At 32.5% G+C, this 288,358-nt stretch overlaps 3 protein-coding genes and 38 non-coding genes across 44 annotated transcripts; 40 read left to right on the top strand and 1 right to left on the bottom strand.

Annotated features, from left to right (window-relative positions):
* The first annotated feature begins 8,165 nt into the window (after positions 1–8,165).
* Positions 8,166–11,991, top strand: LOC127733589 (complement C1q-like protein 4). Its single transcript, XM_052242923.1, has 3 exons — positions 8,166–8,303; positions 8,401–8,472; positions 11,542–11,991. Exons 1-3 carry the CDS (start codon positions 8,252–8,254, stop codon positions 11,946–11,948), a joined length of 531 nt encoding a protein of 176 aa, XP_052098883.1. The 5' UTR covers positions 8,166–8,251; the 3' UTR covers positions 11,949–11,991.
* Positions 11,992–28,133: 16,142 nt separating this feature from the next.
* Positions 28,134–28,355, top strand: LOC127736269 (small nucleolar RNA U3). The gene has a single exon (XR_007998901.1). It is a non-coding gene; the product is annotated as a small nucleolar RNA U3 (small nucleolar RNA).
* Positions 28,356–29,262: 907 nt separating this feature from the next.
* LOC127736268 (small nucleolar RNA U3) lies at positions 29,263–29,484 on the top strand. The gene has a single exon (XR_007998900.1). It is a non-coding gene; the product is annotated as a small nucleolar RNA U3 (small nucleolar RNA).
* A 907-nt stretch (positions 29,485–30,391) lies between these two features.
* LOC127736266 (small nucleolar RNA U3) lies at positions 30,392–30,613 on the top strand. The gene has a single exon (XR_007998898.1). It is a non-coding gene; the product is annotated as a small nucleolar RNA U3 (small nucleolar RNA).
* A 907-nt stretch (positions 30,614–31,520) lies between these two features.
* Positions 31,521–31,742, top strand: LOC127736265 (small nucleolar RNA U3). The gene has a single exon (XR_007998897.1). It is a non-coding gene; the product is annotated as a small nucleolar RNA U3 (small nucleolar RNA).
* A 907-nt stretch (positions 31,743–32,649) lies between these two features.
* Positions 32,650–32,871, top strand: LOC127736264 (small nucleolar RNA U3). The gene has a single exon (XR_007998896.1). It is a non-coding gene; the product is annotated as a small nucleolar RNA U3 (small nucleolar RNA).
* Positions 32,872–33,778: 907 nt separating this feature from the next.
* LOC127736263 (small nucleolar RNA U3) lies at positions 33,779–34,000 on the top strand. The gene has a single exon (XR_007998895.1). It is a non-coding gene; the product is annotated as a small nucleolar RNA U3 (small nucleolar RNA).
* Positions 34,001–34,907: 907 nt separating this feature from the next.
* LOC127736262 (small nucleolar RNA U3) lies at positions 34,908–35,129 on the top strand. Its single transcript, XR_007998894.1, has one exon. It is a non-coding gene; the product is annotated as a small nucleolar RNA U3 (small nucleolar RNA).
* A 907-nt stretch (positions 35,130–36,036) lies between these two features.
* Positions 36,037–36,258, top strand: LOC127736272 (small nucleolar RNA U3). The gene has a single exon (XR_007998903.1). It is a non-coding gene; the product is annotated as a small nucleolar RNA U3 (small nucleolar RNA).
* A 907-nt stretch (positions 36,259–37,165) lies between these two features.
* Positions 37,166–37,387, top strand: LOC127736261 (small nucleolar RNA U3). The gene has a single exon (XR_007998893.1). It is a non-coding gene; the product is annotated as a small nucleolar RNA U3 (small nucleolar RNA).
* A 907-nt stretch (positions 37,388–38,294) lies between these two features.
* On the top strand, positions 38,295–38,516 carry LOC127736260 (small nucleolar RNA U3). Its single transcript, XR_007998892.1, has one exon. It is a non-coding gene; the product is annotated as a small nucleolar RNA U3 (small nucleolar RNA).
* Positions 38,517–39,423: 907 nt separating this feature from the next.
* LOC127736270 (small nucleolar RNA U3) lies at positions 39,424–39,645 on the top strand. The gene has a single exon (XR_007998902.1). It is a non-coding gene; the product is annotated as a small nucleolar RNA U3 (small nucleolar RNA).
* A 907-nt stretch (positions 39,646–40,552) lies between these two features.
* On the top strand, positions 40,553–40,774 carry LOC127736259 (small nucleolar RNA U3). Its single transcript, XR_007998891.1, has one exon. It is a non-coding gene; the product is annotated as a small nucleolar RNA U3 (small nucleolar RNA).
* A 907-nt stretch (positions 40,775–41,681) lies between these two features.
* On the top strand, positions 41,682–41,903 carry LOC127736258 (small nucleolar RNA U3). Its single transcript, XR_007998890.1, has one exon. It is a non-coding gene; the product is annotated as a small nucleolar RNA U3 (small nucleolar RNA).
* Positions 41,904–42,810: 907 nt separating this feature from the next.
* On the top strand, positions 42,811–43,032 carry LOC127736257 (small nucleolar RNA U3). Its single transcript, XR_007998889.1, has one exon. It is a non-coding gene; the product is annotated as a small nucleolar RNA U3 (small nucleolar RNA).
* A 907-nt stretch (positions 43,033–43,939) lies between these two features.
* On the top strand, positions 43,940–44,165 carry LOC127736294 (small nucleolar RNA U3). Its single transcript, XR_007998924.1, has one exon. It is a non-coding gene; the product is annotated as a small nucleolar RNA U3 (small nucleolar RNA).
* Positions 44,166–45,072: 907 nt separating this feature from the next.
* Positions 45,073–45,298, top strand: LOC127736293 (small nucleolar RNA U3). The gene has a single exon (XR_007998923.1). It is a non-coding gene; the product is annotated as a small nucleolar RNA U3 (small nucleolar RNA).
* Positions 45,299–46,205: 907 nt separating this feature from the next.
* Positions 46,206–46,431, top strand: LOC127736292 (small nucleolar RNA U3). The gene has a single exon (XR_007998922.1). It is a non-coding gene; the product is annotated as a small nucleolar RNA U3 (small nucleolar RNA).
* A 907-nt stretch (positions 46,432–47,338) lies between these two features.
* Positions 47,339–47,555, top strand: LOC127736297 (small nucleolar RNA U3). Its single transcript, XR_007998927.1, has one exon. It is a non-coding gene; the product is annotated as a small nucleolar RNA U3 (small nucleolar RNA).
* Positions 47,556–53,252: 5,697 nt separating this feature from the next.
* LOC127736302 (small nucleolar RNA U3) lies at positions 53,253–53,474 on the top strand. Its single transcript, XR_007998928.1, has one exon. It is a non-coding gene; the product is annotated as a small nucleolar RNA U3 (small nucleolar RNA).
* Positions 53,475–54,381: 907 nt separating this feature from the next.
* LOC127736291 (small nucleolar RNA U3) lies at positions 54,382–54,603 on the top strand. The gene has a single exon (XR_007998921.1). It is a non-coding gene; the product is annotated as a small nucleolar RNA U3 (small nucleolar RNA).
* Positions 54,604–55,510: 907 nt separating this feature from the next.
* Positions 55,511–55,732, top strand: LOC127736279 (small nucleolar RNA U3). The gene has a single exon (XR_007998910.1). It is a non-coding gene; the product is annotated as a small nucleolar RNA U3 (small nucleolar RNA).
* A 907-nt stretch (positions 55,733–56,639) lies between these two features.
* LOC127736290 (small nucleolar RNA U3) lies at positions 56,640–56,865 on the top strand. Its single transcript, XR_007998920.1, has one exon. It is a non-coding gene; the product is annotated as a small nucleolar RNA U3 (small nucleolar RNA).
* A 907-nt stretch (positions 56,866–57,772) lies between these two features.
* On the top strand, positions 57,773–57,998 carry LOC127736289 (small nucleolar RNA U3). The gene has a single exon (XR_007998919.1). It is a non-coding gene; the product is annotated as a small nucleolar RNA U3 (small nucleolar RNA).
* Positions 57,999–58,905: 907 nt separating this feature from the next.
* Positions 58,906–59,131, top strand: LOC127736288 (small nucleolar RNA U3). The gene has a single exon (XR_007998918.1). It is a non-coding gene; the product is annotated as a small nucleolar RNA U3 (small nucleolar RNA).
* Positions 59,132–60,038: 907 nt separating this feature from the next.
* LOC127736287 (small nucleolar RNA U3) lies at positions 60,039–60,264 on the top strand. Its single transcript, XR_007998917.1, has one exon. It is a non-coding gene; the product is annotated as a small nucleolar RNA U3 (small nucleolar RNA).
* Positions 60,265–61,171: 907 nt separating this feature from the next.
* Positions 61,172–61,397, top strand: LOC127736286 (small nucleolar RNA U3). The gene has a single exon (XR_007998916.1). It is a non-coding gene; the product is annotated as a small nucleolar RNA U3 (small nucleolar RNA).
* Positions 61,398–62,304: 907 nt separating this feature from the next.
* Positions 62,305–62,530, top strand: LOC127736285 (small nucleolar RNA U3). Its single transcript, XR_007998915.1, has one exon. It is a non-coding gene; the product is annotated as a small nucleolar RNA U3 (small nucleolar RNA).
* A 907-nt stretch (positions 62,531–63,437) lies between these two features.
* LOC127736284 (small nucleolar RNA U3) lies at positions 63,438–63,663 on the top strand. Its single transcript, XR_007998914.1, has one exon. It is a non-coding gene; the product is annotated as a small nucleolar RNA U3 (small nucleolar RNA).
* A 907-nt stretch (positions 63,664–64,570) lies between these two features.
* Positions 64,571–64,796, top strand: LOC127736283 (small nucleolar RNA U3). Its single transcript, XR_007998913.1, has one exon. It is a non-coding gene; the product is annotated as a small nucleolar RNA U3 (small nucleolar RNA).
* Positions 64,797–65,703: 907 nt separating this feature from the next.
* On the top strand, positions 65,704–65,929 carry LOC127736281 (small nucleolar RNA U3). The gene has a single exon (XR_007998912.1). It is a non-coding gene; the product is annotated as a small nucleolar RNA U3 (small nucleolar RNA).
* A 907-nt stretch (positions 65,930–66,836) lies between these two features.
* LOC127736280 (small nucleolar RNA U3) lies at positions 66,837–67,062 on the top strand. The gene has a single exon (XR_007998911.1). It is a non-coding gene; the product is annotated as a small nucleolar RNA U3 (small nucleolar RNA).
* A 907-nt stretch (positions 67,063–67,969) lies between these two features.
* LOC127736278 (small nucleolar RNA U3) lies at positions 67,970–68,195 on the top strand. Its single transcript, XR_007998909.1, has one exon. It is a non-coding gene; the product is annotated as a small nucleolar RNA U3 (small nucleolar RNA).
* Positions 68,196–69,102: 907 nt separating this feature from the next.
* LOC127736277 (small nucleolar RNA U3) lies at positions 69,103–69,328 on the top strand. The gene has a single exon (XR_007998908.1). It is a non-coding gene; the product is annotated as a small nucleolar RNA U3 (small nucleolar RNA).
* Positions 69,329–70,235: 907 nt separating this feature from the next.
* On the top strand, positions 70,236–70,461 carry LOC127736276 (small nucleolar RNA U3). Its single transcript, XR_007998907.1, has one exon. It is a non-coding gene; the product is annotated as a small nucleolar RNA U3 (small nucleolar RNA).
* Positions 70,462–71,368: 907 nt separating this feature from the next.
* On the top strand, positions 71,369–71,594 carry LOC127736275 (small nucleolar RNA U3). Its single transcript, XR_007998906.1, has one exon. It is a non-coding gene; the product is annotated as a small nucleolar RNA U3 (small nucleolar RNA).
* A 907-nt stretch (positions 71,595–72,501) lies between these two features.
* Positions 72,502–72,721, top strand: LOC127736296 (small nucleolar RNA U3). The gene has a single exon (XR_007998926.1). It is a non-coding gene; the product is annotated as a small nucleolar RNA U3 (small nucleolar RNA).
* A 907-nt stretch (positions 72,722–73,628) lies between these two features.
* Positions 73,629–73,854, top strand: LOC127736274 (small nucleolar RNA U3). Its single transcript, XR_007998905.1, has one exon. It is a non-coding gene; the product is annotated as a small nucleolar RNA U3 (small nucleolar RNA).
* Positions 73,855–74,761: 907 nt separating this feature from the next.
* Positions 74,762–74,981, top strand: LOC127736295 (small nucleolar RNA U3). The gene has a single exon (XR_007998925.1). It is a non-coding gene; the product is annotated as a small nucleolar RNA U3 (small nucleolar RNA).
* A 2,026-nt stretch (positions 74,982–77,007) lies between these two features.
* Positions 77,008–88,331, bottom strand: LOC127735333 (somatostatin receptor type 4-like). The gene is made up of 3 exons (XM_052245489.1): positions 87,604–88,331; positions 79,696–79,763; positions 77,008–78,935 (listed from the first exon to the last, which is right to left on the bottom strand). The coding sequence occupies exons 1-3, from the start codon at positions 87,716–87,718 to the stop codon at positions 78,051–78,053; spliced, it is 1,068 nt and encodes a 355-aa protein (XP_052101449.1). The 5' UTR covers positions 87,719–88,331; the 3' UTR covers positions 77,008–78,050.
* A 28,007-nt stretch (positions 88,332–116,338) lies between these two features.
* Positions 116,339–254,417, top strand: LOC127735332 (BTB/POZ domain-containing protein 16-like). Of its 4 annotated transcripts, XR_007998319.1 has the most exons (21): positions 116,339–116,464; positions 118,178–118,244; positions 122,973–123,129; positions 125,379–125,556; positions 126,924–127,042; positions 128,717–128,737; positions 131,822–131,848; positions 133,345–133,546; positions 136,911–137,041; positions 137,743–137,857; positions 140,425–140,494; positions 141,909–141,971; positions 142,352–142,419; positions 142,921–143,040; positions 144,203–144,294; positions 144,561–144,643; positions 145,200–145,277; positions 146,595–146,693; positions 148,876–149,055; positions 150,891–152,871; positions 254,366–254,417. XR_007998319.1 is itself a non-coding variant. In XM_052245486.1 (20 exons), the coding sequence occupies exons 1-20, from the start codon at positions 116,355–116,357 to the stop codon at positions 150,957–150,959; spliced, it is 2,049 nt and encodes a 682-aa protein (XP_052101446.1). In that variant the 5' UTR covers positions 116,339–116,354; the 3' UTR covers positions 150,960–156,311. The 4 variants fall into 4 exon arrangements, 3 of the variants coding, with proteins under 3 accessions (XP_052101446.1, XP_052101447.1, XP_052101448.1); XM_052245486.1 differs by lacking the exon at positions 254,366–254,417 and having other exon boundaries at positions 150,891–156,311; XM_052245487.1 differs by lacking the exons at positions 131,822–131,848; positions 254,366–254,417 and having other exon boundaries at positions 150,891–156,311.
* Positions 254,418–288,358: the final 33,941 nt, after the last annotated feature.

The raw sequence follows: 288,358 nt of genomic DNA, 5'->3' as shown, positions 1-288,358 counted from the left end.
ATTTTCGAACTTGTCCGAGACATTGCTGATATAAACCTATCAGGGGCGTAGCTACCCGGAGGCATGACAGCACGTGCATCCACGTCGTTTTCACCAAAAAAAAAAAACAGAAAAAAGAGAGAGAGAGAGAGAGACGACAAAGTTAACATACAGGAATTGGTCTTTCTATATATGCATTTTAAAAGCTACCCATAGAATAAAAGCAAGAGGAATAAACATGCAGCGAAATTTTTAATCCTGTAAGACATGTATGTGTACGATAAATACATACAACTGGTGTAAACATAGCGGAACTTTTTATATTACGGACATTGTTTAGAAAAAACAGCTACATAGTTGTCGGTACCACCACCATAACGTATACTCGCCTTAAGTGCAAAAAAAACCCAACATAATCTCTTCAGGGTTAACAAAAAAACTTGAAAATGATTATTTTCCGCTCTGCCCCAAAGCACACATCTTACTATAATGAAGACTCTTCAACTCGTATCGATCCCGGAATAATGACTGTTACCTTGTGAACTAGTTCAAAATTGACCAAGTATGTACATATAGGATTTGATAACACGAATATTCATTTTCACATCACTTCAACGTATTCTCGTCCCGGTGTGCATGTAATATTTGCTATTGGACATTAATTACCATTCAATCAATCAATAGTTTCCGTAAATTAATAGATGAAAAGTTGGAACTGCTGTTATCTTATAAAAAAGTACACATTTTCCAGTACATGTATTACGTTTTTATTTATTTTACAAAAAAACGACTTCGAATTATCGAATCTATATACAAGATGTTTTTTGGTAAAATAAATACGACCAGTTGTATGGCAATATATACACTGGACGTTAAGCAACCAACAATCAATCAATCGAAGTCGTTTCTATATGGGCCGGCTATACGAATAATTGATTGTAAAAGCATTTAAATAAATTGTTAATTCTAACTCGTTTTACTGGCCTATTTTGTCATTAAATTTTATAATGAATTTTCTGTCCGAATCGGACACTAAACTGCTGATTCTTGTTCGAAAGAAACACCAAACTTTTAATACGCTATCTTCACTGTTATCTTCTATATATTGCCATACAACTGGTTGAATACATATGTATTTGTTAATTAGCTGGATGATTAACAAACGTAGATCATGAAAAGATCGTGATCAAAGTACCATTCCCTCTGAAGAAGTTCATTGATTTCAACTTTGAGAATTCCTAACTGCGTATAATTAGAAATTCCTATCTCTCTCTCTTGAAGAGTTTACCCACAGAATTTTTAAACATATAAATACATATGTTCAGTAAAATATTGTAGAATGTGTCCACCAAGTATCCAAAGATGTTTATGCTAACAGAAACTCCACATATAGTATTGTGTTTATGTTTATTGTTTGTTTTTTATACATCTACATTGCTCAATACAAATACTAGCATATGGAACAAATCTCCGTGATTGTAAAAGCTCTCATGGCGTACAAAAACGCAAACAACAATGTTTAGTCTTCATTCGACTCGAAATTGAACAAATAGTTGACCAAAAAACCACAACAAAAATTTACAAGTTTTATTACGGTTGTGATTGTTAACGCTATATATGCGGATTTTGGGGCTTCGCCCCCTGGTCCCCTTACCAGGGCTTTGCCCTGGACCTATTGGGGGCCTAAGGCGACCCCAGACCCCACGCCCTATAGTTTGTGATTCCACTTCATTAAAAAGGTAGCTACGCCCCTGTCTATAGAAATCTAGCAAGAATTGTACACATGAGAGTGCTTACAATTCAATTTTCTATTAAATATAAATTATATCCGAATGGAGTAACTCTTTTTGAAAAAGGTTAATCAGCAATGCATTTCGAATTTGTCTGAGACGTTGCTAATATAAAACCTTTGATATGAATTTGATAAAATCTGGCAAGAACTTACACGTGAGAGCGTTTACAATGCAATTTTTCATACATTTAATATTCCCAAGGGGCATTAAAAAATAGTTGAATAATCGGCACTGATTTTCGAAAATGTCCGAGACATTGCTGATATAAACCTATAATACTCTAGTAAAATTTGTACACATGAGAGTGCTTACAATTCAATTTTCTATTAAATTGATATATCCGAATGGAGTAACTCTTTTCCAAAAAGGTTGATCGGCAATGCTTTTCGAACTTGTCCGAGACATTGTTAATATAAACCTTTGATATAAATTTGATAAAAATCTGGCAAGAATTTTACACATGAAAGCAATTTTCCATATAATCAATATTTCAAAGGGCATAAATCTTTTAAAAGTAGCTGATTGGCACTTATTTTCGAACTTATCCGACACATTGCTGATATTAACTTTTGTGTAAATTTCATAAAAGTCTGGCAAGAATTATACACGTGATAGCTTACAAGACATCGGATTTTACATCATTATTTTAAACGGACGTGACTGCTTATTCATTCGACGCGCATAGTCAAACGGACGTCTATATTTAGCATTTTTTACTGTGCATTTACCATCGAGTTGACCATATTTATCTTTATCCAGTATCGCCCGAACTTAAGTGGATAATAAATAAAAATGAAAATATTAGAAACCAATAATATACTAAGCAAGATAACTCTAAATTGTACAAATGTAAATGTTATTTAAAAATCCACAATTTGATTACATGTTTTGACATGATAAATCACTAGTAAAACATTTATGTAGGTATTTTGATTTCAAATATATTCAGTTATCTGTGTGTAATTCAGTATTACAGACATCATTATTTTAACTAGATTGTACCCCGTTTGCGAAAATAGTAGTTAGATAAACAACCATCTAAACATGTTTAAAATGAAGAATATTTATTCTGTCCATATTTTCTCGAACTATATTGACGAATTTCAATAAAGGTTTAATTCAAACTGCATTAAAAGTCGACAATATGTTTCAAACTGCAACAACGAACACCCTTAGCGACGTTCAAAATAACGCGAAAACGTATGATTTCCTCCCATGGTATTTACTTCCCACTAAATAATTGAATTAATTAATGTAAAAGATCTGCGTGGTCCGTCTCCTTTTCTTTGTTGGAAAATTTTCGCATGTCTCCCTATGAATTGTGACAGTGTTCTTTTAAAAACGATGTGTGTTTCTTGTTAACATCTGATTTCGTCTAATCAACAAAAGATATTAAAGAAGAAGAAAAATGCCCAATAAAATTCATACATTTTTTAGTGGAATTCTGTTAATTTGATAATTGTTTGTGACTTCTTCATTTAACAAAAGCTATATGTGAATCAGCATTCTTACTGACGAGCATTAAGGATGGTGGAGGAAATGAAAGAAACATCCTAAACGTAGAATAGAATTAAATAGCTAAGAACAAAGCAGAATTGTTAATATAAAAAAGAAGATGTGGTATGATTGCCAATGAGACAACTCTCCACAAGAGAGCTAATTTAAATTTAAATCAAGAACACTAATTAAAGTTTGTAAACCGACTACTCCTTATTTTCTATAAGAAAGTGAATTTAAGGGGGTAAACAAATAATGAAACTTTATGTAGAATAATGCAAGCAGATCAATAAAGTTATACTTACTTAAATCAAAGTAATCTAAAAAAAAAAATTTAAATAGAAAATCGTGTTTTTACCTAATCTTTACGAATATTTTAGTATAGAAAACCGTAATGCACATATGGGATAGATAAAGAAACCCTCGTTTTTTATTAGAATTAAGCAACACTCAGTTAATACTTCGCAGTTATGGTATAAGAGTAGAACATAAAGAAAGGCTGTTGGTTCCGATGTTCCAATGTTGTCCTAAAGCATGCCTGCAAATTGTTTTAGGAATTCCAGAAACATGTTTCGTGCATATTAAAACAAATAAATACTTATGTAATTACAACTGTGTCAATACAACTGCTGTACTGTCAGTCCCCTTAATATCAACAGCAAGTGAACAAAGCTTCTTCAGGATTGGTTTTCGTGTACTCGACATAAGTTCAGAAAATTTAACATAATTATGACATTATTAAATATAAGTTTAAACAATCCTTTTTGTTTTGACATTTTCGCACGATTTATGCAATTGAACTGTAGTTACCTGAACTTTAAGTGTCATAATACTAGTGTAACAGTCTAAATTTGTAGACCACAAACTGACCACATTATGCTGGGCAAGGAAAAGCAAGGAAAAGACGGAGATTGATTGTACTTGAAAGTATGTGATACTTAGTTTTATGTGAGAAGGCTGATAGGTATATTGTGAATATTTAGGGTGATTTTTAAGCATTCTCTAAATTAACCGACAAAAAATATAATCTAGTAGGCAAAATGTTGAACACTTTTGTGTTTAATGGGGTTCGTGTTGCTTAATCTTTTTTTTTTGTGTGTAGTGCTTTGTTTACTTTTGTGTGTCTTTGTCGTGTTCTTTTGGTCATGGTTTTTGTCTATTTGTCTTCGACTCATGTTTTATTATTACTCCCTTGGGATGTTCTGTCCTCTTTTTTTCATTTGTTTTTCATAGTTTGAATTAAAAGGCTATGCAGAGTTGTGGAGATAGATCCCAGGGGTCTGTTGTTCAACTTGTCGTTAAACTAATCGTATTATTAACTTTAACGAGTCGTTAAAAGTTAATCGCATGATTAGTAAGCACAATGATTAAATTTTGTTGTTCAGCTTATTTCAATCATTGTATTGGTTAATCACTGTATTGATTTTTAATCATATCTGTATATCTGGTAAGTATATATATCTTTATTCTCATCACCAATTACATTTACATAGATACAGAGAAGACATGTAATACATTACATTAAATACATAAACATAAATATACAATATATACAACAACAAAAACAATTTCAATTTATTCAGGAGGACACACTCGCTTGTTTATAATTCGTATAAACTTTCATAAATTTATGAGGTCTGTCCTATTTGTAGAACTTCAAGACATAATGTCAGTAAATAGTATAATGTTTGGCCTTCTATTAAAATTTTGATTTATTTATTTCTCTCTCCTATAAAATGTGAACAATTTATAATGTAATGGAATTCATCTCCAATGTCTAGATTGCATAAATTTCACTTTCGTTTTTTCTCTTTCTATAATGTACCATCTTCCAAAATCGACTGGAAGTTTATGGTAACATATTCTGAATTTACACAATGTCAAAAAATCTTTTTCGTCTAAAATATTAAGATATTCTTCAAAACAAAATAAAGTCTTAAAAATACGGTAATTCAAGGCTTTCGAACAGTTTTGAATGGTCTCATTCCATGTTTGTTTGAATTGATCACACAATCTTGCTTTGATATAATATTTCAACCATACATCATTTAAAAAGTACTGTGTGTTCCAGATATAAGAAAATCCACATTCATCAAATATACGTTTAACAAATCTTGTTTTGGTACAATACCAGTGGTACAGTAGTTTATATATAATACAATAAAATTGAGAATGGAAATGGGGAATGTGTCAACGAGACAACAACCCGACCATAGAACAGACAACAGCAGAAGGTCACCAACAGGTCTTCAATTCAGCGAGAAATTCCCGCACCCGGAGGCGTCCTTCAGCTGGCCCCTAAACAAATATATATACTAGTTCAGTGATAATGAACGCCATACTAAACTCCAAATTGAAACTAAAATTAAAAATAATACAAGACTAACAAAGGCTAGAGGCTCCTGACTTGGGACAGGCGCAAAAATGCGGCGGGGTTAAACATGTTTATGAGATCTCAACCCTCCCCCTATACCTCTAGCCAATGTAGAAAAGTAAACGCATAACAGTACGCACATTAAAATTCAGTTCAAGAGAAGTCCGAGTCTGATGTCAGAAGATGTAACCAAAGAAAATAAACAAAATGACAATAATACATAAATAACAACAGACTACTAGCAGTTAACTGACATGCCAGCTTCAGACTTCAATTAAACTGATTGAAAGATTATGTCTTCATCATATGAATAATGCTTTGACTGTTTTCCCATAATCAATTTCGACCAGTAGGATATCATCCTTAATTTTACATCAATATTCAGTGGAAAACGTCCTATAGCTCACCGTATATCATACAGTCAAGGAGTGGAAGATTTCAGATTCAGGAGCAGTTTACAACATTTATACATGTATGAACCTTTTCGATGATATCACAGTTACTGAATCCCCATATTTCTGATCCATGTAACAGAACAGGTTTGACTACTCTATTAAAAAGGTCTAACTGACAAGAAACTGATAGGCTATGAAATTTTCCACAATTTATTGTGTATACTTTGATTATTATTTCATTCTTTGTACCAATGTGTATACAGTGGTTTTAAAGAATAAAATTGTCTTGTCTTGTCTTGTATATTAAGTTTGGGTAATATTAGCAAGTGTTTCCCACAATGCATTGTAAGTCAGGGCCTATATAACTTCCTTTTCCGCATTAAAACTATAGCCTTCTTTGCTTTACCTAGTATTAGAGTGCCACTTAATATGATTAATATGATATCTTTAAACATGTTCATATATTTATGGTAACATATTACTATTTTAGATTAATCAAAATTGTCCGTTTGAGTTCAAAACGATGAAAGGAAAAATAATTGCTGAATCAGTAAATGCAGAAATTTATAATGCATTAATTCTTTCTATTAAAATATGCTTTAGGGTACATTTTGCAATAATTAACATTTGCATTTCATCCATGAAAAGGGCCAGAGTTTTTCATTTGTTTGTTCACAAATTTTGTTGTCTGAAATGATGGTGTCGGGTGGTCGAAAAAAAAACCCATCAAATTGCATTCAATGAGTAAACTTTTGTTTCTATAAAAAATTTCAATCACTTTTTAAACGTTGTCTTCGGTCCTCTCTTTATGTTGTTGGTTGCACAAAAAATTATTCTTCGCGGAATTTGATGTTGATAGCAAATAATTTTAAGTCTTTTGTTAAATTTATATATCCGCATGATAATGATTCCTTTAAAACCTGTAATTGCTGTTGTTAATTTTGTACAACTCTATACAGATACATGTTTTTTGTTTTATAAATGACGAAATCGTTGTAATGTAATGTAAAAATCCATGGAATGTAATCTCCGTTGACGCTTTGGTGAAATTTGCTTTTTAGTCTTTCACGTCCGCATTTATATCAAATATGGCATGCCCAGTTAAAATTTTAGATAATAATTACGGATGGTGAAAATAAATTACAGAACTGTAATCGATACCATATATTGTAATTTATACGGAATAAGAAGACACCATGTGACAATTTTTATTACTCAATTGTGTAAGTTTAATGCCATATTGCACAGTGGTTTAATTTAGAGACGCTTTTCAATATTTTGTTTTATTAAAGTGAAATTACGACTTGTTCGTTATATCTATTAACAATACCCTGAACAAATATTTGCTTGCAAATAAACACAATAACAAAGATCAAACAAAACTATCCGACATTATGATATATCTTGATTATACGATATTCACTCGGGCAAGGATTTGTCTCACTATACAAATCCTTGACTCGGGATATGGTGTATAATAGTAATTATTATACCTTACATTACATAGTAATTATTTGATTGGCTAATACAGATCACGTGTCATAGTTTAATTTTGATGTTTTTCCAGAAATTGGCAGGAGTGGTGAAAGCCCCCGTGGAATAACCCCTACTCGGGTTGACAGTTTTGGATATTCACCTCCTCAGCGGGCCATAATTGTATAATACAAGAATAAGAAGATGTGGTATGATTGCCAATGAGACAACTTTCCACCGGAGACCAAATGATGTAGAAGTTAACAACTATATGTCACCGTACGGCCTACCGCATAGTAAGCTATAAAAGGCTCTGAAATGAAAAATAAATAAAAACAATTCTTGTTGCCAGGTCAAAGACTATGTTGGACTAACTTTCCTCACTTTCTGAGGAAAGACATTGTTTCAAGTGAAATATTGTCCGTTCTTGCGTTGGGAGAATATCAAGTTAAGAAATCACTGGTCGGGATATTCCATATTTGCCGATATCCGTAAAATTACATAGGACATTGAGCAACCAAATATTAACCAATGAAATTAGTGCGGATAGTATTAGTATATTCCAGGAAAACTAACAGTTCTAATATTACAAGGTGCATGACAATTCAGTGTAACACATTGTGGTATCTTATTACATATTCGTGGAATTTTTCAATATTACATGTAGTTTTCCGTATTAAACGGTGTTACAGGCTGTATTTTCTGATACAGTGAAAACAACTACCGTTAGCAAATTCAAAATGTTCCGTAGAAGATTTGTTCTTTTTCTCATCTGTCTATCAGTTAGAATTGGTAAGTAATTTCTTCAATTATTGTTTCATTTCAGTGGTTTTTGTTTGAAAGTTTAGCATTGTTTTATTTCTTACCATTCTTTCGTCTTTTATTGTAGGCGTAAAGGCATCCTGTATCAGCGAAGATCTACTTCGAACATTATTGGCTACAAAAGGGTCATGTAAACCAGGTAATTACGACTTTTTTCTTTTTTAAAATAAGATTTTAAGATCGTGATTTCAGATGAGATCTTCCAAGCTTAATGCTGGATCGGTACCGCTGCTAGTGGAATTTTAGCAACCTTCATTAACAACCGCCCAATATAGTGATTCAATATAGCGTGATTTATATGATACATTATGGTTTTTTTTTTAAATCAAGTTCATTAAATTGTGTTACTGTGAAAAAATGAAAAAAAAAGTTTAACCAAAAATACTGAACTCCTGGGTAAATTCAAAACAGGGGAATTTCATAAAACATGACAAAACCAAACGCTCGATTATATTACGACTGGAAAACAACTGTGATATTCCTGGCTTGGCATAGCCATGTTCTGAAGAAACGGTATATGAAACCTGGATTTATAGCTAGCTAAACCTCCCACTTGTATTACAGTTCTGTATAGTTCCGTTAGGTTGGTCTAATTGTGCAATCAGATTGACTGGCAGAAAATAGTTTACACCAAAATACAAGTACTACACAAACTAAAATATACATAATTCGGAGAACATTTATGGACATCGCAGCATGCTAAAAACTGAAAGTTTTGATAATATTTATGAAGCACTTTATGTTAACTACATCTTAATTATTATATACTAGTGATTTTTTTCGCGTGTATTTTCCCAATTAGCGAAAATAATACCCAGTGAAAATTTAACCTGCCCAGTTTGTCATCAAATCGCGAAAAAAAGTCGACGCGAAAAGAACCCGATATATATGTAGTATATCAACCAACCGAACACATGGAAAACACCTGTCATATTTCTAACTTGGCAGAGGTATTTTCCACAGAATATAATGGGGTGGACCTGGTTTATAGCTTGCTAAACCTCCCACTTGTATGACAGTTGTAGATAGTTCCGTAATATTGACAAAATTGTGTTAGCTACCCAAACAGACTTAATTGGTTAACATGACAATAATAGGATGCCCAATCAATCAGAGGTTAAGCCCCTGATTTTCCTCTACTTTCTTTCAAAGTTGTTATCTCCTGAAAATTATACAAGTTGTTTCGGTAACTCTATATGATATAAAAAGTCCTTGCCCAGCAGGCAAAAGTTGATATCATTTTAAATTGAAAGATTGTCGATTAGCGTCAATTCCAGGTAACTGCAACACAAATTATTCTACAGGATGATGTTTTTAGTTATTACGTGTATGACCATTAATAGTACCAGCATAACAAAATAATGTATTATACCATGGAAGTATTATACTTCCATGATTATACTAATTTCTAATCTTTTACATGCATACTTTTGAAAATTAAGATCAGAGTGGTGTTTGAATAAACTGAAACGAGATTGGAATATAACTTATACAAAACAAGAATTAAATTTAAAGAAACCTGACAAATTGAATATAATAGTTAAAAAATGAAAATAGATCCATTATGAAATGAAATATTGTTTACCATTGAAAGTCTTTATTGAATGATGATTGTTATTTATTTTTCCTTATTATAACAAGATCAACAATATAACGAGGTTTCCGAAATTGTCAGTAGGGAGTTTATTGCCCGTTAATGATGATGTTTACCCATTTTTTGCTTTTTGGGGAAAACTTTGGTAAATAAAGAACAATTCTAAACAGCAAAAATGATCACCAAGACAAGATCAACAAAACAAATAATCCATAAATGAATTATATCATAGACTACAATATTGGAGAGTGGCCATCGTTGATGGTGCAAAAGAGAGGTGAAAGATATCAAAGGGACTTCAAACTTATAAGTAGAAATAACCGACAACGCCATGGCTAAAAAAGAAACAGACAAACGGACAAACAACAAAATACAACATATATCCATATGAGCGACACAAGACCTCTTTTTTTTGCGGGGGGGGGGGGGGGGGGGGGCATCCATATATTTAAAAAAAAAATGTAATATTCTAATCAATATGAGAGACTATAGTTTGTTTCCATTGTACATTAAAAACAAAATTAATTTCAGCAATGAGTCAATGAGTTACAAAACCATTTCTTGTTCCTGCATGTTATTCAACAAAATATTTATATTTTTGTTAAAGTAGAGCAAAAGTGTTTGTCCCTGGAAAAAAATCCATGCCAACAGCTAAAGATACATGTTCAGTGTCTAACATGTGCTTGTATGTGCAAGCTTACCTCATTGCTGTTGAAGTGTCAATATTCCTTGAACTAGCTCTTGATCTTAGTACGATATATATGTAAAGTTTACATTTTCAGCCAAACCTCTAGATAAAAATTAAATCTATTTCAAACATTTACGAAACCTTCTCAGTTGTATTATATTAGATTTAAATAATTCGAAAATAGATATAATTTAATTCACTGGATTTTTTTTTTCAATTTCGTAAAATCAGGAGTGTAAATTAAAGTACAGACACAGCAACTTCACACACACACATCTAACAGTGCTTGTAACATCATCTCTCGGTAGCTACTGAACCTTTTTAGGTGCTTTTCATTAAAATAGATTCCTTTCATTATTTATAAGCTTCGTTTGATTAGCAGCTGACAAGGAATATGCTTTACTATAATGGCACATTTTTATTGTATATTTATTTTGAATAGAAGATAATAAATGCCACCTCAGTACGTTATGTTCTTCCTTTTTGATATGTTTATTTCCTATTATTTATTTATTAATACAGTAGTTAGACAAACAGATATTATCATATGTATTCGCAATTTATTTGATGATTAGATTGTCTCTCGAAATAAAAGGGGTAGGTACTTCCTTAATATTTACGAGAACAAAATCAAACACTATTTTATTTACATACTTATAAACTTTCATAGTATAATAAGAAAACTATAAAAGGACTCTGTCCTATTTTTAGAATAGTTATTGATAATTCAAATGAACATTGGGACAATAATTTATATGCTCCGTGTCTCATTTACATTAAACATTAATAGAATTTGTTCGTTGAAAAAAAAATGAATCAATTCTGTAGCCTATTAAAAGATTGCATTGTAACTAATCTACATGTTTTATTCATATAAATTACTGATACAAATAACAGTAAATGCTTAACTTGTGGTTGCATTTTAGGCTACAATGAAAACGCTGCATTTCATGCATACGTAGCACGTCACACTCCTTTTAGTGGAAATGACATCCTGAAATTTGACGATGTCCATACAAACATAGGGAACAACTACGACCCTTCAACAGGCAAGTTCACAGCGCCAAAAACAGGATTGTACCAGATAGCATGTACCATACAAGGATATCAGACGTCTGCTGTAACCTTCCAAATACAGAAAAATAATGAAAGATATGATTATGGTTATGCAGGAGGTCGGGACTGGCATGCTGTAACTCGTGTTCTACTGATGCAGCTAAAGGAGGGAGATAAAGTGTTCGTACAGCACAGAGATCCAAAGAGAAAAGAGACTGTTGCTGGAGGTCGCCATTCATATTTTTCTGGACGTTTTTTGCAATCAAATTCAATTTGATATGAAATTTATCAATAATAAATACATCCTTATTTCTTTTTAACCTGAACGTACAAACAAAAAGGGCAAAAGTGTATACATGCACAACAAATATTTAAAATTATAGGTTTAGGTAAAATGAATTCAAACCCAAACTGTTGGTAATTTTAGGAACCGGACATTTTTTAAAAGTGTGTGAATTTGAATTCTGGATTTATTTTTCATGCCTGTACCCGTTAAAAACCAAACTATATAGATAAGAAGATGTGGTATGAGTGCCAATGAGACAACTCTCCATCCAAGTCACAATGTATAAAAAGTTAACAATTATAGATCAAAGTACGGCATTCCACACGGAGCCTTGGCTCACACCGAACAGCAAGCTTGAAGATCCTCTGTCTATTTTATTTAAATCTCAAGTCCCAAATATGTGTTGTTAGAATCAAAGAATGTACAAGCATGAGGCTGTGATACTTATTAAAGTGAGGGTTCAATCAAAACTGTTGATCTCCGAACAGTGATATATAATTGCTTACATCCACGTCATTTGGTCTCATGCATACATCTCCTTATTCTTATATAATATATGTTTGGTATTAAATTAATAATTAAGATTCATTTTGTTACATCTGGTGATCCGTTAATTTGGGAATCGCCATGGCAGTCAGCAGGGTTTTAGAACATCTGTTGTTCGACCTGCTAGTCAAATGCGTTTTGTTAAAATATACTTTTTCACTTTTTTGGTCTTTTGGAAAATGTTGTTTGTGCTGTATTTAGACCCATCACCAAGAAATTTGTTTTGCATGCACACTTAAATTGCGGGAATTTTTATACGTGTGCATGCAAAACAAATTTCTTGGTAGAGGGGTCTAAATACAGCACAAACAACATTTTCCAAAAGACCAAAAAAGTGAAAAAGTATATTTTAACAAAACGCATTTGACTAGCAGGTCGAACAACAAATGTTCTTAAATCCTGCTGACTGCCATTGGCGATTGCCAAATAAACGGATCACAAGGTGTAATAAATGGATCTTAACTATAAATTTAATACCAAAAAGAAAACAATAAACTTGCGGCGAAGATGGTATACCGCAAACAAAGGTGCAAAGATTTTTATATATTTCACAAGTGTGGATACAGATCAGTGTGGGTTGGATGTTTGACAGTGTTTTCTGACAAAAAAGGTTTCAATTTTTTTCATAGTGTTCTACGTTAAACTGTGTTTCACAGTGACAGACATTATGAATATCAGCCCAGTACTAAACACTAAAAATCAGCAGTGTCGTTTATTCAATATTTGGTTTTTATGTTCAAGACATTCATGGAGGAGACACTATCAGCAGAATGGATTAACAAATAATCCTGTTAAAATGTTCCACAACTTTACTTTTGGATAAAGCAAAAACTAAAAATAAGAAGAGGAATATATTATGTGCTTTTCTCCATGATGTTATTTTGATATGCAAGATGGTTTCTGAGAACCTGTATGTATAATAGAAAACCAAAGGATATAAGGGAATCTACCATGACACAAAATCAGTACATGCAAAGCAAAAAACGTACAAAAAGCAAAGGAACAGCGCATGTATTGCTGTACTTCATCTCAAAATCACACTGAGGCCTTCAACACGGACCAAAAACATCTTTTACCTCCCTAGAATTATAAGACGGCCCCTAGCGCCGGTTTGAGAGGAATTCTTTGCAAAAATTTCGGATAGACTTTGCACCACCAAATCGGGCCCGGTCAAAAAGATCATACTGGAAAGTAGTACAATATTTAAAACAAAATAGTTCCTACGGATAGGTGTAAATGTCAAACTATGTAGAATATATTTTAGTAAGGACAAGGTACGATACGTATATATCAGAGAACGGCCCCCAATTTTCATTCAAAATTAAAAGTGACGTGCCATAAATTATAATGCTTTACTTTTAAAGTTTAAAACCTAAATTTTGATTCTATTCTCATACACACTTGGTCCGGACCGACACTTATTCATTTTTTTTATATTGACTTATTATATTTGGCATAAAGTGTATAACCATAATAAAATTATCATATCAGTTTAATATCATTATGACCTTTACCTTTGATTTCTAGGTCAAAATAATTGATGTTGTGCTCTTGACCTTTGACTTTGAAGGTAAAATAATTAAGTTGTATATGCCCAATCCACAAACCGTATAGATTTTTACAGGCTATGTCAATTCGTTTTTACTGCACCGAATGATTTATCCCTTGAGATCATATCCCCTTATATAACGAATCCTTAATTATCTCAAAAATGGTTTATATCCCACCCATTGCCTTGATAAGCCATTTCTAATTCACCATAGGTTTTCTACCCAGGGAGCACATACATATCCCCACCCCTACATCATATTAATTCTTAGTTGCCTGGATTAAACAATTTATTGCAAACAAGGTCTGTTTGTGGTACAAGCCACGTCTCTTTCAATTCATTAACTGTTGAATATCTTTAAAAACTGTTCAGACCTACCCTTAATTAGTAAATTCTTTATATTCTTCTTTTCATACCTTTTCTTCACATTGAAGTATAGGTTTTGTAGTTGTCTTTAATTTAAAAAAAACTGTTTGATGTTGCTAAGCAACAGGTGTGTTTCTATGCTCGATATAGAATTCATCGTCCACAAGTGTCATTAGTGAAAGATTTTGTTTAAATGCTCGATATTGTTTTCTAGAATAATATGTCAATAGTTTTAAGTGATGACAATACCTGGCATGCACATGGGGCTAGATGAGCCAGAAAGTACACTTCTGTTGTGTTATTTTAATTCTTTCTTTAAAAATTTCATCTTCTTAGATTCTCCAAGGCCTTGTTGAAATGATATAAAAGAAAATTTAACCAGTTTGAAATGATTTTAAAACATTGTGAATCCATTTTAATTGTATATCATTCTTAATTTCTAAAGATTAATTATGAGAAATAGTGTAGACTAAATGGAATATGAACTATGATCATTCTCTAGTTTTTTTAAATGAAAAAGGTATTGCAGAATTGTTCATGTTTTTAGGTTAAAATGAAGTAATTATTTACATAGGCAACAATGGTAGCCTTATTGGGTCCTGCGTTTTTACTATAAAAGATCCGTTGATTAACTGTCAAATTCTGAATTATCAACACCTTTGGGTGTGAATAAAACTGTAAAACACATATGATGCCGCAGCTTTTTTTATAGAAAAATGGCATTTTTAAGGGTACTCTATGGTTCCCGAATTTTCGAAATAGTATGAATGAAGAATACCCCTTGCTTAATTTTGCACAGAAAATATTGCTCGTCACAGAGAGTTTCCTCCAAATTTCTCGCTATTTCTGCACCAAAAGCCAACACTCATTTCTCATTATTTCAATTTTCTTTTCTAGTTAACAGGGCAGCAGAAAATAAATTTACTTCTACATATTACCTTGGATGTAAAAACTAGGTGGCGCCAGTCATCTTTATTTACTTCCTTTTAACCTATAGGTTCTTGTTATGTAGATAAAACTATAAATGAAACCTGTAGGACGCAGTTGTGTTGTGATATGAAAATGAACAGTGCTGTAATTAACATTAACACATATTAAGACATGAACGAATGAATGATAAAAGTTGAACAATGAAAGAGAATTTTAGAAATCGACTAGGCTTTGTGAGTTTTGTCCTCATGTACAAACGAATGACCAATTGCACTCAAGACTCTTCAGTAGCTATAGGCAGTACAGCTGATTAAATAAGTGTTGCAAAATCACCTAGCATCATATTGCAGGTAGATTTCAATGTGCTTTTTCTACTGGATGAAAATGTTGGTTCAAAAGTAAATACAATGCTTTAATCTCCCTTTAAGTACTTAATATGTTCCGTGGATGCTGCTTCAATAGTTCCTTGTACTGAAAGTTTCTTGATAATATTACATATATAGATATAGATTGTATGTTTGCAAATCTCAATTTCACAAAGAATTCATTTGCATAACAATGAACTGAGATCAATGCAAAACATTGAATAATACACTTTGACAGAGCTCAATCCAGTGATATAAACTGTGTTATACTGCCGGACCTTCATGAACACCGCTAACAAACATTCCAAACTACGTGGATCGGAGGCCTGAAAATAGACATTTCAATTAGTTATAGCATATTTAGATGTAATGTATTCGTATTCAGTCCGGTATGCGGTTTAAATAGAACAAAAGAATTCGAACTCTTGTGTTTAGAAGGTAGAAAAGTGAAATGAACTTTGTGTACGGTTGTCAAGATGACACAAAAGTTACTTTCCGTAAAAACATTATGAATATTTGCATTCACGTTAATAAATTTTCATATTGTACAACTGTTAACAATGCAACTTGCAAACAATCGTTTTAAAAACGACCATAAGTCAAGTTGTTACATCAATTAGGGGGTCTCCTTATAAACTGCTACTTTTTTTTGCCCGACATAGAAAAAATCTGGGGAAAATTACGAATATTGAGAAATGAATTATCAATCGGTTAAGACCATTCCCAAAGTGGCACACCTAAATTTGACATTTGTACGCAATTTCCAAGTTGGGTGTTATATGGCGGGGTTTTCCTCACTGATTAACGCATCGAACACACCCCGTCCTATACAAGTAACATCACATGACTTTTAGTGATAACAAGAGTGCACACACTGAAATGTCTCGCCTTCTTTACTAATCATTGATATTATGTTGATAGTCCTAAATATAAAGCTTTATTACAACTGTCACATAAACTTAACATTAACCAAGTAAACTAAACATTGACCAATGAACCATGAAAATGAGGTCAAGGTCAGATGAACCATGCTAGGCAGCCATGTCCAGCTAACAATTCTTCCATACAACAAATATAGTTGACCTATTGCTTATGGTTTAAAAAAAACCAGACCAAAACACAAAAAATTAACATTGAGAAAATGAACCTTGAAAATGAGGTCAAGGTCAAATAAAACCTGAGTGACTGACAAATAGATCATAAAATATGTCCATACACCAAATATAGTTGAATTGTTGCATATAGTATTAGAAAAAAAGACCAAAACTCAAAAACTTAACTTTGACCACTGAACCATGAAAATGAGGTCAAGGTCAGATGACACCTGCCAGCTAGACATGTACACCTTACAATCATTCCATACACCAAATATAGTAGACCCATTCCTTACAGTGTAAGAAAAACAGACCAAAACACAAAAACTGAACTATAACCACTGAACCATGAAAATGAGGTCAAGGTCAGATGACACCTACCAGTTGGACATGTACACCTTACAGTCCTTCCATACACCGAATATACTAGACCTATTGCTTATAGTATCTGAGATATGGACTTGACCACCAAAACTTAACCTTGTTCACTGATCCATGAAATGAGGTCGAGGTCAAGTGAAAACTGTCTGACGGGTATGAGAACCTTGCAAGGTACGCACATACCAAATATAGTTATCCTATTACTTATAATAAGAGATAATTTAACATTACAAAAAATCTTAACTTTTTTTCAAGTAGTCACTCAACCATGAAAATGAGGTCAAGGACATTGGACATGTGACTGACGGAAACTTCGTAACATGAGGCATCCATATACAAAGTATGAAGCATCCAGACCATCCACCTTCTAAAATATAAAGCTTTTAAGAAGTTAGCTAACGCCGCCGCCGCCGCCGCCGGATCACTATCACTATGTCGAGCTTTCTGCGACAAAAGTCGCAGGCTCGACAAAAACTATTATTTAAAAATAGTATTTGCATGTTTGACATGTTTTTTTTCTTAAACAATAACAATTACTCCGACAGTCATAATTTCTGTATTATTTAAAAGTTTTGTTACACATTTTGTTACACCTTAGTTATGCGGTAACCCGGATTGATTGACCATTGTCAAGTTGAGTTTTTGGTGTAGCATAGATTTATATCGTTGTATTCCTCTTGTTTGTGTTAAACAATTGTACTTTCGGAATTATTTTTTATACATCTTATATTGATCTTGTAATTTAGTTTGCGTCTTATTTCTTTGGTGTCATGTTTTGGCTATGTTTGTGTTCGATCATACAGTATAATATTGACAAGTCGCCAATGGCGTTATCTTGTTATTTCTTGCGACTCTTTGCGTCTTATTTGTTGATTGCAGTTGGGTTTTTTTTTGTCACATGTTTCGATCGTACAACGTTTTAAAAGTCGACAGTTGCCCGCCGACATGGTGTGATTTTTTTTCCTTTTGATGTGTTTGCATCTAAAATTGGGATTGCAGTTGTTTCATCGATTTCTTTTGTGTTATATTTTCGATACATTTTTATTCGATCTTATAGCATCTTACAATTGTCCGTCGACATAATGTGATATTTTTTCTTTGATCGCTAATATTATTCACAAGATTTGATTTAATATTATTTAATTTTTTTCTTTTCTTAAAATTTTACCCACAGTCGAAAATTTGCTATACATTAAGAGTCGTGCATACGAGATTTTGACTTAGTTAACTGTTTTACATTAGACTAAATTTATTATAGTTCTTCGCATAACTTGAGGACTCGATTGTATTATAGTACTTTACTTAAATAACTATCATACTGTTAGTTGTATGTTAGTTCTTCACAACTCAGAAACAGATTCAAGAATATTCAAGTTCTTTGAATAAGGACTCACTAATATTAGTTTTTACCTTATACGGTGGCTCGCTATAATTTCAGTTTTTCTCATACATGCTCACTATTACAACTACTAGAAGTACACGAGTGTCTTCATATTTCATGTACTACACATACGTATATATTACTCTAGCGTGTTTTCATTTTTTGTTCAAACTTTGGGGTCCTATTTAGAGCTAACAATGTCGCTACTAGTGCCCCATAATTATAATGGTTTTGAAAAGATTTGTTAAGGATAATTTAAAAATTAAGTCTTGAAATTGCATTTGTGTTTCATGAAGTAGTCAACAAAAATCTTTTACGTATTAACCCAAAGTATGATGAACTTCAAATCGAAACACAAATGCCTACTGTGCGTGAAATGTTAGTCAACCATTAAATGGCGGTGTTACCATAACTCATGCAAACCCTCAGATTATCTTCAATTTGGTCTAACAGTATGTTTAACATACGGTCGGATGATTGTATCTGCAATGTATGCAATATAAAAATGGCGAAATTATTTCAGGAAAGCCACCATGTAAGAGACAAAAAAAAACAGATATCCATCAGTAATGTGTAAACAGCGGACAACATAACCTTGAATTACTTTATATGTCAAAGTTTTTGGAAGTTATGGAGGAACATATTATTGAGTCGCCAACTAATCCCACCAAAGTTTTTCTTTGCGAATCGCGTTGTAAACGATCGCGGGACACGATACATTTCTTGTCAATAACATGTAGTATGCCACATTGGTCTGAGAAAATCGCCCGCCAACGCGATCTTCGTCAAATTCCCGACTTTGACGTTATACTAATTATTTGCTTGCAATCAAGAGGAAGAATATCTTTAATTATCAAAAGAAAGCAACATCTGTGAAACATGCAACAATACTCTATCAAAGCAAGCCAGGAAACAATCCCTCAACAAGGAAGCAACCATTTAACTTCAAAGGGGGGTATGGTTTTTTCTTGTCTGAGCTCGAACATTTTTTTTCCGCCTCCATCAATCAAATAATTTTTTTTTCAAAATTTAACACTATAAGGTATGGGGAAATCAGAATTCATAATATTTTTTTGGTTATAAATTTTGCCTGACAACAATATTTTTCCATCGAATTGGGGATCAGACGATATTTTTTTTCGAAAAAATCTTACCCCTCCCCCTTTTTCACCTTTTGAAGTTAAATGGTCGTTCCCTTACGTAAATAACCAGTACAAAGACTTTCATTATCTTTTTTCTACATTCCAATCCGACCTTCGCACTGTTCAAACCAACCTTGACAAAACGTTGTCCTTACACATACTTACCTCCATGTTATTGTCTCAAGTCTGAGTATTTAAAGACAAATATTTCAGTCTCTGCACCCAACACTTACAATCAACCAAGCCGTCGCTAACACGGTGCTTAAAAGAACAGCGGCTTGGATTAAAATTGTACTTGTAGACAGTCTTTGATAATCTGTTACAGTTTTATACAAGAGTAAGTCCTTTGTTGTTAATAATAAAAACGGAACTATTGTCATGTTTTGGAAAATATCGACAATTTGCTTGATATTGACAAATCAAAAATTCAAGTCACATGGTAATTGTTGGGGATGCTAATTCCTTCGACATATTTTGTAAGTTTTAAAATGAATCTACTGAAGACATTTTTTGTGTGATAACATTTCCGGTTGACTGGCATATTTTATATAATGTACAGCCTGTTTTATTTAAAATTGATTTTGATCATGATGCTGGTCTTAAAGAGATAACGAAAATTAAGCATATGTTCTTTTAACTGTTCTTGAACAGAACTCCAATCTAAAAAAAAAGAGTTCAGATGATCAAGTTCTTTGAACAAAGAGAGAGGGGAAACCAATGGCACTGCTATATCATCTCAGCAATTATATCACAAAAATATAGCTTGTGTTAATAAATATATGAAGCAGAAGAAAAACAACTGTGCATCTGAATTACCATCAGTATTACAAATATATGAAGGATACATTAACATCCCTTCTGTTATGGATAAATTTGACAAATTCTGTATGGAAAAAAAAGACAGTTCCTATTGTGGGATAATTTTATTCATATAGATTATTTCTCCTACATATCTTTATATATTGCTTTCTATAGTTCAAATTGGAATCTCAGATTAGCATCACTTTAAAACCTCTCCCCTCTGTTCAATGCCTTTGGTCGTCATATGTACTTCAGAATAATTCCAAGACATCTGACTGTCAGATGTATAGCAGAACTTCCACACAACATTTAAACGTGCTTTCAAAGTGGGGGCTTTTCTGTCAGCGTAACAGGTAGGGGCATGTCAGTTGCTTGCACTAGACGAGGCTCATTAGTCTCTTATACACTGTGATGTTAAGGAATCCATTCGGGAACAATCTCCATAACTTCTTGATAAAACTACTGTCTATCATCCTTTTCGACACTGCAAAAAAAATAATCAAACAAGCAATTAAAGCGGGGGTTCCAACCACATGTTCCCCATACAAACGGATCTGAACACAGGACTCTTCCCCGGATCTGTCACTGGATTTATACATCAGATGCATCACAAAATATATACATGTTATGATATATACTAGTATATGAAATAAAGAAAAATATAAAAAGAAAATGTTGAATTATCATTAATGTCTACGAAACCACAAGATCCTACTTAATTGACCATGTTTTCAAATCATATCAAATGTTTCCATTGGTCTTTACTTGTTGGAAAAAATGTACTGAATTCATTGTTAGCTAAATTATCAATGTTCGGTTATTGCCTTTTCTTTCGAGCTGTCTGTTTAACTAATGAATTGAAAAAGAGGGGATGGATATACGAATTTAACATTTGGCTATATTTTCAACATATCTAACAAATATGTGAGAAAAGTTAGGTTTAGAATACGAAATATCTCTCTTATTCTGTAAACAGGTATTGTAGGATTGCAAAGGTATTTCGGTGTTTTTAAAAGCACACCTCCCTTTTTCGTAATACACACCACAAAAACATTTAGTTAGGATAAAGAACCAATAACCAGTAGTCCTATAATATAAGAATTCGGAGGTTCATATCATTTACATTCAACGTTTTTATCGGATTATTTTTTTACTATCAACCGTGCAACATTGAAAGTAAAAAAAAATCCGACAAAAAACGTTGAATGTAAATGATATGAACCTCCGAAGTCTTATATATAGTCCTATAATATAAGACCTCTGATGTTCATATCATTTACTAGTACATTCAACGTTTTTATCGGATTTTTTTTACTGTCAATGTTGAACGGTTCAACATTGATAGTAAAAAAAAATCCGATAAAAAACGTTGAATGTAAATGATATGAACCTCCGAAGTCTTATATTATAGGACTACAATAACCCGGTAAATAGAATAATTGAAATTGAGTTAATTGTGTGTGAGAGGCGCTTTCTAGCAACTTTATGAGTGTGTATTATATAATGTTACAGTGTAACAAACCCATCAAACACACCCGTAAAAAATAACATTATCTTCCCTGGAAATGCTTAACAACAAGACACAAAAAACTGCTACCTTTTTTTGTCCTATATCACATAATTATGAAAACACATTCGATAGATAGGGGATACTGTGGTTGTGTACATGTTTGAATGTGTAGGTGGCACACTCAGAACGATCGTCTCTAGATTTTTTAAAAATTTTCTACCATCGGTTTCCGGGTTCTCGTAGCAACACGTTTCTTTTCCTTCCAGCTATTCCTGACTATGAATTAATCTAAAACATGCATTTATCCTAAAGCAACAACTATTAAACAACTCACCTATACCAATGGGGATCGTCTAATTCCTAACTGATTCCTTTAATCGTACCTGTCCTGACGACACCCATCGTTGTCGCGTCTACCATTGGAGGTAGCGAAATTACATGATTTGACAGGAGAGCGAAATAAACAAGGGGAGCAATTTTGTCGAACCGCATCCCGGACTGTATTTACATAGAAGTGTTATCATTTATCAGCAAATAGTTCAGGTTTTGGCAATAATTCCAATAAAAACAAGACAGGGCAGTGATTCTTATTTCCATACAAAAGCAGTGATGAGGTCTGGTGTCAATTTGATACCTCTATCAATGTGATACCTCATCACTGCTTTGATTCATTCTAAATTCATAGTTATAAACATTGTCTGAAAGTGTTACAAATGACAAACTTAATATTCTCCATTGTGAAGAAAGCGTAAATATTTATGACGAAGACAAAAAAGATTGAACTTGGCCGACTGCGAAAATTTTAATTACGTAAATTTTGAAATAAATCTTGCAGATATTTTTTACCAAGTGAATACGTTATTAAACCAAAGGATATAAATGTATCAAGGTTGGAGAAAGATAGAAAACGTGGTAAGATCACAATACAGATCAAATACTATCTAAAAGATTAGTGAAAACATTTGGAAAACAAATGAAATGATATAGGTTTTTCACAATACACGTTTTCGAAAATATTTGTTTTTGTCATTAATTCATATATTGCTGGATGACATAGATTTAATGTTTTTTTTTTCTACTTGTGTTTACAATATGGAGGAACTGAAACAAGTGTGAGATATCATATCATTAAGAATTAAATAAATAGTTGACATAACAGTGTCTGGTATTCTTTACACAGGGTTCACTTGGTGCAGTTGAGAAAATGACACTATTTCTGTTTTATCAAAACTAATTGCTCTTTTTGGACAAGAGAAAAGATAAAATATCTATTTATTACTTCTATGTAAATCAGATGTAAACCTCTCATATCTTCGGGGCTAACGCCACCTCAGATAGGAGAGGCTTATAGCTAATAGATATTTTAGTACATGTATTTACATCAGTGTTAAATTGAGCGAAATAGTTGTAACTTGTTTATGAATTTTTATTCTCTAAATATTATACACTGTTGTATTGCTGTATGCAAGTTTTTCGCACTTACATCAATATTTATAGGAATAAAAACGTTTCCCTTTGGATAAAAATATATGAACACAAGGCTGGTGTGGACGAGTAGACTTTCTTATAGTTTGATCCTGACAGGTGTTGAGAAAATCGACTTTCAGATAATGAATTATGAAAGTAGATTAATGAAGAAGGGAGGGAGGGAGGAAGAGGAAATGTTTGGCCGGCAAAAAGAAATTGAAAGCGTATAAGGAAAGTGTGCATGTCATCTGCAATATACTTATGGCACAGCAGCTATTAAAACAACAAATTGTAAATCTGTGAAGAAGGTAACAAGACGGGTAGAAGTGAAATGGAAACGGCAATTCAAAGACTTTGATGATGATTTCTAGGATGATTAATGTTTATATAAAGCATACAGTGTAGTTGTATTGAAAAAGCATGGCTGAGGAAAAGAAAGTAAGCAAATACAAAAACTCTTTTCCCCATAACTTATCGTACCATAGATCTTTATTGTGTTATGAAAAATACGCGTGAAAATACCGAGTTTCAATCATCAACATCTAAATGCATCTCAAAATATACAGGTTTAACATATCAATTTTGATGTATGTCTTTAAGTCGGATAAGATTTTTATTGTGATCCTAAGCGGCTGAAAAATAAACCGAACTGTAGAAGTATATATGGAAAACCCAGTGGCGTAGCTTTCTTTGTGTTAGTGAGGCAACTACCTTACTAAATTTTTTAAATAAAAAAAAATAGGAAAAAGAAGGAAAGAAAGAGGGCAATAAAGGTATAAATTGTACAAAGTATATTTCGAAGTATTAAGTGAAGATTATTCCAAACATTTGACATAATCTACACAATCATGTGTTCCTCATTCTAAAACTAAAACAAATATCTTGTTTTGGGAATGTACGGACAAATCATACTTTGTAACAAAACACTCTGGTTATAAAAAGAGGCTAGAACTGTTTATTGACAACATATTTGTTATATAAGTTTGGTGGGCGTATTTTTCAACAGATAGTTGGCATTTCTATGGGAACAAATTGTGCTTATCATCCTACCAACATAATTCGTATGAATCAGAATTAATATTTCTTCCAGTTCCCATCTACCGATAAATCTTGACCAGAAACCGTAACGCAGAAAAAGTAATCCCCATTGATAAAGTAACAAGTTCATTTAATTACTTTTAACATGCATGCATTACAATGCCCTCAATGGTGGTCTAAAGTATAGAAAAATAGTTACCTGAACTGTCGCATCCGGCACTAGTACTTTACCGAGAGATGGGAGGGCTATTCGAAATTTTGCTAAGTATGCGGGAAGAGCGTATTTATATACGCAGACAAGTCCGGACAGAAGGGGAAGTTTAATCCTATGCCTCGTATAGGGAAAAGGCCAGGCTCTATGCACACCAAAGAATCATTGCAATTACTATTCGAGGGGTTCGATGCCTATAACGTACAGGATAATATTTCTGACCCAACCAACATATACTCTTTTCCCACGTGCCAGTCGATATTTTCTGAACTTCATTCCGGTCGACTCATTTTGCAGAACATATCTACATGATTTGTTGATTATGTTCTTGTCCTGGGCATGAACGAGCTGAAAATTATTTACCCCTGGACACAAAGCAGACACCAATAAATCATTTCAACCAAAATAACATACCTTTTGAACCTAAAAATGCTGAACACTTTTGTACACTAAATTTGCTCTTTACCACCAGCTCCTAATCAGCATTGCGTTCATTTACCGGTACTGATGCATTGATTGCCTAGCTGAAAATCCATTTACCGGTACTGGTGCATTGATTGCCTAGCTGAAAATCCATTTACCGGTACTGATGCATTGATTGCCTAGCTGAAAATCGAACGAACTAGTGTCGAGCTGTCCTGCAATTCTGCTAAAAAAAACTGTCCTGCACTGCGTCATCCTGCAATTACGTACGGAAAATAACTGGAGTAACAATTTCCTATTTTCACAAGAGATTTTTGATTACTCTCCGCGAAAAAAAAAATCGATAGCATTATAGCAAACTTTTGAAAGTAAATCTTTTAATCCCATTAACAAACTTCAAAACATATTTTCGTATTTCTAACTCATATTTACTGTTTTGCAACTAACATTTGATCATTTACAGTCGAAAAATTACAACAATTTGTTATATATTTAATACAAAATATAATTTGTAATTACGCATATTCAACACGCATTTGCGATTCGTGACTCATATTTACGACTTACAAATGTAGAAATTCGATATAAAATTCAATTTAACATGCATAACCGACAATAAAATTTCTATTTACAACTTCATAACTCACAACTCACATTTGCAATTTCATAGCTTATTCTTACGACGGAAAAATGTATTATTTAAAAGCACACATTGAATATAAACTCATCATGACAGATATCAGGCTAAATCCAATTAGAATATAGCAAAGTGCTCGCGACCAATGAAAGTGTAGAATTTGGTGTTCCTTAATTGTGAAGAATGAATGTAAATCATGTTCTTAGTAAGGGATTATCCTTTTGTTTAGGCCTATTTACAGTTCAAAACAAAGAATTTGTATAAATGAGTTACAACTGCCCAAAGCACATTTATTAGGATTATTGATTTAATGTTGAATTTTGAAACAAACACAAATGATCAAAATAAGTTTGAAGTTTACTTGTGCAGTACAATTGATACCGTTTGTGTTATCATGTGAATACTTAGAACTTTCAAATTACAAAAAAATAAGCAATATCAACTTATACAATTTCTACAATTTCATTGTAACGTTGTGTCATCTAATGTCTAAAACACAATTTATTAAAAATTTCCCAAATTAAAAGTAAGTCCTTACATCACTAAGACCAATACAAGAAGAAAAAGAAAAAAACTTTTAAAATCAAATATAACCTAAATCTTTAGCTACATGTATTACGCTTATCAAAAGTCAGATAACTGTATCGCAGTTAGTAAGAATAGTCATTTCCAAAATACCGGTACATACAGGAAATTGAATTTACTTTTGAATTTCCTATAAAAAGCAATTCCTTTCAAAATTTAAATTTTAGTTAATGAAATAGTATTTAATGTAAAGAGCTGGAATAAAATTGGCTGTGGAATATAATTTAGTTGTAACTCTGATTTTGAATTTATCTAGTTGAACTGTAGATAAACAAAAAGATAATTCCTCACTAAAATATTACATAATTTACACTCATACTCACAATTAGGAAACTTATACAATTTCTACAATTTCATTGTAACGTTGTGTCATCTAATGTCTAAAACAAAATTTATTAAAATTTCCCAAATTAAATGTAAGTCCTTACATCACTAAGACCAATACATAAATGAAATGCCTAAAAGGGAAGTCATCCATTAATCATAAACATTTCACGGACAATGAAACAAATTCTTGAATAAAACCAATCAAGAGATCATTTGAGCCTTGAGCACTTTACAATATTCTAAGTTTGTAAGAGAATGATAATCCCTTTCATCATGATAAGTACTCGCTAACGCTCGTACTTAATCATGAAGAAAGGGACTATCATTCTCTTACATATACTTAACGCTAGACGGGCGTTTCGTTTACAAAAGTATCATCAGTGACGCTCGAATAAATAAAGTTAAACAAGCCAAATAAAGTTAGAATGTCGATTACCGTTGAGGTCTCAAAATTCCGAAAGGTTTAACAAAAGACAGGTAAGGTAATATATTAATGAATTAAAAAATCCTTAGGATTTCGAAAAATGCAAAGTCGTGTAACCATGCTAGTTTATAATTATGACCATATCAATAATAATGTATGTCAACACTGAAATGTGATATGACTATTGCGCGGGTGAAAATATTATTACGATATAGTTGTAATGTGTATTAAGTTGTGAAACTGTTTATTTTTGTGTAAAAACTGGTAAAAAAGTCAGTCCAGGGAAAAAATAGTTTTACATTTTCCTGGCTTTAGGTTGGCCTTTTGTGTACCCAAGGCAGGTGAAGGAAGTCGACTTTGGAGCGCTGTGATTGGATGTAAGGGTATAATATATTTTGTTATTCTTTATGAATAACTGCAGTGTGTATATTTACAATATAAATTTTGAAACACAGGGTAATATTTTCTTGAGGATAATTGTAAAAGGCGTCAACATTTTCATAAATTTGATGTAAGATTATGGTGGCCATGGATACTATAAATAAGCTTCATTCGAAGATGGTCATGACAACACTTTTCAAATGTAGCTGATGCACACACAACACTTCATTTTGACTTAATATTCGTGGTTATTTTGTGTACCTACTGGTTCCCAAATGTTTCATGCTTCAACTTTTGTATTAGGTTTTAAATTATCAAATATTCGGTCCTCAAGCATTACTGAAAAGCCAACACTTAACTTAAAAATAGTATTAATTTGGTTATTTCCCCTTGAACATGCGTTTTTCAAATACAAACCGTAAGATTAAAAAGTCAAGAATTAAATGAAAATCTTGCTATCTTTTCTTCTTATGTATTTTATTACATTTGAAAATTATAATTCCAACTTGGAATTGTGTGAGCTTTTACACGTAATCGTGCAATATGAAAAAATACTATTTACCTTATTTCACTGAACATATCACATTCGTAAAAGTCATGTAACGATCCAGCGCGGGTAAGATCATACTTTTAGGGATCATTTCTATAGTATGTATCGCCGGGACGTCAGATAAATCTGACTGGACCTAAACCCACGATGAAGAGAAATAGCGTTTTCTTCTGAGCGTGAAGCTGACCGAGACTGTCTCTAGCATGGTGAGACATGGTCTTCGGTCATTGATGACCGTTCCTCTCCCTCCTAAGTGGGGAGTTGGAGGAAGAAAACGCATTCTGAGTGGTACAATAAAAAAAATCAATTTAATTAATAACAGATCGTTTTTGCTTATAAAAATCATCTTCGAAATATTTAACTTTTTACCAATATCATCATATTCGTCTTTAGATCATCCTTGGCTTTGGCATGATTATTTTCCAGGGATTCATCGCAGCGTAACTCCATAAAAGCGCTTCCCACGCAACTTATTTATGAAGCATTACTTTCATATTTCTTTTTATCGTCCTGAACATGCATGAAATATTTGCCACTGGACGTTAAGCAACCAACACTCAATTCTATTTCTTTTCATAAGAATTGAATGCTTCTTTTTGCAATTTTATTGGCGTGTCTTATAACTACATTTATATAATACAACCATAAAAATTACTAGTTCTGTCATGCTTTTCATTTCTTTTTCTATGCATTATTGTCATGTTGGCCCTCAAACATTTCGCTGCAATTCTGGATTTTGTTGACCATTTTATAGATCGATTAAAGGTTGCACTTTTCAAATGTAGCTGATGCACACACAACACTTCATTTTGACTTAATATTCGTGGTTATTTTGTGTACCTACTGGTTCCCAAATGTTTCATGCTTCAACTTTTGTATTAGGTTTTAAATTATCAAATATTCGGTCCTCAAGCATTACTGAAAAGCCAACACTTAACTTAAAAATAGTATTAATTTGGTTATTTCCCCTTGAACATGCGTTTTTCAAATACAAACCGTAAGATTAAAAAGTCAAGAATTAAATGAAAATCTTGCTATCTTTTCTTCTTATGTATTTTATTACATTTGAAAATTATAATTCCAACTTGGAATTGTGTGAGCTTTTACACGTAATCGTGCAATATGAAAAAATACTATTTACCTTATTTCACTGAACATATCACATTCGTAAAAGTCATGTAACGATCCAGCGCGGGTAAGATCATACTTTTAGGGATCATTTCTATAGTATGTATCGCCGGGACGTCAGATAAATCTGACTGGACCTAAACCCACGATGAAGAGAAATAGCGTTTTCTTCTGAGCGTGAAGCTGACCGAGACTGTCTCTAGCATGGTGAGACATGGTCTTCGGTCATTGATGACCGTTCCTCTCCCTCCTAAGTGGGGAGTTGGAGGAAGAAAACGCATTCTGAGTGGTACAATAAAAAAAATCAATTTAATTAATAACAGATCGTTTTTGCTTATAAAAATCATCTTCGAAATATTTAACTTTTTACCAATATCATCATATTCGTCTTTAGATCATCCTTGGCTTTGGCATGATTATTTTCCAGGGATTCATCGCAGCGTAACTCCATAAAAGCGCTTCCCACGCAACTTATTTATGAAGCATTACTTTCATATTTCTTTTTATCGTCCTGAACATGCATGAAATATTTGCCACTGGACGTTAAGCAACCAACACTCAATTCTATTTCTTTTCATAAGAATTGAATGCTTCTTTTTGCAATTTTATTGGCGTGTCTTATAACTACATTTATATAATACAACCATAAAAATTACTAGTTCTGTCATGCTTTTCATTTCTTTTTCTATGCATTATTGTCATGTTGGCCCTCAAACATTTCGCTGCAATTCTGGATTTTGTTGACCATTTTATAGATCGATTAAAGGTTGCACTTTTCAAATGTAGCTGATGCACACACAACACTTCATTTTGACTTAATATTCGTGGTTATTTTGTGTACCTACTGGTTCCCAAATGTTTCATGCTTCAACTTTTGTATTAGGTTTTAAATTATCAAATATTCGGTCCTCAAGCATTACTGAAAAGCCAACACTTAACTTAAAAATAGTATTAATTTGGTTATTTCCCCTTGAACATGCGTTTTTCAAATACAAACCGTAAGATTAAAAAGTCAAGAATTAAATGAAAATCTTGCTATCTTTTCTTCTTATGTATTTTATTACATTTGAAAATTATAATTCCAACTTGGAATTGTGTGAGCTTTTACACGTAATCGTGCAATATGAAAAAATACTATTTACCTTATTTCACTGAACATATCACATTCGTAAAAGTCATGTAACGATCCAGCGCGGGTAAGATCATACTTTTAGGGATCATTTCTATAGTATGTATCGCCGGGACGTCAGATAAATCTGACTGGACCTAAACCCACGATGAAGAGAAATAGCGTTTTCTTCTGAGCGTGAAGCTGACCGAGACTGTCTCTAGCATGGTGAGACATGGTCTTCGGTCATTGATGACCGTTCCTCTCCCTCCTAAGTGGGGAGTTGGAGGAAGAAAACGCATTCTGAGTGGTACAATAAAAAAAATCAATTTAATTAATAACAGATCGTTTTTGCTTATAAAAATCATCTTCGAAATATTTAACTTTTTACCAATATCATCATATTCGTCTTTAGATCATCCTTGGCTTTGGCATGATTATTTTCCAGGGATTCATCGCAGCGTAACTCCATAAAAGCGCTTCCCACGCAACTTATTTATGAAGCATTACTTTCATATTTCTTTTTATCGTCCTGAACATGCATGAAATATTTGCCACTGGACGTTAAGCAACCAACACTCAATTCTATTTCTTTTCATAAGAATTGAATGCTTCTTTTTGCAATTTTATTGGCGTGTCTTATAACTACATTTATATAATACAACCATAAAAATTACTAGTTCTGTCATGCTTTTCATTTCTTTTTCTATGCATTATTGTCATGTTGGCCCTCAAACATTTCGCTGCAATTCTGGATTTTGTTGACCATTTTATAGATCGATTAAAGGTTGCACTTTTCAAATGTAGCTGATGCACACACAACACTTCATTTTGACTTAATATTCGTGGTTATTTTGTGTACCTACTGGTTCCCAAATGTTTCATGCTTCAACTTTTGTATTAGGTTTTAAATTATCAAATATTCGGTCCTCAAGCATTACTGAAAAGCCAACACTTAACTTAAAAATAGTATTAATTTGGTTATTTCCCCTTGAACATGCGTTTTTCAAATACAAACCGTAAGATTAAAAAGTCAAGAATTAAATGAAAATCTTGCTATCTTTTCTTCTTATGTATTTTATTACATTTGAAAATTATAATTCCAACTTGGAATTGTGTGAGCTTTTACACGTAATCGTGCAATATGAAAAAATACTATTTACCTTATTTCACTGAACATATCACATTCGTAAAAGTCATGTAACGATCCAGCGCGGGTAAGATCATACTTTTAGGGATCATTTCTATAGTATGTATCGCCGGGACGTCAGATAAATCTGACTGGACCTAAACCCACGATGAAGAGAAATAGCGTTTTCTTCTGAGCGTGAAGCTGACCGAGACTGTCTCTAGCATGGTGAGACATGGTCTTCGGTCATTGATGACCGTTCCTCTCCCTCCTAAGTGGGGAGTTGGAGGAAGAAAACGCATTCTGAGTGGTACAATAAAAAAAATCAATTTAATTAATAACAGATCGTTTTTGCTTATAAAAATCATCTTCGAAATATTTAACTTTTTACCAATATCATCATATTCGTCTTTAGATCATCCTTGGCTTTGGCATGATTATTTTCCAGGGATTCATCGCAGCGTAACTCCATAAAAGCGCTTCCCACGCAACTTATTTATGAAGCATTACTTTCATATTTCTTTTTATCGTCCTGAACATGCATGAAATATTTGCCACTGGACGTTAAGCAACCAACACTCAATTCTATTTCTTTTCATAAGAATTGAATGCTTCTTTTTGCAATTTTATTGGCGTGTCTTATAACTACATTTATATAATACAACCATAAAAATTACTAGTTCTGTCATGCTTTTCATTTCTTTTTCTATGCATTATTGTCATGTTGGCCCTCAAACATTTCGCTGCAATTCTGGATTTTGTTGACCATTTTATAGATCGATTAAAGGTTGCACTTTTCAAATGTAGCTGATGCACACACAACACTTCATTTTGACTTAATATTCGTGGTTATTTTGTGTACCTACTGGTTCCCAAATGTTTCATGCTTCAACTTTTGTATTAGGTTTTAAATTATCAAATATTCGGTCCTCAAGCATTACTGAAAAGCCAACACTTAACTTAAAAATAGTATTAATTTGGTTATTTCCCCTTGAACATGCGTTTTTCAAATACAAACCGTAAGATTAAAAAGTCAAGAATTAAATGAAAATCTTGCTATCTTTTCTTCTTATGTATTTTATTACATTTGAAAATTATAATTCCAACTTGGAATTGTGTGAGCTTTTACACGTAATCGTGCAATATGAAAAAATACTATTTACCTTATTTCACTGAACATATCACATTCGTAAAAGTCATGTAACGATCCAGCGCGGGTAAGATCATACTTTTAGGGATCATTTCTATAGTATGTATCGCCGGGACGTCAGATAAATCTGACTGGACCTAAACCCACGATGAAGAGAAATAGCGTTTTCTTCTGAGCGTGAAGCTGACCGAGACTGTCTCTAGCATGGTGAGACATGGTCTTCGGTCATTGATGACCGTTCCTCTCCCTCCTAAGTGGGGAGTTGGAGGAAGAAAACGCATTCTGAGTGGTACAATAAAAAAAATCAATTTAATTAATAACAGATCGTTTTTGCTTATAAAAATCATCTTCGAAATATTTAACTTTTTACCAATATCATCATATTCGTCTTTAGATCATCCTTGGCTTTGGCATGATTATTTTCCAGGGATTCATCGCAGCGTAACTCCATAAAAGCGCTTCCCACGCAACTTATTTATGAAGCATTACTTTCATATTTCTTTTTATCGTCCTGAACATGCATGAAATATTTGCCACTGGACGTTAAGCAACCAACACTCAATTCTATTTCTTTTCATAAGAATTGAATGCTTCTTTTTGCAATTTTATTGGCGTGTCTTATAACTACATTTATATAATACAACCATAAAAATTACTAGTTCTGTCATGCTTTTCATTTCTTTTTCTATGCATTATTGTCATGTTGGCCCTCAAACATTTCGCTGCAATTCTGGATTTTGTTGACCATTTTATAGATCGATTAAAGGTTGCACTTTTCAAATGTAGCTGATGCACACACAACACTTCATTTTGACTTAATATTCGTGGTTATTTTGTGTACCTACTGGTTCCCAAATGTTTCATGCTTCAACTTTTGTATTAGGTTTTAAATTATCAAATATTCGGTCCTCAAGCATTACTGAAAAGCCAACACTTAACTTAAAAATAGTATTAATTTGGTTATTTCCCCTTGAACATGCGTTTTTCAAATACAAACCGTAAGATTAAAAAGTCAAGAATTAAATGAAAATCTTGCTATCTTTTCTTCTTATGTATTTTATTACATTTGAAAATTATAATTCCAACTTGGAATTGTGTGAGCTTTTACACGTAATCGTGCAATATGAAAAAATACTATTTACCTTATTTCACTGAACATATCACATTCGTAAAAGTCATGTAACGATCCAGCGCGGGTAAGATCATACTTTTAGGGATCATTTCTATAGTATGTATCGCCGGGACGTCAGATAAATCTGACTGGACCTAAACCCACGATGAAGAGAAATAGCGTTTTCTTCTGAGCGTGAAGCTGACCGAGACTGTCTCTAGCATGGTGAGACATGGTCTTCGGTCATTGATGACCGTTCCTCTCCCTCCTAAGTGGGGAGTTGGAGGAAGAAAACGCATTCTGAGTGGTACAATAAAAAAAATCAATTTAATTAATAACAGATCGTTTTTGCTTATAAAAATCATCTTCGAAATATTTAACTTTTTACCAATATCATCATATTCGTCTTTAGATCATCCTTGGCTTTGGCATGATTATTTTCCAGGGATTCATCGCAGCGTAACTCCATAAAAGCGCTTCCCACGCAACTTATTTATGAAGCATTACTTTCATATTTCTTTTTATCGTCCTGAACATGCATGAAATATTTGCCACTGGACGTTAAGCAACCAACACTCAATTCTATTTCTTTTCATAAGAATTGAATGCTTCTTTTTGCAATTTTATTGGCGTGTCTTATAACTACATTTATATAATACAACCATAAAAATTACTAGTTCTGTCATGCTTTTCATTTCTTTTTCTATGCATTATTGTCATGTTGGCCCTCAAACATTTCGCTGCAATTCTGGATTTTGTTGACCATTTTATAGATCGATTAAAGGTTGCACTTTTCAAATGTAGCTGATGCACACACAACACTTCATTTTGACTTAATATTCGTGGTTATTTTGTGTACCTACTGGTTCCCAAATGTTTCATGCTTCAACTTTTGTATTAGGTTTTAAATTATCAAATATTCGGTCCTCAAGCATTACTGAAAAGCCAACACTTAACTTAAAAATAGTATTAATTTGGTTATTTCCCCTTGAACATGCGTTTTTCAAATACAAACCGTAAGATTAAAAAGTCAAGAATTAAATGAAAATCTTGCTATCTTTTCTTCTTATGTATTTTATTACATTTGAAAATTATAATTCCAACTTGGAATTGTGTGAGCTTTTACACGTAATCGTGCAATATGAAAAAATACTATTTACCTTATTTCACTGAACATATCACATTCGTAAAAGTCATGTAACGATCCAGCGCGGGTAAGATCATACTTTTAGGGATCATTTCTATAGTATGTATCGCCGGGACGTCAGATAAATCTGACTGGACCTAAACCCACGATGAAGAGAAATAGCGTTTTCTTCTGAGCGTGAAGCTGACCGAGACTGTCTCTAGCATGGTGAGACATGGTCTTCGGTCATTGATGACCGTTCCTCTCCCTCCTAAGTGGGGAGTTGGAGGAAGAAAACGCATTCTGAGTGGTACAATAAAAAAAATCAATTTAATTAATAACAGATCGTTTTTGCTTATAAAAATCATCTTCGAAATATTTAACTTTTTACCAATATCATCATATTCGTCTTTAGATCATCCTTGGCTTTGGCATGATTATTTTCCAGGGATTCATCGCAGCGTAACTCCATAAAAGCGCTTCCCACGCAACTTATTTATGAAGCATTACTTTCATATTTCTTTTTATCGTCCTGAACATGCATGAAATATTTGCCACTGGACGTTAAGCAACCAACACTCAATTCTATTTCTTTTCATAAGAATTGAATGCTTCTTTTTGCAATTTTATTGGCGTGTCTTATAACTACATTTATATAATACAACCATAAAAATTACTAGTTCTGTCATGCTTTTCATTTCTTTTTCTATGCATTATTGTCATGTTGGCCCTCAAACATTTCGCTGCAATTCTGGATTTTGTTGACCATTTTATAGATCGATTAAAGGTTGCACTTTTCAAATGTAGCTGATGCACACACAACACTTCATTTTGACTTAATATTCGTGGTTATTTTGTGTACCTACTGGTTCCCAAATGTTTCATGCTTCAACTTTTGTATTAGGTTTTAAATTATCAAATATTCGGTCCTCAAGCATTACTGAAAAGCCAACACTTAACTTAAAAATAGTATTAATTTGGTTATTTCCCCTTGAACATGCGTTTTTCAAATACAAACCGTAAGATTAAAAAGTCAAGAATTAAATGAAAATCTTGCTATCTTTTCTTCTTATGTATTTTATTACATTTGAAAATTATAATTCCAACTTGGAATTGTGTGAGCTTTTACACGTAATCGTGCAATATGAAAAAATACTATTTACCTTATTTCACTGAACATATCACATTCGTAAAAGTCATGTAACGATCCAGCGCGGGTAAGATCATACTTTTAGGGATCATTTCTGTAGTATGTATCGCCGGGACGTCAGATAAATCTGACTGGACCTAAACCCACGATGAAGAGAAATAGCGTTTTCTTCTGAGCGTGAAGCTGACCGAGACTGTCTCTAGCATGGTGAGACATGGTCTTCGGTCATTGATGACCGTTCCTCTCCCTCCTAAGTGGGGAGTTGGAGGAAGAAAACGCATTCTGAGTGGTACAATAAAAAAAATCAATTTAATTAATAACAGATCGTTTTTGCTTATAAAAATCATCTTCGAAATATTTAACTTTTTACCAATATCATCATATTCGTCTTTAGATCATCCTTGGCTTTGGCATGATTATTTTCCAGGGATTCATCGCAGCGTAACTCCATAAAAGCGCTTCCCACGCAACTTATTTATGAAGCATTACTTTCATATTTCTTTTTATCGTCCTGAACATGCATGAAATATTTGCCACTGGACGTTAAGCAACCAACACTCAATTCTATTTCTTTTCATAAGAATTGAATGCTTCTTTTTGCAATTTTATTGGCGTGTCTTATAACTACATTTATATAATACAACCATAAAAATTACTAGTTCTGTCATGCTTTTCATTTCTTTTTCTATGCATTATTGTCATGTTGGCCCTCAAACATTTCGCTGCAATTCTGGATTTTGTTGACCATTTTATAGATCGATTAAAGGTTGCACTTTTCAAATGTAGCTGATGCACACACAACACTTCATTTTGACTTAATATTCGTGGTTATTTTGTGTACCTACTGGTTCCCAAATGTTTCATGCTTCAACTTTTGTATTAGGTTTTAAATTATCAAATATTCGGTCCTCAAGCATTACTGAAAAGCCAACACTTAACTTAAAAATAGTATTAATTTGGTTATTTCCCCTTGAACATGCGTTTTTCAAATACAAACCGTAAGATTAAAAAGTCAAGAATTAAATGAAAATCTTGCTATCTTTTCTTCTTATGTATTTTATTACATTTGAAAATTATAATTCCAACTTGGAATTGTGTGAGCTTTTACACGTAATCGTGCAATATGAAAAAATACTATTTACCTTATTTCACTGAACATATCACATTCGTAAAAGTCATGTAACGATCCAGCGCGGGTAAGATCATACTTTTAGGGATCATTTCTATAGTATGTATCGCCGGGACGTCAGATAAATCTGACTGGACCTAAACCCACGATGAAGAGAAATAGCGTTTTCTTCTGAGCGTGAAGCTGACCGAGACTGTCTCTAGCATGGTGAGACATGGTCTTCGGTCATTGATGACCGTTCCTCTCCCTCCTAAGTGGGGAGTTGGAGGAAGAAAACGCATTCTGAGTGGTACAATAAAAAAAATCAATTTAATTAATAACAGATCGTTTTTGCTTATAAAAATCATCTTCGAAATATTTAACTTTTTACCAATATCATCATATTCGTCTTTAGATCATCCTTGGCTTTGGCATGATTATTTTCCAGGGATTCATCGCAGCGTAACTCCATAAAAGCGCTTCCCACGCAACTTATTTATGAAGCATTACTTTCATATTTCTTTTTATCGTCCTGAACATGCATGAAATATTTGCCACTGGACGTTAAGCAACCAACACTCAATTCTATTTCTTTTCATAAGAATTGAATGCTTCTTTTTGCAATTTTATTGGCGTGTCTTATAACTACATTTATATAATACAACCATAAAAATTACTAGTTCTGTCATGCTTTTCATTTCTTTTTCTATGCATTATTGTCATGTTGGCCCTCAAACATTTCGCTGCAATTCTGGATTTTGTTGACCATTTTATAGATCGATTAAAGGTTGCACTTTTCAAATGTAGCTGATGCACACACAACACTTCATTTTGACTTAATATTCGTGGTTATTTTGTGTACCTACTGGTTCCCAAATGTTTCATGCTTCAACTTTTGTATTAGGTTTTAAATTATCAAATATTCGGTCCTCAAGCATTACTGAAAAGCCAACACTTAACTTAAAAATAGTATTAATTTGGTTATTTCCCCTTGAACATGCGTTTTTCAAATACAAACCGTAAGATTAAAAAGTCAAGAATTAAATGAAAATCTTGCTATCTTTTCTTCTTATGTATTTTATTACATTTGAAAATTATAATTCCAACTTGGAATTGTGTGAGCTTTTACACGTAATCGTGCAATATGAAAAAATACTATTTACCTTATTTCACTGAACATATCACATTCGTAAAAGTCATGTAACGATCCAGCGCGGGTAAGATCATACTTTTAGGGATCATTTCTATAGTATGTATCGCCGGGACGTCAGATAAATCTGACTGGACCTAAACCCACGATGAAGAGAAATAGCGTTTTCTTCTGAGCGTGAAGCTGACCGAGACTGTCTCTAGCATGGTGAGACATGGTCTTCGGTCATTGATGACCGTTCCTCTCCCTCCTAAGTGGGGAGTTGGAGGAAGAAAACGCATTCTGAGTGGTACAATAAAAAAAATCAATTTAATTAATAACAGATCGTTTTTGCTTATAAAAATCATCTTCGAAATATTTAACTTTTTACCAATATCATCATATTCGTCTTTAGATCATCCTTGGCTTTGGCATGATTATTTTCCAGGGATTCATCGCAGCGTAACTCCATAAAAGCGCTTCCCACGCAACTTATTTATGAAGCATTACTTTCATATTTCTTTTTATCGTCCTGAACATGCATGAAATATTTGCCACTGGACGTTAAGCAACCAACACTCAATTCTATTTCTTTTCATAAGAATTGAATGCTTCTTTTTGCAATTTTATTGGCGTGTCTTATAACTACATTTATATAATACAACCATAAAAATTACTAGTTCTGTCATGCTTTTCATTTCTTTTTCTATGCATTATTGTCATGTTGGCCCTCAAACATTTCGCTGCAATTCTGGATTTTGTTGACCATTTTATAGATCGATTAAAGGTTGCACTTTTCAAATGTAGCTGATGCACACACAACACTTCATTTTGACTTAATATTCGTGGTTATTTTGTGTACCTACTGGTTCCCAAATGTTTCATGCTTCAACTTTTGTATTAGGTTTTAAATTATCAAATATTCGGTCCTCAAGCATTACTGAAAAGCCAACACTTAACTTAAAAATAGTATTAATTTGGTTATTTCCCCTTGAACATGCGTTTTTCAAATACAAACCGTAAGATTAAAAAGTCAAGAATTAAATGAAAATCTTGCTATCTTTTCTTCTTATGTATTTTATTACATTTGAAAATTATAATTCCAACTTGGAATTGTGTGAGCTTTTACACGTAATCGTGCAATATGAAAAAATACTATTTACCTTATTTCACTGAACATATCACATTCGTAAAAGTCATGTAACGATCCAGCGCGGGTAAGATCATACTTTTAGGGATCATTTCTGTAGTATGTATCGCCGGGACGTCAGATAAATCTGACTGGACCTAAACCCACGATGAAGAGAAATAGCGTTTTCTTCTGAGCGTGAAGCTGACCGAGACTGTCTCTAGCATGGTGAGACATGGTCTTCGGTCATTGATGACCGTTCCTCTCCCTCCTAAGTGGGGAGTTGGAGGAAGAAAACGCATTCTGAGTGGTACAATAAAAAAAATCAATTTAATTAATAACAGATCGTTTTTGCTTATAAAAATCATCTTCGAAATATTTAACTTTTTACCAATATCATCATATTCGTCTTTAGATCATCCTTGGCTTTGGCATGATTATTTTCCAGGGATTCATCGCAGCGTAACTCCATAAAAGCGCTTCCCACGCAACTTATTTATGAAGCATTACTTTCATATTTCTTTTTATCGTCCTGAACATGCATGAAATATTTGCCACTGGACGTTAAGCAACCAACACTCAATTCTATTTCTTTTCATAAGAATTGAATGCTTCTTTTTGCAATTTTATTGGCGTGTCTTATAACTACATTTATATAATACAACCATAAAAATTACTAGTTCTGTCATGCTTTTCATTTCTTTTTCTATGCATTATTGTCATGTTGGCCCTCAAACATTTCGCTGCAATTCTGGATTTTGTTGACCATTTTATAGATCGATTAAAGGTTGCACTTTTCAAATGTAGCTGATGCACACACAACACTTCATTTTGACTTAATATTCGTGGTTATTTTGTGTACCTACTGGTTCCCAAATGTTTCATGCTTCAACTTTTGTATTAGGTTTTAAATTATCAAATATTCGGTCCTCAAGCATTACTGAAAAGCCAACACTTAACTTAAAAATAGTATTAATTTGGTTATTTCCCCTTGAACATGCGTTTTTCAAATACAAACCGTAAGATTAAAAAGTCAAGAATTAAATGAAAATCTTGCTATCTTTTCTTCTTATGTATTTTATTACATTTGAAAATTATAATTCCAACTTGGAATTGTGTGAGCTTTTACACGTAATCGTGCAATATGAAAAAATACTATTTACCTTATTTCACTGAACATATCACATTCGTAAAAGTCATGTAACGATCCAGCGCGGGTAAGATCATACTTTTAGGGATCATTTCTATAGTATGTATCGCCGGGACGTCAGATAAATCTGACTGGACCTAAACCCACGATGAAGAGAAATAGCGTTTTCTTCTGAGCGTGAAGCTGACCGAGACTGTCTCTAGCATGGTGAGACATGGTCTTCGGTCATTGATGACCGTTCCTCTCCCTCCTAAGTGGGGAGTTGGAGGAAGAAAACGCATTCTGAGTGGTACAATAAAAAAAATCAATTTAATTAATAACAGATCGTTTTTGCTTATAAAAATCATCTTCGAAATATTTAACTTTTTACCAATATCATCATATTCGTCTTTAGATCATCCTTGGCTTTGGCATGATTATTTTCCAGGGATTCATCGCAGCGTAACTCCATAAAAGCGCTTCCCACGCAACTTATTTATGAAGCATTACTTTCATATTTCTTTTTATCGTCCTGAACATGCATGAAATATTTGCCACTGGACGTTAAGCAACCAACACTCAATTCTATTTCTTTTCATAAGAATTGAATGCTTCTTTTTGCAATTTTATTGGCGTGTCTTATAACTACATTTATATAATACAACCATAAAAATTACTAGTTCTGTCATGCTTTTCATTTCTTTTTCTATGCATTATTGTCATGTTGGCCCTCAAACATTTCGCTGCAATTCTGGATTTTGTTGACCATTTTATAGATCGATTAAAGGTTGCACTTTTCAAATGTAGCTGATGCACACACAACACTTCATTTTGACTTAATATTCGTGGTTATTTTGTGTACCTACTGGTTCCCAAATGTTTCATGCTTCAACTTTTGTATTAGGTTTTAAATTATCAAATATTCGGTCCTCAAGCATTACTGAAAAGCCAACACTTAACTTAAAAATAGTATTAATTTGGTTATTTCCCCTTGAACATGCGTTTTTCAAATACAAACCGTAAGATTAAAAAGTCAAGAATTAAATGAAAATCTTGCTATCTTTTCTTCTTATGTATTTTATTACATTTGAAAATTATAATTCCAACTTGGAATTGTGTGAGCTTTTACACGTAATCGTGCAATATGAAAAAATACTATTTACCTTATTTCACTGAACATATCACATTCGTAAAAGTCATGTAACGATCCAGCGCGGGTAAGATCATACTTTTAGGGATCATTTCTATAGTATGTATCGCCGGGACGTCAGATAAATCTGACTGGACCTAAACCCACGATGAAGAGAAATAGCGTTTTCTTCTGAGCGTGAAGCTGACCGAGACTGTCTCTAGCATGGTGAGACATGGTCTTCGGTCATTGATGACCGTTCCTCTCCCTCCTAAGTGGGGAGTTGGAGGAAGAAAACGCATTCTGAGTGGTACAATAAAAAAAATCAATTTAATTAATAACAGATCGTTTTTGCTTATAAAAATCATCTTCGAAATATTTAACTTTTTACCAATATCATCATATTCGTCTTTAGATCATCCTTGGCTTTGGCATGATTATTTTCCAGGGATTCATCGCAGCGTAACTCCATAAAAGCGCTTCCCACGCAACTTATTTATGAAGCATTACTTTCATATTTCTTTTTATCGTCCTGAACATGCATGAAATATTTGCCACTGGACGTTAAGCAACCAACACTCAATTCTATTTCTTTTCATAAGAATTGAATGCTTCTTTTTGCAATTTTATTGGCGTGTCTTATAACTACATTTATATAATACAACCATAAAAATTACTAGTTCTGTCATGCTTTTCATTTCTTTTTCTATGCATTATTGTCATGTTGGCCCTCAAACATTTCGCTGCAATTCTGGATTTTGTTGACCATTTTATAGATCGATTAAAGGTTGCACTTTTCAAATGTAGCTGATGCACACACAACACTTCATTTTGACTTAATATTCGTGGTTATTTTGTGTACCTACTGGTTCCCAAATGTTTCATGCTTCAACTTTTGTATTAGGTTTTAAATTATCAAATATTCGGTCCTCAAGCATTACTGAAAAGCCAACACTTAACTTAAAAATAGTATTAATTTGGTTATTTCCCCTTGAACATGCGTTTTTCAAATACAAACCGTAAGATTAAAAAGTCAAGAATTAAATGAAAATCTTGCTATCTTTTCTTCTTATGTATTTTATTACATTTGAAAATTATAATTCCAACTTGGAATTGTGTGAGCTTTTACACGTAATCGTGCAATATGAAAAAATACTATTTACCTTATTTCACTGAACATATCACATTCGTAAAAGTCATGTAACGATCCAGCGCGGGTAAGATCATACTTTTAGGGATCATTTCTATAGTATGTATCGCCGGGACGTCAGATAAATCTGACTGGACCTAAACCCACGATGAAGAGAAATAGCGTTTTCTTCTGAGCGTGAAGCTGACCGAGACTGTCTCTAGCATGGTGAGACATGGTCTTCGGTCATTGATGACCGTTCCTCTCCCTCCTAAGTGGGGAGTTGGAGGAAGAAAACGCATTCTGAGTGGTACAATAAAAAAAATCAATTTAATTAATAACAGATCGTTTTTGCTTATAAAAATCATCTTCGAAATATTTAACTTTTTACCAATATCATCATATTCGTCTTTAGATCATCCTTGGCTTTGGCATGATTATTTTCCAGGGATTCATCGCAGCGTAACTCCATAAAAGCGCTTCCCACGCAACTTATTTATGAAGCATTACTTTCATATTTCTTTTTATCGTCCTGAACATGCATGAAATATTTGCCACTGGACGTTAAGCAACCAACACTCAATTCTATTTCTTTTCATAAGAATTGAATGCTTCTTTTTGCAATTTTATTGGCGTGTCTTATAACTACATTTATATAATACAACCATAAAAATTACTAGTTCTGTCATGCTTTTCATTTCTTTTTCTATGCATTATTGTCATGTTGGCCCTCAAACATTTCGCTGCAATTCTGGATTTTGTTGACCATTTTATAGATCGATTAAAGGTTGCACTTTTCAAATGTAGCTGATGCACACACAACACTTCATTTTGACTTAATATTCGTGGTTATTTTGTGTACCTACTGGTTCCCAAATGTTTCATGCTTCAACTTTTGTATTAGGTTTTAAATTATCAAATATTCGGTCCTCAAGCATTACTGAAAAGCCAACACTTAACTTAAAAATAGTATTAATTTGGTTATTTCCCCTTGAACATGCGTTTTTCAAATACAAACCGTAAGATTAAAAAGTCAAGAATTAAATGAAAATCTTGCTATCTTTTCTTCTTATGTATTTTATTACATTTGAAAATTATAATTCCAACTTGGAATTGTGTGAGCTTTTACACGTAATCGTGCAATATGAAAAAATACTATTTACCTTATTTCACTGAACATATCACATTCGTAAAAGTCATGTAACGATCCAGCGCGGGTAAGATCATACTTTTAGGGATCATTTCTATAGTATGTATCGCCGGGACGTCAGATAAATCTGACTGGACCTAAACCCACGATGAAGAGAAATAGCGTTTTCTTCTGAGCGTGAAGCTGACCGTCTGAGACTGTCTCTAGCATGGTGAGACATGGTCTTCGGTCATTGATGACCGTTCCTCTCCCTCCTAAGTGGGGAGTTGGAGGAAGAAAACGCATTCTGAGTGGTACAATAAAAAAAATCAATTTAATTAATAACAGATCGTTTTTGCTTATAAAAATCATCTTCGAAATATTTAACTTTTTACCAATATCATCATATTCGTCTTTAGATCATCCTTGGCTTTGGCATGATTATTTTCCAGGGATTCATCGCAGCGTAACTCCATAAAAGCGCTTCCCACGCAACTTATTTATGAAGCATTACTTTCATATTTCTTTTTATCGTCCTGAACATGCATGAAATATTTGCCACTGGACGTTAAGCAACCAACACTCAATTCTATTTCTTTTCATAAGAATTGAATGCTTCTTTTTGCAATTTTATTGGCGTGTCTTATAACTACATTTATATAATACAACCATAAAAATTACTAGTTCTGTCATGCTTTTCATTTCTTTTTCTATGCATTATTGTCATGTTGGCCCTCAAACATTTCGCTGCAATTCTGGATTTTGTTGACCATTTTATAGATCGATTAAAGGTTGCACTTTTCAAATGTAGCTGATGCACACACAACACTTCATTTTGACTTAATATTCGTGGTTATTTTGTGTACCTACTGGTTCCCAAATGTTTCATGCTTCAACTTTTGTATTAGGTTTTAAATTATCAAATATTCGGTCCTCAAGCATTACTGAAAAGCCAACACTTAACTTAAAAATAGTATTAATTTGGTTATTTCCCCTTGAACATGCGTTTTTCAAATACAAACCGTAAGATTAAAAAGTCAAGAATTAAATGAAAATCTTGCTATCTTTTCTTCTTATGTATTTTATTACATTTGAAAATTATAATTCCAACTTGGAATTGTGTGAGCTTTTACACGTAATCGTGCAATATGAAAAAATACTATTTACCTTATTTCACTGAACATATCACATTCGTAAAAGTCATGTAACGATCCAGCGCGGGTAAGATCATACTTTTAGGGATCATTTCTATAGTATGTATCGCCGGGACGTCAGATAAATCTGACTGGACCTAAACCCACGATGAAGAGAAATAGCGTTTTCTTCTGAGCGTGAAGCTGACCGTCTGAGACTGTCTCTAGCATGGTGAGACATGGTCTTCGGTCATTGATGACCGTTCCTCTCCCTCCTAAGTGGGGAGTTGGAGGAAGAAAACGCATTCTGAGTGGTACAATAAAAAAAATCAATTTAATTAATAACAGATCGTTTTTGCTTATAAAAATCATCTTCGAAATATTTAACTTTTTACCAATATCATCATATTCGTCTTTAGATCATCCTTGGCTTTGGCATGATTATTTTCCAGGGATTCATCGCAGCGTAACTCCATAAAAGCGCTTCCCACGCAACTTATTTATGAAGCATTACTTTCATATTTCTTTTTATCGTCCTGAACATGCATGAAATATTTGCCACTGGACGTTAAGCAACCAACACTCAATTCTATTTCTTTTCATAAGAATTGAATGCTTCTTTTTGCAATTTTATTGGCGTGTCTTATAACTACATTTATATAATACAACCATAAAAATTACTAGTTCTGTCATGCTTTTCATTTCTTTTTCTATGCATTATTGTCATGTTGGCCCTCAAACATTTCGCTGCAATTCTGGATTTTGTTGACCATTTTATAGATCGATTAAAGGTTGCACTTTTCAAATGTAGCTGATGCACACACAACACTTCATTTTGACTTAATATTCGTGGTTATTTTGTGTACCTACTGGTTCCCAAATGTTTCATGCTTCAACTTTTGTATTAGGTTTTAAATTATCAAATATTCGGTCCTCAAGCATTACTGAAAAGCCAACACTTAACTTAAAAATAGTATTAATTTGGTTATTTCCCCTTGAACATGCGTTTTTCAAATACAAACCGTAAGATTAAAAAGTCAAGAATTAAATGAAAATCTTGCTATCTTTTCTTCTTATGTATTTTATTACATTTGAAAATTATAATTCCAACTTGGAATTGTGTGAGCTTTTACACGTAATCGTGCAATATGAAAAAATACTATTTACCTTATTTCACTGAACATATCACATTCGTAAAAGTCATGTAACGATCCAGCGCGGGTAAGATCATACTTTTAGGGATCATTTCTATAGTATGTATCGCCGGGACGTCAGATAAATCTGACTGGACCTAAACCCACGATGAAGAGAAATAGCGTTTTCTTCTGAGCGTGAAGCTGACCGTCTGAGACTGTCTCTAGCATGGTGAGACATGGTCTTCGGTCATTGATGACCGTTCCTCTCCCTCCTAAGTGGGGAGTTGGAGGAAGAAAACGCATTCTGAGTGGTACAATAAAAAAAATCAATTTAATTAATAACAGATCGTTTTTGCTTATAAAAATCATCTTCGAAATATTTAACTTTTTACCAATATCATCATATTCGTCTTTAGATCATCCTTGGCTTTGGCATGATTATTTTCCAGGGATTCATCGCAGCGTAACTCCATAAAAGCGCTTCCCACGCAACTTATTTATGAAGCATTACTTTCATATTTCTTTTTATCGTCCTGAACATGCATGAAATATTTGCCACTGGACGTTAAGCAACCAACACTCAATTCTATTTCTTTTCATAAGAATTGAATGCTTCTTTTTGCAATTTTATTGGCGTGTCTTATAACTACATTTATATAATACAACCATAAAAATTACTAGTTCTGTCATGCTTTTCATTTCTTTTTCTATGCATTATTGTCATGTTGGCCCTCAAACATTTCGCTGCAATTCTGGATTTTGTTGACCATTTTATAGATCGATTAAAGGTTGCACTTTTCAAATGTAGCTGATGCACACACAACACTTCATTTTGACTTAATATTCGTGGTTATTTTGTGTACCTACTGGTTCCCAAATGTTTCATGCTTCAACTTTTGTATTAGGTTTTAAATTATCAAATATTCGGTCCTCAAGCATTACTGAAAAGCCAACACTTAACTTAAAAATAGTATTAATTTGGTTATTTCCCCTTGAACATGCGTTTTTCAAATACAAACCGTAAGATTAAAAAGTCAAGAATTAAATGAAAATCTTGCTATCTTTTCTTCTTATGTATTTTATTACATTTGAAAATTATAATTCCAACTTGGAATTGTGTGAGCTTTTACACGTAATCGTGCAATATGAAAAAATACTATTTACCTTATTTCACTGAACATATCACATTCGTAAAAGTCATGTAACGATCCAGCGCGGGTAAGATCATACTTTTAGGGATCATTTCTATAGTATGTATCGCCGGGACGTCAGATAAATCTGACTGGACCTAAACCCACGATGAAGAGAAATAGCGTTTTCTTCTGAGCGTGAAGCTGACCGTCTGAGACTGTCTCTAGCATGGTGAGACATGGTCTTCGGTCATTGATGACCGTTCCTCTCCCTCCTAAGTGGGGAGTTGGAGGAAGAAAACGCAGTATATCTTATACGCTCATATCTATTATTCTAGTATGAAGGCATGAATTAATACAATATATAGTGTTGCCGATAGCCCAGCAAGCATAGTGGACAACGGAATTTATTAAACATTTACATACATGTATCTTAATATATATAAATATATGAAAAAATAATAATCACAATTACTCCGAATAACGAAACCATGATATACACTATTAGGTACAACTTAGCTAGAATAATGTAAACCTTATACGAACAAGAGCTATTATATGGTTGACATGAATATAAACTGAATAACTGAATAAATGAATAACTCGATCATGAACGACCTCGCCGGCCAGGAACAACCAAACAAACCCAATAATGGGATAAACTGGAAACCTGGGTCCGACCCAATGCGACAAATCGTCTCACGAGACATACTCGGACGTGTATTGTTTTAAAAACATATAAATACATGTATCATAATATATTCATAATATGAATGAAACTTGAATGTTGCCCTGTCTGCGGCGGGCTAGAAAGTAATAGTCTCAGGGAAAAAATTTCCCGCTATAAAATTAGTCACGTGTCTTATACCTAGTGACGTAAACTTATAAAACTATACGCTAGTACCGTACATACAATAATTTCTCCCTATACTAGCGAAACGTGAGAAATTATACGTATATCTTATACGCTCATATCTATTATTCTAGTATGAAGGCATGAATTAATACAATATATAGTGTTGCCGATAGCCCAGCAAGCATAGAAATACCAAAGAAAGGGTTAGAGTGTAGTAAAATGATATCAAAGACCCAATTTTTGTGAAACTGAAATTCTCTTTTCTAAAGTATCTTCGATATAACCATCTTTAACAAAAACTGTTTTCCACCTCCCATGTCGCTTTATGCATCTTTCATTTACATTAGACTTAGCAGCTGCAGTTGCACCACCCGATCGTAAGGAATGAAGACCAAGATTTAAACTTGGGGCTACCAGCTTAAGTCTCTTTACAATGTTTTCCTTAGCTGCAGTATAGCTAATAGGTTTATTCTTATATATAAGTTTGGCTACACCTTTGGATCTAAAAACAGGTTTGAATATGAAGTGTTCAGATTGTGCGTCTAAACCAGCTAAAGACAAATATCGTAAATACATGTTAACTGGACAAGCGATAGTGATACCTTTAGAAATAAGAATTTCATTCCCTTGTCTGTATTGATCGGTTTTGCTATTAGAAATCAAAAGTTTTAAATGATCTTCGAAAATGCTAACATCTTTGCATCTTAATTTACTTATCTCATCGAACCTGAGAAAACCTGAATAAGACAACAAAATCATAGTGAGATCCCTAACTATAAGTAAATCTGAACTATCTGTGTACATAGAGCATAAATCAATCAACATGTCATTGTTAACTGGATCTTTTTTGTTTACAGGCCTACCATTACGTCTTTTAGCGGATTCTAAAAGGTATTTTACAAATGAATTTTCTGTCGGATCATTAAAACCGTTAAGATCATGGGCCCATTTGATTGAATATACAGCTGAATTAACAACACTCGGAGAACATTGTTCATCTATTAATTTTGTAATGTAAAGTGCTATATGAACAGGCTCGGCAGGCAATTCATTTAAACAGTTTTCGATTGCGAATTTCTTCCATCTATTGAAACTTGAATAGTACTTTTTACAGGTATTCTCACTTCTCGAATCAACAAGGAATGTAGTCATCTTTCCAGCTAAGTTGTACATTTTACTGTTCTCTGAAACGCCACTCTCTACTATAGCAGCTTCAACGTTTCGTCTAAGGTTCACTCCTGCAAATAACAATTGTATTATCAAAAATCTATTTTCAAAGCTAGCATTCTAAATTTCATTGGCAATTTTACGAACACTCCGTTTTTGCCTGCTCCTTTAACTATCACCCTTTTTCCCGACAGATATTCTATGTCTTGTATAAAATGTGCTCTACCTTTTGATGTGTAAATCAGCGGCCAAAAAGGGGCCGATTTCCATTCCGGAATAACTAAGGTACATGAAGCTTTGTCATGCTGTATTTTTTGTAAAACCATAGGAACAAGAGACGGTGGTGGGACTAACCAGTTTGTGTCGTTACCCCAATTTTGAGAGAATGCGTCTATACTTTCTGAACCTGGGCACCAATGTTTTGAGTTGAAACGTGTGCATTGTGTATTATAATGCGTAGCGAACCTGTCAATACTATATGGTCCCCATTTACCATTTAAATATTTAAACAATTCGCCGTGAATACCCCAATCATCGTTATCAGTGTTTCTGCTCAATTTGTCTGCGTATTGATTGTCTGCCCTGGGTAGCCATTTAGAATTTAAAGTGATGTTCTTATCTGAACAAATATTGTGAATATCTACTGCTATGTTTTGTAATATGTTTTTCTTGCTGCGGACCTTTAGTATATGTGGAACGTTTTTATTGTCTGAGTTGATGTTAACCGACTTGTTATCTAAGCTAAATTTTCTTTCATAAGTGCATAATACCCGTCTGGCGCATTCTAATTCGCGCCATGTTGAACTTTGCAACTTTTCATCACTTGTCCAATTACCTGACATTTCACCGTTGTCAACACAATTAACAACGCTACACTGGGTGGATAAAAAACCACCGAAGCCTACATCCGAGGCGTCACAAAAAATGTCAAAATCTGACACAAAATCATGATCAACTCTGCAAATGTCAACACCATGCTCATTTAATTTTCTGAGCGAGCTATCCCAGAATAAAATTTCTGTGAGAGCATCTGGATTCATCTTTACAGGAGCATCCCAACTTGCTCGTCCCATGATACACTCATACAAGTATCTGGTGTGCAATCTCACCTTGTCACCGATAACAATCATCATGGAAATTATTTGGCCTAAAATACTAGCTAAAAATCTAGCACTGAATAGCAATCTACCGTTTGTAATTTCTTTGCATAATTTGCGAATACTATTTTCGGCTTTCTCAATTCTCTCCTCCTTGATAAAAACTCTACCTATTCTGGTATCCCATGTGTAACCCAACCAATCCATACTCTGACTTGGTAACCAATGACATTTCTCATGGGCTATTAAAAATCCCAATCTTTCGAGTGTATTTTTAACTTCAAAACTACTATTCATACTATTTTTAAAATCTTTGTCTCCTCCGAGACCGTCATCTAAAAACATGATGACACGTTTACCTTCTGTTCTCATGTGTTTGACAACTTCTCTTAGCACTTTGGTAAATATATACCCAGCTGTTGCGATGCCAAATGGCAACACATTAAAAACAAAATATCGCATAACACCGTCAAAATTAAATGCAAAACCAAGAAAAGATCTGTGTATTTCTGTGATCTCAATATGATGATATGCGGATTTCAAATCGTAGCTAAATAAAAAATCACCCTTTTTAAAAAGGTCTCGTGCGTTTTCTGTATCTTCGTACTTAAATCTAAATTTAAAGAGATGTGAATTCAAATGTCGACAATCTAAAACCAGTCTCGGTTTGTTCTTATTGTAAGCAACTGTAAGAGGGTTTACAACAAAAGGCCTTTCTTTTACTTCTGAAATGCATCTCTTCTCTATTAATTTTCTTATCTCCTCTTTTACAAATTTTGGATTATCAAGTGAAGATCTGTTATTCTTCAACAGTTCTGATCTTGGTTCTGTCTTAAAAGGTATCTTATATCCGTTTTCAATAACATCTAAAATATGTGTATTGCTTGTAATTGATTTCCATTCAGGTAACTTAGATTTTAACTGACCTACAGGTGAGAGAATACCTGTAGGCTGGTCAACCGTAACATTTAACGGCGATTTAAAACTGACCTTATTATTAACCTCGTCTTTGCAATAAAATGTCGTGTGACCATCAGTTTCTATTGAACTCTGTTCAGTATCATTTAAATTTGAACATATACTATTAGTCAAGATTGGCAAATTATATAAAGTTTTAAAAGTACTTATCTTCTTCTTATCCGGACAATCGTCGGTCCAGTGGCCTCTTCTTCCACAATTGAAGCACCTGCCAGGTTTCCAAGAAGAATTGGTAGTCTCTGCCTTTTCTCTCGTGTATGGTGTTTTTCTTGTAATTTGTTTCTTGGATTTCTCTGCTTTCTGTTTTCTTTCTGCTCTGTTTTGTGCCCTGATTATTTTCCTCTCATCTTCCGAATCGTCGGCGATAGGATTTGTCACGTATTCGCCTACAACCTTCCACCCGAGTTCCGAGGAATCTGCCATTTTAATTAGTTTCTGTCTTTCTTTTACTAATTCCATACCTTCTACTATCTTGGCTTTGGCTGCTTGTACGGAATCAACACTCAATTCTGGTCCTTCTAAATTAACGTCTGCTTCTTTCAGCTTAGATAGTACCTTAGACTCGTGTTTAAACTGGTTCTCGTTGCCTTTTCTCTTGAATGAGTAATTATCAGTAAAGGTCTGCTCGATTTTGTACATCTGAGACTGTGAAATGTCCTGTTGAGATTGTCTGATGTTAGATTGGAAAGACGATAACCTTGCATCCATTATAGAGGAAATGCTATTCAATATATCTTGTTGAATGTTCGAAACTGCATTTTTAACTTCCGAAGATATGGCGTCTTTAAGTGAACTAGATATCCCGGTGTCCATTTTCAATGTTGCCCTGTCTGCGGCGGGCTAGAAAGTAATAGTCTCAGGGAAAAAATTTCCCGCTATAAAATTAGTCACGTGTCTTATACCTAGTGACGTAAACTTATAAAACTATACGCTAGTACCGTACATACAATAATTTCTCCCTATACTAGCGAAACGTGAGAAATTATACTTCTGAGTGGTACAATAAAAAAAATCAATTTAATTAATAACAGATCGTTTTTGCTTATAAAAATCATCTTCGAAATATTTAACTTTTTACCAATATCATCATATTCGTCTTTAGATCATCCTTGGCTTTGGCATGATTATTTTCCAGGGATTCATCGCAGCGTAACTCCATAAAAGCGCTTCCCACGCAACTTATTTATGAAGCATTACTTTCATATTTCTTTTTATCGTCCTGAACATGCATGAAATATTTGCCACTGGACGTTAAGCAACCAACACTCAATTCTATTTCTTTTCATAAGAATTGAATGCTTCTTTTTGCAATTTTATTGGCGTGTCTTATAACTACATTTATATAATACAACCATAAAAATTACTAGTTCTGTCATGCTTTTCATTTCTTTTTCTATGCATTATTGTCATGTTGGCCCTCAAACATTTCGCTGCAATTCTGGATTTTGTTGACCATTTTATAGATCGATTAAAGGTTGCACTTTTCAAATGTAGCTGATGCACACACAACACTTCATTTTGACTTAATATTCGTGGTTATTTTGTGTACCTACTGGTTCCCAAATGTTTCATGCTTCAACTTTTGTATTAGGTTTTAAATTATCAAATATTCGGTCCTCAAGCATTACTGAAAAGCCAACACTTAACTTAAAAATAGTATTAATTTGGTTATTTCCCCTTGAACATGCGTTTTTCAAATACAAACCGTAAGATTAAAAAGTCAAGAATTAAATGAAAATCTTGCTATCTTTTCTTCTTATGTATTTTATTACATTTGAAAATTATAATTCCAACTTGGAATTGTGTGAGCTTTTACACGTAATCGTGCAATATGAAAAAATACTATTTACCTTATTTCACTGAACATATCACATTCGTAAAAGTCATGTAACGATCCAGCGCGGGTAAGATCATACTTTTAGGGATCATTTCTATAGTATGTATCGCCGGGACGTCAGATAAATCTGACTGGACCTAAACCCACGATGAAGAGAAATAGCGTTTTCTTCTGAGCGTGAAGCTGACCGAGACTGTCTCTAGCATGGTGAGACATGGTCTTCGGTCATTGATGACCGTTCCTCTCCCTCCTAAGTGGGGAGTTGGAGGAAGAAAACGCATTCTGAGTGGTACAATAAAAAAAATCAATTTAATTAATAACAGATCGTTTTTGCTTATAAAAATCATCTTCGAAATATTTAACTTTTTACCAATATCATCATATTCGTCTTTAGATCATCCTTGGCTTTGGCATGATTATTTTCCAGGGATTCATCGCAGCGTAACTCCATAAAAGCGCTTCCCACGCAACTTATTTATGAAGCATTACTTTCATATTTCTTTTTATCGTCCTGAACATGCATGAAATATTTGCCACTGGACGTTAAGCAACCAACACTCAATTCTATTTCTTTTCATAAGAATTGAATGCTTCTTTTTGCAATTTTATTGGCGTGTCTTATAACTACATTTATATAATACAACCATAAAAATTACTAGTTCTGTCATGCTTTTCATTTCTTTTTCTATGCATTATTGTCATGTTGGCCCTCAAACATTTCGCTGCAATTCTGGATTTTGTTGACCATTTTATAGATCGATTAAAGGTTGCACTTTTCAAATGTAGCTGATGCACACACAACACTTCATTTTGACTTAATATTCGTGGTTATTTTGTGTACCTACTGGTTCCCAAATGTTTCATGCTTCAACTTTTGTATTAGGTTTTAAATTATCAAATATTCGGTCCTCAAGCATTACTGAAAAGCCAACACTTAACTTAAAAATAGTATTAATTTGGTTATTTCCCCTTGAACATGCGTTTTTCAAATACAAACCGTAAGATTAAAAAGTCAAGAATTAAATGAAAATCTTGCTATCTTTTCTTCTTATGTATTTTATTACATTTGAAAATTATAATTCCAACTTGGAATTGTGTGAGCTTTTACACGTAATCGTGCAATATGAAAAAATACTATTTACCTTATTTCACTGAACATATCACATTCGTAAAAGTCATGTAACGATCCAGCGCGGGTAAGATCATACTTTTAGGGATCATTTCTATAGTATGTATCGCCGGGACGTCAGATAAATCTGACTGGACCTAAACCCACGATGAAGAGAAATAGCGTTTTCTTCTGAGCGTGAAGCTGACCGAGACTGTCTCTAGCATGGTGAGACATGGTCTTCGGTCATTGATGACCGTTCCTCTCCCTCCTAAGTGGGGAGTTGGAGGAAGAAAACGCATTCTGAGTGGTACAATAAAAAAAATCAATTTAATTAATAACAGATCGTTTTTGCTTATAAAAATCATCTTCGAAATATTTAACTTTTTACCAATATCATCATATTCGTCTTTAGATCATCCTTGGCTTTGGCATGATTATTTTCCAGGGATTCATCGCAGCGTAACTCCATAAAAGCGCTTCCCACGCAACTTATTTATGAAGCATTACTTTCATATTTCTTTTTATCGTCCTGAACATGCATGAAATATTTGCCACTGGACGTTAAGCAACCAACACTCAATTCTATTTCTTTTCATAAGAATTGAATGCTTCTTTTTGCAATTTTATTGGCGTGTCTTATAACTACATTTATATAATACAACCATAAAAATTACTAGTTCTGTCATGCTTTTCATTTCTTTTTCTATGCATTATTGTCATGTTGGCCCTCAAACATTTCGCTGCAATTCTGGATTTTGTTGACCATTTTATAGATCGATTAAAGGTTGCACTTTTCAAATGTAGCTGATGCACACACAACACTTCATTTTGACTTAATATTCGTGGTTATTTTGTGTACCTACTGGTTCCCAAATGTTTCATGCTTCAACTTTTGTATTAGGTTTTAAATTATCAAATATTCGGTCCTCAAGCATTACTGAAAAGCCAACACTTAACTTAAAAATAGTATTAATTTGGTTATTTCCCCTTGAACATGCGTTTTTCAAATACAAACCGTAAGATTAAAAAGTCAAGAATTAAATGAAAATCTTGCTATCTTTTCTTCTTATGTATTTTATTACATTTGAAAATTATAATTCCAACTTGGAATTGTGTGAGCTTTTACACGTAATCGTGCAATATGAAAAAATACTATTTACCTTATTTCACTGAACATATCACATTCGTAAAAGTCATGTAACGATCCAGCGCGGGTAAGATCATACTTTTAGGGATCATTTCTATAGTATGTATCGCCGGGACGTCAGATAAATCTGACTGGACCTAAACCCACGATGAAGAGAAATAGCGTTTTCTTCTGAGCGTGAAGCTGACCGAGACTGTCTCTAGCATGGTGAGACATGGTCTTCGGTCATTGATGACCGTTCCTCTCCCTCCTAAGTGGGGAGTTGGAGGAAGAAAACGCATTCTGAGTGGTACAATAAAAAAAATCAATTTAATTAATAACAGATCGTTTTTGCTTATAAAAATCATCTTCGAAATATTTAACTTTTTACCAATATCATCATATTCGTCTTTAGATCATCCTTGGCTTTGGCATGATTATTTTCCAGGGATTCATCGCAGCGTAACTCCATAAAAGCGCTTCCCACGCAACTTATTTATGAAGCATTACTTTCATATTTCTTTTTATCGTCCTGAACATGCATGAAATATTTGCCACTGGACGTTAAGCAACCAACACTCAATTCTATTTCTTTTCATAAGAATTGAATGCTTCTTTTTGCAATTTTATTGGCGTGTCTTATAACTACATTTATATAATACAACCATAAAAATTACTAGTTCTGTCATGCTTTTCATTTCTTTTTCTATGCATTATTGTCATGTTGGCCCTCAAACATTTCGCTGCAATTCTGGATTTTGTTGACCATTTTATAGATCGATTAAAGGTTGCACTTTTCAAATGTAGCTGATGCACACACAACACTTCATTTTGACTTAATATTCGTGGTTATTTTGTGTACCTACTGGTTCCCAAATGTTTCATGCTTCAACTTTTGTATTAGGTTTTAAATTATCAAATATTCGGTCCTCAAGCATTACTGAAAAGCCAACACTTAACTTAAAAATAGTATTAATTTGGTTATTTCCCCTTGAACATGCGTTTTTCAAATACAAACCGTAAGATTAAAAAGTCAAGAATTAAATGAAAATCTTGCTATCTTTTCTTCTTATGTATTTTATTACATTTGAAAATTATAATTCCAACTTGGAATTGTGTGAGCTTTTACACGTAATCGTGCAATATGAAAAAATACTATTTACCTTATTTCACTGAACATATCACATTCGTAAAAGTCATGTAACGATCCAGCGCGGGTAAGATCATACTTTTAGGGATCATTTCTATAGTATGTATCGCCGGGACGTCAGATAAATCTGACTGGACCTAAACCCACGATGAAGAGAAATAGCGTTTTCTTCTGAGCGTGAAGCTGACCGTCTGAGACTGTCTCTAGCATGGTGAGACATGGTCTTCGGTCATTGATGACCGTTCCTCTCCCTCCTAAGTGGGGAGTTGGAGGAAGAAAACGCATTCTGAGTGGTACAATAAAAAAAATCAATTTAATTAATAACAGATCGTTTTTGCTTATAAAAATCATCTTCGAAATATTTAACTTTTTACCAATATCATCATATTCGTCTTTAGATCATCCTTGGCTTTGGCATGATTATTTTCCAGGGATTCATCGCAGCGTAACTCCATAAAAGCGCTTCCCACGCAACTTATTTATGAAGCATTACTTTCATATTTCTTTTTATCGTCCTGAACATGCATGAAATATTTGCCACTGGACGTTAAGCAACCAACACTCAATTCTATTTCTTTTCATAAGAATTGAATGCTTCTTTTTGCAATTTTATTGGCGTGTCTTATAACTACATTTATATAATACAACCATAAAAATTACTAGTTCTGTCATGCTTTTCATTTCTTTTTCTATGCATTATTGTCATGTTGGCCCTCAAACATTTCGCTGCAATTCTGGATTTTGTTGACCATTTTATAGATCGATTAAAGGTTGCACTTTTCAAATGTAGCTGATGCACACACAACACTTCATTTTGACTTAATATTCGTGGTTATTTTGTGTACCTACTGGTTCCCAAATGTTTCATGCTTCAACTTTTGTATTAGGTTTTAAATTATCAAATATTCGGTCCTCAAGCATTACTGAAAAGCCAACACTTAACTTAAAAATAGTATTAATTTGGTTATTTCCCCTTGAACATGCGTTTTTCAAATACAAACCGTAAGATTAAAAAGTCAAGAATTAAATGAAAATCTTGCTATCTTTTCTTCTTATGTATTTTATTACATTTGAAAATTATAATTCCAACTTGGAATTGTGTGAGCTTTTACACGTAATCGTGCAATATGAAAAAATACTATTTACCTTATTTCACTGAACATATCACATTCGTAAAAGTCATGTAACGATCCAGCGCGGGTAAGATCATACTTTTAGGGATCATTTCTATAGTATGTATCGCCGGGACGTCAGATAAATCTGACTGGACCTAAACCCACGATGAAGAGAAATAGCGTTTTCTTCTGAGCGTGAAGCTGACCGTCTGAGACTGTCTCTAGCATGGTGAGACATGGTCTTCGGTCATTGATGACCGTTCCTCTCCCTCCTAAGTGGGGAGTTGGAGGAAGAAAACGCATTCTGAGTGGTACAATAAAAAAAATCAATTTAATTAATAACAGATCGTTTTTGCTTATAAAAATCATCTTCGAAATATTTAACTTTTTACCAATATCATCATATTCGTCTTTAGATCATCCTTGGCTTTGGCATGATTATTTTCCAGGGATTCATCGCAGCGTAACTCCATAAAAGCGCTTCCCACGCAACTTATTTATGAAGCATTACTTTCATATTTCTTTTTATCGTCCTGAACATGCATGAAATATTTGCCACTGGACGTTAAGCAACCAACACTCAATTCTATTTCTTTTCATAAGAATTGAATGCTTCTTTTTGCAATTTTATTGGCGTGTCTTATAACTACATTTATATAATACAACCATAAAAATTACTAGTTCTGTCATGCTTTTCATTTCTTTTTCTATGCATTATTGTCATGTTGGCCCTCAAACATTTCGCTGCAATTCTGGATTTTGTTGACCATTTTATAGATCGATTAAAGGTTGCACTTTTCAAATGTAGCTGATGCACACACAACACTTCATTTTGACTTAATATTCGTGGTTATTTTGTGTACCTACTGGTTCCCAAATGTTTCATGCTTCAACTTTTGTATTAGGTTTTAAATTATCAAATATTCGGTCCTCAAGCATTACTGAAAAGCCAACACTTAACTTAAAAATAGTATTAATTTGGTTATTTCCCCTTGAACATGCGTTTTTCAAATACAAACCGTAAGATTAAAAAGTCAAGAATTAAATGAAAATCTTGCTATCTTTTCTTCTTATGTATTTTATTACATTTGAAAATTATAATTCCAACTTGGAATTGTGTGAGCTTTTACACGTAATCGTGCAATATGAAAAAATACTATTTACCTTATTTCACTGAACATATCACATTCGTAAAAGTCATGTAACGATCCAGCGCGGGTAAGATCATACTTTTAGGGATCATTTCTATAGTATGTATCGCCGGGACGTCAGATAAATCTGACTGGACCTAAACCCACGATGAAGAGAAATAGCGTTTTCTTCTGAGCGTGAAGCTGACCGTCTGAGACTGTCTCTAGCATGGTGAGACATGGTCTTCGGTCATTGATGACCGTTCCTCTCCCTCCTAAGTGGGGAGTTGGAGGAAGAAAACGCATTCTGAGTGGTACAATAAAAAAAATCAATTTAATTAATAACAGATCGTTTTTGCTTATAAAAATCATCTTCGAAATATTTAACTTTTTACCAATATCATCATATTCGTCTTTAGATCATCCTTGGCTTTGGCATGATTATTTTCCAGGGATTCATCGCAGCGTAACTCCATAAAAGCGCTTCCCACGCAACTTATTTATGAAGCATTACTTTCATATTTCTTTTTATCGTCCTGAACATGCATGAAATATTTGCCACTGGACGTTAAGCAACCAACACTCAATTCTATTTCTTTTCATAAGAATTGAATGCTTCTTTTTGCAATTTTATTGGCGTGTCTTATAACTACATTTATATAATACAACCATAAAAATTACTAGTTCTGTCATGCTTTTCATTTCTTTTTCTATGCATTATTGTCATGTTGGCCCTCAAACATTTCGCTGCAATTCTGGATTTTGTTGACCATTTTATAGATCGATTAAAGGTTGCACTTTTCAAATGTAGCTGATGCACACACAACACTTCATTTTGACTTAATATTCGTGGTTATTTTGTGTACCTACTGGTTCCCAAATGTTTCATGCTTCAACTTTTGAATTAGGTTTTAAATTATCAAATATTCGGTCCTCAAGCATTACTGAAAAGCCAACACTTAACTTAAAAATAGTATTAATTTGGTTATTTCCCCTTGAACATGCGTTTTTCAAATACAAACCGTAAGATTAAAAAGTCAAGAATTAAATGAAAATCTTGCTATCTTTTCTTCTTATGTATTTTATTACATTTGAAAATTATAATTCCAACTTGGAATTGTGTGAGCTTTTACACGTAATCGTGCAATATGAAAAAATACTATTTACCTTATTTCACTGAACATATCACATTCGTAAAAGTCATGTAACGATCCAGCGCGGGTAAGATCATACTTTTAGGGATCATTTCTATAGTATGTATCGCCGGGACGTCAGATAAATCTGACTGGACCTAAACCCACGATGAAGAGAAATAGCGTTTTCTTCTGAGCGTGAAGCTGACCGTCTGAGACTGTCTCTAGCATGGTGAGACATGGTCTTCGGTCATTGATGACCGTTCCTCTCCCTCCTAAGTGGGGAGTTGGAGGAAGAAAACGCATTCTGAGTGGTACAATAAAAAAAATCAATTTAATTAATAACAGATCGTTTTTGCTTATAAAAATCATCTTCGAAATATTTAACTTTTTACCAATATCATCATATTCGTCTTTAGATCATCCTTGGCTTTGGCATGATTATTTTCCAGGGATTCATCGCAGCGTAACTCCATAAAAGCGCTTCCCACGCAACTTATTTATGAAGCATTACTTTCATATTTCTTTTTATCGTCCTGAACATGCATGAAATATTTGCCACTGGACGTTAAGCAACCAACACTCAATTCTATTTCTTTTCATAAGAATTGAATGCTTCTTTTTGCAATTTTATTGGCGTGTCTTATAACTACATTTATATAATACAACCATAAAAATTACTAGTTCTGTCATGCTTTTCATTTCTTTTTCTATGCATTATTGTCATGTTGGCCCTCAAACATTTCGCTGCAATTCTGGATTTTGTTGACCATTTTATAGATCGATTAAAGGTTGCACTTTTCAAATGTAGCTGATGCACACACAACACTTCATTTTGACTTAATATTCGTGGTTATTTTGTGTACCTACTGGTTCCCAAATGTTTCATGCTTCAACTTTTGTATTAGGTTTTAAATTATCAAATATTCGGTCCTCAAGCATTACTGAAAAGCCAACACTTAACTTAAAAATAGTATTAATTTGGTTATTTCCCCTTGAACATGCGTTTTTCAAATACAAACCGTAAGATTAAAAAGTCAAGAATTAAATGAAAATCTTGCTATCTTTTCTTCTTATGTATTTTATTACATTTGAAAATTATAATTCCAACTTGGAATTGTGTGAGCTTTTACACGTAATCGTGCAATATGAAAAAATACTATTTACCTTATTTCACTGAACATATCACATTCGTAAAAGTCATGTAACGATCCAGCGCGGGTAAGATCATACTTTTAGGGATCATTTCTATAGTATGTATCGCCGGGACGTCAGATAAATCTGACTGGACCTAAACCCACGATGAAGAGAAATAGCGTTTTCTTCTGAGCGTGAAGCTGACCGTCTGAGACTGTCTCTAGCATGGTGAGACATGGTCTTCGGTCATTGATGACCGTTCCTCTCCCTCCTAAGTGGGGAGTTGGAGGAAGAAAACGCATTCTGAGTGGTACAATAAAAAAAATCAATTTAATTAATAACAGATCGTTTTTGCTTATAAAAATCATCTTCGAAATATTTAACTTTTTACCAATATCATCATATTCGTCTTTAGATCATCCTTGGCTTTGGCATGATTATTTTCCAGGGATTCATCGCAGCGTAACTCCATAAAAGCGCTTCCCACGCAACTTATTTATGAAGCATTACTTTCATATTTCTTTTTATCGTCCTGAACATGCATGAAATATTTGCCACTGGACGTTAAGCAACCAACACTCAATTCTATTTCTTTTCATAAGAATTGAATGCTTCTTTTTGCAATTTTATTGGCGTGTCTTATAACTACATTTATATAATACAACCATAAAAATTACTAGTTCTGTCATGCTTTTCATTTCTTTTTCTATGCATTATTGTCATGTTGGCCCTCAAACATTTCGCTGCAATTCTGGATTTTGTTGACCATTTTATAGATCGATTAAAGGTTGCACTTTTCAAATGTAGCTGATGCACACACAACACTTCATTTTGACTTAATATTCGTGGTTATTTTGTGTACCTACTGGTTCCCAAATGTTTCATGCTTCAACTTTTGAATTAGGTTTTAAATTATCAAATATTCGGTCCTCAAGCATTACTGAAAAGCCAACACTTAACTTAAAAATAGTATTAATTTGGTTATTTCCCCTTGAACATGCGTTTTTCAAATACAAACCGTAAGATTAAAAAGTCAAGAATTAAATGAAAATCTTGCTATCTTTTCTTCTTATGTATTTTATTACATTTGAAAATTATAATTCCAACTTGGAATTGTGTGAGCTTTTACACGTAATCGTGCAATATGAAAAAATACTATTTACCTTATTTCACTGAACATATCACATTCGTAAAAGTCATGTAACGATCCAGCGCGGGTAAGATCATACTTTTAGGGATCATTTCTATAGTATGTATCGCCGGGACGTCAGATAAATCTGACTGGACCTAAACCCACGATGAAGAGAAATAGCGTTTTCTTCTGAGCGTGAAGCTGACCGTCTGAGACTGTCTCTAGCATGGTGAGACATGGTCTTCGGTCATTGATGACCGTTCCTCTCCCTCCTAAGTGGGGAGTTGGAGGAAGAAAACGCATTCTGAGTGGTACAATAAAAAAAATCAATTTAATTAATAACAGATCGTTTTTGCTTATAAAAATCATCTTCGAAATATTTAACTTTTTACCAATATCATCATATTCGTCTTTAGATCATCCTTGGCTTTGGCATGATTATTTTCCAGGGATTCATCGCAGCGTAACTCCATAAAAGCGCTTCCCACGCAACTTATTTATGAAGCATTACTTTCATATTTCTTTTTATCGTCCTGAACATGCATGAAATATTTGCCACTGGACGTTAAGCAACCAACACTCAATTCTATTTCTTTTCATAAGAATTGAATGCTTCTTTTTGCAATTTTATTGGCGTGTCTTATAACTACATTTATATAATACAACCATAAAAATTACTAGTTCTGTCATGCTTTTCATTTCTTTTTCTATGCATTATTGTCATGTTGGCCCTCAAACATTTCGCTGCAATTCTGGATTTTGTTGACCATTTTATAGATCGATTAAAGGTTGCACTTTTCAAATGTAGCTGATGCACACACAACACTTCATTTTGACTTAATATTCGTGGTTATTTTGTGTACCTACTGGTTCCCAAATGTTTCATGCTTCAACTTTTGTATTAGGTTTTAAATTATCAAATATTCGGTCCTCAAGCATTACTGAAAAGCCAACACTTAACTTAAAAATAGTATTAATTTGGTTATTTCCCCTTGAACATGCGTTTTTCAAATACAAACCGTAAGATTAAAAAGTCAAGAATTAAATGAAAATCTTGCTATCTTTTCTTCTTATGTATTTTATTACATTTGAAAATTATAATTCCAACTTGGAATTGTGTGAGCTTTTACACGTAATCGTGCAATATGAAAAAATACTATTTACCTTATTTCACTGAACATATCACATTCGTGAAAGTCATGTAACGATCCAGCGCGGGTAAGATCATACTTTTAGGGATCATTTCTATAGTATGTATCGCCGGGACGTCAGATAAATCTGACTGGACCTAAACCCACGATGAAGAGAAATAGCGTTTTCTTCTGAGCGTGAAGCTGACCGTCTGAGACTGTCTCTAGCATGGTGAGACATGGTCTTCGGTCATTGATGACCGTTCCTCTCCCTCCTAAGTGGGGAGTTGGAGGAAGAAAACGCATTCTGAGTGGTACAATAAAAAAAATCAATTTAATTAATAACAGATCGTTTTTGCTTATAAAAATCATCTTCGAAATATTTAACTTTTTACCAATATCATCATATTCGTCTTTAGATCATCCTTGGCTTTGGCATGATTATTTTCCAGGGATTCATCGCAGCGTAACTCCATAAAAGCGCTTCCCACGCAACTTATTTATGAAGCATTACTTTCATATTTCTTTTTATCGTCCTGAACATGCATGAAATATTTGCCACTGGACGTTAAGCAACCAACACTCAATTCTATTTCTTTTCATAAGAATTGAATGCTTCTTTTTGCAATTTTATTGGCGTGTCTTATAACTACATTTATATAATACAACCATAAAAATTACTAGTTCTGTCATGCTTTTCATTTCTTTTTCTATGCATTATTGTCATGTTGGCCCTCAAACATTTCGCTGCAATTCTGGATTTTGTTGACCATTTTATAGATCGATTAAAGGTTGCACTTTTCAAATGTAGCTGATGCACACACAACACTTCATTTTGACTTAATATTCGTGGTTATTTTGTGTACCTACTGGTTCCCAAATGTTTCATGCTTCAACTTTTGTATTAGGTTTTAAATTATCAAATATTCGGTCCTCAAGCATTACTGAAAAGCCAACACTTAACTTAAAAATAGTATTAATTTGGTTATTTCCCCTTGAACATGCGTTTTTCAAATACAAACCGTAAGATTAAAAAGTCAAGAATTAAATGAAAATCTTGCTATCTTTTCTTCTTATGTATTTTATTACATTTGAAAATTATAATTCCAACTTGGAATTGTGTGAGCTTTTACACGTAATCGTGCAATATGAAAAAATACTATTTACCTTATTTCACTGAACATATCACATTCGTAAAAGTCATGTAACGATCCAGCGCGGGTAAGATCATACTTTTAGGGATCATTTCTATAGTATGTATCGCCGGGACGTCAGATAAATCTGACTGGACCTAAACCCACGATGAAGAGAAATAGCGTTTTCTTCTGAGCGTGAAGCTGACCGTCTGAGACTGTCTCTAGCATGGTGAGACATGGTCTTCGGTCATTGATGACCGTTCCTCTCCCTCCTAAGTGGGGAGTTGGAGGAAGAAAACGCATTCTGAGTGGTACAATAAAAAAAATCAATTTAATTAATAACAGATCGTTTTTGCTTATAAAAATCATCTTCGAAATATTTAACTTTTTACCAATATCATCATATTCGTCTTTAGATCATCCTTGGCTTTGGCATGATTATTTTCCAGGGATTCATCGCAGCGTAACTCCATAAAAGCGCTTCCCACGCAACTTATTTATGAAGCATTACTTTCATATTTCTTTTTATCGTCCTGAACATGCATGAAATATTTGCCACTGGACGTTAAGCAACCAACACTCAATTCTATTTCTTTTCATAAGAATTGAATGCTTCTTTTTGCAATTTTATTGGCGTGTCTTATAACTACATTTATATAATACAACCATAAAAATTACTAGTTCTGTCATGCTTTTCATTTCTTTTTCTATGCATTATTGTCATGTTGGCCCTCAAACATTTCGCTGCAATTCTGGATTTTGTTGACCATTTTATAGATCGATTAAAGGTTGCACTTTTCAAATGTAGCTGATGCACACACAACACTTCATTTTGACTTAATATTCGTGGTTATTTTGTGTACCTACTGGTTCCCAAATGTTTCATGCTTCAACTTTTGTATTAGGTTTTAAATTATCAAATATTCGGTCCTCAAGCATTACTGAAAAGCCAACACTTAACTTAAAAATAGTATTAATTTGGTTATTTCCCCTTGAACATGCGTTTTTCAAATACAAACCGTAAGATTAAAAAGTCAAGAATTAAATGAAAATCTTGCTATCTTTTCTTCTTATGTATTTTATTACATTTGAAAATTATAATTCCAACTTGGAATTGTGTGAGCTTTTACACGTAATCGTGCAATATGAAAAAATACTATTTACCTTATTTCACTGAACATATCACATTCGTAAAAGTCATGTAACGATCCAGCGCGGGTAAGATCATACTTTTAGGGATCATTTCTATAGTATGTATCGCCGGGACGTCAGATAAATCTGACTGGACCTAAACCCACGATGAAGAGAAATAGCGTTTTCTTCTGAGCGTGAAGCTGACCGTCTGAGACTGTCTCTAGCATGGTGAGACATGGTCTTCGGTCATTGATGACCGTTCCTCTCCCTCCTAAGTGGGGAGTTGGAGGAAGAAAACGCATTCTGAGTGGTACAATAAAAAAAATCAATTTAATTAATAACAGATCGTTTTTGCTTATAAAAATCATCTTCGAAATATTTAACTTTTTACCAATATCATCATATTCGTCTTTAGATCATCCTTGGCTTTGGCATGATTATTTTCCAGGGATTCATCGCAGCGTAACTCCATAAAAGCGCTTCCCACGCAACTTATTTATGAAGCATTACTTTCATATTTCTTTTTATCGTCCTGAACATGCATGAAATATTTGCCACTGGACGTTAAGCAACCAACACTCAATTCTATTTCTTTTCATAAGAATTGAATGCTTCTTTTTGCAATTTTATTGGCGTGTCTTATAACTACATTTATATAATACAACCATAAAAATTACTAGTTCTGTCATGCTTTTCATTTCTTTTTCTATGCATTATTGTCATGTTGGCCCTCAAACATTTCGCTGCAATTCTGGATTTTGTTGACCATTTTATAGATCGATTAAAGGTTGCACTTTTCAAATGTAGCTGATGCACACACAACACTTCATTTTGACTTAATATTCGTGGTTATTTTGTGTACCTACTGGTTCCCAAATGTTTCATGCTTCAACTTTTGTATTAGGTTTTAAATTATCAAATATTCGGTCCTCAAGCATTACTGAAAAGCCAACACTTAACTTAAAAATAGTATTAATTTGGTTATTTCCCCTTGAACATGCGTTTTTCAAATACAAACCGTAAGATTAAAAAGTCAAGAATTAAATGAAAATCTTGCTATCTTTTCTTCTTATGTATTTTATTACATTTGAAAATTATAATTCCAACTTGGAATTGTGTGAGCTTTTACACGTAATCGTGCAATATGAAAAAATACTATTTACCTTATTTCACTGAACATATCACATTCGTAAAAGTCATGTAACGATCCAGCGCGGGTAAGATCATACTTTTAGGGATCATTTCTATAGTATGTATCGCCGGGACGTCAGATAAATCTGACTGGACCTAAACCCACGATGAAGAGAAATAGCGTTTTCTTCTGAGCGTGAAGCTGACCGTCTGAGACTGTCTCTAGCATGGTGAGACATGGTCTTCGGTCATTGATGACCGTTCCTCTCCCTCCTAAGTGGGGAGTTGGAGGAAGAAAACGCATTCTGAGTGGTACAATAAAAAAAATCAATTTAATTAATAACAGATCGTTTTTGCTTATAAAAATCATCTTCGAAATATTTAACTTTTTACCAATATCATCATATTCGTCTTTAGATCATCCTTGGCTTTGGCATGATTATTTTCCAGGGATTCATCGCAGCGTAACTCCATAAAAGCGCTTCCCACGCAACTTATTTATGAAGCATTACTTTCATATTTCTTTTTATCGTCCTGAACATGCATGAAATATTTGCCACTGGACGTTAAGCAACCAACACTCAATTCTATTTCTTTTCATAAGAATTGAATGCTTCTTTTTGCAATTTTATTGGCGTGTCTTATAACTACATTTATATAATACAACCATAAAAATTACTAGTTCTGTCATGCTTTTCATTTCTTTTTCTATGCATTATTGTCATGTTGGCCCTCAAACATTTCGCTGCAATTCTGGATTTTGTTGACCATTTTATAGATCGATTAAAGGTTGCACTTTTCAAATGTAGCTGATGCACACACAACACTTCATTTTGACTTAATATTCGTGGTTATTTTGTGTACCTACTGGTTCCCAAATGTTTCATGCTTCAACTTTTGTATTAGGTTTTAAATTATCAAATATTCGGTCCTCAAGCATTACTGAAAAGCCAACACTTAACTTAAAAATAGTATTAATTTGGTTATTTCCCCTTGAACATGCGTTTTTCAAATACAAACCGTAAGATTAAAAAGTCAAGAATTAAATGAAAATCTTGCTATCTTTTCTTCTTATGTATTTTATTACATTTGAAAATTATAATTCCAACTTGGAATTGTGTGAGCTTTTACACGTAATCGTGCAATATGAAAAAATACTATTTACCTTATTTCACTGAACATATCACATTCGTAAAAGTCATGTAACGATCCAGCGCGGGTAAGATCATACTTTTAGGGATCATTTCTATAGTATGTATCGCCGGGACGTCAGATAAATCTGACTGGACCTAAACCCACGATGAAGAGAAATAGCGTTTTCTTCTGAGCGTGAAGCTGACCGTCTGAGACTGTCTCTAGCATGGTGAGACATGGTCTTCGGTCATTGATGACCGTTCCTCTCCCTCCTAAGTGGGGAGTTGGAGGAAGAAAACGCATTCTGAGTGGTACAATAAAAAAAATCAATTTAATTAATAACAGATCGTTTTTGCTTATAAAAATCATCTTCGAAATATTTAACTTTTTACCAATATCATCATATTCGTCTTTAGATCATCCTTGGCTTTGGCATGATTATTTTCCAGGGATTCATCGCAGCGTAACTCCATAAAAGCGCTTCCCACGCAACTTATTTATGAAGCATTACTTTCATATTTCTTTTTATCGTCCTGAACATGCATGAAATATTTGCCACTGGACGTTAAGCAACCAACACTCAATTCTATTTCTTTTCATAAGAATTGAATGCTTCTTTTTGCAATTTTATTGGCGTGTCTTATAACTACATTTATATAATACAACCATAAAAATTACTAGTTCTGTCATGCTTTTCATTTCTTTTTCTATGCATTATTGTCATGTTGGCCCTCAAACATTTCGCTGCAATTCTGGATTTTGTTGACCATTTTATAGATCGATTAAAGGTTGCACTTTTCAAATGTAGCTGATGCACACACAACACTTCATTTTGACTTAATATTCGTGGTTATTTTGTGTACCTACTGGTTCCCAAATGTTTCATGCTTCAACTTTTGTATTAGGTTTTAAATTATCAAATATTCGGTCCTCAAGCATTACTGAAAAGCCAACACTTAACTTAAAAATAGTATTAATTTGGTTATTTCCCCTTGAACATGCGTTTTTCAAATACAAACCGTAAGATTAAAAAGTCAAGAATTAAATGAAAATCTTGCTATCTTTTCTTCTTATGTATTTTATTACATTTGAAAATTATAATTCCAACTTGGAATTGTGTGAGCTTTTACACGTAATCGTGCAATATGAAAAAATACTATTTACCTTATTTCACTGAACATATCACATTCGTAAAAGTCATGTAACGATCCAGCGCGGGTAAGATCATACTTTTAGGGATCATTTCTATAGTATGTATCGCCGGGACGTCAGATAAATCTGACTGGACCTAAACCCACGATGAAGAGAAATAGCGTTTTCTTCTGAGCGTGAAGCTGACCGTCTGAGACTGTCTCTAGCATGGTGAGACATGGTCTTCGGTCATTGATGACCGTTCCTCTCCCTCCTAAGTGGGGAGTTGGAGGAAGAAAACGCATTCTGAGTGGTACAATAAAAAAAATCAATTTAATTAATAACAGATCGTTTTTGCTTATAAAAATCATCTTCGAAATATTTAACTTTTTACCAATATCATCATATTCGTCTTTAGATCATCCTTGGCTTTGGCATGATTATTTTCCAGGGATTCATCGCAGCGTAACTCCATAAAAGCGCTTCCCACGCAACTTATTTATGAAGCATTACTTTCATATTTCTTTTTATCGTCCTGAACATGCATGAAATATTTGCCACTGGACGTTAAGCAACCAACACTCAATTCTATTTCTTTTCATAAGAATTGAATGCTTCTTTTTGCAATTTTATTGGCGTGTCTTATAACTACATTTATATAATACAACCATAAAAATTACTAGTTCTGTCATGCTTTTCATTTCTTTTTCTATGCATTATTGTCATGTTGGCCCTCAAACATTTCGCTGCAATTCTGGATTTTGTTGACCATTTTATAGATCGATTAAAGGTTGCACTTTTCAAATGTAGCTGATGCACACACAACACTTCATTTTGACTTAATATTCGTGGTTATTTTGTGTACCTACTGGTTCCCAAATGTTTCATGCTTCAACTTTTGTATTAGGTTTTAAATTATCAAATATTCGGTCCTCAAGCATTACTGAAAAGCCAACACTTAACTTAAAAATAGTATTAATTTGGTTATTTCCCCTTGAACATGCGTTTTTCAAATACAAACCGTAAGATTAAAAAGTCAAGAATTAAATGAAAATCTTGCTATCTTTTCTTCTTATGTATTTTATTACATTTGAAAATTATAATTCCAACTTGGAATTGTGTGAGCTTTTACACGTAATCGTGCAATATGAAAAAATACTATTTACCTTATTTCACTGAACATATCACATTCGTAAAAGTCATGTAACGATCCAGCGCGGGTAAGATCATACTTTTAGGGATCATTTCTATAGTATGTATCGCCGGGACGTCAGATAAATCTGACTGGACCTAAACCCACGATGAAGAGAAATAGCGTTTTCTTCTGAGCGTGAAGCTGACCGTCTGAGACTGTCTCTAGCATGGTGAGACATGGTCTTCGGTCATTGATGACCGTTCCTCTCCCTCCTAAGTGGGGAGTTGGAGGAAGAAAACGCATTCTGAGTGGTACAATAAAAAAAATCAATTTAATTAATAACAGATCGTTTTTGCTTATAAAAATCATCTTCGAAATATTTAACTTTTTACCAATATCATCATATTCGTCTTTAGATCATCCTTGGCTTTGGCATGATTATTTTCCAGGGATTCATCGCAGCGTAACTCCATAAAAGCGCTTCCCACGCAACTTATTTATGAAGCATTACTTTCATATTTCTTTTTATCGTCCTGAACATGCATGAAATATTTGCCACTGGACGTTAAGCAACCAACACTCAATTCTATTTCTTTTCATAAGAATTGAATGCTTCTTTTTGCAATTTTATTGGCGTGTCTTATAACTACATTTATATAATACAACCATAAAAATTACTAGTTCTGTCATGCTTTTCATTTCTTTTTCTATGCATTATTGTCATGTTGGCCCTCAAACATTTCGCTGCAATTCTGGATTTTGTTGACCATTTTATAGATCGATTAAAGGTTGCACTTTTCAAATGTAGCTGATGCACACACAACACTTCATTTTGACTTAATATTCGTGGTTATTTTGTGTACCTACTGGTTCCCAAATGTTTCATGCTTCAACTTTTGTATTAGGTTTTAAATTATCAAATATTCGGTCCTCAAGCATTACTGAAAAGCCAACACTTAACTTAAAAATAGTATTAATTTGGTTATTTCCCCTTGAACATGCGTTTTTCAAATACAAACCGTAAGATTAAAAAGTCAAGAATTAAATGAAAATCTTGCTATCTTTTCTTCTTATGTATTTTATTACATTTGAAAATTATAATTCCAACTTGGAATTGTGTGAGCTTTTACACGTAATCGTGCAATATGAAAAAATACTATTTACCTTATTTCACTGAACATATCACATTCGTAAAAGTCATGTAACGATCCAGCGCGGGTAAGATCATACTTTTAGGGATCATTTCTATAGTATGTATCGCCGGGACGTCAGATAAATCTGACTGGACCTAAACCCACGATGAAGAGAAATAGCGTTTTCTTCTGAGCGTGAAGCTGACCGTCTGAGACTGTCTCTAGCATGGTGAGACATGGTCTTCGGTCATTGATGACCGTTCCTCTCCCTCCTAAGTGGGGAGTTGGAGGAAGAAAACGCATTCTGAGTGGTACAATAAAAAAAATCAATTTAATTAATAACAGATCGTTTTTGCTTATAAAAATCATCTTCGAAATATTTAACTTTTTACCAATATCATCATATTCGTCTTTAGATCATCCTTGGCTTTGGCATGATTATTTTCCAGGGATTCATCGCAGCGTAACTCCATAAAAGCGCTTCCCACGCAACTTATTTATGAAGCATTACTTTCATATTTCTTTTTATCGTCCTGAACATGCATGAAATATTTGCCACTGGACGTTAAGCAACCAACACTCAATTCTATTTCTTTTCATAAGAATTGAATGCTTCTTTTTGCAATTTTATTGGCGTGTCTTATAACTACATTTATATAATACAACCATAAAAATTACTAGTTCTGTCATGCTTTTCATTTCTTTTTCTATGCATTATTGTCATGTTGGCCCTCAAACATTTCGCTGCAATTCTGGATTTTGTTGACCATTTTATAGATCGATTAAAGGTTGCACTTTTCAAATGTAGCTGATGCACACACAACACTTCATTTTGACTTAATATTCGTGGTTATTTTGTGTACCTACTGGTTCCCAAATGTTTCATGCTTCAACTTTTGTATTAGGTTTTAAATTATCAAATATTCGGTCCTCAAGCATTACTGAAAAGCCAACACTTAACTTAAAAATAGTATTAATTTGGTTATTTCCCCTTGAACATGCGTTTTTCAAATACAAACCGTAAGATTAAAAAGTCAAGAATTAAATGAAAATCTTGCTATCTTTTCTTCTTATGTATTTTATTACATTTGAAAATTATAATTCCAACTTGGAATTGTGTGAGCTTTTACACGTAATCGTGCAATATGAAAAAATACTATTTACCTTATTTCACTGAACATATCACATTCGTAAAAGTCATGTAACGATCCAGCGCGGGTAAGATCATACTTTTAGGGATCATTTCTATAGTATGTATCGCCGGGACGTCAGATAAATCTGACTGGACCTAAACCCACGATGAAGAGAAATAGCGTTTTCTTCTGAGCGTGAAGCTGACCGTCTGAGACTGTCTCTAGCATGGTGAGACATGGTCTTCGGTCATTCGTTCCTCTCCCTCCTAAGTGGGGAGTTGGAGGAAGAAAACGCATTCTGAGTGGTACAATAAAAAAAATCAATTTAATTAATAACAGATCGTTTTTGCTTATAAAAATCATCTTCGAAATATTTAACTTTTTACCAATATCATCATATTCGTCTTTAGATCATCCTTGGCTTTGGCATGATTATTTTCCAGGGATTCATCGCAGCGTAACTCCATAAAAGCGCTTCCCACGCAACTTATTTATGAAGCATTACTTTCATATTTCTTTTTATCGTCCTGAACATGCATGAAATATTTGCCACTGGACGTTAAGCAACCAACACTCAATTCTATTTCTTTTCATAAGAATTGAATGCTTCTTTTTGCAATTTTATTGGCGTGTCTTATAACTACATTTATATAATACAACCATAAAAATTACTAGTTCTGTCATGCTTTTCATTTCTTTTTCTATGCATTATTGTCATGTTGGCCCTCAAACATTTCGCTGCAATTCTGGATTTTGTTGACCATTTTATAGATCGATTAAAGGTTGCACTTTTCAAATGTAGCTGATGCACACACAACACTTCATTTTGACTTAATATTCGTGGTTATTTTGTGTACCTACTGGTTCCCAAATGTTTCATGCTTCAACTTTTGTATTAGGTTTTAAATTATCAAATATTCGGTCCTCAAGCATTACTGAAAAGCCAACACTTAACTTAAAAATAGTATTAATTTGGTTATTTCCCCTTGAACATGCGTTTTTCAAATACAAACCGTAAGATTAAAAAGTCAAGAATTAAATGAAAATCTTGCTATCTTTTCTTCTTATGTATTTTATTACATTTGAAAATTATAATTCCAACTTGGAATTGTGTGAGCTTTTACACGTAATCGTGCAATATGAAAAAATACTATTTACCTTATTTCACTGAACATATCACATTCGTAAAAGTCATGTAACGATCCAGCGCGGGTAAGATCATACTTTTAGGGATCATTTCTATAGTATGTATCGCCGGGACGTCAGATAAATCTGACTGGACCTAAACCCACGATGAAGAGAAATAGCGTTTTCTTCTGAGCGTGAAGCTGACCGTCTGAGACTGTCTCTAGCATGGTGAGACATGGTCTTCGGTCATTGATGACCGTTCCTCTCCCTCCTAAGTGGGGAGTTGGAGGAAGAAAACGCATTCTGAGTGGTACAATAAAAAAAATCAATTTAATTAATAACAGATCGTTTTTGCTTATAAAAATCATCTTCGAAATATTTAACTTTTTACCAATATCATCATATTCGTCTTTAGATCATCCTTGGCTTTGGCATGATTATTTTCCAGGGATTCATCGCAGCGTAACTCCATAAAAGCGCTTCCCACGCAACTTATTTATGAAGCATTACTTTCATATTTCTTTTTATCGTCCTGAACATGCATGAAATATTTGCCACTGGACGTTAAGCAACCAACACTCAATTCTATTTCTTTTCATAAGAATTGAATGCTTCTTTTTGCAATTTTATTGGCGTGTCTTATAACTACATTTATATAATACAACCATAAAAATTACTAGTTCTGTCATGCTTTTCATTTCTTTTTCTATGCATTATTGTCATGTTGGCCCTCAAACATTTCGCTGCAATTCTGGATTTTGTTGACCATTTTATAGATCGATTAAAGGTTGCACTTTTCAAATGTAGCTGATGCACACACAACACTTCATTTTGACTTAATATTCGTGGTTATTTTGTGTACCTACTGGTTCCCAAATGTTTCATGCTTCAACTTTTGTATTAGGTTTTAAATTATCAAATATTCGGTCCTCAAGCATTACTGAAAAGCCAACACTTAACTTAAAAATAGTATTAATTTGGTTATTTCCCCTTGAACATGCGTTTTTCAAATACAAACCGTAAGATTAAAAAGTCAAGAATTAAATGAAAATCTTGCTATCTTTTCTTCTTATGTATTTTATTACATTTGAAAATTATAATTCCAACTTGGAATTGTGTGAGCTTTTACACGTAATCGTGCAATATGAAAAAATACTATTTACCTTATTCCACTGAACATATCACATTCGTAAAAGTCATGTAACGATCCAGCGCGGGTAAGATCATACTTTTAGGGATCATTTCTATAGTATGTATCGCCGGGACGTCAGATAAATCTGACTGGACCTAAACCCACGATGAAGAGAAATAGCGTTTTCTTCTGAGCGTGAAGCTGACCGTCTGAGACTGTCTCTAGCATGGTGAGACATGGTCTTCGGTCATTCGTTCCTCTCCCTCCTAAGTGGGGAGTTGGAGGAAGAAAACGCATTCTGAGTGGTACAATAAAAAAAATCAATTTAATTAATAACAGATCGTTTTTGCTTATAAAAATCATCTTCGAAATATTTAACTTTTTACCAATATCATCATATTCGTCTTTAGATCATCCTTGGCTTTGGCATGATTATTTTCCAGGGATTCATCGCAGCGTAACTCCATAAAAGCGCTTCCCACGCAACTTATTTATGAAGCATTACTTTCATATTTCTTTTTATCGTCCTGAACATGCATGAAATATTTGCCACTGGACGTTAAGCAACCAACACTCAATTCTATTTCTTTTCATAAGAATTGAATGCTTCTTTTTGCAATTTTATTGGCGTGTCTTATAACTACATTTATATAATACAACCATAAAAATTACTAGTTCTGTCATGCTTTTCATTTCTTTTTCTATGCATTATTGTCATGTTGGCCCTCAAACATTTCGCTGCAATTCTGGATTTTGTTGACCATTTTATAGATCGATTAAAGGTTGCACTTTTCAAATGTAGCTGATGCACACACAACACTTCATTTTGACTTAATATTCGTGGTTATTTTGTGTACCTACTGGTTCCCAAATGTTTCATGCTTCAACTTTTGTATTAGGTTTTAAATTATCAAATATTCGGTCCTCGAGCATTACTGAAAAGCCAACACTTAACTTAAAAATAGTATTAATTTGGTTATTTCCCCTTGAACATGCGTTTTTCAAATACAAACCGTAAGATTAAAAAGTCAAGAAATTAAATGAAAATCTTGCTATCTTTTCTTCTTATGTATTTTATTACGTTTGTTTTCCTATGCATATTTGTGACGTTGTCCCTCAAACATTTTCCTGCGATTCTGATTTCTGCTGACCATTTGATGAGGGTCTAGATGGGGATTGGGGGGGGGGGGGGGGGTCCTTCATTCTGTATTCTTTAATTTTTATGGCATTATTCTCTATTCTTTATATTTTAGCACCTCATTATTCTCTTTTCTGTAAACCTCCATCCACACCCTCTTTTTTAGATCAATTATAGGCTGCACTTTATAAATGTAGCTGATGCATACACCACGCATCTTCACACCTATATCATAATGATATTTTCAATGTGTGTATTTCGTGAAATAATACTTGAACAACACTATACTTTACGATTTCTAGTAAGTCGAACGATTTGCACTAGCGTCAAGCTATCCTGTCATTCGTCATCCTGCAATTGCTCAAGTAGCATAGAGTATAAAATTCATTATAAAAAGGATATAAACACGTGTAGTCTCTTTTTAAACAAAATCAAAGGAAACACTTTGAGTGGACATGGATGAGCTGTCCACCGAGGACGGGGAGAAACGACTAAAAATTAGGAACGCCACCTCAACTGTAATGTACATGTAAATGCTCCCTTACACAGAGATTTATGATTGTAGGTCACTGAGTAGCTGAAAATGAACTCAGGCGTCAAACTTATATAGGTTAATGGTGTGTAAAATATAGATCAGAGCGACCTACTTTAATGAACAATTAATAAACTGATGGGCACTCACCAAGTCTCTGAGATGTAAACTCGGACGAATAACGACTGAACTATTTTTTGGGAACGCTGCCTTTGCACCTAGTTATAATCGTATGTCCTTAAGTAATTATAGTCTCTCGATCAGCGAATCAAAAGTTGAAAATAAAACTCCATATATATGAGCGAATAATTTAATCGAGAACTAGGTGTAATAGTTCTTATAATGAATGACACTATACTACCTTGATTCATTTTGTTAGCAAGTTTTATGGCGGTGATTCACTTGATATGGTTAAAACAAAACTTCAAGCCATGAATTGTGAAATCTTACGACAACTGGTCATTCTATGCAGGTTATATTATTATGCTGACTTATATGGATGTTTATTAGTTTTTGAGTAAACAGTCTTTGGACACTTGGTATACGCCACAAGTCCCCCTTAATTTCCGTGCGGCAAAATAAAAATGCAAGTCATAACAGAGAGTAACAACATATCAAACACACCTCACTGATATAGCAAAGGCTGATATACATCACAAAGACTAAAATCAACAAACTTAAACTATTACCAAAATGGCATATACAAAAGCTATTCAATGAAACGAATGCGATCTGTCGTCAAATCTTAATCATTACACCTAATTACAATGACAATAAAATCTCAAAAAGCTATTAAAATACCCCACCCCCTTTTCCATCGAAAAAGAATAAATGGAGTAAACACTTCTATATCGAGGATACCAATACAACCTCACAAATACCTCTGTATATATTTATTTATACCCTCCGTATGTAAGCCTCCTCATAAATACCTTTATATCCTCTTTATTTATGATACCTCAACCAAAAATTTGATTTCGTATATAAAAATATTTTGTGTGTTATGACAGCCAAAGTCAATTTGTCCAACGTACAGCAAAATAAGAAAAATACCAATCCGTTGAAAATAATTACTTTATGTCTACGATATTTTAGAAGATAGGTTACGTTCATAGCTTTATTTTATGATGTTTATATAAACGTGTTTTGATAGTATATATTCTTCTAAATACTAACGATTTTGGTAAGTGTAAAGTCTGGTATTCTTAGCTGTTTTTTGACGATCAAAGATTCGGTAAATGCCTGTTTGTCAGATCTATTGTACTATTCGTGGGATTTTAAAGCATTTATGTTTGGTTTGTTCCTTGGTTTGAAATAGTCATATCATTACCAGTTTTAACAATATATGTCATATATATATGTTTGGCTTGTTCTTTGGTTTGACAAAATATAATCATACCAATACCAGTTTTAAATATATTTGTCATTTGTTTGGCTTTAAGTTGTTCCTTGGTTTGACATACGGTTCCATCAATACACGTTTTAACAATAATGTCAACTATGTTTGGCTTGTTCCTTGGTTTGACATATTTCTTTCAATACCAATTTGAACATTAAATGTCAATTATGTTTGGCTTGTTCCTTGGTTTTCACATACTAGAAGTTCTAACAATACCAGTTTGAACCGTATCTGTCATTTATTTTTGGCTTGTTCCTTGTTTTTGACATAGTTTGGTCTTTACCATTTAGAACAGTATATGCGTTATTTATGTTTGGCTTGCTCCTTGGTTTGACATAGTAATACCAGTTTGAACAGTATATGTCAGCTTTCTGCCATTAGTACATACTTCTTGAGTGCAACATTTACACATATCTTTGAATTCCTTTCTAAATTTTAAATTAAAATATCCGTATATAATTGGATTTTGACATGTGTTCAATAAAGCTATAATAATTGTGACCGTAAACTGACTCGATGTTATTTGGTTATAATTTACTGCAAGAAAACTTAAAACAAAGAACGGTAACCACATTATTACGAATACGCATACAATGGCGGCAAACATTTTCACTAATCTTATTTGTTTTCTAGATGACGATTCACTTCTATGTTGACAAGCAGCACTTGATGACATTTTAACTAATCTATAAATTCTATAATAATTCAGAGTTATAACAAGTAAAGGAATTAGGAAAAATAAAACTCCCATAGAGGCCAAATATGCATCGGTGTGGAAATTATGTGGCCATTCTATTCCACAAAAAGTGTAAGTGGCGCCTTTTATAGTTTTTGACATTTTTGACTGAGCAAAAGCAACTGGTATTGGAAAACACGCGGACAATATCCATACAAGTACTATACAAATCAGAGATACCTTGCCGGTCATCTTTCGATTAGGAGAATACATTACGCATGTGTACCTCTCGATACTGATCACCATCATAGTCAAGATGGAACTAATTCCTGACAAGAACTGCATGAAGGTTACCAGCTTACAAATCTCGTTACCAAAAATCCAGTCACGTGTAATTCTTGTCGCGGCAATGAATGGTATCCAAGATGCAAACAGAAGGTCAGCAATAGCCAAGTTTGAAATGAAAAAGTTCGTGACATTCCGCATTTTTTTACGCCTGTATACTGCAACAATTACCTGGAAAATATAAATTACGAAATAACGATCGAGTACATGAATAACAAAACATTTTATGAGCATGGCTTTGGTGCTAATTGTAAGTGAAGGCTACTTTTGATATGCATTTTACTGGTGGTCCTTCATCCAGAACAATGCGAGTCAAACAATTTAACCGACCAAAGATGTATAAATGCATATTGGGTTGCGTGGTTGCTTAACAAAAATGGTCATAGGAAAGGGAAAGGAAATTTACGTTAGTTTTGCCTGGTAATGATCCTATTATAGTTTTGGTAAATTTATACAATTTATAAAAATGTATGATTTATAGCTTGTCGACATATTATATGTATATAGATCTGTATATTGTTAAAGACTGTTTGCTGCCCTCTAGATGTCGTTTATATATGTTTGTGGTAAGGCGCCGTCTCCTTTTATTCATACCTAATAAATCATGTCATTCAACACTATAAGGGCGGTTTACCCTACTAGTCAACCAAGAGTGCTGAAAAAGTAGAACGTACTTTTTTGGCTGCAATCGATGCTCATTTCTGCTTGTATAAAGAGAACTCTGAACCAAGAGATAACAAACAACAAAAGGAGGACAATAACACGGGGAGTTGAAAAAATGCGATATTCATAAGTTTTTACATTAATTTTGCAATTGTTACAAAGTCCGTCGTAAAAATAAGACATTACGGCATTATCGAACTTGTTAAAGAAGAAAATTTCATGTTGCCGTTATTTTATTCAGTATATATATATATATATATATACTTACCATAATATTCCCTGTGAATGCTGTTATCATTATTATAACAAGTATAATAACTTCTATTACTATTTGTCCTGTAAAAGAGAGAGAGAGAAAAAAGTAAAATAACAAAAAATACCGAACTCCAAGGAAAATTCAAAACGGAAAGTCCTTTATCAAATGGCAAAATCAAAAGCTCAAACACACCAAACGAATGGAAAACAACTGTCATATTCCTGACTTTGTACAGGCATTTACTTATGTAGAAAATGGTGGATTAAACCTGGTTTTATAACTAGCTAAACCTCTCACTTGTATGACAGTCGCATAGAATTCCATTATATTGACAACAATGTGTGAGCAAAACAAACAGACATATATTATAATAGGCAAAAATATCAAAAATTGGGGTACAGCAGTCAACGTTGTGTTGTAATCTTCATCACTATAACAAAAATAACTATTTCAACAAAGAAAACAAAATGCCATATAGACACTCTGTATTTAATGCAAGCGCCACTGATGCACAAGTCTTGTGGAGACGACATATTCGTTTGTTGTACCAAATGAATAAGACTGGTACCCTTCTTGAGATTTTACAACCACTGGGTCTGGGTGATCTTTTTTCTAGTAGTCTAGACACACTGGTGTTTGATACGTTCATTTTCTGTGAATTTACTGTCTTTAAAATGTTGGATTATTCGAAACGCATGGGTTTTTATATACTCCCGTGCATAGATGGCCAAAGTCGCATTTGGCCCAACTTTTGGGAATATTTTGAATTAAATGGCTCATTTGGACATCCAACTGTTTAGTTGCGAGCACTCCCGATGAGTCTTACGTAGACGAAACGCGCGTATCGACTACCCATAAGCCTTGTTTCTTGGAAGACAGTTTTAAAGTCTGTCATTTTAGGTATTAATATCGATATAATAGAAAAACAAAGGATATGGGGGTATCCATCCATGACACAAAATCAGTACATGCACAGTAGAAAGCACACAGAAAGCAAAGGAACAGCGCTTTTATTGCTGTTCTTCATCTCAAAGTCACAGTGAGGCCTTTAACACGGAGCAAAAAAACTGACCTCACTGCAAGTTTAAGACGGCCCCTAGCACCGGCTTGAGTGGAATTTTTTGCAAAACTAATTTGGATAGACTTTGTAAGATATAACACAATCCGAATATGAAAAATGTTACAGTGTAAAGGTGTAAAATTATACGTAAAGTTAAAGGGTTCTTAAGTATCAGGTATCATTAGTCGCAATTATGTTAATCAATCATGTATCATCAAAAGTACTGTTGAAAAGTTCAAAATTGTAAACAAATTAAACAGAAAAATGTTAACCAATACAATGTTAATAGTACAGTAGCAGATAAAAGCAATAACTCAGACGAAGATAATATATATTCGTTTGATGTTGTTAAATGCTGAGCTAATGATGTGCCGAAATGTTTACAATGAGGGAACTGGTTTCTGTATATTTTATTCGTGATAGACAATAATTGTAAACGACAAAAAGAAATATTTTGGTAACTGGCTTCGTGACCATGAACTTTGAATAATGTAAAAAAAAATATGCATACATCGTATGCTTTTCTTGTTTAAAGGTGGTGGTCGCACGCCCGCTACGTCACTGACCGAATTTACTCCTATAACCAAATAATTAAAAGGGAAAGTCAATCATCGGAATTCAGAAGACAAATAACAAACAAGACACATTCAAAAGAAAGAGGCATGTATCCTGAAAACAAGGAAGGAACAGACAGGTATCCTGACAATTTTCTAGGAAGGGGACAGGTATCAGGACAAATTTGAAGGAACAGGGCAGGTATCCAGTCAAATCAATGGAACGGGTACGTATTCTGACAGGTACCCGGACAAACAATGAAAAGACAGGGCGGCTATCCGCACATGAAAGGAACGAGGCAGCTATTCGGACAAATTTAAAGGAAAGGGGCAGGTATTCGGACAAACAAGAAAGGAACAAGGCAAGTATCCAGACAAATTTGAAGGAACTGGGCAGGTATCCGGGTAAATTCAAGGGTACCGAACAAACTAGGAAAAAACTTGGCAAATATCAGGACAAATTCAAAGGACTCGGTAGGTATACGGCTTTTTACGAATAACGAACACTTTAAATCTCTGGACAATACGAAATATGAAAACATGTCTGCCAATATGCTCCTCAAAACAAAAATAAATACATCTGATGGTCACTGATATTACATGCCAGAATAAACATAAGATATCTGGTAGATCAATGATGCACAGGGTTGTGTAGATCATACAAGATATATACATGTTAATGTAAATGCATTCAGTTCAATTGTTTTTCTAACTAAATGGCAAAATCATAACGATATGACGAAAGTGGATCGAAAAGAAATTAAATGACAACTATCTGCGTACAATTGGAACGTGTAATTTGAAAGTAACGAAATTAAATAAAAAGATTATCAAAAATATTTGGAAACACGCACTCAAGTTCATACATGCTAAAATTCACGATTAAACGTTAATGATAAGCGTAATTCTTGTGATCCTTTTTGTTGTTTTCAGGGTCAGGTTTTGGTATTTTTCTGAATTGAATAGCTAAAGCATAAGCAGTATCGTGCTTTCTTTGAGATAGCTTAATTTTATGTTAATTTGTATTGATAAAAACGCTCTTTATATTATAATGGCCATCTCCTGCCATCTCCTACAGATAAGAAATTTGAACAGTTTTCCATCATAATTTCTGTTTGATTGTTGGTCATTACCTATTATATCTTTATCAAGTTGTAATTAAGATAATACAGTATCAATAGATGAAGATATAAAAGTATAAATAACTCAAAATGCATTATTTCCTGTATTCAAAACGCTCAGAACTTTAAAGATAAAGTACCCTTTTGTTGTTTCACTGCTAAAAATATGATTTTTTTTTTAAATCCACAGGTTTTTCCGTTGTACTCTTATATTTGACAATTATGTACTTTAAAATAGTTAGTGGATAACTACATGCAGTGTTTCCAATAATTTCCCTAAAAAAAGTTTTTAAATAAAGATATAAGCTAAAATAAGTACAAATGTGGACCTTTACAAGTACACCTTCTAGGGTGCGCTCGACTTTTGTGACTCAGCACGAGGATTTTTGGATTGTAAATGTTGTTTATGGCTTTTTGTAAACAACAAAGGCTAGCACAACACGAACAAACAAGTGAGTAATCTATTTTTCGAATGTTATAAACAAAAAGTATATGTAATAAAGTCTGGGGATTTTCTGTAAGAATCTTGGCTTGAGGAGCCACAAAATCCACATTTTTTATTAAATGCAATGAAACAATAAATTGAATTCCTGTGAACGACGTTTCCACGTGTTGTTTTCATTTTTCAGCACTGGGTCGATACTTCTGCCGGTGGACTATCAGTCCCGGAGTGTATCATCAGCTCAGTAGTCAGTACTTCGGTACTGACATGATTTATAACAAACTTTTCTAAAATTGTCCGTTTATAAATTTTGAAATTATAAAGAAACTAAGGACTCTCTCAGGCAAAGTTGTCCTTAGATTGATTTGGCTATTTTTAGGTCCTTTTGGTCATAATGCTCCTCAACTGTTTCGGTTCTTATACATTCTTGGATATCAAATACTTGGCTTTGAGCGTTCCTGGTGAAGGTAAATCCAGAAAAGCGCTTCGGACGCATGAAATTATTAACGTGTTGTTTTAATTTTTTCCCCTTGGTATATGTTCAAAATTGCACATCTCTTATATTCAATATTTTTGCTTTTTTTTTTACATTAAATTGCACTTTTCGTACTACACAGGCCTACAGAAGGGGTCATCAACCTTTATTAAAGACCACATTTATATTTGTTTCAAGTCAACTACATTCTTGTTCGTTATATAAGTGTCTAGTTGACAGTGTCTACCTTTTTAAATTCACCTCAGTTGTTATTTATCTAAAATGCCCATGTGTTACCCAAAGGAATTGAAGGCAGAAGGCATATTGCTGAATTACAATGTACAATGAACCGTGAAACGGGTAAGGTGGTAAGGTTACATGTCTTCCTGTGTATTGTTACCTTGTGAACTAGCACGTTAAAAATGCAGGGTTCATATTCATATCGCACTAACATGTTCTTGGCCTGAATATGCATTTAATTTGCCACTGGACGTTAAACAGTCATCCATCCATCCATGCGAACTTTTGGTCTCGATTTACTTGATGTGGTTTACTCCAGAAACACGTTTTGTGTGAACAAAAATCGTTAACTCTAGTATTTCGTTTATATAACAATTCTAGAATTAAAAATGCATTGTAATTTATAATAAAGAAAACCATTTTATATTGTGGTACAAAAACAATATGCAAATATTGCAGTGTGTCTACCGAATTCATACACTATTTGATATGAAATTTAAAAAGGCCTCTTTTCAAACAGTTAAAACTCTAACGCTGACAAACAATGAAAAGACAGGGCGGCTATCCGGACATGAAAGGAACGAGGCAGCTATCCGGACAAATTTAAAGGAAAGGGACAGGTATCCGGACAAACAAGAAAGGAACGAGGCAAGTATCCAGACAAATTTGAAGGAACGGGGCAGGTATCCGGGTAAATTCAAGGGTACCGAACAAACTAGGAAAAAACTTGGCAAATATCAGGACAAATTCAAAGGGCTCGGTAGGTATACGGCTTTTTACGAATAACGAACACTTTAAATCTCTGGACAATACGAAATATGAAAACATGTCTGCCAATATGCTCCTCAAAACAAAAATAAATACATCTGATGGTCACTAATATTACATGCAAGAATAAACATAATTTACTTGGTAGATCTGATGCACAGGGTTGTGTAGATCATACTAGGTGCATGATAATCATAGTAAATGCATTCAGTTCAATTGTTTTTCTAACTAAATGGCAAAATCATAACGATATGACGAAAGTGGATCGAAAAGAAATTAAATGACAACTATCTGCGTACAATTGGAAAGTGTAATTTAAAAGTAACGAAATTAAATAAAAAGATTATCAAAAATATTTGGAAACACGCACACACAAGTTCATACATGCATGTTAAAATTGACGATTAAACGTTAATTATAAGCGTAATTCTTGTGGTCATTTTTGTTTTTTTTCAGGATCAGGTTTAAGTATTTTTCTGAATTGAATAGCTAAAACATAAGCTGTATCGTGCTTTCTTTGAGATAGCTTAATTTTTATTAATTTGTATTGATAAAAATGCTCTTTATATTATAATGGCCATCTCCTGCCATCTCCTACAGATAAGAAATTTGAACAGTTTTCCACCATAATTTCTGTTTGATTGTTGGTCATTACCCATTATATCTTTATCAAGTTGTAATTAAGATAATACAGTATCAATAGATGAAGATATAAATAACTCAAAATGCATTATTTCCTGTATTCAAAACGCTCAGAACTTTTAAGATAAAGTACCCTTTTGTTGTTTCACTGCTAAAAATATGGATTTTTTTTAAATCCACAGGCTTTTCCGTTGTACTCTTATATTTGACAATTATGTACTTTAAAATAGTTAGTGGATAACTGCATGCAGTGCTTCCAATAATTTCCCTAAAACAAGTTTTTAAATAAAGATATAAGATAAAACAAGTACAAATGTGGACCGTGTAAAAGTACACCTTCTAGGGTGCGCTCGACTTTTGTGACTCAGCACGAGGTTTTTTGGATTGTAAAGGTTGTTTATGGCTTTTTGTAAACAAAAAAGGCTAGCACAACTTGAATAAACAAGTGAGTAATCTATTTTTCGAATGTTTTAACGAAAATATATGTAATAAAGTCTGGGGATTTTCTGTAAGAACCTTGGCTTGAGGAGCCACAAAATCCACATTTTTTATTAAATGTAATGAAACAATAAATTTAATTCATGTGAACGACGTTTCCACGTGTTGTTTTCATATTTTTTCAGCACTGGGTCGATATTTCTGCCGGTGGACTATCAGTCCCGGAGTGTATCATCAGCTCAGTAGTCAGTACTTCGGTACTGACATGATTTATAACAAACTTTTCTAAAATTGTCCGTTTATAAATTTTGAAATTATAAAGAAACTATAAGGACTCTCTCAGGCAAAGTTGTCCTTAGATTGATTTCGCTATTTTTAGGTCCTTTTGGTCATAAAGCTCCTCAACTGTTTCGGTTCTTATACATTCCTGGATATCAAATATTCGACTTTGAGCGTTCCTGGTGAAGGTAAGTCCTTAAAAACGCCTCGGATGCATGAAATTATTAACGTGTTGTTTTCATTTTTTCCCTTTGGTATATGTTGAAAATTGCACATCTCTTATATTCAGCATTTTTGCTTTTTTGATATTATTGCACTTTTCTTACTTTTCTTACTACACAGGCCTACAGAACGTCAGAAGGGGTCATCAACCTTTATTAAAGACCACAATCATATTTGTTGCAAGTCAACTCATTCTTGTTCGTTATATAAGTGTATAGTTGATAGTCTACCTTTTTAAATTCACCTCAGTAGTTATTTATTTAAAATGCCCATGTGTTACCCAAAGGAATTGAAGGCATATTGCTGAATTACAATGTACAATGAACCGTGAAACTGGGTAAGGTGGTAAGGTTACATGTCTTCCTGTGTATTGTTACCTTGTGAACTAGCACGTTAAAAATGCAGGGTTCATATTCATATCGCACTAACATGTTCTTGGCCTGAATATGCATTTAATTTGCCACTGGACGTTAAACAGTCCATCCATGCGAACTTTTGGTCTCGATTTACTTGATGATGTTTACTCCAGAAACACGTTTTGTGTGAACAAAAATCGTTAACTCTAGTTTTTCGTTTATATAACAATTCTAGAATTAAAAATGCATTGCAATTTATAATAAAGAAAACCATTTTATATTGTGGTACAAAAACAATAAGCAATTATTGCAGTGTGTCTACCGAATTCATACACTATTTGATATGAAATTTAAAAAGGCCTCTTTTCAAACAGTTAAAACTCTAACGCTGGCTCAGCAGGTAACATTGTTACCCCTTGTATTAACAAAGAAAAACTGTCAAAACAAAAATCAAGAATTTAAAAGACAATAAAACAGCATTCAGGATCCGGGTTTTCGAAAGTATCCTAAGATATGTCATAAGATATATCTTAGGACAAATTTTATGACCATCTTATGATTATCATATGATATGTCATGTGTAAATCAAAGCTATCCTAAGATAGGCATACCTATGTAACTCTTATGACTGTCATAAGTGAACATATTTCATTTTATTTTAGTTAATGATGAAAAAAAACTATAAAAATAAGTATATGAAAATAATGATTATTGCCATTCTTATTATTTTCAAATATTTTATGTTTTCATTATACTGAACATGAAATTATATATAAAAAGGAATTAAAATCTGAGTTGATAATTTGTTCAAATTTAGTTTGTATATATATATAATAAAATTTTAGAACTTCATGCTTATGTATTATTATACATGAAGTGCTATTTAATTGTGAATACTTTTAAGATTTGGTACATCGAGTACCCGCTTAACGAAATGTCCGTGCAAATACGTTAATAAACTACCATATAAGGAAAAAATAAGTCATATTCATTATACATAATCATGAGTAAGAAAAGGAGTCAGAATTTTACGTCGCAGGATATTAAAATTTAAGGTGTCTTAAGTTTACGATAAAAGTTATGACATATCGTAACTTGGGACACTTTCGAAAACATATCTTACGACTATGAAATGTCCCAAGACCATCGTAAGACATGTCTTAGTCATAAGATACTTTCGAAAACCAGGCCTTTGGATTATAAATCAAATGCCGCATACATTGTAGCTGAAAGGGTAAAAGAGCAGATTGTTGCCCTCAAAGCTATATATAAGTTAAAGTATTTCTATACTCATTTTGTCAAACTTTATTATAAAGGACTTACCAGGCCAGACTTGGTCAAATTCCGACAGAAAAGTAAACACACTAGTATTTTCAACAAATTCTTTTCCCATTTTGATTTTTAACTTTCCATCTAAACTATTGACAGGGTTTATCATACATTGCTCCCGTTAGTTATTGGACATAAGTACACTATCGTAGGTATAATAGCAGGTTGATGATTTGTTTGCTTTCGATAAATTACAAAGATACCTCAAAGTAATTAATTTCCTCTACCTTCAATGAATATCGGCCACAACACTCTGGGGTGTATTAATTTTAACGTCGAACTTCCAAGAATATTATCCACAAATCAATTATGATTTTCAATGATTACCGATCTGTAATTAGATTCTGTAAAGAAGAGCCAAGTCTTCTGAAGACCAATGTCAACAAACAGCGAAACAGTCGCCGTTACTCCATCATAATTAATATGGAAACGATGAATTGTGTAAAGAAATAAGATTAAATCAAGCAGTAATTTCCTAAAAATGAATCCCACATTGGTAAATATCTCGACACATTTTTGTGGATTAACTAACCATCCTTGATAGACAGATCGCCATTTTATATACGAGACCTGTAAATGTCAGTAAATTAATTCAAATTATTACAATTAATGAATTTGATTAGCTTCGCTCGATGACCAGAACAACGCGTAGTTGAAGGATGTTGTCGCATATAATTTTATTATCCAGTACTGTAATTAAATTATGTACATGTCCGTAATTATTCAACCATAATTTTTTTGACCTTTACAATACTCTTAAAATTGTCCACTTGAAACAATGAACTTTTACGAGATTTACAACATTGTACTAATATTAAGGGCAATCGATCAAGTCATAATTGCCTGGATAGGTCCTTAAGTCAACACATTTGAAGTCACGTTGTGCTCAATAAACAATATCTTAATGTCCAGATTAATCCCATAGCTAATTATGGTGTTTTGGTGTGTTGCAAATATAAATTGTAAAAATGTGACCGTATTATAAAAGTACAGTGGTTAGACAAAAATGTGCAGTTTTACGTCTTTTGCTGTTTGAATTTCCTGTGATAAATATTTACAATCATTTGTTTAAATTGCTTATCAAAACGACTTAATGATAAGGTTTTTTAATAAAGTGGATCATCACTATATATTTCATCAGATAAAATTTTCTTATACTTTGCCAAAATGGAGATTTTGCCATGCTTTTTTAAAATATATAATCAAAAGTATGGGTCACTGTGCTATTTTTCAATCTACAAATCGTCCAAAATTGCCCATTTTTGCATAGATTATTAATGAAAAAACACTTTTTTGTGAATAAAAAGAAATCTATGAGATATAATTTTGAAATAGACATATGAGAAGATAGATTTTATAATATGCTTTAAGAAAATAAAAATAAAAATGGTGTCATCGAACTTGTTTTTTATTTGCTAAAATATTTCACTGTCATTCCAGTGTACATTTTTTACTATCTCCCCTTATATAGCCAAGTTGAAAAATTTAATCGAACAAAAGCAAATATTTAGTTGTTAGAATAGTCTAAATAATGCAATAAATCGCTATTTTTTTCTTTTATTTAAACGAACAGTCTCACATTAATTGCCAATCTGTCTAAATATTTGCAGATTTAAGCAAAGATCTAGACCGATTGTGTGCTGCTATTTTACAATCCAAGATGGCGGTTTAAAGTTAATCTACCTTAAAGACCTTTGAAGACCGTTAAACACGTTTTTCGTAGTTTATTGGTCACTGTGTATCATCGCCACCGGAAATTGGGTACTAACGAAGCGGAGAGAAATGGAAAAAAAAAGTAAACAAGGTAAGAATTCATTCAATTTAAAGCATTTCTACTGATTTGACGAGGGTACCGCTTAAGAAATGATTTTCTGATATATAATTCTTTAAATTATTAGGCTGATAAGTACAAAATTAAGACAATATTTTGTGTTATACTCCAAAGCTTGCCACTTAGTACCTGAAAATTTCGAGGTCGATTGTCCTCTGTCGCCCCATTGGCAAGATATTCAACTGTTTTTCATTATTTTTCCAGACACGTTTTTAGATTATGATAGTGTGACATCATAAAGACTGAAATCTGTTGTCATAAAGATGTTTTTAAAGAATATGGTCCAAAACATTGTTTGTTTATTGTACGGCGAATTGCAGGACGTTGTACGGCGAATTGCAAAATAACAACTTTTGTCTGTACGGCGTCTTGCAATATATTGTAATTTAAAGATGAAATAAATCACTGTTTAGATAATATCAAGTGACGATATTTTGGCTGTATCAAAGCTTTACCGGCTTACAAATATACAAAATAAACTACTTATCAAATATTACAAAATATATGCCGTTAATTTCGTTCAGAAGTCGTGGTTGCGTACCTCTATTTGACTTTGTGTTTTTAAAGACAAAAAGGTTTTTCAACCATATTATCCTAAATACATTCATATATCGTTATAATACTAACGACTGTTGTCTTATTTGTTGTCAGGGTGAAATTTTGTAAGTTCAATAAAAAAAACGACCATTCATCTTTTGTTGGTGCTGTTTTTTTGTTTGTTTTTTTTTTAATATAAATAGTGGAGATGTTGTATGATTGCAAATAAGATAACTATCCACCAGGGTCAAATAAAGTGTATGTTAGCAATTATATACTATCGTTTGTCCTTCAACAACGAAAAATCGTACCTTATAGTCGGCTATAAAAAGCCCCGACATGAAAATTGTGGAAGGATTCAACAAGAAAACTAACGGCATAACTCATAACAAAACAATTTACGAAAAATAATAAATATGATAGAGATGAACCAACGACAACCACCAAACTACAGGCTCGTGACTTTGGACAGACACATAAAGAATGTGCTGGGTTAAATAGATATAGGAAGATGTGGTATGAGTGCCAATGAGACAACTCTCCATCCAAGTCACAATTTATAAAAGTAAAACCATTATAGGTCAAGGTACGGTCTTCAACATTGTTTATTGTTTATTTTTTAAATTTCTGAAATGAATAATTTGTTAAAAGAAAAGTGAAGAAAATACTTTGTTTTCATTGAAAATTAGGAGAAATAAATCATGAATTGTGTTTCGAATTAATTTTCTTGTTTCTTATTGAAAATAAGATTGTATTTTTTTTTTTAGTTTAAGTAAATTCAATCAATCTTTTTATTTACAGGGAAAAAATAATAAAAGACTGTTGCTAAGGCTGTTTGGCCTAAACTTAAATGAGTAGATGGAGGGGTAGTGAAAAGGAGTGTATTTGTCCGAATTTTCATTGTTACAGTAGTACATTTTCATGATTACTATGTATAATATTTCTCAGTAAATTTTAATGTGATATTGTGCCAATTAAAATTATATAATTAATACAAGTAAGACTTGCATTTGCCTTAAAAGATATAGCAGTACGTGATTATTTGTTTCCAAACACACCTTCTCTGTTTTGAAACTTATAAAGGTATGGATCTCGGCCTATCTGTTTGGTTGAATATAAATGTGAATTCATAGTTTCAAAATCAACAGTAAGCCCTATTTTTGTGTGTGTGTAAATAATCTAATCTTTAGATAGATGCTAAAAAAAGTGCAACTTAAGCACGCCTGAATGTAAAAAGGTGTACCCGACTTATTCGTTCACGATAAGAATTTACCGATTTCGGTATTTTAACAAAACTGTTTACGAGGGCAAACAAATAAATAAACGCTATCAAATCAACATTTAAATTTACGTGGATTATTCCAAAAGAATTTATGAGTATGCACCATCAGGATTCAAAAATATTTCAACCTGTCCATATCAGATGTTATTTCATTATAATTCTTTAAACTTACAAGTCGAAGATGCTAGCTTTTGTGAATTGTATTAATAAGTATATTATATTAAGATGACAACCAAAAAAACTTCATACAAGGTCATCTTTATTCTCAAGTAGAAAGTTTATATAAATAGTTTATGCCGTAGCCACAGCCGGATTTGTATCCCTTGTATCGGATTCTTCTTTCATTCTTTCCAAAAATGATTAATCTAAGGTTAATATTTTTTTTTAAATTCAAACAGTGTTAGCCACCGAGCTTGTTCATTTCTTACTATATAGAGATGAAGTTTTTTTTATTTAGAAAATTAATGTTCTTTATTCTAATATATTGGCTGTATCTGCCTTTTACAAATAAGACAATAACATTAATTGAAAAAGGAGACGTGGAATGGTTTTCACTGAGAGGACTTTCAAACAAAGTCCAAATGAAATAGATTTGACCAACTATTGGTTACTATACGCTTCACAATGTACAAAACCCATACCGTATCAAAATTGCCTGATTTATGACAAAATCATAAACAAATATGTCAGGCAGCAACTTACGACAGCCGCTATATTACATGTTCCTGACCAGGGACAGACACATATATATTGAGGCGGTGTTAAACATGTTTGTGAGCACTCAAACCTCCCTTAACATGGTGCCGTGGTGTAGCAATACAACATTTTTTTTGCAGAGAATGATAATTCATTTATATTTCATTTTATCTGAAAGTTGAAAGAGAATTCATTCACTAAATGGTTCTAAATATTCAATGCGGAAAAATTCTCCTGCCCTTACCTCCTTCCTTCCCTCCACCCACAACCCATCCCCGAAATGTTCATCACTTATATGCAAATGCTGACTAATGTTGTATGGTTTAAATATTTGGTTGAGGCAATCTAAAGTTTGAGAACAGAAACGACAGCTTTAGCTTTTTTTCATTTATAAAAGGGCATAACTCAAGAACGGTAACAGTGACGCTACCCAATTTATAACTTGATCTGTGTTTTGTGGTGATAAGCATTTCGTGTAAGTTTTAAAAAATTTGGTTAAGGCATACTAAAGTTAGAGAACAGAAACCAATTATTGGGACTTTCTGGACGGACGGGAGAGACGGGTCGGACGGACATGTGTAACATTTAACGCTACGTCAGGGGCATAACAACAGGTCAGTAAATCAGTGACATGCCTTTCCGAAAGTAATAACATTTGCCAGCTTTTGTATGTGCCGTATCCATATTGTATACATCAGGTATGTAAAAGATGTAATAGGACTATGTTCAAGCCTTATATTGTGTATACATCTTAAATGGTGTCAAGCGAATTGTATTTTTATCAAATGCATAATTAGATATTTGAACCTAATACTTTATTTTCTTTAAAAAGACGACAAATAAATATTTTGAAATTAGCAAGTTGCCATACAGTTGAAAACAAGTTGCCATACAGTAAATTTGTCAACATGAGCAAGTTGCCGTACCCTAGACTTTATTTTTTATGGTCTATATTCTTTAAAAACCATCATTTTGACAACAAATTTCAGTAAATATGATGCCACACTATAATAATCTAAAAAAGTGTCTGGAAAAATAATGAAAAACAGTTGAATATCTTGCCAATGGGGCGACAGAGGACGATCGACCTCGAAATTTTCAGGTACTAAGTGGCAAGTTCTTGAGTATAACACAAAATCTTGTCTTAATTTTGTACTTATCGGCCTAATAATTTAAAGAATTATATATCAGAAAATCATTTCTTAAGCGATACCCTCGTCAAATCAGTAGAAATGCTTTAAATTGAATGAATTCTTACCTTGTTTACTTTTTTTTCCATTTCTCTCCGCTTCGTTAGTACCCAATTTCCGGTGGCGATGATACACAGTGTTGGTTGTACAAAGATTACAATTGTAAACATCACCCAACCTACAAAAAATGTTCATTACTTGTCTTTCCGTGCCTACCTTTTGTTTATTACGCATATTTTTATACTGATGATAAAACTTTAAATTATAACATAGATTAAGGCTTTTTAAAACCATGTAACACGTGGGACCAAGTTCATTTAAATTAATAATTTCAGGGCCATTGACATTGGCATTGTGAAGTTTCAATATTTAATAACACTTCAAAGTACCACAGTTTCATGTGTGTTATTTAATTTCTAACAACACTGAGATAACTAGAACACATAACATGTGTTATAGGAATCTCAGAACAATATAATCATGACATGTTTCTGAACACATGACCAAACTGTTCATTCCTAAAGATAGCTATAAAAGTAAAACTTTTGATAAATTTGGCAAACGCTGAGTATTTATCAAAACAAATAATATTAATCAGGAAATTCTTAGCAGAAACAATATTTCTATCGAAATAAGCTATTTCACATACAAATAAATTTGTTCTAGAATGGAGAATTCTATGAAACATGAAAAATGTGCAATATTATTTCAAAATTGTCTTCAATGTTAAGTATGTTTAATTTTAAGGAATGATTGTAATACGTTTACTGTCTATTCGAAATAACCTAAAAAATGTGCACTTTGTAGCAGGTCATTCAGTGTGCACCACATTTTTGAGGTTATTTCGAATAGACAGTAATATTTTTTATGTCTATTCGAAATAACCTAAAAAATGTGCACTTTGTAGCCTTTTTGTTATCCCTTTCTGCACCCATTGTATAAAAAATTTAATCAACGTGTGGTTCATTTGATCTCAGTTATTCATTGGTTAAAATCCGATTATGACGTCGAATTTTCTTGCTTTCCTCTGAATTTCCAATTGTGACGGCATGAAAAAAGGCGACCATGCCTGATGACGTCACATAGAAAGAACACATCTTTTTGCAGATCATTCGAAAAGACGGAATAAATTTGCCTGCGTATTGTTTGAAAATCATTAGAGAAACAGATTCCACCACCAAATCTCGTGTAATACGATATTTATCCACTCTCGACAGTTAAATTTTAAATATTTAACTGTCTCGAGTGGATAAATATCGTATCACACTCGATGCAGTGGTAGAATCTATATATATAAATTAAGCTTAGTAAAAGATATTTTTAGATATCACGAGGCTGTCATTAAATATATATCACAATGAGGATGTAGCAAACCTTGGTAAAAACGAAAAAGAAATAAATGTCACTAGGATGTCAAGCACATAGTGTGTTAATACTCTCACTTATATAGACATACGAAACAGAGATTTTAAAAGTTCCCATGTCGCTAATGTTGCAGCTATAAAGTTCCAATTTTAGTCCAAGAACTTGTCAACATCGATGACCAGGTATCTCGTCCCATCGATGACCAGGTATCTCCACCCATCGATGACCAGGTATCTCCACCCATCGATGATTATCCGATTATGTACACTTGTTACAATACACACACACTTAAGCTTTTGATTCTTTTATTATCATTCTTGCTGGCGATTAGTGAATCAGGGGGTTTCTGGTAATTTTGGATAATAAACACTACAGTGGCGGATTGAGGGGAGGGGAGTAGAGGGGGTACGTCCCCATTTTGATTGTATAAAATATATAATTTTAGCATATAATCATAAACAAGAAGAGCATTTTGATTTTATTTTCGACATCCAACAAAAATACGAAGAAATGGCTACAGAAAAGAGACAGTTCTTTAATGAAAATTCCATTTTACAGTTTCAAAGTGGACGAGTACTACAAGCAAATTGGAGAATTGATTGTAAAATTAAAAGCATCCGAGAGCGAAAAATAACAGTTGCGATCAACGCTTAATCAAAGGACCGTATACCAGAACCAAAACAGAAACTTTCAACCACAATTTGGATATTTTCGGTAAACTTATTCGAAGCACGGGGTCGTGCTTCAGCCGAGGGAGAAGAGGCATGTTGTCACAGTGGAAAAATGGACAAAATTAGATTTTGAGACTTTTCGGACATTTTGTAAAAGATTTTGTAAAATCACTGTTTTTGTTATATTTGTAATATTTCACTAAGGGATTTTGTTATATTTATTGTTAAAAGTTTAAGTCAAGTTTAGAAGATTAAGCTAATCTAATTTCATGTTTTAATTTGTTTTTCAATTAGCGACATTTTACTTCAATTGATCTATTATTCGTATATGTTTAAGTCCACAAATAAATCTGTATGTTCTATAATTGTTAATTATTATCTATTACATGTATATGTGCTATTTTTCTGTAATCCCGTACTAGTAATTGAATTTGTCACTCATTTAGAGAAATATTTGTCAAGTCTATTCAAGTAATTTTTGGTTTGTTATATAAACTGTTTTATTATTACGGTGTGGCAGATTGGATTTAGTATTACACTGATCAGTTCCAACTCTGTACAATTGTATTCCATGCTGAACTTATTAAATTATACATCGCTCTAACCAGAGTCGTCTTTTGTTGCAAGAGTTAGTCCCAGAGTCAGAGGCGGTACAGACTAGTCGTATTGTTTATTGTGTGTGTGTGGTTCCAGGCCAACACATTACCCAGTCACAAGATACACCCAGTTTCTATTTGTGACAGTGTCAGTGTTATAGAAAAACAAATGGACTGAAAACTGCTTCAAAAGCAAAAACAAAACTAAAAATAACTTGTAAGACTGTGCAAATGTCATATCGAATTCTGACTTGTAACACTTTTAGTTTTAGGTGTTTGTATGGTGAAGGAAAATCCACGAAAAATGCATGTCAAGTAACAAAATGAATTTATTTATTGAAATACTGGACATGTGCAATTGTTTATTTAGCACATACTTCTTCCGGCTCTATGTCTGTTGGTAAGACATGTGTTTTAATTACACATTGACTGAGCAGATACTTTTTTATATATAAGTTTTAGTCCAATACGTCTCGCAAAAGACCGTGTCTCGACATTTCATGCCCTATCCTAAATGTAGCATGACTATAACGCTTTTAATATTTTCCTTCATTTTGATAAACCTGAACTAACGTTTCAATTAATGTTCCATTTTGTATGCATGTACACGATGTAAAACTGCCTTTTGAAATGAATCAACCTGAATTAAATGTACGTTAGAATTTCTCATTCAATTTAAGTATGCATTACTTAACCCTTTCAAATGATCCAATGTTCCATTTTCTTTATATCTCAATGTTTAAAAGTTGACTCGTTTTTCATTTTAAATATATAATACTAATTTCTATTGACCATGCCACATATATTTGCTAAGTAAGCATTATTGGTGCAGGTGAATTTTTAATTGCAGCGCAATATGAAAAAAAGTAAAAATTTTAGAAAAAGAACCGTATTTGATACTTTACATCACGGGTACTGTACGAATTAATGTTAAACGTATTACTTTCCAGGTCAATATTCTTATTGGGGAGTGGGGTGGGGTATACAAATGACATTAGATGTTTAAATAGCTCAAGCGCTTAATATCACTATTTGTTGATAATATATGATATATTGTAAGGATAAAAAGGGAAATAAAAACCTAAAAAATACAATATACCGAGTGACGTTAGGATATAGTCGGTTACCCACTTCCCCAGAAAAAAATGGTGTGTTGAATATATGCAATTGTTAAGATACAAGGATTTATGACTGTGGATGATATATATATATTCATGAGCACACAAGACTGTTAAATTTGATATTTTACTGGGCTGAACAAAAGCGATAACTTAACTGTAACAATGACGTCGGGACTTCAAGTTAACTTTATTCGTCCACCCCGATGTTCGAGAGTTTCCATTTGTTTATATTTACAAAGTATTGAAATATGCTCAAAAATGATTTCAGTCAGTTGATAAGTAATTTTTATGTCGCACCCTATCCGTGTCCTTTTCTATGTATAGTTTGCAACAAATCTAAACAAAATATGCACTACTGTGGAGCAATTTGGGCAAGAATTATATTGGTTAATATTCATAATGTGGCAAAACTTTCGGCATACGAATAAGGATAACTTGCTTCCTCAAAATATACATAAATTGATACTGAAAACATTAATAGCAATTCTCTGTGCGGCACACATAGTCTGAGAATTTTTTGAAATTTTGTTTGTTGGTAGCTATCGACAAACATATAAGAAATATATTGACAAAACAAGTGTTTATGTTCCCGTTGCCATGGTTACAGGTCCCATTGGATTCGACTCAAAATTGCACTTTTTGAGTTAGAAAAATTACCATTTTTCAGGCAGTTATTATGCACACATTTCAATTTTGATGAATATTGTAACATTTGTTCATTAAAACATAATATTTAGTTAGTTAGATAAAAGATAAAAAAAAATAATTCTAACGAAAAGGGGAGAAGGTGGCAACACTATTAAAATAAAGGAATGTTCATTGTATTCAAGAAGGCAAATTATAGGCATTTTTTTTTGCACACTCTACTTGTTTAGAAAATTCATCAAATGAGTTTTTACGTGTCGCTCAAGGATTTAAGATATTAATGGTAAAATTACAATAGGTCTGTAGTTAAATACATCATTATCGAACCTTTATTCTTACAAACTGGTATAACTTTAGCCAGTTTGAATAACGATGGGTATACTGATTTTCTGATGCATAAATTAAAAATGTGACATAATGGAACTGAAATAAGGTGTGATGACATTTTAAAAAACTTTGCACTGATATTATCAAGACCTCTTGCTTTTGACTCGTCAAGTGTGATTAACTAATGGAGTACAAATTCATTGGTTATTTGTGGTATCGTAAAAAAGGCATTTTTTGATATACGACATGAAATATAATTATCAAGTTTTTCAGAATAACTGGAGCTTGAGTTTAAAGTAAGATTAATATTTTCAGTAATATTTGTAAAATAATTATTGAATGTATCAGCAATGCTCTTTGGGTTTGTAATCGGTTTTTTGTAACAGTTATTTAAAATTGCATGGTCATGATAATTTTCACTACCATTGACATTCATAATGTACCACTGTTTCCTTTTTCATGTTTTATTACATTAGTATAGAATTTTTGCTTTGAATTTTCTAATAGGTATTTAACCTTGTTTCTACAGAAGTTATAATTATATGAATCTTATTTCTTATGATGTTTCATGTCCTCCTTAATTTCATCATTTATCCACCTATGATATTTTTGCGGACACGAATTATTAACGTTACGTTTTTAATTTTAAAGAATCAAGAAATAATAATGTTATTCTTTTACTTTGTCCGTCCAAGCACTTGTTCAGGTAATTCGAATTACAATTTAGAAAGTGTCCATACCATAGTTTAATTTGAATTGAAGCGAATTAACTAATTCGCATTAACGAAAACGCATTTCTAATGCGAATTGGATAATGCGAATTGGCCAATTCGAATTCGATTCGAATTAAAAAAAAAAGAAGAGTGTGTGAACGCGATTAGCGAATTCGATTTGTATTCGATTCGAATTCAATTTGAATTAAATGTACGTGTGAACGAGGCATACATTAATTATCATATTAATCAGAATCGACTCATTATGGAAGTTTTTGCTCTTAGCTGTTGTTAAGCTTTGCTATCAGTTGTTATCAGTTTGAAGACTATTTTGAGGCCCTGCCCCCCCCCCTTCCCCCCCCCCCCAACTAGGACATGGCCCAATGACTGAATTAATTAGCAATTTTCAATGTTAAGCATTCTGCTTTAGTTAGTCTGAAAGGATATATACTTGTGATTGATAGATCAGTGATATTTTGTATGAAGTTGCATTACTATCAGTTTATATCAGTTTGATGACTATTTCGAGACCCTGTCCCCTTTGTCATGGTCCAGTGACTTTGAATTATATAGCAATTTTCAATGTTATGTTTTTCTGCATAAGTTATATTGATAGGAACTACTTACAATAAACAACGATATTTTCTATAAAGTTACATTACTGTCTGTACATCTCAGTGTGTCGACCATTTTCAGGCCCTGCCCACTAGATCATGGTCCAGTGACTGAATTCATGAATAAGCAATGTTGCTGTCCATCAGATTGTCTTTTTCTTAATCGTATGCCGATAGGCGAGACATATCTCTGTGTCAACAGTTTATTTTATTGAATATATTATGTAAAGAGTTTTTTTCACCCATTTGTATTTTCCCTAGCAAATGGGATATGTAAAATTTAAGAAGAGACCCCTCTGTCAGCTGCCCTAGACTGCTAAGTGTTTATGTATCCAGGTGATTTGAAATAAAAGATATTATTCACACACAAAAAAATTAAGAAAATACAGTTTATATACATGATCATTCTAGTGCAAATTATATTAATATTTTATCGTTATAATATGAAGATTATATTTCTAAGTAAAACAAGTAATTATTTGCACACTGTACAGTATAAATCCCTCCTGTTAAACACCATAAAAAAGATTTCTTTTGATGAATACATTAAAGTACGGAAGCGTATTAGCGCCACACAATTTTTTTTTTATAATTTTCTTCCTATCTTTGCGATATAACGCAAACCTTTGCGAAATAACGCAAACCTTTTGCGTTTTAACGCAAACATTTGCGAAATAACGCAAACCTTTGCGATATAACGCAAACCTTTGCGAAATAACGCAAACATTTGCGTTATAACGCAAACATTTGCGATATAACGCAAACCTTTGCGAAATAACGCAGACCTTTGCGTTATAACGCAAACATCTTGATTTCAATTATTCATTAAGTTTTGTATATATGTCCGTCTGTCATTAAATTTCTGTTATGATTTAGTTAGGAAAAGAACCATAAATACAAGGCAAAGTCATTATAATAAATATGCATAGGAATCAGAAAAGTATATAATTTAACAAGAAAATAGATATGTTATAGGCATATTTTATTTGAAAGGCCAACATTTTGATTAAGTAGATAAGAGCAGAAATAATTTCATACAATTGTAAAACTGTCAAGTCAAATAGACAAAATGATCTTTCTGTTATAAAATGAATTATTAAGAAAGAATTTTTTTTAAATTTTGATGTAAGAAATCGTTTTTTAAAATCTCAGAATATGATAAAGATTTTTTGATAAAGAGTCATGAAATTTTCATTCTAGTGTGGTAACTTGGTAGCAATTTAAATGGAGAGAACATAATTTTATTAATAAAACATCTTCATTTTATTCATTTATTGCAAAAGGGTAGTTGACAACCTTACACAATCGTCAAACGAGAGCTTACTTTGGAAGAATATTTATATTCGGCTATAGCTATATATTAGCAGGGTTGTTTTTTTCTTCTTCAGTATAACTTTAATTTACTCAATTTTCATTGTAATATATGTACATGTATTATCATGTATATCATTTTGGGGGTACTTTATAGCTTGATGTTCGGTGTGAGCCAATGCTCCGTGTTGAAGACCGTACTTTAACCTATAATGGTTTACTTTTTCCAATTATGACTTAGATGGAGAGTTTTCTCATCGGCACTCATACCACATCTTCTTATACCTATTATCCTACTCATTATTAGTTAAATAATAAAGCATTTTACTTTGCAATGAGTACAAAGAAGATAAATTTTAATATATGCAGCCTCCTCCATTAATAACTGCTGCTTCCTTTGAATCTTAAATAAGAAATAAGATAAAACAAATGTTTGCGTTTTAACGCAAATGTAGGAAGAAATTTTTAAAAAAAAGTTGTGTGGCGCTAATACGCTTCCGTATTATAGACTTATATTTGCATAGCATCGAAATAAAATAAGCATTTTAATAAAATAATGGTTTCTTTAAAAATAAAATTAGCTAATTGTCTTTGATATTTAAAAAAATGAAGGAAAAGACAACCTGGGACCAAGAGACTGTATTATTAATGTAAGTCCCACGTGCGACAAATTGTCATAAAATAAATTAATAAATAAATTGAAAAAAAAAAGAAACTTTACTTTGTAAAGGCAAAGAATAGACTGAGTCATGCTATTGTTTTAGAAGCTACATTTTGCAGTGGCATAGTATAGAATGGGTTCTTCTATAATGGTTATTTTAGAAACTTCACTTTATTATGTTTTTCTCCTTTTCTGCGTTTTGGGTTTTATTTCAAGAACTATAATAGATAGAGATATACTTCCAGAAAAACAGATCAACGAGAAAAGGGTTAAAATACGTTGACATAACTGAAATTGCTATCAATTCTTTTGCCGTTCTTAAAAATTTTAATTGGTAAAGAGGGGCAATATACAGCTTAAATGAGCTTAAAGATAGATTAACCAATGGGTTAACATTGCTGAAATTGTGAGTCAATTTTCTTAAGCAGCTATTGCCCGAAAAGATTTTTTCAGCTAAATTTTGAGATTTTACAATTAGCTTTAAAACTATAATAGGGAGAAAATGTAAGCACCAAGATACAATCAACATGAAAAAAGTAAATTTGCAGAACACACGATGTATTTCTTTTTAAGAAGGAGTTTTTTTTATATTATCCACAGAATACAAAAGTAGCAATTAAGAGCGAATTCAGAGTAGTTCTATTAGCTATAGGGAAGGACCATTCTATATTTTGTGATGGGGATAAGATATGCTGCATGAAATGAATGTGATGGTGTCTGTCTATAACTGAAGATCAATTATTTCGCCCAAGGCATGCTGAAAATGAATTTTCTGTACATTCAGATGCACATACGATTTGAAAAAAAAGAAATATGTGTGGACACAACGAAAAATATTTTGTTCGGCGAAAAAAATGAAATAAGTAATCTAGCCTTATAACGATTGAAAATGATTAATATGTCCTCGCCAAACCTCTTGCTCAAAAGCCCAACCCTAACCAAAGGAATACATTGGTCGTTCTCTAAGCAATTTTGTTCATTTTGCCTTGCTTTTGTAGATTCAAAAGACTTGTCTTAAATATAATATTTGGTCTCTTGTGGAGAGTTGTCTCTTTGGCAATCATACCACACCTTATTTTTGTATTTGGATTTGTAATCAAACCCTTATTTTTTCCAACCTTGAAATTGAATTAATTTGCCATATAATTAACTATTCTGGATTATGCATGTGTACAATCAAGTCAGTGTAATTCAACAATTCGGTACATGCAATGTGTGTTAGTCAAAAGGATTACTAATTTAAAGAAAACTGCATGTTTGATATCATTTTTTTTTCTCCTGATTTTTAATTGCCTCGATGAAACCGAAAATATATTGTTGCTGGGCACTTTTCTAATATACATAAATGGTTGCATAGCAATTTTTCAACATAAACAAATGGTTGCTAGGCACTTTACACCATAAATGAATTGTTGCTAAGGACTAGTGTGATAACATTCACCCCTGATCCCGGTCTTTATAATAATCCATACAGTCCTGAATCAAAACATATATGGTTACTAGGTTCTTTTGTATCAAATAAGGGTGGTTGCTAAGCACTTTTGACGAAACCTTTAAATCTGACTGTTTACCTGTAAACAAAACAGTGGCTTTAATCGTCATGAACAGTTTTCTCACGTATTCACGGTAGGTATAGTGTCCGGCTAGGATCGTGGTTTTTCGAGTGAATCGGTCCATTTTTTTCGAGTGTAGATCGGGTTTTTTTCGGTTGTTAAAACATGCGATCAGGTCAATTAACTGCTATTTCGTAATTATAATAGTTTTTTACATGACTTCCAATCTTATTTTGAATACTATACATGTTTTGAGCAACAAAGAAGAACAATTTCCTTGTATTTAACAAAAAAATTCAGCGTTTAATATTGTCCGGATTTTTTCGAGAGTAACTGTGAAACCGTCCGGGTTTTTAAACAAATGGTCTTGGTTTTTTAACGAAAATTGTAATAAGAAAAAAGGAATTCTTGACTTTAAAAAATGACTTTTCAAGTTTACAACTGTAATTTAATGAATGAAAATTATCATATATTCTCAATAAATCACCAAACCAACCATATTACTACGTTGATCAAAATTAACCTTTTTTTATTTAATGCAAATTTTCTGTTCGGAAAACGTTCTACCACAACTTTCCAGTATTAAATTAGAAATTATTGGATCCTTTATAAAAAAAAGTCTTTAGAACATACAATGTTACATAGTGCAGGGGACTCATAATCTTTCCAACTTCCTTTCATGGTACTTTTGTTGTCACAGTTGATAATTAGGGCCTCGTCGCATGGCGGACGCCCTATAGTGATCAGTCTGTCCGTCCGTCCGTCCGTCCGTCTGTCCGTCTGTCCGTCCGTAACAAATTGTGTCCGCTCTATATCTAGAGAACCGTTATGATTTCAAAGTTTATACTTGACATGTATATTAACCAACACCAGAGGGTGTGTCATAATTTATGTAAAACTTCCTAGGTCAAAGGTCAAGGTCAAAAACTTTGGTTTTAGTTGACAACCCCATGTCCTATGGTAAAGATCTTGTCCGCTCTATTTCTTGAGAACCGTTATGATTTCAAAGTTTATAGTTGACATGTATATAAACCAACACCACAGGGTGTGTCATAATGTATGTACAACTTCTTAGGTCAAAGGTCAAGGTCAAAAACTTTGGTTTTAGTTGACAACCTCATGTCCTATGGTAAAGATCATGTCCGCTCTATATCTTGAGAACCGTTATGATTTTAAAGTTTATACTTGACATGTATATAAACCAACACCAGAGGGTGTGTCATAATGTATGTACAACTTCTTAGGTCAAAGGTCAAGGTCAAAAACTTTGGTTTTAGTTGACAACCTCATGTCCTATGGTAAAGATCATGTCCGCTCTATATCTTGAGAACCGTTATGATTTTAAAGTTTATACTTGACATGTATATAAACCAACACTAGAGGGTGTGTCATAATTTATTTACAGCTTCCTATGTCAAAGGTCAAGGTCATAAACTTCTGTTTCAGTTGACAACCCCATGTCCAATAATAAAGATACAATTTTTTTACCACACATTATTCACAGCGGGGCCCACAGAGATGGCTCCCATCTCAATGATATCTAGTATTTTTCGTGGTGAACCCTGGAGTTTTTATACGGGACGTATTATGGTATACCGTCGTCCGTCCGTCCGTCGTCAGCATGTAGGACAATAACTAAAACACGCTGTAACCAATTTACATGAAACTTCGGTGAATTGTTTATATCTATAGAGGTATCCTCCCTTTCGAATTTTATAAATTTTAGATTTAACGTTTCCGAGTTATGCGATTTTATTAAACGAACTAGAGGCTCTAAAGAGCCTGTGTTGCTCACCTTGGTCTATGTGTTGCAGTGCATATTTAACAAAAGACACTCTTCAACATTAAAGACAAGAATGGTGACTTGTTTGTAGATCTTACTTTACTGGACATTCTTGCTGTTTACAGTTATCTCTGTCTATAATGAACTTGGTCGAGTATTTTCAGAGGAGAAGATTATTGTAAAAGTTAACGGACGACGACGACGGATAACGACGGACGCCAAGTGATGAGAAAAGCGCACTTGACCCTTTTGGACCAGGTGAGCTAAAAAGGGGTGATTTTACAGTTTTCGGACAATATCTTTAAAGTTAGGAGTTTTCATGAAACTTTGGTGACTGGTTTATATAGATTAAGGTAACCTCCCTTTAGTTTTTCATAATTTTTTGATATGACATTGAGAAATTATTTATAGGTTTCATAACGAGTGAGAATGGATATCACTTGATATCAACCCGAATTATTTAATTTCAATATGATAATGAACGAGCCTTCCGCGAGTTTATTATTACTATTTGAATTAAATAACGAGAGTTGATATCAAGCGATATCTCATTCTCACAAGTTGTTAAACCTATTAGTCTTAAGGTCAACACTCTCATTGTGTTAAATTAAAAATTCCGCGAATCGTTTGTCTAGTATTTTGCACACGAAATGTACATCGTCTTAACCTTTGAAGGTCATCAATGACGAATAGCCAATGGAAATGCCGTAATATCGTCTTATAATGCTGGATAAGCAAATCAAATTAACGCAAATTTTCGTATCACTTTTTCGTATAACACTCCGTGCAGTGTGATACAAGAAATGTCTATTCATGCAAGAAATAGATAATAAGCCACAACCATAAGAGAATCATCGGAACTTTATTCTTTGAAAACGCGACGGGCGTATCATGCGCCCATGGCGCAGCTGTTTATTTAAAAACGGAGCAAGAAACCTACTGGACAGTAGAGAAGAATTAGAAAAATGCTATGTAATAAAAAATATTCTACTAAAAGAGGTCTGCCCCCACAAACAAATTTCATTAATAACAACAACAAAAAACAATACACACATTTAATCCGACCAGTTTTTATTCCTACTGACAATAAAATTTGAATCAAATTCCATATATAGTTAACAATGAAATGAATAGTTCATCAGCTTAACACACTATATGTACGTACGTCTCAATCCAAATTGTCTATGCTTACATTAGATTGTTGACATCATGAATATATACAGTACATGTAATTTATAAGATGTGACAAACAACAATATATACAAATGAACGATACTTGTTTATAAAGCGTAAGTGTTAGTACACCATTATCAAACTGATGAATGCATTGGTTTCGTGCCTTAAAAAGTACATAATTTGAACCTTTTTTGTTTGTTTTTAACTTAAATACACTGACACACATATAACGTTTTAAGCTATAGGAAATTTGTATAATCACTCGAAAAAGCCCGGACTGCTCTCGAAAAAACCCGAACACATAGAAATGAATTTAGTCTCAAAATGTCGTTTTCAATGCAACAACAAGAACTTTTGTAAAGTGTCTGTATATCTAAGGATATATGGATTCCATGTATGCATTTCCGTCGACATTTACATTGGTATGTGTATAAAAATGGCTTTATTCTGATTATTGGAATAAAAGCATTGTAAGGCTAAATTCAACTTTTTTAACGAAAAATAATGTCGGATTGATAATATCTTTTTATCTCAAATATTAACACACATTATATATCCTTGTATATTAAACTCAAGCTTCTATATCACGTCTTGTCAGAAAGAAAGTCTGTTTGTTTACATTTTTGATCATATTCACTCGAAAAAAAGTGGTCACACTCGAAAAAACAAGCTCAAATCACTCGAAAAACCACGATCCTAGCAGGACACTAAACCTACCGTGGTATTGTTTGCTTCTTCCTATTATCTGTTCTTACAAAATCCAATTGATATACGCAAGGTCAAAGGTCAAGGTAATCTATAACCTTTGACCTTAGGTTAAATTGAACATCATTTACTGCTCATTAGTTTTCACATCATATTCATAATCTAAATAACATTGTCGAATTTTTAAGAAAAAAAAACAAAAATGACACATTTTGGTTTCCATAGCAACCATCCTAGCACCCTGAATTCCAAATATTTTGTAAATTATTGACTAGAAACATTGGTACTTTATATTTATTACCACAACTTAAATGGAGGTGGATGCAAAACTGTATATTTTGTTCGTGCTAAATGTGTATAATTTGCCTTCACAAATACAATGAAAAATGACCATCTGCTCCTGCGGTTGTGACAATATTCAGCCAAAATATTATTTATATATGACATTGCTGTTATATTTTTTAAGTATCATGTTTCTGAAAAATATTAACAAATATCATTAAATAAAATCTGGTTCAGCTTCAGAATGCCTACAAAGTAGTTGTTTTTTCAATGCTAAAATCCCCAAAATGTACGGGAAAATTCATTGACTTCGTTGCCATGACAACCATGGTCTAGCAACTCTTTTGGAGGCATTTTTCCTACTTTTTCATCTAGTTATATGGTCAGACTAAGTTTCAGGAAAATCGGTGACTATGTGTGCCGACCCCCCACCCCCTTCCCCACTTACATGAAATGGTTGGTGGTTACAGATAATTGCTCTTAGAATAAACATCGATGACGTTCACATAGTTCGTGAATAGTGTAAAAAAAGTCCAACCCTATTTTTATCAGAATCTTTGTTATCTCAATGCCCTTCAACTTATTAATTGATTTGAATACAAGGAGATGACAGGTTAAATTTGGCCTTCTATAGTTGTTTTGATTTGAATGCACATTTGATAGTGAAACGCGCGTCTGATATTTTGTGTGACTTTTTACGACGGATCTTCAAATCAATAATATACAAAGTATAGCATAAACCCTATATAGCTACAAAACCTTATCATCTTTTATGGTAAAAAATATAAACATTCGAAAATATGATTTTCAAATTTTAGGTAAATTCAGATAATGAAATAATTCCGTATACGACTAATTATTTTTTTGTCCTTGTTTAAAAAACAACTTTTCTTAGACAGAAACATGAAAGTGTTAGAGAGCACTCTTTTTTTTAATTGTAAACCATGGGATGTTGAAGCGAAGAGTTGAGCATATTAAACAAGTTGTTAAAGGGGCACTAGCTGTCAAATTCATGTTCACCAATTTGACTCAAATTCTCATATTTGATTTATAACAATGTAAAACATTTATCCAAACTATTAAAAGTCTAAAATAAACAGTTAACAGGACATGGGCATGATAACACGTAGCTTCGTTTCGTGTGTATTTTAGTCTAGACGCCATCTAATTAACTATCGAGTTGACCTCCAAAGTCATCCGATGACCATATAAGCGATGTAAACATAAATAAAGATATAAATAGATTAAGCGAACTCGTGCTATTGGATTTTTCTAGGTCTGTTTAATTTCATATTATAGATTAAAAATATATGTTTATCATCGTTTTTACCTGTATAAGAATGATTTTTTGTGGATCGGATCAGTCAATCAAATGATTTACCTTTGTTTCACTTTCAATGTTGACATTCTTTTCCTTTAAATAACTTTACACATACAATTCATGTGTTATCCATCTCTAGCTACGGGGTTAAATTGAAGTTCACATGAATACGGATTCAATGAGGTCGAATTATTCACTTGCAAGTGAATAATTCATCATCAATGTTTCTTAGCTTATTTTGACAAAATTGAACCATACTGGCGGCTAAAAGCGAATAATTATTTCACTATTTCACTTTCATTAATGACTGAACAAAAAAAAATCATATATTAGATTTTTTATATATCTCGTAGCTAGTGCCCCTATGGTATATCAAAACAAATGTTAAACAATCCATGAATGCAGATCCAACCAATATGTTGTAGATTTAATGTATTTGTCATTAAAAACCATTGTTTTCAAGTTATTTGATATTAGTAGGTAGTGTTCGATGATAACGAAATTAGGTAACAGCATTTCTTTCAAACTTTTAGGAAGTTTGCCCTACTTGAAGACTTGTAAAATATCTATTTCAAGTCGTAGTTATTTCAAAGGGAACGTTATTTTTTAGCTATAACAATGGCATATTCCCATATCGTCTTTGACGTTTGATTTTAATGCCATTAAATTTTATTTATTTTTTATTGAAAACCTTAAAAATTTATTATTTTTTTTTTCAATAAATGATCAGACATGATATATATATATATATGTGCATGTTAGGATTACTTATTTTGAATCTATCTTGCCTTTGTCTCGGCTTATCTTCATTTTCGAGTTAGAGGCAAAAAAAAACCCACTAAAATTTGATATCCTTTCACATTGAAAGTCTTCTTGTATAATATTTCGTCCACTTCCAAATTTAGTTTTGACTTTAACCGCATGAAGATCCTAGTGATTGAACAGAACATTCACTGGAGTGATGCCCAGCGACAGGTTCGGGAAAGCTTTTGGATAAAGGAACTAAATGTACATCATCCAAACGGCATCAATAAAAAATACTAAGTTTTATTTTTCACTCATTTTGGGATGTAAATATACACAGTCACGTATATTTGAGTATTGAGTTTTGTTTTATATTATGATGTTCAGGATTTTGGATTAAATCAATAGACCAAAACTTACCTGTATTATTGAGCTATTTTTATACATATAATCAGTATTGTTAAAATAATTGACACTGAAGAAGGCTATTTGTTAACACAGATATATACTCTAAACCTACAGATACTCATCAATACTTGTCGCCTGAAAGTTGCCATCCTCCACACTGCACGAAGAGCATTCCATACAGCCAAGCTCTCAGAATAAGGCGAATCTGCTCCTCTGAAGACACTGCAAAACAACGTCTGGGGCAGCTCAAAGGACATTTGAAAAGAAGGGGATATAAACACAAAAACATCAAAAATAGTTTTCGAAAAGCGGAATCCATCCCCAGAAGCAGTCTGCTAACTTACAAAGAAAAACAGAAAAGTAAAAGAATCCCATGTGTGCTCACCTACCATCCATGCCTGAGAAATAGTTTCAAGACCATTCGTGATCATTGGACAGCAATCGAGAAACATTCTAAGTTATCCAAAATCTTTCCTGAGCCTCCCATGATTGCCTTCAAACAACCTAACAGCCTGAGAAATATACTTGTCCGTGCTGACCTTTCCAAACCTAACCATACTGTAGGTAATTGCCAGCCTTGTGGGGATAAGCGCTGCAAATGTTGCAACCAATTGCAGCATTCGTCAACATTTCACAGTAAGACCACAGAAAAGACATACAAGATCTTCTGCAATGTCAACTGCAAAAGCTCAAACGTGATTTACGTTCTTGAGTGTCCTATATGTGGTCTCCAATATGTTGGTGAATCTATGCAGCCATTTCACAAACGCCTTAATGGCCACAGGAGTGACCTCACAAAAAACCGTATATTCCTGTCAGCCAACACTTCAGGTTACCAGATCACAATCTGAAAGATTTTGATCACATGAAGATCCTTGTGATCGAACAGGATTGTACATGGCAAAATAGGCAAAGAGAGAATCGGGAGAAGTTTTGGATAAAAACACTGGGTGTCCTCCATCCAGATGGAATCAATAGAAAGAAATAATTAAATTTACAGTCTAATAAAATTGAGAATGGAAATGGGGAATGTGTCAAAGAGACAACAACCCGACCACAGAACAGACAACAGCAGAAGGCCACCAACAGGTCTTCAATGCAGCGAGAAATTCCCGCACCCGGAGGCGTCCTTCAGCTGGCCCCTAAACAAATATATATACTAGTTCAGTGATAATGAACGCCATACTAAACTCCAAATTGTACACAAGAAACTAAAATTAAAAATAATACAAGACTAACAAAGGCTAGAGGCTCCTGACTTGGGACAGGCGCAAAAATGCGGCGGGGTTAAACATGTTTATGAGATCTCAACCCTCCCCCTATACCTCTAGCCAATGTAGAAAAGTAAACGCATAACAATACGCACATTAAAATTCAGTTCAAGAGAAGTCCGAGTCTGATGTCAGAAGATGTAACCAAAGAAAATAAACAAAATGACAATAATACATAAATAACAACAGACTACTAGCAGTTAACTGACATGCCAGCTCCAGACTTCAATTAAACTGATTGAAAGATTATGTCTTCATCATATGAATATCAGGCACAATCCTTCCCGTTAGGGGTTTAGTATCATACCATCATAACATATATGAGAAGAACATAACCCGTGTCATGCCAACAACTGGTTTTTAAATAAATGTGTTTAGTGCAGATGCAAAGACCCTATAAGTGAATCAATATCAACGCCAAAATATGCAATCTTTAATGACCTGACAACAGTATCGTAACTATATCCCTTCTTAATAAGTCTATTTAAAGGTTTTGTTAGTTTCAGAGGTGAATACTGACATTTTTGTGCTTTATAAAGAATATTTCCATAAAAAATTGGATGTGAAATACCTGAACGTATAAGAAGTCTGCATGTTGAGCTATATTTACGAATGATGTCCTTATACCGATGATAAAATTTAGTAAATGTTTTGACTAGTTTGTGATATCGAAAACCCTGGTGTAATAATTTTTCAGTAATACATACATTTCTCTCGTTAAAATCTAAAACATTGTTACATACACGAGCGAATCGTACAAGTTGAGATATATAAACACCGTAAGATGGTGACAAGGGAACGTCACCATCTAAAAATGGATAATTAACGATAGGAAATGAAAAATCCTCTCTTTTATCATATATTTTAGTATTAAGCTTTCCGTTAATGATATAGATATCAAGATCGAGGAAAGGGCAGTGGTCATTGTTAGTATTAGCTTTATTTAAAGTAAATTCAACAGGATAAATTTCTTTAGTATACATACTGAAGTCGTCATTATTGAGAGCCAAAATATCATCCAAATATCTAAAAGTATTATTAAATTTGTGTATCAGATGTTGTTTCGATGGGTCTTTACTGATTTTTGTCATAAATTGTAACTCATAGCAATACAAAAAAAGGTCCGCAATAAGTGGTGCACAGTTAGTCCCCATTGGAATTCCGATAACCTGACGATATACGGAATCTCCAAAGCGAACAAAAATGTTATCTAGTAAAAATTCAAGGGCATATATAGTATCAAAGCATGTCCAATTGACATAGTTTTTTTGTTTATTGCTACTAAAAAATGACCTAAAAGAGTTTGAACATATATATTCACATTCTGACTTTTTAAATGCCCATTTAATTAGGTGTGTGAATTTTTTCTTAATGAGAATGTGAGGCAATGTGGTATATAGGGTAGAAAAATCAAAACTTTGAACAGATTCAAAATCACCAATATATGCATGCAATTTATCAAGTACTTCCAACGAGTTCTTGACACTCCAAAAGTAATTAATTCCACTATTTTCGAAGGCCTTATTTGAACAATTTATTATCAGGTTTTTGATTGTACCAAGTGTACTGGTAAGAAGAATAGACAATTTAGTAGTGGAACAATGGCTTGAAGACGAAATGAATCTATATTTGTAAGGTGTTTTGTGTAGCTTCGGAAGCCAATACATAGTTGGGACTTTCATTGTATTTGGTTCTGCTTGTAATGTTTATATTATGATATTCAGGATTTTGGATTAAAATCAATCGACCAAAACTTACCTGTATTATTACTGATCTATGTTTACACCTTATACATTATATATCAGTATTGTTAAAACTTTTAACACTGAGGAAGGCCATTTGTTGAGCCGAAATATTTGCAATTATTGTATAATTTATATCATCTGTTCAGTTTTTCCATCTTTGTGCGATGATATTCAACACTTTTTAGTGTTTTGTTTTCCATCTATTTATCGGTATTGTTACACAATCTTTTAGACTCATATAATTTTCCCTGTTTGTGTAGTATTGTCAATTTTGATGATCCAATACCTATTAAGTTTACTGGTTAGTAGATTCTAATAGACTCTATATATATATATATAGATGCGACTAACAGTCTGACAAAAGTTTTATTTTTCTAAAACTTCTTGATAAGTAAATGTAGACGTCTATCTGATACGAATTGGGTTTGTGAGAGGAGAAACAAAGTTGGTTCCCATGGTGAACCGTCGTCACATAATAGTAAGCATTTACAAATGAAAAAAGAAGAAAAAGTAGAATTTTATACAGGTTCTCTTTATTGATTTTTAGCTTGCCATATGACAAGTATTTCATGCAAATTCAGCACAAGCATGAATACATTAACACGTACTACTCCAATACATATGTTCTGTAGAGTGGGTCGATCTGGATGAGAGCACAAATTTTGTCTGCAACTGGAAAAGAAGGGCATGTTAGACAGGAGCAGAAATTTTGCCTTGCAATAAGGCTCCGTAAGGTCCCCTAAAATAGTTGTTGCATGTGTTTCGTGTGTTCTGAGACGTTTAGAGAGACAATGGACTATCTTTACATGAGATTTGACTGTATCGTTCCGACTTGAAGTGACTGTGTATTCATACATCCCACACAACCAAAAATTCATCAAAGATACGTCCATTGGTCTATACAAAACAAATGCCAACAATAACAAATTGGTAGCTGTTAATGTGTTTTCTGCATTTATTTCAGTCGTTCATCATTAATTTCTTCGTCTGTTGTTTGGACGAAACGTTTCAGATTTTTCCTCAACGCCGTGTTTTTTTTTTTATAGAGGGACGTAACACCACTACTAACCGTGTATTAAAATAAACCACGCCTACTAAACCCATTTTAGATATGCATGCTCTCCACACGGTAGCTTTAAACCAAACCAAGGACGTATATTAGATGCTAGTTAAACGTCCTTGACCAAACAAACAAACAAATATTTTATTTGCCAATCACGGCGCCCAAAATGAGCAGAATAATTAATTTCAAACATAATATAAAAGTAAATTAAAAATAGGTTAAACAAAGTACATAACATGATTAATTTTGATTTAATTGATTAATATATAATATCAAAGTAACTGAAATAAGTAATTTGTTATAATAAAAATATATAATATGACCCATTGTTTGTTATTCTGGACCCTTTATTGGACAGTACACCTCACAGCATACCAATTATTAATTAAATGTAAATAGTAACTATTGTAAATGCATATATGATCATATATATCTATAACTCTATATAAAGTAATCTAATTTAGTATTGTATTCCTGTTTTTATCTAAAACCTCTAATAATTGACAAATTATAATCAAAATATTTTTATCTTCATTTCCCATTAACCAAATAAACAGAGATTTGTTATCAAGTTTTGAAATATTTTTATTTTTACTAAATATTTTGCTAAGATAGGGATTTCTAACATTAACCAACAACAACAACAATACTTTATTTTAAGAGGGTTACACAGTTAGTTATATAACTAATCTTCCCTGAGGCCCTCATCCATGATAAAAAAAAATCACAAACAAAATGCAAACATACATTGCATACATTAGTATAAAAGTCAAGTATATATCAAAGCTTTACATGTCAAAAGAAAATGCATCTCATCTTCTATTTCCTCATTACAGAGTTTGCATATAGTATAACCAAAGCTTTACATGTTAAAAGAAAATGCATCTCATCTTCTATTTCCTCATTACACGGCAGAGTTTGCATATTCTATTTTCTAGTTTTATATTAAAATAACGACCTTTTTCTATTTCAAGTTTGTGAGCTCCAATTCTAAATCTTGTTAAAACCAATAATATTCATAGAAATGTATAGGAGGTAAGATAACTTTATATATGTTTAAAGGGAGGTACCAAGATGCATGGATACATTATAACTGGGTGAAACATGAAGTCTGACCTCTTGTTTGAATCATTTACACAGTATAATGTGTCCCTTCCTTAAACTAGATAACTACGTTAGTCATTTTTGGTTCGGCATATACTTTTTTAGGTTAATAACGAGGAATGAATGCTAAAGGGTAGATATTGCGAACGTTTTGGAACAATCTTCACTATGCTCTGTACTATGAAATATACTTTATATATCTCCTTATATCGTATCTATTTTTATTGGTAAAAGATCGGTTTAAATAGACAATTGCATCATTGCCTCAGTGGAAGCTACATCACTGGCATGGTGTAAGAAAATAACCCACTACGTTTTCATTTTCTTATCAAAATGTCACACTCAATTTTATCGAAAGATTTTCCCAAGCTGTCACAGTTTGAGATGGGTGCAGGTCAGTAAGTTCATTCCAAATGAAGCTAGGTAGTGACCAAATTTGTCTCTCAGTATTAATTGCTATTTTTTTTAAAGTAACTCCTGTTTTCGTAAGTGAAAGTGCTGCTAAACACTGTGTGGCGACGAATCGAAGGTTGAATTATAAATACGTATTGATACGCATCAAAAAATGTTGACAAGAACCTATCAGAAGCTTCCTCAAATTGGCATTCTATATTTTAACGACAGTCTTCAGATTTACATATCTCTGGTTAGTTTTCTCATTTGCAATACTACCACATCTCCATATCTTTATTTAAAAAAAATGCCATTACTAGTTCTTAATGTGTTCTATTTTTGTAACTTGTGATTAAAGGTTACTGATAGAATAAGTTTTAATTCTAACATGTCATAATTTCTTCTATATTGTATGCCGAGTTATTTGGGATCTTAAGGGCAAATCATGGTCCTGCGCGGAATAAGAGATTACATACTTCAGAATGAATGCATATTGTAAAATGATTCTTTGTAATAATTTTATTTACAGTTGTCACCAGAGAAAACCCCATTACAAATAATATGTTTTTCTTATTTGTTATTCTGTATAGCTTTCCCCTTGAGGCTAGTCCGAGACTGAACTGACGTATGACCTAGGGCAAATTGCAGGAGCTTAGGGGAAAACACGGGTGCAATTTATAATAAAGAATAGCGGATTTATCACAATTCAAAAGTTTTGGGCAAGAATTTTCAGGCTTACACTAGGTTCAGTGACAACTTTTATCTGCAGTGGAGTCCGGATCATTGGAGACTTCAGGGCCAGTGTGAACACCATCTCCTGGACCCATCCACATCCCAACTAGACAGCATGATATCCAGTGTACATAGTTGTAAATATGCATTTACCTATGATGTTGATTTTCGATTTTACTGTAAATACCATCTAGTTTTCCTGGACTTTTACTTTTGGCAAAAGGACTGGCCTCTTGTCTTTTTGATATGCGTCCGAGTAAAATACAATCAATTGCAACTAGAATCCGACTCGTAACGGGAAGAAGAAGGACCCTCGATGCATTATATAACGATGGTCAACACACGTAATTTTGAATTATCAATATACGTTGCTATGATAACATTTTAGAAATAAATCTAGTATCTAAATGTAAAAATTTAGCTGACATTTAGTAATGTTGGTCACTCAGGTCACAGTCAAGCTTATTTCAGATAAAAATTATATTTATATGAATGAATTATATATTGTCTCTTCGACCCAAATATTGAGAAGTTTGTAAAATAAATAATTAAAAATTATGTCAAGTCGGTTTAAATTAGAAAATTAAGAAATTGCAGACTCGCTGTACATAGTATTCATTTAAAAAACATTACCACGTGTTCTTGTTTACACCGAAAGTCTATTTTTAGATTATCGAGTCCTTAGTTACATAGACAGATACGAATATATCCATCCGCACAGTCTTATTCTTTTGATTTAACGAAATAAGTTTTTTGCATTCAATGTATTTCAAGATAATAATGCTTATCTGTTCATAAAAGATTGATTCACGGCCAGTTGTTCACATCTTGTTCTACTGAGACGATTTAGACTATTTTATCGCTCGCATGCTTACAGCATCAGCTGTTGTTTGGTCAAGCTAATAATGGCGGAAGTTTCAAGTAACATGCCTCCTCAGCTTTCGAGGCTTAGTACAACTTCTTACTTTCCGACAATTCCTAGAGGAGTTCCAAAAGCTGCTATTTCATATTCACAGTATGTTTTGTAAATTATAATTTTACATGTTTTAAATCGGGCAACAATTATTACGTTCATTAGGTTCTTTAAAGAAACAAAAAATCTCTGTGCGACATCAGCTAAATGTTAGCAATCGCAAAAAAAATAAAAATATCGAGAGCCCAAGGGAAGAAAAAAACATCTGACGGTTCGCTCTTTGGTCTTATTAACTGCTACACTCTGCAAAAGATGTTCAAATGACAAATTAAAACGAGATTTAGTAAGAGGCATGGAATAAAACTATTCCAATATTCTTGAGAATACAGTCAGATAGAAAGCTGGAGTCAAGTACCGTATATATATGTACATATACGTAAATTACTCCTTTATTCGAAAGCTGCAAAGGTACAAAGGAATCCATGAACACTCCCCCATTGTATTTATGGAGATGTGTCACTAATTTATAATTATATACACCACAAACAATCCAGAACCCAACACCAAGGGTGTTAATGAGGGTAGGAATGAGGCATCAAACGATCGTGTTCTGCTACCGTTGGCGTCAAATCGTGATTCGTCAGAGGACTCAAATAATTAACCGTTACCTTTATTTTTGGAAAGAATTTAACTGATTCATCAAAATCAGTCGATTATATTGTCATCATAAAAAAGTGAATGTTTTATCGTCATGCACCAAAAAATACTGTTAACGTCATTTGGCAATTTTATTTACCGTAATTCGTCATGAAGGTACCCCCATTATGACCCTCGTTAATGCCTTTGTTTATTCTGTGTCTTGAGCAATTTTCTGATCTGGCCATCCTCTGATCAGAATGTCACTCCAGACACAGAACCCTCAAGGGATAACAATGGAGTGTTAGGACTCCAAAAAGTCTGTCATTATGGTGGAGAAAGCTGAAGTACTCTTAGAGAACTATAGAGGGCTTTTCGGTGGGAACAGAAAAAAAAGAGATACCTGCAGATTGATGTCCAGGGTGCAACTGTGACCAAGCAAGGCCCGCAGAGTACCCATTCTTGTTTAAACTCTAGTCTGGGTACCTGAATTGTGTTTGGGATTGGAATTAGAAAATCACCACATTATTAAATGTAATGAAATTTCCAGCACATAAAGTCAGGATCGACCCCAGGACATTCAACACTGTAGCTATCAGTCTTAGCCACTAGGCCATGAACCCACATCATTATACATGTATAGAAATATTTTATAGCTTTAGGTTACTCCCTTTTGGGATTCTGCATGCAGAGGGATTTTCTGATTGTGCCTGACAATCAGAAAATAGCTCTGGACACTGAATCCCAGAAGTGTTTAGCACATACATGTACTTAGTGAATTATATATATACATTTCTTCTTCCAAGTAAGGAACCAAATTAAAATTTGAATGTACATCTGTAATTGGTTCTGCTTGAAAACTTTGCACAGGGTTTGGCAACACTGAAAGTTCTCTCTACTTCTTCTTCTTCTTCTTCTACATTTGTAATCTATAAAGAGTCTGCTTACTAATCATATGATATGGAAACAATTAAGTTGTAGGTAATAAAAATGTGCGTTAAAATCTAACATACAGAATTGTAGTGCATGCAGATAGAAAAGTATTCATGACATCTACACTGTATGCCATTCTTCTAAGGAAGCTGAAAGATCTCATCACTGCCATCAGTAAATATCATAAAAAAAATACATGTACATGTACAAATGTATGTTAAAATTCCTTGATACCTTCTTTTGTAGATCTGTCAATGAAGCGCCATACACAGCATTGATGGGTGTGATTGTGGATGGAAGATATCCAGAAAGGGTAAATAAATATATCAAGTTATGTACCAGGCTATATATACATGTATAACATAGCTGCCTGGATGATGATTGCTTTGATGGCATTAATGATGATAGATACATTTGTAGACAGTTTTCTGATTCATAAAGAGATTGTTTGATGGTATCAAAACTTATATTTCCCTATACTCATATTGGCCTTCTGAAATTGAAAAGATTTGATCTGACTACAATTGATGTTTGATATTATTTTATGATAACAATATACAGAAATCTGCTGATTAATACTAAAGTACTGCTTATGGGAAGAGATGCAAATCTGCTGCATGATATGATTGGTATTCAATATCAAGCTTGGAGAAAGAAAACTGATTATGGAGGGAGCATCTTATATTTGCTAGTGTATTGTTTTTATTGTAAAAGTATCATGGTAGAGAAACCTCATTCTTGAAATTTAAAAAATACAGCTCAAACATTTTACCAAATAGAATAAAAGAATAGTACAAGTAGAAATTTTGTACATGATACATGTATAAGGTTATTCTTGTAAAAGTCACACAGCCACATATATTGATTTGAGTGAATCACCATAGGATAGGATAATTGAAGATGTAAAAATTATTTATTCATAATTTTGCGAGAGAGAGAGATTTCCAATAGACTTGCAAATACTGCAAAATAAAATAACCCTTTTATTAATTTAATTTTTCTGCCTTGTGGTATAGTTCTGTAAAAGCTTATCCCAAAATTTTCTCAGTTTACAGTGTGTACATCATTTTGATTGATGCTTTATCCAGGACTAAAATGTTATTCAAATGTGTCTATAGAAAATGAAAGGATATGGAGTAAATGTACATGGGACAAAATCACACACAATACATAGAAAACATAGAAAATTATCAATTTACAGGGCTTTTATCCTGATTCTTCATCTTGACAGTTGATGTAGGGTCTTCAACAATGAACGAATCATTCATACCCTACAACAAGGTCAAGACGGCCCCTAGCATCGACTTTAGCGGTACTATTGATAAAAATAAACCACAGTTCACCTTCTTGCTCCCCACCCGCCTTGGAGTGCCAACTTGTGCGATGCTTGTGTACGACGGTTCTCAAGTCGAAAGCACCAGGGAGGGAAAGTGGCATTAAACATCAATTAATCAATCAAATCAACAGAGTTTTTTAGAAACATAGTGTTCAATCTGAATTTGGCTGAATCAACAGTGTGCAGCCGTATCAGCTGCACACTGTTGATTCAGCCAAATTCTGACTGCTCATTGTTGAAGGCGGTGACCTATAGTTGTTAATTTCTGTGTCATTTGGTCTCATGTGGAGAGTTGTCTCATTGGCAATCATACCACATCTCCTTTTTTATATTTGCTGAATATATTTCATTCATTCATGTTTACATTTTAAAATGTAAGTGAGGATTAAACATGTACAATGTGCCTTAAAGTTTCAAGACATTTTTTTTAATTAAAGTACATGCTGTAGTCTTGTGCTCTATATTCTAATATGAAGCACAAGACCGCAGAAAATGAAAATATTTTGACTGCGTCAAATAACTATGTAAACACAAACACCAGTTTGATAAAGTTACATTTTTAAATTTTAGGTTTCATTTAAGTAAATTATAAAGTGCTTTAAACCCTCTCTGTTATGTTTACTTGACAAATATTGATTTTAAGATTGGCAGGTTGTTCATATTAAATCTAAAATGACTAGGGACATTTAATTGTTTACAGACTACCTAAGTTATAAAGAAAATACTTCTAACACTTATATTTAATACAGTAATAAGATTATTGAAGTACGTTGAAATTGATTTTTGATATACATGTGTGACGATTTTATGATGGGGAGTGATACTGAATACTTAGAATTTTAATAAATTGGATTTAGTTTTCAGCCAATTAATATGTATGTCAGCTTTGCTAAAAAAATACATTTGCTTTCAGTTTAATTTATATCAGATCAGATTGAACATCTTATATTTGAATATAATTTGTTAAAAAGCTAATACACATTTCTAAATTATTTGACAGATGAATACAGGGATTAATTACTATTCTTTGCTATGTAGGTTGCTATTGAATAAAATTTGATCCTACAAAACATTTATGTCAGATGAATTATAAAGAATTCTTTGCCCATGTTTGCAAACTTCAACAACATTGAAAATATGAATAAATTAAAGGAGATCCTTTGGGGTGTAACTTTAGCACAAATGGCACAAACAATCTTAAGACATCTATAAGGCAACAAATGCTTCAAATAGTATAATATAATCATGATAATATACCAAGCTTCAAATTGTCCGCAGATTAAAAAAGTGGTGAATAAAGATAGTTTTGATTTAGAACTAGAAACCGTACTGTCAGAATGGGGATTATTCATTTTAAATGTCATAGGTTGGGGATATTTGTACTGTCACCATGTAAAAAAAATTTCAGCAACTCTTTTCAGGGTTTACTTTTAGCCCATTCCAAAGTGTATTTTCTGACTTAGCCCAACACACCTTTTTCCAGTGGCAGTAACAATTTCATTGACAATATAAACCATTTCACACATTTTTCAGGACACGCAAAGCTTATTTCTTAATGTTGTTCTTGTTTAGTATATATGTATGAAATACTTGCAACACAACATTTTTGCAAACAACTATGAATAAACCATGTAAAGTCAGTAATTGGATTTATTTTAAAAAAAGCTGATGATCTAAGAAAAGGTTTGTCAAAAACAATGTATCCAGCCCCTCTACAATACATTTTACACATTGTTAAAACGTGATACCTTTCTAATATATTTCCACGATCTTTTATATCTTTAGAATTGATATTTGAACAAACGTTGAAAAACTTGGTACAATTAACTTAATTTCGTGAGGACAGGATTACTTGGCAGGAATTTTAATAACCAAGTTGGCCATATTTACAAGGTTGAACTGCTTAATTATTCGTCGCAAGGTTATATCACAAGAACTCTGACATTGTATCGATATTTTATAAAGTAGAGATCTCAAGGTGCAAGCAAATTGACTTGCGTTTATTCACCAGCGTAGACAAGAGCATTTAAAGTTATCAACTAGAGTAGGCTATTTATTTTATAGCCTTTTGAAACACTCTAATAAGTTGAAGATTGATTTTTATCAATTTAAAATTGTTCAATGCATTATTATGTCGATAAATGATCTGTATTCATACTGATAAACTGAAAGGACTATTAGTTGAGACACCCGCTATTCAGCGACATTTAAATTTTCTGATCATTTAAACATCTATTTAAACCTTTTATCTGCGTAGTAATTGCAGTATCTTGAAACAGTATTAAAGTATTGAACTGGTAAAATGGTACTTCATAACAAAATGAAATTTTATACATTGATGTTTGGGTTTCTGAAGTCATTGAATTTTTTATTTGAATACTCTAATGATGATTTAAGTCATTTTATTGAACAGTGTTCTAGTTGAGATATTTCATCCTTAAGATATTCACATACATGAATTATTTCATTTATATATCAATTTTATTGTTCCAATGATGGTGTCTGTTTATAGTCGTAAGGTATGAAATCCACCTTTTTCAATTTGTTGTTTAACGAATTTGTAAACAAGATTAAGATCAAGCAAATTAAATAATGAATTGAAAGGTTGTAATTTTGAGTTCAAGACTCAATGGATTTTGAATATTTTTGGTTTTCAAGGTAATTTTTTGGTTTAATTAATAAATTACATGTTACAATTTTATAGTATTTGTTTTTTTTAAAGAACATGTCATATCTTGTTTTAATCAACTGTTTATGTTCCCATAGATGATATATAATTAACAAAATTTTATGCAACAGGAAACAATAGACCTTATCGCTATTTAGAATCTGTGACACTTGACCTAAGAATTTGCAACACTTGAACCTATACAACAATCACTTTTCCTTTGTGGCTTCAGACATTTTCTATTGTGACATCAAAATTTTATGGAAACCGTTGTGATGTCCAGTAATGGCACACAAATAGTAATGGGTGTATTTGTTTCTTGTATTATTTGATAATAATTTTTTTTAGAAACTAAATATACAATAGTAGACTGTAAACAAATTAACCAACTTCTGTCATGACTGCAGCAGCAGTGTGATTTTAAACTGTTGCATTCCACAAATTGTTTATAAATATTTTTACTATAATAGGTACACAATTTTTCATAGTTCATGTTGTAAAACTGTTGATGTATGTTCATTTACTTATTATCTAGAAACATTCTTACAGAAAGTATAATGATATCAAGTCTTACACTTCAATAGAAGTAGTTTGGCTCTATGGAGTATAGGTAGATTGCTATTATAAATATTGGCGCTATATATCTGGTTTTTGAGTTCAAGAAAAAAAGCTTGAGATATGTATATAAAACAACATACTGAGGTTTTATTTTACTTATAAAAAATAGGATATGTGTATAATTGCCAATTAGACAACATATATATAGCTATAATTCACCAAGAGACCAAAAGGAGTGTAAATGACTGTTTAATAACCATAAAAAATTAATTCGAAAAGGCTTGATTCATCAGATCAGATTTAAGCACACAAAAGTCACAAGGTACCAATCTAAGAGTACTCGCAGATACTGAAAGAAAGTTCAAAGCCAATTTCAACAAATCAATCAAATTTCCCAGATATGAAATTGAAATTACAAGTTACATACATGTAATATATTGGATCAGCCAAATCATCTTACATTGTATTTACTATTTCAGCATGCTGTTACACCTAGATGTCGAGTTAGGAAACAGGTTGGAGGTACCAACAGATGGCGTTTGCCAGATTCCCTTGGGAGCGATCTCCTTGGCAGCAGGCAAGCCATCAAATCTATCAACATGCCGTACAACACAAATATGATAAATATTATAACAGGTATGGAAAATATATATTTTGATAAAATATATTGTAGAACTTGAAATGTCTGAATCACATAAGTTATCATGCTTATTTGTTTCCTGTTTTGTCATAGTTGACTTTTAGAAATAAGAATTTAAAATACTGTTTAACAAGATCTTTTAAAGGAAACTGCTGACCATAAAATGTAAACTAAGTTCAATTTTTGGTTGATTTACTTAAAAGAAGGTCCTGCTTCCTTGAAATATAATTGTTTATGGTAGGGTTTTTATGAATGAGTTTCACCGATTCACCTGAGGTCAATCAATGTAAATTACGTCATAGAACAATCGGTTCTTACTGTGAGGTAATAACTCTTAAGCATTGTGACATAGGATATCTACGGGAAAATACATAAATTTGAAAGTCGTCTATTGATTATCCATCTTTAGTTTGAGAACTGGATGATGGTAATAATTGACTATGTAATTATTGATAATTGAGATAATCAAACATTGTTTTATTTGAGTCAATGATTTGCAATTGATATGAAGAAATATTTTTTATTTTGGTCATTTGTTATTTGTTAAAGGACGATATCATGTTTGCTATTCGAATATAAATTAGAAAAAAAACCAAATATTTATTTTTCATATTAATTGTACTAGTATCTAAAAATATATGACAAATATAAAATGTATATAAATTGAAATATAATCGATTTCAAATCGATATTACACCTCCAAATATTTTTGATAATTTTTATGGTTTTTGTATGTGGAGAAGATATATTAATGATCCCCATCCACCTTATAATATATCTCCTCTGTGGTCTCTTAATATCATGTTTGCCTTGAATCCAGAAGGTCATGGGTATGAACCCCAGCCGGGTGAAACCAAAGACTTGAAAATTGTTATTTGCTGCTTCTTCCCTAAGCACGCAGCAGTAAGGAGTAAGAGCAAAGACTGGTCAGCTCATAGTCAGAATAATGTGTCTGGGTAGGGTGACATGTCTTCCTGTGGACTGGTACCTTGTGTACTAGCACGTTAAAAATCAAGTTCAGAGTGTCTGTCTAGTACAAAGCAGGGTTTATACTTGCTTCAGATTATCATGTTCTCGCCCTGAATATGCATTGAATATGCCACTGGATGTTAAACCGCCATCCATCCATCCGTCCACCTTATAATACATGTAGTAAAACATGTTTTTAAATATAAGTATCCAAAGTGGTAATGAAAACCTGTAATAGAAATGAGCAACCTTAAGCCAGATCAAAACATAAATTAGCTGATACATGGTAAAGATATAATGTTTTAGAAATATTATATTATATTTCTAAAACAGAACACACAGATTGCATAAAATGGGAAAAAAATGAATAGCATACCGAATAGGATACCAGATGGTTAAGTATCAATCTGCAGAAGTGGTAAATACGGAAGCAGAATTAAAATAAAATTCTATACTAAATAGCATTCTAAACATTAAAACTCTGAAGTAAACAAATAAGGAATGTTTTTAAATGTTAAGAGAGTTATGATGTTTACAAATACTTTTTGTCAATATAAAAAAGTAGTATTTTAGTGAGGGGTAGGCTATTTCAAGCATCATGATATTTACTATATGAAATACATTTGTACTGCAGGGTTCCACATTAACTTTTAAACAATTTGTCTTTTGGGCAAGTGACCATAAAATTTTACTCCGTTCAACACTTTATTTGGTCATCAAAGTATTTGTCAACAACAAAATATAACTCAGATTGTCCAACATTATAAAAAAAAATGCCTATAGTCATGATAGTTTATAGGAAGGGAAAATACAAAAAAAAAGATATTCAGAAAATGTAGAATCCTGTTAACTACTCAAAAAGTTCTGGAAATTTTGGCATTAAAAAATATATTCTTGTGTAGAAATTTTAAAAGGGAACATATAACTTAACATTGTTGTAGGTACTTATTGTTCATTTTAAGGCAGGTAATTCTGCTTCATTTCCGGTAGTATGTAAACTGTTTTCAAGATGTTTCAGCTTCTGACCATCTTCAGATCCTCTATTTTCTATCTACTATATATTGTAGATCAATTACCTTACAAAAAATATTAAAAAATGTAGATGAAATTCAAAATGTAGAATATTATTTCTATGCAAATAAAATGATTATCTATAGGTTGTTTTTGTTGTTGTCTTGCTGTCTCATTGACATAAACTCCAGATCACATTACCCTTTATCATGTTTATTTTTAGTCCTAGAATGTTTTTGTCATTATTTTCTTGATTTTTTTACAGCTGAGAATCCCCAGTCATCTTTACACTTAGAAGCTGAGAGACCTTATGTATTCCATCAGGTAGTAGATCGTCCTCTTACAGTGTCTCAAGTACCAAGTACTGCTAGCAGTAAGCCAGGTTTAGGACTACTTTCCAGGGAATCTACCGTTCTTGTCAGAGCTCCTTCAAAGCTAAGGGGGTACGTACAACTACTGACTAGACAATGAAAAAATGTGAAAAATTGAACAATAAAAGCATAACATTTTTACTGTTGATCTATAACATGTTTTTCATGGTCAAAGTATTTGTAATTTTTTAGTAGTTCAATGAATAAATCTCATACTGAAATTTTGATATTAATCTAATCCGAAAAGACTGAACTTCATTATGTGTTGTTGCTGTCTACCAGAACCTTGAAATTTTACCTTTCAAAATAGTTGTATCCTTTCAGTTCATAGCATTTTTATACGCCCGTTTACGGGACGTATTATGGTATACTTCTGTCCGTCCGTCCGTCTGTCTGTCCGTCTGTTGTCAACATGTCAGACATTAACTCAAAAACGCTTTAACCAATTTGCATAAAACTTTGGTGAATTGTTTATATCTATTGACGTGAGCTCCCTTTCATTTTTTATAAATTTTAGATTTTACGTTTCCGAGTTACAGGGTTTTATTTATAAAAAAGGGGGATTTTCCAGTTTCGGACAAAATATCAAAAATGCTTTCAGCAGTTCTTATGAAACTTTGGTGAATTGTTTATATCTATTGATGTAAGCTCCGTTTAGAATTTTATAAATTTTTCATTTATCATTTCTGAGTTATGGGGTTTTATTCATTAAAAAAGGGGGGATTTTCCAGTTTTCAGACAATAACTTCAGCAGTTCTTATGAAACTTTGGTGAATTGTTTATATCTATTGATGTAAGCTCTGTTTAGAATTTTATAAATTTTTCATTTATCATTTCTGAGTTCTGGGGTTTTATTCATTAAAAAAGGGGGATTTTCCAGTTTTCGGACAATAACTCAAAAATGCTGTCAGCAATTCTCATGAAACTTTGGTGAATTGTTTATATCTATTGATGTAAGCTCCCTTTACATTTTCATAAATTTCTATTATGACATTGAGAATTAATTGAACTTTATTTGTTTATAGTCTGACAACAGATTTACTAAGTATTGCGCAACAGCACAGTGTATTGCACAACAGCAAGAAATCGTTAATTGAATATAAATTCAATTCATATAACCAATTTCAAGTTCTTTGACTACATTTATTCAGAAACCTATAATATGTCAAATATTTAATTACAATCCAAATTCATACCTGTATCAAGCTTGAATATTGTGTCCATTTTTGCTCCCAACTGTTCAGGGTTGGACCTCTGCGGGCGTATCCAATTGCGCTCAGCGAAGCAGTTTATTAGGAATAAATGGCATTATTCAAGAATTCATAGATAAAAATACTTAAAACTCAGAAACAAACAATACTGGTCATAGAAATATGTCTCCTGGTGAATTTATAAAGAAATTTGATTTTCATTTTATTGATAATTTGTTTGTTTTGTAGTCCAACACCAAGTACTTCAGGTCCAATTAGGAAGTTTATACCTGCTAATGCCAGACCAGCTACACCTAAAGATATATTTCTGTATCATTCCAAGAAAAGCCAGAGTTTTATTGGACCAGGTATTATAAATGGACACTTTTATTTAGACGTCCTAGCATTAGCTAGCAATGCACAAAAAACTATGTATTAATCAAGCAGTGTGATGAATAATCACAAACATATTATACCCTGCTTACACACATGCACAATATTCCTTCAAACCAGCCTCTTTTTAAATTCAGCATGCCTCCAGTGATATCAATCAAAGCAAAAATAAGAGGGGAAAATATAAAAATAAGCACAAAACAATGATTTGAATATTTTTAGAAAGTATAGAAAAACCTGTCTTAACCATGTTAAACAAACCAATTTGTACTAGAGATTTTTATTATACATATCCTCTTTTTATAGTTGATAATGGGAACTGAAACCAGAAGCTAGTTAAAACAGATTTTTTAATTTCAATACTTCAGTTTATACATGTTTTACTGTCTTTAATATACTTTTTAAATCAGAATACCGGTAGTGTCTTTTATTGCCTAAACTGTTTTCATAAATTTAACACAAATGAAAGTAGATGTTGGGTATACAGCAACAAGACAGCAGCCTAGCAATGCAATGAAACAAGAAAGGATGTATAAAGTCAACATAGGTACTTCAAAAATAAAGAACTGTCTGATATATATATCCAACTCTTGATAGCCCCAACTTTAAGCAAGTATTTAATAATTTTATTAGTGACTCCCTTAGATTTTCCATCAACACTAAATTCTTTGAAGAACAAAAACACAAAAAGATGAACAAAGACAGAAATTGACTAGATTCCTGACTTTGGATAGGCATATTCAAATTAACAGGGTTGAAATAGGTTTAAAGGACTGAACCTCCCTCCCATCCCCCCTTTTTTAACCTTGGACAGTGAAATAACAACAGATACATTGAAAAATGCTTTTATTTACCAAAAGGAAAAAATTCTGGTTATTTAAATGGTGAAGTACAGTGAACATCAGCCATCAGTTTCCTTGCAATAACTTATAAACTGTTCAACCTATACTATTCAAATTTAAGTATGTTGTTACTGATGACTAAAAAGAGGTCAAGTTAGATATTGATGATATTCACTTTTGCCGTTCAGGAGTTATGGTCCTGTACAGATTGAAAAATGACACTTTTTGTCCTTTCAGTGCAATAACTTATGAACCCTTCAACCAATGGGTTTCAAATTGTAATATGTTGTAACTGATGACAAAATGGAGGTCAAATTGAAGATTGGTGATTTTCACTTTAGCCTTCCAAGTCCTTAATAATTTGGAAAATGGCACTTTATTTCGTTTTTTAGCAATAACTTATGTCACCGTTCAGAAAATTCTTTTCAAATATTAATATGTTGTTACTCATGACAAAACTATTTTCACTTTTACTGGTCAGGACATATGATCTTTGATAGATTGAATAATATGCACAGAATGTGGCAGGTCAAACAAACCTGAAAATGCCATACATTAGAATACATCAATTTCATTCATACTAGCTGCCCTGTTAAGTTTGTTAAGTCGAACAATGGTTACCTTCAGCATACAGTAACAGAAATTCCAGTAGCTGTCAATTTGACAGAGCTCTTTCCTTGTTGTATATTTTACTAGAATAAAGACTGATCTAGAAGTTCATATACAGAGCCTTTAATAGTCAATAAACAATTGGGGCTTTCCATTTTGAAATAAGTTGTTCTTTTATTCAAACATTTAAAATTACAGTTAGAAAAATACCAGACCATGGTGAGTTTTAGTTTTTGATGTTGGGTAGCTGGTAGTTTGATTTAGGTCTTTATACGTGTATATATATATAGCATATAGTTTTATTGGTCTGCGTTGGCAGAATATAAATGTGATTTATGACTTGCATGGTTTATATACAGCCAACTATATTTTTATGTCCATATTTCTATAGATTAACATCATACAAACTGAACAAATATATATATAGATTTGTTTAGTTTAATAACATATACAAACAACTAGCAAGTAATAATATGAATTTCTGTAGAAACAGTGCATTAATCGTAAATTCTTGTTTTAATTGCTTACCTCCCATGTTCTTTTATATAACTTTTAATTTCAATGTTGTTTTTATTACCTTTTTCTATATCTGTCAGTAATTTCCTTTTAATAACTTAAAGTAGCTTTTTAATTTAGTATTATTAGTTGATAATAACTATAGAGCAAGAAATATATAATTTCATTACTGTATTTGTTATATGAGCCTGTGTCCCTGTTTTATAAAAGGAAACTAGAAAAGTTAATCTGAACATTATTTTCTTTTATGATATATTGGTTAAAAAATACTGACTGTGACTGAATGTTTATTGATATTTATGGTCCCTAAATTGTTATTTTTTTTATGAAAAACTTGAAATATGTCAATATTTCAAATTAAATACCGTAGTGACAAAACTTTTTAATTTGTTTGTTTTCATAAATGTTTAATATATATTTTAATCTTATAAGTAATAATTTAATATTAAAATTGAGAATGGAAATGGGGAATGTGTCAAAGAGACAACAACCCGACCATAGAACAGACAACAGCAGAAGGTCACCAACAGGTCTTCAGTGCAGCGAGAAATTCCCGCACCCGGAGGCGTCCTTCAGCTGGCCCCTAAACAAATATATATACTAGTTCAGTGATAATGAATGCCATACTAAACTCCAAATTGTGAACAAGAAACTAAAATTAAAAATAATACAAGACTAACAAAGGCTAGAGGCTCCTGACTTGGGACAGGCGCAAAAATGCGGCGGGTTAAACATGTTTATGAGATCTCAACCCTCCCCCTATACCTCTAGCCAATATAGAAAAGTAAACGCATAACAATACGCACATTAAAATTCAGTTCAAGAGAAGTCCGAGTCTGATGTCAGAAGATGTAACCAAAGAAAATAAACAAAATGACAATAATACATAAATAACAACAGACTACTAGCAGTTAACTGACATGCCAGCTCCAGACTTCAATTAAACTGATTGAAAGATTATGTCTTCATCATATGAATATCAGGCACAATCCTTCCCGTTAGCGGTTTAGTATCATACCATCATAACATATATGAGAAGAACATAACCCGTGTCATGCCAACAACTGGTTTTTAAATAAATGTGTTTAGTGCCGATGCAAAGACCCTATAAGTGAATCAATATTAACGCCAAAATATGCAATCTTTAATGACCTGACAACAGTATCGTAACTATATCCCTTCTTAATAAGTCTATTTAAAGGTTTTGTTAGCTTCAGAGGTGAATACTGACATTTTTGTGATTTATAAAGAATATTTCCATAAAAAATTGGATGTGAAATACTGAACGTATAAGAAGTCTGCATGTTGAGCTATATTTACGAATGATGTCCTTATACCGATGATAAAATTTAGTAAATGTTTTGACTAGTTTGAAATATTGCTTATTTCTTATTAAAAAAATGTTCATGCTGAATTCATTATGGTTACCTTTACAATAGTACTGTCTATCTTGACTATTTTTATAGAAAAAACACATTAGTGTCAGTGACATAGGTAACTTAAGACGCACACACAATGATTTCAAATTTTATTTCCACAAAATCATAGTCAGTTTTTGTTGTTTTAAACACATATCTATATATTTATACATGTTTTTCATATCTGCACAAAATATGATATTATTATGACATTACACACCAATTTTTTAAATGACGCAGTAGTGAGACACATAGATTCAGTTGAAGTATGCAGCAGCAGTGTCAACATTTAGTTTCAGTCTGTGGTTAAAGTTTTTTAAGACATTTATAACTTTGTCAAACCTTACTGGAATTTTATGAAATTTGAACAGAGGCTTTTTTATGACCAAAAGACAGAATCCAGAGCAAAATTTTGAAAATATTTTATTTTTCATTTTTCCTTATTTTACTGTTTTAATATAAAAAGTAAATTGGATTTAATAAAGTATTCATATTTGAGAGGGTGATAGAGCAAGTTGTTACCTCTTAAAAAACATTGTAAACTTTGGTTTTGCCTCAATGTTTTCTCAGGATAACAATCTGCTATATCACCCTCTCAGCTATGTGTTATTCATATAATGCTTACAATCAAATGGTTTTTTCTTAATTTTTACCTTAGGTGTTAAACAGCAAGCTTACTTCAAATTTTTTCCTCTATAGCTTTGAGACTTTGAGCGTAAGAAATTTAAAGCATGTCTGTTTACTTTATTACTGAAAACAAACTGATTTTCCAAGCAATTTAGAATTGACACAATATAACTTTTCAACCTTGAATCTTCTGTAATATGAATATATCACAAAATGACAAGATTGTGAATAAATCGTCACAAACTCTGCTTCAAAAGGTCAAACACAAAATAAAGTATAAAAATAAATACATTTGTTAACAGTATTCCAATGACATTTTATGACAAACTTTCAGTCTGTAAATTGTATCATTATTTTGTGTTATATTTTCAAATTTTTGTTGAGTAATGAGATTTAAATGGTTAAAATAAGATGAACAGACATCTAGAGATATTCACATTGAATAATTTTAACGATTGAAAAAACAACTTTGCATTAACTATTTTTATGTACTGTATCTTATATTTCATATGTTCTACAAAGCATGAAAAATGATAAGTTAATTATTGATAGGAGACAAGTCTTAAATTATTTTGATATTGCATATAAGAATACTCATACTCATATGATGTTTAAAAACAAAGCCACAATTAGTATTTTTGATGGAGTTAGATAGCACTTTTGCTCAGGTAATTCTATGGCAAATACACACATTCCAATTAATTTCTTAAAACTAAAATTAAGTATGATATTTGCTTTGTAGGGTACCTTGGACCTTTGTCTAAATATGGTTTGTTTTTCTTTTTTATACAGGATTTTTGATTGAGTTTTAATGTGTGGTAACCCAAGCTTAATATTAGGTTAATGAAAATGCATGTTAACTGCATGGATATAATAGAGTTGAAATAGTTTCTTACAAGGAGTTGAAAATTTTGTTTTATCTGTATAGCATGTACTCGATTGAATACAAAATTTTAGATATTAATAACATATAATCTATTTAGTGTGAAGGAAGGGGGTGATGTTGTAGTTACATGTATATGTTTTCATACACTTACAGTTAATAAATTTAATACATATTATATAATATATGTGGCATGCTTGTTAGTTACTATTTAAACTTGCATGGAGATTGTAATATGTAATCTGCATGCCAAATGTATTGCATATTTATTACTTAATTTAAAACTAATCTACTGTAAAAACCGAAATAAATTACATATTAACATATCTTTTATATATATTCGCTTGTTGGTTCTTGATAAGAATGTTAAGAAGTTATAAATGAAAATTAAAAAAAGGAAATATTTGTCAACCTTTTAGATAAAACTCCAGACACCAGGACCTCACAGTAAGGCATTTTATTGATAAATGCAACTAGCATAGAATTTTGATGCACTTTTATTTTTATTTTTAATTTTTTTATTATCAGCTATTGCTACACCTGTTCCATGCTGCACAACTCTTTATATAAATAGGTTGACCAAGTCTTAATAGATTGACACAGACTTATTATGAATATTAAAAATGTTTGACCTTAATTGTCAAGTCAACCTATAAAACAAAGAAAAAAGACTCTTTTGATAATAAAAATGCACAATTGACTTGATTATAAAATGATTATCAGATTTTTCTTATATAGATATTGTAAACATCAATATCCAAAAAGCCATAATTAACAACATGACAAGAAGTGCAATAAAAATTCAAGTTTGTGTTGGTTTTCTCAGTGAAGTTCATCATGTCTTCATGTATCTGTATCCTTAGGTACAAAAATATACCCATTTCCGTAATTGTTATGCAAATATTAAGTAATTTTTGGTATTTAACTGAAGAAAGAAAACAAAAGAAATATCACATATTTTATAATCCTTCCAATTAGAATAATAATGCATTCATTACAACCACAACTATATTTGTTTTTATCTTTTTTGTAAATTGCAAGGGATTATAGGAATATCTCATTTAAAAGCATAAGGTGTTGAAACTTTTAACTTTTATTTAACACTTAACATTTGGATGCAAAAACTGGGTTTATATGCATGTTTCATGTTGATTGTGATCTTCTGTAAACATGAAAATATAAATTATGTAATAATATATTTTTATTATAACCATTATTTACATTCTATTCAGAATAACTTGATATAACTATTACTCAATCCTAAAGAAAACTCAGATAGAGAAAAATAATATTGATCTTTGAGAAGAAACAATGCCTGACTTAAACAGCTGTCAAGTAACAAATGAATAACAATTAAACACTTAATTTATATGTTTTTTCAGATGTAGTATTAAAGTGTTTAGGTATGGACTGGGAATTACATAGACCATACTTACAGAAGGCTGAGGTTCTGTCACAGTTACTGAAGCAAGCAGGAGAGCCTCATATGCAGAAATATTATAGAAATCCAGCTTCTGAAACATTGGATACATACATCAAGAAAAATAATGTTTACAGTAATGAATACAAAGATATAAGTAATAGGTATGAAAATGATAAAATAGCTAAAGACTTGATAAATTGAATACGGGTTCGAGTTGAGGTTTCAAGTCTTTCAAAAACAATGTCTGATTACAAAACGAAAATAGTCCTTTATAAATTTGATGCATAGTAAACTTTTTTCTGGTTTTACCTTTCATAAGAGAATGATGAAACCTTACAATTGAAATCCAAGGATGTCTAAAAAATTAAATTCTTAAGGAGCTGCATGACCCAAAAACACCTAAATCCACCTTAGGTCAACTTTGCCTTAGTAAGTTGGAAGCTTATTGGAAATTTCTGTAGAGTAATATTTTATTATGGTAATGATTGCATTCACAACCTTTATGTGACTGGCTTCATTGTTACCAATTTTCCAACCTTATCACTACTCTTTAGATAATCAAAACAATCATGTTTTTAAGAATTTGAGTTTACTTCATTTGTCCTTAGGCCAAACCAATTTGATTTGTAGTTCTTCGGACAAAAGCTCCAAAAAATATGGGGAGAGCAAGCGAAATTTTTTGGATTTAATTTTTTTCTTGGAAATGAGTTTTTTTGAGGCGAATGCTGTACAAGTGAAGTGAGCGGTATGATTTTTTTTTTTAAATTGTGTGATTTAGAATTTATGTATATCTTATAACTGGGTTACTTCATAGAAAAATAAGGAGAAACATACTCTAAAGCATACAATTTGATTTATTGGTGCTTGTACCATACCAGACTTTCTTGTCTCACTGTGGTTTAGTTAATTTTGGTTATTTTCATCAAGTAAGCTTTGTATGCGTGAATTTTCATTTAAATCCATACATGAATATATATTAAGGAAGCATAGCAGATGCAGTTTTACATGAGGAATTATGTTAGTTAGGTAAATGACACATGTTGAATAAAATTAAAATATGTGTATGTATCCAAAAAAGTGCCCCTGAAAGATAATAAATATTTTTTGATATAGTTGTTTTTATTATATGGTAATGATAATTGTTTATTGGCTGTTTGACATCCAGTTGGAACTATTTATCCATATTTAGGATAAACGTAATGAGTGAGGTGAATATTTCTTGCTTTGTCCTAAAACAACATCCTGAGTAAGATAGTTATATTGCTATGCATGTAGATCTCAATGTATTAAAATATTCCCTTGAAATACCTGTCACCACATTCACATTCATTATTCTGACTGAGCAAAAAAATACTCTTTCCTTTTGCTCCTAAAAGCTTCAATGCATTTTAAACTCTTTAGCTTGACTAGGAGTGGTTGAACCAATTACACATTCCTAATTAATATGAGCATGCCAATCACAATACCACCACCTTGGTCTCGTACGTTGGAACTCTTAAATTTCCCCTTACAAAAAGTTCTGCTTGCATGCCAATACACTAACAAGGGGATATGCAGTTGTGTTAGCTCATTGCTCCGATCGATTCAAATGCACGTGTGATAAATATATGTGTAAATAAAAGGTCAAAAATTTGCTAATAGACTAAATGCGTTTGAATCGATCGGAGCAATATATGAAATAGAAAAACGTCTATGTCAATATTGAACTTGACCTCCTATGTCAAGGAGAAACTAATTTTGGAGCGGCATGCAGACCAAAAATTTGCAGAAGCTGTAATTATTTTCTTTTATTGAAAAGTCAATTTCTCCAAAGCAGGAGCGGGAAAATCCAAAGAACTAGGAATCGTATTGGTGTGGCCTTAACTGTAGTTGAAAACAACTAACTGTAGTTGAAACAACGACAATTATGGACAAAGGGAGATAATTCAAGATATCTCTAATTCATAGTATTGCCTTTCAATACATCAGAAATTTAAACTTGCCTCCTAATGAGATTCTCTTTTTAGCTCACCTGGCCCAAAGGGCCAAATGAGCTTTTCTCATCACTTGTCGTCCGTCGTCGTCGTCGTTAGCTTTTTACAAAAATCTTCTCCTCTGAAACCACTGGGCCAAATTTTACCAAACTTGGCCACAATCATCATGAGGGTATCTAGTTTAAGAAATGTGTCCGATGACCCCGCCAACCAACCAAGATGGCCGCCATGGCTAAAAATAGAATATAGGGGTAAAATGTAGATTTTGGCTTATATCTCTTAAAAACCAAAGCATTCAGAGTAAATCTGACATAGGGTAAAACTGATTATCAGGTCAAGATCTATCTACCCTGAAATTTTCAGACAAATCTGACTACCTGTTGTTTGGTTGCTGCCCCTGAATTGGTAATTGTAAGGAAATTTTGCAGTTTTTATTGGTTATTAGCTTGAATATTATTATAGATAGAGATAAACTGTAAACAGCAATAATGTTCAGCAAAGTAAGATCTACAAATAAGTTGTCATGACCAAAATTGACAGTCAACCCCTTTAGGAGTTATTGCCCTTAATAGTCAATTTTTAACAATTTTTTGTCAATTTTTGTAATCTTTTACAAAAATGTTCTCTGAAACTACTGATACAAATTTAACCATACTTGGCCATAATATTTATTAGGGTATCTAGTTTAAAAAAAATTTCCGATGACCCCGCCTTCCAACCATCATGGCCGACTTGGTTAAAAATAGAACATAGGGGTAAAATGCAGTTTTTGGTTTATATCTCTGAAACTAAAGCATTTAGAGCAAATCTGACAGGTGGCAAAAATGTTCATCAGATTTAGATTTATCTGCCCTGAAATTTTCAGACGAATCCGACAATCCGTTGTTGGGTTGCTGCCCCTGAGTTAGTAATTTTACAAAAATTTTGCATTTTTTTGTTATCTTAGATATCATTATAATATCTAATATCTAATACTATTTATTATGATTTTAACCTTATTTTACATGATTTCCAAAGCATCAGTAAATACAGGTGAGCGACACAGGCTCTTGAGAGCCTCTAGTTTGTTATTATCTTAGATATCATTATAATATCTAATATCTAATACTATTAATTATGATTTTTACCTAATTTTACATGATTTCCAAAGCATCAGTAATTATAGGTGAGCGACACAGGCTCTTGAGAGCCTCTAGTTTATTTTCATTAAAAAACTGACAATCTTACTAACATTCACCAAAAAAATTATTCTGAATTCGTCTTTTTTAAAAATATGATAAAAATAAATCTTCAATGGTACTAAATTAAGTAAAGTTTATATACTGTGTATTCATTATTATAAGGCGGATACCAATTTTCATGGATTTTGTTGGTAATGGTAAACCAAGAATGTAAATGTTCAACGAAGTACACATTTTCTATATGTATGTATGCAGACTTTGACAAAACCACAATCAAATATCCATGAAAATACAATGTTTTCCTAATCCAAGAAATTGGTATTAAAATAAATAAATCCACAATACACAAAGAAAATCCATTTGTTTTACAGATTAAGCATGGTTGAAGGAGATGAAGAGGGACCTAAGAAGTTAGACCACCCAGCACATACATCAGAGAAGAGAATCAGTAGTGTTACAATGATCAAACTAGATATCAAAGATCCACTCATCACTAAAACTGGTAATTATTGTGTTACTGATAAGTTGGTGTATATTTTTCAAACTGTAAATTCAGAAATTATTGTGTGTATTTATTATTGTGATTTAAAGAAAGGTAAAAAATACAAGATTAGTAATTATTGCAAATTCCAGGAAAATCGGCATACAGTTATAAGTATTGGATATCAGAATGCAAGTTCTTATTGGGATACTCACCCATTTGCATTAATAAGTTAATGTGAGTTACATTTTTTACAAAGAAATTCAAAAAAAGTTTTTGAATCAAGCACTATACTTTCATTTTGATAAGTATCTCTGTTGTTTTTATACTTGAAAAAGGTTTTCAGTAAATTAATTTTGGTCAGATAAAAGTAGCTAAAACAGTTAAGAAGTTTTGTATGTTTAAGCATTATTTTTTTATTGGTTTATTGACAGCATAATGCGTCAAAAGTGAATTAATTTATATGATTTTTATAAAAAAAAGTGAGTTATGGTATGAAAGCCAATGAGACAAGTATCCACCATAGTCTAAATGATGTGTATAATGTTCCTTTGTCATGTGTGTATATGGATTTTGTGTAGTTAATTGATACACTGCATCCAACCTTTTCTGTTGCATAAGTGCAAACATTTTTGTTTTTATGAATATTGAAATCCTTTTGCATTGTTTAGTTTAATTGTAATTAGACAAACTTGTGTTTAAAACATACATGTTTTTTTTAGCCATGGCTGTTGCTCTTGGTAACCTTTACCATGATGAGTTAGACGTTGATATGGAAGACGTAGCTAACGTTCTTGCTGCATCTTCACATATTGGTTATAAAGCTTTACAAAATGGGTGAGTAAGGATTCACTGGTCTGGACGTATTTATAACAAAGTTAAACTTTTAACCGGATTTTCGAAAGAGAAATCAGTTATTGATTTTGGGATGTACGGCGGGCGGGCGGGCAGCTGCCAAACAGTGTCCGTGCATTTACTCATGAACTGTTCAACCAAAGCTTTTCAAATTTTAATATGTTGTTACTGATGACAAAATGGAGGTCAAGTTCAATATTGGTGATGTTCACTTTCACTGTTCAGGAGTTATGGTTCTTGTGATATTGAAAAATGCCAGGACACAAATAAATGTTAAAAAATCCAGTTTGCTATCGCTCTGACAGCCTCTTGTCTGATTTAGACTAATTTTTTTTTGAAACTTTTTCCTTAGGCCTTTCCCATTCGAATGAATGTTCGAGGGAATGCAGGGAAGTTTTATTATTGGACATGGACCATAGGTCTTCATGGTTGTATGTCATCTGATGGACTCATCTAAGTTACTAAGTTCCTATGTTGGAAGTCCCTTCCTACATTCGTGCATCCTTTTTAATGGAAAAACCCTAACACAGGCACACTTTGCTTGTCATAGAAGGGGCATAAGTTGTAATTCCCGTATTCACTATTTCAGAATCTAAATCTAACAATGCCCTTTACAGTTGGTGTCCATCCAATGGCTCAATATTATTTTCATTTCTGTGTTCAAACAAAACATTTACCCGAAATCCTTAAGATTCTGAAACAAAGAATAAGATATCCTGTCATCAGAGTATTGTTAGTTTTGTTATTGAATGGCAGACAAATGTGATTTGTTTATCTGTAAATGTAAAGGTAAACCTATATCAATCTAAAAATTAAACATTGATCAATCTTTTTGAGTTTTTTTTTTATTTAAAAGCATTTTAGCCAGATTAAGTTTGTCAAGATATTATTAATTTTGATTTAAATTTTATGCCCCCGCCATAGCAGAGGGGGCATTAGGTGTTACACTTGTTAGTCTGTACGTCCACCCATCTGTATGTACATACCTCCTGAAATTGGTTTCCATTCTTTAACTTTAATTTGCCTCTACCAAATGTTATGACACTTATACACAATGATTATTACCACAAAACACAGGTCAAGTTTGAATTTGGGTGGTGTCATTTTTGCCGTTCTTGAGTTATGTCCCTTTATAATGTTATGCTAGCGGGGGCATCATCTGTGTCCCATAGACACATTCTCCATTTATTTTAAAAAAAAACAAAAAAACATAAAGGCAAAAGCAGGTCTAGTTATCGCACGATTCTTGTCAGTCCATCCAAAAGAAAGAAAGAAAACTGTCGTCCAAATTTTCTTGGCTTCTATGAAATTGGTTTCAATTTTATAATGTAGAGTTGTAGCGAGTAAGCAATTTTTGCATGTGCCTTGTATCCACTACCTGTTTGTTCATAGTTGAAATTTTAGAGCACTCATTATACAAGGTAAAATTTGGTCAAACTTTTCTTTGCTCCTTTTGAACAAAATAAATTTAATATTTTGTCTGCAGCTTGATAATGTTGAGCTGTAGCAAGTAAGCAATTTTTACATCTATTGTGTAGCTACTTCCTGTTTGCTGAGAGTTTAAATTTTACATCACTCATTGTACAAGGAAGATTTTCGTCAAAGTTTTCTGGGCATCAGTGAAAGGGAATGATCAGTTATGCTCCAGTATACATGTTACCTCAATCAATATCATGCAGTGATGTTAGGTCCAGACTCTGTATTGGTCTTGCTCACATTTATAATACATAAGTGTTCACTTGCACATAAGTGTGTAACTCAATGATGCATAAATATTTTCAAAATAAGGGTAGAAGCTATTTTAATTGATCTAAATTATGTATATGATGAAGTACCATGACAAGGAATTGGTCAAACATTAAGACATTTTCCTGAACATTAAAATGTACTCTGTATTTATTATTTTATACTGATTTTGAAAACAAAACAATTCAATATCCTGTATAGGTGTAATACCACCAAATCATAGAACGTCACATCCGGTTGCATACGAAAAAGGTTCGAAAAAAACATTCCCTTGAATTTGACAGTTGTAGGAAATTAATCCTACATTTTATTGCAGTAAAAAAATTCTGAGTCATAAACATATATCTTGGGTGTTTCAAAGCACCATTCTTTTTTTTATTTGGTGTTTCTATAGAATATTTTAAAAACTTGAGGTTACATGGTAACTAAAGCTTGTACACAGGAAAAAAAGGGTTGAAAATTTGATTGGTTAACTTCCAGTGATGGTTATTATCTTATATGCAATGAAATGTTGTGTGAAATTTTGTCTGTATTACTGGACAGGATAAAACTTTACTGATGCCAAGTATTTCTTTATTTGAAACAAAGATAAATTCTGCACAATTTTTTGAAAAGTGCAAATTTAACAAAGACTAATAGGGGAAAACAATGGTGGTATTACTCCTATACTGGAAACACATTGAAATGAAATAAACTTTGTGATTACTGTTCTGTTATATTGATGACTCTGTTTTGTAGAGATCCTACTTAGAACCTCTGGGGTTGGACTTTTTCTTTTTTAATAAATTACTTTTTTTTTTCAGATGTGCAAGATTAATGCTAAATAACATTTCCTATAAAACTGTGTGTAGATATCACCATGCTTGTACAAAGGTAAGTTATTCTGATGTTTGTTTTATTTACTGTTCAATTGTTTTTTTTGTTTTCTTTTATATGTTTGTGTTTTTTTGGCTTTTTAATTTTCATTTTTTCTCTCTCATATATTCCAAGTATACCTAATTTGGCAGTAAATCAGGTTTCTTTGCACTTTTAACTTATTATAGTCCATCTGAATATGGGTGAAAAAATATGAAGTATTATAAATTGAGAGATACAATCCATTAAAAATTTATGAAATACATCTATAAACTTATAGAATGTATATAAAAAGAAGTACTTTAAATCGTGATTTCTCACAATTATGTCTATTGATTATTACAAAAGGATATCATATGCCCTTTAAAGATCTATGGTTTTAACTTTTGCACTTCAGATTTTCCTTCAATAATATCAAACCTGAGGCAAGGAACTTGTCAATTTTATAAAATACAGCAAAAAACTTGACATAAAAAACAACTCATTTACAAATTATACTTTTATGCAAACATTTTCAGTGCCATAAAACAGTGATTTAGCTAGCATTCATCATTTTCACCATTTGCTAAATGATTTATAAAATAACAAATATATTTGTGATCAATTTCGTTGCTTTAAATTTGTAGAATTAAAAAAAACGCTATTGAATCACTGTGCATAAACCTCCAAAAGGTTGTAGCACCAAGAAATAAAAATCAATTTCCATATGCATTCTTCCAAGTATTGAAAGATATACTCAAGATCTGTGTCTATCCATCTGACTATACTCTATAAAGGTTTAGGAGGTCTTTTGAGTTAAGAGCTAAGAGGGTCTTGATGGGGGAAGGGAAAAAGGGGGCAGGGTCTTTTTCCTGTATTCTTTATTTTTACGTCATTTTTTTCTATTCCTATTTATTTATATAAGTAGCTGTTTAAATGTCAAATAGTATCTATTCTAATGTATCTTTATAGACAGTTCTAATCCTTATTGTTTTATTTTTATTTATATATAAATGAAATGCTGCTAATGGAAATGAGAGTACATGTTCAAAATGTGTTAAACCACGAATTAAGGCCAAACTATTACTACCTTAGTCCTATGCTGTTATGCAAAAAAAATAAAAAATCGTATGAAATAAAAGTGATTAAAGCCCTCAGAGTCCTAGCTAAATCCTGATTAAAAGAAGGTTTTAATTTGTATTGAGTATTTAGGGTCTAATTTATTGTGATTTCTGATCAGAATAGTTTACCCTTATACATTTTCAAGTGATTTAGATGAATTAATCATAACTGTTCCCAAGTTCTGCTTAGTGATATTTGTAATTCTAAAAAAATGCAAGAATTTTCTACAAAATTCAGCTGTGTTAGCTGTGAAATGTAGTTTTTTTTGGTTAAAAATGATTTATAAGTATTATTCGAAATGTAATTATTATAAATATGATGTATTTTTCAGTATCAACAAGAAGAGGTAGTGAAAGCTTGTGAAAGATGGTTAGAACTGAACTTGTTACCAGAAGTAGGTATTTTTTCCAAGGTTGTGTTTCAACTTTCTTTTATGAAAAGTAAAACATGTTCACACAAGTCTAACACAATGGCTTTATCGTTATTCAAAGAAGCCACATGATATGAAAATTGACTTTTAATGTTTTATTAAGATTTTTTGTTGTTGTAATGGCATGTAAAGGCATTGAGCAAAGCACCTTTTACATGGCATCATCAAGGAGTTTTGTAGTAATCTTTCAAGATATAAAACATTAGCTGCAGAACCATGTGATACAAATTGACCAATCATGTATTCAATGACAAACTTGACTTATCTAAATTACAAAATATCCTTATAGACTTGGACCTTTAACCTACAACTTTTTGTTATAAAATGATTTCTTTCATTTTCAGTTGTCAAATCAGATATACCTTAGAGAAATCAGCATGGAACTGTTACAGAAAATACTCAAGTCTAATAGGTTAGTTATTTTATTAATAAATTAACAAGGCACTTATTTGTTTACATCTTTAAAGGATTGCATAACTACTTGTTTACCTTATACTTTGGTAAAGTTGTTTCTTAGGGACGAGATGTTGTCTTCTTTACCATTTGTTTCCATTAGTCAATACCTAAATAACAAACGTTACATGCATGATTTCTTAAGAAGTCTATTTATGCAGCATAATAATACAAAGAAAAATATTACTGCAGAGAACACAAAAAGACAACAATCTGGGAACAAATTATTAATCCATGCTGTACATCAATATGGAGAGACTTGTATCAGATTTGGTTGTTGATGATATATGATGTCAGATTGTTGGACGTCCATTAGAAGATTCAAGTTTTTGACTTTGATTTAATACTGTGACACCAATATCAGACGTCAAAAAGACTGGCCCTAGATCTGAGACTAACATATGTACAAAATGTGTACACTGTATATTAACCCTATACACAATTATATTACATTTTACAGGTTATATGTACCAAATGAGTATACTGTATACAGAACTTTATCATACTGGTTATTCCTACAACTAAATCCAAGTATCCAGTTAATGCCATCTCATAGTACAGTATTATCATACTTTAATAGGTAAGACTTTACAACTCTATAAACTGTATTCTTGGCACTGTGTTGAAGAAAGGTACTGTTTTCTTCCAAGTTACATAAGAGCTGGGAAATGATTTGGATAAGTGGTTATTCACTTGTTTTCTAATCCCTGGATTGATTGCATTTTGTAATCATACTTGTTTACACTAAGTTACTGACTGTCATACCAAAATTATTTCGATATTTTTATTAAATCTTTTAATAATTGACAAGTTAAGCTTTACATTAAAAATGAAACTTCACACTTACTTCAAGTAGTGATTTTTTTGTAGCAACTTTCTGTGAGCTAATTGTATAGAAAATGTTCCTTTTTCTTTATTTTGTCAAATATTCTCAACCATAAATGTGTATAAATATGAATACCCAGTAAAGATAAAGTAAGATGCATTTTTTTTTATTAGTTTTTTCTTTTAGGTGATATTGATAATTTCAATTATACCTTAATTGTTACATATTTTTTTATACAGACAGAAAAGTGAAAAGGTACATATCTCTGTGGTAATGATTCTATTCCCGTAGTTGTTAGAGTAATGAAAAAAAAAATTGTAGATGGTTGTGGATAATGATGTATTCCCCAGAAAATGTCATTTAAAAATATGAAATAATGTTGGGTCTGGAACAAATGTCCAAACTAAAATATACATATATTTAGGAGATAACTGTATTGTATTTTAACCTCAGACGGCATCAATTGGTGATTTGATGGTGCAAATTAAGTTTACTGATGACGTGTTAGCGTCAAATCATACCTTTAAAATCTGTCATACGTTGTCTGCGCTTGCGTGTACGTATCCATAGCATCAATTGTGAATTGATGCCATGAGTATTGGTGACGTTATCCAATCAAAATGAACGTTACAAACGATGTTGCATTAGAATTTTATTTATTTGTATACAATCGTCATTCATTTGTGACATTATACATTGAGTAGCCATTACACAAGTTTTTAAATTGTGAATAGAGTTATATAAACTACCTTTTCTGGACTAGCTAAGATGGCAACAGATGATTATTTTTTTTAATAATATTGCCTCCCAAGAAAGCAAAATATTAGTAACAACAATCAAAGGAGATATGATTAAAGAGTATTTTAAGAAAATTGTTTTGTTTTATGAAAATGAGAAGACTTTGTTTCCTTTCCAGTTTACCTAAAACAGGATCATTTCTAGAAAGAGATGATGGCCAAATTTATGGACCATTGTTTTCAGCCGTCAGATTACAAGGAATTATAGATAGTAAGTAATCATTCATTCATTAGCTAGACAGCAAAGAAGTATAGATGAAATTATATTAGAATTTATTTAAACATGGCATTTGCTTACTATGACTTATATGGCAATTTTAGTTCTTGTGATAGAATCATATTAACCTACATCATTGTTTCTTTTGGGGTATATTTTTTTTCATAAATAGAAACTGTGTTACATATACCCCATGAAAAAATTAAAAAGCACTTCAACGCTATATTTTTCGAAATTATGTTTTCTTTTTATAATTTCAGCTAATCAAATCAGAGATATGCAGTTGATGAACATCTTACCACAGAGTCAGTTGATAGATTTATTAACACAACATTATCATGCTGTAAGTTTAACATAGGGATGTTTGTTGTGTCACATGACAGAATCCGTCGGAAGCAAAACATTGGGATCAATTCTGCTGTATGGGGTTGAAATTGTCAACCACATTCTCCCCTTAATAATTTGTAATGCACTTGCTCTTTCAAATTTTATCTGTATGATTTTGATATTTTTTTTCTTTCAAAACATTGTCAAAGCCATTTCTGCTTATGTCAGTTAGTAAATCCACAACTCCTTGAAAACAAATTGACAGAATTGAAACAAACTTGATGTAAAATTTGGAGGAAGACCGGCCTTTAGAACAATGGATATGAATATTTAAACAAGTTTATGGTAAAATTTAACATTGTCTATGTAAGCAGGTTAAACAAGAAATTCCTGATTGAAAGATAAACATATGCTTTGTAGTTATTATTTTTCCAATTATGTAAAATAGCAACTGCGTTATCATATATCAGTGTGCTAAATAATTTGAAATGAGCCAATGACTTGGTTTTTTTTACACTATTTTAATGAGGTCAAGAAAGGTTTACATACTTTACATTATAAATCTGTTTCAGCTACAAGGTGGGGGAGATATGTCTGCATTAAAGCATTTCAACACAGGCGCTATTAGACAAGGATTCATTATTGATGAGGTAATATATACACAACATATACAGAAGATTGCCAACAGCCAACATCTACTTGTGGGTTTCATCAACATGAAATACACAATTAAAATTTTACAAAAAAAAATACATAACAGGTTTCAACCTAAGACAATGGGATATGGTTAGGACAAGACATGAAAACGTAAACTTCATATTCACCCATCTGCTCACTCATTCAATTGATTGATTGTTGGTTGCTCACTCATTCAAGTCATTATTACTAAATTAATCTCAAATGACATATTCAAACTAAAAAAAATGACTAACAAAATAATAGTCCTCAAGAACATTTTCTATGCTTTTTTGACACATTATTCTCACTCTGAGCTAAAAAGTCTTTGGTTTTAATCTTAAAGGCTGTGTGCTTGGCCAATAACAAGCCAATAGAAATTTTCCGGTCTTGGGTTTTACCCACGTAGGGTCATCTCCGAAAACCTCATGTACATGTTCTTTTAGCTTGCTACAGAGAGACCAAAGTAATGATTACTACTTGGTGAATGTTAATCATTGTTAGCTATTTAATGAATATGATGAAAATAAAAAAAAAAAAATCATATTAGATGACCGTTTAAAAAAAACATATTAATGGTTTCTTGACAATACATAAAATGGGATAAGCATATTATTGAATATAACCCAGCTATTCATCTCACAAAAAAATTCAGTATATCTTTCAGATTTTTTATGAAAGAGCCAAAGTACACGTATCTGAATTTTTGCTGGGGAAGGGGAGACAACTCTGATTTAAAAATGTTCTATTACAAATGCATTATATGTATTATAGTAGAAGTTTCTTGTTGAGAGAAATTACAATCCTCAGTGTAAGCTTCGGTGTCAAATAGCATAAAATTAGTCTCAGAAATCTCTGTAAAAGGTGGTTTGCAATGGTTTTAAGTATTAGGTGATCATAGATATATATATATATATATATATAGCAAATATTCTTTTCTCGAATTTTGCAGAAGCCAGGAGACTAAATTTTATTGAATCCTTGTGTATAGAAGTATCATTTATGGTTAAAAAAAATTGTATATAGATATAACAGTGTCAAAATATTTTGTAAAGATAAAACAGTTAAAAATATTAAAAGATTACCAGGCACTGAGGGTCAACTTTACTGCCAGTGACCTAGACTGAAGATAAAGGCCTCTTGCTGATTGCAAGCACCTTTTCAATGTAAGCTACAACTAGGTATTTTATTATCTGATCACACTGAATTTTTCTTTTTCTTTTTGTAGAAGAATAACCAAAATTAAAACTGGTAATATTCACTTTAATTTATAAATGATTATATATTTGTAGGAACCACATTATCACTCAGAAGTGTTATCCATACACGGGTTTCACTTTGAATTAAAAGCTGCTAGAAACGCTATAGGCCAATTATCTATATATATGCAGGTACGGGATGTTATATTTATAGTCATTGTAACTGCTATTATTTGTTTTAGCATTTTATTATTGTATAATAGTATATATCATTAGTGGAGCTAGTTTGCTGATGCAATGTTGTATTTCTTTTCAAACTATAGTAAATGTTTAAGTTATGAAAAAGAGAAATAGTTATTTGCATTTAACCTTCTTAAACAAATGTATTTGTATGACATGGATTGAATTGGAATAATTATTCCCTGGCACACCCAGTTGTTACTGGTCAAATATGTGAGATATTTCCATCACTTTGGATCTGTTTTCAGTTATCTTTTAGTTGACCTCTAGATGTCTTTTGATTTATGTGTGTGTGTGTGGTTGCTGTCTCAATACCCAACATGTCTGTATATACCCAATATCTACTTAAATTCTTATTTATAAATCCTTCTCTAAAACTATTTGGACAATTTGAACCAACTTGAATGTCCATTGAGTATTCTTGTTTAGATTAAAAATGGTGATTTTGCTGACCACTGGACTGAACATTTATAAATTATATAGAATATTTTGGTAAACATCTGCATTACTTGTTTTTCTTGACCAAAGATATAAAAAAAGATTCCAACTATTGCTGTTGGTATTAAATACTTTTTAAAAAAATACAATAGGTATCAGGTTTTTCACCTGTGTGAACCTAAGATGATAGACAACATTCATCTTTTATAACCCTGGCCACATTTAATATGGCCACCACTTGAAAACAGTTTTTCATGAGAAACTATTGAATCAACTCTTCAAATTTTTAATCAAACATTGCTTGGATGATCTTTACAGAATGTTTGTTCAGAATTTCTTTCGATAACAACTGAAACAACAACATATAGTGAGAAGAACCAAAGAGTAGGAATCACCAGTAGTGATTATTTTTATGCCCCACCTATGATAGTAGAGAGGCATTGTGTTTTTCTGTCTGTGCGTCCATTCTTTCATTCGTCCGTTCGTTCGTCCGTCCGTTCGTTCGTCCGTCCGTTCGTTCGTCCGTCCGTCCCACTTCAGGTTAAAAAATTTGGTCAAGGTAGTTTTTGATGAATTTGAAGTCCAATCAACTTGAAACTTAGTACACATGTTCCCTATGATATGATCTTTCTAATTTTAATGCTAAATTAGAGTTTTGATTCCAATTTCATGGTCCACTAAACATAGAAAACGATAGTGCGAGTGGGGCATCCATGTACTATGGACACATTCTTGTTTGATCTGTTTTTCTAATACTATGAGCAATAGGTCAACTATATTTGGTGTATGGAATGATTGTAAGGTGTATATGTCTGTCTGGCAATTATCATCTGATTATTTAGAGCTGTTTGCCTAATTCTTGTAGTTTAAAGGATTGGTTGGCTTGCTTGCTTTGTTTGTATAAATGTTTGCTCAAGCATTGTAAGTAAGATTGACATCTGCAATCAATAGATAGGCAGGGCTTCAGCTTGTATACATTATACTTAAATGTTATTGGATGTTAAGTATAATGCAGAGTATAATGTATACAAGCTGAAGCCTTATCTATCTATTGGTTGTAGATGTCAATCTTAATTAAATGCTTGAGCAAACATTCATACAAGAAAGCAAGCAAGCCAACCAAACTTTAAACTACAAGCATTAGGAAAACAGCTCTAAATACCTAAGATTAGTTGGACCAAATCTTAGTGAAACGAAAAAATATTACAATTCTGAGGACACGAAGAGCAGCCATTTATTATTATAAAATAGAAAATTTAAAAAAAAATAATAAAGATAGTACTTTTACATTCCCTTGATCATGTGTTTGCATTGCAGTATGTGACAAACATAGAACCTTAATTTTGACTGGAAAATATAATGGTATACAGTGTTCATGGTGTAAATTTTGAATAATTGACAATAATAAAGGGAAAAATTGTACTGTAAATTAAGAAATTATTGCGAGGTTTTTTATTAAAGCAAATAATGCGACTGGTTGAGTATCACAATAATAAGAACTTACATTCTGATATCTGATACATATATCTGTATGAAGATTTTCCTGAAATCGCAATAATTTATCTCCCATTTGTGTCCATTCTTTAAAAATTGCAATAATTAATGCATGCAATAATTTCTGAATTTACAGTATCTAATATATATAGCGAAATATAGATTCTTTGAATATGTTGATGTTGGATAAATAATTTTTCAGAGATTAAAACCTGGAGACCCAATTTTAAGTTTCCGCCAATGTGAGCGTCACACATTTTCTATTAGGACAGATCGTGAAGTTAGGTACTGTATAATGGTACAAGACTCAGGGGATGACTTAAAAACAACAGGAATAGTATCACAAAAGTTTGGATTGGGTGAGAAAGTAGGTAAAAGTGAGGTAAGTTTTGGTGTTTAAATCAAATTTATGTTTTCTATTGATTTTTATGAAACCTAAGCCTCTGTTGAAATGTTTCATCCGAATGTATCAAAATCCCATTTTACGAACAAGTTGCAATTATTGAAGTATCTATGATTATATTGGTTGTCTGCTGATATGGAAAAAAGAAGCAATGAATTTCACACTTTATATATATATAATCAGGTTTTACTGTTAAAAAGAATACGATTTAAATTTTAACACTAAAAGATTTTTAATGAATATGTTGTTACACTGTTAAAAATATTTTAAATATATTATGTATTTTGGGGCTTTTTCTCGGTTATTTTCCTTTTATACAAATGTGCTACTTAAATTCATAATCATTCCCCTAATTATCTTTAACAGTCCTGTGTACTTATTGTCATGAAAATTTGCTTTCTTTGAAAGTTGCACAAGAAAATACAAATACATATTTAAAGATTTTTAGTAGAAGTTTGATGATGTTTAATAGAAATAGGTTGTCTTTCTTCCCACTTGTTTATTTGCAAGTCGGTCAGAATAGGATAACATATTATTTTTCTTAGGTCATATTTTATCGAACTTTTTCTTTGAGAAAATCAGATATAGCAAAAAGTTACTTATTTAATTGTTCTCTTGTGAGAAGAATAAAAGTGTGAGAAAAGCGAATAAATATATTTCACCTTGATGATTTATATTTCACAGACAGAAATGGACTTCTTTACCAAATACAAATTAAATTTTATTCTTAGGAGAGAATCTCCCATGACAAAACCTGTCTTTCTTTATAGTTAGAAAATGAACAATCTATCATTACATACAAGGTTAAAATTGTCTTCATGTCTGTCTTCTTATATACTGGGCTAATTTTTTAATCAAGTTAGGTCCTTTGTAATTAATGATACTTTGTACATTGGTTTCTGAAGAACAATTTAGCTGAAAATTTTATCAAATTAACTTAAAAAGATATTTCAAGTTGAACTTATTTAACATTTATTCCGAATTATATTTTTTTCTGTTAATGATGGAAGTTGAAGGATACATATTTAGCATTGTATGTAAGTTATTGTAAGATGAGGATAACTGGAAGATTCTATTCATCTTTGATATATTGCTTTCACAACAGCTTAAACTTTGTGTTTTCAACCCTCAGGGTTTTTTATTAGTCTGGTGCTTAATCAATCAGCTTTGGGAAACATTATTTGAATGGTAAAGTGATATTAACGAAAGGAAATAAAATGTACAGGTGCTATTATTACAAAAAAATGTATATTAAAACAATTTAAAATAAATATCTGGATTGATAAGTGGCTGCTCAATGTCAAGTGGAACATATTGCATGCATATTCAGATGTTCAGAAATATAACATGGTGTTTTGATATGAACATGAAATCTCATTTGTTTTACATGACATGCTGAGCTAGAGGATTAACCTGTCAGCATTCAAAGAGAGCAGTCCATAGGAAGACATGTCAGTTTATCTGGCCATATTTTTATAACTCAAGAACTAACCAGTCTTTGGTGGTGGTCCTTAATGCCACTTTCCAATTTGAGTAGCAGCAATTGACCTTTGATAAGATCAGGGATCAAACCTGCAAAATTTAGCTCTAATAACAATAATATTTTGAAAAATTACATCTTATCAAGTATTTTTGTTTGCTGGACATTTAGACTGATGAATAGCCAATATTTGTCTGCTCAACAGAATAATTGTTGGACTGGTCGATAGTACGGCATATTTCAGAAAGTGTGCTTTAAGGCATACCTTAAACATTGTAGGTAAAAAATATCATTAAATTTTTATTTTATGCAAAATTTTCTCTTTTTTTTCCAGATATTACAGTTGGACAAGATTAGAACTCCTCTGTATATAAGTTTCTCTCTTCTGTTTCCTGCATCATGAGAAAGTTACGTTAATAGATAACAGTTTTATTATAAGACTGAGCATAACTGGATTAGTTAATCTACATATGTATACATAAATACTGAAATAAATATCATGTGGATTCATTATTTTTTGTGGATTACTCATTTTTGTGGATTTCAAGGGTAAAGATAAACTCAAATATAAGGATTCAACAATATACAAATTTATTGTAGACTTGTGTGCAGAGATTGTCAAAACCATAAAACCAAGTATCATATTTTTTCCTTGATCATCCAAAATTGGTGCCCTCAAAAATAAATGAAATTCCAGTTATAAGTCAAATTGTGAGATGTTTAACTCTTATCAAATTATTTGTAAACCAAGTTTGTGCAAAAAATTATGAAATGATAAACATTTGTATAAACACTGAATAAAAGTTTCGAAAGTTAAGTTTTTGAAGTGCCCAGAGTGTATATGTTTAATTATATCATTTCTATATGTAAGAAAATTCTCGGCAAGTACCTTATCAAACAGAATTGAATATATTGATTTTATGTAGTAAAAAGGGAGATAACACAGATGTCACCATTATAAATACATTATACTATGTTTGATAAGTCTGCTTGTTGAGTATCCATCATTATAATAGATATATATGCTTGTGATTTTCTTATAAGATGGAACATTTAACGAGGATTCTTGAAGCTACTTAATTATAAACCTTTTAATATAGGCAGAAGATATATTTTGAAACTTGAACCTTCAATTTTTTTTAATGTCTGAGTATAGATGCAAAGTTAAATCAGTTTACAGCATTTAATTTATATACATATCTAGTGTGGAATATCATGGGTTTTATTATATACTGTGATAAGTGACTGCCAGGTTTTGCTCAAAGTGCTTGTGTGTTATCGTTTTGCACATTTTAAGCTGTGATATGACACCATGTTGTTGTGATAAAATATGTTTATTTTTGTTATTGACTAGTCAATTTCTAAATTGTGTTATATTGTAAATAAAAAAGCGTTTGCTATCATGTATAAGTTTCTTGCACGAAGGGTTATTTTATTATAAAAGGATGGAATATTTCCAATTTAGTTTGTTTTTTGTTTTTCTACAAATGTTAAATATGAAATTTAAACTCATTTTCATTTTTATATGAATTAGTTCAAAACCGTGTACAGTTATGCAGAGCTTATATGTTTACATTGTCGTAGTTCTTTTATTGTTTTAAAAGTATTTTGTTAATGCAGTTCTCTTTAACTGTGATACTACAAGGTGAAAATCTTTGTTAGTACTCTAAATTGATTTATTGTTTTGATGGAAAGTTTTAGTATCTTTCCATGTATGTATGTATTTATTTAATAATTTTTTGTTTTATTTCTTTTCTATTTCTTTTATATATATTTTTTTCAATCATTTTTTTCTTCTGTTTAGTTGGAATTTAACATGTTTGTGTGTGTGTATGTATGTATGTATTTTTTTATGATAATTTTACACTATTACAGTGAAAATATTTGTTGGTAATCTTATTTGATTTTTTGTTTTGATGGAAAGTTATAAATCTTTCCATGTATGTATGTCTTTATTTATTAATTTTTCGTTTTGTTTCTTTTCTATTTCTTTTATCTATATTTTTTTCAATCATTTTTTTTCTTCTGTTTAGTTGGATTGTGTATGTATGTATGTATGTATTTTTTTATGATAATTTTACTCTTATTACAAGATCAGTTTTAAAATTTTGAAAGCTAGCTTACATTTCATGTTGTATGTATGAGACATCTGAATGAGTTTTTTTTTGTGCATACAATGAGGTCAAACTGAAACTAATCCCATTCATAAAAAAATGTCATTTAATTGTAAAAAACTATTGTCTGTTAAAAGAAAAAAATAATTCTACCCGAAACTATAGAATTTACTAACTTAGGACATATTAAAATAAGGAGATGTAGTATGATTGCCAATGAGACAACTATCCACCAAAGTTCAAATAATAGTTTTTGTTGGGTTTAAACATATTTTATTCGCTCAAATATGCAAAAGGGATGAGACAAAAGTAAATAAAACTTATGAAGTCTTCTTTGTTTTTTGGTTTTGTAATATTGAACCTTTCAGTTAGCAGTAGGATTAAACAACAGTCTGTTTGCATTTCAGAGGATAATATTTTGTCCTCAATCAGTAACAGAATAAAAAATTTGACCTGGCAATTTATCATCTGTTCACACAATCTTGCAAAACATTGTGATGAATGGTCAGTTTTTTTTTTTCTTGTAATTTCCCAGTTGGCTAATTTACAGTATAATTTTACACCCTGGATAGAAGTGGTTAAGATTGAATAGAAAACAAATGTAAAAAAGAACATTTCATAAGAGAGTAAAAAATGTGTTCTATGTTGAAGATAATTTTTTTACTGAAGAATATTGATTATGATATTATTATACCATAATTTCATGTCCATGGGGAACCCAAATCAATATTAGATGATGAACGATATTACAGTTCTAGGATTAAAAAAAATGGATGTCATCTGGTGTCAACTTTCTTAAGCACCGTTATGATTAACATAATCTTATTATCTCCTTAACAAAACTATCGTCAATTTACACATTGCAAATTGTTCATCTTGTGGGCGAAAATCAGAGAGCACATCTAATTGTGCATACTTCTTTGTTGTTATATACTAAAAAAGTGATTACTACCAGAAACAATTGAGTTACTTGGCAATTCAATCAGGTTCTACCATATAACATACTTTACGTCCTATTGAAATTATCACAAAGATTGTATGTCCCTTTAAATAGAGATTGCTTCTCTATATGAAACTTTGCCCTTTTATTTCAAATATTTCTGTCTGAGAAAACAAATTTCATTATTTTCATACACACTATTTTTATATATACAAACATAAGCACTTTTTAAACAAATTTAATTGTACTTTTATTTTATTGTTTTTCTGTAAGTTAGACTTTCAAGTGGTCTTACACTTTAGTTTGATTACTGCACTACACTTTAACTGTCAAGGATGTTTTTTCCCCACTTGAATTATTTAAATTATTGACGCAGCTGAAATCTTTTAATTATAGAAGTGACAGATGGAATTCATGTCAGGATGTAACTTGAAAAATAAAAACTACAAAAATAAGTTTTTTCAAACTGTTGTTAGAAGTTAAAGGGTTTCTTATTCTAATTTATTTCTTAAAAAGGGGGAGGGGGGGGGGGGGGGGGGGGGTATGTTGCTGTGTTTTATGTTTTTTTTATTTTTGATTTAATTTGATAGTTTTTGATAACAAAAATTTATTAGATCTATTTTTTTTTACAAAGTTAACTGTTACATCAGGATTCACAATGCATTAGTAAAACCTTTAAACAGATGCTGTGTGATTTCTACGATTTTCTTATTGTTAATACTGCTTTTTATGAATTAATGTGTTGGTTTTTTGTTTGTTTCATGCAATAACTTTATATTTTGAGGAAAATATATGACCAGTCATATGAAAAATTATTGAACAGTAATATAATAACTGCCAAAAGAAGTGGATTACTATTTTGAAAATATGCAACTCTGCTTTGACGTTATTAACGTTCACTTAAGTAATGTATAAGATTAAAAAAAAAAACAGAGGACAAAAAATATCCCATTTATTCTTTTGGCAAAGTGTATTTTTGAAAATTCGTAATAAATACAAAAAAAGATCAACATTTTCTGAATGAATATTATCAAAACCGTTGTAAAATTGTCAGATCATTTTAATCATTTGTTTTTCTGTAATGATCGTACTTATCTTTCGTGTAAAGATATTTGGAGGTACAGTATAAAAAATAAGATTAAATTAAACTTTTGATTACATTATTTACTTACTTCAACCAAATGGTCTATGTTTCCTGTTAATCATTTTGAACGAAGAGGAATGTTGTTGTTTTTAAAAAAGTCTTAAAATCTTGTGATAATGTCTGCATTTATATATTAATTGTTATTATTATATAACCTACAGTCTAGTTAAGTTTTATTTCATTTTACAAAACGAATCTGTATACATCACAATAATTATCTGCACTTTTTTGTTATGTATTAAAGTCAACACTTTTATTTATTTTATATTTTTGGTGAAAATATCTAATATTTATTGACAATTTGCACTCAATATCTTGTATTCAGAGTGCTTTCTTTTTTTTTTTTTATTTCAAAATAGAAATAATTGATCACAATTTGAAAAAAAAACATTATTTGATGTTATCTTTTCATGTTATGTTTTCCATTTAAGATAATTTTGAATTGAATTGTTGAATGGTCATTAATGAAATGATATTTAATCAAGAACAAAAAATGAATCACCTGTATTTTACATTCTTCTACACATATCTTTTTGCACAAATAAAAGCTTTTAATTGTGATGTACTGTAGCTAATACTAGACAAGTTTTACTGTAATTGCATAAACTCTCCAGTTTTTATACAGTCCTGTGGATTCATTATTTTATTTGTGGGGAACCAATGTTTTTTTGATTTTATGGACATAGGTAAACCAGAAGTTAAAGTGTTCAACCAAGTACAAATGGATTGAAAAATCATGTATTCACGAACATTCACTTTTTCTTCATCCACAAAAATTGATACCCAGGAAAAAAATATATCCACAGTATACTATATTTGAAATTTGACAGTAACTTATTTAGTTGAGTACATTGTCTGTCAATATGGGTACACTGTAAGACAGGACAAAATGTTATGACCTTAGGGAAAATTCAGCCATATATTTATTTTTATATACAAACGGTTTATTTTAAAGTTGAACTAAATTTGCTATAAAGTGCCATGTATGTAAATGTTTCAGTTTAAAAGCCATTTAGATATATCTTGATTTTAAAATATTTAATCAAAAGTTGTTGAGGCAATAAACTTATTTTATGCATTAGTGTTTTATTATTGCATAAAAGAAAAAAGTCATTAAATTTGATACTGTTTTGCGAATTGATATAAAAATGCAATGAAATATTAATCACTATGTGATATTTACTTTTACACAGTAACGTTGATAAATTTAGAAAATATTTTAAATTTTCAAATAGAAACACCTCGAAAACTTATATTTCTACATTCACTCATAAAACCTTTAAAATAACACTTCCTATTCTATGTGGTATCATATCATATAAGAAAAAAATATACTTTTTTATAGACACATATTTTTATAAAGATGAACTCCCATGTTTTTGCTCTTTTTGTAAGTTGATAACATATTTACAATCATTCAGCATTTTGCTTATACATAGCTGTGATAAAACCTTATTTATTTTTTGTATGATTTCAGATCAGTATTTTCAAATTTGCTGTGATATTACCTATATTTTATGTGCTTCTTCCTGTTGAATAAAATAAATATTACTTTAATTAAGTTTTTTTTATCAGTTGTTGATTAACTGAAAAGTTGTAGGAAGACGAAATTATGATAAACTTGAAAATACCCATATAACATCTCCTCTTTATGTCACACAGATCACTTGCAACAGACAGACTATACATTGAATGGATCTTTGTTTATGATATGCTGAATGTATTCTAGGCTTCAAGCCATCAACACTTCAGTTTCCTGACAATATCTTTTGAGTCATAAACAATATCTAGATCAAACTTGGTTTGATAATTCCAATTTCTCATGGGGTTAGACAACCCATATTGATTTTGAAATTAAAGGTCAAGGTATAAGCAGCAATTGATAGGCTGAAATTCGGTCAAAACTTTGATTCCAAATGATATCATTTGAACCACATATTTAACATCCACAAAAAATTACAGTTTAGATCTTATATTATGCTTCACTAACCCTATGAAAGCACCAGGTTGACCATCTCAGGCGTAAAACTAATACTGTCAATAGAAAATGACATACAGTAAGCCAAATCTTCTTCCAATGATGGCAACCACCACTGCCTAGCAAATCTAACCAGAAAACAAATCTGAAACAGGCCAGCTGATATCAATATTTGAGGAAAATAATAATTTGTGGCTCCCATTTATAACTATAGTTTTGGCCTAAAGTATGACATCTGTTGATACTATAATGAAAACAGTATCCAAGACTCAATGACATTCAACTTGTGTTTTTTTAAGTTTGTGTGAACTGAACTGAATATTTTAAATTTTGATATATAGTTCTATAGTGTTAATTTCAAAACATTGTTTTAGTATTGCTCAAATTAAAATTGTTTGAAGACCAACATCTTTACAACTTTAAAAACGAAAGAAGTTAAGTCCAAGGTAAAGAAATTAACAGGACAGTGATCTACAATACATTTTGAATGTTTCATAAAAAAGTATCTCGATTGCTAACTTCAATGCACATGTGGTCACAGGGGTGGATTCAGGTGGGGGCGTGGCGGGCATGCGCTCCCCTAAAATTTGCAAAGCATGGGTTGTCCTCAGCTTAATAAAGAATATTTCGATAATTTTACCTAAAAAAAAAATTCGCCTCCCTCTGCCAGGCGAAAATTTAAGTTTGCACCCCCCTAACCTAAAATCCTGGATCCGCCCCTGTGTCATTCAAAAGTATTTCAACCTTCATGTAAGTGAAAACTGTAGCAATATACTTCTTTTCTTTCGTTGTAGGCTTTGTTGCACATTTAGAATGCATTTAAACTTTTTGTGTGATAAAAGATGAATGTTGTATAAAAGCAGGTATGCATAGTTCATCTGCATTGGGTTGTAACAAACATTGGTAAAGTTGAAATCCTACATACTTCAAACCTTCATACTTATGTTTCATAGAATTTTTTTGTGGTACCCGTTTTTCATGTATGAACCTTGATCTTATTTATTCTTGATTGGTATCTGAATCCACTGTTTCAATTATTCATGACCTTATCATGATCTTGGCTCCATTGCCTATAGATTATCAGCTTTGTTGACCAGTTAACCTTGATTGTTTTTCTGTGATTGAATTCGATTAGTTTAATGTACATATAACTGCATTAGGATTTCTTTCATTAATCAGTTGTGCAGGATATTACACCCTATACGAGATTGTTATTAGATGTTGATCTCCTTATACAATTTTAAGCTCACCTGGCCAAAAGGGCCAAGTGAGCTTTTCTCATCACTTGTCGTCCGTCGTTCGTCGGCGTCCGTCGTCGTCGTCTGTTAACTTTTACAAAAATCTTCTTCTCTAAAACTATGGAGCCAAATTTAACCAAACTTGGCCACAATCATCATTGGGGTATCTAGTTAACAAAATGTGTCCGACGACCCCGTCTGCCAACAAAGATGGCCGACATGGCTAAAAATAGAACATAGGGGAAAAATGCAAGTTATGTCTATTATTTTGAAAACCGTTATAAATAGAGAAAATCTGACAGAAGCAAAAATGTTCAAAATGTTGAGTTCAACCAATATTGTCCATATACGTCAAAACTGTCAGACAAACTTCTTATAGGAGCTATTGCCCTTAAATGACAAATTTTACCATTTTTTTTTTCATTTTTGCCTATTATGATAAAAATTATAATAGATAGAAACTTTAAAATGCAAAAATGATCAGCAAGACAAGTTCTACAAATAAGTCTGCATGGTCGAAATCGTCAATCCACTCCTTATTAGAGTTATTGCCCGTTGATAACAATTTTTTACCATTTTTTTTTTTTGGCGTTTTTGCCTTATATCTTAAAAATTATAATAAATAGATATAAACTTAAATAAGCAAAAATGATCAGCAAGATAAGATCTACAATTAAATCGTCCGACGACTCCTTATTGGAGTTATTGCCCTAAAATGCCGATTTTTACCATTTTTTGCGTTTTGCCTTATATGATAAAAGTCATAACAGATAAATAGACACTTTAAATCACAAAAATGATCAGCAAGGCAAGATCTACTAACAAGTCAAATTTTGCTTATATAGTTAGTAAACTGTCAGTCTTTGTAGGAGTGATTGCTTAAATGAGGTTTTTTTTACCCTCTTTTGTGTTTTGAGTAAAAACTAAAGAAGACAGAGAGAAATTAAACAGACTTAATGATCAGCAATACAAGATCAATAAAAACAGAGATGTTTGTCATGAATTCTATTCTCGTCTAGTGTTGGAGAGTGTCCTTTGTTGAATATGCACATAGACCAAGGTGAGCGACACAGGCTCTTTGGAGCCTCTAGTTTTTAAAGCAGAAACTTTTACCTGTAATGTTGATGCTGACAATTTGTACCAAGAACACAATTATCTATAAGAAGCTCGAAGTTTGGATTACAAAAAATGGAACATCCAATGGTGAAGTAAAAACAAAAAAAGTCATGTGCAGCCAAAAAAGTTAAACAAAAAACGTCATGTGCAGCCAAAAAAGTTAAACAAAAAACGTCATGTGCAGCCAAAAAAGTTAAACAAAACGTCATGTGCAGCCAAAAAAGTTAAACAAAAAACGTCATGTGCAGCCAAAAAAGTTAAACAAAAAACGTCATGTGCAGCCAAAAACGTTAAAACAAAAAACGTCATGTGCAGCCAAAAAAGTTAAAACAAAAAACGTCATGTGCAGCCAAAAAAGTTAAACAAAAAACGTCATGTGCAGCCAAAAAAGTTAAACAAAAAACGTCATGTGCAGCCAAAAAAGTTTAACAAAAGTCTGTTAAACTGTCGCATATGTTTTGTTTGGATAGCGAGATACATTTATGTCCGGGTTATGTGACAGACGGGCGAGCAGCCGGACGTGGATAAGAGGGTACCTTTGTTTGTTATCTACTCCTCGTACACTGTGAAACCCTTATCCCTCAAAATTTACAGATGGGTTTGAACAATTATTGAAGTTGTGCACCTTTTATTGGAGAATTGCTTGAGCAATTTTTCCAGACTGTGGAACAAACTTTTAATAGACGGTACCAATTTTGTGTAATCAACCTAGGACTATTATACTAACTCTAGTATAATAGGCCCAGAATCAATACATGTTGCTGTTTTCAATTCAGATTCATGAAATTGCATGTACAGGTTGTACACTGACATATTGAAATTGAGCAACTGAACTGCTATTAAAGAATGATTTGAAGAATTTTGGGAATGTATCAAGTTTTTCAAAAGACGTTACCAGTTTGTGTTATCGACATAACTCCTCTTGCAGATCGTTGTGCAACCAGCCAGTCATTTGAGTATGGTTCATTTTTAACATCCGACATGACCTTCGTTCCTCTCTTGAGACATACGATTGAATGGCCGATTCATTTTTTCCGAATATTTTTGATTGATGATCGTCCTTATTTCGATCTTTGGTTGATTTATCTTAACTCGGTATTGACACGTGGTTGTTTTCAGCATGATAGGGTTTGTGTTTACAGTATTAGAGATGTCAATCAACTATTTCTATATCTTTTATTTAATTAGTGAAGTAATTTCTCTTTGCAACATTTTATTATGCCTACTTCCTTCAAGGACAGAGAAATGTTTTCAGAGGAAAAAACATACAAATGTATCCATCAACAATACGAGTAAATTTTCTTTCGTGGGATTTTTAGCGTTCACCTAAATCTGCTTTAAGTCTGAGTGGCTTTGAAAATATATACGTTCATTTGCTTAATATTTTATCTTATTAATTGTTTGTAAAGTGTTTGTTTTATTTTCATAAAATAGTCACCCAATGAAAAGAGTTGTATAACATTTTTATGGTACGTGTGAACGATTTATGTCAATAGCTTGTTGCGTTTATCATATTAAAATAATTATTATGAAAACAATTCCCTGAAATTTTGCAGTAATCATGAAAGAGTTAATCAAGTCTGCTAAATTAAGAGAACTCTTATTTTCAAGAGAATAGAAGGATGGCTGATTGGATTTGCCTATCCATTTAAGATCAAATAAACTCCATTTCCACAGATTTCCCTTCGGCTTTTTATCCTATATGGCCTTCGGAGCTTCCAGCCAACATCCTTTTTAATACAAAAAAAGGATGGTTCTTTTACAGAGCATTCAAAAAATAAACGATACAATATAATATATGCAGAGGTTGTATTTTCCTCCCCCATGATACATGTAATGTCTCATCATTCAGGGTTGTTTTCTGGAAGTTAAAACATTTGCACAGCCCACATACCATGTCGACGAACACCAGTCAAATGGAAGCTATCACGAAATAAGACTGGTACCCGGTCGCGGTTTGATAAGCTTGACTTTTAATATTCCTAGGTCGACTTCGTCGTTAACTACAGTACAGGGAGCTTGGTCAGAGCCAAAAGTCACGAATACAGTCAAATATAGGCCCGTATCCGATCTATCCACTCGTCTTCGGGCTTACACACAATCTAAACAGCGTATGCAAATCAACAGTAGATATTAAATGGTACACATACTGTACGCTGTTGAAAGGATTGCTGTAATCCCTTGATCAGTTAATGACTGATAAACGAACACTCAATGTATAGATTGGTGTTGTATAAAATCATGTCCGATTTTGTTTTGTGGTCAGGTTAACTTTTGCATAAGTTGGCTTAGAACCCCAAACAAATGATTTACTGGTACTTATTAATGTTTGCGTAACATCCAGCAAAAATATTACATTCGTATTCAGGGTGAAAACAAATTTAACAAATCAATAATCTAGATTTTGACAAGTTTGCCAAAGTTAAATGTCACAAGTTGACCAAAGTTAAATTTTGAAAAGTTGGTCAAATGGAGATAAGGATGAAGACGCAGGACTGCATAGGAAATACAGTACACTAGGTGATTATCGAAATGGGTCACATGGCTACGGATCCCTCGAGAATTTCTCAATCACAGGGAATTGGAATTCACACTCCCATTCTGACCGGAAGTAGTTGTGTACATATAGACCCCAAACAGCCTAACGGACGCTCCTTGGCCCGGCGGAAGGAGTCTAGGTGATTTCATGTCTTTACCCCCGTAACTGTGTTAGTAGACCTGATGGTATTATTTGATATCTAGTAGAAGCTTTTGGGCAGTTGGAAGTAGAAAATATATACCCATAAATGTATCCATTTCCTAATTTTAGCTAACTCTCTACTAAAATTTACGACTAAAGAGGCAATTTTTGGTTTTCTATTGTTCATTTGTACTTTATTATACATTGATATGTTCCTTTGGTCCTATTTTTAGGTGTTTATATTTCCCCAACTCGTTCGCTATATATATGACCGTGTTTGTAGTGACATTTTTCAAATTAACGTAATCTTTGTATAACCGGTAAATTGTTTAAAAATTCTGAGATTTCGTTACATCAATTACTAAAACCTTTACTAAATTATTGCTTAGATCCAAAGAACTTGTTTGGAAATATATCTGTACATGTAGAAATCTTAACCAAACTAGATACCGGTATCAAATCCTAATTTGAAGGTGATTTTGTTATAGAGCCGGTAAATTTAGATACGATCCATAGGAATAGATTTATTCTGAAATGTAGTCAAAAGTAAAATAACAAATATACCGAACTCCAAGGGAATTCAAAACGGAAAGTTCTTTATAAAATGGCAAAATCAAAAGCTCAATCACATCAAACGAGTCTTATTCCTGACTTTGTACCTAATGTAAAAAATGATGGATTAAACCTGGTTTTATAGCTAGCTAAACCTCTCACTTGTATGAAAGTTGCATAGAAATTCCATTATATTGACAAAAGTGTGTGATCAAAACAAAAGACATAATTGGTAAAAGTGTCAAAAATTGTGGTACAGCAGTCAACATTGTAATATGATCTTAGTCACCATAAAAAAACAACCACTTCAACAAAGAAAAATAAAATTGCAGACAAAGCACACAAGCAAGAACGAAAGACAAGAATACAAAACCGACCACAGCGCAACAACACAGCGGCGGAACGTACAAGCACCGAGCCACGCCAAAAGTACATTACCAAAAAATGGACCAAATAGTAAAGGCTAAAAATGTACAAGGACAAACAAAAGGAACACCACAACACGTAATTAAGATGACAAACAACGTCAGCACTCAGAACCCACACTCAAGACCATCATTCATCACCTGCGAAACTGATACGGAATACCCATCAGCAAGGTCCTGGCATCTTCCAATGGACCTCCACAGAAAATGGACGAGACACTCTCTGACACAATCCTGGCCCATCAACCTTCCTCCCAGACACTGGTGACGCCTTACGAAGCCCGAGCAGCAGCTGCAAGCCCCCGAACACCAAACGAGCTGGAAAACGAATATCCCACACACAGGCGAAGCCGGTATACCGCTGCCAAGGTGGGGAAATTTATAATTTCAAAATTTAAATCGTCTCGCTTGTTATAGATTCTGGTACTGAGATGACCGCTTATGTCAAATTCAAGGTATAAGTCTAAAAATGAGGCAGAGGAAGACGTGTCTGTTGTTCCTTTAATGTCTAGCTCTGGGTGATATATTAATTAAATGCAATCAGAAAAGATTGGATTGTTAATGAAAAAAACATCATCAATATATCTGAATGTGAAATTAAATGATCTGACCTCTTTGATCCCCCTGTTTTTGACAGGAACCCCGACTCATATGAAAACAAGAAGAGGTCGGCAAGGAGAGGCGCACAGTTCGTTCCCATTGGAATGCCGACAATTTGTTGAAAATGTCTACCTCCAAATTCAACAAACATGTTGTAAATTAGAAATTCCAGCATACTGATCACTTGTTCCTCTGTGTAGCATGTTTTACCATTTTGTTCACTATTAACAAAATATGCCGTATGGTATCCCAAAGTAATGAATTTATAGCGCATGTTACCATTTCCATAGCGAAAAGCACAATGGCCCATTTCTCCTAGACGAGTTTTCAATTTCACATGGGGAATGGTGGTATACAGGGTTGAAATTTAACTCTTTAGTAGGATATTTGCATATTGTCTACATCGGTATTTACATCGACGTTGGTTTTAATAATTCAAAATCCAACTTAACATGTATGGCTATACAATTATTGACACTATTGGTCCTCCATCCTTGATATCGATATTATCATATCGCATTGCATAATTTCTCAGACGGATCATGAAGTCTTTACACTTCCATTAGTTGTGTACTTATTAAAATTTATGTCTTGGGATATATGGTTTATTTATTAGTTGAGATTGGTTTGAACTAGCTTTTAATAACTGCTAGATACATACCTAATTAGTTTTTTGTGTTGTTTTTTTTTTTGCCGATCTGATGAGTTAAGTCTTGAGACAGTTTACTAGTATTCTTATGTTGCGCTATAACACCACTGTTCTAGGTAATTAAGGAGAGGATTAAACATTCACAAATATGTTAACTCCGGCACATATTTTATGTGCTTTGACTAAGTAAGAGTCTGTAATTCAGTGATTGTCATTTCCTTTCATCTTCATTTAACTTGAATTTTACAAATTCGTGCATTTGTAGATTATTTGGTTCGTTATTGGTTTATTTTCAGTGCATTAAGTAAACATTGTTTCATTAATTTTAGAAAATTGTGACGTTGGTAAAATGTCAATTATACCTTCTAAAGAATTAGCCATCTACGAAAGCCACAAAATAATCTACACATCAGTGTGTATCTAATTCTAGATACCAGGCATATTTAAATAAGGTTTTGTCCCTCATAATTATGTACGCGAGATTGCTCTAATTATAATTTTCTATATAATTTGACAGAAACTTTAACAAAATTCCTGTAGGCACATTTCTCTTAATCGTTCATGATTATATTGATTCAGCAGGACAAAATTTCTTTCTTTGCTTCAGAACAATCAACAATTGTAATCAAAAGTTTAAATTTACCACAAAGATTACAGGAAGATGCTGTTTTTTTTTTATATTAGGGTCGTCGAAGAAAATAAGTTTACTTTCAATCATTCAGTAACTGTATAAATATGAAATGCCTTCGTTGTTTCCTGTTTTATGGCCAGCGTAGAAACAACCACCTTGCTTTAGTTAGGGGAAAATGATACATATTTAGTAAGTTCTTTGAAGCTGACATAATTAAAATCGTCGATACTAGTATTTAATTGATGATATATTTTTGACTTTTGTTCATCTTTGTTTAATCAACAGTCGAAATTCCTATGTGACAAAAAAATGTGATCTTCTCATTCAATTGTTCCTATATTCAAATGAGACAGACATCTTACAAGGGTTTCTTATTCATTTACTTCACCAGTATTCATACAGGAATTTCTTTTAAAAATGAAAGGAAGCTAGCGTTGCCTATGAACTTCACGGTCCGCGATGTAGATGATGAAAGTCCTCTCACTAAATAATTCAAAGTTATGATGACTATGTTGATCGCATCTATCCCGTTGGTCTTGAAATTTGTATATATATATATAAATATATATTGGCCATTCCGTTAATGAAATAAAGTTGTATTAATCTCACAATCTTTCTCCAAGTTATTAATTAGAAATACTTGTGTAGATAGATGCGAAGTCAAATTGTTCATACTATTGCAAGAGTAGATAAACTTTGATTGTGTAGCATACTCTCACAGTTCTTTGGGATATTTTTGAAATCTCATTTCATGCGCACATCGCCTCTGGAATAAGTAGTTTCACTGTTACGATGAAGCCTAGTTATGCTACCTGATTGAAAAGAGGTTTGTAATTTGAAAAGCGGTCTAGTGGAACATTTATCAGACCCACCAGATATAAAGTTGTTTGTGAGGACAATATGGAAATTTGTGTATGCAGCGGAGTGGGGGTAAACTCTCCTCCTATGTTCTCTTAAAATCTCAAAGGAACATAAACAGACATATGATCACCGCTTTTGACAGTATCGCTACAAAATATATTCTAAGCAAATTGTCAATACCAATCCCCTCAACAAGCAGTTTACAATGTGATTTATACACACACAAAACCGATAATTATTGTTTTGGGTGCTGTCTCCGGGGACAACAACCTACTTATTATGGACAGAAGACAAGTGTTAAGCAACATCTGGCTCTTTGAAGATAGTTGTAGCATGGGTGTTCTTAGTTTTTGTTTTGTTTTTGTAATTTGTACCAACGTTCTTGCAGCTTAGTCCATTCATATGTTTTTACTCATTATGTCAATTTGCATAATCGTTGACAGAAATATTCGAATTCTAAAGAACAATCGTGCAGCTCATGTATTTTAAGCATATATCTCGAAGTTTGGTACGATATTCCATGACTGATAGAGGGTTGTGTCTTACAAGGAATTCACTGAACGAAGGGTTAATAATGGTGAGGCTGAAATCATCTATTCGAATATGTTATAGAAGTCTCTTAACTTTGTTGACCGTTAAGTAATAATAGATGACCATGGATATGGTCAAATTGTAGTATCTACAAACCCGTCCTAGTTTCCTCGTTAATGAAACACGACATTCCTGAATAAGAATTATCACCGGATCTTTACTTGCCATGAGTAACAAAGGAATTCTTAAACCTTCCGAAGAACTTGAGTTACTTGCATTTAAACGATTTCTGAAATGAGATTTGTTCGAAATATGGATCAAAAGAAAATAAATTTTCTTCTATAAAAAAAGTAAAAAAAACATGTGTTAAAATAGTAGGTCTGCATTTTTATGCACCACCTGTCCTAAGTCAGGAGCCTGTTGTTCAGTGGTTGTTCGTTTGTTGGTGTGGTTCATAGGTGTTTCTCGTTTCTCGTTTTTTAAATAGATTAGACCGTTGGTTTTCCTGTTTGAATTGTTTTACACTAGTCATTTTGGGGCCCTTTATAGCTTGCTGTTCGGTGTGAGCCAAGGCTCCGTGTTGAAGGCCGTACTTTGACCTATAATTGTTAACTTTTTATACATTGTGACTTAGATGGAGAGTTGTCTCATTGGTTGGCACTCATACCACATCTTCTTATTCATATTGATGTTATGTATAGGAGGAAACATTATTATGTACGGGACATACACGTACATTAACGAAAATTATTCATTTTCAGGAACAAATTACAAGATAAAATATACAAAAAACAAGAAAGCACTTGATATACTATCAGATTATAACACGACATTTTTCAATCAGATGTATAATAAGTCATGGGTTATGATACTGTGTCCATCAACAGCGGCTGGGGGAAAGACCGAAAACACATCTGGCATGGCAAATGGCATCCAATGATCTTTTGGGGAGATACTTCCACAAAAGAAAAGAGATCACTGCATCAACATGTTTTATTTTTAGAATATCAATGACAATGTACAATTTAAACTACAAATTAACAGCATGATAGGAAAGGGATAACGTTTTATTATATTCAAGAGATATTGATTAAAACGTGTAATACTTAAACCTACCCACAGTTTTTTTAAAAGGTTTCAAACTCATATCTTTGTACTGAAATAAACGAATTAAATTGGCAAAATAGATTTAACTTTGCGACGCTTTTATAGGTCATGGGAGGATAGAGTGCTCATAAATATTCTAACCCTGCCACATTCCTAATTTGCCTGTCCAAAGTTAGGAGCCTCCAGTTCACTGGTTGTCGTAAGTTGGTGTTGCTAATTTTTGTTTCTCATTTATTGTTTAACATACGTCTGGTTCTCACTTAAATTGTTTCACACGTTTTCATGCCGGAAACCAATATTGTAACGATCTGGCACCAAGATTTTTTTTCAAAATGAGCCCAAAGCAATTTAGCGGTTGGGCCGGGAATACAAATTACGCAATACTCAATTATAAATCTTTAAAGTCAAAACATCGTATCAAATTCGATTCGCATTTATCATGGTACATTTAAATTTCATAGGAAGTGAAGAAAACACCTGGTTCCGTATCTCCAATTATATAAAAGACATATTCTGTAGTCAATACTAAAATAGCATGGCTTTAAGTATATCAAATTACGTTTAGAATAGAAACAAACACATCTAAAATAGTAAAAAATGGTATTTATAGAGATGATAAGAATATATCGGACATCAATTAGACCTAACATAACTCTAAAAGAGTATTGTGTCGTAAACAAGTACATGTGAAAACAACAAGGTTTCCATTTCTGTCACCATAACGACAGAAATTATTTCCTGTAGATTCATCAAATGCAGAAAACAAAGCAATTATGTAATTGAAGATTTTGTTTGACAAATATTTTATTTGACTTTAGGGAAAGGCATGGATGAAATGTTGTTGAATAATGATGTGTTCCGTATGGAATTTTCTTTCAAAAGAACATATCAAACATTTTATAATGCCATTGCTGAATTGATTTTAACATCAGACATCTTTTGAATTTTTAACATTTTAACCTCGAGGATTATCGTCTAATACAATAACATTTGTTAAAAATCTGTTTCCGCCTAATGTCAATATTTTCTAGAGCAGAATTGCGTAGTTAATAGTGCTTTGGAGTTGCATCTACACTATATGAGTGTCTGGATGGGGTTTACAGAAAGAGAATACTGGGAAAAAAGTGCAGAATAAGGGCAAAATTTGTTTATAAAGAATAGAGAAAAATAGACCAAAATATTAAAAAAGAATAGAGACAAATGGAATGGAAAACATAAAGAATGGAAAAAAAGCCCAAGATAATCAAATATACATACATGAAGACCACCTTGTTATGACCCTCGTGAATATAGATGAGATATTTTACAGTTTCCGTTCCTTGTTTATTTGTTGGTTTCTACTTGTTATATTTCATTGCATAATATTTTATTGGTGGATTTGAAGACTTCGGTGATAATTCGTCGATTTTCACCTGTTTTATTACATACATGTACAGACAAGTCATTGTAAGTTGTCGCCTTTCGTTTAGGAAATTGATATGAGTAAAAGAAACCCCTGTTAAATTTGGAAATAAAATATTCTCTTCAATTTGGCATCATATATAGATGATTTGGGGTTAATCGATCAATCGTTTTTGGTTGTTTTCGAGTGAGATTTTTGAATTGCTCTCTAATATATCTCATTTTAGTCTTTTAGACGGTCCCGTCTTATGATAAAATACAGTTTGATTTTGGTTTCAAACAGACGTTCTGGTAAATTTTGTAAGATTTTTGGATATTCGATTAATTTGACCACAAGCGAAACAAATCTCCCGGCTACGTCATGTCGCGGACTGTGCTGTCTTTTGTATATTAGGAGTATAATTTGCCCTTTTAAGTATTCCATATGATCATCAAAGCGATTATAATTAAGGAAATAAAAGAAATTCAGAGATCAAGGACCGAAATAATTTAGTTAGTTTGACAATCGTAAATACAAATAAACAACCCATTCTCCATTTGGAACTTTTGTTCCTCAAAAAGGGAAAATAACACATATAAGTTTTATAGGATGTATAATAACCGAAACAGCTGAAGAGCTATATATATATGACCAACAAAAGGATATAAGAATAATAGCCAAATCCATCTAAAGTCAATTTTGCCTCAGGGAATCTAAACCTTAGTTTCTTAATAATTTATCAATTTGTAAACGGACAGTTTAAGTAAGATATGTTATAAACCATGTCAGTACCGAAATACTGACTACTACTGACTGAGCTGATGATACCATCGGGGACTGATAGTTCACCAGCAGCGGTATCGACCAAGTGCTGTAAAAATGAAAATAACGCTTTATAAATTTTATGCGTCCTCAGCGCTTTTCTGGATTTATCTTCATCAGGAAAACTCAAAGTCGAATATTTTGAAAGCCAAGGATGTATAAGAATTGAAACAGTCGAAAAGCTGTATGACCAAAATAAACTCGTCATACATAAAGGACCTAAAACTAATAGCCAAATCTATCAATACTCTTCAACTTCGTACTGTATTTAGTCTTTTTTAAAACATTTTTTATTTGAGCGTAACTAATGAGTCTTTTGGATATGAAACGCTCGTCTGGCGTACAAAAATTATAAGCTTGGTATACTATTACACGGGTGTTTAACGACCTTGACAACCCATGGGTTTCGTACGGTAGATATGCTTTGTATTTCTGATGAGGTTTTTTCTATAGAGCACAGTTTGCAAACCAACTCCACTGTTCAAATGTAAAACTTAGTTATTTAATATACGATGGGGTTGAAATTGGCTTTAAAACAGTGCAGTTTTTTTTTAATGGAAAAAGGTGTTCATATTAACAAACAATCTAATCAAATAATTTGTCTATACCTTTTCACAAAATGAGACTTAGATAATGTGATAAAAAGTAAATTAAAAGATGTATTAACTATAACCCGGTACGCATACATAATATTTCCAAATATTTTGTATAACGATCGATAGATATACTAAACTTATTTGTTGCTTTAGCATGGATCGGGTCGTTTGTTTTCTGGATTTGATTGTTTTGCATTCTGTCACTATGGTGACTATTTTGGCTTGCTGTATAGTATGGATTCGCTCGTTGTTGGGGACTGTTTGATGACTATTGTGGCTTGCTGTATAGTATGGGATTCGCTCGTTGTTAGGGACTGCTTGGTGACTATTGTGGCTTGCTGTATAGTATGGTATTCGCTCGTTGTTGGGGACTGTTTGGTGACTAGTGTGGCTTGCTATATAGTATGGGATTCTCTCATTGTAATATTTCCAAATATTTTGTATAACGATCGATAGATATACTAAACTTATTTGTTGCTTTAGCATGGATCGGGTCGTTTGTTTTCTGGATTTGATTGTTTTGCATTCTGTCACTATGGTGACTATTGTGGCTTGCTGTATAGTATGGGATTCGCTCGTTGTTGGGGACTGTTTGGTGACTATTGTGGCTTGCTGTATAGTATAGTATGGGATTCGCTCGTTGTTGTGGACTGTTTGGTGACTATTGTGGCTTGCTGTATAGTATGGGATTCGCTCATTGTTGTGGACTGTTTGTGACTATTGTGGCTTGCTGTATAGTATGGGATTCGCTCGTTGTTGGGGACTGTTTAGTGACTATTGTGGTTTGCTGTATCGTATGGGATTAGCTCGTTGTTGGGGACAGTTTGATGACTATTGTGGCGTGCTGTATATTATGGTATTCGCTCGTTGTTGGTTACTGTTTGGTGACTACTGTGGCTTGCTGTATAGTATGGTATTCGCTCGTTGTTGGGGACTGTTTGGTGACTATTGTGGCGTGCTGTATAGTATGGGATTCGCTCGTTGTTGGGGAATGTTTTGTGGCATGTGGTTGTTCACAGCATTGTGATTAGGTGTTTGGTTATTATTTGTCTCATTTACATATCTTTCCTTCTGCTTTTTAGATATAAATTTGAATTGTTTTACTATAGTTTAAATTTAACAATAGAAGTATTTCAGTAATAGAGATACATGTTGGCCTTAATGGGTGGGCAGAATTACTTCTATTAACCATGCCTTTTTTCTTGATCAGAATAAAATGAAGGGTTTTGATACGGACTTTCCATATCGAGATTTCTTTAAATAGCATAATTAGTCGTTTTAGAAGAGGTGCATTTGTAATTTTCGTATTATTCAACTTTATTTGTCTGTGTTTGTGTCGTATAACCAGCACCAATTAAACAAACGGGGAACTTGGAGAGAAATCATCATTCCAATTATATTTATAAAGATTTGACCTATTAATATAAAAAGAATATGAAAACTGAAAAATCAGTATCTAGCTCTTATCCTGTTTTTGTCTGATCGGAACAAATGAAAAATCCTTCCATACATTTTTCCTGTCATGTTTGGAGAAAATAAAAAAGAGAAGGTTGGGAAAGTACCAAAGAAGTAAGTAACCCTTTCCAGTAACTTGTATCGGTAAACATAAACCAGACATTGAACTTTATAATACAGTAAGAATGTTTTACTTAATACAGCAGAATGTGTAGGATGTTGCAGTTAACTTGAACTCTTTTATAATCCTACACATTCTTGTCATCACATTCTAAACAGCAGCTGTTATATTGTTAAGACACCATTGCAGTTTTCCCAAATGTATCACAGGCATTTGTTTCTGAAAAAAATGACCTAATAGATACCTTAATGTCATATGTGTTATATTAAGGTATATTGGTAATTGTTTTTCTGAGACATGTGCCTGTGGTCAAAACGTGACATCGCACATCCAATTGAATTCCCTGAAATTTGTAACACACACACATATATATATATTAGGTAACTTTTCAAAGAAAATAGAAGGAAGAAAAAATCAAGAAGACATATCTCGTATAATACTTGGGACATACATTCGTTGCAACCATATAGCAGCATAGCAGCTGAGGGCAACGTGGACAATAAGGATAGTATTAGAGAGTATTCTATTTTTTTCTATAATTTCATCTGACTTAAGGGGAAAGGACCCTGATAACTATATACCCCTATTAGTATTGCTGGAAAATCATCACTTTAAATAAATATAGTTTATGTAAAGCATAAACTAAGATTTATCACATCTGCTTTTTATTGTATCGATTTTCATGTATTATAGTTATTACGCAACAGAGTCTTGGAGTTAAGCAAATCTGTTAATCTGATTTCTAACAATGCAGATGTTTTATAATCAAAGTTAGTAGAATTTAGTCATGTTAAGTTTTACATTACTCTTTTGGTCGATTGCATAATCTGGATTACTGTTTGAAATAAATGTCAATCATTGAAGATTTACTGGTTGGACTTAAACCTAGTTTTTATATATATATATAATAAACTTCGTTTAAACTAACACTGCAGATTCATATTGACATTTATATAATACGTCAATTATATTTTCCGCTTCCTTAAAGCATTTTTCAATTATTGACTAATAAATAGATAAATTAGTGTATTGTCTTAGTATATGTAGACAACTCGAATATTTTCATCAAAAAGATAAGTACCACAGAGAAACTGATAACAAAAACGAATGTGGTTTTATGTAATGAAAATTACGTGGCTTTAGTTTCAGGACAAATGTTTGAAATAGCCATTTACGATCAAAACAACGCATACATTGTAAAAATATATCACAAAACACTACTTAAAGTAAACCAAAAGCTAAATAAGCCCCATAACAATGACTCTAGGGGTGAAGTTAGGTACTCTGGAAAAATGAAAATGTCTGCTCAGATGGTAGTACCTATCGTGTTTCTAATGTTAAGTAAAATCTAGAGATTATACAATGAAAAGATGAGGGGATCGACAAATGGAACGTATATGTGGTCATCTGTATAACATAATTTTAGATACCGTCAATTTAGTTATGATGGCATCCGTATATTTTCGAAGGAATGACTTCAATATGGATACATACGTATACGTTAAATGAGATGTATGGTTTACTTAGATGAAACAGCAAACAAACGGCGCAACAAACCGAAAGACATGTAGAGGTCAACATGTTGTCTACCATTAAGAACTCTTATTGCAGTAGCCTCGCAATATCACTCGACAAAAGATCATCATAGCATAAACTCAAGCACTAAACAAACCAGGCACATATTTTGATACAGATATGTGACAAAATAATCAAACAAACTCTTTTTTATTTTCTTTAATACTTCATTTTTATTTTATTTTGCACTTAAAAGATGTAACTGGCGTGTTTATTTCTTAATCGTTGATTTAAAAAAGTTAAATGTAACCAGATCATTTACATCTGCATTTGATATTTGTAATATCAATAACTTTACAGCACCAAAAAATATAAAACCGCGAGTATAACAGCATAAAACATCATATGAAACAAATCAGATTAAGATTGACACAAGACGGAAAAATAACAAATTACATAATAAAAATTCGGAAACTGAGTTCTACAAAATTATTAGTATATCAAACAAGAAATTATTTAAACCATTATAGAAATATGAAATTAGAAAAAAATATATTTCACTGTCACGTGTTTCTCGTGCATACGGTTAAATTTGAAATCAGAAGCCGGAAGTTACAGGAAACCTGTGACGTAACTTATGAAATGTCTGAAGTTTTTAATTTCCGCCAAGTCTGCTACGTTGCAAACGATATCCGTTAGGTATCTAATGTTCCCACCATTAATAATCTTTATATAAAACCTCATAAAATATTATTCATATATAAATAAAGACACAACAACGTTTGATGGAACGTTGATCATGTGTGTTTTTCTAAACGTCATCAACTATGAGACAGAATCTGAATAAAATATGCATGGAATTACCATGGAGCAACTACGGGTTGCTTTATCAGAGCAAATGAACAAGAAAAGACACTATACACATTTAATTAAACGTTTGTTTTAATTTGTCGGTCAACAAAATATTATTAGCTGGATCTTTACTGTTTATAAAACTTTTTATTTACTAAATACTAAGGAGCCTCGACCCCAGGAATAGATTACCTTAGCTGTATTTGACAAAATCTTTTGGAATTTTTGGTCCTCAATGATCTTTAAATTCGTACTTATTTGGCTATTTCAACTTTTTTTATTCGAGCGTCACTGATGAGTCTTTTGTAGACGAAACGCGCGTCTGGCTTACAACATTTTAACCCTTGTATCTATGATGAGTTTATTCGCATTATTTCCATTCAAATCTATCTCGCATTTAATGGAATTGTCTTTAATATGTTGACCTTTACATATAAAAAAATTTCGAAAACAATCATTGAAAATCAATATCTTAAAATTGAAAGAAACGAAAAAGGAAGAATAATTTAACTAGAAAGGTAAGCAATATGGACGTCTTAAAACTCATATTTTATATTCTTTCAGAAGAACCAGTTACCATCCTGTCGATTGATTGGTGTGTTGTGATAAGTGGCATGTATATGCAGTAAGTATGGATCGTTCTTTGTAATGCCATTCTTTTTACAACTGAATAATTATATTTGCACCCATGTTTGTTTATTTTCATGGCTTTCTCTGTTTTACATTTTCAATCAAGACATGTTTAAAAATGCTGCACAGCAAAATAAACAGATGATATGACACATATAATACCCTTTTTTCTGAATTACATCATTGTGTACTTTACTGTTTCGTAGAGAACATGCATCAGCTGACATTTACATGTTAGTGTCAGATTTTACAGATAAACACGGCTAGATTTTGTATCGTTTTTTTTTCATTTTTTTTGTATTAAAACCGAAAATTCGGATAAAGTTGTGCCAAGTACGACAATCTGAGGTAGAATAACCTTAGTATTTCGAGTTATTTAACATTTTATAAACAGTAAATTTACCGAAAACGAACCTGTCAATGATTTTTCATGTCAAAACAAAAGTACTGGCAACATGGCTTATGATACTCTCTGGGACGAAACGTCCACCAGTAATGTCATCGACCCAGTGGTTGTAAAATGTAAAAACTCATAAAAGATTAACGGCAGTTTCGTGAAAATTTATCAATATCATTTTATTCTGGTATCACCTAAGCTGAACAAAGGTATGCAGAAAAACATATTATTTTACATTACATTGCGTTGTACATTTGTTGAGAAACCATATAATATGAGTTACATTATGTAACGGTATCAGGAGCAGCACAGCCAACGGGTTTACATCAGAGATAATCCAGTTTATCATTAACATCAAAACGATTCCCATGAGAAAAAATTACGATTGGTTGCCATAGCCCTGACATAGTATAGCCACTTTTAAATAAAAGTTTGTTTTTCGAAAGTGTGATGAGTTGAACAATATACAATCTAATTAAAATATAGAACTCGGATTTCGTTATCGTATGTAGTATAACGAAATCCGAGTTCTATATTTTAATTAGATTGAACAATATATTAAAGCACACAAAATCCGCCACTGGTAAGACAGTTATTTGGGTTCAAATTATCAACAAAATGATATGATAAATGTAAATGAAGCATGCATTTTCTGTAACGATATTTGACTCACCAAGTTCATTAACTGATAATGATTTTTTTGCGGCTTTAATATAATTAAAATTTGAATCCGAAATGAAAAGGATATAAATATTGGTCTAAGTCTGATAGATTAAGAATAGGCTTTTCAAAATATTCTACATTTGTAAATTTTATGCCTTCAAATTGATTATAGTTTACAATAAATATTCAAAGTTCAAGCTTACACAACTGATACTAGTGAATGTATGAGGTTGTATTTCTATGGTTTAGAAATAAATGTTTGATTATTGCTTCCACTTTAAAATTCTCAGAATAGAATAATCACCCAAAGTTTGAAAAACAACAACCTAGTATTACAACTAAAACCAAACATGGATTAACATTTTTGCAGCTTTTCATTTCAGTTGAGCTATTCAAACAATTTATAAATATGAAAATTGATATTGCATAGGTGAAACCACTAGATGCAGGAGACTTTTAATTACCGAAGATTTACCAAGGTTCCCTCTGAGTAGTTTGGTAACAATATCTGATAGCTTTAATTGTTAAAATTAACATTGACCTCACCACTTTCACATTAACTAATGTATAATCTTGGTCGAAAGATTTGTTCGTTTTTGTGGTCCTATCAAATAATCTTTTTCTTTAACGATTTTGATTGTGGGTAATTATTTCTAAGGGACTGATTTAATAAGGTCATTTCGATTGTCACGAAAAAATAACCATCGCATACTATTCATGAAAAGGAATCTCCATTCTTTCATTGTCTGTTTTACCCATAATGAGATGTGCGATTACCATTATGACAACTATGAGATGTGCGATTACCATTATGACAACTATGAGATGTGCGATTACCATTGTGACAACTATCAACAAAAGACAAAGACGGACGATATACGGAATATCTACATTTACATACTAGTATGTCACCAATAAATAAGACCTACACCGTAAAGTAACATATACAACGACATTATTCCTGCATGAAATGCCAACATGGTCTTTCTGAGAAACTTATGTGCAAGTGTTCAAATACTTTTAACTTTGGACAGTGTTGCTCAAATGTAAACGCAAACAACACATAAAACTGAAACAGAATTCAAAAAAGAATTTGTGTTTTTGCGTAAAAAAGTTGCGGATTATTTCAATTATCAGTAATTTTAAAAGTACCAATCATACCTATAATTACCATTAAAACTATATATGCATTATATAATTGTTGATTTCCTTTTATCCCCACTTCCTATTATTGTCAATACCATTCTATAACGTCAACAGCATCTGCTATAGTTCGGAATTCCTTATCAAAGCATGTCTCCCGATATGATATTGAACAAATGGGTTAGTGCTAGATACTCCTGTACTGATAAGTCAGGATCATATTGTGCATGTTGCGCTAGTTGCCTGATGTCATCACCTACTTCAGTTATCCCCCCCCCTAGCATGCGCTTTTGCATCTTTTCTTTTGAAATCCAGCAATATTTTGTTTTGAGCTCTTATCGTATTTTTGCGCAAACTGTTGGAATCAGAAAGACAAGTTCCTGTTATGCGTCATTGGGGATAGAAATATAGCGTTCGGAATAATTCAATATGCAATAAACTGTAAACGTATAGCACAATAGTAATAAAAATATTAGCCAACTGAGAGTTATCTAGAAATGGAGGATAGATAGTACTTATTTTTTATATCGAAAAGGTGCTTTGTTTCCCAACCTGTCCATTACACATCAAGTTTATATCACTGATAGTTTTGAATGCACTACTAGGAAAGCTGATCCAACACCCTAGAAATATCAAATTTCATTCGTTACTGTTTCAAAGTAAACGGTCGGACAAGTTCAAAATGTGGAAGAATAAGAAGACGAAGAAGCGAACGCAATAAGTGTCACAACCTTCTGTTTCGGGCGACTTTTAAAATAACAAAGAAGCGGAAGAGGAGCAATTTGGCATTCGATTTTGATTGGGATAATACAATAACTATTGGGGGAATATAGCAATATGTCATCCGAATTTCGTTAGGGGTGACTAAATAATGAAAGTCCAAAACAGCGTACTGTCACTGACTTAATGATAAGGAGTTCGATACATTTGAATATGGAGGAAAGACTGCGTCTGGCCACTTTGTTTTTGCGGAACCAAGAAGTGCTTTCAACGACATATAAAATTGGACGGACAAACTTCAAAATAATGTTACAAATAAGCTGCTAGGAATTTATTTAAACAGTACATACATGCAGATCCGATGTGACAATATTAGATCGGTGAGCCAGTTGAACTGTAGCAATCGACATTCTTACTTGTTTTACTTTCTTTAACAAAACGACAAATCCCGTTATGTATTTGTCCTTTGTGACTGATTTGCGAAACGAACGGAAAATGGTCAATGAATGTAAGTTTGGTTCATCATAGTAGTTCCACTCTAATCAGGTCTTTGTTATTTTGTGGTTTACATGTTGAAATGTACTATTATATTATTTATTTATGTATGTCTCTGTCCTGAATGTTCTTGCATTTATTTGTACTGCATTACTGTCACGTAATATTTCATTTTAGCGGTATTTTTAACATTGCCATATAAGCAGGAGGTTTGGCTAGCCAAAAAACCAAGTTCAATCCACCATTTTCTCTTAAAATGTCCTGTACCAAGTCAGGAATATGGCAGTTGTTATCACATAGTCCGTTTCTATTTATGTTGGCGTTTGTTTTTGTAGCAGTAAAGTGTTTCTGTTGTTCCGTTTTGTTTCCTCTTATAGTTGATGTGTTTCCCTCGGTTTTGGTTTGTGACCCGGATTTGTTTCAGTTAAATCGATTTGTGACTATTGAACAGCGGTAAACTACTATTGCCTTTATTTGGAATCAATGCTAAAACAAGATCTTTAGGATTTCCTGAAATTGATAAAACTACAACAAACAGCTTACAACCCCAATCTTAGGGAAATGTAGAAAAAGTTATCAGAATACTCCTAAGCATGTTGATTATTCGTTGTGAGAATGACATACCAATGACATTTTGATGCTTAGTAGAAACATTTTTTTTTCAATTGAGGCTGTTATTTCATTTCGACATGACCATGGTTAATGAAATTGTAAGAGAATACAGAACAACAGGAAGCAATATTAAAGTCACACACTGTGGCCCTAAAACGTCTTTTGCAAAATCTGGAGTATCAAAGCGACACGACGACTTAAATGCAGAAAAAAATGCAGATTACAAATTTGACAAGCCCCTTGGCTAAATGATCAATGGTTAGAATTTATCATGAAATGAAAATAACCCTTTATAAATGTTATGCGTCCATAGCACTTTTCTGGATTTACCTTCAAAGCCAAAATTTTGAAAGGTAAGGATGTATAAGACTCCAAATCCCAGAAATATAATCTATGGTCAACATGGCCTCACGGAGTTTGAACCTAAGATTCATAATAATTTTGTCTTTATCAACGGAGAATTTAAGAATAGTATGTTATAAATCATGTCAGTAAAGAAGCACTGACTTCTGAGCTGATGATACCATCGGGGACTAAAATTCCACTAGCAGCAGTACTGACCACCTGCTAGAAAATGATTTCTGGATTTATCAGACCCGAAACATGTGAGATAAATGACCGAAAGGGACACGAAGATAAATTTCTAAATCCACCTGAGGTAATATTTGTCTGTGTGAGTTGGAACCTTAATTAAAATGAAAACCATTGGGTATATTCACTAAAAAATTACAATTTCACTATTGTGTTGGGTTACAGCTGTCGTTCTTTTAAAGAGCTGAAAATGTGGTGTCTTATGAAATTATGTTTAAATGTTACCGTAAACTGCTACTGGGTTAATGCGATTCATGCGTGGATTCCTTTGATTGGATCTAACCTGGATCAATATTTAATGGAGGCAGTGCTTTCCAGAACATGTATTTAAGCAGCAATAGTTTACCCGTGTTCAAAACTCATAAATCGATTAAGAAGACAGACCAAGGTAACAAACAAAAGCTGAGGGAAGCGCATGAACTCCAAAAGGAGTGAGATAGAGTGCATTGGCAGGATAAGCGTCTCCCTCTATGCATGCAAACCACCCGCCATACAAATCCACAGTCAGTTAAAGTGTAACAATTGGAAATAACAAATTACAGATTAGGCTACATTTCTGGTATCTAAAGATCTAAGACTGCAAAAACGTGTCGCAAGTAAGTTGAGACTAAGACATATCGTCTGAGACAACGATTTGTGATGGTGACCGTTAAACTTATGTAATGTCGATTTCAGCAGAACGTGAAGTTAAAGGATAATACTAGCCACTTTTCGCTCTTCCTAACAAGTTCATGTATAAAGTCTGCCTCATTGATACGGTCATATTTATTAACTGTTTAGAAAACTTGAATTGTTCGAAATACTAAACATTTTCTATCCCAGGAATAGATAACCGTTAGCTGTATTTGGCAAAACCTTTCTACCTTTTTTATTCGATGGTCATCGTTGAATATTTTCTAAACGAAACATGCGTTTGGAGTACAAAATTATAAGCCTAATATTTTTATGAATAAGGGAACAAATCGGCAAGATGGGAAACACAGTTGGTTTCGATTGTTTGTTGAAAAACACGTCCTTCAAATGTAACAAATATGTTGGCAATCATGAAATCAAGCTTCTTGCTAATGTCAGTTTCACAGCATTTTTTTGTTTGAATCAGAGTGGTTTTTTTGTACAGAGTATGATTTGTCTCGCCCTTCAACAAGATTTTTGTATTTACATTGGGCATTCTTTTTATGAAACAAAGTTGAACCAATTCTTTCAATGTCATTAAGTTTGAAATGGGGGATACTTCTGTAAAGAGTAGTAAAGTCAAATGATTTTTTACTATTGCAAGTGGAAAGAAACTTAGATTAAATGTACTCTAAAAGGTTTTTGTAATTTTTGATTATCCACAATAAAGAGCTGATAAAGTACAATAATTAGAGCTTTGCATGAGTGAGATATATTCCTGAATTTAAGATAATTCCCAAAGTTTCAAAACAGCACATTTTGATCAAACAGTATATGTATTTTCATGCCAGTACCGATAATTAATATCTCTTCAGTGAAATGAACATCATCAATATATCTGAAAGTTAACTAATTTTGAGTAAACACTATGTACCCATTTGAATACCGACTGTCTGTTGAAATGATACCCAATAAAACTGAACAAATGTGTCGATCAAAAGGTCCAGCATTTTTATTATATCATCTTCGGTATATTTGTTTTGTAATCGGTGTAGTTCTTCACAAAATAAAATGTTCTATGACCTAATACAAGACATTTGTCCTAGTATTTACGATTCTCATTTTTGTAGAAAAAAAATTGTTTAATGAGACGATGTTTTGATTTGTTAAATGGCATATGGAATAGTAGTGTTAAGCGTAGAAAATGTAAAAGTTTTGGTATTGCTGCAAAATTATAAATATTGTGATTGAAGATTTTACAGAAGATTTTTAGAATATTTAAGCATACACATGTGACTAACACCGCTGGCTGAATATTATTGTACCTCATCACAATATTTCTGAAGGCCATCTTTTACTTTTGCATACATGAGCTTCTCGGAAAGAATACAAGGGCTAGCAGTATCCTTTAACTTGACGTTTCACTATCAATACTGTATAACATATCACAGCGCTTAAAAGAAATCCGTATTCAAAATATATTAGAATATTCTGTCGTAGCATGTAGATTTGTATCTCTTAATGAAGGGTACATCTCAAATCTCGACAGTTGCTTTACAATTGGGTAAACTGTATCCAGATTTCAGTTGTTTGTCTGTGATCCAGATGAAGTTTGCCACTCAAAGATGGAAATCATCATATGAAGACTCTCATCGTTAATAGAATTATAAAGTAACACGAAATTGATATCAATTCTATGTGGTTTTGTTTTTTGTTTATGTTCACCAGGAAGTAATGTGCGAGTGTCACAGTAGTCTGGAAATTAAAGACCCCAAATATAGCCAAATGCCGGAGAAAACATCTAGAAAGCCAATTAGACTAAAAACTGTTACAACATTGATATCAAAATAATATTAGAAAAATTGGTCAAACTATGAGAGCACAATCATAGTCATTAACTTATTAATAAAGAAAGATGTAGAATTGTAAAAGAAAATTAAGCACTCATCGGGAAGCAAAATCTATTACATGTAACAATCAGTTTGAAATATGTATAAAATGAAAGTGTAATTGAAATAATTGTCTTCTTATGAGTGTTATTATCATAATAAAGAGAACTGTTGGATACTAGTAATAATAATTCTTCAACTATTTCAGATCTTACATTAATAATAGTAGTCATGAAAAAAACAAGTTTACATTGATAAAAAAAATTGAACGTACTTTATGTAATTGACACATATAAAATATGGGACAGGTAGCCGGCTTATAAAATTGAATTGTTGTACACCGATTAATTAACTTACTTTATCAAACTTACAAAACAGCACCTTACGTGATATTAGATCAGCATTACAACACTTGTTAGGTTTCAAGTGTGACCAATGTCGGTTTGATACAACAATGTAGTCATCGGACCAAATGGGCACTGTTAACACAACAACAATCAAATCAGAGTCTGCATCAGTTTCTTCGAAAAGTTACAGCGATAGATGCATCACCGTTATCTGAAATTACGTTTGACTTCCCTGTGTTAGAAAAATAAGCCACTTTTGTTTCAGCAATTCAATTATCAGACATATAGCACTTGTTTATATGAGATAATGTATTGGTCAGTCACTCGTATTATGTTTTGCGAAATCTAATTACCGAGCTATTCGCGCTATCTCTCTCATCAGACTAAATGAAACGAGGTCAACAACTTCTTACTAGCGATATTAACCTGTATTGCATTGATGTGAAGGATGATATAAACTATGATTATCAATAACTGGAAATCAATTTCGTCCGGAACCGATTCCGTAATTAATATCTTGTTCTGGTACAGTACATTAGTATTTCATAAAAGCAGGTGTCATTGTTTGATGAATTAGTCGGTTTGTTGTAATGTCTCTTGAGGAATTGCGTAAAACTGACAATTTTAATGAATACAAGTAAACGAAGGAATGACCGAAACATTTACAATGTAACCTCAATTTCTGCGTTGAACCTACTTTTCCAAGATCACCATGAATCTTTTTTTTATACACCCACAACTTAAATGCTATCTGTAATAACAAAATAGCTTATTGCAAAGCATCTGTAATATAAAAACACCGTAAGAAACTGAGTTCAGTTTATTGCTTAATAGAAAATTCGGTTTTGAAAAAAGCTAGTTATTTGTGTCTATTAATCAACGTAAGCCCAAGTATGAAGAAGACCTTGTTGTTTTCGATAATTTTCGTAATAATTTTCTAGCTTGTTATGATAAAGATGAAGACTATATTGAAACTTACAATTAAAGAATGTAAATCATATGTTTGCAGACGCTTAAACTGAAGTACTTCGTATCATTTCATTTCTATGTGCAATTACATTAAGAAAAAATCATTCATAGTGATAAAAGAAAAATAATTTGCATAGACCAGTTGACAATTGGTCCTATCGAAATTCAATTTGTATTTTGAAAAATCTACAGACTTCAAATGAAGAATTATCGATTAAAACTCGAAGTATTCCACCATTATATTTCCAAATCTCTTTTTCTTGATTCCTTGTGATTTCTGATGCATTTTTTTTCGGTTCCAATATATTAAGACCATATTGCTTTTGAAAAAATCCAGTGACCTTGAGAAGATCAAATTTCATTTATGAGAGTTTAAAGTGTCATGAATCGAACATCCGAATGTTTGGATGTTAATATAATTTTTTTGTTAGTATTTATAAAGGAAATTACAGTTATACCCAGCTTCAAGACTTTTGCCTTTTCTTATAGAAACTTCCAATGAACAGCTTTCCCAACATATCCTTAATACTATGATTGCGATAAAACATTATTGGTCAATAAGCAATCAAACTTATTTCATTATTTTGATTTACATTTTCTTGCATTTCCATCCCCTAAGTTTTATGGAACAGTAATGTAACGAAAGACAACACCTTTTAGATTGATTTATCGTAGGGAGACATCATGGTCACATTAAGGTGGTACATAATACTACAGGTAGATAACTGTGTAAAAATCAGCTGAACGTTTTAATCACATTTTATTGTTAAGGAAATATTAAACTTCTCAATGATTAAAATTAGTGTTTGTCAAACTGCTATATATCCAATGAAATTTTCCGATAAAGTGTGTGGTTCAAGTTTTTTAAAAGTTTTATATTTTTGTTAAAGGGTCATAGTAAATATTTTGTCAAAATTTTATGAAAATTAAACGAGCCGAATTAATTTTAGTCAAGGTGTTTGGTACCACCTTAACAGCTTTAGTGCTGATTTATGTTTGATTAACTGTTTGTTTCTTGTTTTATTAACACGATCCAGTGCAAACAATGTATGTATATTTAGGACGAAATTTTTTTTTAATTGATACAATAAGTACATGTATGTTCTTTATAATAGGTCGAGTGAGATAAAGAGAGTAAGACTGAAACTTTACTTAGTATTCGTAGTACGAAATTCGTGCTTAAAACACCAAACCCAATATTTTGATTGGTTGATTTCTGAGTCTGAGTTAGATAATCTTACTCAAAAGTTAAATGGCAATGAACATATATAGGGTTTCCTTAATAATACCGAAACTTACCAACACAATATAACAGAATAAAAAAAAAAAGAAAGACTAATTGGTGTTCAATAAATTTAGTGAAAATAACACTTTATTAATTCCGTGTGTCCAAAGCGCTTTCTATGATTTACCTTTACCAGAAACGCTCAAACTTAAACTTTTGAAACCAAGAATGTGTTAATACATAGAACAGGAGATATGTTACCAAATGAGATATAAAAAGAATAACCACATTCATTTAAAGTCAACTTTCCCTGAGGGCGTTGGAAAATTTCCTTTCCTAATACTTTCTCAATTTATGAAAGGAAAATAGAATAGTATATTATAAATCATGTCAATACCGAAGCACAGACTACTGAGCTGATGATATCAAGTGTTTCTTCGACAAAAGCAACACCATATATTTAATAGTAAGACAGAGTGGTAGCCGTTAGTAATCGATGTTTCCAGTGCATATGTATCCTTAATATCTTATCGTATTTGCACTTTACATAATTATGTAATGATAAAATGATATCAATTTTTTTCTGATGCATTTAAAGAAGGTAGGATATAATAAAACGTAAATGGAAATATTATAATTCTATGCTATTTATTTTGCATGTGTAACATCACCTGAAGGAAGTACAAATTAGAAATGTCTGGTAGTTCAAGGCGTCTGCTTGTACCCAGAATTTTCAGTTTGCATGGAAGGCTTACATGATTCAGTTGTGTTTTTATTTGTTCTTTTCTTTCTCACATTCACAAATTTAAAGCTAGTTTGAAAAGACAACCCCAAAAATATGTGGAAAAACAAAACAAATATAGTGACTTTATTGGCTACCTTTTCCACCATGTTCATAAAACTAATCTAATTTATGAGGAAATTGCTTGAGAAAGATTGATAGTATCTTTATATATGTAACAGAAGCTATTTCTAACTAATGAATCTAAGAAAATTCAATAGAAAAAGGGATCCTTAATTGACATTTATCGGCTGTAAGGCTGAGTATTTTATGGACGGATAAAGAAGAATGTGAAATTGACAAATTTGTCATTCGTCTGTAATACCCACGTTTTCTACACTGTTGCACAAACCTCTATAATTGTAATGAAATTCTGAAAGGTTTAATTTAGCTCAATATGTATAGTAGTGTTTATGTTCATATCAAATAACAGGTGGTTAAAGCGCGTATATCAGCACGGCGATGAGTTATTAGCGATAAAAAAGAAAGTTTTACATGCCCTTACAAAAAAGGAACCATAAAAAAATCCTTGGTTTGATTACTGAGATTTATACCACCGATTTACATGTCATTTATTGATGTAGAGCCTGTCAGTATGAAGTCATTTTTCAACCAGATTGAAACATTGTTTCGTCCGATAAAGAAATCACTTTTAATACCACGAAGGATTGGATATTAAAAATAGACAGTTTACTTGTACCCCCCCCCCCCCCCTCGAATTAACAAATAATTAAAAAAAAGCAATAACAGTTGTCATATAAATGTCAACCATCTGTCATAAAACAAGTTTATCGAATAAGAAAAATATATTACTAGAAAATTATGACAAAACCTACCAAAAGGAACAGTTTCCACGAAGCAGGGTTCTATCTTTTTAATTGACCTTTTAAAAGTATTTATTTGGAATAAAGTTAATTTTGGTAGATTCAGAAGTGTTATCTACAGTACATTTGGCACGTTTGCTGGGTAACAATTAGATATTTCTGTCAGCTATGCAGCTACTTTATGTAATACGATCTTGTGGCAAACAAAAATTGAATTCTAGAGTAAATTATTAAAAAAAAACAGACAAATTGAAGATATTCAAAATCTGTAATTTGACTAAATTTCTAAAAACGCAATTTATGTTGGAAAGAAGTAGAAATGTCGATTTTATTCGATGATAACTTCCGAGTAAATATGAACAAAAGAGGACCAAATCAGTTTCCTAGAATTCATTTTTGTAGCTCATTTACTGTTTAAAAATTACAGGTGTAGGTGTAAACCTTTAGCGAATAACACCTACAACAAAGTGATGCCGCAGGATGGATACTTCGCATTTTGGGTACTATTTTTTAATAAAACTTGGACTTGATTTGAAATTTTGAAAGTCACCAGGAAGAATATTTAAGGTAAAACTTTTACGGTTTAATTTATGTCCACTTATCTCAACTGAAGCACCGTGACATAGACACAGCTAGAAATACAACAATACTGAGGGAGCAGTTAACAAAAAGCTTCCATAATTGTTAGGATTATCTATCATCATATTTTCTTTATCATACTATGTCATGTTACTATGCCTATCACAATAACAATTGCTCAAACAGATTACCAAAATTACAATTTGATTTCATCTCAACAAACTGATCAACTGGTAAATTATTTTAGCAAATTGCTTCAGTGAAAGGTTGTTAGTATATGTAATGCTTACCATCCAAGTTTATTTACTTAAAGTGTGTGGAATGAAAGTGAAATAAACTAATCACCTACTTTAATATAAGGCACAGGTTTAAAAATGTCTGACTTTGACATGAAAACTTCAGCCTAATGACATTTTCTAAATAATTGGTTGTTACAACCGTTTGGTGAGTCACTAACTTATTGTTTTGTTTTCTAACAGGAAGTCTTATGTAATTGTAAGTTGGATATTTTTTCTATAACAATTACTGATCTGCTGGCATTAAAGGGAAATAATTGTTATTTACTCATTGTAAAAAGAAATTTTTCTAAGATACCAGGCTGATGATCTTGTACGCCAGACACAAGTTTTTTCTACAGAAGACTCATCAGTGATGCTCGAATAAAAATAAAGCTGAAATGCCAATTTAAGTTCGAAGCTAAAAAGCATTGAGGAAACAAAAGTTTACAGTAAAAGGTTTGGCCAAATACTGCTTATAAGAAATCTAATCCTCGGGGGTAGAAAATCCTTAGTATTTTGAAAAATTAAATTTTTTGGCAATATAGTTAATTTATAATTTTGACCATATGAATGATAATTCATGTCAATACAGAATGAATGGCTGACTACTGGGATGGTGATACCTCTTAATTTACATAGGAATCTGTATGATTTATACAACTTTGAATGTGTCCTATATGTTTTTCAACAGCTTTTTTTTAATCATCTTTAAAATAGATTAATAGTTTAATCATCATGGAAATAATGTTTAGAACAAAATACTGATGAAATGTCATTATGAAGGAAGCTGACAGTTGACATAACAAAATTTTGCTGATTAAAATGTGAATTAATTCCCTTTTGTATTAGCAGATTAGTAATTGCTTATATACTAATATCCAAATTACAGTTATGCAATACCTTCCTGTTACAAAACGAAGCTATAAATTATTAATCAACAAAACAATGTTTTGAACTAGTTATTTATAAAAATTTATACGATAGAAGTTTTCATGTCAAAGTTCGACCTTTTAAACCATTGCCTCAGATTATAGTAAGTCATTATCTTATTTGAATATCATGACATTGACAATAGTATAATCTTATTTCACTGCACTCACTTCACATTAACACCCTATCACTGAAGCAATTACTTGAAATATTTTACCAGTTGATCAGTTTTGTGGAGTCGAAATCAAACTGCAATTTGGTAAACTATTTGCGCAATTTTATAGTAATAGGCAAAGCCTACCGAATAAGCACAGTAAATTCATTTGATAGTTTTACAAGAGTTATTAGACTTTGACTTTCTTTTTGAATATTGTTACGTCTCTGAGCCCAGTAGGAGTTTACGTCATCATATGTAGTTCACCATATTGTACCGTCATTTTGATTCTACCATTTTTACGGGAATATGGGACTTGGACTTTCTTTTTTTTTAATTATCTTACAACAACGACGCCTCGTGAACGCAACTTTTCTAATACCGTTTAACAGACAGCTCTCATCCTTGGCAAGATTGTTAATCGTAATATGAATTTATTTATATATAGATTCTACCACTGCATCGAGTATGCTACGATATTTATCCATTCGAGACAGTTAATTTAAATTTAAAACGTCACAATAGGAAATTCAAAGGAAAGCAAGAAAATTTGACGTTATAATCGAAGTTTGAACAATGAAGAACTGAGATCAAACGAACCACACGTTGATTAACTAAAAATAATCAACAGGTCAGGAAAAGGATAAATCGTGTTAGAATTAGAGAAAGTTATATATTTTACCATAATTATGGTTTGACCATTTTTACAGGAGTTATGGGATTGCACAATTTCTTCTAATTACAATTATACAATTGTTGTACTCATTTACACAGCGATGGGAGACATTTTGCTACGGCATAGCAATCTTGTTTGTCGTACTTATTATCATTGGCTCGATATGGCTTCTAATCGCTATTTTGTATATTTTTGATTTGATCTTTTTTTTATGATAATATTTCTTATCATGCTACTCGCTTGAGATGAAAAATTATTGTCAGAAACTAAGGGTGCACGTGACGTTGCCAATGTAAAAATCAACGACGTCATATGCAAAATAACGATAAACAGATTATCAATGGTCTTTTAACTCCAGGATGTTTCTCGGCCTTCAATGAGACTGTAGCTGAGAAACACCCTCTCTTTTGAAAAACCATTGATAATCTATAATTATTGGAAAGAACCATGTCTTGATCAACACTATGGATGTCATTAGTGGAGCATACCTTTCGGTTCAGTAGGTTTTTCTGTGAATTGTGTGCTGCTCAAACGTTTTTGTGCAATGTTTTGTGATCTGTTGTTTGTCATTTCGTCATTTGTTTACTGTACTATTGTGTTTTCTTGGACTTTTTGGCCATACCCAAAAATCTACTGGATTTTCCTTATTGACAATTAAAAATAACACATGATTGTGATTAAAAAAAAACAATAAATAAAATTAAAAATGTTTTGTAAAAAAATGTAAATAAAGAATGATAATTCGTGTAATATAAAACAAAATATCTATGACGACGGACGCATTTAAACAGTTAATTGTGTGTTAGTGTAAGCTTACTTTTATTCCAGCGTGTAGATTTTCCGATGAGAAAATTTGCACTAGTGTTGTCTCTCCGTAAATAGTGCGAAACAGAACAAACACACAGGTAAATAATAACATTAAAAGTTTGATTTTTAGTTAGGATTCTACTATTATAAATGAAATGACTAATAATGATTAAAAATAACACAACTTGCCGTTATGGAAAAGGAAAAACTACAATCAATCCTTACTTAAGGATTCTTTATTTGCTACATCAATCGTGGGAGACGTCCTTACATTGGTAGCATTTAACTAGCACATGTCTTGTTTTATGTTTATAAATATACTTTTTTTTATAAGTATATCACAGACGACACAAAGGTGAACAACCAGATGAAATTTCTTAACACTTTTATGATACCTATCAATTAATAATGTACATTTCATTAGGAAGTATCATTTGCTTTTTTTTCTCTCTCATTTTCCTATTACATGTACCTTCTGTTATGTGTTTTTTTCCTCTCTACATATAAATACTTTATTGTAGCACAGTCAACCAAAAAAAAATCCGTTCATTAATTGATGTTCAGGGGAAGCCTAAAGTATGAAATATTATGAGTGGATGAAAAAGGAAAATTCTAGTCTTTTTCAATGTGCTTTCATAAAGATGAAACCCAATATGTTTTTACTACGATCAGTTCCCCTGTTGTTTGTTATCATGTACTCGCTAAATATGAGAGATTTAAACAATGATCAGCCGCGGTCAATTAAGAGAACTTTCTTTTGATATAGAGTGACAGCAAATGAGTGTTTTCTTGTTTATGTAAAAGTGTTCGTTTACAAAGAACACCTTTTGTTTACTTAAATGTGTTCGTCGGATAATATGAAAATGAACTCATTATTGTTAATTTATTTTTGTATACTAGGTATTAAAAACAGACGCTGTTTTTGAATCACCAAAGTAAACGACCTTATAGTAATAATAAATTGTAAGTAAACAAACATTGATCCAAAACTCTTTAAAGCAAAAACAAGTTTGCCATCATAAAATGATAGTTTCAACACTATTTTCCTGTAGGTTTTTTAATTTCTGTTCTCTTTTTTGCCATTTTTTGGCTCGTTCCATGCTTAAACATTTACTACGACCCTCTTGCTGCCGGTAGTTTTATATGATTGCATTTCATGTGGCAGAAAATATGACAACTGGACGTCTGTAACGTCACAGGCCAAACAATGAAAGTCATTCGATATATGACGTCACGCCCCAATGACATTATATTGGGGACCTATTGAAGAAAAATATAACAATGCTAAAACTTCGGTATTTTATTTGAAAGATATACAGCAAGGATGAGAAGTTGCATAAATGAAAACATGGATTAACAGACATCGTTTTATCATTTTTATACTATCGTTATATAACCGTTATACCATTTTTATACTATCGTTATATAACCGTTATACCATTTTTATACTATCGTTATATAACCGTTATACCATTTTTATACTATCGTTATATAACCTGTATATGTTTTTTATACTATTGTTATATAACCGTCATATTATCGTTATACTATAGTTATATTATTGCTATACTATCGTTATACTAACGTTATATTATCATTACTAGTATACTATCGTTATGCTATCATTACATTTTAACTATAAACCCTTCGTGTATATTAACTCACTGCATTTTCAATAAAATCAGACAAAGTTGATTTGAAATGTTTTTGTCTTTCTTTAATTGCTCCTTTTAAACATCTGGTTCAGAGCATTCTTTATCAAACCGGATTCAGAAATGCGACTCGAAAGGTTTATATTTCACATTGATTTCTCAGTACTTTTTAATTATCTATTCTTATATTATTATGCTGTGGCTTTCTCATTTCGTTTTACCATTGTTGTGTACCGTTCTCACTTTGTGAATTTATCTTCATTCAATGTTATCTATAATTCATGATTGTATCACGAGGCATTCATCTGCATGATTCATTTTCCTCGTTTTTCAAAAAGTAAAATAACAATAATACCGAACTTCAAGGAAAATTCAAAACGGAAAGTCCTTTCTCAAATGGTAATATTAAAAGCTCAACCACAGCAAACGAATGGAAAACAACTATCATATTTCTGACTTGCTACAGGCATTTCCTTATGTAGAAAATGTGGATTAAACCTGATTTTAATAGTTAGCTAAACCTCTTACTTGTATGACAGTCGCACAGAATTCCATTGTATTGACAACTGTTTCCAGTATCGACCAAATTTTTGAATCACCAAAGTTAACGACCTTATAATAATACTAAATTGTAAGTAAGCAAACATTGATCCAAATACTCTCTAAAGCAAATACAAGTTTGCCATCATAAAATCAAAAGTTTCAACACTATTTTCCTTTTGGATTTTTAATTTCTGTTCACTTTTTTTGCCATTTCGTACCTCGTTCCTTGTGTAAACCCTTACTGCTTGAAGCAATTTTAGAATCATGTGAAGTATGATGCATATATAACACGAAGTTCGCACCTTGTCAACGCAGTTAATCTCCGTTTTGAGTTCATGTAATTACGAAAAAACGGTGGTTTTCACTCGTATGTTTTCCCTTTAATTATGAGATTAACTGACATGGTTATATCATGTTTAAACTATCGTTATATAACCTTTATATAATCGTTAAATTATTGTTATATTATTGTCATACTAACGTTTAATTATCGTTATACTATCGTTGAAAATTATCTATAAACGCTACGTGTATATTAAATCACTACATTTTAAATAAATTCAGACAAAACTGATTTTGTCTCGTCTTTTTAGCTCATTTTGATGCATTAATTTTTGTTATTCTTCTCTTCAAATTTTCATTCAAAGCGTTCTTAATTAAACCTGATTCAAAAATGCGACTCGAATGGTTTATATTTCATATTGATTTTTCTCAATACAAGGAAGTACTTTTTGATTATATATTGTAATATTATTATGCTGTTCCTTTCTCATTTCGTTTTACCATTGATGTATACATTTCTCACTTTGTGAATTTATCTTCATTCATTTTCGGTCATAATTCATGATTGTATCACGAGGCGTTTATCTGTATGATTTATTTCCCTCGGTTTTCAATCTACTGTTTCCAGTATCGACCAATTTCTTTTCATAATTGCCAACTTTGCTGTATTATCCACATGGTATTTAAAAAAAAGACACAATTATAGATAAATATAATTTTAACTTATACACTAACCTATAAAATAAGGATTTTTAATGAGATAACTATCCACCAACGATCAAATGAAGCAAATGAACTATGTATGGGTCACTAAAGGTTGTTTAACTGGTTTTGATTCATCTTTCATATTTTTTATTTTCTAATTTTCTAATGTCACTGTCTTTTAATTTCTTTCACCATCTTGTGTTACATTTTGTGATCACTGGCTTCTATAATCGAATTGTCGTGGTAATCATCAAAGTTTGTTTGTGTGTTGTCTTTATTCTCTTTGGATATTTTGTATTGTCGAATCTGTCTTGTTTTATTTTCAAAGTCTTCTGTATAAGAGAGGCGAAAGATACCAAAGGAATATTCTAACTCGTACATCGAAAACAAACTGACAATACCATGTCAACAAAACAAAAAATGACGAAAAGAAAATCAACAGTACACAAAACACAACATAGAAAACTAAAGACTGAGCAACGCGAACCTCACAAAAACCGGTGTAGGTCTCAGGGGCTCCGGAAGGGTTAGCAGATCCTGATCCACATTTGACACCCGCCGTGTTACTAAACACTAAAAACACAATATTTTATAAAGGAAAACAAACTAATGGTTCGGTAAAATTAAGTTTATTTGAAAATGCCAGCCGGGAAAGTTTTTATGTCTTTGATTATGATTAGTTATTTTTATTGAAACTACATTAAGTATGTACTTTTATTCTGTATTTTAGAAAGTAATTTTATGATTTTCTCATTTTGATGACAGAAGGATGAATTGTTCTGACAATAGAACATATTTTAGTTAATCTTTATTCAAAACAGATGTGTAATATGAAGCAGAGGAAAAGAAGATTTTTTTTGATTGACTGATTATTGTTTGTTTGCGTTCAGAAGCAAATATTTCATGCCTATTTAGGACGAGACCAAATTGATAATAAATCTAAAAGTAAGTTCTGCGATAAATTGACCCGAATACAGGGCAGGGATTGCTGCTTACAATGAAGGTATGTTGGATAGGGACAGAAATGTTTCCTCCCAACAGGTCACCTACGGAACGGCCAAAGAGTTCTTAACATGCAGAGAGCGTGGCATTCTCCTTACACGTAACACAAGATTTAAGATCCCCGTTCAGAAAGAATGCAAATTAATACATCCTGCACAGCCAAACGGATTCCCCTCTATTGCATGGGTTTCACCATACATGGCCGTGTTTGGTTTGAATGCACAGAAATGAGTACCTTCAACTTCACTGCTTCAAAGGAAATTATTGTGTATTACAATCTAACGAATTATGGCGACAGTAGTTTATCAATGTTAAAACCTCGAAAACTAATTAAGAAGAGCCAAATTAAGGTAACCAAACAAAACCTGAGGGAATCACAAGAACTTCATAAGAAGTAAGACCGGGTGCGTCGAAAGGGTAAGTGTATCCTGCTATGCATGCATCCAACACCTTGCACAGATCTGTTTTAGCCAGATGAATGCTCTAATAACCCATAGGGTGTAAGTCAACCTACTCATGCCAATGGTACTTTGAATCTTTTGGGAACACATAAAGAAGAAGATATTCATATGTGTCCTGTTTGCGAAACCTCATGTTCTCGAACGTTAAGTGTATTATCAGAAAGAAGGGTAGATAGAGTTGCATGTGTCATGGTCAGGTTATCACTAATGGTGATTATAGTGCTTAGACCAGATTTAACGCCAAACGATGTATTTGTAAAAACACCAGAACAGCTGTATAACAGAACCTGCTATCCAAACATTTGTAAAACAAAATAATTGTCGAATTAAGTGCTTGTGGAAAATTTAAATAGTTCATTCGAATTAATTTTTTATTATTGAAACTCTTAAAATACAAGCGTTAAAATTTATTAATTATCATAGATAAAACTGCTCCTCTGTTGTTCAATTCTTTCGATGGCTCAGTTTTTGTGAACATTTCATTCTATAAAATAACTTCAGGCATTTTGTAAATTGTCTTTCTAATTTTCCAAAAATACTCAATATATAAAATGCTTAAATCTTACAGGTATTTTAGAAAATACATAAAGTTTTCAGGATTTTACAAAATGCCTAAATTAAGGAAATGCCTGTAACATATGTAACATATACAAGATATAGAAAGTCCATATATAGATCAAGTTTTGATATTAACACGTTTAATGATGTTCACCTATGTTGCCCTTTTGTTCAATACATTGAGGGTAAACCTATCCCAAGGGATCACTGGAAGTTGATAAAAGCTGACAATTGGTGACATCCAGTCTATTGTTAAACATTTGAAAATCTTGCATGTCCATAATTGCATTGCAGAAAGAGACAAAACCCCTAATATTCAATTCATCAGATTATTTATCTTTTGAGAAATACTGACAATATGGCGCGGGAAAATAAATTGGTGTTCTTGTTGAACAAATACAATTTTCTGCTGGTTTGACAGGCGTAACTTTGATAAATTACATGTTAATACCTAAGCTATTTGATAGATGAAAATTGAAAACAAAACAGAACAATTAGAAATAGAATTTCACACAAATGTCGGTATCAACTAGTCGTTAACAGTTAAATATAAATGAATTTTAGCAACATGGTTACAATAAGAATGCATTTGGTTTCCTCTGGGGAAAATTATATGAGACACAACACTCCTTGAAATATTTCTCTTGTTCTAAATTGACTTTGGATATATAGATTAACCTTATTCAAAATAATGCTTGTATTGCTTTTGGTTTTAGAATGGATACCGCAAAAGTCGCAACAACATATGTACAGGGAAATAAAATATAAGAAAAGAAAAATAACATTTTGAAAACACACCCGATGGAACACCAGGGTATACGAATTGATTTCTTTCGTCTGAGAGATAAGATGTCGTTGGCTAAGCGGGATGTTAAAAGAAACATTCAGGCCCGGTCGGAATTACTGACTTTCAACTGAGGTTTCGTGTAGGGCGAGTGCTGCGCTCTCTACACGTTAAAAATCCCTTGTCACAACTCTTTAATGGGGTTTATTAGAAGCCTGTCACAAGGAAAATTTCTGCATCTATCCTACATCCCCACCTACAATTCAAAGTACCAGTCGAAACCGCCCTTCATCCCGTTGGTGCTCTCTGCCTAAACTACCGTTTATATTTATTGCTAGTATTTTGTCCTGAAAAATGCAGGAAATACTTGTCACGCGACGTTCAGCAAACACCAATCAATCAATTTTTGAAGATACAAAAATTGCTAAATTTGAAAAAAAAAACCACTGATTTTTGAATTAGATGAAATTCAATCTGTTGAAATCTAGCTGAACTGGTTTAATCAACCTTTTTTTTAAATTTGCACAGATAATTGAATGGTAAAAACAATGGGATTTTTATACTGCACCATATTTTTGTACTGCAGGATGCTGCAACCCTTTCATAGCAATAACGGTTAAATAAAAATATTTTGAATTTTTATAATGTTATGGCGTTCCGATTGACATTCGTAAGGCATTCTTTATCAGCTCAGTAATCAGCACTTATGTGTTGATATGAATTATCATTGATATGTTCGTAATCATAAATTAACTGTTTACAAAACTTTGAATTTTTCAAAATAATAAGGATTTTCTACCACAGGAATAGATTACCTATAAAACCAGGTTTAATCCACCATTTTCTACATAAGGAAATGCCTGTACCAAGTCAGGAATACGACAGTTGTTTTCTATTCGTTTGATGTGTTTGAGCTTTTTATTTTGCTATTTGATGAAGAACTTTCCGTTTTGAATTCCCTTGGAGTTCGGTATTTTTGTTATTTTACTTTTGACTACCTTTCAGGATAAGTCTATTCCTATGGATCGTATCTAAATTTACGGGCTCTATAACAAAATCACCTTAAAAAAATTAGCATTTGATACCGGTATCCAGTTTTTTTAAGATTTCTACATAGATATAAGAAGATGTGGTATGAGTGCCAATGAGACAACTCTCCATACTACATGTACAGATATACGAGCTCGGTATTTTTGTTATTTTACTTTTTACCTTTAAGTTAGTTGTATTTGGCAAAACCTTTCGGAATGTTGTGTCCTCGATGCTCTTCAACTTCGTACTTTATTTGGTCTTTTTAACTTTTTTGATTCGAGCGTCACTGATGAGTCTTTTTGTACACGAAACGCGCGTCGGTGTTTGGTCATGGTATCTTTGATTAGTTTATTATTATGAGTTCAACCTATTTATCACTTTAATTATTGTTGTTGTGTGCAATTCGGGTATTTTGAAACTTTGTACATATAAAGAAGAATTAATCATGCATATGTACCCTAAGACGGTATTCATACGTTCTACTTAGGTTCGTTTATTTATGCAAAGACAACTCGGCTTTCTAAATTGTTTGCCTCAACTGTACTGTGAAAAAGTAATTTACAAAGAAACAAATTTATCAACTTATATAATTTGTTTTTTCCTAATTAACATACACATCATGCTGACCGTTTCTATTAACACTGTGTTACTTTAAGTGATGAGTATTCTTCGTTAAAAACAATGGATGTAGCCAAAATGAAGTTATATCACGCGTGATAAGTAGAAATAATCTTTGAAAAAATTTAATCTGAGAAGAACAAAATATAATTCATAATACGTATTCATTTCAGTTTTCCTATAACATCACGACATGGTTATCCATCCATCGGAAACCCTATAGTGAAATGGAAATTATTTTCCTCAGCATCCGCAAAAATCATCGTTTTCTCAACGTTTGTCTTATATTAATCATTAAACAATGTCATTTTTGTAATCAATAATTGAACTTTTTTTAAGTCCTCTTTGGGTTCTTGAACTATGTTGAAGAAAAAAGTATACCACCTTTTTTCAAGAATAAAATAATGCACTAGGAGCGGCGTTGATTTTCTGTCACGGAATCGTTACTTTTGTCAGTTATATGATAATGTCAAAACGAAATAACTACATCGCCTTTACTTGTGAAATTAAACTTGACTGTCAACTTTTGAGGTTTAAATTGCGAAAATCATTCACAAGCTGTTTTATAACATTCCTTTTTAAAATTTACTAAATATTTCACTATTTGTTTTAGTTTAACAATTATTTTTACAATATTTTACCTTGCTTACTTTAGGAATAGGGTATTTCATATTACAATTATCATACCATCATAAAATATATGAGAAGAACATAACCCGTATCATGCTAACAACTGGTTTTAGAACAAATGTGTTTATTTCCGATATGGATATCGAAATGTTCACAGCAATTACTTGTCATTTTTAACAAAATTCTGAGTTTATCGAGAAATCGCAATTCAAAGTGAAAAAATAGTATATTTTTCTCCGCTTTTCACATACATTCTTTACATTTATAGACCTTTTTCACAAATTTTTAATAGACTGCATCTCTAGAAGTAAAATGTAACATTATATTATTTTTTCTGTTTTAACTATTTCAAAGTATAAGGATGTCTAATAGTTTACAATCTTAATCATTTTAAGTATATGTGGTGTATGAAAAAAAAACAGGGAAGAATACGATTTTGTTGCGTAACTCCGCCAGGTTTTTACGACTTTTTTCTTGTTTTGACCCTTTTTCACTCTACATTTCGAGACTAATTAATTTCTGTAAAAAAAGAATCCGGTAATACCTTTATATTTTTTATATCATTAAAGTGGAAATGCTCACAGCAAAACTAGTAAAAATTCCTTTTAAATAAAAAATTATGTGGAAGGACTTTAAGAGAAAACGTAATTTAAATATACAAATGCACATTTATCGCCACTTTATACGTACATTTTCATTACCGCATATCAAACAATGGTATATTTTCTTGATTATACTGTCAATTTTATATTTTATTACTACAAGAATGTATTTTGTTATGAAAAGTACGTCCCTCGTTCAAAATTCCAATCAAATATATTTGTATAATATTTCAAGTAATAAAAGTAACGAAACAATTTAGTTGATGAATAAAAGTGAAGATTGTTATATATTCTGGCAAAAAAAAATCACATAAGACGCAGAGTAAATATTTGTTTGCTAGAAAAATGGCTATTAACGTCAAAATCGATATATTAGGCAGACAAGAAAACCAACTTAATTTGCAATTGTCTCGCACAAAATGTTTGATTTACATTGTTGATAGACAGAATGTCACTGCTCCACTGTATAGTTTGAGTATATTAGACCGAGCAAAAGTAATACCAACAAATATACTAACATTTGTCTTCTATTCCGCTATTATGAATCGAATTTATCAAATGTTGCATATACTTCTTTCCCCCTTATAGTAATAAATAAACATTGAAGTCAAATCTGTTTGAAACATCTTATGTAATTATTTTCTTACTCAAGTAGGAATATACACAACCTTCATCAGATACGCTCGAGACCTATAACCTTCATCAAGTACACTCAAGACCAATAACCTTCAACAGGTACGTTTGAAACCTTAAGCCTTCGTCAGGTACGTACGAGACCAACAACCTTCGTCAGGTACGCTAGAGACCAATAACCTTCGTCAGGTACGCTAGAGACCAATAACCTTCATCAGGTACGCTTGAAACCAATAACATTCATCGGGTACGCTTAAAACAATAACTTCATCAGGTACGCTAGAGACCAATAACCTTCGTCAGGTACGCTCGAGACCAATAACCTTCAAAAGTTACGTTTGAAACCAATAACCTTCATCAGGTACGCTCGAGACCTATAACCTTCATCAAGATCACTCGAGACCAATAACCTTCAACAGGTACGTTTGAAACCAACAATCTTCGTTATGTATGCTTGAAACCAATAACCTTCGTCAGGTACGCTAGAGACCAATAACCTTCATCAGGTACGCTTGAAACCAATAACCTTCATCAGGTACGCTAGAGACCAACAACCTTCATCAGTTACGCATGAAACCAATAACCTTCATCAAGTACGCTTGAAACCAATAACCTTCATCAAGTACGCTTGAAACCAATAACCTTCGTCAAGTACGCTTGAAACCAATAACCTTCATCGGCTACGCTTGAAACTAGGGATGTCAACTCGGTAAAGATTTACTAATCGAGTACTCGTTGGATTTACCGAGCGATACTCGAGTACTCGCTCGGAAAAACATCTACAAAATGGAAATACAAAATTATACCTATTTTATGTATTGTGGGTCGTTGTCTTATGGACGTAAAACCCTCAACATTATTACCGAGGACTAGATAATAGTTCCAGGAATTTTGTACCATAATTAATAGCCCATTTACTACTTGTAAAAATTAAGTAAACTGGCCATAATCTAATCAATTAATTAATAAAAATCTTTAGAAAAATGATTACTCAAACAATTGTATTTGGGAACCGTAAAAAAACACATTTAATGATCAACAAAGGGGTGATGTTTTGAACTTACTGATGCCTTTAATCATTTTCTGAGGGTCGGCACAGGGTACAACGAATTTGTTCTTATTTAGAAATATTATCTTGTCAACTGTTTCTGGGACGAGGCGATTTCTCAGCTTTGTTACGTAATTAACAGTCCTGCTGATGAAAATATTTGCTCTGACGGTACAGAGGTGGGGGAATGACTAAGATTAGCTAAAAGTGTAAACCTTGGAAATGTGCTCTTGTTTATAGCCTACCTCTGTTCGCAGGAATTTTAAATGACAATTAAACGCCAATATTCGAAAATTATTTTAATTTTGATTAATATTTAATTTCTCAATAAAATATTTTTTGTTTAAGCTTAAGAAAGCCACAACATTATAACAGGAAACCGATTAGTCGAGTATCATTTTGGTATTCGATACTCGGTACTACCGAGCGATACTCGAGTACTCGTTGACATCCCTACTTGAAACCAATAACCTTCGTCAGGTACGATAGAGACCAATAACCATCAACAGTTACGCTCGAGACCAATAATCTTCGTCAGGTACGCTCGAGACCAATAACCTTCATCAGGTACGCTTGAAACCAATAATCGTCGTCAGGTACGCTCGAGACCAATAACCGTCAACAGATACGCACGAGACAAATAACCTTCATTAGGTACGCTTGAGACCAATAACCTTCATTAGGTACGCTCGAGACCAATAACCGTCAATAGGTACGCTTGAGAAAAATAACCTTCATAAGTAACGCTCGAGACCAATAACTTTCATCAGGTACACTCGAGACCAATAACCTTCATCAGGTACGCTCGAGACCAATAAACAACCAAAAATAAACAAACCAGACAACCAAACTTTTTACAAGCCAAGATATACAACGTTTGAAAACATAAAATATTAAAGGCCATACATAGGACAGCCAAAACCACATAAGTTAAACTTTGTCTTAAAAAGTTGCAACCTTAGTTTAAATACAATTGTATAATTTCTGGACTGAATACTAGTATTACAAAGAAAATGTATCGTTTGAATCATGTCATTGCCAAAGTGAAAGAGAAACGAATGCTACCATCGTGGGATGCTAATCCACTACCAACAGTACCGATCAAGTCTTTGCATAAAAAACCTGCGATACACATTTTCGTGTGTGCAAAGCACGTGTTCTACAGAATAAATTACCCAACCCCATCTCAAAATTCTATTTCGTTTGATGTGGTTGCGTCCTGGCTCGAATGTTGTTTTGACTGACTGGTAACGAACTAAATCTAAACAGAAATAACGCGTCCTATATCTAAAATATATAATGATTCTCGGCTTCTCAGATAGAGATTTTGATAAAACTGTGATATTCTTTGATGAGAAAGCCTTCACAAACCTAAAAATATCGTTAAGAAAACACACACATATTTTGATAACAAAATCATCATAGATACCAGGCTTCAAATTTTGTATGACGTTTCACATTTCAAAAGACTTCTAGATTTCAATTTATCAAAATTCCTTATCAAATACAGGAATGGCAATAGTCGTATGTGCAATGCATTCATCAATGACAAAATATATAAACGTAACTGTTAAAACAAATATGAGATTTAAAACAAATGTGGGTTAAGGATCTTCAGAAGTTGTTGTCTCAGGCAGACACAAATCACGACAAATTTGAGACAGCTGAAGACTCCAACAGATCGCATGCTGTTATTTCAATCATAAAAACGAACGAAAAACACATATATTATAGTGACATATAATTTTGATAAAATCAGAGCTACTTATTAGATATCTGAAAGAGTTAAAGTTGTCAAAACGTCACAAAAGCATTTTATCTGACAAATTTCTGCATCGTTGTAATTCGCATATTCTTTGACACAAAACATTATTGTAATACCAGTTTAATATCAAAAAGTAATGTTCAAAATGTAAGTAGACATTTAGAGGCATCGGTGAAACGCAGCGAAAGTGCATAAACTGTTAAAGACAGATAAAACTGTTCAAATGGGCGTGTGGTTTGGATCAAAAGGCGACATTGAATGCGGTTTGAATAGTCCTTGTCAAAAAATAAGAGACAAGAAGTATTTGTACCAACTATCACGAATAAATAAAATTCTTTTTCACGCTTACCAAGATTTAACATAGACAATAAAGACAATTTTTATTAGCACGAACGCAATTATAACAATCCGTAAAGGCTCAATACAAAGTACATTGCAAGTTATAATACATAATATATGATTTGCACTTAATATTAATAGGTGTCATATAGTTAGTATATTTGTGAGTAATACATCATTTCTAACTTTAGACAATTCAGAAATATAAGAACAACACATCTTAAGTATTTGAAAAAACCAACGGTTGGATAATAATTTTGATTTAAGACTATCATAATTGATAGTTTTAAAATTTGAATAAATTTTGGATACTTTTGTTTAAAGGGTTTATCTTTCCCTTTTATAATTTTGACAATGCCACATGAAGTGGTTTTTGTCATCAATTTTATTTTGCATACATACTTTTCAAAATATTTCATTTCTAGCAATTTTATTATATGTCCGTCTTTCAACAAAAATCAATTCAGGAATATGACAGTTTTTTCCATTCGTTTGGTGTGTTTGATCTTTTGATTTTGCCATTTGAAAAGGGACTTTCCGTTTTGAATTTTCTTTGGAGTTCGGTATTTTTGTTATTTTACTTTTTAAACTGATAAAGATGAAATAAATTAAACAAAATTTTGATCCAATTATTGAGATTTGACGTTTAATATTGTAGCTAATGATGAGAACAATCCAAAGTCAATATTTAATAATCTTAATGCATAAAAGAGGGACGAAAGATACCAGAGGGACAGTCAAACTCATAGATCGAAAACAAACTGACAACGCCATGGCCAAAAATAAAAAGACAAACAGACAAATAATAGTATAGATGACACAACATAGAAAACTAAAGACTAAGCAACACGAACCCCACCAAAAACTGGGGGTGATGTCCTATCGACAATGTTGCTGTTGAACATCTAAAGTTTCTCAATTATACCTAGTGTGATATCCATTTTTGAAGAAATCGCCGCTTTAATTATAGATAAGGACATCACAGTTTAAAAAAATAGTACGATCAAATTCAACAATACTATTTGATCTTTTTGGAGTAAAACACAGACAGTACCACGATTGTATTACGGGTATCAAAGAAAGATTTACGATTACAACCCCCGCCTGTTTTACAATTTCCACAATAGAAATATTGAAGCAAATGTCAAAAATGTAATACGGAGAAATGTGCACGTGTTGATTCAACTTTTCACAGAATCAAAGGCTAAAAGTAAATACTGAATAAAATTTAGTACTTCATAGTCACTCATGCTCAAGATGTTTTCAATATCAAAAGTAAATTAATATGGCCTTTTGGATATAATGATATTAAAGGATATGACGCCTTTGCTGTGTTATTTCTTGGCTAAATTCGAAATTAAATAATGACCACGAAGAAAGGTAATAATGTAAGTAGACTAAAAAAAAGTTATCTATCAACTAGACATAGGTAAATTCTGTAACATTCAACATTTTTACATGAAATGGTGAAACTCAAGACTCATTTGCAATCAACACTACGTTTCATTTATTGGTTCTGTTGGAACATATTTTCACAACAAGAAATTGACAAGAGAGGCCAAAGATACCAAAGGGACATCCAAACTCATAAGTAAGAATCTAATTGAAATAAAAGTATATGAGTTAATAAAGAAAGATAAAATTGAAACAAAAAGACAAACAGACAAATAATAGTATAGATGACACAACATAGAAAACTAAAGACTAAGCAACACGAACCCCACCAAAAACTGGGGGTGATGTCCTATCGACTAATGTTGCTGTTGAACATCTAAAGTTTCTCAATTATACCTAGTGTGATATCCATTTTTGAAGAAATCGCCGCTTTAATTATAGATAAGGACATCACAGTTTAATAGATTCAACAGAAAATTGGATAATTATCTAGCTTATATTTGTATGAATTTAGGCAACATTATTTTACCGAAGGTCGAATCTCATAAGTTGATTTAGAAGACAAATCAAGGTTACAAACACACATTGGGAGAATGGCATGAACTGCAAAAGGAGCGAGACCGGGTTTAGCGACAGGGTAAGAGTTTTCTACTAATTATGCATCACCCGCCATGCGAATCAACACTCATTCAGACTGTCACAATCGGGAATAGGACAAAATTAGTAAAAGTATAGATCAGACGACTATTCTGGTATCTAAAAATCTAAAACTGCAAAAACGTGTCACATTCGTGATGCTGACCGTAAAACTTGCGTAGTGTCGATTTCAGTCGTTCTTTATAATAACTCTGTTGGAGCAGTTTTTATGTCAGGAGAACACACCTAATAATAAAATCCTTCTTGCATGAACATGCACGAGCGTAACGTATAAGCTGAGAGAAGTAAACGCCATCCGATGGGACAGAGGGTGTGATACTTCTCTGAAATGGGGAAGTTGACAATTGGAAAGTTGAAATCATTCCGTTTGTCATAGGTTCTAGTTTGAAGTCCACCTACCTCAATATCGAGGAAATAAAATTAAGATATGAAGCAGACCTTCTACATTCGGTTCATCCTTAATGTAAAGGGCACCGGGATGTCTAAAATGCAATCAGTCACGAAATGTGGGTTATTGAGTGAAAGGACATCACCAATATGAGAAAATGAAATTAAAGGACTTTGTAAGATGATATTTCTTTCAGAAAGTATGAATTCTGCTTCATTTGAGTACAAAAACAAGTCGGCCAGTAAGGTACACAATATGTACCTATTGGAATATCAACTTCTGTTGAAATATCAATCTACCAAACTAACAAAATATTTTGTCGATCAAAACGGCCAGCATTGTAATAATATCTTTGTGTATTCGTTTTTGATTCAGTGCGTGGCTTCATAGAAATCAGATTTATCATGACCTAAAACAAGAAATTTGTATCTACGGTTCCCATTTTTGTCGAAACTGGTCTGTTTAGTTATCAGTTCGATTGAGCATTGAAACATAATATCTAGGGTCTGAGGGTTTGGAGTCTTAGATTCAAAATTTTTACTTTGTAAACTTCAAAAGGATGTGGATCCAGTTCCATCATTTGGTTAGTCCTCCTTCCTTGACTGTTCCACAACAACACACAGAAGTGCGCGGGCTCAGGTAATCAGACCTGAAACTGGATGGTTTACATTGCTCCCTTTGTGTCAGTAACTGTTGTATAGTCACTGAATGGTGTTTTATCAGTCGATGTTCTGCTGTTTTAATCACCTCTATACCATCTTGACTCCATTATGGACACCATTTTCTTAATTTTCAAAAAAGAAATATTAGAAATGTAGTTTAACAATCATATTAGTACAGAATAACTGACTACTGGGACGGGACGATGATTCATTATCATTATCATTACAGTCCAGTCCACCAGAAGTAGTATTGACCCAGTGCTGCTAGTAAATGAAAATAACATTTTGGTATATTTTCCAAACTAAGTTCTATGTAAATTATTCAACAAAATAAAAACGATACGTATACGCACAGCCTTATTCTGTGCATACAATGTAAAAATTCTGCAATGAAAAAAAAACTGGATACAAACTTCGGGTGGACTTGAGTGACCAAACAGTGTACCATATACATGTATTCAATAAAGAAAAAAATTGCTAAGTCCAATTATCCATCAGTATGTAACTTGTTTGCAAAAATCATAATCATGATTAACAAACCGTACATAAAGAAGATACAAAAAAGCAGTAAAAAAAAGCACGTAACTCTAAAATAACGATATAATATAACAAAAAAACCTAGTAAATAAATAACATGGTACACCGTATTAAAGAATACTCGCAGTTGAAAGCATGTTCAAATGATATAATCCTTCACATGCACACCATTAGTTTTTGTAAAAATATTCTGCGATATAAAAATAATCTGACTTTAAACTCGGGGAGACTTTGGACAACCCAAGGCATGTTTACCATTCGTCGGATAGACGGGCGCAAACATACATTTAAACAATATGCCACTCAAAAGACTATTCTTGGTGGCCTAAAATAAAAGAATCGTGAGATTAAAAAGTAATGTTAAACTTTAGAATTTTATCACATTGGCCAATTTGATGTTGCCTAATAAATATAAAGGGGAATATTAAAAAAGGGAATAATACTTAAATCGGCAGAAATAAAACAAAACCTCTCGATCGCGACCAATAGGTGAACATTTTATATTCTGACATTACTTAATAATCTCACATGAGTAAAAGACGAAGGAAGATAATAAAACGATTGAAACAAGGAAGACACTAGCATGAGTGTATCTGACAGAAACCACAAATGCATGGTTTACAGATAATTTTAATGCTCAGTGAGAAAAGCTAGAAAAACATATTCAAAGCATATTCCTAAATGACAAGGGTGGGATAGATTGATAAAAAAAACTATATAGTGTGCATTGGCTTGTAATATTGTACAGAACCATGTTCTTGTAGTCAAGAAGAGAGAAACACAAACTGCCAAGCAATTCAGGCTTTTATTTAAGACTGCTTTTTTGTAATTTTATTCCTATGTAAAAGCGTTGACTGAAGCACATTTTGTATAAAGCACGGAAGCGCTTCATACTAAAAATGTGCGCACGATTAACGCTTTTACAGCCCTGTAAAAAGAAGCATTCCATTCTTATAATTACACTTTATGCTACAACCGTGAAATTACGAGTAATATTAAATTTTTCGTTTGTTTTCATATTCATTGCTGTGACGTTGTCACGGAATGCGCGTGCTGTCACGAATGTTGTATTTTATTGTGAAATAAAATCTGATTTTAGAATGCCTCTTGAGTGTTGGAAGATAATCAAAGTACGACGTCCTATGAAACATATACATGTAATGTAATTATTCTATATTATTTTACATTATAGATTTAAGATATTAAAGAATTGGAGAAAGAAGTTCATATCTAATGATAAAGTCAAAGATATAATCTAATGAGAAACCTAAAAAAAATAAAAAATAAAGTATATGAATACAAGCAAAATCGAAACTAACAATACAACCTTTCATTTTCCTTCCAACTTAATATGAGTAATAATAATGTTTATTGCGACGCAACTAATTGTGGCGCTTTAAATCATCATTACAAGAACATTGCACCCACTGACTGTCAAGCAACACAAGAGACATAAAATTGAACTTAAGAAACTGCAATAAAATATATGAATAAGTTGCTTCAAAGTTCATCAGGATATTCGGTTTTACACTCTCTTTATTACAGAATCCAAAGTTAAAGATAATCAGGTACTGAAATAAACAAAGCCAGTGTAAAAGGGGTGAAAATGTCGTATCCCTGACTAGATAAGAAAGGAAAACATATATATGGTTTAAACAAAATTTAAGATTAAAAAAAAATAAAAATGGTGAAAAAGGTAAAATTTAGATTACCACCATAAAAAATCCACTAATTTGCTTCAGTATTATAAAAATCATGAATTTGTCGATCAATTTCCTGTTCCTCAAATCATGCAGTTGTGCTCATGTTGATGAAAATAGACGATTTTGACAGTTTTGTTTCGACTCTATACTCTTTTTTTATACTCTCAATTTTTGGTATGCTCCGCAAACTATTGATCTCAACCTATGTGCTGAAGGTTATTCAAGAAAAATATGTTTTACACACGGACATAAAGTCATATCATGTTGTTTTTATTCAAATTGTAAATGTGCCGAATCCATTTCTGGTGGAATATCAGTACCGATGGACGACCAACACAACAGCTAGTGCTTCGGTATTAGCATACCATATGATATATATGGTCTTAATTTCGTCTTCAGAAATTATGTGATTGAGTTAAAATTAGGTTTTTACGTGTTCAACAAATGGAAATCATGTTATATGAGTTTTTTTTTTTATTTCACAGGCTAATTAGACCGTGGACGGGTTTTCTGTTTAAACTCTATTAACTTCCGTACTCCTAAACCTTTTATATTTTTAAATTTCGAACATTTGGTCTCGAAAGTACATGCTAAACATGTTAGAACAGCATGTGTCGTGAACACAGAAATAATACCACACGTTGTTAGATGCAAAAAAAATGTGTATTTTCTCTGATTGTCCCTCAACTTAAAAGCATATTCTGACTGCAATTTATACGTTTTTAGTATACAGTATTACCAATGTTATTTCAACTGATCGGGCGGAGCAAACGTTTTAATTTGCATAAGGACAGTCTATTTGAAGATGTGTGTGATAAGGATGATTGCCGTTATAATTATTAATGATTTCTAATCACCTATCAGTGCAGTGTCACTAAATGATTTTACAAAAGAATGAGTGTATGATACGGGACAATCAAAAAGAAAGACCGACAATGAAACCATTCAACTCGCCCCACACCCTTAAAAAAAACTAAACACAGAGAGAAAAATATATGGTTTAGTGGTGATTTATTTGCCTTTGTTCCTTAACCTTTTAATTTCCTTTCTTTACATTTAACATGCAACAAGTAAAATCTTTAAAATTCTTCTTGCTGTCCAATTTGGTCGAAGTACCATTTACAAGTTATTCAACTGCCACCATCCCCAAAAAAAAAACATTCGGAATAAAAGGAAGGAAAAAGTGTATCAAAACGTTATAGAATTACGACATATGCATATTTTGCATTTGCCGTCGTCATAGTTATACTTTCATATCCACAATTTCCAAAATGTGACAATAATAACATGTTAAAACTTCGTTTCACTATTTGAGAATACACATACACATACATGTACATGTATTATAGTGTTTACATTTTTAACCGGATCAATGACCATAACTGAACACTTCATTGATGAGTTTATCCCTAAAGGCACCTATCTATAGATGGACTTGTCCATGATGAGCGAACCGGTTAAACCCCGCCCAGTCAAGTGAAATAAATCAAGTAATACATTCTGTCTGGCAAGTTTCACATGATATTGACCTCATTTTCATGGTTCATTGGTCAATATTAAGTTTTTGTGGTTTTGTCGGTTTATCAGATACATGTACTATATGCAATATGTCAACTATATTTGGTGTATGGAATCAATGTAAGGTGTACATGTCTGTCTGGCAGGGTTCATATGACCGTGACCTCATTTTTATGGATCATTGATAATATAAGTTAATATGATACTTGTTGTAAAACCTTCATATTACAGACTTTCTACTTAAATTCAGTCATAAGTAAAATAAGTGAGACATTTCAGCGTGTGCATTTTTTGTTTTCTCTTATTCAAAGTTTATAAGTCCATTTTAATTTCTGGAATACACCAGCTCTGATTCATTGTCCGGTTTTATCTTACTTTAGGTCTTTTTTCGTTTTATCAGCTCTTCACCGTTTGTATCATGTTTTTGATTTCAAATACTTTGACCTTGAATTTCACAAAAAAGACAATAATTGTTGATATGCACATCTGGTAGAAGTAAAAGTTGAATCGTTAATGTTATTATATGAGCCCGGGGATTGTGAAATTGGCATATTGACTGCGAGGACATCTGTCTATAGTTGAAGAGTACCGGTATTTGGCCCTTTGGATGTCATTTTTCGTTTGGTTCCTGATGCGTTTCCTTTTAATCATAATCTGGTTTTTTTTTCAGTTGTATGCAAGGACAGCTTTTCTTTGCCTTTTTGTACCATCCTTGTATTATATATATCGTTTTTAAAAAGTTGAAAATGTGTTTGGTAGGATCTATTATATATAACAGTACTAAAATTTGATTCGGTTTATTCATGATTAAAATGTGATTCACGAAGGTTTTCAAGATTAGATGTCGAATAGAAAATTGAGATCAAGGTTTAAGTCATTAAAACAGGTATGTCTGTTGGTCTTTTTTCTTTCGGTCATGATGCCTGTTTTCTTTGACTTTGTTTTCTTTATTACACTTTCGTTATCTTCTTGACATATTCTAAGATTGGGAAGCAGCAGAAGTACCGTTCTTGAATACATTTATAGCTGTTTATTTTTGTAATTGTTGTCCAAAAAAAATAAAACCTTACCATTTCTATTGTTTACTCACACCATCCATTAGGAGAATTTCTCCTCTGTCAGCTTTTAAAGAAAATCTTAATTACAAGTTACATACCAAACATGTTGAGCACATACTATCATATGTCATGGTTATTCGCATCTAACTATGGAGAAAAATACAATTATTTAAAAAGTTATATAAAAATGTATTGTAGCATACTACAGAAGAAGGGTCATTATGCAGAGTTGTTTTGTTTGTTTTTTGTCTTTTTTTTGTCGGGGGGTTTAATACGATACAACATGCTCTGCTCTGCATTTGTTTATAGTAGAACTTAAGGGCATACGATACAGTTACAGGGGAGGTAATGCGTTGCCAACGTAAAATGTTATTTTTCGCCACGTCAAACTGAGACATATCGGGAAAAGATGCATTTTTCGACTAATTTTTATCAATCAGACTGATATAACTTGAAAACGAGTTCGTGTATCCCTCTTTCTTAAAATGACATTAGGATTGATTACGTATGAAGATCTTTTGTACCAAATTTTATGAAAAAGTCACCGATGAGATTTTTTAAAATTAGATAAGTATACAGCAAAAAATTCCATTTTTTTCCTAAAATCCTGAAACTTTGATAAAAATTAATTATTTCCAAAGAATTGTTGTAAATATTTAGAGCATACTTATGTAAAAGAACAAAAAAGTTAGGTACATAGATATAGGAAGATGTGGTATGAGTGCCAATGAGACAACTCTCCATCCAAGTCAAAATTTAAAAAAGTAAACCATTATAGGTCAAAGTACGGTCTTCAACACGGAGCTTTGGCTCACACCGAACAGTAAGCTATAAAGGGCCCCAAAAATTACTAGTGTAAAACCATTCAAACGGGAAAACCAACGGTCTAATCTATATAAAAAACGAGAAACGAGAAACACTTATGAACCACATCAACAAACGACAACTACTGAACATCATATTCCTGACTTAGGACAGGTGCAAACAAATGCAGCGGGTTTAAACGTTTTAATGGTACCAAACCTGCACCCTTTTTCTGAAACAATAGTGTAACATCACAACATAGAAAGACACACTATAAAATATCAACTGAAATAGCTTAAATATCAAAGGACATATTAACACCAATGAACATACAATGAACAAATAAATTTGACCTATGATACAATGCAAATACAAAATAAATAATGTCTATCCAAAGGATAGAAATGTTCCAAAAAAAGAAATTTTGAGTAAATGTCTAAAATTTCGACCCCATTTATCTCTTAAAGTAGCACATGCAGGTATATTTTTTATTACATATTTGCATTAACTAGGCGAAAAATAGCTTGTATGCAAATTTACGTAAAAAAATCACCGTGGGATCAAAACTGTTACGTATGCCCTTAATATAAAATTCGTTCGCTTCTTTGTATTCAAGTCTGATCGTTATGTCATTGGCAAATTATACCTTATTTCCTTATTTTTGATATTGTACTTTTTAATGATTCAGTAATATGCTATTACTAATTCGGTTTTAGAATTACATGTGTTTATCTATAAAGAATTAGACAAAAATAACCGGTAATAATCTACTGAAAGTCTTTATAAAACGTAAATTGTCATATTGTTGCAACAATTATAGGTAAATTTGCCCATCCTTTTTTATTTGATACCGTTGACATTTGTTTCATTTCGAATTTATCTGAAAGCAGACGATATGAATAAGGAGAAGAGTATTTATATGGAAAATTGCTAATTAGATTATAATAAGACCGTCTGGTGTTGTAGCCACATTGGCATTGAAGAATACATTCCTTAATATGTTTAGAGACCTTACAGTACATATAAGCTTTAAGCTTACGTGTTCGGTGTTGCAGTTAACCTTGTTAAAAGCCTTGGTAATCAGACGAACAAAAATCCTTTTAATGGTACAGATAGCGAATCAGCTCGATATCGACTCTTTGTATCCAACATATCTAGGGGAAAGTGTTAATTAACTTAAAAGGGTCAAACAGTGGCATGATTTTCAGATTTGCTTTTAAATCTTGTTAAATCTAGTGTTTAAACTAGGACGAGACTTTTCTTTTCTTTGCATATTTAACTGTTTTATATCAACAATACAAGTAACCTCAGGTTATGCTTCGGTTATCTTTCTTGCCCCAAATACGGATATGAAGCGAAAAAAGTAAAATAACAAAAATACCGAACTCCGAGGAAAATTCAAAACGGAAAGTCCTTTATCAAATGGCAAAATTAAAAGCTCAAGCACATCAAACGAATGGAAAACAACTGTTATATTCCTCAATTGGTACAGGAAATTCCTTATGTAGAAAATGGGGGATCAAACCTGGTTTTATAGCTAGCTAAACATTTCACTTGTATGACAGACGCATAAAATTACATTATATTGACAACAATTTGTGAGCAAAGCAAACAGACATAATAGGTAATAATGTCTAAAATGGGGATACAGCAGTCAACATAGTGTTATTATCATAATCACTATCAAAACAAATAACTATTTCAATAAAGAAAAACAAAATGGTATATAGACACTAAGTACATAAGCAAAAATGAAAGACAAGAATACAAAAATTAACATAGCATAATATCACAATGGCGGGGTGTATAAATACCGAGCCGCGCAAAAAGTATATCACTAAAACTGGATTAAACAGTAAAGGTTAAAAATAAACAACGTCAGTACCTATACTCTATACTTCAAGACCATCATGTATTATTTGTGAAGTTGATACGGAATATTTATCAACAAGGTCTTGGTGTCTTCGGATGAACTTTTTTTTAGAAAAAGGACGAGACATTCCTTGACACCACAATCCTGGTTAATCAACTTTCTGCTCACACACTGGTAACGTTTTATAAAGTCTGAGTAGCAGCTGCAAGCTCTTAAATACCGAATGAGTTGGAAAATATATATCCCATATGCAGGTGAAGTTGGAGAACGAGATTTGTGGTATACACATATAAGACAGCGTGTCCACGTCATAAACAAACAAAGGACATCTTGAGGTCATCATACGATGTTTAACAACAAACAAGTGTATGTACAATATTTCAAGCTCTATATCGCATCTATTTCATAAATTCCAAATTCCCTAGAAGACAAAAATAGTGAGGTGAAAAAAGATATATAAAATTGGTAATACATACTGAAAAAACATTCTACAAAATGCCAAATTCCTGTTTTTCATGTATGGTGATAATGCCCACAATGGTGAATCCTTGAGATATTTGAAGAATGAATGATTCTGGTATATCTTTTGGAAGCTTTGAGATAGAAAAGCTGTGGTTTGAATAATTCAAATTGATTGAGAGAAAACCACTTCGTGTAGAAGACGTGTGATATAATTTCCGTGCGAGCGCGTACTTCTCGAGTGTTATTCATATAAACTAACGTCGGAGAACTAAAGTATGGAGAAATGCAAAAAAATATATACCATTTGAAAGTATAAATACTATAACAGCTCCAATAGATAGATGTCTTAATGGCAATCATACCATATGTTATTATTTTTGTAAAAATGTTCTATATAAAACAGTCAAAGACGTCTGATTATACACGAGGGAGTTGCAACCTTGGCAAGTGTTATTAGCTGGGAAGGAGAAGGTTTGATAAAAATCAAGTAACATCCTTCAGATAATCCCACGACATTAGTCATAATATATATATTAGAATTTTGTCTTGCATATTTGTATTTGAAAAAGTACCAAGAGAGCATAATAATGAGACCTTCTCGTTATTAGTTAGATAAACAACTTTATCCAATGGTGTTTTCCTTGAAGATGTCTTTAAAAAAATAAAAGATGTACTATAGATAGAATGTATTTTTGGTAAGGCTGCTAATTTTATTTAAAGTTACCCTAGACAATATTTAAAATGGCTACTTGAGGTTCAACATGACAATTTTGACATGTTTATGTTATCGCTGTGACATCACAAATCACATTACTCCAATTGAGGGACTGTATTGTATATTATATACCAGTGCTTTGCTTTTGCGCCAATTGACATTTCCTTTGCGCCAAAATAAAACATTCATTTGCGCCAATAATACAGGTAAATAGTATAAATAATAGATTTATTTAAAAGAAATTTTTAATAATGATTTAAAACACAGTTTTTGTTTGCATAATAAAACACATCAGAAATTAGTCACCCTTAAACCACAATGTTAATAGTAATTTTAAAACGCGGTTCTTAGTTGCTGAGATTCTACTCTTCTGATGGTTTACACCATGGCTGTGTTCGGTCAATGTTTTTTATGCAACATGTGTTCCTGGAATAATCTTCAGACCAAAAGACTAAAAAGCACAAAAAAAACCCCAACATTTGATAGCATTCAAACCTGGAATGTTTAAGCAGTCAACATCGTCTATGGTCAGCTTAAAGCCCAGTAGTCAGTACCTCGGTACTGGCATGCCAATATGGTTATTGTGTTGATAAAATTTGCTGTAATAAAATTTAGAAATTATTTCATATTAAGGCATATATCTCCCTCGTTCAAAGCTCTGATTCCTTGCCCGATTGTGGCTATACTTTTTGTCATTTTTGGTTTATAAGCTCTTCAATTTTTGAAGAAGTTTTAGATTTTCAATTCGTTTGGCATCGACCATCACTGAAGAGACATTTATTATCAAAAAGTGCATCTGGTGCAGTAAAGTTGGTACCGTTAATGTTATTAAACTGACAGAGCTGCAACACCAATTCTAGCACAATTACATCATTTTGATTACCTGGACATTAACAGACAAAATCTATAATGTCGACCATACCAATACGGAAGCACTGACTACTAGAGGTATGATACATTCAAGGACTGATAGTCCCTAAGCAGAGGTTATAACCTAGTGGTGGTAAAAACGAAGGACTTGATATTAGTTCATAAAACACGTGTTTCTAGAATAACCATCATCAGGTACGATCGAGAACAAAAGTTTTTAAAGCCTTAATATCTAATGTACGGGGAAATCACAACAATCTTGACTTGTTTATTTTTGTTAAAATATATACCGCCACCTATTGTAATAATCTGTCAAAACATGCTGCCATATGTGCTTTATATTTTATTTTGGTATAAAAATGTCTAGCGTTAACTAGTTATTCTCACATTTAGTCTGTCCGACTGAAAAGTTATAATATTCTTTTTATACTGCCCAAGTTAATCATCATTAATCATTGGAGATATTACATATATTTTGTGTTACTTTTACCAAAAATATTAAATAAAATGGATTATTTTTGGTGGTTAGACAAAGCATTATATACTAACAACAAACCTGTCCTCTTTTCCTCGAATGTGACACACCGAATTAGACTTACTACTGGGTTTGTACTTACATGAGCAACACGACGTGTTCCACATGTGGAGCAGGATCTACTTACCCTTCCGCACCTGAGATCACCCCCAGTGTTTGGTGGTGTTTGTGTTGCTCAGTCTTTAGCTTAGTTTTCTAAGTAGTGTCTTATGGTCGTTTTTCTTTTTTTTAACATGTCATTGTCAATTAATTTTCGACTTTGCTGTCATTTTGGTATCTTTCGCCTCTCTTTTATTATACGAATGTTTACAAAACATGTTACACAAATCTCGTTGAAGACAGATTTGATTAAGCCTCGGGATATTTTAAAACTAAAGATGTCTAGACAAAAATAAACACGAAATAATTTTCGAAGTAGTTTTTACATAAATGTAACAATAAAATAACAAGCTAAACCAGAAATTATCTTAATGTGAAACAAGACATACATAGCTAAATATAGATTCTAATGACTTCAAGAAAAGTTCTTACGATGGCTAAAGGCAAAATGTCCTAAAAAAAATACTCCTTTTTATTCAGGCAAACAATAAAGATAACTCAAAAAGATAAATGATTTGTTATTACGGTATTACAGCTGTTTATAGAAACATTAATTCAGATAACCTAAAAGTCTAATTTGTTATTACAATATTACAGTTATGTTTATAGAAACCCTTTATCTTTTAACAAGTCAGCTGAGTGTCATAAAATACAATACTTTTATATCTTGATCATAGCTTAAACCTATTCTTTGCCAACAAATCCATCTAGTACGAAGGAGCTTCACTTTAACCCGGAGATAATAGTTACTAGTTGATTAAAATCGATTTTAGAAATCTCATTAATGTTCTTTAAGCCATTTTAATTTTCTCTTACAACCATGCTAAATGTTTAGAAAATACCCTTTTATATGTTTTCATTAATATTTGACACAAAATTAAGAAACATTTTGTTAAAACCCAATAACTATTAATCATATGATGCCGAGATATAATAGAGTTCCCAGTATAAAATTGTAGCAAGCTTCTAATGCACAATTCAAGAAAAACAAATCAGAAATTGAGGACAAATATTATGAAGTATTGAATTCGAAATAACTTACGCGTCAATATTGACCAATTACACTACTTTCTTGTCATGTAACGTCAATGTAGATTGATAGACAATATGGTGCGGGCACTTGCTTATCTGCTTTGTTAAACTCGGTATGATTGGTTGCTTTCTCTCTTGTTTTTGTGCAAAAATCTCTTTCATACTTTCGTCCGGAATATTCATAACATGTTTGCATAATGGACGTCAAACTCCGTATGTGTGATCGTTTCCGTTTCGGTACTGTTTTCCCTTACTCCATCATTAGTGTAGAGTATTATGCGGATCGGAGCTGGAACTGCCGGGGAGTTTGAATGGATGTAAGAAAACAACAAACCACCTGTTTATACTTATTTTTGAAATAGATCGAAACGTCGATGTTTAGACACGAACACATTATAAAACAAATTCAGCAAAATTCGTCGGTTTGTTCTGGTGTGCAATCTGTAGTTTCGGAAGAGAAAACTTAGTTTTGATCGTACAAAGATTCGTTCAATTTTTTAAGAAAGTATTCCTTGAACGGATTATAATCAATCACCAATATGTGTTTTCATAAATTATAGTGAAATTGGGATATAAATTTACGGAACAAACAATCTTAATTTTTGTACTAGCAAAAATTTGAAAAAGGGCCTTTGTTTAGGTCGATAGTATCCACTTTTTATTAGCGACTTTCCAAGAAAAAATGAATAAGTTGCTAGATTGACCTCTCTAAAAAAAACAAGCATCTTCCAAGAGATAACACTCACAAACAACCAGATATTCAGAAAAAATATGAAACAAAAGTTGTTGCCTTTTATGTTATTATTTGCACTTTGCGCTAGTTTCCCTTGAATACCAAAATTTTGCACTGTAAATCGCATTTGGGATATTATATCGACCAAACAAGATATTTTTACCCATGTGGGTGAATGGTCCCAATCTGTTAAATAACATGAAATAAAAAAGAGCTGCGCCATGAGTTGCCCTTTTAGCTCGTCTTTATGCTTGAAATGAATAAAAATTGACAGTTTTCAACGAGTTTTCAACGAAAAGGTCCCCTTAACTTCATATCAGAAATCATAAATTTATTAAAAACAACAGGGACCTTATTTCAATACATATAAACAAGAAACCAAAGTTTCATGAAAACTGCTAAAAGCGTTTTTTAGTTATTGTCTGAAAGCTGGAAAATCCCCCTCCCCCTTTTTATGAATAAAGTCCCAATACTCCAAATTCGGAAAATTCGGAAAATCGAAAGAGAACTTATGTCAATACATATAAACAATTTGGTGGAGTGTCTATGTGTATTCATTCCAGATGGTACAGGTTTGACATGTTAATCTGTTCTCATCCTTAAATACATAAAATATTACGTTCACCAAATAATTGATCAATCAATCGACTGATTGAACTTGTCTGTAAAATTGAAGATGTTTTTGTTTTATATCGTTGCGGTAGACTTTTTAGATTTTACAAGAACTTAAGATAATTCCTGTAATACTAAGGTCTTGTACTGTCTGTTGCCAATCAGAAAATGTCACTGCTCTCTTAGGCGGACACGAAAGGTCTCCTTTCATTATGTCTATTGTTTTCCCTGATATGATTAAGCTAATTTGTCCCTCTCCATCCCTCTGGCATTCGTACCTAATTAAATACTTTCTGAAGAAGCTTCCAAAATCATAGCATTTAACTTGACTGGTCATTTTACATTAAATAAGCGTCTAGTATATCACGAAACGAATGATTCATTGTCCATTTACAATATGAAATGTAACATGCTTTGTAGCTTTTAGACGAACATAGAACATTTGATACTCTCACTGGTTCTCTTTCATGCAAATAGTCTTCATTAGTTAGGGCTTGTGGATTTATTATTTGAAAATAAGTCTTATTATATCGTCCGCGTATGATATTGATAAACCCCAATTGACCGTCATGCAAATTTTACCTCCTATTCGCACGCCATCTTCGCTAGCTTGGGGTTACGATACTCTTGTGACTGGATCGTAACCCTTGGCTAGCGAAGATGTTCGCACGTAAACCTAAATGAACAAAAAGATATGTACGTCAACGAGACAGCAAACAAACGATACAAACAATCAAAGTCATCGACAAGTTTGTAATGCTAAGGCTCTAGTTTTCTATGTCATATTTTAGGACTATTACGTGTCTTTGATTTTTTAAGATATGTCATTTACCTCACAGCAGTTAATAGCCCATTGGTATAGTCTTTTTTTCAATTCACAAAAGTGCTTCCAACGTAGCTTCTTCGGCAAACTCGATTTTGCATCACAAAGAAGTTAAATAGTTGGACACATTGTTTTAAAACTATCAAGTAAAGTATGATACTTTAAAAGAAATCGAACATAACAATAATGTTTTTAATAAAATACAAAGCAATTTGTAAAAGTACACTTATATCATACAGTTCTGTTGCAGTTAATATGTTTTTCTAACAATTTATTATGACTGGCACCTTATATGAATAATAAGGTTGAGGTCAATGAAATTGATATCGAAATTATAGTCTACATTGTACTCTTGCAGAAAGACCATAATTTATTTTCGGTTACATCACAGACTGATTTAGATTTGACATATTTTATTAGTACTATGTGGGATTGTTATTATTATTCATACCGTTTAATTCTTTGTGTTTACAGTCCGTTTGTGCGTTATTATCTTCTTTATAATGTGAACTTGTCCCCTCTATGAAGAGAAACAAACAATTGCTCAGACACGATTTGTGGCTTAATACAGCTTGAGTTATTTATATAACATCACAATAAATGTATTCTTGTCAGTTATTATAGGGTGTTTGAACTGGTTCTTGGATAATACTGGCATCCTCACTGATGTACATGTGTTAATTCATTCTTCAAGCAGAGGGACGGACTCTGTATCTGACTTATTCATAGCATTCCGTCTTTATTAACGTTATCAATTCGATTTACAAAATGATATTTGCAGTATTTTTTAAATTTAGTTTTCACCACTGTTGGTTTGGTTTACGTAAACACCAGCCCCCTCATTGTTTACCTCTGCCTTAACCCATTCTCGGTTTTGACTACTTTTTTGAACTAGAGTACGTTAATTGTCCAGCCTATCAAAACATGCCTTGGCTTGTAATTCGTGGTTATCGACAATGCTTAGAAAAAGTTCGGCTTGAAAGCAATAAATTTTGAGAGGTTACCATCTAATCAAACTTAGTCAGTGTTGCTAAACGACACGCGCACATCTGCTACAATGTTGAAAAACGGTTATAAAACAGTTAGTGCTGACAAAGTAAATAAAAAACAAAATGAAACGCAAAAGCAGCCTGTAACGTATCATACCAATGCATACATTGTACTAAAACTCGGCTCTATATAAAGACGCATAAAAAGACGTTTCCTGACGTCGATCTCCGGCAAATTCATTATAAAATGAGCGTTTTCGTGAACAATTAATAACAGGTCAACTTCATGTTGCTTAATATATATACATGGACAACTACGTATTTGAGAAGAACTCAATTTATGAATTAACATGTAATAACTGTGGCATTCAGTACGTTGGAGAAACATTGGGCAGTCACACATTTAATATTCGGCTAAGTAACCATCGATCATGGTACAAAACTAACAATAACTGTCCTCTCACAAGACATCTTTTTTGGTAATGTTACTTTTCAAATTATAGAAGTGAACACTGAGTGGGACACCACAACGAGAAGGAGAAGAGAAAACTTTTGAATCCACCAGCTCCATACTTTAGAACCTGATGGGCTTAATGGAAAAGACAAGAAAAGATACAGGAAAGATAAAGAATAATTTACTATGTAGTATCGTCCTTAATATCTCTGTAACTTACCATACTTCAACAACAGATTTCGTAATTAAATGAATAATCTTGAACTCCATCCAAAATTTGAATTTATTTATTAGGCTAAAATTCAATGTAGTTTCTTATCTGCATCCGATTTCACCTGAATGCACGCTCGATGAAGCTAGTTTGTCTAGCGAAATATTGCGTTTATTTTTTATCGCATTGTAAATATTATTAACATTCTGATATTTACTAAGTAGTGTGTTAAAATTACATTTTTAGCCAATATATATATATTTTGTTTAAATATACTTTTCACTTTTTTGATCTTTTGGAAAATGTTGTTTGTGCTGTATTTGGACCCCTCTAACAAGAAATTTGTTTTGCATGCACACGTATAAAAATTGCGTTTTTTATCCAACGCAATCATAGGTTTGAACGTTGTTTTCAATTTAGACTTGTTTATATATATATATATATATATATATATATATATATATATCGCCAATGGCAGTCAGCAGGGTTTAAGAACATCCGTTGTTCGACCTGTTAGTCAAATGCGTTTTGTTGAAATATACTTTTTCACTTTTTTGGTCTTTTGGAAAATGTTGTTTGTGCTGTATTTAGACCCCTGTACCAATAAATTTGTTTTACATGCACACGTATAAAAATTGCGGTTTTATCCAACGCAATCATAGGTTTGAACGTTGTTTTCAATTTAGACTTGTTTATATTTTTTCGTTTGGGCTTGTATTATATTTTCCTTCGGGTTTATATGATCCGTTCATCCTATTTCGACTCTTTGAAATTCAAGAGTCTATCCTAAATTGAGAGAAATTATATGGCCTTCCTAATACCGTTTCGATCCCTAACATCACTGAAGAGACATTAATTGTTGAAATCCGGATATGGTGTACAAATTTTTGCACCTCATGTTTGTGGTATACCATCTTTTCCGCAAGTGTATTGTTTTCTGTTTGGTATTACATTAATATTAAAATCCATTTTGTTACATCTGGTGATCAATTTATTTGGCAATCGCCAATGGCAGTAAGCAGGGTTTAAGAACATCCGTTGTTCGACCTGTTAGTCAAATGCGTTTTGTTTAAATAAACTTTTTCGTTTTTTTTGGTCTTTTGGAAAATGTTGTGTGTGCTGTATTTAGACCCCTCTACCAAGAAATTTGTTTTACATGCACACGTACAAAAACTGCGGTTTTTATCCAACGCAATCATAGGTTTGAACGTTGTTTTCAATTTAGACTTGTTTATATTTTTTCGTTTGGGCTTGTATTATATTTTCCTTCGGGTTTATATGATCCGTTCATCCTATTTCGACTCTTTGAAATTCAAGAGTCTATCCTAAATTGAGAGAAATTATATGGCCTTCCAAATACCGTTTCGATTCCTAACATCACTGAAGAGACATTAATTGTCGAAATCCGGATATGGTGTACAAATTTTTGCACCTCATGTTTTTGGTATACCATCTTTTCCGCAAGTTTATTGTTTTCTGTTTGGTATTACATTAATATTAAGATCCATTTTGTTACATCTGGTGATCAATTTATTTGGCAATCGACAATGGCTGTCAGCAGGGTTTAAGAACATCCGTTGTTCGAACTGTTAGTCAAATGCGTTTTGTTAAAATATACTTTTTCACTTTTTTGGTCTTTTGGAAAATGTTGTGTGTGCTGTATTTAGACCCGTCTAAAAAGAATTTTGTTTTACATGCACACGTATAAAAATTGCGGTTTTTATTCAACGCAATCATAGGTTTGAACGTTGTTTTCAATTTAGACTTGTTTATATATATATATATATTTGCCTGTCTGGCTGGGAAACAAATTCTTTTGTTTGGACTAGCGTGATCTTGTTATTTACATCCCAGCTCCTTTATTCTACCAGGGGTGATCTGAGCCGGATCACCCCTACCAGATCACCCTAGCTTGCGTTTCTTTGTTCTGCATGCTTTCCTTTGTTCTGTAACATTTTGGCGGGAATGTCAAATCCACAATAAAACTTACTATTTTAAAATTAGAAATATTCATACGGAAAAGACTAACTATCAAAAATTATGTAGAAAAAATCCAGTGTCTCTGCTGGGAATCGAACTCAAGACCTTTAGCATATAAACCCACGATTCATACCCCTACACCAGGACGACTGGGTGTAAACTCTCAGTTAATTTAGCATATTTAAACATTGGGTCCGGGGCTCATAAAGGGTAATATATAAAGTATATTATAATGATTGTGTGGCGTTTTAAAACTAGATGTTATGAGGCGTAAATGGTTTTTTATATAATGTAGAACAGCTGGGATGTAAATTAGTTATCCCATTCGGACTAGGTGTGTCAGTGTAATATCATCCTCCGGCCGTCGGGGTGATCTTACACTGACACACCGCGTCCTCATGGGATAACTATTGCTGATTTTGTGCATTCTATTGCCAAGTGGGTTGATATAGTCGAGCGTTTGATTTGGTCAGGTTTTATGGGCTTCCCCATTTTGAATTTATTCGCTCAATAGATATAGGAAGATGTGGTATGAGTGCCAATGAGACAACTCTCCATCCAAGTTACAATTTATAAAAGTAAACCATTATAGGTCAAGGTACGGCCTTCAACACGGAGCCTTGGCTCACACCGAACAGCAAGCTATGAAGGGCCCCACAAAATTACTAGTGTAAAACCATTCAAACGGAAAAACCAACGGTCTAATCTATATAAAAACGAGAAACGAGAAACAACTCCTTTTAAGACGATAACAATACATTTAGAATTACTTAAATAATGAAGCATATTTTTTCATTATTTCAACCAGACTATTCTGTAAACATTGGTTTTCTTTTCACAAATGATTGATATTTTCCTGTATATAAATTTTCTTTGATATTTGCTTAAAGTCGAATTGTGCTCCTTAGATTTTATGTTTATACTTTATTTGAACAACTACCTTTTTTACGTTTACTATGATAACTGTTGTTTCATCCATTTAATGTTCGTCTGATCAATCTAATTGAACTTGAAATATAGTATACCAGAAACACATTTAAACCTGCTTCTAATATTGTTTGATATGTAGAGATTTACAGTGGGGTTCAGTTGGTTATATAACTGTGCAATACAAAGTTCTTTTTATCTTTGTGAATTTTCTATATTTATCTAGTCACAGACCAGCAGGACTATTGTGGAGTCTGCTAATTGTTTTTTATTCCGCCTCTGTTGTCTTCTCACTTTTCCTAAAATAGATATCCCTTTAATGAAAATGAAAACTATTAACCTTTGTAATGACCCTGAGGATGATGTGCAATAGAAATGTAAAAAAAAATAAGATCTACAATCTTCGATAAAAGGACAATTTTGGTCCAATCCTTGAAAAAGACACATGCACATACAATAAAAAAACTCAAGCTTACTTGCACATTTACAAATAAAATGAAATCGTCAATTTGGTATGGTGGCCGGATGCGGCCATTTCAGCTTTTCTTCGCGTTTTCCCGTTTTCTCCTTCCAGTTTGCAAATGCGAAATCGCGAAATCGAGAAATCGAGAAATCGGGAAATCGGGAAATCAGGAAATCGAGAAATCAAGAAATCTAGAAATCGAGAAAACAAGAAATCGAGAAATCAAGAAGCAAAAAAGCCTTTTCGCGTTTTTGCTTTCTTGATTTCGATTTCGCTTTCTCGATTTCTCGATTTCGCGTGAAAGTGAAAGGAGAAAACGCTAAAAACGCGAAAAGGCGAAATGATCGCATCCGGCCACCATAATTTGGTTATCAAAATTTTAAACATAAAGCCTTTCTTTCCAAGAACTAAGATAAAAAAATAAGATTCATTTCAAATGACGCCTTAACCTGTAAAAGAACACGAATAGAAGTTTGCAAGTAAAAGTAAAATGCTCTGCAAAGAAGTGTTTCTGAAAAAGTTCATCGGAAGATACCAAGACCTTGTTGATAAATATTTAGAATCAACTTCACAAATAATACATGATGGTCTTGAAGTATATATTCTAGGTACTGACGTTGTTTATCATCTTAATTACGTGTTATAGTGTTCTTTTGTTAGTCTTTGTAAATTATCAACTTTTACTGTCTAGTCTATTTTTGGTAATATTCTTTTGGCGTGGCTCGGTATTCATACATCCCACTGTTGTGTTATTGTGCTATGGTCATTTTTTGTATTCTGGTCTTTCATTTTTTGTCTATATGTCATTTTGTTTTTCTGTGTTGACATATTTGGTTGTTTTTATAGTGATTAAGATTATAACACAATGTAAACTGTTGTACCCCTATTTTTTACATTTGTTTCCTATTATGTCTGTTTGTTTTGTTCACACATTGTTGTCAATATAATGGAATTCTATGTGACTGCCATACAAGTGAGAAGTTTCGCTAGCTTTAAAACCAGGTTTAATCCACCATTTTCTGCATAAGGAAATGCCTGTACCAAGTCAGGAATATGACAGTTGTTTTCTATTCGTTTGATGTGTTTAAGCTTTTGATTTTGCCATTTGATAAGGGACTTTTCGTTTTGAATTTTCCGTGGAGTTCGGTATTTTTGTTATTTCACTTTTTGTTACAATAGATATAAGAAGATGTGGTATGAGTGCCAATGAGACAACTCTCCATCCAAGTCAAAATTTATAAAAGTAAACCATTATAGGTCACAGTACGGTCTTCAACACGGAGCCTTGGCTCACACCGAACAGTAAGCTATAAAGGGTCCCAAAAATTACTAGTGTAAAACCATTTAAACGGGAAAACCAACGGTCTAATCTATATAAAAAACGAGAAACGAGAAACACTTATGAACCACATCAACAAACGACAAAGATTCACGCACCCAAAATACCTATATTAACTATTGTGGTGATCAATTATAAAAATGTATGTCGAACAATTTAACTCTCAACATGAATTTTGTTTTCACCCAGATTGTTTTTCTATATTTTGCTACAAAATAGAAAGCTATTCGGGCATTTGTATATTGACATTTAATTCAGAAAAACAGCACCTTACCAATTTTGTCTTGTATCGCTTCTTTGTCAACCGTCATGTAATGCTCATCCGCGTGACACAACTGTAAAAGCTTTTCTCTGTTAAAGTTTAATCCGCCTTGGTTTTAATGAGTTTCGATGTCTTGTCACGGAGAATTTTCAAACAACTTTTAAGCCTATAAAATTCAATTAAAATGCTGACAAGCCGAGAGTATGATGAGAATTTTTTTCTTACACCATTTCAATTAAAACGAATTTTGTAAATATGAAAAAATAAAATATTGATTATATTTTTAATAAAATGCCACCAAATTCCTTTAATATGAAGATTGATAAATGGATGGATGTTCTTTGATAATGCAATGTGTCGCCAAAATACATTATTACCGCAAAAAAAATGAATCTAAAATAGAAAGTCAATATCTGATTTTCTGGTGCACTAACCGATCCTCTTTACAAGAAACTCGTGAGACCTGTAGTATTATGTAAATCATAATCAATATGTTTGTCATAAAGGTAGAACACCTATGGACAAATACTATATCACAAATCCAGGGTAAACAAAACAGACAAAAGGAGGGATGACAACAATTAGAATCACGTGATATCTAGTAGGAGCGTCAAATGTAGCGACATGAAAAAACCTGTAATAGTGTCAGTATGAAATTAAGTGACAGGTGAAATCTATGGTTGCGTTAAAATATCACTAATAAGCTGAGAAACTTAGACACTGTAACTATCAATCAATTTACCAACGGGACCAAAGAACTTGCAAATTGATAATTTAAGTCTGTTTTTCAAAGTGAGGATTTTAGTCCGTCTTCCACATACAAACATAAGATGCGATATGATTGTCAATGATACAAGTATCACCAAATGATGAGGATGTGAACCATTATAGGTTACGCACGATCTTCAATGAGCAAAACCAATACCGTATTCAAGGAAATCTATGAATATTCAAATATGAAAACCAACGACGTCAGAGCAGTGAACGAACGAAAATCAAATATGACAGGCAGCAACCAACGACAACCACTGAATTACAATAGAAAGAATGTGTCGGGTTAAACATGTTCATGAGTTATTAACCCTATTCCTAACCTGGAACAGTGGTGTAACAGCATAATGACAAACTACAAAAATATGTTGGAAAGGTCTTGACAAATTAATACGACACAGCGAAAAACAACAAAAAGACAAGAAAGACAAATTTACTGATCTAAGAGTACTCGCAGTTTCTGAAAGCTATAGCAAAGCCTATTTCAACCAACAAATAAACCATCATAACCTTGTCTAATTATTTTTTTAGTTAAGATAAAATTGAGAATGGAAATGGGGAATGTGTCAAAGAGACAACAACCCGACCAAAGAGCAGAAAACAGCTGAAGGCCACCAATGGGTCTTCAACACAGCGAGAAAATCACGCACCCAAAGACGGGCTTCAGCTGGCCCCTAAACAAAAATGTGTACTAGTTCAATGAAAATGGACGACACACTAAACTCCAAAACATGTAAATGACTAAAATCAAAGACACATACAAGACTAACAAAGGCCAGAGGCTCCTGACTTGGGACAGGCGCAAAAATACGGCGGGGTTAAACATGCTTTTTGAGATCTCAACCCTCCCCCTATACCTCTAGCCAATGTAGAATAACCAATCACACAGTAATACGCACAGTAAAACTCAGTTTAAAAGAAGTCCGAGTCCGATGTCGGAATAGATAACAAAAGAAACTAAGCAAAATGACAATGATACATAAATTAACAAAGGACTACTAGCAGTTACTGACATGCCAGCTCCAGACCTCAATCAAACTGATTGTAAGAATAGTATACCTCTGATACTGCAATAGCTATCATGAAAACAGTCTAGCAAATAGTATGCTACGTAAATGGCATAGGATGGGACAGACGGCATGCTACTACTCAACGATGGGAAGTTTGGTTTAATGTTTAAAAATTGCGTGGGTCCTTATATAGGTTTCTAAACTTAGTAATTTGTATATTCAAAGCTTGTACTAGTATATGATGGCCGAATACATGGTTCTTTGTAATTGAAAAAGAAATCTCTTGAGAGGAATGTTTTGGATTGAGGTTCTAAATTTATTGTTTTAGCTAGTTAATGGATTATTTAGATTAGTGGTGATGGTCTTTTTCTATGTAAAGAAAAAAGATACATCACTTTGCTACTACGAAACGAATTTGCAAAAGGCAATTGTTTTGAAGGAGAATTTTATCACTGTCAATGCAGATGAATTGAAAAGCAATAAATTATTGTAAATAGGATAATTTATCTTAACAACAAATGCATTTTACTAAAAAAAACTTGTTTATTGGATAATCCTGTATTCTGTACTTCAAAAATTTATAAAGTAGATGTATTTGTAAAAAGATAACGTTTTGAATGTCAAATGTATAGTTGTATTCATAAGAGAAAAGTTTGCACCCACTTAACACCGAACAAAGCAATCTTAATGAAATATACGGCAAATTGTCTCTGACAAGAAATACTGTCGTATACATTTTGTTTTTGTGCAAATCACACATTGGTTGTGACGAGCTTGAATTGTAATATCATGTGTGGGTTTATGAACAAAACATTTATTCAGCCTATAAAAGGAATGCTACTTAAAAAGTTAATAACGGCATACATACAATGTATAAAGCAATTAAGACGGCATGATTCGACTTCCATTTGCACACTGAGCTGTTTTACATAAATAGCTAACTTCAAATTATTACTTAGAATTTTAGTGATATTACATGTGAACCTTGTTTCATGAAATAGGAAAGAAAGAACATTATTTTTTTTTTCATATCCGTTTCAACCTTACTTGTCTTTAGTAAATTCTGTTATGCTAAGAAAACAGGGAAACTTATTTGGATAAAAATCGGGAGGAAGGTTGTCGCAGTGCCCTTTAATTTTTAGAGAATTGAATAAAAGCAACTCTGCATTTTTTTAAAATCCGTTAAAGTTTTAAGATATTTAGATTTTTAATTTACTTTCAAAAATTTCTGGCTGATAATTGCGTGAGGAGGAATATTACTTTTACCTTTCATAGAGAGATAATGTCCCTTTGTTTCGATGTCTGTGTCAATTTGTGAAGCATAATTATGGTCTTTCATTGTATACTACACTTACCTTTACATTTCACATGCTATAGTTTTCATTTTCCAAGCTTTGGTTTCTAGTGGTAGCAGTTTTTTATACGTTCATATATTTAAAATATATCTAAATAAAAGTATATGATTACATTTTTTGGAGAGGTGTGTTTGGTGCAGTGTAGATTTCCGACAATGTCATTTTCCCTGTCTTTTGGTAATCTTCCAGTATATATTTCTTTTCATATTAGCTGGAAAACAAAATGTAGCAGTTTATGAGAACTTGGATTGATTGTAAATATTGAAAAAAACTGATCCTGAGTATAGACTAAAAGTAATTTAATTGCTAATCTTATGGCTAGCGTTATGGAGGAATAACGATGGAAAAAACTAATATCAAACTGCAAAATTGTATCGTGGAAGAAAAATAATGAATAATTCTTATTAGGAAATGTAAAGAAAAAGACATTCCTTGTAAGGCAGTGGCCTTTTTGCTAGGACCGACCAATAGTCAATGGGGTTTATAGAATAGATTTATACTTTCGTATATAATAGCATTTTATATCACTCCATGACGTGTCTGATACATGCAACTTGTCTTCAAATCAAAATGTTTATATAATGACAGACATGCACAAAAAGGTCGAATTGCTTTGACAAATACTTCCCCTTATAAATCTATTATTCAATTATGATAACAAAATGGGGGTATTAAAAATATAACACATAGTTGAGACCGTAATAGAGCAGATTGTAACCCCTTGGCTTCGCCTCGGTTGACAATATTTTCTTGGGATTACAATTTGCTCTATCCCCCTTCTCAGCTATGTGTTATTCAAATTATTATAATAACTCTAAATGGTCTGTAATTTTTTTTAAATTTAAAAGTAATAAACGATGATTTCATGTACACAATACCGTTATGTACAAACATTTAAAAACTAACATAAGTGAAGATGTATTTTCTTTTCTAATGTTGACAGTGTATGAAAAGGGTACGATACCAAAATGTTGAACTTTAGTATTGTTTCTAAAGTTATTGATGTAAATTCAATTCATTGTCATTTAAATTATCGATTTTTCATCGATATTATAAGATAACCTTAGTACCAAGGAAGCAAATATTTGCTATTGTGTGTTTTGTAGCAAAAGGAAATTCTCAGTGGCCGAATGAATTATTATTTCACTCATATCGATATAACATTATCATCACTATGTTCAGGGTTCGAGTTAAATATTTGCCGATTTTCTTTCTTTAAGAATTTTTAAAAGATATTTTATTTTTACAGCAGTCAGTACTAGATAATCCAACTTTATTAGCCTCAATTCTTATCATTCATACTTATTTATGACAAAGACAAAACTAAAACACATTTTTATTCGGTTGTGCTCACAGAACAGCTCAAGAAAGATAAGAAATACCGAAAAGCGATTTCATATCATTTAAATGCCATTACAAATTACAACAATCTTGGAGACATTCTAGCCACATACCAATGATAATTATATCTTCAAATAAGTGAAGTTATTGATAATTTTCAAAGAATGTCCCGAGGGTAAATATCTCGCTAAAGCACTGTCAAGTAATCAGTTAAGACAGCAAATGGGACACTGTCGTCAAGAATTTGTCAACACCTTGTGATAAATGGCTTTCTTAGAAATGCATTGCTATTCAATAGTTAAAAGTCTAACAACAATTGTTATTTCCAAGCTTCTATGGTAGCATTAGTGTGAAATGCGCATAGCTCGATTTGATAGAAGATGTTTCAACGTAGGAATAAAAGATGTAAGGTATAATACGTCAAATAGACGACGACACAAATAACTCCTAAACACATGTCTATAGTTACAAAGTTTACTTGCTGAGTAGCTAGAAAACACTAAACCAGTGAGTATTCTTTCATCATGACTATTTTATTATCATTCATAGTGATGTAGCATAATTTAATTATGTAAAAATTGATAGGCATTCTCACAATCCCTACAATTATTTGTCTGACATCTTAGTCTCTAAATTCTCCAGTTTTTTCAATTAACTCTTCTAATGACGTGACTGTCACTTTCTGACCATTAATCTTTTGGAGGAATTATGGTGTTGATACAGAAATGTTCTCTCGTGGATGTTTAATTAATTCTCAAATGCCTTGAGGTAACGCTTTACAATGTCTGATGACCGATACGTATAAAAGCAAACAAAAGTTGTGGTATGATTGCCAATGAGACAACTTTCCACCTGAGACAAAAGGACTTAAAACTGACTATATGTCACCATACGGCATTCAACTATGAGCAAAACACATACCGCATAGCCAGCTATATTACCGACATGACAAATATCAAACAATACAAACGAGGAAACTAACGGTCTGAATCATGTACAAAACAACAAACGGTAAAAAAAAATATGATATACAGCAAAAAACGACAACTACTGAATTACAGGCTCCTGACTTGGAACAAGTACATACAGAATGTGATTTGGTTAAACATGACTGTGGTGTAACAACACAACATAAGAGCAAAGTATACGTGCCCAGTTTTGTATTATCTTGGCTTGGTTATGGGGTTGCTGTCCATTGATATTCAGCTAATATTTCATTTAACATTGTTAGTATGTCTGATTTGTTAAAGCCCATTTGGTTTGTTTCTTAAAAAGTACTTGACCTCCCAAACTATTGGGTCGAAGCATACTTGATAAATTGTAATTCTGGAAAAAACGAAATGCGCAATGAAACCGATATCATAAGTTTATAATATTTTTTCCACATTTATTGGTCACGTGTTATCGGTATTCCTTTTGCCTGTATCACTTTGGACAGTTCTTCGTAGAATCACATTTATTGGTATTCTATCTGCCCGCACCACTGTGTGCAGCTCTTCGTAGAATCACGTTAATCGGTATTTTATCTGCCCGCATCACTGTGTGCAGCTCTTCGTAGAAATTCTGAATCACATTTATCGGTATTCCATCTGCCTGTATCACTATTCTCAGTCCTTCGTAGAATCTAATATCACAACATTTTGAGAATGTCAGCCAGGTAAAACTAAATTTTTCAATAAACTTGCTAGAATTTTGTTAATTTTGGTTGACACATGGCTGTATATATACAATTGTTTGTTTTATGTACGCATGATGCTTTGTTTTAATTGTTATGTATACCTTTTTATTTTTGGTAAAAAAACTCACTATAGAGTTTCTGTTTATATATTTTATTCTATGCCGAATTCAAATAAAACACACCAATATTCATGTCTGTGTTTATTTGTTACGTCAAACGTGTTTGACAATTTCTTAATAACTTTGACCCAAACTTTAACCATGTCACTTTTTTTTGTATGTCCAAAGTCACGAGCTTGTAATTCATGATTTTCATTGGTTGCTGACTGCCATATTTGATTTTTCATTTGTTGTTTTTAACATAAACGAGGCCATTAATTTTCTCTTTTGAATGGTTTCACGATTTGTCATCCAGAGTTCTTTTATAGCTTACTAGTATACGGTATGGGTTTTGTACATGGTTAAAGGATGTTTAATGCCCTATAGCTGTTCACAACCTTTTGGTTTCTGGTGTATAGTTGTCTCTTTGGGAATCATACCACATCTCCTTATCTGTCATTATGTTGAACCCAACTTTAATAAGTTTAAACCAAGTGGCTTTTAAAACAACGAACAATTAGTGTTTCTACTATATCGAAAAAGTAAACGTGATAAATGAATAATCAAATTCTCATATTATATAAATAGTGTAAACGTCGGCTGTTCGGCACAAAAAGAAGATTTTCTGAGCTTGTTTACAAACCGATAAATTGCTTGATCGAACTTAAAGGGGCAAAAGTAAACCGGTCATTTTTTTATCGGTCGCCTAGAATAACAAACAACCAATTTATCAGTTTTCATCAACCAATTTCTTGTATCGATCTTCGTACATTGATGACTGAGTCTCATTTTGATCAATTTAAAAAACAAACTTTATCAAAGAGCTTTGACCACTTTCACCTGATGACCTATTTTCAGATCAGTATGGGATATATTCAACTTAACCTAGTGAACTATATAACAAATGTTTAAGCGTCTACATATAACACAAAATTTTAAGTCCATTCAACCTTTTCGTTTAAACCTGTAAAATTAAACCACTGAAAATTGATGTTAGATATAAATGTGGTTACATTATTGTCACTACTAAATTATTGTAACTACTAAAATATTGTACCACATGCATTTCTGTTATTTTCGTTTTTGCATTAAAGAACATCCAGTATAAAAAAATAACCTTAATGGTTTTTCTCCTTTGTTCATACCTTTTCAACCATTCTGTTCAAACCTGTAAATTCAAACCACTATTCAGTTATGAATTACTGTTAGATGTAATTTAAATAAATTATTGTAACTACAAGTACTTCATGCATTTCTATTTTTTTTCTTCAATAAATGACACCCGAAACCAAACAATAACCTTAACGTTTTCCTCTTTCGTTCATACAGTACTCCTACATACAAATAGCTTATCGCTAAAAGTGTGTTCTGAATTTTCCCGTGTGAACATCACCAATATTCAGATAACCAAATGCAAATGCAGTTATAGGACAAAAGTAAATCACATTATTATGAATTAAATGCATGCATCGTTTATTTACCAACTTCATCAATATTAATAATAATAAATCAAAATAATCAACCATAAAATGCTCGGAAGAGGAATGACTGATCCGTGAAAGTAGATTCGTAGTACATTCATGTAAAACATGCACGGCATTATTCACAAATCATTTTTGTTTAATTTGAACCTGTATAAATACGAACATGTACCCTTAAGTAATGGTATATTATGCAATAACATGAAGTACTTAAGTACGACTGAATGTATTGACCCCATATTTTGAGTATCTTTCATTTATTCAGCGTCACTCATGTGAACAAATAAATGTATTCTATCTAAATTGTATTCAAATATCTTATTAAGAATTTCTCCAAAAAGTAAATGGACGACGGTAGCTGAAATGATTGCTAACAAAAAATGTCTACAATACCATTTCATATCAACGTTCCAAATGAAGAGTTGTTGAAAACTAGACTCTTCAATCGAAGGAGTTAACGCTGTCCTATACAATAAATCCGACAAAAGTCTTGTCTACAATTTGATTATGGCTACAAATAGAATTATTCTCATTTTTTAAAATACTTTTATTTGATTACTTTCTGTCTTTGGATTGTTTGTACGTGATTTTTTGTCTGCTGTAGACGTATCGAACTGTCTAAAATCTCATTAGTTAAAAGTCTCTAAAGCAAATTTATAATTAAACCATAATTTGACTCCTAAATCAGCTAAAAATGAATGTTTTTCGACATTAGCTAAATACGAAAGAAATAAAGTGTATCATAATAACTACTCATACACACACATTAAGCAAAGGAGAATGTCGCTTTACAGTCTTTTAATTTCTGGTGCCGAGTGCGTTTTCGTTAGTTCGGAGTACTTTTATAACGGTGTTTTTGTACACTTTTTTTTTAATTTGTTTTATTTAATAACACTATTACGTCATTTTGATTTGTCAGGTTTTCTTACAGTGCTTTAACACATTTACCCTATGTGTTTATTGATTGGTTACATGTAATACAGCCCATGAATTCGAGGCCATGTGTTCAAATCTTGCATGAACAAACAAACAAAAACAAAAAAACGACAAAAAGAAAGACAACACGAAGATGCGATTAAAAAATCAAAAACATTTAAATTCATCCTTTGATAACTGCTGTTGAACTCTATCATGAAAAGAGTGATACAAATTGTGTTTGGTGTGAAACTTGAAAAAAAGCATAGCGTGAGAATAAAACCGCGAAAAATGATGCAATGATCACAGTATAGTGTTTAGGTGAATCAACTTTGATGAACAAGAAAAAATCAATAAACAAAACATTTAAAGTCTTAAATTGTTGCTTATTGGCGGTAAGGTTGTTTTATGGAATTTATTCCATTGGAATTTTTCTCTGTTAAATATATCTCTGAAGTGAAGCTGCTATATACTATTTGTGAATTAATTAGTGAAGTTGCCATTTGCAGTTTTAGTCGTCAAGAATTATGAATGAGGACATTCTCACCATAAAGAATTTACCGAGTTATCAACAACAACAACAACAAAAAACACGTACCAAAGAAACAGAAAAAAAAAAACACATTTTCCTCTCTTTTTGGACAAAGGCATTTATATATATAAAGTATTACGTACAATAAAATAAAAGTGTAATATTTAGATATCGGCATGATAAATAGCCTTCTTTTTGTCTCATTGGACCATGGCTGGTACTAGTAATAGTATTGTTACCATACAAATATGTTGTATTTGTGTATGCATTTACATCGTATTACCAGAAAGAGGAATATGAAGTGTAGTAGTCACATCCGTAAATCCCGAAAACTCTCTAACTTTAATTAAAAGACTATTAAAGTTGAGATTCAGATCAAAGTTTGACTATTGACACTAAAGCGTTCAATCCCTAAATAACTATCCGAGACATCCTGTCTATGGGCATGGTAGTTACTTTTAATTTAGACAAAAATAAGAAAAAAAAATCCTATTGTTTTTAAATTTCCATTAGTTTAATAAGTTTTAGGTATACTGAACTAACTGGCAAAGTTTATATAAAAATAACGTCAAAAATGTTTACAATGTTTCAAGACTGGTATTTTGGATGAGTTTATGTAAACAATATATGACACCAGAGAGCTAGTTCATATTTTAATCCAACTCGTCATGTTTAACAAGATGTTTATAACTAATTAAATTCCGACGTGGAAGAAAGACGAAAGATACCAAAGGGATTTTCAAACTCGTAAGTCGAAAACAAACTGACAATTCCGTGGCAAAAAACGGAAAACGACGGAAAGACAACAACAGTACACCAAACACAACATAGAAAACTATAGACTGAGCAACACGAGCCTCACCAAAAACTGACTGTTATATGCGTATGAAAAACAAAGAAATTTTTTTAGACAAATATTGCAATACGAAACTCACCAAAAACTGACGGTTTTAATATGCGTATGAAAAACAAAGACATTTTTTTCTACAAACATTGCAATACAAACCTCACCAAAAACTGACTGTTTTAATATGCGTATGAAAAAACAAAGAAATTTTTTTCTACAAATATTGCAATACGAACCCCACCAAAAACTGACTGTTTTAATATGCGTATGAAAAACAAAGAATTTTTTTCTACAAATATTGCAATACGAACCTCACCAAAAACTGACTGTTTTAATATGCGTATGAAAAACAAAGAATTTTTTTCTACAAATATTGCAATACGAACCTCACCAAAAACTGACTGTTTTAATATGCGTATGAAAAATAAAGAATTTTTTTTCTACAAACATTGCAATACGAACCTCACCAAAAACTGACTGTTTTAATATGCGTATGAAAAACAAAGAATTTTTTTTCTACAAATATTTACATTTTACGGCTTTAACAAACCGGTAATAGCCAATACAGGAAGACAGACTTCTTCAAAAGAACCACTGATGTCCATAATAGGATAGTAGACTTCAAAGGATCTATGAACATGCCATTTTAAATTTATAGGCTTAGTTCAGAAAGCATTTTGACAACTACGAGATATCGTTTGAAGTTCAGACATCGTGTATATATTCTCTTTTTGAATTTTAACAAGTAATGATGGTCTTGATCAGTGTCTGTTTCTAATTTGGATTTGTTCGTTAAGAAACACTCCAAAAAAATTGAAGACTTGCCTCATTTACGACATTGAAAATAAATTCGTTTAATTTTACTTCTGATAGTAAATGGCTTGGAAATTGTTCATATCAGTGGTTTACGATCTAAACTTGGCATATTTATGTAGTTGAATTGCTAGTTGCATTTTCTAGTCAATTTGATATAATGTCATATATGATGGCTACTGCCGGAGTAATGTTCTACAATTTATTTCAATGTACGGTTATATAAATTTTCATGACGTTATATTTATTGCTTATGAATTCAAAAATCAGTTTTCAATTTTGCTTCCTGTTCCTAATAACAGTTAAATACATGTTTTCCAATATTCCATCGCGAAGAAATGACTTTAGTCAAAGATATAAACTAGTAGTCAATATTTTTTTCATCCCATAGCTTAAAATTAATACAAATCTATCTCCTGACAGAAAAGTAATGTTTTTAAAATTACCAAATAAAACCAAGTTATTGTAAAACATGATTGATGCATGTCAGATTGACTCAATTGTAATTAATATCTTTACATTTTAATGCCATCAACAATTATGCAATCTGGAAAAAAAACCCTATATATTGAAAGGCAATAAATTTTGTTTCAGGGTTGCCTGATGAGATTATCCAAGAAACGTGTTTAATGAATGGAAATTACGTCATACCGTTTTTATGTCATGTCAGAAATGCATATTCGTCATGGTACCTACCATAAACAGGCAATATTCGCCATGATATTAACCATACATGAATAGTACGTCCTTGAAATACCAAAAGGCATTTAACTTCAAATATCTTTATTTTAGACATTCTTGATTGAAAGTTATTAAAAATCAATTGATCTGTGAGCTATTGCTGACTAATGATACTCCAGCTATATGTATTCGTAAACAGGAAGTTGATGATTAATGGATGTAATCACGCATCACACCTGTAAAGCATGTTCAGGTGAAGTGTGATGCCAAATTTCAGGAAGCTCTGATTTATAGGAAGAAAATTGCGGCCAAATATTTATGGGACTGACGGATGGCGCATGCATCTTTAGAGTGGGGATATAATAAACGGTATGAACGTACATCTAATTTGTAGATAACACAACCAACATCATGGTAGTTTAAAAACAAATCATAAGTACATATCTCAATGAAATTACAGTAGACATTTCGCTGATATCTTCATTGCATTGTAAGGAGGCGTTAAATGTATTCCACGAAATGAACTTTTGGAATTTTGTTTAGATCTTTTTTGCATTTTACCATGAACTTTGATTTATGATAATACACGAATTTTCAATGATTACAAGAACATAATTGGTGCTGATATTAATTTATCCAGGCCAAGTTGAACTTGGACGCTTTTGGCAGTTTTCTTTTTTTCCTCGCTTTCCAATGTATTATATTTTTGGCCTTTACAAACTTTCGATCTTAGAAATAGATTCGAGAAGACGACAATTATAAGAATTAATTCCAGTCAGTTCCACAGGGTAAATGTCTAGCGTATAATTCAATAAGTCTTAATTAAACAAATCATGAAGGTACAGTTAGGTGTCGGTAGATATTTTCTTAAATGAATTTTGACGGATTTTTATTGAATTTGGCCATAAATGTTTAGGAAAAGTCAACTATTACAAGAGCATAATTGGAGCCAAAAAAAAATCTTTTATTATGGCGAAAGATTGTGTAGCTGAAAAGATTGTAAATATTGTCTAGGAGATAGTTTATCTTTTTATTATTATATTCCCATTTTCAGTAATTACATTTGTTCTTTTCATGACATGTAAAGTATTTTTATTGGTATTGGAAAATTTTGTCCAGTTACAAGTTCAATTTATACTGTACGATGGTAGGACAAAATTTACCAAAATTCAAGCAACAATGTTTTCAATGTTAGACATGTTAGACAATCTTTTGAAATGAGATAAACATCATGCTGAAAACATCAATGAAAGCGTCATTGACCCAGCGGTTTACTTGGTTTTAAAAAAATGGTCACCTGGAAAAACCACCCTGGCTTCGGGAACGTGTCATAGGCTGTGCGGGATTAGTCAAGAAAAGTTATTTGCTAACGACCACTTTCTATTGACCATGTTTTCAATTTGTGTTCATCGTTAGTATGCATGGCATTTCCAAACAGACATAAAACATCTTCAAATATGATTTTTAATATTTACTTATAAAATAAATTAAATGGTCTTATTTTCGATATTTAAATAGGGCCATTAGTTGTACTTTTTATTGTAAAAGAAACAGAATATCAAAACTCTTTTATATGTTATTGGCGTTAATTGGATTCATTTAGTGTTTTGTCCAAAGACTATTTTCATATTACCGACTTTTGACTCCGAAGTTTATATTTTTTCGACAGGTTACCTACTCTGTGGTAGGACATCCTGGTACCAAGTCAAGTAAGAGCAACGTAAAGAAGTAAAATCAAGCTTTCAATCGGTACAATTTTTGGGGGAAATTAACTGCTTCATATTTTCTTTACACGACAAAATCATCGGAAAACAGTAAACTTTCCCCTCAAATTACACCGATTATATGCTTGATCTTACTTATTTTGGTTGCTCTTACTTGACCGAACACCAGGATGTCTAACCACAGAAAAGGTAACCTGTCGAAAAAATATTTAATCCGGAGTCAAAAGTTGGTAATATGAAAAAAGTCTATTCACTGTACTTTTTCGGCATATGAATTTTTGTGTGTTGCAAACAGTTGTCAAAATGGCAGAAAGTCACTTCGAGAAGATTGATGCAGATTTTGCAATTATCTTAAGCAAGAAGTTGTTTTAAATGCATCCGTAATTGTTGATTATATGATACACTTAGTCAATCAATTAGTTTTTAAGCTTCAATGCCAAATCTTCAGTTGGAAGTCTCAAGTGAGGATCCAGTAAAGGCGGAGAAAGTCTCGAGAGTGAAAATAAACAAGTTATTTCATTTGTGAGATTATTTTAATTCATATAAATCACCATCATCTATTATAATAAACCATTATTTCTCGATAGGGCCCGAAAATCAGTGTCGATCGAAATTTTCGATGGCTTTCTCGCCTCTTTGTTACATAAAGTATGTGAATAGCAATATCTTATTGAGTTTGAAATTGAATACTCAATGCAACTTTTAATTGATGTTAATGGCCTGTAGAAATATGAAATAAGTTCAAAAATTGCATTGAAGGCGCTCTTGTCCTTACAACCCTTGATAGCTTTTAATAACATAGATAACAATTAAACAACCGAATTATACCATACATAAGGGTACTTTGGAAAAACAATATTTTAGTATTTTCTTCATTGTATTGTTATTGTCCTCCATATTTTCTTCATTGTATTGTTGTTGTCTTCCGTATTTTCACAAACATTTTTCAGGAATCCTTTGTTTTGACCAAACACATACGTGTTGATTTTGTATATTCTAGACTTCATTTGGTAGAATAAATAGCAATTTATGTAAACTTTGATCTGTTAGTTCTATAGTTATTTATACAGAAAATTCCTCATAATATGATATTACTTAAGTCTAACCTTTGCATTCATAAACGAAATTAAGCACAAATAAATATGCATAAAATGACCGACCTACATGCCTGTCACTTATCAAAATTGCATGTTGTCTTCTATATCAGATAAATAGATTGTTGTCAACATGTTGTTTTCTAAGCTCTGTAATTATTTCCGCTGAAGGACACTTGTCCGACTATAATAACGTAAAAGTCATGTTTCATCGTCCAGAATTCATTTGATGGAGGACAAGGAAGTTGATTGAGCTGATTGAATAAGTTATTCAAAAGATGTCTAACGGATTAGATAGTTATCGGAGCAGATGTTTCCCAACTACATTCATTTAACGTCCAAATTGTATTAAGATGATAACGCAGGAGTAAGATTGGACAGTATAATTGTCCGGGAACGAAAAACAGATACACATTGTAGAGGCATCTTGGTTATTTCTTTTATACCGTCTAGCGTTGAAATGACAATTTTGAGTTCAACCACACTTATTATGTATGTATGTTATATTTAATTCCATATTTAACATGAATACTCTGCAATTGGTCTGAGTATATGCTTGAATCAAAACGTACAAAGAAACCTTTAAATCTTTCAGAAAAAAGAACGGCTTAAATTTAAAACGTGAAATCCCACAACTTTTAATTTAATTTGTGTAAAAAGTAATTTTCCAATATCGACAAATTATATAAGACTTCAAGAAACACATCCTGCATGTATCATCTAGTAGGCACTGGCGAAAAAACAATTAAGAGCAAGGAGAAGACAAACATTTATTTTCATTAAAGAACAAAAAAGAGAGTGGCAGAAATAAAAAAGAAAAACCAAGAGTTATTTATTTAATAAGTGTAGTATATTAAGTGGTATTTCGGGGTTTTATGAAAAGTTGTTCGCATTTACATCTCTTTAAACTCTATCTAAATAGCGAAAATATCAATTTCAGCATAAAACTTTTAAAAAAAATCAATGATAAAAGAGGAAGTGCCAATAGCCCTGTATTTGTTTTTTAAATTATATAAGCTCACAGGGTCAAAATCTAAAAGCGGCCATTTGGTCTCTGGTGGAGAGTTGTCCTATTGTCAATCATATCACATCTTCTTATCTTTATATCAAATCCTACTGGAAATTGAATATTAAAGAGTATATATCATATAATTTTTTTTGAATTAATGATTTTTACTAATTTGCAAACAATTGAAATGTTATTCGGCGCTAAATGTGTCTGTAGAGGGTATTTTGATGAATAAAAATCTTACTTTACATGTTTTTGTACAGTTTTGCACCTGCGAACGTCTCTTACCAAAATCAATTAATTTGTGTCCGAAATACATTATACATATAGCTTTATTCCAACAAAATTTTGGTTTTAATTAAACCGTTTGCTTATTGTCAAGATATTTCGTCCATATGTTTAAGAACATTTTTTTTTTTCAGTTTTGATAACTAAAACTGCTTTAATGATCTATAACAAAGTCCTTACAATTTTAGGAAGTAAATGTATCAGATTCATACTAAAAATCGGAAGAAAATTTGACATGGATCATTAATCTAAAACGAGTGTTTGAACATTTCATGTAAACCACCACTAATACACTAAGAACGTCCTAAACAGTGATTTTTGTTTTATGACTGAAAATGACTACCTAAGCTTGGCAAAATTGTCAATTAAAATTAACTGCCAGAAAATTGTTAAACAATTATTATTCGTTCTCAATTCTGTTGTTGTCTGGAATAGTCGTATCTGTTTATTACAGACATCCCTTTTCCATTGACACAATAGTGAAATATCGATAAAATACAAAAGAAACATTTGTTTTGAGAAAAAAACGGAAACCACGTCCTGTTTACTTTTGATCTTATGCAAAATGTTTGTTACAGTTAATTTACATCTGTATCAAAGAATATTCAAACAATCGACTGTCACAATGTTTTGGTTTCTTTTATCTCTACAATTGAATTGTGAGTGTCATTTTACAACTAGAACAACCTTAGTTTGTTTGAAATAGAAAAAAAACCACTCCCAGAACCTAAAATAGAGTTCGATCAAGAACATTACAGATATTGTAACATTTTGAGGTCATTTGCAGTCACACATGACAGTTGTTAATAATATCGCACAGTTGGCATTGATAAGTACAGGTGTTTTTAATGTACAATAGTGCGGCAAGTATAATTTATTTCTTGTCACAGAAAAAAAACAATTTTATGCTTAGAACAGGCCTTTTCTGATCAAAAAGATTGGTATATGATATCTACATAAAGCGGTAGAAATGTTATCAACGCAAGTAACACGTTGGGTGCCACATGTGGAGCAGAGTCTTTAATCTTCCGACCCATCTGAGGTCATCCCCGGTTTTTTGTTGGGGTTCCTGTTGCTCAGTATTTAGTTTTCTTTGTAGAGTTTTGTAGACTGTTGTTTGTTTTTTCTTCTTTTTTCGCTTGCTTTTTGTCATGGTTGTGAGTGTCTCTTTTCAACTTATGCATTTTGGTTGTCCCTAAAGTATTTTCTGCTAGAAGGGCCTCGGTGACCGAGTTCTTTAAGTAGTTCATCGACTGTATATCTAGCCTGTCAACACTAAGAACGAACCCTGCACGTTGTAGATGCGTTTGACCTAATCTTCATTGAGTAGAATTTTAAGGTTTCCTTCCGAAGGTCGGTAGTTCTCTCCGGCTTCCACAACCAATAACAACTGTACTCTAACTTTCTCTACAAAAATAATAATTTCCGCCATGGTATAGCCAGTTGTGCTGAAAGTGGCGTTGAAGATAAAAAATCATTCAATCATCAACCTTCCGCCTAACTTTTATCGACTGGAACAAAATCAGTTTAAACTTCATATTTATATAAAAAAATCAAAAGAAAATTTAACATGGACCATTGTTCTCAAATGAATGTTTAAACATTTCATATCAACCACAACTAGTACAACTAATACACTAAAAATGTCCTTAGCAGTGATTTTCGTTTTATAACTGAAAATGACTACCTAAGTTTGGCAAAATTGTCAATTAAAAGTAACTGTCTGAACATTGTTAAACAATTGTTATTTGTTCTTAATTCTGTTGTTGTCTGGAATAGTCGTTTCTGTTTATTACAGACATCTTTTTTCCATTGACACAATAGTGAAAAGTCGATAAAATACAAATCAAAAGGATCAAAAGAAACATTTGTTTAGAAAAAAAAAAAAAAAAAACGGAAACCACGTATTGTTTACTTTTGATCTTATGCAAAATGTTTGTTATAGTTAATTTACATCTGTATCAGTGAATATTCAAACAATCGACTGTCACAATGTTTTGGTTTCTTTTATCTCTACAATTGGATTTTGAGTGTCATTTTACAACTAGAACAACCTTAGTTTGTTTGAAACGGACAAAAACCACTCCCAGAATCTAAAATAGAGTTCAATCAAGAAAATTACAGATGTTGTAACATTTTGAGGTCATTTGCAGTCACATATGACATTTGTTAACAATATCGCACAGTTGGTAATGATAAGTACAGGTGTTTTTCAATGAACAATAGTGCGGAAAGTACAATTTATTTCTTATTACAGAAAAACAATAATATAATGCTTAGGATATGCCTTTTCTGCTAAAAAAATTGTTCTTTTACATAGATCAAAAGAAACGTTATCAATGCGAGTAACACGTGGGGTGCCAGATGTGGATCTAAGTTTGGCATATTTGTCACTTAAAAGTGACTGTCCGAAAATTATTAAACAATTATTATTTGTTCTTAATTCTGTCTAAGATAGCCGTTTTCCATTGACACAACAGTGAAATGTCGATAAAATTCAAATCAAAAGGATCAAAAGAAACATTTGTTTTGAATAAAAAACGAAATCACGTCCTGTTTACTTTTGATCTTATGCAAAATGTTTGTTGCAGTTAGTTTACATCTGTATCAAAGAATATTCAAACAATCGACTGTCACAATGTTTTGGTTTCTTTTATCTCTACAATTGGATTTTGAGTGTCATTTTACAACTAGAACAACCTTAGTTTGTTTGAAACGTAGAAAAAAACCACTCCCAGAACCTAAAGTAGAGTTCGATCAAGAAAATTACAGATGTTGTAACATTTTTAGGTTTGAATTCATATATGACAGTTGTTAACAATATCGCACAGTTGGTATTGATAAGTACAGGCGTTTTTACTTTAAAATAGTGCGACAAGTGCAACATATGGGGCAGAGTCTGCGTAACCTTCCAAATCACCTGTAATAAGATCATCCCTAGTTCTTTTTTGTTTTTTTAGGCGGGGGGGGGGGGGGGGGGGGGGGTGGGTTCGTGTTGTTCAGGGTTTAGTTTTCTATGTAGAGTTTTTGTAAGCTGTTGTTTGTCTTTTCGTCGTTTTTTGCTCGCTTTTTGGTTGTGTGGGTCTCTTTTCTACTTTTGCATTTTGATTGTCCCCAATGTATCTTCTGCTAGAGGGGCCTCGGTGACCGAGTGCTTTAAGTAGTTCATCGACTGTATTTCTAGCCTGTCAACACTGAGTTCGAACCCTGCACGTTGCAGATGCGTTTAACGCCAATATTAATTGACTTGGATTGTAAGCTTTCCCTCCGAGGTCGGTGGTTGTCACCAATAACAACTGTACTTCTTCTACAAAAAAAAATAATTGCCGCCATAGTACAGCCATTAGTGCTGAAAGTGGTGTCAAACATACAACATCATTCAATCATCAATCTTCCGCCTAACTTTTATCGACAGGAACAAAATCAGTTTAAACTTTTTTTATATTTGTAGTCGGTTTTCAAACCGGGTTTAAACTTGTATGAACAGAGTACAGTGCAACTTAACATGTTTCTGTATGTGCACGTCAATTATAACAGTATTACTGCAACTGTGACACAAAAAACAGTGGTTGCACATCCTTAGACAGTTAAAACATATTCAGTAATTGATCACGTATTTCTTACACGTAATATCTATTTATGGCACTTTCGTTTGTGATCGAGAAACGAAGTAACGGAAATTGATTGACAAGCGGAAGTTTTGTTCAATTAAAAGATGAAATTGAAAGTGCATGGTTTGATCTGAATCAATTCCCCAAAATCAACTGTTGCAATTAATGAAGCCATTGCAGTTTTGTAGATTGAAAACAAAATATAATCTTGCGCATGTTTGTGAAGACCTTTAAGCAGCAATGTACATGAAATTACGAAAACATGTTGATGACCAGAAATTGACATTTTTATCGGCGTTGTATCAGTAATATTTGTTGTAGATGCAATCATTTGCCATATATCATCCATAAATTTAAGAGTTCTGACAATTTTTGGAACCTTCCATCAAAAACCTATTGATCATTTAGCTGACTTGACTTGATTTATTAACCAATATGCAATGAAACAAGGGAAAGTGCTTTATTCGTTAAATGTTAATGTATATTTCTCTTGCTGAAACCTGAGTTGGTTTGTAAATTGAAGACAAATTATTACAAGCTTCAAATTTGATTCTATGGATCAATTTATTTAATTTTCACTTGTTCTAAGTATCGCTAGACTTCACATCTAGACGAATTGATACAGTTTTGAGTGACAAATTACCACGTCGTTCTTACATCACTCCAACTTCTAATTTGACAAAGGAGTAATAAAAAATGAAGTCAGTTTATTTGCAAAGATATGGAATGTATGAAAGACGTTTAGATTAAAACATTTGAACTAAATGGATTCTTAATTGTAGTTGTTACTCCAAATACAAATCGATTTTCTCTGTGGAAGAAGGTAAAACTTTCACTCAAAGGTGTCAATTAATATTAAAAAGTAGAATTAATTTACCGGCCAATTCTAGAACTGAGGCAGTTGTACTCAGATCAAATCTTGGTTAATTCACATATTTAACCTTTCTTTTAGCGTTCTTTTTCTTAGAATAATTCTTGTTCAAGGGATGTTGACTATGCGGTATGGGCTTTGCTGATTGTTGAAGGCCATACGGTGACCTAAAGTTGTTAATTTCTGTGTCATTTGGTCTCTTGTGGAGAGTTGTCTCACTGGCAATCATACCACATCTTCTTATTTTTATAACAACGTGGCATTGTCAAAAAAATGCATATCAAGCAAATATCGGTAATCATTCTCAAGTACGTGTCCCCATCGATCCATATTAAACAATAGGTCAAAGGAGAATTCGAAAACAAAAGGTGTCACAAATCTACCAAATTTTCTTTCAGATATTCATAAGACACCAGTCTGTCAGAAATTAGTATATATATTTGTGAAATTTGTCTTAAAAAGTAGAGGCAAAAGATGTAAAAGGGACATTCAAACTCATAAGTCGAAATTAACTGACAACGCCATGGCAAAAAAGGTAAAAAATCGAAAGACAACAGTATACAAAACACAACATAGAAAAATAAAGACTGAGTAACAAAAATGTGAATGTGTGTAAAATATCCATTTCAGTAAAGCCTAAACTAATATATTATTCAGTTATAATAACTATATGTGAAATTGCTGTTTTAGGCCAAACATATCTATGTCATCATCGTTACATCACAAATGACCATTCTCCACTAAAGTGTCTAGACTATATTAACCTGTTCATCCAACAATAAATTTGCAAACATTCGTAATTTCACAATTTATCGAGTAATTTCAGGGGCCAAATACTTATGTCTCTTATTATACCTTATCCGTTATAAATACTTTGATTTTTTATCATAACTATTCTATTTGATTTACATTAGTTCATATATACCGCATATATACGAACTGAATGCAGATCTTGTGAGTTTGATTGATTAAAAAACTATGTATGTGAGGTGATAACACGTTTTTTTAACAAAAAGGACTTCCGCTCTCCATTTAAAAATGTGCTACGTCACTACGGAACCTGAAAGACTATGAAAAATTTCATTGTTCGTACCCCAAAATGAAAATAACGTCACGTCATTCGTAGATTTTACATTCTTTATGACCAATCACAACGTTTTGGAGAAGGCTTTTAAAAATATTGACCATGCAGAATGCATTGGATTCTGAACGGCAAATTGTTGATGGCAAGACCACCAAGAAGAAAATTCTGTACGTTATGGCGACGATTGTATAACAATTCATGATTATTCCCTAATTTGTTGTGTCATGATGCAATCCAATGAAAGGATTCACACGCAACACATTACAACAATCAACATTTTGCAGGAAGGTTAAATGCATAAAATGCAGATAAGGGAAATTATCCATTTATTCAAAAACGATGTTATCCACTGATGATCTTTGTATATTTACTTTCAAAAAATTAATGAGTCTGGTATTCAAACTTACAATATAGAATATGCAGATAAAGCACTAAAACATGCTATGCACCCATCTATTTTTCATTATAAAATGTTCGAAGTGTTAAATTAGTGATGTCTTTAGCCTAGTATACTCGTTGTCATTTCATCTCCCTAGCGTGAACACTTTTAATTACCGGAAGTGAAACATATTAATGAAAAACGTGTTGACAATTTTAACAAGTCGCTCCTGAGCTGAAAGAAATGATTTTGCCGAACTTAGTTACATAATGATCTACTTGAATTTCGAAAATAAGCAAAGTAGCGTTGCAGTCATCTAAGTTTCAATATGCATGATAAAATGGCTTCACATATGCTTGTTACTTTTAAAAGCTTTCTGATGTTATTTCTGGAAACTTGCTAAGAACTGTGGGAGCATTAATGGATGAATGAGTTGCATTTTGCAAAATGAAACTCATGTTAAATGATATTTCAAAGGAATCGTGTCAGTTACGGTACCATTCCATTTGTATAAATAATAAGAAGCAGACATCGATGAAAATGGCTCCAAACAATAGAACTAACCAACCATTAACATTTACAAAGGATTTTAAAAAGCATACTGTATAGGACATTTTCCGATTTCCTCTAGACACATTCAGTATGTTTCATCCATATTGTTCACAAAAACAATACATCATATCAAGTACAAGTAGGTTAATAGGAGACGTCCCCATACATTAATAATCAAAATTTTACTGATTTTTTTCTGAATTCTGAAATGCAACTGTCATCCACAATTTTACCAAGTGTAAATGGTAACTATGTTCCAAATTAGATAATCATATCTTATTTCAATAAACAATTAGATTAAATAATACCTTTTATCATACAAATTCTAGAAGAAAAAAAATATATCAATCGATGAACAACTGTGGATACCTGATCTCACTTGGTTGAGACCAATTCAAGTCTCAAGGAGATCTTGTATATAATTGATTACGTAATGTGTGGTTTGCCTACACTATACTACCCTATGAATAATGATAAACCCATTGTTTGAGATATGAATGGAATAATCTTCCATTTGGAATTTTATGCGACTGTCATACGAGTGAGAGGTTTAGCTAGCTATAAAACCAGGTTTAATCCATCCTTTTCTACATAAGGAAATGCCTGTACTAAGTCAGGAATATGACAGTTGTTTTCCATTCGTTTAGTGTGTTTGAGCTTTTGATTTTGCCATTTGATAAGGGACTTTCCGTTTTGAATTTTCCTTGGAGTTTCATATTTTTGTTATTTTACTTTCCATTAAGACAGCTTCAGAATCGACTTCGCGGTAATCTTGCTATTTAAAATGATTTAATCACTTCTACGGTAGAACTGTCAAAACACAAGTTCTAGGATAGAATTGTACTAGACAGTTCTTGTGTAGTAAAGCTGCTGAAGGTGTCAGAAGAACTGCGCGGTCGACTGTTCTATAACAGTTATCATGAGAATTCCTGTAAGATTTTTAGAGAGGTAAAAGCTGATCGCAACTGTATTTGCGAATAGATGCCTCATAAAAAAAGATGAAGATACAATAATTTCCCATCACTGTTATTACAACCTTTTTAGTAAGTCTACTACGCCATAGAGAAAGATTCGAACGACCATTCTTAAACTCGTTAGATTATAAATAATATTCGTAAAAAAGCTGGATGCAATTTACAACAAGAGCTTGTTTTCATATCAAACTGTTTTCACGGCGAGTGTCTTGCAAGAAGCAAGTTCTGTTCACCCTCTGACGTCGCCCCTGTTTTTTCAGGATTCATGTTTCTCATTTATTTTTTTATTCAGTGTTGATTGTCTATTGTTTGTCGTTATGTGTCTTATCTGTTTCCGGGTTTGTCTTTTTCATTGATTGCCCTCCTTTATGACTATTCTCTTAGTGTTGAATCATAGTTCATTTGTAAATTAGTAATTTGGTTTTAACATGAGTTTTATTATATTTAAGGACTTTTTGTCTAGTTTTAAAAACTACTTTAAATTGTAAAAATATTTGAAATTAGCTCTCGCCAATTTGTTCTGAGGCGGTGTTAAGCGAACACCAATCAATCAATCAATCTTTTTGACTAACGCTTCAGTTGTCTGATATTCCTTTAATAATTTTATATGGCAGATTATAGTGTTAATGATATTAATTTTTAATAATGGTTTGTTACAATTTATTGCTAACATTGTCCATATTTACACAGTCAACATGCTGTTTCTACATGTTTATTTAAAATTAAACCAATGCGGAGAATAATGTTTTAAAATGTATTTCTGACATACCGCCCGATTTTAACTTAACTCAAGATCCCCTTAAACTCTTATTCCGTTACGACGAAACCCTTGGTGAATAGTTAAAGCTTGTTTGTGTAAGCAACGCATTGATAATAAAAAATTAAAAAATATCGAAATAGCATAGTCGAAGTGGTCGGTAATGACCATTGTTTACGTCAGTTTTATAAAGACAAGTGGGTGAAAAGCCAAAAAGACAAAACAATGCAAACACCTTGGTTGTTGTCGTTAAATATATCCCCGACTCAGGCGTGGATCCAAATGAAAAGGGGGCGGGGTGCGCATTAACATAAAATTCGTGATCAGCTGCGCCTGCTCGTATCAAAGTTGCGGTACAATTCATCTTTTAGCGCAAAACACACATACATGTAGAAGTGCGTGCGTGTCTCCATCACACGATACATAAATTCAATATAGGCAGACATATAGCCTATTGACCAATGTCACTAATTTGTTCAGGTACTAATTTGTGCAACGACCATAGCCTTTATTCTTTTCATAAGGAAATCATATCATAAAATACATTTTATGTGCAGGCAAGTTTTGATTTTAACTCATATTTGGGATTTTTTTTTTTTATAAATGTGCATTCTTTTTTAGACGCATCTGACCCAGGCACACTACAAGCATAAACTGACAGATGCAGATATACTAGCATTCCTTTCTTCTAAAACTGATACAAAACCTTTAAAATACTATCCTCCAAAAAAGGGCGTCTCTACTTACCTTCATGGGAATCTCAACATACTTGACACAGATATTCGCAATCGGACGATGCCACTTATTGTGAAATTTGCTTGACATTTTCTGACAATGCTACGTTATTTGCAAAGAAAGGATTCAGTGATTGGAAGAACGCTGTGGGCGTCAAACGCTCTTCTTTGAAGTTTTATGAGGAAACTAATGCTCAGATTTATGCCGCCGAAGCAGCAAAAGACTTCATGACAATTTGCCAGGAAAGTAAACAGGACATTTACTCTTCGCTCAGCAAAAGTTAAGAAAATAAGGTTGCTAAAAATAGGGCGACATTGGTTTCTATCATAGACATTATTGTCGTTCTTGGTCAACGAAATATTGCTTTACGGGGTGATTGGGACAAAGAAAAAAGACGGAAACTTCCAGTTTTATCGACTGGAAATCAACATTTGATCTTACTCTGAAAGAGCATCCTGAGAAGGCAAGAAAAGTAAATTCTCCGCTGTACGTGCTGATGAAACCACAGACGTGTCTGTTAAAGAACAATTGTCAATATCAGTACGTAGATAGCGAGACTAACGACATTCGTGAAAACTTCTTAGGCTTTGTTGAGCCAGGGCAAGTTGATGCCAAACATATATCTGAAACAATTTTGGAGAATTTACAAAATTGGGGATTGGACTTGGAAAATCGTAGTGGACAAGGTTACAACGGTGCCAGTGTTATGAGTAACGTAGTATAAGGTGTTCAATAACGTATAAAAGAACAGTGTCCGAACGCGCCATGTGTGGACTGTAAATCGGATAATTTAGATTTAATCGTCACAGATAGCGGCAAAAATGTCAGACAAGTCCGAAATCTAATGGCATCAGTCAAATGATTTATGTGAATCTCACAAACGGGCAGAAATTCTGAAGTCTTTTACTGGTGATAAATGCTTGTTAAAGGAGCTGCTTGAAGGTGTAGACTGTGATGGTGATATAGATATATCACTCCTGAAAAAAGGTAGTAATCTAACTATTCCGAAACTTTGTGAAACTAGATGGACCGCCAGAGTTTATGCCGTGTCTTCACTGATGGCACAGAATCAGTCGGTACATTCCGCGATGTGCAGAATTGAAACCGTAAGTTCAGCAGATGTCAGAACTAACGCAGCTGGATTCAGGAGACTTCTCGAAGATCCTGAATTCACCATATCAATAGTTGTTGCTCAGTTTGTGTTAAGCCTCCTTAAACTTTTAACACTTTTCTTGCAGAAGACCGATTGTTACATGGTAACCGCTTTCGATAAGGTGAACGGTTTAATAAGTTTAATTAATGAAAAACGCAATGACGAACAATTCAAACAGTTGTTCAGTAGAGCTGAAACAATTGCTGACAAGCTGGGAGTAGACTTAAGACCAAAGCTGCGCGTCGGGCGTAAAGTTCATCTAGAAAATGAAGCATTTGAAAGTGACCCTCTTCAGCTCATTGGCGCATAAACCCTTTCTTCCCCTTTATCGATCGTGTCACGTCTGAATTAAAACGACAATTTCCAAACTATTTGAAAACTCAAATGATGGGATATTATTTAATACCGAAGCATCTGCACAACTTCACGCCTGGTATCCTTGCAACACTATGCGATGCGTTGGATACTGATTTGTCGAACAAGGAAGACTTCATGAACGAAGTGGAAAGATGGAGGATCAGCATTGATTTTCATCCTGCTCGAGAGTGCGTAAGCCGGTAAGATGCGCTTAAACTATCCGATTTTGACTTGTACCCCAATTTTCAAAGTCTTCACGCTGTTTTTGGTTCTTCCCTTAACATCTGTATGTTGTGAACGTTCATTCTCTGCTTTGCGTAGACTTAAGACTTGGGAAAGATCTACGGTGACGGGTGAACGGTTATGTGGTATGGCAATGTTACATGTCCTCCGATGTCCAGATATTGTTCGAGAAAATGTTTTGAGAAGATACGATGCTACCGGACATAGAAAAATTGGTCTTTTTTTCATGGAAAATTAAACTTTATATTAAAGAATACAAAACTGGCTCTCTTTTCTGTAAATAAAACCAAAAAGCTGACATTGGTTAAATTAAAGTGAGACAACCAATCTCCCGGTTTCAAATCATTTAAAAAGATGAATAATATATTGCCATATGACCTTTTACATTGAAGGGCTAAACTTGCATTTAGCCTTGTTCAGGCCCTTAAATAGAAAATAAAGGGATACTGAGGAAATGTGCGTGGGACAAAATCGTACACAATACATAGAAAAAATACAAATTATCAATGAACAGTGCTTTATTCCTGTTCTTCTTTTTGACAGTCGCTGGAGGGTCTTCAACAATGAACGAATCATTCATACCCTACAACAAGGTCAAGACGCCCCATAGCGTCGACTTAAGCGGTACTTTAAGTATAGAACTGTGAATAAATTTCAAAGTCACAAAAATATTACACCAAAGTCTAAACACAATACAAGACCAGAACAAACAGATCCGACATTAATAAGCCGGTATACATATTAAAACAGCACAAAAATGTAGCAATGAGGTCTAAGAACAGTTTTCCTGAGTATACCCTGAGTGTACCCTTTTATCACAGCTAGGAACTACATCAAGTTGCAACTGAAATTTGTTATAAAAACCGAATTCACATAGTTATATCAATGATAATCAGCCCCCTCTTAACTTGTTTTGAAAAAATAAATAATTGACAGGTATAATACGTTTTCTGCAAGCCGAATATCAATCCAAAAAAAAAAAAACAGCAGCCACACACTTAGTTATTTGAATTACGAGTTTTGCTTTATCCTACACATCGGTCTCTTGATGTTGTCCCTAAAAACTAAAAGTCTTACACTGAATCTATATATATTGCTTTGAGACCAGAAAATTGTCGAAAAATAATTAAAACAAAACTTGCATTTCAGATTAAAAAAAGGTCCGGGAAACGCTAAGAATGCACGATTTTGCGTCATTTTTTACAGAACTTCGGGGGCCTTGACCAACATATGTTGCCTCACTTTTAAAAGAGGCTAGTTGCGGCCCTGCGGATCCAGTTTTCAGATAATGCCTGTGGAATTGCGTCGTCCAATCTATCAAGCTTACAGAGTGACTTCTTGTGGAATTCTTTTTCCAACAAGAGAGAAAGGGGCTAGAAATCCAAATGGATCAAAGATACTACTAGTCATTGACAAGATACATCTCCTTGTTGAAGGTTTGTCCTTAATATCAATGTTAAACAAAATATATTAGTGTCATCACACCAATGAACATCTAATGCTGTATCTATTGGTAAAGATTCTTGATCTAAATCTATGTCATTCACCTCCTTAGCTCGAACTTCAACAGCCACGGAATGAATAACATCTCGGTTTTTGCTTATCTATTCTGCTATATGAATAACACCTTGTTAAAAAAACTTAGAATATCATTGATTAAAGCAAAGTTTACTCGATACCGATTTCAAACAATCGTCCACATAGAAGTTTTTCAGAACTGTCAATAACTTGATTGTAAAATTTATCCCTTAGCTCCAAGGAAGTTTTTCTGAGTGTTGGCAAATAGACGAAGAGGTTGCACCAAAGAGATGAACCACCATTTTTTACTTTATAGGCAGTTCCGAATAATCACCATTTTACCACCAGAGAAATCTAAGAAAGTTAGCATCATGAGAAGGCACACGGACTTGTACCACACTATTATTTTATTTTATTTATTAATATTACTTTTACTGTTAAGTCTGTTTTTTGTTATATCCATTTTACGTGACTCTGTATTTATGTATCCCCTTATACTTTGAACGACAAAATGATTTTATGTCTACCTGTGCGAATTTCAAACGCGCGATTTTACGCCAGTACTTAAAACCTTCCATCCTTTATGGGTGGATTTTACATAGATAAATAAAATCGTATGATATAAGCAAAATGAGGATTTTAAATTTGATGTATGCCTTTTTGTGCTTCTTCGTTACATTTGTTTGTTTTTATAGTGATTAAGATGATAACACAATGTTGACTGCTGTACCCCTATTTTTGACATTTTTACCTATTGTGTCTGTTTGTTTTGTTCACGCATCGTTGTCAATATAATGGAATTTGATGCGACTGTCATACAAGTGAGAGGTTTAGCTAGCTATAAAATCAGGTTCAATCCACCAGTTTCTACATAAGAAAATGCCTGTACCAAGTCAGGAATATGACAGTTGTTATCCATTCGTTTGATGTGTTTTTTTTTTTTTTTATTTTGCCATTTGATTGGGGACTTTCCTTTTTGAATTTTCCTCGAAGTTCAGTATTTTTGTGATTTTACTATATGATAACACATACTATCAATGTCTCACATAATCGCAATCTCTTCCTGTCTGAAACGAATCAGTGTACCGATGAGGGTGTTTATAAAGTTCGAGTCCCTAAAGCATTGATCATTTAATGATGTCCTTTTGAATCTAGCTGTACAATCGAAAACAACTCGTAATGTCCTTTTCTTTGGATGAAATATGGCGTGGTGCGGTAAACACCCTATACGAGCACCATTTTGTCCGTTTTCTATCTCTGATACTCTTTGAGTATATTCTCCGTTTATTACTTTATTATTCCGTTTTTCGTGCAAATAGTATAGCAACTTTTTTATAAGGTTTTTTAAGTTTTCGGAGTATTCTAATAATTCTTACAGCTTCAACGTTCTCAACAGTATACAGACATTCCCTCGAAATTATTAAAAAATCATCCAAGGCTTTGGAATTGTCAGGTCTAATCACTGACCAAACTAGCGCTCTTTTAACGTATGCATGAGCTATGACGTCAGAATCTCCGTAGCGATCCTTAAATTCTTCTAATATAAAAATAAGGTGGTATGATTGCCAATGAGACAACTATCCACCCAAGTTCAAATGAAGTGGATGTAAGCAATTATAGGCAACCGTAAGGCCTTCAACAATGAGAAAACCCATATCGTATAGTCGGCTATAAAAGGCCCCGAAATGAAAAATATGAAACAATTCAATTGAGAAATCTAACGGCCTAATTTATAACAAAACAATTTACGAAAAACAAGTATGACAGACATGATCCAACGACAACCACTGAACTACAGGCTCTTGACTTGAGAAAGGCACATACAGAATCATAACCCTTCTAAGCATCTAAATGAGAAAATCAACTCACAATTCAATGTGGTTTTCCAATAACGAATTGTAATAAAAATTAGGTCTCTCATCATATGAATCAGTATTCGCATCTACTCTAGCGTCAAACAGTCTGAGAAAACTTTATAATCCATGGGGCTTCCATCAAATTTCTTAATATCTGTTTTAGGCTTATTTAATTCACGAGCTATCGATATAGTATTGATTGGTTAAGATCACATGTTCATTACTTTGATCATGATAAATAAAAGAGGCTTCAATGTTGTTGTTTGTGACAGTATCAAAAAGCATCTTTTGTTTTACTATCATGTTCTATTTGCTTTCTTTCGGAACCCACTCTGGTACGTTTGGATTCAAATTATAACTAAGCTCTTGAGGTTTAGTCACAAGTTCATCTTTATTAAGCGATTATCCCAGCTCTTGATCTTCCTTCGTGCTTCTTTCCAGAGCTTCTATCACCATTACCTTGGCATCACTAACTTGCATTTCTGTCTTTATTTCAAGTTCTTCTTCTCTCAATCTGAGTTGTAGTTTTGCTTCTTCCAATACCTTTTTATCTGCCAGAAAGTTTGATCTTGCCACAAATTCTGCCTTTCGCGGTTCTTTCTTGCTTTATAACCTGTGTGTATAACAGACCTCTTTCAGTAATTTTCCTTTCACGACTGCCTACAGATTCTTCAACTCTTTTCATCTGTTTCTGTTTTGTTTATGATGTACTGGCCAGTAAAGACAAAAAAACCTTCAATCTATTTTATTAGTACTCGTTTAATTCGTTACGTTGAACAAAACAGAGGTATTAAACCAAGATTCAGTACATCTAATCTATGCATCTAGACCGCATGTTATCTTACAGATATGTTTCCGTTGTGGGGGAGCGAAATGTAGTGAACTAGTTTCCATTCTCAATTTAAACTAACAAGCATAAAGGTCCTGTCGGCCCGTACAAAATGGGTCGTCCCTAAGGTAAAAAAATAACGTTAACAGTCAGATAAGCATGTAGCAGATTAAAATTACTTTTTTAGTTGTTAATCTCTCATCAAAGATGAAAAGTCTCTTTACGGAGTGACTGTAATGAGATGGCAATTTTTATTTTGCGACATAATATGATATGCAGCGATGTAATCACAAATATGATTTGTATATAAAACTACGGTTTCTGTTACAGGATATAAAGAGTAGCCGTTCTATGTGATTTGTTTTTAATAAATCCAGCCGATTATAGTATCCTTGCACCCAGTGCTTCTATCAATTTTGTGTTTTGATTTTGTTGTTAAAAATGATTAAATACATGTTGACTTTGATGAACTTACTTTTTAATAACACATATGAAACCTGTCTCGTGCACCATATTTCAATTTCCCGTAGAGTATAATATGCGGAAGAAAATTGTAATCTATGCTTGTTTAAAATCAGCTGATTACCGGAAACAAATAAGGTCTAGTGCGAGAAAAAAAGTTTTAATAATTTCCTGTAGTATTTTTTAAAACATGCTGCCTTCCTGATGATTTAGTTTAAGAATTTCAGGTATTGATTCATTTCGTAGTTTCTGTACAAATGTCTCGAAAACGATGTATTTATGAAATAACGCTCAATACATTAAATTCGATCAATGATTTAGGAATTAACGAATATTCAGATATATAACAAAGTGCTAACAGGCTGTTAAGTTGACTCAATGTTAGCTAAATTTTCGACATCAAGATAAATAGTATTCTTCAAATTATTTGGTCCATTGAAAATTGGCTTTATGTTAATTTGATTAATTTTATTTTAAGCTCACTTTCAGGACGCAAGAACTACACGTAGATATTTATCAGCATATAGATACTAGAGAATTTGGTACAGACCATTGACTATTTTTATGATCTCTTGCTAAATATATTCAAAACCTGCTAATAGTGCGGACGGATAAGGCTTTGTCTACCGACACGAAATCACACCCGTTTTTTGGTGGGGTTCGTGTTTCTCAGTGTTGTGCTTTCTATGTTGTGTTATGAAGACTGTTGTTTGTCTTTTAGTTTAGTGGTTTTTTGTTTTTTGCCATAACGTTATCAGTTCGTTTTAGACTTATGAGTTTGACAGGTATCCTCCGACTTTCTTGTGCCTATTGTTGAAGACCGCATGCTATTCATTAGATGTGTTTCTGTTTTTGAATTTGCTTTCTCATTGACATATATCCAATATCTTCTGTATTCATTATTAGATTAAAGAAATTTTAAACATAGAATGTGTTCACATTAATTATTTAAAAACATAGTAGATAAGAGGTTATCTTCTGCAATTTTAACTGTGTATTCGTAAAAAGGAGAAAAGGTACCGAGTGACTTTATAAACACCAAAAGTAAAAAAACAGACAACACAACTGCCAAAAGAAAATGTACGAGCAACAAACAACAGTCCAAAATATGGCACAAACAACTACAAATTCAGCAACTCGAATCCCCTCCCCCCAAAAATAGCTTCTATGCATTGACTCAAATTGCGATTTCTTACTTTAAATGCCTTCGTCAGATAGTCAAATATGATAGATGCAAATATGATAGTCCTTTTCAATATTTCTATATTTGTATTTAAAAAGAAGAACACATTGTATACTCTCAATGAATGTTTTACCACGCAGTTTTATGGACGACCTGTATAGTTACAGATTCTAAACTGTTGAAAGACAATGATTATATGCATACATTGTTATTAAACTGGTGTAAGCTTTTTGCAACATGTATCATTAAGAAAACCAACGCTTCTTCTGTATCTTTTCAAAGTAGTTATCAAATTCAATTAGGCACAGTTACGTTGACATCTTTCTCCACGTCACAGTGGTGAATGACTATTATTATATACTTTCATTAGGTAAATACTAAGAGATTGGACTCGAGTATTTGGATAAGTTGGTGCTGCACGCATGTTATTTAATGCATATTTAAATTTTTACCTCAATTTCTCATGCTTTTTTTCCTTGCTAGTACATTAACGATGCAACTTATCAATGAATTGAATGATGATGATGATGATGATGATGACGATGATGGATGGCTGCTTAATGTCCAGCGGCAAATTAATATGCATATTCAGGACGAGAACATATTAATGTAATATGAATATTTACCCTGCTTTGTACTAGACCGACACGCTGAGCCGGATTTTTAACGTGCTAATTCACAAGGTAACAATCCGCAGGAAGACATGCCACCTTACCCGGACACATCATTCGGACTCCAAGCCAACTTCGAAGCCACGACCTCCCGCACTCGAGGCGAACACGCAACCACGAGACAACCGAAGCGGTTTCAATGAATTGTTGAAGTATGTTTAAGATAAGTAGATATAGGAAGATGTGGTATGAGTGCCAATGAGACAACTCTCTATCCAAGTAAAAATTATAGGTCAAGGTACGGAGCCTTGGCTCACACCGAACAGCAAGCTATAAAGGGCCCCAAAAATTACTAGTGTTAAACCATTCAAACGAGAAAACCGACGGTCTAATCTATATAAAAACGAGAACCGAGAAACACGTATGAACGACATAAACAGACGACAACTACTGTACATCAGGTTTCTGACTTAGGACAGGTGCAAACATTGGCAGCGGGATTAAACGCTTTAATGGTACCAAACCCTCTCTCTTTTCTAAACAATAATATAACATCACAACATAGAAAGACACACTATAAAATATCAATTGGAAGGCTTAACTCAATCAAAAAACGCAAATTAACACACAATGAACGAATAAATTTGATCTGTGATACCTGAATGCAAATACATAGTTAATAAAAATTATAAGGGATAAATAATTAAGGTCAAAAGTAAATAAACAGGTTTAAACAAAGTTAAAGTATGATACCACTGTAAAATTTTAAACAATTTTTAGAAAATCATCACTTTTGAAAAAACCTGCGTCATATTATACACAGGTAAATGAAAATAATTTTGTTGTTAAGTATACTTCTTCTTCTGTGTGTATAAAATCTTTCGTTTAGGAATACCAAGAAATTTCTTTATATCAATAAAACTAATCTAACACTTGGTACATATGGGGTGAATATCAACAATAAAACTATACAATTAGTGCTAGATAAAACTTCCTGTACAGGTACAAGAACAGTATCTAATGAGAAATGAAATAATTTTGATGTTCATAGTACGAAGAAGTGAAAATTTGTAGTAATTCCAAATAATCAAAGCTGGTATATAGACAAGATCCATGTTAACATTAAATAACAAAAAAGCATTACAAATAGTATCAACAGGTCAAATTAGCAAGAAAGTACGATTTGAGAATACTCGCAGTTACTGACAGCTAGTTAAAAGTCAAAACAATTAATAATAAAAAATCATGCATCAGAGACTAAAATCAGCTAAAACACATCCTAGGGATTTAGTATTTTAACGTCAAGACATAGAAAGTTATTGTATAATGTTAAAACAAAAGATAAGTTGTGACAAAATTTCATTTCTAGTATCAAAAGATCTGACTTTTTAAATACATTGCCCGGGTTTTCATACACTTTACTGAAACTACTTTTGTTAATGTTTGCTGAAGAGTAAAAATACGGAGCGCAAACAAAATTGAACAGAATTTGGATTAATTTAACTTTTGCAAATTCGATAAAAACAAATAAAACTATTCGTATTCGATAAACATTATTTAATTACATATTTGACCTTTATTTGATCCCGTTGTTGTGATCGCGTCATCTTGTTGTGAAAACTCGAGTTGAAGCACCAGTTAAGGGCCGTTTTATCTGCTGATATCATTAGGGTTTCATTCGTTTACTTATACAGGTAGCACATTACATTTTCATTTCCCATATTGTCTTTGTGGTACCTTATAATGCAATCATGACCAAATAATATTTTCTAATTCGAAAACAATACATGCTCTTATTTGGTCGTTTAAAATGTATGGACGAAGCATGCGAAATATTAGTAACTAAATGCAGAACGAGTAGTGTGGTGACTATCAACAGAAGAAGAAAACTACATATTTTTTTCGCAACATTTTCAATGATATGGTAAACATTTCCAACATGATCAAACAAATTAGCCAATAACTACATATTATCGATATCCTTAATATACCCCATACACACACATATATATATATTTGTTTTTTTTACAATGCACTTAAAATAATAATAAAAATTGTAGAGCAGATGTTCAGCTCATTGATTCACCATCACTCTTCATTTTATCCATAAGCCCATTGTGGAATTTCACAAGGGTATTTTTTCTTCTTCTTCTGTATAATGAATATTATATGACGTTTTGTGTTATTCTGACATAAGCCGTAACGTCATATTGACGTATATGCTTTACCTTTTATTCTTTTAAACCATTTATCAATTATATTTTTGTTTTTATTTAATTTGTTTTGATATGATTTGGCAGCTAGCATCCCACATGGCGAATGTCAGGTGCTTGATGCAGCTGATGCTTGTAATACGAACAAAATTAAAATCATCAGCGAGATAAAAATATGAGATTAGGAAAAAAGAACAAATGAAAACAACACTTTATAAATTTTATGCGTCCGAAGCACTTTTCTGGATTTACCATCATCAGGAACGTTCAAAGCAAAGTATTTAAAAGCCAAGGAAACATAAGAAACAGTTGAAGAACTCTATGACCAAACAGAACCTAAATATAATAGCCAAATTCACCTAAGGTCAATTTTGCTCGAGGGAGATAAAACCTTCGTTTCTTAATAATTTCTAAATTTATAACGGACAGTTTAAGAAAAGTATGTTATTAATCTTGTCAATACCGAAGTACTGACTACTGAGTTGATGCTACCCTCGGGGAGTGATAGTTCATCAGAGATCTAAATATCTACAAAACAAAGTTTGGTCATTAAATAGAACATCCATAATGTGCAGCACTTGCACACGTATGGTTCTTGTCATTTTAGAGATAAAATTTCAATCAGAGAGGACTAAATTCATTTGGTAATACAAATTTTTATCAAAAGTGATCATGAAATCTAGATTGTGCTCCACTGGATCAATAAAGACCAAAAATTGTTATTTTAAACACTTCTTTGGAGTTGGTTGGGGATGATAATAGATGTTCTGTGGAAGCTAATATAGATTATAAATCGGTTAATGTTGACTAGAAGATGCGACTATAAGAAGCTTAGAAGGCCTTATGGAGTATTATAAAATCCTCAAATAGTCTGTAGTGTTCGCTGGTCTACATGTTAGCCAAAAAATCAAGTAGTCGTTTCTGTGTTGATTTCAGAAAAATCAACGGTATTTCTGACCGAGTGTAATACCTTCCTTTTATAGAGGACACTGGACTATCAACTCAGCAGTAATTTGTTTCCGACATTAAAGTGTGTAGTGGGAACCGTAATATGACCTAGACGTAAGAGATCGTGTGAAAGTCGTATTTGAAATCCTTGATGTATCTTTGACTATTCCGAGATCTTTGTGTCAGACTCGAAGACGCCCGACTTTTTATGAACGGTTAAGACAATAACCTCTGATATACACTCTAATATATGCTGAGTTAACTTCCATTGTAGCATCGTTTTTTTACTCACGTCTAGGTCCTTTCCGGGGATGTCAAATGAATCTTTCAGTGAGCGAGACTTTGTTCTAGAAAATTAAACCAAAAGTGACTATACACTAGAGTTATCGTAGATTTTAAAGGCGTTTTTTCTTAACGTTTAGAATGTAAGGAGCTCTTTCATTGACGCAATTCTGCCCATGTATACAATATACATAAATTCGAAATGGTACAGTACAGGGCGTAGAGAAAAAGAGACTGAGCAAGAATCAAAGAGATGGAAATGCCCAAGAAAAATTAAGGCTTATGCACTGAATTATAAAATTGGTATTATTTATAATTATTTATCCTGTAAGATGAAACATGTAATGTTGACTCCCTTACTTTAGGAAGAATGAAACAGGTCATAGTTTATTTGTAGATCCTTCTGCAATATAATGATTCATGTAGTTCTTTTTGTAATGTTATTCTTCAGATTTCGTTTTTGTATAATAACAAATCGCATTAGGATAAGGCGATAACTTCCAAAGGTACTTTTAACATTGCCAATGTTCCTGGTGATGCTTACTTGTTCGATGTGAATGAGCTTAATTTTAATCCACCCCCCCCCCCCCCCCCCCCAAAAAAAAATATATATATATGCTTTCTGATAGTATTTCAAAGCTGTAAATCATTTTCATTCGCAAACAACATCGTATTGTTTACAAATTACGGCACTATAGAGGGGATTCCGCTCAAAGGATACATGCTTTGTGATTGGATAAGATTAAAGAAAGGTGCTTTCACGAAATCGTCACTTGTACTTCATCAAAGGAGATTGTGTACGTGTGTTAACAAAATTATGTTCAAACAGCGGTTAAAGAGATTTAGACAGCTGGATGTCTGATGTATTATGCCAAATTTGAAACGGTAATACTTTGGAACAATATTTGCATTATTAGTGTGTGACGGTCACCGGTTTTCCATGCTAATTCCAGATGACGGTGATGGGTAACAAAGTATTAACTTAGCGGAGTTCGATATTGAGATTTGTAAAATATGTACAGTGATTGAAAACAAATTACAAGTGGCACTAGGCAAAACTGATCGTTTTATCAAAAGCATGGACCAAAGCATTATCAAAATATAAATTGAATTATTTAGTTTAGGAATTTTTATTGTTGAAACTAGAGTGAAACAAGTTCGCCTGAATGGTCCTTAAAAGATCTTGTCTTATACATATCCATCTCATTTTTTTTCTAAATCTGAAAATTAACGAACACGACTAAATCCGATACAAGAACAAATCATTTTAACTATAAAACAACTAAATTAAGAGGTTTCCAATCCCGTACATTTCAGTCGATTAGATTTATCTCCCAGCTACAAAAGTTTAAAAAAGAAGTCACATGTCCCTTGAGATAAACCAGTGAGGAACATGAAAGAAAAATATCGTCTATAGATAAGACTTTGTTTAAAAGAGAGGCGAAAGATACCAGAGGGACATTCAAACTCATAAGTCGAAAATAAACCGACAACGCCATGGCTAAAAAAGAAAAAGCTCAACAGACAAACAATAGTACACAAAACACAACATAGAAAATTAAAGACTGAGCGACACGAACCCCACCAAAAACTGAGTTAGATAGCCGGTCTTAATTACTAACCCTCATGTCCATTTATGTTTGATTGTTTTACCTTTGCATGCCCACATTATTCCGATACTTATATAGGAACCATTTGAAATAAGTTGTGTGGCTTTCATGGGTTGTCTTTGGTTTACAAAATATTCAACATTATTTTAGGATATTTAAGCTTCATTGACCAATCAAGGGTTTTATGTTTTATTTTTAATTGAGTAATCAATTTTCAATCACCTATGATAATTAACATGCCTTACTTAATTCATTTTTGGTTTTAAATCAGACCATATATTCTGTAAAATTTGCATTACAACACAACACGCATATTAGGTGATTAATTAAAATGTTATTAAGGTAACCTAATATGGAGGGTCCCTTTACTGTCGGTTAACATGTATATGTTACATGTTTAACTGCCTTGGATGAATCGTGTCCTTGTATAATCTACTCTTGATATATTTGTTTTTCTTTGGTGTGAACCACAGGCACTTGTCTCAGCCTGTGGTGTGAACGTGGAAATTGTATCTACATAACCTCTTTGATGTGAGTTATTACGGGTATAATTATAACTTTAGTCCCGTTTTTGTTGTAATTATGTTTGCTTAATTGCTTTTGTTATCAACTAACAACCAGATATTATTTTAATTTACTGAGGAATAAATGAAACAGGTTATTAATGAATCATTAATGAATTTTCATCATTTTCTTTTAAAAAAAACCATGTATTATCCATACCACATCTTCTTATATCTAATTACTACAATTATCTTTAATCAGTTATATTTTATTTCCCCCCTTATAATTAATGATCTTAAAACTAACTATACTCTTAGGATCCTAGTCAGACGTTAAGATGCTGAAATTAATAATATCTAGCCTAAAACTGTATCAATATTCTGTGCACGTCTGTTCTGTAGTACAATGTATAAATTGTGCATATTTTGCATGCACTGGAAACAAATTATTACAGTTTAAATTTAATTGCATCGAAGTTTCCGATTAAATACTATGCCCTGGACGGTTTAAAGGATGTTGTATTATTTTACAAATTACGCATTTTTATTCTCCAGTGAACGCCTTTGATGTGTTTATAGATTTGACTAGGAACAGAAATAAATTGATCGAAAATTCAAGTTTTCAAAAGAAAGTTTGGCAATCTATCAAAGACTGAATTTAACAGGTAGAACGAATTTCCTCTGAATTTATTCTTCACAGGGGACATTATTTAAAGAAGGAAGATTGCTCATTAAATTCAGATAAATGATATATTTAAAGGTGTTTGTTCTAATGCTTTTTGATTGCGCAAATGACATAATATATTTTTCTCTTTTCCTTATATTACTCATACTGCATTTAGTATCATGTAAATTATTAACCAATATCGTCGACATGTTTTTGGTTTATAAACACAAGTGTTAGTGTAATACCAACAAACAAACAGTTTAGGTTTATTCCAAATTACATGAATTCCAGTCCCTTCTTGTGTCCCTGTAAAACTTGCATTGCTTGTAAAACAAAATACCTTTAGATTGAATAGTTTATGGAAATCTCTCCTCTTTCTTTTAGTTTTAATAAAAAAGAAGACGAATAACTTTAAGTGTCTTTATATGCTTGAAAGGTCATCCGTTTACACTTTGTAATAGGACTTAAATGACCACCCACTTTTTTATCGGGCTCATGTTACTCGGTCTATAGATGTTCATGTAGTATATGGTGGACTTTCAGTCGTCTTTCGTTATTGTCAAGGCGTTGCCGTTTTCTCTTCGACTTATGAGTTTTAAATGTCCCTTTAGTTGGTATCTTTTGTCTCTTTTTACACATAAGTGCAAGTGTTCAAACGTTTATGTGTATGTACTATTTGTACACAAAACCGATAGTAACGTTATTGTTTTGTTGGTATTAAACCATGATACCGGTAGTTTTGTACACAAAACCGATAGTAACGTTATTGTTTTGTTGGTATTAAACCATGATACCGGTAGTTTTGTACACAAAACCGATAGTAACGTTATTGTTTTGTTGGTATTAAACCATGATACCGGTAGTATGAAAGGTTATTTCTAGACTTAGCAGATTTATTTTAGCCCATTCTTCGCATTTTCCTCTTTGTTCTACCAGTAATTTCTTAAAAAAGAAATCGAGTAAATATATTTATAATATTTCCTTCCCATTTCTCCTCTGCTACTGATATATGAACAAACATAGTGGATGCGTATGTATGCTATGAACGTATTTGCAGTAAATTTAAAAGAAAACCAAAAAACAACAACATAATATTTTCACAGACTGCGATGTTGAAGTCTAGTTTAGTTCTATATCTTCGCCAATTTTTTTTAAGGTATCATGTGTTATTCTATTGTGCATGGTAACAAAAACAAGGTGGGAAAGGGAGATGTTGATAACTATAAAAAGCTGATGCATGTTCACACGTCTTTTGTAATTTTCGTCAGCGAATGTCGTTTTTTTTGCTTAGGCTTTTTGTTCATTTAGTAATTGGGTGTTGATACCAGACCACCGGTAGCTTCTGTTCAATTCCATCAAAGACTGCCATACCTTGAGCGATTTATTTCCTGGTTTATTGTATGAACGCTACATTTGTTGTCCTCCAGATGTCTTCTTTGTTAGTTCTATTATGTTTTGGGATTTATTTCTCATTGATTGTATCCATATATATGTATGTAGTTCCTAGCTTTTAAAAAACATAGAGAATAAATCAGTAAAGAATTAGACGATTTTACTGGAGGATAAGGCTCCTAAAAGATTATTTGTTTTACCATGTGCATCGTCAAAAAAATATATATAGTCCCGCTGGTCATGTTATTACTGGAGACTATTGCATCGTAAACAATGAAAAACTTAGAGAGTTGTTAGCCAAAGGCCCGAACGACATTAACGGTTTCAATTTTAAACCACATGCGCATTTCGACAATAAATGACTCGTCAGTGATGCTCGAGACCAAAATATTTAAAAACAACCAAACTTACACAAAAGTTGAGGAGCTGATGAAACGAAAAAGGACCTAAAGTATATTCAAATCCTGACAAGGAATCAGAGCTTTCCTTGAAGTAGATATATTCCTTAATTTAAGATGGTTCCAACATTTTATAACAGTACATTTAAATCAAAGATCCGTATATTTTCATGTCAATACCGAAGTACTGGCTACAAGGCTGATAATACTCTCGGGGGAATAGCAGTCTTCAGGAAGAGGTATTGGTATATTGGTAGTAATAACTTACTGCACTATATTCACATTTCGACAATAAATGTCTATTCAGTGATGCTCGTGGCCAAAATACTTGAAAAATTAAAAATTATACGAATGACAAAGAACTGATCAATTCAAAAGGACCCAAAGCATAGTCATATCCGCGAAATATCGAATTTCCCAGTCGATCAATTGGAAGACGAACTTCAGGTTAATGATGTATGCAGTTGTGGTTTATTCCATAAAATGGGTTAAGTGCGAGCCGGATGTACCAAAACCTAACATTTTATGTGAATGGATCAAAGCTGTTTGTTCGTGCATTCAGAAACACATTCCAAATCTACGATGTACAACGAGCTCGTGGGTATGTGACCCTTTCAAGAAGCCCGAGGTCGTGGATTCATTATCCTCTCTTCATGACAAAAATGTTGTTGTTCCAACATAAAACGCCTCAAACAATAATATTCTTATATGCAAAAACCATTATATGGAATGTCTCACTATAGAACTAAGTAATCACAATAAACCTGGGAATCCTACATCATTCAAGAGAGAGAGGAGATTTTAGAAAATCACGAATCCGTACTTTTCTCTTTTCTATTAACATAAAAAAGGACGATGAAAATCTCCCATCATTTTACTGGATACCTAAACTTCAAAAATAATCTTATAAAAACGATATAGTAGTTAGGTCGTCAAAATATTCGACTAAACATATTTCTAAAATTCTTACCACCATTCTTTCTACAGTAAGTCTTCAGTAATATTGTGATGAAGTATATGTAACCAGCGGTGTCAACCAGAAGTCAACTCTTAAAATTTCTAAAGATCTACTCCAAAATCTTCAATCCAAATCTTTATAATTTTTACCTTTGATTTTACCACGCTTAACACTACTATTCCAAATGCTCAATTGAACGACCGACAACATCATCTCTTTAAAAACAGAGTTTTTTTTCTACAGAAACGGGAAACGAAGATACAAATTCCTTGTTTGGGGTCGTAAAGAACTACATTGATTAATTCAAAAATACACCCAAAGATGATATCATCAAAATACTGGATTTTAATCGAAAACAAATTTGTTGAGTTTGGTTGTTGATATTTCAACAGACAGTCGGTATTCCAATGGGTACCGATTTTGCTTACATCCACTTCATTTGAACTTTGGTGGATATTTGTCTCATTGGCAATCATACTTCATCTCCTTCTTTTTATATTAAGTGTACTGACATTATGTGTTTACTATTTGAAAATTAACGATGGTACAACATATATATTTTAGTCGTTGATTGCACGAAGTTCCTATTATAAATTATAAATATCATAAATGGAGTATTTGTATTTATTATTTGTGTGACCTACATTGGGGTAGATCGCTGATGGCAAAAACCCGTAGACACGATGTAGTCAATTTCCGATCTTTAATAGCCTCGGTCAATTAATCTATCGCAGAAAGCATTAATATGTTATTGAGCGGGTTTGGTGGGTTTCTTTTGCTCAGTCTTTAGTTTTTTTTTCTTGTGTTTTAGACCGTTGTTTGTCTTTGATCGTTTTTCATTTTTGCAATGGCGTTTTGTTTTCGACTTATTTGTTTTAATATCCTTTTGATATCTTCAGCCTCTCCCTTATTGCTATCACTGTAGGGTCAGACATATTTGCCTTGCAAACAGTTACACTGCTACTTTTGCATAGGTACTATTTCTGTACTAAAAGTCTGTAGTAATGGAAATTTACTTTTAATATTAAGTACTATTTCTTTACTTTAAAATTCTTGTAATATTTAGGTACCTGTTTTTTACAGTACTTGATTTGTACTTGAAATTTTTGGTACAGAAGTAACACCAAAAGTGATAACAATATTCCATGTTTGAAAATCATAACTTTAAGAGATTTGAAATAGACAAACTTTCAAAATGCTGAAAATGTAATGGTGTAACCAAAATTTGTAGTACTTAAATTTCAAGTACATATCAAGTACTGTAAAATATCGGTACCTAAATATTACAATAATTTTAAAGTAACAAAATAGTACTGAATATTAAAAATAGATTTTCAGTACTATAGATTTTTGGTACAGGAATAGTACCTATGCAAAAGTAGCTGTGTAGTTGTTGAGTATTAATGTACTGGAAGTGTATCACTCTTACAACACGATTACAGAATTCAAAAAACGTCTGCATACTAGCCAGACATAGCCTCCAAAGCCAAGCGAATGCCCTCACTTTGTAATTGTGAAAAGGTCTTAATGATGGATGAGAGACGTCTAGGTAATATACTACCTAAACCTGTTGAATTTTTTATAACCCTACATTTATATATTGATGTGTTTGCCTCTCAACAAAAATTATCAACATAAAACGTATTATCTGTCGTGTTACATATAATAATTTGCAAGAGATTGACGTATTATACATCTCATAATATTAAATATTGTCAATTCATCCGATACAAATGATACTGGAAAAAGTTCATATGGCCAATGTAGTACGTCTGAAGTTATAAATAACACCAATAAAATGTAACCTTTATTGAGAATCGTGGACGTTTTGCTTTAAGGTTGCTTGTCATAAATGAGTTAATAATATTTTGTCCTTACATGTATACACTTTATATCTATGTAAATATTAAAATACTGACCTTACAGAGGTCTCGTGGTAATAACGAATTGACTTTTACTGACTGAGTAAATTCAATCAGATCTTTTTATGGTCATTGAGTATCTAAGTAATATAATAAAATAGGAAATGAACTGATTAAACGTAAAAATTTACTGTAAAAGAAATAACATCTGAATGCTGCTATTCCTCAACATGTTACTTATGTTTTCCAGGAGTCGCCATTATCAATGGATATCTACAAACATACAAGCCTGTACCAATTGATCTCATCATTATTATAAAAAAGCCTAACAAATATGGTTATTTAAACCCCCAGGAGGCACGCAAATAAGGTGGCGAATTTGATCGTAGACGGTTTCATTAGTTCCATTGAGTTAATACTTCAAATATATTCACGTACGCAAAATTAGTTCAAATTTAATGACTTTGTAAGTTTTATAGATCATGAACCAGGAAGCTAATTTTCTCTGCAATTGTACTTTTTGTTTGAATAAGACGAAAAATGTCAATGAGACAAACCAACAATGCAAGAACATCTAGAGGTCTCAAAGTTTTAACAATTGTCTAAGGATGGTATTCAACACGACAACAATTGACGAGATACTGAAAGGTAAATACATATGATTTACAGAAGGGGATGGTCTAGTTATGTAACTTTTCAACTTTCTTTTATCTAAAAAGTACAGCGAAGCAGTGGGACAAATAATTATCATGGTAAAATATGAAATAATTACTAATCAAATTATCAATTACCACTGCCAACTAATCACCTCCAAGTAAAGATAAGTTCAGAGTCATTTTAAAGGGTCTAAAAATCATCAACCTAGTGAAAATTCTAGACATTTGATCTCGTTGTACCACGGGAGAAGATTTTAAAAGACTGGTTAATCAGAAAGCAATGTTGTTAATAAAATCAGAACCAAATAAAAATATGTGTAGACTACCTTCCATAACATTGTTTCTGTGACCCTTTTATTACATTGGCTGTGAAAAAGACAAAAAAAGAATTAAAACATGTTTTGCCATCTATTTCCATTGGGACCTACATGTCACTAATATAAAAAATGAGATTTGATGTGATCGATAATAAAACATCTATCCACCACTGACTAAAGGCAAAAGATGTAAAAAAAAAACCGATAGGTCTCCGTACGTCATTCAACAATGATCAAATTCATACCTAATAGTAATCTATAAACGGCGCTAGAATAAATCAATCCGAAACAATTCAGAAGTGAAACCATAAGCCTGTTTTTTTGTTAATAACATTAAACGAAAAACAATTATTGCAACCAGCAACAAACAATCATAGGACTACAAGCTCCTAACTCGTACAGAAACACTAAGATTAGGACGGGGTTTAACACGTTTATGAGTGTTCAACGTTTTATTTGAGATTCATCAAAAGGAAATAACAAATATGATCGTGTTTACACCACACACTCTACTCGAGTTCAGACAAACCGATGCTTCAAGGATAGTTTTATATCAAAGTTATAATAGATATAAGTAGATGTGGTATGAGTGCCAATGAAACAACTCTCCATCCAAGTCAAAGTTTATAAAAGTAAACAATTATAGGTCAAAGTACGGTCTTCAACACGGAGCCTTGGCTCACACCGAACAGCAAGCTATAAAGGGCCCCAAAAATTACTAGTGTAAAACCATTCAAACGGGAAAACCAACGGTCTAATCTATATAAAAAAACGAGAAACGAGAAACACTTATGAACCACATCAACAAACGACAACTACTGAACATCAGATTCCTGACTTAGGACAGATGCAAACAATTGCAGCGGGTTTAAACGTTTTAATGATACCAAACCTTCACCCTTATCTGAAATAATAGTGTAACATCACAACATAGAAAGACACACTATAAAATATCAATCAAAAGACATAATAACACCAGTAAACATACACTGAACAAATAAATTTGATCTATGATACAATGCAAATACAAAATAAATAAACTAAGGGAAGAATAATTAAAGTAACATGTTAAACCGCTGTGAAATGTTAAACAATTAAAGAAAAACAATATGCTTGAACAAAAATATCAGCCATTTGCAGTTGCTTTAAACACAGGCAAATGAAAATAATTTTGTTGTTAGCTATAAGCATTTTATGTTTTAAAAAAATTAAAACCTTACCTCCATTTTGATGTGCATTTTGTTCAGTCTGCAGAAGATGGCAAAATAAACAAACGCATGAATTTCACTATATTCGGTCCACTCACTCAGATACACAGTTTAAGAATCGTCATAACCTTTTGGCTAATATGACCATATTTGCACCACAATTTTTACTCTGTGTACAGACAAACCTGTGCACCTGGAAAAGTTTGAAGGCATGGCAGGATTTTAAATTCTGAATGCATTTTCGGTTTTAGAAAATTACAAACTTTTCTGGATTTTGAGATTCCTTTATTTTTCGTTTCCACTGAAGGTGCCAAAAAAACTAAGTTTTGAAAAATGTTTGAGGTGTTCCCCTATGTAAATAATTGTAATGAATTGTATTGATTAACTGGACAATAGATGGACAAAAGATTTCTGGACATCAATTAACACTCAGGGGTTGTTTATTTTATCATCTTCTGTTGGCTTAAAAAAAAGGAATTTTAAATTCCAGGTTAGATTTAAATTTTCTGAAAAATTTTATTTACATAGTTCCTACCACGCCTTAAAACTTTTCCAGATGCACAGGTGTGTCTGTATTCAGAGTAAATTTTGTGGTGTAAACACGACCATATTTTTCAATTCCTTCTGATGAACCTTAAATCACTTATTGTTGTCCAGATACCAATTGTCCCTCTATTGTCCATGTCAATCAATAAAATTCACTACATTTATTTTATGAGCTAGGGGATCTTCTCAAACATCTTTCCTAACTTATTATTTTGTGGCACCTTCTGCAGAAACGACAACAAATGCATTGCAAAATCCAGTTAAGATTTTAATATTCTGAAACTTTAAATGCATTTAAGTTTTATCTATCAAGCCATGTCTTCAAACCTGTCCAGGTAAACAGGTGTGTATGTGCTCGGAGTAAAATTAATGGTGTAAATACAGCAATATTTCCCAAAAGGTTATGTTGAACCTTAAACTATGACAGTGGTGGTGTAACAGTACCAAATAAGAAGATAGTTACTTTTGAAAATCAGTGGAAGAAGTCTTGACTCGTTAGATCGTTAGCATAAATACAATAAAAACAAAATGACTATGGGCAATACCAGTATGTTTGACATCCGGTCAATATTAAACGGGGAAAGTTTCAAAACTTGAAAATGAGAAAATTACAATTAAAGATTGCAAAGAACTTCAAGAAAAAGTCCTACAATGGATAGAATGAAAATTACATAAAATATCAATTGCAAAAATTATTTAATTCTGAGAAAGGTCATATCATATTTTGTTTAGCTAGGTGTGACTCGTGAAGACAAAATATGTTGTTTAATCAATGTTGAGTATAAGTGACTTTATTCAGTATCAGAACAGTCATGTTAGGTGACAGAGTCGTCTACGGAAAATGACATTTACCACGCCTACAGGGACCATCGCCGACAGTAGTAACTATAGAAATTAGATTTATCAATTATTAGTGTTAATTCTGGTCAAATGAGGATATATCGGCACGTATCTACAATTGAAAAAAAATATCTAGACAGTTGGGCATTCCGAAAGATATATATTCATTGTATTTTCGTGTACGATTCCAGTCGAAGGAGAACATTGCATTATCATAGACAAACACGTCATCGTTTACAGCCATGTTACAGATAATGACGAAATTAGTCATATAGTGTATGGTGCAGGTGCAGGCTGCATGGACAAATCGTGTTTAAAAATGAGTTAAGACTAATATATTATTGTTCACTAATTATGTATTACCACTGCCACCTGTTTACTACCAAATAAAGATAAATCCATTGTAGAGGGTCTAAAAATCATTAACCCATTAAAATTGTATTTCATTGTTCCAGGGGATAAGATATATAAAGACGGGTCATTCAGAATAAAGAATATATCAGAAGGCAATGTTGTCCATACATTCAGAACCAAATGAAAATTACCTCCATAATATTATTTCTGTGTAGTTTGTTTTACATTGGTTAAGCAGTTTTAGAGAAACAGATTAATTGATGATTTCCAATAGACTTTCAATGTGATTTATATGTCATTAATATGAAAAAGGCCATTTGCTGTGATTGCTTATAAGACCATTATCCAAAAGGATGTAAACAACCACAGGTCTCCGTACGTCCTTCAACTATGATCAAATCCATACCGTATATCAAGCTATCAAAACATTAGAAAAGCAAATGCAGAACAATTCAGTAAATAACATTAGCCGCAAAAACAATTATTTACGAGAGCAACCGACGACAACCATCAAACTATAAAGGCTCCTAAATTAGACAGGAATATAAAGAATGCTGAGGGTTTAACATGTTTGTGAGTGTTCAACGCTTTTCTTAACCTGGGACAGTAGTGTAACGGTACCAAATTAGAAGATACTTTTAAAAATCAGTGGAATAGGATTCGACTCATCAGATCGGTACTTATAACAATTTAAAAAGCAACTATAGACAATACCAATATGTTTGCAATCCGATCAACATTACACGGGGATCTTCCAAATATCAATCCCCGAAACTTTCAAAACGTTGCGTGTAGTTTCAGAATAGAATATTTTTCTGAAAATGAGCAAAATTAGAATCAACGATTGCCAGTGACAACAATTTTTTCACGACTGCATTAAAAATACCTACAAATAGATAGTATGAAAAGTAAAATAAATATCAGTTGACAATAAATCATTTAATTCTGAAAAAGGTCGTTTAATTATGATTTTAACTATGCGTGACTCGTGAACGAATTGTGTTGTTTAGATAATGTTGAGTATCAATGACCGTTTCCATTTCAGAAAAGTCATGTAAGGTGACAGAGTCGTCTGCGGAAAGTGACATTTACCTCGCCTACAGTGACCATCGCCGACAGTAAAAACTATAGAAATCAGATTTAACAATTATTAGCGTTAATACTGGTCAAGTGAGGATCTATTTTCACGTATCAGAAATTGAAAAACAAATCTCTAGACGTTTGTGCATTTAGGAAGATAGGAGGTCTTAGAAAATGTAAATTAAATTTAATCCGCATTAAGTAAAACATGGTCGTGTGGTACTTACATATATACATGTTGAAAGGGTATCATCGGCATACATGTCATCGTTTACAGGTATTTATAAGATAATGACCGAAATTTAGTCATAAGGATTGTTGAGCAGGTGCAGTTTGCAAAAACAAATCTTGTTACATGAGTCGAAAACTAACATTTTATGGTTCACTGGCATTAAAATTCGAAAATCATTTTAAGATATAAATGACTTACAGTTTTATATATTTACAAGGTGATGTGTATTTGGGGAAGTATAACATCCATCAACACTGCAAACTTCTCCTTTTGGTTAATGTATCAGATACTTAGAAACCTACAGTGCCATGTCTAGTTGAAATGAGTATAAATATGGCATACCAACACATGCAGTTAATTTTGAACAGAATTTCACTCTTTATTGACTTTTGTGACATGTTCAACGTCCGGGTCAGTTCTCCATGATCATAAGAACTTGTTTTCTTTTATACTTTTATAATGAGTTTTTGCCTTGTCATTTTCCACAATTCCCATCAAAAATATACGAATTAAAGGAAATAAAATACAGTTTTCAACACGAGACATGTGTCTATACAATATGTCAAGCTTTAAGACGCACCTAGTCTTTAAAGTTGTGATTTGTTTTAAGGATTAACAAATATCTGCCTGTAACTCCAAATTCGCCAAAGACAAAACATATTGAAATAGGACAAAATACAACCACTGACGAGGTTCCTCACTCTGGACAGGCACAGGAACATGTGCACGTATTTCAATCGTTCAAAACAAATTGACCTCAGGTCATCAATACACCCCCCCCCCCCCCAAAAAAAAAAATCACTCCCTTCATCTTGGGTTAGATGTGTATACGATGATGTGGTGATAACAGTATATAACAAAGTTATTATATTTAAATTTACCTGTGTATGTTACTTTATTTAACGCCATTTTGTCCTAGGTTAAAGTTGTCTTTTTGACACTGAAACATCTTTTTTATTTATATTGTGTCATAGATCAAACTTATTCGTTCAGTATTTATTTACATGTTTTTGTTATTGTCTTTTTGATCGAGTTAAGCCATTTCAATTGATATTTTATTGTGTGTATTTTTATGTTGTAATGTTATATCACGGTTTCAGGTTAGGGTGAAGGTTGGCGCCTGTTATAAAGTTTAAAGACGCTGCATTTATATGCACCTGTCCTAAGTCAGGAGCCTGCTGTTGTATGTCGTTTGTTGGTGTGGTTCATGAGTGTTTCTCGTTTCTCGTTTTTTATATAGATTAGACCGTTGGTTTTCCTGTTTGAATTGTTTTACAATAGTCTTTTGGGGCCCTTTAAGCTTGCTGTTCGGTATGAGTCAAGGATCCGTGTTTAAGGCCGTTCTTTGATCTATAATTGTTTACGTTTTACACTTTTTTTTGTGACTTGGATGGATAGTCGTCTCATTTGCACTCATACCACATCTTCTTATTTATATATAAACCCATGTTAGATGTCCACTGTTTTGTTTTGGTTCATCGTGGTCGTTTGTCTTCTTCATTTCCAGTAAAGATATCTTACATAATAAAATAAGATATCATAAATTTCGTGCGTCCGAATATCTTTTTTGGGTTTTCCTTCATCGGAAATGCTTAAACCAAAACATTTGAGAGCCAGGGGTGTATGAATAGCTACGAAGAAACATGAACGATGAAACACAAACCGGACAAAATCACATTTTAATCCTCTACTACATGACACATAACCGAACGTGACAGTAAAGGCAACAATTATATCTCAAGTAATTCGAATAAAAGGAGAAATGGGATATTTATGGGAACAACAAAACATCCCAAGAACACATGTCAATTAAAAGTATTCATCTAGAATTCAAAATATGCACGATATGGAAAGCGGAAAAATAATGCAACCACTGAGTACAGACAGTAGAACAATCATTAGAGACTTTATTCCTCGATGAATAAGAAATGTGTCTACAGCACGTAGTCAACCTACATGGAGAATCATATTTTATATTATTGAATTTATTTTATATGCCAAGGTTAGCTATATATATATCGTGATAAAAAAAATCGGTTTCCTGTACATGATCAGGTTAATTGTTTCCATGGTTAAACCAAAAGATTAACATAACTTAGTTTATTATGGAACATCAATTCAATCGTAGGCAGTTTCTCTTTTTATCAATGCAATTATTTAGAAGCATTAAATTCCGATGAGAAAATCTAAAATTTGTTATGATAAATATTAAAAGCAATGGTAAAGGCGTAATCGTTTGTTTGTTGGGGTTTTTTTTGCGATCATGTTCTCATCTCATACTGAATATGACCATTTTATAATGTGGAGCAAGTTTTATATGATTGTTTATATGTAAATTAAAATTTCATATTGAAGTAATTTGGCAAAAACCCTGTATAAGGATGAAACAAAAATGCTTGCATCAACTGTACAAGAAGAGTAGATAACATTATTTGACTCTGCTTTCAAAATACGCAAACTATTTTGAATACGAAATTAGATTGCCTTAGACGTATTTAGCAAACATTTTCGGAATTTTCGTCTATTAAGACTATTCAATAACATTAACGGTATTAATTTTATTTCACAAGATGCGCATTTGCTCAAGGCGAAAAAGTAATACAAACGTTCAAGAGCTCACAAAAAGGACCAACAATAAAGCCGAACCAGTACCAGGAATCAGATTCAACTTCGTATTTGATTTTGTCATCCAACTGTTTTTGATTCGAGCGCCAATGATGAGTTTTATAATGACGTAACGCGGTTCTGACGTACTAAATTACAAGCCTGATATCTTTGTTGAGTGTTTACAACCACCAGATCTATGCCACTGAAGGTGGACGTTTGTTCTCGATGGTATCACCAGCCCAGTAGTCAGAACTTTTTTGTTGATATGAAATGCCATTGATATTTTCATTCCTGTACATTTACTGCTCACAAGTTGTTTAATTATTTGAAACACTACGGTATTTCTACCCCTATGAATAGATAGCCGGGTTAGTCGTATTTCGCACAAACTCATTCAACTGTTCGTCTATTATTGCGACTAGTTTATGGATATATTCTTTCTTAAAGTTTGCAAATAAACCGCTTAACAATGCAATATTCTAATTGATATTCTAGGAGACAAATGGTCATTTTAGAAATGTATCCTTCAAGTCCTCTGAACACCGCTTGTCAAGTCTGATTGGATTGATAATCATAGTGATAATCTTCTATATTGACCAAGATTTTCTGACAGATTTCATTTTAACCAATTTCTATACGTGAGAGACATTTGTAATTGACATATTGATGCATACAAGACGAGTATAACTGCTACCAGAAAGTTTGCAATCTGATATGTTTTCTTTGCTGGCTATCATTCTAATAAAACTTGAAAGCTTGTAAACAACCTTTGTTTGTTTTATTTCTTCTTTTTTACATTATATGTCAGAAAAGTTTCTATATGCCGAAACCTTCATCAAAACCGGTCAGTCTTGATCACAGTTAAAACAATATTTATATAACAAACAAGATTCCTTACAAACTTTTGGTGGAGTTGGTTTTGTCTGTATTAAAGTTGTTTGCGATGTGTAAAATGTGCATTGACCTTCTGTACATGAACCCTTTAATTATTGAAGACCATGCACATCATGAACTCTATATTTATGTGTCTGTGTCGTTAGATTGTTGTCTCATTTGCGTGTAACCCATATTCGCATTCGTAGTTGAAAAAAGGGCGGTTTTTTTTTTTTTTGTGTTTTTTTTTTTATAAATTTATTTTTATAGATAATGTTAACACAAGTAGGTAAGACGAAACCAGAAGAAAAAAAGACATTGGCAAATGAAGCATTTAGTCTTTTTATGAAGCGCATTGTCCATATGTTGCTCATTAAACAAGTTCACGTCAATATTTTCATTCCCCTGTATTTAAATAATTTTCATGATAAACAATCATAAGGTCGGAGGGGAGGAGCCAAGCAAAATCACAAGTTGAAGAAGAAAGTACAACTCAATGACAAAAAGAAAAAAAAAGACGAAAATACATACGACGGGTCGTTAACACATTACACAGAAATAAAAGATTGGACATCACGAATTACATTACGACTAGGGATGAATTATGTGCTACGGAATGATTAACAGGTTCTGTTTCACAAGAGGGACCTATCGTGTTGCTCTTGTCATTTAAAAGACAGTTATAAATTTGATGATAAATGTAAGTCACGAGAAATAAGAAGGGAAAAGCCATTGTGACAAATGAAATAACTTTGTGATTCTAAACAATATTCTATAAAGGTCAACCAAGTAATGATTTTGACCATATAAAGATATTTACATACAAAACATCGTTTACTTAAGAAAATGAAATACAGATGCTTTTTTTTTCTTTATGTGTGGATTTTGGTGAAAAAAAACGATGAACTATTACTGCATACTTTCTGTTAAATACTGATAAATTTTGGATTTTCAAATATTTTGGACTCAAGCATCACTGAAAATACATTTATTGTCGAAATGCGCATCTCGTGCAGTAAAACTGGTACCATTAATGTTATTGTAGATTTTTTTATCTAATATTTGCTTCAATTATATTGCGGCACTATTTATTTCAAGTCTAAACATTAAATCAATTATAACAAGCTGCTGACCACTCTCGCAAAGATTTGTCGTAAATAAGTCTTTGACATAATGCCAATAAGTATAAACGAATTTCATCTCGGAATTGCATGCGGAGAGCCTATAATTTTACAATAAACGTCATGTCCGACTTTCACGCTAAGTTAATTTCCAAGCAAGGCCTTTACGGTAGTTTCTACAGTGTTATTTTATACAAATAATCTACAATGTAGCCATGTGGCGAATTAAAAGTAAATACAATGAATACGGTACTATAAACTGATAGTTCTCGCACAATTTTAAATTGCATTGTCCTTTTCTATTTTATAGTTTAAAATTAGACCCGTGTTAAAGAAACAACCTGAGTATATAAGTTCTTATGTTGTATAATAAAACTTTTTCACAATTCATATATGTTTCGTGGTTCTATAGTTACAATGTATAAGTGTGTGTGTGCAAGCAATACGTTATGAAACTGAAATTCAAATAATGTTATAGTAGATCATAGATTCTCTGACTTCGATGCAAATTTCTGGATAAAACTCCCTTACAGGAACACGTTTTATACAGATATGAATTCATATCATAGAATTTGACCTATTATAAACGTTCCAGTCAAGTTTTCGTGGGGTAATTTAGAATCGAAATTTTATATGGCAGATATTGTATCGCACGGGGATGAGGCATTTATAAAAAAAAGAGTGTTTTGTCTATAATATAAAAGTAAGAAGATGTGGTATGATTGCCAATGAGATAATTCTCCACAAGAGACCAAATGACACAGAAATTAACAACTATAGGTCACCGTGCAAACCCATACCGAATAGTCAGCTATAAAAGGCCCCGAAATGACAAATGTAAAACAATTCAAACGAGAAAACTAACAGCCTGATTTATGTACAAAATGATGAACGAAAAACGAATATGATATACAGCAACAAACGACAACAACTGAATGACATGCTCCTGACTTGGGACAGGCACATACAGAATGTGGCAGATTTAACTAGTTTGAAGGCGCGCCAACCATCCCCCTAACCTGGGACAGTGGTGTAACAATACAACATAAGAACAAACTATAAAAATCAATTGAAAAGGCTTAAATCATCAGATCGATACAAAGCAGAAATACACAGAGTGGACGTGGCAGGATACTTATACATCCCCACAACAAAAAGACACTAAGTACAGATCTGAGAGTACTCGCAGTTACTGACAGCTAGTTCAAAGCCAATAACAACTAATGAAAAAAATCATGCACCTAAGACTAAAATATCAATAAGAACACATCCAACATCCAATGGATTAAGTATAAAGACTTCATTAACAGCCAGAGATCCTGATCAATGCCAAGATACAGGTATCGACAGAGTGTAGAGCCATGAATGTGCATATGTATATAAAATAATATTTAGTTTGTATAAGTTTGTCTTTATCTCTTTTCTATAAAAGACGATTTTGAAATATAAATAATACTTCTCGTTGTTTACAATTCATGTATTGAATTGGATTTATTTTCTAATTTGTTCTAAAACTGAATATGCATGAAATATTTGTCATTGGACTTTAAGCAAACGACAAGTTTGGGACAATTTTGACATTGTATTAGACGAATATAAGACATGTCATACGCATATGTACAGGTTAGTCTGCTTTATAACCGAGACAGAGGGCTTCGAGGAACAGACCCCATGAAGCTACCAATGTTTTGCAAATAAAAAATAGTATTTTCTTTCGTTTCAATGAGAACAATCTATAAAATAACACTATATACATTGTTCATTCTATATTTTCTATAGAATACAACCCTAGATAAAGCCGACGAGGAAAGGAATTACATCGACCACCGAAAGCTATATTCTTATGTAGCCTAGGTGGTCGAGTGGTCTAGGGCGCTGGACACGGTGAAGGCGGTGTTGCCACGATGTCACAGAAGCAAGGGTTCGATTCCCGCTGAGGGAAGAGAAGATCTAACATTGTTGGGCTAAATTTGAGACGAATTATATATATATTATGGTGTTAGCCCTGTATAACTAATTGTTATCCGATGGGGAACGTCTGTCATAAAGTTGTCACATGTTAAGACGTATATAATAAAATTAGATTTGATGTGGCGGCATTGTAAGTAACATTGTCATCCTTTATGACAGACAAAATAGCTGATCTGAAAGGTACACCATCTACTTGCCACTATACATCATGTACTGTGTTACAACCCTAGATAAAGCCGACGAGGAAAGGAATTACATCGACCACCGAAAGCTATATTTTAATGTAGCTTAGGTAGTCGAGTGGTCTAGGGCGCTGGACACGGTGCAGGCGGTGTTGCCACGATGTCACAGAAGCAAGGGTTCGAATCCCGCTGAGGGAAGAACAAAAATTTGCTAACGCAAATTTGAAGATCTAACATTGTTGGGCTAAATTTGAGACGAATTATATATATTATATCAGCCGTGTATCACCTTCACTGGTGATTCAATGGATGGATCTGTCGTAGAGTTCTCACTTCTTTATACGTACTAATAAAAATAATTATTTCTGTGACTGTATATTGCGATCCTTTACGATAGAAATTTATCTAATCTACAATCAATTCCATCTTCATGCCTAATATAATTATCATGTACTGTGTTACAACTCTAGATTCAACTGACGAGGAAAGGTAACACTAGGCCACCGAAAGCTGAATTATTTTAGTTCAGTCTAGGTGGCCGAGTGGTCTAGAGCGCTGGACACAGTGCAGGCGGTGTTGTCTCGATATCCCAATAGCATGAGTTCGAATCCCGGCGAGGGAAGAACAAAAATTTGCTTCCGCAAATTTGCAGATTTAACATTGTTGTGCTGATATTTAGAGTCATTATATATATATGTATATAGACTTGTTTCTTGTATTGTGTGGCAGCTGCTGGAAGCAACCCATGATTGAGGTACGTGCTCTCATACTTTTACAGCTTAATTGGTGTTTCTTGAAACGACTCTTGTTATGTGGACTTCTTCACTTTTCCTTTTTCGGTCTGTTTGTTTTATCGGAACTGTAACATTCTTGCAGGTCATCGGAATTTTTCGGTCAATTTATTTATCATTTCCGCCAAATTATCAAAGCACAAATCTTAGATATGTGCCCTGTGGTTGTCTGAAGTTTTTTCTGTTGTTTCTGTATTTTACAATAATAATACGGGCTAATTATGATATCATTTGTTAGACTTCATTGTCTATTATAGTCTGTAATTTGTTTCCAGTGCTTCACTTCTGTGTCAGTCTTGATGTGTTAAGCCTGCAGTGAGGTTGAGATTTTGCACAGAGCTAAATGTTACGTTGTACTTTTCAGATAAGAGCAAAAGATGAACTGTTCCTTTGTTTATGTTTTATTGATTGTGTGTAATGATTCTATACTATGAATTCCATTTTATTTTTTCAATTATAAAATCTGTTTGAGTTGATTTTATCATAGTTAGTTAATAATAATAAACATTAGACCTAAAATGTTTAAGGTCCATTATCGAACTTTTTTTTAACGATTTTGTTTTATCGCATTCTTTGAATATTAGAGAGGGCTGCCAAGCTGATCAACAAGGCCCTAGAAATAGCCATTGTGAAGAACAGCCCTTCAAACCAAAATAGTGACCAAACCAAATCATCATACGAAAAACCAAAATGGCCGCCTTCTTCCAACTTTACAACAACAACATTATAATGCTCACGAAACGCCTTAGGGCTGTAGAGAACACTTTCGACATCTCTCTGAGGGGTTCATAAGAGGTATGTTGCAAAGCAAAATTGCGTTCCCCTATCCAATATAGTATAACCCTCCAGAGTCAGTCCAAAACTCAAATCCTTCATTACGGTCGACCCAACTTGAAGAACTTACCTATTGCATTGCTTTTTTATTTATTCTCGTCCTCAGTATGCATGAAATAGTTGTCACTGGACGTAGAACAGTTATTAATCATTCAATCAATCTGTATAAAATATTCACAAACGGGTCCCTGAAAAATAAGCTATTTTCGAGAAATTTGCATTGAAGTGTGAGAATCATCATTGTGACCTCAAAGAAGTTGATCGGTGTGCAATATAGTAATCATTTAAATTTAACTAACAATTGTCAAAAAAGTAAATTCTACTCATTTACGAAACCCTGATTGCTGTCTAGCTCACCTTACTAAAAGTCAGACTGAGCTTTTGCGTCCGTTTGTTATCTGTTTAAATTTTATCTTTTCCTCTTAAACCCCTAAACCAAATGGAACAAAATTTAGTAGCACTGTTGCTTGGAAGGTCCTTTATGTAATTTATTACTAGAAGATGCCCGCGAAATCGCGGTACAATTTGGCAAGTGTTGAAACAAAAGGTGTCAAGGGTGCCTGTGTTTACACATAAAAAGGAGGGAGGATCAGTTCGCCACGTTCAACGTCAATTTCATTTTTGGACAGTTCTGCACCTGAGTAAAAATGGCGGATGTCATTTAATTTAGCAAAATGATACACTTACAATACAATACAGGATTCTTATAGGCCTAACTGTCCTATTTTCAATCATTCCTTCTTACTTTCACATGGATTTCGAGGGTAATACGTCGACTGAGCATTCGCGAAAGACACGGATCGATAACGGTCTCCGAATTTGAATATTTTCTCAAAAAATGGCGTTTTCTGCGGATAAAAGATTGTTTCAAAGACAAATTTAGGAAGTACAAAACACTACATTTATACGTCATATCACAAATATTTCCGACTTCGTATGGTTTCAGAGGAGTTGCGGCTCAATGAAATCGGTCTCTTCCTTTAGTAGTATAGATATTGGTTAGCTAGCATACACCACGGCTGCAAAGCCCAATAATGTGTTATGATTGGCTCAAATTTCAGTAGTCTTCTTGTCAGAAACTGCGAGACCAAATAAACTTCGACTCTGCAGAAAATTTCCTTTGAATGTGGTCTACCAAATATGTAATTTTTGGTGCCAATTGAAAATTTAAGATGGTCGCCACCGTGGGCCATAATTAACATAGGACCTAATTGGAAATGCAAACAAACAACTTCTTTTTTCAAAAGCGTGTGACAGATTGAATTGAAAATATACTTGAATGATTGATATATGATGGTCTTCTACTAAGTTTGTAATTTTGATGCCGATTGAAAAAATTAAGATGACTATAACTGCAGCACATATTTAACACAGGACCCGATCGGTAACAAATAAAATCATCTTCATCTAAGAAATAGTTTAACAGATTGAAAGGTTAATTTGTCTGAATGATCATATAATGGTCCTCTACCAAGTTTGTTTTATTCATTTGCATTTATAGTTGACTCCTTTTATGAGTTGTTGCCCTTTAATGATGATTTTATCCAATTTTTGCATAAGAAGCAAAAACTTAATTAGATACAAAAAACTATAAAAAGCAACAATTATGAGCAAGACAAGATCTACAAATAGGTCAACATAGCCAAAATTTTAATTTTAAGTACTCTACATGTTGAAATTAACCCCTTGAATGACCATTTTTACCCAATTTTGTCCTATAAATATAATAGATTGACAGAAACAGAAACAGAAAAATTATCTTCAATACAACATGAAAAATAAGAGATTTAGTCATGAATAATATTCTAGTCTTCAATGCAAATGCACATAGATCCAGCAGCGCGACACGTGCTATTTAAAACCTCTGTATTTCTTCCGTTCGAAGCCACCACATCGTGTACAATACATTGCTAATCCCTTATATGTGACGTTCGGCACGGTGTTAGTTTGGTTAGTTTGACAATGTCATACAATTATCAATGCTTGAATTTCGAGCGTCCGTAGTGCTTTCCTGCATTTACCTTCATAAGGAATGCTTTTATGAAACATTTTAAAGCTGAGGATGTATAAAAACCTGATACGTGAGGGGACAACCAAAAGGAACCTAAAAAAGAATAGCAAATTTTATCTATGGTCAACTTCGTTGTTAGTGGGAACCTTATTTTCTTAATCATTTCTTATTTCATCAACGGATTATAAATAAAAATCATATTCTCGTAACTTTCTAACATTATTCTCTAAACTGCATTTACAAGTTTAAAGAATAAAATTGACCTTAATTGTAGAATACCCAAGCATCTGTGTCCTGAATTCGAAGTTCATTCGTACTTATGCTTTATACTTTTAGTTCAAAGACCTTGCTTCAGTATACACTTTATTAAATTATAAATATGATAACTATGGATCAAAGATCTATTGAACTCAAATATGAAACGAGTATATATTATTACCTCAAACATAGCTACATGTGTACCTCGTAGCAAATGATAAATCATATTGTATTTAAGGAATTAACAACAATGATTGCACATCTAGAGAGTTAATTTACGATTTCATATCTAGACTTTTCTATCATCATGCCTCCATATTGCTTCAAGCAAATGCAAATTCAAAGTATGTCTTTCATTACAGAGAGGATTGGGAAATTATATGACTGCTGTTACATATCGCTCGAAACAGAAATCATTATTCAATCTTTTCCGGCCAAAAATTAACATCCGAGTTATCAGGATCTTTAATACAAAAGAATCCTTTAAAGTATATAAACGGAGCTATGTGAAGCCGTATGGACACGATAACACGACATTCATTAGATCATAAATTGATGGTAACTACAGATTTATCTATTGTCACTATGCGGCTTCAGGTTTTCACAAATTGCCTCGTGGTTACATTTTCTCAGGAGATAACAAAGATTTCTTAGTTTCTTGGTATCTGTGAGATAAATTGAATGCAATCCAGTTTGTAATTGCATTCGACTGGTAAAATTTTCTTCCAACAGCGAGGCGGAAGATATCAAAAGGAACATTAAAACTTATAAGTCAAACAATAGTTCAGAAAACACAACATAGAAGACAAAAAAATAAGACTGAGCGAGACGAGTTTTCATTGTGATAACTTAAAAACATCAAATATCAACAAAACGAAATACATATCAACATGACGAAATAAATATCAACATGACGAAATAAATATCAACATGACGAAATAAATATCAACATGATGAAATAAATATCAACATGACGAAATAAATATCAACTGTTGTTTACCAGAATAAAAATAATAATCACACCTCAATGAAATAAAATAAAATTAAGTGCAAAAGATTGATTGTTGATCCCTTTCGATTGACCCGATAATTATCTGATCGCCAACAAAGCCTAGAGAAAGTATTTTTGCATCAGTTAATTAATCAGATTTTGACGCAAAAGTAGAGCCAAATCAATAAGTTATATAATAATCATTTTTATGAATTAATGTTATTTTCTCTTCCAAATTAATTGTTCATTTCAGTGTTAAATCTATTTTTACAAGAAACGCAATTAAAAGTAAAAATGTTGTTAAGAGTAAAGTGCTTGGTTGATACTTTTATTTTGTTTTCACATATAATCTCTAACCGGCGATTCATTTAGCCTCATGAAGTTCACAACATTAATGTCTGCTTATAAATATATTCATCATAGATACCAAGATTTAAATTGTGTACACTAGACGCGCGTTTTGCCTAGAAAAGCCCCAGCAATGACGCTCGATTCAAAAAATGTTAAACAGGCAAGATAAACTACGAAGTTTAAGAGCATTAAGGACACCAAAATTCCGAAATGTTTTGCAAAAAACGGCTTAGGTAATCTATTCCTGGGGTAGAAAATACTTAATATTTCGAGAAAAAAATCAAGTCAATTCGTACCTGTAATTGCACTCGTACATAAAAACACTCCAGTGTGTTACTGTGTTGAAAGTACAGTGATTTCTTAAAAAGTATGTCCCTTACGCAATTTACTCTTTAAACCCGTATTGCATAATTATATATTGTTTAAATATGTGTTTGCTTGACACAAAATGGCGTCAATACTATCAATTAAGTCATATTAATAATGAAATTAGCTATTGTTTGTGTTTAACTAAATGTTGATAAAACTGTATTTTGGAAAATTACCTCGAAGCTTTAATAAAAAGATTATAGGATTTAAATCTAGAGATCAGCAAATGGTTTTTAGCAGTAAACAAATGTCTATTACAAATTTTAATTTCATTTTTTTCCATATATACGCATGAATGAATTAGGTACGAATGAATAATCACCAACCACCGTTCAATCAATCAATCAATCTGTGCAACGAAATGTATGAAAAGTTATTAAAAGTAAGCAGATAGTTTAGAACTATAGTAGATTATATGGGAGGTCAGGGAGTATTTTATTTCAAGAACATTAATATAAGACCCGCTAGGCATGGAAGTTAAAAGTTACTAAGACACTAATAGAATGAAAAGGCCCCGACATAAAAAAAAAACCACAATTCAATTCAAACGAGAAAACTAACGGCCTAATTTATGAAAAAAACAATTTACAAAAAACATTTATGACAGACTTAACCAAAGACAACCACTGAACAAACGTGGCGGGATTAAACATGTTTGTGTTGTGTTCAACCCTCCCCTAAGCTGAGACAGTAGTATAACAGCACAACGAACTGTCATCTGTTGCAGTTGGCTTAACTCAATTGATCGGTACGAAGCACAACAAACAACTAACAACAAAAAAACAGCATACACAAATCACCAATATAAGAGTACTCACAGTTACTGAAACCTAGTTCAAAGTCAATTACAACTAATAATAAATAAATCATGTTCTCCCAGACTAAAGTCTAGTCATGCATTGTTTATTGTTTCCTATGGAACTTTTGGAATTCTCGTAAATATAGTAGTATGCTGTTATAATATCTAGAGTCTCAGTCAATTGAGTGGAACGTAATGAATTTTCCAGTTAATGCCCTTTTAGGGCTATATAGCTTGTAGTCACAATATTAATCAGCGAAATGTCTTAGGGAACTACCATTTGATTTTTATTGGGGATGGGGGGCGGGGGGTGAAATTTGAAAAAAAGGCAGGATGACAATTTATGTAAAAAAAAGTCTAGATAAACTAATAAAAAAGGCAGGACCGAATAGAGTGAAAAATAAAAAGGTAGGACAGAGATCACAACTAAAAAAAATCCAGGACAAAATTGTACATCCTAGCCCCCCCCCCCCCCCTTGAAAATCAAATGGTAGTTCCCTTATCTATCACCCTCTTCTCGCCGTACAGATGACCAGTACCATTCAAGTCATCATTCGAACCAGTTGCAAACACGTTGATTTTATCCGAAGACGATAACACTTTCGTTGATTCAAATATTTATTTTAGTCTATAAAAAACAAATAAATGAATGAGCTATTTAGTTAATTTTAAAAGGATTACTTTGTTTAGAAATTGAAAACTTACTGTAAATATGCATGTAGCGCATCGGACATGGTTCTGGTAAACATCGGAGATAGAAAGTCGGTTGTATAATGCACTTTTGCTGGCAGGTGTTTCTCAAAAGCTGTTTCCTTGTTTCCTGGATATGCCAATTATAGTTCGTAAAAGTCAAACATATAACAATAAACCAGTCATTTAAAGTACAAATATACATATATACAACAAAAAACAAAAACGCAAGTTCAAAATTCTTAGAAAAGTGCACATAGCAAATATTTTGATATAATTAAAAGGATCATTACATCTTTAGCTGAATAAGTAGTAATTAACGGGCATAGGAAACGTTAATAATATAAATTGGGCATTGTTAGTTAGTACACAGGAACGCCGTAATTATCTTGACAGGAAATGGTACCAACGAAACCAACAGATGACTGCCAATTAAAGACAAAAACCGTCATTCGTAAGGAAATGGAATAGACGTCAATTGCTTATCGTAAAAATAAGATACCATTGTTTAACTATGTTTACATTTTCTTTGTATTTGCCTTGCAAACATGAAATGAAATATTCTCAGTTGCATATTCTAAAAACAATATTGTATATATTATTAAGTTCAAGTATATATTTAGTCCCTTGATTTGCCATCCAACAAGTGGTTTGCGCTTCGGCACTTATTTTACCATATTATATAACTTAG

The sequence above is a fragment of the Mytilus californianus genome, unplaced genomic scaffold (genome assembly GCF_021869535.1).
Source record: "Mytilus californianus isolate M0D057914Y unplaced genomic scaffold, xbMytCali1.0.p SCAF_3, whole genome shotgun sequence".
Lineage (NCBI taxonomy): Eukaryota > Metazoa > Mollusca > Bivalvia > Mytilida > Mytilidae > Mytilus > Mytilus californianus.
The sequence above is the reverse complement of the archived record's forward strand: the minus strand, read 5'-3'. Positions and strand labels throughout refer to the sequence as shown.

What these genes read in the sequence shown, in the direction of transcription:
- LOC127733589 (XM_052242923.1), top strand. Translation starts at nt 8,252, where the DNA reads ATGTTCCGTAGAAGATTTGTTCTTTTTCTCATCTGTCTATCAGTTAGA. An exon ending in CTGTCTATCAGTTAGAATTG is followed by an intron (nt 8,304 to 8,400) that starts GTAAGTAATTTC and finishes CTTTTATTGTAG; the next exon opens with GCGTAAAGGCATCCTGTATC. An exon ending in AAAAGGGTCATGTAAACCAG is followed by an intron (nt 8,473 to 11,541) that starts GTAATTACGACT and finishes GTTGCATTTTAG; the next exon opens with GCTACAATGAAAACGCTGCA.
- LOC127735333 (XM_052245489.1), bottom strand. Translation starts at nt 87,718, where the DNA reads ATGATAAACCCTGTCAATAGTTTAGATGGAAAGTTAAAAATCAAAATG. An exon ending in ATTTGACCAAGTCTGGCCTG is followed by an intron (nt 79,764 to 87,603) that starts GTAAGTCCTTTA and finishes TCTCTTTTACAG; the next exon opens with GACAAATAGTAATAGAAGTT. An exon ending in CATTCACAGGGAATATTATG is followed by an intron (nt 78,936 to 79,695) that starts GTAAGTATATAT and finishes TATATTTTCCAG; the next exon opens with GTAATTGTTGCAGTATACAG.
- LOC127735332 (XM_052245486.1), top strand. Translation starts at nt 116,355, where the DNA reads ATGGCGGAAGTTTCAAGTAACATGCCTCCTCAGCTTTCGAGGCTTAGT. An exon ending in GTATTATCATACTTTAATAG is followed by an intron (nt 143,041 to 144,202) that starts GTAAGACTTTAC and finishes TTTCCTTTCCAG; the next exon opens with TTTACCTAAAACAGGATCAT. An exon ending in AGAAAGTAGGTAAAAGTGAG is followed by an intron (nt 149,056 to 150,890) that starts GTAAGTTTTGGT and finishes TTTTTTTTCCAG; the next exon opens with ATATTACAGTTGGACAAGAT.